The following is a 288,358-nucleotide window of genomic DNA, read 5'->3' on the forward strand; positions in this document are numbered from 1 at the left end:
TAATGTCATTCAAAACTGCAACACAAGCCTTGCCCATGTTATCCCCTTATAAGAAACTACATTTTTGATGCAAGTATATTTTCAAGCCTTGCCAAACTGTTTTGTAGTTGAAAGGACACTTACAAACTTATTCTGATGCCGATGTCTTATATGAATTTTAGGATTTGAAAAACATAGTTAATTTCATCTTAGGACTTATGAATAAGAGAAAATCAAATTTTATCAGTTTTAAGAAACTCACAATAAATAATCAATATCAGCTTGGCCCAGAATCAGAAAATGTTAAGGGGGACTGTAGGGAAATGAACAAATTATACAGAGAAAAAAAATAAGACCAGATGGAGAAAGAGACAGCAGCTGATAGATCTGTGCATTTAGGACCCTTTCTGCTGGGTTACATTGGCCTTTATTGTGTTTTATCTCATTAGCCTAAACAGCATCATTTTTCCTTCAGTGCAGCTGCACCTGAGGAGTACTGCACATGAGCAGTCCTGACTCCTGCTGCTTATGCTCCTGAGCTTGCCTGAGCTTTGTTATCTATGAGGAACAGAAAGGTAGATGTTCATTTTTCTGACTCCAAGATGGAAGCCAGTTAACTCCTTCATCTTAGTCTTTTAGGTAATGATCTAGTTCTTTTCCTTTGACACAAAGTGTATTGAAAATTATGGAGGAAAAATTTCAAGATGGACAGATTAAAAGAATAGACAAAGTTGAAGGACTCTTTTTTTCACCCCATCTGTTCTGCTCATTTTCTTCTTTGCTGTTTCTGTTCGCACTGTGCAGGTCACTTTCTTTTTGCTTTTGCAGGAATCATTGGGAGTTGTCTCACTATAAACAGTTCTGTAGCAGTTGGCAAGATATACATCATTTTCTATCACTCCTGTCCTGTCTTTTGTTTTACTGCTATCTCCTGTTCCCTGTAGGCACCTCACATCTCCTGTGAGGATTAAGGATTCTCAGTGCACAATTCATTCTAAAAGGATAGATGTTTTCTACAAACAGAAATAAGAAAACAGAAAATGAAATTAAATAAAATTATAAAATATCTTTTTAGTAGCTAAAAATGCTCTTAATATTATCAGAGGTTATTAGATCTGTTCACTTACATGGCTGAAATCATTTCCCCTAAAACTCATTTAAAACTGAATCCTTTCCTGTATGTCTAACATGTATCCTAAGCCTTTAAGTTTACCTTTTTACTTTCCCTGCTTGCTTCAAACAGGCTAAAAAGCAATGCCTTATTATGATCCCAATCATTCTTTTCCAGAAAGTAATTCTTTCATCTTTAGTCTGAATCATTGTATGATTCAGGCAATTTTGTATGATTTAAGAGATAGAATGGAATGGTGCTCAGAATGGTGGCATATCTTTTGAAATGAGGCATTGTCTTTGCATATAGTTTGATCCTCCCTCCAATGAAGATGGATCCTTACCCACAAGATTGTTCATCTCTCACACATAGTCTTATTTAGCCACCTGTCTCCAATAATTCTAAAGTATGCCTGAGCCCCTTCTATGGCAATTTGGTTTCCATCTATGAGAGTATCCTTTGATAGGATACATGTGTATCATTTCTCCATGTGTTTCCTTTTATTACATTGATTTAGTTTAATTCTTTTCTAATTTAAAATTTCTTCCCTCCAAAATCTTTTTACTTCGCCTACTTATTACCTATAGAACAATAATTATTGTGGAAAAATGAAAAATTCTTATATTCACAAAAAACTATCCAAAATGGTTTGTCATTAATTGAGTTTGTTATCTCTGAAACTCTGAAAGTAAACAGAGATAGAGAAAGAGAGAAGACAGAGACAAAAAAAAAGACAAAATAAATAATAGCAAACATATTCCCTTTTTGACAAGCTGATTGCTTAGTATCTCAATGTATTTCAAGATGTATTTAGTGGAGAAAATAAAGACTCTATCTCCTGTTCCTCTCTCAGAAGTCCATGAGCAGGAAAAGGGGAGGAAGAGAGAAGCAAGAATACTTCATCTATGGCATTCTTTCTCACATCTATAAAGTTTGATCCCAAAAGCACTGATCCTTCACTCCCTGTGCACACACAAACACACTTTACTTCCAGAGTCTCTAACACATATATACTGAGAGGATCTCAGAGTGTCTTGAACCCCAAAACAATAGAGAAGTATTGGAGTGAGAGCACAGACAGAATCCCATTGCAAGTGAGGGATGAAATATTATTATTGTGCCATGTCTATATGCACTATGAAAAAATATCCTTTTGGGTGAATTTCCTGGAATAAAGTCTGAGACAGAAATTCCAGTACACAAGGTTGACCAATCATATCCACCCACACCAGCCAGCATGGGACCCAGGTTCACAGTAGGTCCAGGTCCATCCCTCCACCTGCGAAGCAAACACTCAGCAGAGCCCACATCTGGCACAGGACTGCCTCTTCAAACCAGCAGACTACCACAGAACCCAGGCCCACCCCAGATCCACCCACACCAGCCCACATGGGACCCAGGCTCTCAGTAGGCCTTGGTCCACCCCTCTACTAGCAGGCACTTAGCCTAAGCCTAGCCTCTGGCACAGGACCGTCTCTTCTAACTAGCAGACTACCACAAGAGCCCAGGCCTGGCCCAGACCCATCCACAATGACTTGTGCAGGACCCAGGTCCAGGGTAGGTCCAAGTTTGCTCCCCCTCACCTGGGAGCCTAAGCTTAACTCACTTCTATCTTGGAACATTGCAGTCATTTCCATAGCCTTCTCCACCCAGTAGCCCCTAACTTTTTGAAAACAGACAAGGCCTAGAAGCAGCTGCATCTCAGAGCAGGCATTCCAAAGGGAATGTGAGGCCCACCCTTTCAGCCCCATCTCTGTAAGACATTGCTTCCATCTTGGGGCACCTTAACTATTATCTGGAGTTACCTCAGCTATTGCTGTCACCACCTTTAGATGCAGTAGCCTATATTGAGGGACACCAGTATGGTTTGGAAGCCCAACATCAAGGAGAGTTACAATCTGCATGAGTACTACAAGAATATAGGGAAGAAACTGTAATATCTCAGATCCACATTGCAAGAAGACACATAGACAACATGAAAAACAAAGGAGGAAAGAGCTCCAAACAAACCAGGACACTATAATAACAGAAATCATGAACAGCAAAGTTGATGAAATGTCAGAGAAGGAGTTCAGAAGGTTCTTAATTAAAATGATCTGTGAATTAACGAATGACCTAAATGATCAAATACAGGCAAATATTGACCACTCCAAAAAAGAGATAAGAGAGCAAATACAGGTTGAACATCCAAGAATTATGTGACAGGATCAAAAGACCAAACCTAAGAGTTACTGGGATAGAGGAAGGCACAGAGTTTCAAACCAAAGGAATGAACAAGTTATTCAATGAGATAACATCAGAAAACTTCCCAAGCATTAAGAACAAATTTTAAAACCAAATATAAGAGGCTTTTAGGACATCAAATGTACAAAATTACAACAGATCTACACCAAGTCACATTATAATGAAAATGCCTAGCATACATAATGAGGATAGAATCTTAAAAGCTGCAAGAGAAAGGAATCAGATCACATATAGGGAGAGATAAATTTGTATATCAGCAGATTTTTCAACCCAGACACTCAAAGCCAGGAGATGGTGGAACAACATATAACAAGCTCTGAAAGAAAATGGATGCCAACCAAGAATCTTATATCCAACAAAACTAAGCTTTAGATTTGATGATGAAATGAAAACCTTCCATAATAAACAAAAGTTAAAAGAATTTACAGGTAGAAAGCCTGCACTACAGAACATCCTCAGCAAAATATTCCACAAAGAAGAGTTGAAAAACAATGATGAAAATCAGCAGAGGGAGGTATTACACTAAAGGAAAATCTAATCAGAGGAGAAACCAAGTCATGTTAAATACCAAAAATAAACAAAATGGTTTGGAATACAAATTGTGTTTCATTAATAACCTTGAATGTTATTCGCCTAAACTCACCAATCAAAAGACATAAACCAGCTGATTGGATTAAAAAAATACCCAACAATATGCCGCCTCCAAGAGTCTCATTTCATAGGAAAAGACATCCACAGTCTGAAGGTGAAATATTGGGAAAAATCACTCCACTCACATGAACTACAGAAGTAAGCAGTGGATTTCCATCCTCATATCAAATAGACTTCAAGCTTAATTCAATCAAAAGGATAAATAAGGACACTACATTCTACTCAAGGGAACCATACACTAACAAAACTTACAATTATAAATATTTATGCCCCAAACAATGGAGAAGCTATGTTCATCAAACAAACTCTTCTCAAGTTCAAGACCACAATACAATAACTTTGGGTCACTTTAACACACCTCTTTCAACACTAGATCTTTTAAACAAAAACTAAACAAAGAAACTACAGAACTCAATAATACAGTCAGTAACTTAGACTTAACTGACATATATAGAATATTTCATCTTTAAACGAGAGAATACAATTTCTTCTCAGCAGCACATGGATCCTTCTCCTTGTGGCATAGACCAATTCTATGCCACAATGCAATTCATAGCAAATATAAAAAAGTAGATATACTACCCTATATTCTATCATATAATAATGGATTGAAATTAGAAATCAATGATAAAGTAAGAAATAAAATTCACCTCAACACCTGCAGACTAAATAATATGCTGAAGAATGAACAATGGGTTGCTGAAGACATAGAGGAGGAGATTAAAAAAATATTTTAGAGGTAAATAAGAATACAGATACAACATATCAAAATCTGAAAGCAGTTCTAAGAGGAAAGCTTATTGAATGGAGTGTATTCCTTAAAAGAAGAAAAAAAAACAATAAATGTCTTAACATTAAATCTCAAAGCCCTAGAAAAAGAAGAACAAATCAAAACCAAAAGCAGCAGAAGACAGGAAATAATTAAAATCAGAGCTGAAATCAATAAAACTGAAACAAAAGAAACAATTGAAAAATTTACAGAACAAAAAGTTGGTTCCTTGAAAAAATAAATAAAATTGACAGAACCTTAGCCATGCTAATGAAAAGAAGGTGAAAGAAAATTCAAATTACTAACTTATGTGATGAAAAAGGAAATATCACAAAGACACTACAGAAATACAGAAGATAATTAGAAATTATTTTGAAAACCTGTACTACAATAAAATAGAAAATATTGAAGACATAGACAAAGTTCTAGAGTCATATAATTTGCCCAAATTGAATCAGGATGGTATAAATAATTTAAACAGTTCAATTTCAAGTGATGAAATAGAAGACACCATCAAAAGACTACCGACCAAGAGAAGCCCAGAACCGCATGGATATACAGCCAAGCTCTACAAGACCTTTAAAGATGAACTAATACCAATATTCTTTAATTTATTTCAGGAAATAGAAAAAGAGGGAGCACTTCCAAACTCTTTCTATGAGGCCAATACCACCCTGATTCCAAAACCAGGCAAAGACACATAAAAAAAAAAAAAAACTTTAGACCTATATCTCTAATGAGCATAGATGCAAAAATTCTCAATAAAATTCTGGCAAATTAAATACAAAAGCATATCAAAAAGATCATGCACCAAAATCAAGTGGGATTCATCCCAGGGATGCAAGGTTGGTTCAACATATTGAAAGCAATAAATGTAATTCATCACATCAATTGACTCAAAGATATCAATCTTATGATCCTCTCAATAGATGTAGAAAAAGCATTTGACAAAAGACAGCACCCTTTCATGTTCAAAACACAGGAAATATTAGGGATAACAGGAACATATTTCAACATTATAAAGGCTATCTATGCTATGTCCCAGGCCAACATCATCCTAAATGGAGAAAAATTGAAGGCATTCCCTTTAAAAACTGGAACAAGACAGGAATGCCCTCTTTCACCACTTCTATTTAACATATTTCTTGAAACACTGACCAGAGCAATTAGACAGATGAAAGAAATTAAAGGTATACACATAGGAAAAGAAGAATTCAAATTGGCACTATTTGCTGATGATATGATTCTATACCTAGAAGACCCTAAAAATTCTACCAGAAGACATCTAAAACAAGTAGATGAATTCAGCAAAGTAGCAATATGTAAAATTGACACCTATAAATCAAAGGCATTTCTGTATATCAGTGACAAATCCTCAGAAAGGGAAACGGGGAAAACTATCTCATTGACAATAGCCACACAAACAAATAAATAAATAAATAAAATACTTGGGAATCAACTTAATGAAAGAGGTGAAAGATCTATATAATTAAAATTATAGAACCCTACAGAAATAAATCAAAGAAGACCTTAGAAGATATAAAGATCTACCTTGCTCTTGGATAGGCAGTATTAATATTATCAAAATGACCATATGAAAAAAAGCACTATACAGATTTAATGCAATTCTGATCAAAATCCCAATGACATTCATCATAGTAATGGAAAAAGCAGTCATGAAATTCATCTCGAAAAATAAGAGACCCAGAATAACTAAAGCAACCCTTAGCAAGAAGAGTGAAACAGGTGGCATCACTATACCAGACTTAAAACTATACTACTGAGCAATAGTAACAAAAACAGTATAGTATTGGCACCAAAACAGACTGGTAGACCAATAGTACAGAATAGAGGACGCAAAGACTAACCCACAGAATTACAATTATCTTATTTTAAACAAAGGCACCAAAAATATGCATTGGAGAAAAGATAGCCTCTTCAACAAGTGGTGCTGGAAAAACTGGAAATCCATTTGCAACAAAATGAAATTAAACCCCTATCTCTCACCATGCACAAAACTCAACTCAAAATACATCAAGGACCTAGGAATAAAACCAGAGACACTGCATCTAATAGAAGAAAAAGTAGGCCCTAATCTCCATCAAGTGGGATTAGGCCCCAACTTCCTTAATAAGACTCATGTAGATAGAAAATAGAAAAAAATAAAAATAAAATCAAGGGGCAAGCTGCATACCTGACTGAAGAGGGCACAGGAATTAAAATTTAGAATCAATAAATGGGATGACTCAAACTAAAACGTGTCTTCTCAGCAAAAGAAACAATCTGTGAGGTGAATAGCCAGCCTTCATCTTGGGAGCAAATCTTTATTCCTCACACATCAGATAGAGCATCAATCTCTAAGGCATATAAAGAACTCAAAAGTTAAACACCAAAAAAACCCCAAATAACCCAATAAATAAATGGGCCAAGGACCTGAACAGACACTTCTCAGAAGAAGTGTCAATCATCAAATATATGAAAAAATGTTCATCATCTGTAGCAATTAGAGAAATGAAAACAAAACTACTCTTAAGATTTCATTTCACTCCAGGCAGAATGACAGCTATCAACAACAATAAGTGTTGGCAAGGATGTGGAGAAAAAGGTACACTCATATATTCCTGGTGGGACTGCCAATTTCTGTAATCAATATGGAAATCAGTTTGGAGATTTCTTGGAAAATTGAAAATGGAGCCACCATTTGACCCAGTTATCCCTCTCCTAGGTCTACAAAGGACTTAAAAACAGCATACTACAGGGCCACAGCCACATCAATGTTTATAGCAGCACAATTCATAATAGTTAAATTGTGGAACCAACCTAGATGCCCTTCAATAAATGAATGGACTAAAAAAATGTGACATATATACACAATGGAATATTACTTAGCAATAAAGGAGAAAAAAAATCATGGCATTTGCAGGTAATGGATGGAGTTAGAGAAGATAATGCTGTTAGCAAATCCCAGAATACCAAATGCTGAATGTTTTCTCTGAATTAAGGAGATTCATAATGGAGTAGGAAGGGGCAGCATGGGAGGAATAAACTAACTCTAGATAGGGCAGAGGGGTGGGAGGGGAAGGGAAGGAGCATGCAGTTAAAAATAATGGTGGAATGTGATGGACATTATTATCCAAAGTACATGTATGAAGACACGAATTGGTGTGAAAATAATTTGTATACAACCACAGATATGAAAATATATGTTCTATATGTGTAATAAGAATTGTAATGGATTCTGTTGTCATAGATAAATAAAAATAAATTAATAAAAAAGATTGACCAATCTTCAGTATAAAGATCTAAGTCATGAAATAGAGCAGGTTATGAAAGGAGAAAGAGATAAGAAGTGATGGAGTGTCAGCCTTAGTGTGGCCCAAAGGAGAGAGTTTTGATTCTTAACCACTGCACAGTGCCCATCTCCCCGTGAAGCAGGGTAATTAGATTAGTAAATAAATTTCATTTACAAGTCCACATTTAGCAGTAGAATGTCCTAGGAGATTTGGGATGGGGAAATGAGTTCATAGGTTATTCCCATCAATTAAAAAAAATGGTCAGGTGCAGCATTTGGGAGCCTATACTCATAGCAGTTGGGAGTCAAGTGTATTAACCCAGTAAAATGCAGCTAAGAGCTGTTGCTTCATGAGATAGCTCTTCTGCTACCTTATATCCCATAGCAAAAAAAAAAAAAAGTTGCTAGAAAATTTATTTTTATTATTTTTCCCCTAGCTCTGAAGATAGGGCAAATGCATGAGCATTAGGTGAAGCCTAATTTGAATCAGACCATATCAGTGTTCTGTAAGATTTTCTGATGCTGTTCAAATTAGTACAAGTACATCTGTACCTGAGGCTGTTGGGAGAAAATTTGTATTGAAACTATCTTTAATGTATACTCATATTACAAGAGAAAACCACATATTTCTTATAAATAAAAGCAAATATAAAGAAAATAATTTGCAAAGTGATTTTCCATTGTAGTAATTCTATTTATTACTGAGTCAAAATTATTCCAGCATGTTTTGTTTTTATTTTTGTTTATGCCTTTGCATCAATACATTTTAAAGTTACATAAATTTTTGTTTTTCAATATAAACTGTCCCCCAGCAAGGTGTTATGTAATAACCTCTTAATTTCTTCACTGTAATTTTTCTTTTAGAATTTTCAAAGGTTCAATAAAAAATAAGCAACTCATCAAAGCTACTGCTAGCAGTAATATAATCCTATTTTTAATTTACTAATTGTGTTTTAAAGAGAGAATTTGTTTTATTCAATTTTACTCTTTCAATGAGAATTTTAATGTTTTTCTTTGATCATTAACAAGATTTCTGACTAAATTTTGTCATGGTAAACTATCACACTTTGTAATATCATATTTTATCCATATAAATCTCCAATTTGATGACCCTGCAATTCACAAAATTGCCTTCTTTTAGTACTCTGCATATACCCTTTTTTAACTATAAAGCTATTAATTGTTTTTTAAGATCTCCTCCCAAGTTTGTCCCTGTCAGTTTGAACAAATATTACCCAAGTCTGAAATATTTCCCGTTTGCTACCTCCCTTCTGAGACATTCAAAATCCTCCAACATTTATCTCAAATATACATCCTTCAATCATTTTTTTTTCTGATTCTTCCATTGAAATATCCTTGTGCATACTATTCTTGGAAGCTCTTAAGTGTTATTATTGTCTTTAAAAAATATTAGACTTTCTACCATAGTAAGATTTCTTTATGTGAAATGGTAGACTTGTTTACTTTGGGGACCCTTCTCACAGAAAATAATTTCTTAGAAGTTGTGATATGAAGGTTTTTCAATCAGTATTTGTGGAATATAAAGGAACATTATATTTAATTCTGATGCTTTACTGATTTTCCAATGCCGAATTAAGACTAACTCTTAATGATGAAATTTTTCCTTCTCCTTGTCTGCAGTCAGGGTTCAACTATTAACTACATTTTAATTAAAAGTTTGCCCATTACTTATACCCCAGCCAAATTAAAAACTTAATATTTTTAGCAAGGCCTCTAAACATTCCTGACAAGATTTACTTTCTCATGTCCCTGTCCTAGAATATTTTAACTATCGAAAACAATCTATTTAGTGACAAGTTTAAAATGTCTTTTCTTCATTTATACCTTTATTATTAGCCTTATTCTTGCATAATTCTTTATTTTAAACTACTAATGGACTTTTTTAATGATGCAAATTACATTCTAACTTTTATTGTTATCAATTCAACATCTATTTTTTTAAATTTTCACTTTATCATAAGAAATACACATGAATGGAAAGAGCATATTCATTTACAGTAACTTCCCAGAACATAATTCATCATTTTCGATATAAGATAGGTATTACATAGTATTTTAAGTATACCTTGAATATGGAAAATCATGTCAATAAATGGTAAAGCCATAGTATTGTAACAAGATATTCTGAACAATAAAATTATTTAAAATATATTATTTAAATTAATTACCTAGACTTTTCTTACTTTTTTTTTTTTATTAGTTGCTCAAGACAATACAATGATCTTGACATATCATACACTTGATTCAACTAGGGTATGAATTCTCATTTTTCCATGTGTACAAATTGCACGATCCCATTGGTTATACATCCATGTGTATACATACAGCAATCCTAGTGTCAGTTGTATTCTGCTGCCCTCCCAATCCCCCTCTCTCCTCCCCTCCCCTCCCATCACTATTCTCTACCCATTCTACTGTGACACTTCTCTCTCTCTCTCTCACTCTTTCTTTCCCCCTCACACCATCGTGTATGTATTTTGTGAACCCCTGAAGGTCTCCTTTCATCTTCCATGCAATTCCCCTTCTCCCTCCCTTTCCCTTCCACCTCTTTGTTTTGTGGTAATCTTCTTCTCATGCTCTTCCTTCCTACTCTGTTTTGAGTCACTTCCCTTATATCAGAGAAGACATTCAGCATTTGTTTTTTAGGAATTGGCTAACTTTGCTTAGCATAATCTGCTCTAATGCCATCCATTTCATGCAAATGCCATGATTTTGTTATTTTTTAGTGCTGAGTAATATTCCATAGTGTATAAATGCCACATTTTTTTAATCCATTCATCGGTTGAAGGGCATCTGGGTTGGTTCCACAGTCTAGCTATTGTGAATTGTACTGCTATGAACATTGATGTAGCTGTGTCCCTGTAGTATGCTCTTTTTAGGTCTTTTGGGTATAGTCTGAGAAGGGGAATAGCTGGGTCAAATGACGGTTCCATTTGCAGTTTTCCAAGGAATCTCCATACAGCCCTCCAAATTAGCTGCACCAATTTGCAGTTCCAGCAGCAATGTACAAGTGTACCCTTTTCCCCACATCCTCCCCAGCACTTGTTATTGTTTGACTTCATAGTGGCTGCCTTTCTTACTGGAGTGAGATGCTATCTTAGAGTGGTTTTAATTTGCATTTTTTTGATTGCTAGAGATGGTGAGCATTTTTTTGTGTACTTGTTGATTGATTGTATTTCCTCTTCTGTGAAGTGTATGTTTAGATCTTTGGCCCATTTGTTGACTGGGTTATTTGTTTTGTTGTTGTTTAACTTTTTGAGTTCTTTGTATACTCTGGAGATTAGCACTCTATCTGAAGTGTGAGGGGTAAAAATTTGTTCCCAGGATGTAGGCTCCCTATTTACCTCCCTTATTATTTCTCTTGCTAAGAAAAAACTTGGGACTGGGGATGTGGCTCAAGCGGTAGCGCGCTTGCCTGGCATGCATGCAGACGGGTTCGATCCTCAGCACCACATAAAAACAATGATGTTGTGTCTGCCAAAAACTAAAAAATAAATATTAAAAATTCTCTCTCTCTCTCTCTCTCTCTCTCTCTCTCTCTCTCTCTTCTCTCTCTCTCTTTAAAAAAAAAAGAGAAAAAACCTTTTTAGTTTGAATATGTCCCATTTGTTGATTCTTGATTTTAACTCTTGTGCTATAGGTGTCCTATTAAGGAATTTGGAGCCCGACCCCATGAGATGGAGATTAGGGCCAACTTTTTCTTCTAGTAGATGCAGAGTCTCTGGTTTGATTCCTAGCTCCTTGATCCATCTTGAGTTAACTTTTGTGCATGGTGAGATAAAGGGATTCAATTTCATTTTGTTGCATATGGATTTCCAGTTCTCCCAGCACCATTTGTTGAAGATGCTATCCTTTCTCCATTGCATGCTTTTAGCACCTTTGTCTAATATAAGGTAATTGTAATTTTGTGGATTGGTCTCTGTGTCCTCTATTCTGTACTATTGGTCTACCCACCTGTTTTGGTACAGTATCATGCTGTTTTTGTTACTATTGCTCTATAGTATAGTTTGAAATCTGGTATCGACATACCACCTGTTTTGCTCTTCCTGCTTAGAATTGCTTTAGCTATTCATCTGGAGAAATACCTAGACTTTTAAAAAGAGTTATTCATGTTATGTGATCTGTAAAAATGGTTTTATTTTTATAGGTTCATAAACTGGTTTTGTTTTTTCAAGAAGACAATCTTTTAAATAATCTATAGTATGTCATCTCTAGTAAACTGTAAAATTCTACAACAAAGTTACGGAAAGCTCTAGTTTCTTTCACAAGTTGTATCTCCCCAAATCTCTGTTTTTTGTACATGTTGTAATGCCACCAACATTCCATGACATTTACATACCATTTATGAATCAGTTTGTGGGATAAATCTTATTTAGTTAAAATAATAATTATTGGCTTGGGAGGCTGAGCCAGTAGGATCACAAGTTTTCAGCCAGCCTAAACAACTTTGGGAGGCCCTAAGCAAATTAGCAAAACTCTGTCTCAAAATAACAAAAGTGGGTGGGGTGGGTATGTGGCTCAGTGGTTAAGCACTCATGAGTTCAATCCCTGGTACAAAAAACAAAACAAAACAATTTTTTTTTCATAGTTATTTCTATGATTAATCTATCCCATTTTTAAGTTATATTAATTTTTAGGATAATACATACAATTGGAAAATAAAAATCTCCCATTTGTTATAAAAGAATGAGTATCCTAATTATATTCAGATAAGTATGGTCCTCAAAAGAGAAATACTTGCTTTTTCCAATTATCATAAACAACCACAAAACACTAATGGGGTAAAGGATTAGGTTACTATGGATATAGATAGTTGCTAGTGGCATATCACATAGTGATGACAAAGACTCAATATAGTAATTATCTCCAATGATTTTATTTGTATATTTTTATATTGCTGATTATCCATACATAGTGCCATTTGAAGTACACTAGTCATACATTTTATATTTTTCGTCATTACTATGAATCCCCAAAGTAAACCCTTTCTATATAATAGCACTATTTATCTCTGCATGTTCAGATCATGAGTAATATGGAGTTTATAGTGTTGGAGACAGTTTTATGGAGAGTTTTATAATATATGTGGAAGTCTTTACATAAGCTGTCTGTCATCCAGAAGAATTCCATCAACACACCTACATCACAAAGGCACCCACGGATGACAAGTCAAAGAAAGAAAGAATTGAGAGCAGACCCATTCTAATTTTGCAGCAAATCTTTTTTTTTTTTAAAGAGAGTGAGAGAGGAGAGAGAGAGAGAGAGAGAGAGAATTTTAATATTTATTTTTTAGTTCTCGGCGGACACAACATCTTTGTTTGTATGCGGTGCTGAGGATCGAACCCGGGCCGCACGCATGCCAGGCGAGCGCGCTACCGCTTGAGCCACATCCCCAGCCCTGCAGCAAATCTTTCTACTTTTGTATATATTTATTTTAACAAACTAAGAAATCTCAAGACAGTAAATGAGGTGTGAAATACCTCAGAAACCATTAGTACCTTGTAGTTAATTATCTATCAAACACCTATCATAGAGACTACTTTTTAAAATTTACAAAGAAAAAAAAATCAGGTTTAGTAAATTTCCTGTCAGTAGGCTTCCAATTTACAATATATTTCAATATTACATAAAATTCCTGGGAAGTTAGATGATATAGAAACATTTGTAAGGATAAAGTAAGTGTGAATGAAAAGCCAGAAGAGGAGAGTGTATAGAAGAAAAGGATTCAGTCACAACAAACAATACTATTTACCCAGGAGCCACAGAGGGCATGGAACTCTGCTATTTCATTTTCTTCTAGGACAAACCAACACAAAAACCCTGTATTTAATATAAATTTAAAAATAAAACAAAACTTAGGACTGAAAATAATAAAAAGTTATAAAATATCTTCTATAAAAAGTAAGATGATATAAACAATTATTTGTATTACTTTTAAAGAATATCATTACATTTAAAAAACAATGTAATATCATTGATTATATTTTGAGAAAATTTCCAAATATGCAAATTGTTGACCCCCAAACCCAACAGTGAATATAAATATATTTATAGCTACTTAATTTCAGAAAGAAAAATATAAAAATTAATTTAATATCTTCCAATAAGATTATCATTAATTTGTAATATGGATTTATTTAGCATATCTAATGTTGGGAAATGCTTCTAAATAGTAGTTCCTTGTAGTTACTAAAAGAAACAACTCTCTTATCTTTCAACAAAATATGAAAATATTTTTGTAATACCTTAAAATGTTTAATATTTATGGATTAAACTGGAAAATTACAGAATATTTTAAATTTATTTTACTTATATATGACAGTAGAAGGCATTGCAATTCTTCTTACACATACAGAGCATAAATTTTCATATCTCTGGTTGTATAAAAAGTATATTCACAGCTATTTGACTTTCATACATGTACTTTGGATAACAATGTCCATCATATTCCACTACCATTTCTAACCCCATGCACCTTCCCTTCCCTTCCCACCCCTCTGCCCTATCATCTAGAGTTAGTCTATTCCTCCCATGCACCCCCTCCCTACCCCACTATTAATCAGCTTCCTTATATCAGAGAAAACACACAGCATTTATTTTTTGGGGGGATTGGCTAACTTTACTTAGCATTATCTTCTCTAACTCCATCCATTTACCTGCAAATGCCATGATTTTATTCCTCTTTTATTGCTGAGTAATATTCCATTTTGTGTGTGTGTGTGTGGGTATATATATATATATATATATATATATATATATATATATATATATATACATTTTTAATCCATTCATCTGTTGAAGGGCATCTAGGTTGGCTCCACAGTTTAGCTATTATGAATTGTGCTGCTATAAACATTGATGTGGGTGTGTCTGTGTATTATGCTGTTTTTAAGTCCTTTGTGTATAGACCTAGGAGAGGGAAAGCTGCGTCAAATAATGGTTTTCTTCCCCATTTTCCAAGAAATCTCCATACTGCTTTTCATATTGGCTGCAACAATTTGCAGTCCCACCAGCAGAGTATAGTGTACATTTTCCTCTCATCCTTGCCAACACTAATTGTTGTTTGTCTTCATAATAGCTGGTATTCTACTGGAGTGAGATTACCACATGGTATCATCCACCTAAGAGCATTTATCACAGAGAAGCCACAAAACAACAAAGTAGACAAAATAATTTAGCCAGCTGATGTTGGCCATCTGTTAATTACATTCCAGGCTGGTACATGATTTCATGGATGCAGTGGTTTGGGTGGTAGAAGAAGAGGTATGTGTGAACCTCACAGCCTAGTTTTATCTAACTGTTGCTGCTAAAGTCAAATTTACTCACAGCAAAGACCAATAGTAGGCCCTCATTTCAGTCTCTCAAAGAAATAGCAATGACATTTGATAATGTGTTAATTATCATGGGTCCTCTCCATACTGAAAGAGACCGTGAGTGACTCTGACAGAAATTAATTCACATTCCAGATATGGAGTTTAATTTCCTTCCCACCATCCCACAGTTCTGACAGTACTGCAATTTGAAAGCCAAGAGTATATTTACTCCTCTGGCAAGAGCTACTATATATCATTAGTATATACCAAAGTAATTTTTTAAAGGAGATATGGTGCTACATGCATGATTATGAGATTTTTTTTCTATCACTACTGTACTTCTGAGAAGCTGCTATTCTAATAGCACAGCTGAAACACCTTTTGGAGACATTGCAGTAGGGCCAACTTCAAGAAGATTCTTGAGAGCAACAGTTACTATCCTCAGTGGTAATTGCATGATGCCATGTCCCTCTAGTAGACAGAACTCATAGGTCAAATAATTAGAGGATTGGGAGAGACTATGCTTACTATGGCTCCTTATGATGCACTGGGGGAGTTTGCTTTCCTATCTTTGCATTCGAGTCTAAGAAGTTTCAAAGTTTTTGGTTCTCAGAGGAGGATTTCTTCCTATAGCCAAAACAGAAAGAATCCAAGTTTAAGCTGTACTTCAATCCAGATATCTGGGCATTGAGTCAAGGGACCAGCAGGAAAGAAAAGAAGACATCATCCTGGCAGATTAATGACTGAGCATGAAGAGGAAATATAGCAGCCATTACACAGCAGGTTTTGGGGGAATATGCTTGGCATATAGCATATCTTGGCAGTGTTATGTTGGTGTCAGCTCTCAAACCTGCTCTGCAGGGCTAGTTATATATTTTTCTTCTTTAGTCTTCATTCATTTGCAATATGTTGGTAACTCAATATGTTGGTAATGGATCAGCTCACACACACACACAAATAGTCAGAAAATACTTCAAATCATATATTTTCTTTTGTTTTTAAAGAGCTGTTTGTTGCACAGTTAGTAGCACAACACTCACTCAGGCCCACTTCCGGGGCATCTCTTAGTATTCTCATGATAATTTTAAATTTTAAATCAATGCAGCACTAATTTAAATTCTAAATTACAGCATGAGAAGGAGTTGGTGACTATGGGCTCAGAAACTATAGAGACAAGAGTCTGGGTCACTGCATCATGTAAGCCACTCCCATGAGTGGAGGTGACAGCCTGGGGTCAGGTGAATTTGGAACTGACATGACAGAATAGAGATACTTAGTACCAGCTCTTCAGGCCATTTACCTAGTGAGGGCTGTAGTTTTTCTAACAATTTTTTTTATGTTTCTCAAGAAAAACAGATGATGCATGAGAATGCTTTTCTCAAAATGTTGAACTTCTATTATACAAGTAGATTCCAGTGGTACCAAGTGGCTGTAGTGAATGTCATTGTGTTGTACTTGGATTCACCTGCAGATGGAAGGCACTTATTCCTGTCTTCTAAGATTATTGGCTAATGGAAGCACATGATAAGTAAATCCTTTTCTGGGGATTTTCTTTTGTCTAAAATATACTCTCTTTCCAGTCTAAAATATATCTGCCTTTTCATGTACGGAGACTGCTCATGCCAGATGACATAAAAGCTAAGTGACTTGCCTTAATTCAAGGAAATTCTTGTTTGTCTTTATAAAATTAGTTGAGAACATTGTTATGCCTGAGTCAAGGTTCAACTCCTGTGCAAACTTGATTGCTTTTGTTTCTCATAGATCTTGTCTCTGGGTCCTTTTCTCACAATCTTCTTGCACATCAATCTCAGTCAGAGATTCTAAAACATCAAATTTATACTAACTTTTATGAAATGTTTGTATAAGCTTATTTCTACATACTTCCATAAAGTTTGGAAATTAAAATAATGAATGTTAGAATTGATTTTCCTCAGAAAACCTCATATAATCTAAACACATTTTTAACTAATAATAATTCACATTTGTCAATGACTTTAAACAAATGTGGTATAACCCCAGTGATCCCTGTGGGTGATAGCCTTTAGAATGTCATCCTGACTCAAGAATTTCTTTGCTCCTATATTTAACAAATTATTGGCAATCTAATCACTTGAGTCTAGTGAAGTTTTGGTGAATTAATCTTCCTTCCCAAGAGGATGTAAGCCACCCTAAAACTTAAAGTCTCAAATAACTAGTGAATAACAAAACACAAATATTTAAAAATATATTTATAAAAGTGAAGCTCCTGATAGATACAATCCACACTGATACTGAAACTAGATGAAGAAAAGATGGTTCCTGTGGTTTATTTAAGGGGGTACATCAAAGGCAGGGATAAGGCTTCAAGGGTGGAGTCTTACTTAGTGATGACTTGCAGGCAGCAGATTAATTGACATCTTGGCAGATCACACCCATTTCAGGTGCTGTGTAAGTCTCGGCCGAGAAGGATAGAAATTCACACTGTCCCTGGGAAACTGACCAGAGAAAATGTCCACTGGTCATTTCCAGACACCAGATATTTGTATCCACTAGGCTTCCATGCACAGTGACCCACATGAAACCCATGGAAAGCTCATGACTGTGAATGTTTCATTAAAATATTCTCCATTTGCTCTGAATGAATCTTTCTTAGCTAGATTCTTGGCAGGGCCTCCAAAGCAAAGCATAATACTAAAAGTAATTTGTGAATGATCTTATACATCTAGTGAATGAATGTATTGCTCTGTATATATGTATTTTGTACATCATGCCTGCTTTAAATTAAATGACTAAATTCACTGAGGAAAAATCTACCAGATGTTAATATTATGAGAGATAAACTATCTTTTCCTCACTTTAATTATTGACAATTATCATAGGTTAAAAAACTAATATATGTAAGCATTGTATTGACTTGTTCATTTGGCCACACTTGATTTTTTTTCCAGAAAACTGTTGATCCACCTTCTGTTACAATAGAATACACCTGAGAAGAATCAACTTATAAAGAGAAAAGTTTAATTTTTTTTTCTTGTGGTTTGGAGGTTTTATTCCAGCATAAATCATCTTCATTGTTTTGGGCTTATGGAGAAGCTGCACATGATGGTAGGGAAAGTATGGTGGAACAAAACTACTTACCTCCTGTCTGAAAAGTAAAGAAAGATGAAGAAAAATCTAAGGTCCCACATTCCTCTTCAAGGATGCATCCACAAAGAATTGAAGACCTCCCACTAGGCTCCACATTCTAATGGCTCCACCACCTACCAATAGCACTGTGGTATAGGGAATAAGCCTTGAAATCCTGGATCTTTGGAAGACACTTCAGATCCAAACTACAAAAAGCATGCTAAATAAAATCTGAGCATGGCAGCAAAAAAGAGACAAGTCACTATCCTGTGGTTGGCATCCATAAATGTAGAGTGTGGAGGGTGCTTGGGCTATGTGGACATCCTCCTTTAAAATCAAGAAAAGGAGATTAAGTGGCAACATTATTTCCTTCTTCATAACTATTACAAAAATCTTATAACTCAGAATGCAGTTTAATTGGTCATACATGGGAAGTTGAGAGATGGTGGTATGGTTTAGATGTGGTGTCCCCCAAAAGCTCACTTGTGAGACAATGTAAGAAGGTTTGGAGGAGAAATGATTGGGTGATAGCCTTAACCTAATCAGTGAATTAGTCCCTTATGGGATTGACTGAGTGGTGACTGGAGACATACGGGTGTGGCTAGAGAAAGTGGTTTTGTGTGTGGGGGGGCATGGCTATGGAGTATATATTTTATATGAAGAAAGTAGATTTCTCTGTCTCTGCTTTTTGATCTCCATGTGAGCTGCTTCCCTCTGCCACACTCCTCCACCATGATGTTCAGCCTTACCTCAAGCCCTAAGGAATGGAGCTGGCCTTCTATGGTCTAAGACCTCTGAAACTGTGAGCCCTCAAATAAACATTTCCTCCTCTGCATTTGTTCTGGTTGGATCTTTTAGTCACAGCAATGAAAAAACTGACTAAAACACATGGGATAACTGTTTCTTCTTTCATTTCCTAGAACTTCAGAAATTGTCTGTGTGCCCTCCCTGCTGTATCCTTCACCATAGCTTCAGAGTTCTTTACTGAATTCCTCAAAAAGCAACTGGGTACATGTTTATAATAATAATACTATCAAGATACTATACAGTTTAGTCACATACAAAATAAAAATGTCTTTTGAAATGTACTGTATTTTATATCAGATTCTAAATTTACTTTATCAGAATGCCTACATCACCATTTTAAAACTTATTATTGGCACATATTGCCCAGGATCCAAGAATAAAGAGAAATTATCAGTATAGTGGAGGAATTTTGTGGACAATAAATTTTACCATGTGCAGAGCAAAACAATGTTAGTGGCTATAATTTACTAAGCATGTAATTGGTCCTACATTCCTTATAGGTATTTCACATCACGTTAATTTAATCAGTACAAACAACAATAAGTTATAGTTGGAGTAACTATGATTTAGAGAGGTTAGTAATCTCTCCCAAATCATAAAGTTAAATTTTAATGTATGACCAAGAGTGAATTGCTTTACTAGCTACTTATGATTAAATAAGAAGAAGTATTATAACATAATATACTAGTAACGAAATATGTGTTGAGTTGAACATTTTAATTCACTTTTTAGAATTATCTGCATAGGTAAACTTGATATATTTTAAGTAATCAAAATCAAATATCATTATATGTAGGGATAATTATTTCAATTGTCAAAAATTAATTAAGTCTTTACAAAACATAGTGTTATTGGATTTATTCAAAGATTAAAATATTTGTTATAGACAGGGTGAAAGAAAACTAGAAATGATTTCAAATCTAGACATACTGTGATAATTACTAAAATATATGTAAAATAGTAAAAAATGAGATCATTTTTCTTAGTTATTCCAGTACAATAAAACATAATAAATTCAAATGTAGCTCCTCTAAAGTGAGGGTATTATAGGAAGATTGATGTCAGTTATTTCCCAGGGCAAGCGGGGAAGAATTCAGTAGAGGCTTTGCTCATCTAACTTTAATGAATGAAGAGTTTGTCAGGAAAATAAGAAGATAGAGTGTACTAAGAAGCATATGATAGAGTAGTTCCATTTTAAACCCAAATAAATAGTAATTTGGTGACATTTTGAGTTACTACCTATAACAGTTTGGAGGTAGGTGTCTTTCTCATATCCTGTAAAATTTCAGTATTCAAGTTTTTCTTCCAGTGGGTTAGAATATAGTAACTTATGGACAGTGGATCCCCAGGGCTGCTCTCATCATGGTAGACTGACTTCTTCTGACAGATACAAGGGATGAAATAACTGAGGCAGGAATCGACTTCATTTCAGATAGAAATTGGTAGGGCCACACTGTTATTAACTGCTGACTCCTGCCCTGCTAACCTGGACAACTCCATTGCAACTCAACTGCAGATATATTCCTTCTCCCTGACTCGTCCAACTTCCCTCAGACCGCAGTGACTACTCCAATCACCTCTCTTTAGATTTCCCATAGCCCTAGCTCTTTCCAGCTTTTGCTTTATGATAATTTTGTACAGACTTCCAGGAAACAAATTACGGTCACTTAACTATTTTCTTCCCTCCTCTGATTTAGATTGCTTCATTTAGATATCTATTTACTTAGATCAAAAACTATATAAAAGTTGGGTGTGGTGGTATAGACCTGTAATCCCAGTGGCTCTGGAGGCTGAGACAAGAGGATCCCAAAGTCAATGCCAGCCTCAGCAACTTAGTGAGGCCCTAGGTAACCATAGAGAGAACCTGTCTCAAAATAAAATATTTTTTTTAAAGGGCTGGGGATGTTGCTCACTGGCTAAACAACCTTGGGTTCAATCTCTGGTATCAAAGATTATTATTATTCCTGTTATTCTAAATACATTTTTGTCTCTGAGTCTCCTCCTTTTCTGTGAGATACCTGCTTTCCCTCTAAATGAATAAAATAGCATGTTCTCAAAAATAAGAAATATCTAATATGTCAACTAACATTTGAGGATGAAGTTTATACAGCTTAATTTGGAACATGCAGTGATGGAAGTAGAGTCATTCTTTGTGGTCCAGAACATTCTGTTCCTGCAGAGGCTCAGACATACAGAAGTCCAGGATGGCATCAGGGTTACACTATTCTCCTGCTTTTAGCAGTATCACTTACAAGCTGTACATCCTTAGGGATTTTACTGGTTTGAAGCTGTTTCTTTACTTATCTGATGAAAAAGTTGCAATTTTTTTCTTGTGAATTTTATTCCTCTGATTAAGGTTTATTTAAAATCACCAGAACAAGCATTTGTAGCACTGTTAATTTGGGTCAAGCAAATAACCCCAGACAATAGTCAGGAAGTGGAGATAATAAAGAACTCTGAAGAAAACTTAATGGAAGAAAGAGCAGAAGAAAGAGTCTGAAAGAAAAAAATCAAGTTAAATCCAGTTTTTTTTAATTTTCTTAAAGAAATTAACAACTTATTCATAAATTAACTCATTAAATATTTAGGTGAACACTTGGTATTCACAAGTTGTTATATTATCTATGTTCCATTCTTCATTTTTTCACACATATTAATTGCATAAATGAAGTAATTTTACTGTAACATTTCCATATACGCAGTGATCACTTCCACCCTCCCTTCTACTCTCTCTAGTCCCCACTCCTGCCCTCCGCATCCCTTTCTGAATCCTTAATAGTCCCTTAAGAAGAGAAGTTTTTTAGTTATGAGTAAATAGCCACAAAGAAGGGATGTTCAAAAACCACAACTTAAGGCACAGAATTCTTGACTTTAAAGGATGTTTAGAAAGCACGGCTGTCCTAGTCACAGGTTGTAGACACAAAGTGGAAGATGCATTATGGTAGGCCTTTAGAGGCTCTTTCTAGCAGTTTTTGGTGAGCAGAATTTCTAAACTTAGTATTCCCTGCTCCATTGTCCAGTTGATTTGATCATCTACATTGCAGGCAGCATCTCTCAGGGAAGGGTGTCTTAGAATCCCAGCTTGTGCCAGGTTCTCCTCCTCTTGGCTCTGCATCTTCCGGAACACTATTCCTTCATATCTGCAACCATATAACATTGAAATCATCAATAAAATTTTCAATTATTTTCACTGAATGGGCAAGGCATCTTCTTCTTTGGCTTCATAAAGCCTGGTAGTCTGGCTTATATTAGTCTTTTTCCAATATAAATGTTGCTGAAATTAATAACCCTAAAATTTAGCCCATATTTAAATGCCAACCTTTTATTCTTCAACTTCTCAAATGGTAACATCTTATTTTTCTAATTCTACTTCCATTGAATTAATACACGCTGAGTTTTCACATTTTTTTCTATTAATACTCAACTATTGGTTCCCTTCTTTGGTATATTCTCTAACCATCTGTCAAAGTCCTTGCCTCTTTGTAGACTTCATTCAGATCTTATCTATAAAGGATCTATCTATAAGAAACCCATACTGATCCTTCACTAGCAAAGATTTTTTCCTTTCCTCATTGCTATTCCCCTCCGCATTTCAATTTATTAGCTCATCTCTTATCTGACAGGCATAAAAACAGTTTTTACTTTTGTTTTACAGCTTTAAGGTACTGAAAAGACAAGAAGTTACAAATTTAAAGAATTTGGAATTAGTCCTAGCTCTGCTGTTGGTTAGTTTATGACTTAGCTGAGCCATATACATTTTATTAAATGGTTTCTTCTTATGGTGAAAGTATACAGACACTCAAGTGTATTATTTTATGTTATATATAATAAGTTTTTATGTTAAGCTATTTACACATACATGACATGAAAATAACTGGAATTCAAAGAAGCTTACTTATTGATCCCCTTTAGTAAGAGTGGGGATTAGAACTAATATTCAAGAGAGTAAAAAGAAATTGAAAATATGTGTTCTACTACTATAGAAAAATCTGTTATACCATCTAGTGCCTCCTTATGTCAGAAGAATATTTGATGTATTTGTAAGAATGCATAGCATAATTATTTACAGTCTATAAATTTCAAACTATAAGCATAAAAATTGCATTGAAACAAAAGATTTATTAGTAAAATGATCTTTTTAATATCAGTTCTTGAGGAACAGATTATGCTTGCTTGCTATATAAATCCAGACTAATTATGAATGATGACACCCTTGCAATGCTAAGTAATAACATTAGAGAAAGAAACCTACAAAATATGTAGCTGAATCTAGGACAATTTCCTTACTTCTCATCCCACCCTTTCACTTTCTGTGGTTCAGTCAAAGGTGTTTTTATGATCACATATAGTTTTCTTCACCTGTTTTTAAATATATATTCATAACACATGAAACACATAACTATGCAAATTAATTGGAAATCAATTAAGTCAGATAAAAATGTAATTTATTAGTGATTTTTTCATTTTTCTTATGTCTACTAGATGTGGCATGTCAGTATTGCTGTGTTGTTATTGCTTTTTAATGAGTAGTTATAGGTTTTAGCTAATCTTTCAAGTTCACATGGAAAAATAATGCTATAAACTTGAAATAAAATATCTTTGACAATATTAAAAATTCTATATTTTTTAAAATGTGGTCCAATATCATAACTTTCATATCTCACAATTAAATACATTAAAATACCAAAGTCAATAAAATATTTAAAACTAATGTTTATTTATATATTTATTTATTTTTGTACCAGAGATTGAACCCAGTGGTTCTTGACCAATGAGCCACATCCCCAGCCCTTTTATTGTTTTTTATTTTGAGCAGGGTCTTGCTATGTTGCTTAGTACTTCCCTAAGTTGCTGAAGTTGGCTTTGAATTTGCAATCCTCCTATCTCAGCCTCCTATTATAGGCATGGTGTATACTTAAAAAAAAAAAAAAACACCTAAATATGTGAATGCACATGTTTGTTTTGACAATATGATAAAAACTTAATTTAAAAATTGGAGAAAATCTTTTTCTGAGTTAATGTAAATCCTGAATTATAGACTTTTTAAAAAAAATATATTTTTCACCTATACTATTAACTTGATATTGTACATCTAGGAGGAAACCTTACTTAGAAGAATCCCTTGAGAGAATTATTTTATAGCTTAGCTAAGAACTATTTAAATTAGCACTTCAATTATTTGACAGCAAATGGGGGCTTCAAAGGTACTATAAGTGCCCAAAACACTTATTATCTTAAATAGTGTGAAATAGTCTTTCTCTTTATATATACTATTAATTTGATTAAAAAACTCTTTCCTTGTAGAGCTTATAGAAATAAATGTCAGCCTAAAATGAGGCTGAAGTATAGCAATTTCTGAATTAGATAAAGGCAATCTAATGAGAACTTAGTGTAATTTTTTTTTTTTTTTTGCAACTCACATGGATTCCAGTGACCTGGGTGTTCAGCTATCTTCAGATATTTTAGGGGAAATACCAGATTATTTTCATATTATGTATCTGTATAATATCTCTTCAATATTTTTAAGTGTTTGTATAATGCAATAAAAAATTTATAAACATTGTTAAATAGAATGGCATTCCTACAATTATAATGTTAGGAAGAAAAAGAAAAAAAACATTCACTTATTAAACATCAACACAGCAGGAAACTTTCATGCTCACTTTGCATTAAAAGCAAAGGCAAAAACTCCTGTACTCAAATGAAGCTGTAAGAGTTCAAATACACTCACTAGGGTTTTAAATTATGATTGCCATTTTCAATGAAACTCAGTTAACTATTGATATCATGGGAAAAGATTAATAGGCCTCTAGAAATAAGATGTATTTATCAATTCCTATTTGTTGACTGGTATTCCCAAACCTCTTAATATAGGTGAGAATGTTGCTTTCAGCAAAGGATGTTTCGGATTGGCCTGATCTCAGGCAAATTCATGCATCATGTCAGGAGAGTGAGACTTTTCTACCACACGGTTTGCCCAAACGTCCTAATCAACTAAGCTGTAAGTAATGAGTATCTAAAAGACTTATTCACCCTCCAGAATATAGTCAGTGGGAGAAGTGAGACTAGCAGAAGTAATAGGTCTTCTGGTCTTCATATGTTCTTTTATTAGTGTGCTTATCTATCCATCATTTTACATAAACAAATATTTTTTTTTTCTCTTTTGACTCGTCTGTGTTCTTGGGATTGGGAGAAATGCGTACCACCCAGTGTAGCCCCACGGTGCTGGTTACGTCTATACAAGTGATGCTGTTTATCTCTGTGCCAAAACATGCACACAAAACCCATTTCCTTGTATTGTTAGGGAACAGACAAGGATGTTGGGGACATGAAGTTAAAAAAATAATTCTATAAAATGGGTCCACTGTTCTGACCATCACATGTTTTATTTTGCAAGAAGCCTTTACCTATATCCCTGCCTGGCCTCAGTGAACAGGATATGTCACATTCCTCAGCAAACTACCTGTTCACTGAAGGAGAGAAGCAGACTCAAATGAATGTTGAGAAGGGGAACCCAAGTTACTTTGAAGGAGGAGGATTTTGTGATCAGAACCTGAAACTCTGGGAGATAAGGATACTTCCTCCTAACCATAAAATCTGTAAGAATGCCTGGTCAAGAATCCAATTAGAACTGTTCAGCATGGGCCAAGGTGACCTAGATTTGCCATGACAGTGGGATCTTGAAAGTCTAATGTTACCCTGCTGTTTGTCAAAAGTCAAGAGTGGACCTGGGCTGGACTCTCTGGAAACTTCTCTGGATCCCCAATAAAATTGGAATGCAGGAAAGGCACATTGTTTCTCTCCTCTGTGAGAGGACCCACTCTCTCCCTTGAGAGGTCCCCTTTCCTTTTTTCTATCTTTACAATAAACTCATTCCTGTTACTCTGAGTGACATGTCTGAAATCTTTCTGACCTATTCACAAGAATCAGGGTTTGAAGAAAGTGTGTTCACATTTCCTCAGTTTCTTGGAAGGTCCCAGCTCTGTAGTATGACCCAGGTCCTTGTTTGATAATGAAACCTAATGACTTATTTCTTAAATAGTATTTGAACCTGAACATGATAATACCTTTTATTGTTACTTTTATTTCTCATTGTTTTATACACCACTGGGTTTCATATGATTATTGAATTTTGAGAGGTATTATTGGATTCACATTTCATCTGAATCAGTACACTAATGTTCTCTGTTAAAAACCAGATGACTTTTTAATCTTTCTCTTTCAGAAGAGGCTGCTCTTGTGATTAACCTATACACCTGCCACTGTTCCGTAGGATGTGTTCTTTTTTTCATATTAAATTATGAAAATCTTTAAACTGTGTGCTGGAAAAAATTGAGAGAATTAACTCTGAACTTACAATTAAGAAAGTGACAGTTAACTTGAGCATCTTTTCAGCAGAAGGGCTCATAGGTGATGCTCTATGACTGATTCATCTAAGTAGATATGTTACAGATTAAGTGTGATTACACAATTTTTAAAACCATAAATTCCCCTATTAAAAGTAAATAGCTTGTTTTTTTTAAAGAAATTAAGATTCTCTTAAGTTTTAATTAATGCTAGCTGTGGTGTCACTGACTACATTGATAAACATGTGACAACTTGTAATATGAACATTTCCAAATAGATATAATCTTTATTTAAAGTTAAATTAGACCAAATATACCAGAATATTTATAAATCTTGTGGAAGTTTTCCATGACATCCAAAATGTGCTTGTATTGGTATCACAGTATTGTATATTTGACATGCTTGAAACAGTGACATGACACTATGGTTCTATACAATTGGCAAATCTATTTGACCAGCAGATACAAATTTGCATAATACATATTCTTATGCCTGCAACATTCTATTTAGAATAAATAAGATTAATAATAATATTAATGATTATGATGATGAAGAAAAATTTCAAAATACAAGACAAACATACTTTATCAAAAAATAAATAAACCTTATCAAATAAGTTTGCCAACAATTTCTTTTCTGAAAGATTTCAATGATAATGGTAGGACAAAAGATTGCTTTCAGACAGCATTTTTTTCTGTCTCTATCAGTTGAAATACTATTTTGAATTTTAATTTATAGAATGCTGAGTGATGCTTCCTGACTAGTATACTTTAGTTTAAGTGTCAGATTCAGTATATATATATTTCTCTTTTAAATATAGTGTAGTCCTATAAATGACCATTTGGAGTATGGGAAAAGTGACTATTGTGACAAGAAAATCCACTAAAATTTAACAGTTTGCTCTAACATGCTCAAAATGTCCATTCTCAGTAAGAACAGGAGATGTACTAGTGTTGAGAATGATATTTTGATTGCTGAAGCAAGAGGCAAGATTCCACCAAGTCACAGGAAGTAATGAATTAAGACTTTAAGGCATTAAAGTCTTAAGAAAGAATCAAGACTACAGACACTTTGATTTTTGAGTTCGGTCTTCTAGATCTGTGAGACAATTGTTTTGTGTTTAAGGTAACCTAGCTTGTGCTACTTGGTTACAGCAGACCTAAAATTGCTAATACAAAAAAGGAAAAAAAAATATAAAAATAAATATATTTCAGATAAATCCATAATAGTGGATTTTCCATAGATTCTCATGAAAAGAAAATCTGATGTGGAAATAAAATGATCAAAGAAGGTCTTAGATGCAAAAAAAAAAAAAAGAAAAAAGTACAAAAAAGCAATAAGTATAATGAATTTCCCAAAAATAATAATATTAAAAAGAGAAAATTAAATTGAATATCGTATAATCAAAGAATGTTAAATAACAGTTAATGGCTTCAAAATGTCTCATACCAAAAAGTATAAAAAATAATGACTAAATTTAAGTCCAAAAATTAAGTTTGAAAAATGTAAACTCTAGATCAATCAAAAAAAAATTAAATGAGAACATTTTTTAGATACCTAAAAAGAGTATTAAGTACAAGAAGCTACAAGAAGGAGGAATGATAAAACCAATTAAACAAAACATAAAACATCACAAGAGAAAAAGGAATACAGAAACAAATAAAATACATATTAAAAGCTGACAGATATATGTTTAAAAATATAGTAAATATAAAAGGGTTAAATGATCCAGTTAAAAGAGAATAGTTTAATATTTGCTTTTTAAAAATTTCAATGATATGTTTTCACCTGAGATATATATATATATATATATATATATATATATATATATATCACTTATATTTATAAAATGTTAAATAAAAATTTTAAAAGATGCATTTTTCCAGCAAAGATAATTGCAAAAAAATTATAGCTATATTGTTGTATAAGAGAAGTTATTTTCACATTATAATTGAACAGTGATTTCAATTTCCCAGAAAGTAGTATTTATTGTACATTTGTGGGCAATTAATAATAAAATCTAAAAATACATAAAGACAGATTTACATAAAGCAATTCTAAATATTGATAACAATGACCTTAATGCAAAGTAAGTTCTTGTGAATATCAGGTAATCTAAGCATTTTCTGTTACTGCTTGGGGACACTTTTAGTGCTTACTCTCAATTTTATCAATTTTTAATTGATAATTAAGTATATTATTTTTTCCTTGCCCTCTAATTCAAGCCCTTTGTTTTACAAATGAATGTATTGAGGTCCATAGATTTCAAAGGAGAATTACTTGAATAACATTTAGTGAAAGAGCTAGAGATTAAACTTTTGACATCCTTTCCAAAGCTCTTGGTACTATTTTACACCATCTGCAGACTCATTGCTAAAGGAAGGAGGCAGTGCAAACATTTTATTCTCTTAGTATAACAATTTCAGAGCAACTATTTAATTTTGGATTCTCAGTCTAGGTTAACTTTTATGCACTTGAGAACTGGTCTTACAAGATAGTTCATATTGACTCCTCCATAATACCACTGTGTTTCTTATTCTTACATGTCCATGACTCAGTGAGCATAATGAAAAAAGCTAATAATGGACTAAAACAAAAATAATCTATGACAAAAGAATAGACATCTGGGTAATGTCAAATTACCACCATGTTTTAGTTTGGATACGAGGTGTTTAACAAAGTCTCCTGGGTAAATGCTGTAATATTCAGAGTTGAAATTCTTATATTATAAAAGGTGTTCACTAATCAGTCCATCCAAATTGAATGGACTAACTTATTATTTAAGAAAAAAGCTAATATCTTTTTTTTTAAAGTTTATTTTTTTCCTTAGGATGGATGATAACGTTTCTGCTTTACAGATTATATGATACCGCCAGTTATCAGTGATGAGTCCTGCTTTCTCACGTGTTGAAGTTTGAACATTAGAGAAGCACACCAAGGCAAGCATATCAAGCAGGGTTTAATTTATTAAGGGGTAACATAGACTTCTCCCAGGAGGTAGAAGGGGGTCATAGCTGGTATCCTGGTACTGAGGGTGTTCTGCCTTTTTATAGGTCTTAGGTTTCCTTAGTTCTCCTGCTCTCTTCTCCTTATCTTTTTCCTTCCTGAGTATGTGAGTAGGCCTAGGAAATGCTTTTCTGTGGGCTGGCCAAAAGGTGAAACAGGTGGGTTGAAGGGGGAAGGGCAGGTTAGAGCTGCCAAGGACACATTCATTAACAACCTTTTGGCTCCCTGGAGGGAGGGGCAATTCCTGAGACAAGTTACCTTGGCAACAGGCTGTAGCAGTGGCAGGTTCTTGATAAGGGTGGAGAAAGGGCTCTGAAGAAATTAACATTTCAATCTTTCAGGGCACTGTGTCCAACTTCCTGGACTCAACTCAAAATTGGCCTTCTTGATCTGACCTGACTCAATTTACCTATCTATATTGACTGCCTGTCTAATTCTGGCTTCAATAGTAGAAGTTCTAAATTTAACTAAAGAAATTTATTATTCTATGTGCTTTTATTCTTTATAACACAAAGACCTCAAATGTTTGAAGATTTAGATGAACAGTAATTCGTATTTCCACATAATAAGAAATGTTTAAAAGTTTTTAAGCAATTCCTCCACTTACTCATCTCTCATATCCCTCATTAGTTAAGCATGTTGTTATATATAAAAAAAAAAAGATACTGGATAGGTTAAAAAAAAAGAGACTCAGGAAAATTAACAGATATAGAGATTAAGTTCTACAAAATGATAAAGCATAGAACAAACTATTTGGCACTGAACTGATTATTTCCAGAACTTTTTCTAAAACCTTGACAAAACATACAACTGTGAAATCTTCTGAGCTGAGGATATTCAAAATCGGGAGAATAGGACCTCAGCCTGGGAATTAAAATTATCACTTGCTCAGATGAAAGCTGTCTTCCCTGGCAAGCTTGATCTAGCATGGTTTTTGTCATAATGTATCAGCACCCTAGATTTCAGTATGGGCTTAGAAGAAAAGCATGAAAAAAAATAAGCCAAAAATTATACTCTTTTGTTCTGCCACTTCTAAATTCCATGATTTAGCTGTATGTTAAATCTGCCAATTTGTCTCCTTACATGCCCATCACCCTATTCTATATCATCATCAACTTTTGCTAAGACCATTGCAATAGAACTCTAATTACATTCTCCACATCCATTTTTCTTATTATCAGTTCTCTAAAAATAATTTGAGAAATATTTTTGAAGCTAAATGGGTTTGTTATGCTCCTTGTATACATATTCATCACTCTCTCTTGTACTTACAGAATTCTCAAAATGTTTACCCCTACATAATAAACCCATTATTTCTGTAGCAACATCCATCATGAACCTGATCCCCTTCCCCACCATTGCCCAGTCACCCTGGCTTATTTTCAGTACTTTCAAAATATTTTTCTTAGTGTCAACATTTTGTTTGTACTCTTCTCTCTGCCTGAAAATCATCATCACCCCAGATATCAGAATAAAGTTAATTTCTTCAGAAACAATCCTCCCCCCCAAAAAAAAATCCAGATTATTTCCATGTATCAGTTGGACTTCTTTATAAGGAGTATTCAATCAGATGGACCTTGAGCAATAACTCCCAGAACAATCAGAGGCAGCCATAACATACAACGTCTGCTATAACTAGAAATGTGTGGAACCAGAAGGCTCTGCATTCCATGAACTGCACTTACCACATCTTCTCAATTTTCACAAAATAAGTGACTTGATGGGATTTTAGGAACAATAACAACAACAACAAAACCATTCAATTTGATAAGTCATTTTTTCTAGGAGCAATAAGGCCCCCAAAAAATCTCACTTTTTTTTTTTCCAACACACCATTTTGGGCCTTCTAACTTGTGAACTTCTAGCATTCAAAATCTGACTGCCAATTGTCTAGACTCTATGTAACTGATAGCATAAAAGAAGACTGAAATAGATGCTGAGTATCAATTGATATATCTATTTAAAAATCTTCTTAAATTACTATAGTACACTCTTCTTAGAATTATTTAAAAACCACTATCTATAAAAAAGAACATTTGCTTCCTGATTTCTTTTGCTTCATTGTCTGCTCTATACCATTATAAGCTTCATGAGGATGTGAAGCAGTTGTGTTTACTAGTACATTAGTGCCTGTCCTGCAGAGGTCTATGGTAAATTTTTGTTGAGAGAATCAATCCTTTTCATCGGTCCCATTTTAAGTATGCTCAACACTCAGCTTATTTATTAACTTGTTAAACCGTATAGAAACGTATGAATATAACTGAGTTTCTCAACCTACATTAGCTTGTCTGACAGGTTAATAAAAGACATGCATAGACTGCATCCACTTCTGTTCTTCCATGTTAGCCAGCCTCAGTCATGTGTAAGTATTTTCATTCTTATAACAAACCAAGATCTTGTTGAGTGTGTGGTACCTACAACCAGCCTAGAAATCCAATGGCCTCTGTATACGACAAGCTTTATTTCAACATTTATCAATTATGTCACCATCTTCACTCTCACAATGTCACTGCTCAAGTACTCCTGATCCTGAAGTGCAGGGAGGACTCAGGGTTATAGTGTCATTTAGAGCAGAACTTAGATTCTGAGTTCTTACCTACCACAGCCCAAGGACACATGTGAGTGAGTAAATTCTCTCAGTTATTAATTTCCCTGATGTTCGTTGGCCAATGGTAAGTTCCAATCAGTGCAGTGGAAGCTACTTCCACCATAACTGACTATCTGCACTCTTCCTCTGCTTAATATCCTGCACCCCAATCTACTCTTAGGTCCTTCAAAAGAATTGCCCATAGTGGCTTGTTTGTGGGGTGCAGGTGTGGTGGTGGTGGTGGGCAATAGGCAATAAGCCCCTGGTGGCAACAGCAGCACCAGCAGTAGGAGAAGCAGCTAAAAGTATCCCACCCCCCAGCTCATTATGAAGAAGTGGTACCTGACACAGCATTAATTGTTCTCTGGGCCAGAGGGTCTTAGGCTAAGCTCACGTTGCTTTCCATGATACCATTAAAGATATATTCTCACCTTCTGGTGTGCTCCCTGGCATATATTTCCAACTACTTGAGAGCATCTAAATTGTCTACAGATGTTTCCAGTAGAAACAACACTGTGTTTCAAGAAAATATAGTCACTACCAAAATGAAGGCTGTTAAGGGGAAAGAAGAGAGCATTTTGTATTCTCAAACTGTGGTTTCAAATAAAAACAGAAGATGAGAAAAATACTGAGAGGGTAAGTCTTCCCTCTTCTGGGTGAGATAGACCAAAGATAGCTTAATTCTTCCTTCTCCCATGAGGAGCTGTAAGTGTCCTGTTTATCATTCCTTTACCCTATTCATCCCCTGCTCCTTTTCATTCCCCAGATGTGCTGTTGTTGTAGCTCCCTTTATTAACACTGGGACTCAAACAGGTGACCCTTCTTGGTGAAACTCTCTGAAGTTTCCTGAAGGTAGTATTCAAGAAGGAAAGCCCCCATGTCTGGTCCAGGAAAGCCCTTCAGGTCTTCCAAGCCTCACTGGTCATGTAGGCTGAGGAAGGATGGGGCAAACATAATTCTTTAGCCTGAGGAATAAGTGTCTGTCCAAGAAAGAGATCTTGACTATAAGGCTAATTAGTTGGGATGGAACAAGATGAGTATTCTCATTAGGGGATGTACATTGAATCTTCTCCTTACTACAGCAATAACAGTAGTTACAGAATAACTACTTGTCTTCTTCATTAAAAATTACATTGCATTTTCAACTTCAGAAGAAAAATGAAACAAAAGAGAATTGTGTATATGGTATTTGAGGATATTATTTGTATTTATGTTAAACCTGAATATGATTTTAAAATCTTGGTATCACAACTTGTTATCATTTATTTATTATAAAGGTTGTCTGGAGTTACCATATTTATGCACATTTTAAAAAAAGAATATCCAAAGATCTTTTGTTGTTTTTGTCGTTGTTGTTTTTGTTTTGTTTTGTTTTCTATGACTGGGCCATGGAATAACATAGGTAGAGTTGACCTATATAAATTTTATATTGTCTAACTTTACTGTTGCCCATGTCCTTAAAAATTTCCAAATAAACCCTCCAAATAACCTTACAAAACATCCTTTGATTACACTGGGTTCTGTTCACAATAGTTTTTCATTGACTTTAGCCCACAGACTGCAGAGAAGAAAGTCTTCTCATTTCTGAGGTCCTATATCATCTCTGCACAATTGCCCTGTTCCTAGCTCAGTATGGCTCTTTATTTACACTTGGGGTTTCAAGTCCATTATAGTCTCATATGAAAATTTTTATTACTGTCTATCTTCTAAAGCTAACTGCTCACTAAATGAATCCCTATGCTATGGACAGCATCTCTCTCGGAAAGACCTTGCTCTTGTATTTATGCCTTCTTTCCAGCATCATTAATCTTAATATTTTTCTAGTCTAGCTCCTCTACTGTTTTATATATTACTGCCCATGTTAGGCTTCAAACATCATTTTTATCATGGCGCTCCCTCTTCAAAACCTTTCAAAGTATGTTTCTTCCAAAAGCTTCTACTCTTTCAGGACCTTCTTTAGTTTAATTTCCCCATTAATTTAACTGTATTTACAAAATTGCCCCATAGTCTCCAAGGCAGTATCTACACTAATTCAAACCCATTTTATTTATACTACTTGACTGGTAATGGGCAATCTGTACATGGTTGAAAAGTAGCTGTATGCAAGATGATTTCTGCTGTCCTAAATTCAGGTTGCCTCTGACAACTGAACTGACATTTTCTTATCTATTAAACAATCAAATCTTAGCCTTATGCGAGTCTAAGTTTAGATCAGCTTCCTGTATAAAGTTTTCTTTTAATATTGAAGTCTTAATTCATACCCTTTTTCATTTGAATATTTTATTAAACAAAAATATGCCAATTTTGTGTTAGTCAGAATTCAGGTTTATGTAACAAAACACACACAGACTATTTCAAGCAGAAAAAAATAAATGAATTAATAAATAAAAATATGTTTCTCTAAAGTTTTAATCTTTAAAAGGGAGACTTTTCATTGTTTAATATTGCAGGAATTATGTACAGAAAATTATAACTAAGTTATAAAGCTAGAGAAACCAGTTCTGCCACAATCAAGGGGAATCAAGAAGCCACTGCACCAATGATTACATGAACACTTCACCTTTGAAATTGGAATGAGAAAGCTTCTCCAAATTATTGACTGCATTGATACCATGCCACATATCATTGAAGCCTGCTTCACAATACCCATGGATAGTTACGAAGACCTTGGTTAATTGGACCAAAGAAAAAATAAGGACTTCCTTGGTATTGCTTGCAAGAATGGGACACTTGCCTTATTGTAAACTTCCAAAACATGTATGAATAAATCCATTTGAATAAGCTTTAATATGTATGGAAGGGACAAGAGATGCTAGGAAATTGAATTTTTAGTCTTCAGATTATACAGTATAAGAAAAGAATTGTTGAATATTGGTTATAAATTTAATGTATTTTCTAAAAGTTTATTGTATTTTATGAATCTGTTATTGCTATATAAAATGTTCATATATTCCTAAAATTATAATTACCTGATAAGTGGCTAATTGGGATGGCAACATATTGTAGAAGCAGAATAAAATAATAAATTAAGAATTTGAATAAAATATATGCCTTAGTCTTCCAAGAGCTTTTTGTTGTTTGTGTTTAATCATGAAAGCAGTCACTTAGCTTCTCTAGGTCACATTTAATTTGAGAAGATTTTACTAGATATTATCATAGATACCCTTCAGAGATAATAGCCTATGATTCCGTTATTGATTGAACTATATCCTGTTCAAGTAGACAACCCATCTGCTTGATGGGAGAAGATTGTGTTTGAGTATTTAATGCTCACTTGTGTGTTTCATCTCAAAAGACAGGAGAGATTTGGGAGTCCTACAACATTGACATTTTTCTTTTTCTCTGAAGAGAGGTTGAATGGACATATTTTTATTCTTTTTAATGATAGGGACTGACTTGAAGTGTCTTGTCTAACTGCTGTTTGAATGACTTTAACAAGGTACAGGGAGCACTCACAGTGGAAAGTGTGTCCCCTAAATCCAATTCTACATGACTTAGTGAGGGTCAATATCATTCTGACTTTTCCCCAATACAAAATAACACTCTTGCCTTGCTTTCTCACAATGTGCTCTCAGCCATTGATCCCTCACTTAGAATGATGGATCTTCCCTATCTTTTGCTATCACTGGCAGCCAGTGCTTAAACAGATGGGACTCCGATCACTCCCTGTGGATGGTCTCCCTAAATAACTACCTGTCTGCTGAGTGTAACTAGATTTGGAGACTGATGCCTATATTATTGCACAATAAGATAGTTTGGTTTGAGCCCTACAGTGATACTAAGAATAAACTTGGCAATACAGAGAACCACAGTTAAAGTGGCAGTTTCTAGTATGCATCAATTCTGATTTCATCTAGAAAGTGTGATTGGAATTTTTTTTTTGTATTAGATCTTGTTTAATTATACCACCAGATCCTCTAAGAAAGTAGACTAAAATTCTCTACCAAAGATGATAATTCTTTTCCTTATAATCATTAAAAATAACTACATTGTCAGAAAATTATGTTTAAAATGAAATTCCAATGAAAATATTACACACATGTTCACAAATTTGAATGGGGATTCTTGACAACTTTCTCAGCATGTACACCATCAACTTTTTGTTTTAAAATATTTAATGCATAAAAATATTGAACTAAATGATTCCAATTCAGGTTTTATATCTGGACTTATCAAATAATATTATAGAAACAAAAGAAATTTATATATTTGATGATTAAAGACAAAGTTTTTAAGAATCTAAGAAAATCAATTTCCTGTAGAAAATTAGTAAATATTCCAATTTGCAAAAAAAAAAAAATATTGAACTCATGCTCCATTAGAACAGAGAATCTTATAATGATCCCTTTGTAAGATTTTAAAACAAAGTATTATAAGGTATATAAATTTCTCATGAAATTCAGTGCATGTCAATGACTCAATAAAATCAAGTAATGGCATAATGGCTTTAATTCGTTCTTAATAGTATTTCAAGCCTAGTATTTCAGATAACTGCATTCAGAAGAAATATTTTAAAAAATTGCCAGTAAAGCATTTGGCACTTTGTGAGTTGCATTGATTCTAGTGGCCTGGAATAATGAATCTGAGCCAAAAAGGGTTAGTTAAGTAGGAAGAATACAAAATTATTCCTCATAGTAAGTTCATCAACGGGCTGCTTTGGATTTCTACACTCCCATTCTCAATTGTCATATTTTCAGAAGACACATATACATAGGGTTAGATTAGCAGCTTTCCTTTCCCCCGTCCCCTTTCATGGTGACTGTGGGCGAGGACTTTCCACCAACCACCTTTGGTTTCCACTGGCTGAAGTATTCGCCCTGTCATCTCACGTCAGCCCTGACCAACCTGCTACAGCCACAACAGGATCCCCCTAAACTCAGCTCAGCCAACCTACTGTAAGTAGCTGCAATTTAGTTGGCTTCTTCCCTCCTACCTCCAATTTCCCTTATTAGCATTGTTCTTGCTTTTCCAGTGTGCGACTTCACCGGACCTCACTCTTTCGGGACCAGTGAACCTCACCCAGGAGTGCCCCTCAATAAATCTTCTTTGGGTGCCTCATTCTTGTTCCGTGGTTCCTGATCTTGAATGCCCCTTTGTGCTTTACACATAGGACCATATCCAACTAGAGAAAGCTGGAATTTTCCTTATATATCTCTTTTCAAAAAAAACAAACAAACAACAAACAAAAAGTATGATTTCTGTGTTTTTGTTTTTGTTTTTTGTCTCTATGTGTGTCTCTATGTGTGTGTGTGCGTTGCTGAGGATGGTGCCAGGGCATTACCATACTAGGCAAGTACTCACCACTGAGCTACCCCCAGTAGTAGAATAATTGTTATTCTGACTTTATTTCTTAAACCTCATTGATCAGAAAAGGGTCACACATTCCAATTCTAGCTCTAAAAGCTTACATTATATCAAGTATGTTGGGGGGTTAGAAGGATGGACATAATATCAAGTATGTTGGGGGGTTAGAAGGATGGTGGAATGAGATGGACTTTATTATCTTATATACATGATGACTATAGTACTGGTGTGAATTTGCACCATATAAGGCCAGAGAAATGAGAAGATGAGCTCCATTTGTGTACAATGTCTCAAAATACATTCTATTGTCATGTATAATTAATTAGAACAAATTTTAAAAAATCTGGGAGAAAACATTTTTAGTAATGAAAGAGTGAAAGTGGAATAAGTAAATTGGTTTTATATTTTTGATCTAAAAAATAGAGATTTAAATAGATACAATTATATCATTTTATAGTTATGGAATTATAAATGTGAAATGGATATACCTGGGCTAAAAATCAAGGCATCTACCTCATATATTCCATTCTGGAGGCAGTTGGAAAAAACCTGCTCTCCTGAACTTTCCAGCTGCTCAGATGCTGTACAGAGTCACTGGTTGTAACTTGTTGCATCTTTACAGTCAGCAAAGGCCAATAAAATATTTTTATATCATATCACTGTGATACTTACACCATTTTTTCCCTTCATCTTCCATGTTACAGACTCTTGTGAATTCACTGGAATAACCTAGATAAAAAAGGACAATCTCCTATCCCAAGACTACTTGACTCCATATACATATTTGCACATTCTGAGAATTTGGGTAGAGACATTTGATATGACATTATTCTGTCTAATCCAGTAAACTAGTAATATTTCTAAAGAAAGTAAAGTGATATTAATATATGACTGGAATTTATCTTGATCTTGGCCTTTTCTATTCTTATTTCAAATAATGTTAAAATTGTTATTATGACAATACCTAAATAAATTTTATGTACCCTAAAATTATTGAACTCCAAAATATCATTCCCAAAACTATCCTGATAAAATAGTATAATAATTCATTAAATTTAGTTTTCTAGGTTGTGCTTTACTTGGTTTTCTTGTCTCTCACATTCAGTACTACTGCCAAGGAGGTATAACTTTTTTAAAAAATTGTTTTATTTATATATAACAGCGAAATGCATTGTAATTCTTATTACACATATAGAGCACAATTTTTCATAGCTCTTGTTGTATACAAAGTATATTCACACCAATTTGTGTTTTATACATGTATTTTGGAAATAATGTCCATCATATTCCACCATCATTTCTAAGCCCATGCCCCCTCCCTTTCCATCCCACCCCTCTGCCCTATCTAGAATTCATCTATTCATCCCATGCTCTCCCTCCCTACCCCACAATGAATCAGCCTTCTTATATCAGAGAAAACATTCAGCATTTGGTTCATCATTGCTTGCAATTAGAGAAATGCAAATCAAAACTAATATTTCATCTCACTCCAGGCAGAATGGCAGCTATTATGAAAACAACCAAGAAGTGTTGGTGAGGATGTGGGGAAAAAGGTACACTCATACACTGCTGATGTGATTGCAAATTGTTGCAGCTAATATGGAAAGCAGTTTGGAGATTTCTTGGAAAATTGGGAGTGGGACCACCATTTGACCCAGCTATCCCTCTCCTTGGGCTATACCCAAAGGACTTAAAAACAGCATATTACAGGGACACAGCCACATCAATGTTGATAGCAGCACAATTCACAATAGCTAAGCTGTGGAACCTACCTAGATGCCTTTCAATATATGAATGGATTAAAAATGTGGCATACATACACAATGGAATATTACTCAGCAATAAAAGAGACTAAAATCATGGCATTTACAGGTAAATGGATGGAGTTAGAGAACATAATGCTAAGGAAGTATAACTTTTAAGTCAAAATGCTCCTTTTTTGGTCACTTAAGTAATTTGAACACAATTTATTGTATTCTAAGCATGGATTTTTAGTGTTTGTAATTAGTATTTTGCTTCAATACCTTATGTTCAAATTATTTTACATATGTTAATTATTTTAAATATAATTCATTACAAAGATTGAAAATCTTAGGAAAAAATCTTAACAGTTTTCAATGGGTCTCTGTGTCCCATATAAGAATTTTTTATGTTACTTTGATCATGTCCAGGTAATAGTCATACTTAGGATATGAAAAGTTAGAAATGGCAATCTTATTTCTTCTCACTGTAGTCAGAATGACAATTATCAAGAATACATGTAACAATAAATATTGGCAAGGATATAGGGAAAAGGGTACACTCAGACAATGTTGGTGGGACTACAAATTGGTGCAACCAGTATGGAAAGCCCTATGTACATTTCTCAGAAAACTTGAAATGGAACCACCATTTGACTCAGTTATCTCACTGGTTAGCATCTACCTAAGGGACTTAAGTATACTACAGTGACACAGCCACATCAATGTTTATAGCAACTCAACTCACAAGAGCTAAACTATGAAACCAAAAAACCAAAGGTTGATTTTTTATATATATATGCTAATTCACAGTAAGGATGAGAGGTTAAGAAAGAATAGAAGTACTTTGGATTAAACATAGAGGAATGAAAGAAAAGGAAAAGAAATGGAAATAGGAAAGACAGTACAATGAATGGGACATTACTATCGTATGTGAATATGTGATTAAACAATCCAGGTAATTCTACATCATGAACAACCAGAACAATGAGAAGTTATACTCTCTCTATATAATATGCCAAAATACATTCTACTGTTATGTATAACTAATTTAAAAAAAACAAAAAAACAAACAAAGAAAAAGGAATAACAATCTTATCATGTATTTGTGGATTTCAAATTTCAACTATACAGGGACATTATCTATTAAAGTTTAATATATAAATAATTCAGAAATTAGAGCCTAATTTACTATTTGTGTATGGGTGAAATTTTATTGTTTTTTTTAAACCGGAAAATGTATTCCTCTAATTTTTGTCATATAAGCTAGTAAAATATAAGTTGATTTGTTCTTTCAATATGGCTACAAAATAAGACAAATAATAAAATAAAAACTAAAACATAAATTTTTCTGCAGAAATTCAACTTATAAAATGTGTAACTTCAAAACAAAAAAATGCTCTAAATTGCAAACATGGTGCCAAATTTACTCATATCTTTAATCTAAAAATTAAAAATAAAGTAATAATGACTCCATTATTATATTCAGAGATTGGCATAGAATAAAAGTGTAGAAATAAATAAAAACTCAAAATGTGAGCAGAAAAAAATATAGTGTTTTACTATTTTTGTGTGTCTTGTTTTTATAATCACATTATGATTTAAAAATAGCTCATTGTGACCCAAAGAAGATTTCATAAGCCTCATAGTAACAATAAATCAAAAATCTGCAATAGACAAACCAAAAGTAATAAACAAGGAGACAAAACACACTGTTAAGATCAATCACTTAATTGAAAAGAAAGACTATAATAGAAAAAGAAAGGAACTATAACAAACTAAAAAATTAGAAACCAAGTTACAAGATGGGTATAGTAGGACCATATGAATCATTAATCACCTTAAATATAAATGGATTAATTACTACAATAAAAATACATACAGTGACTGAATAGATAAGAAATAATAAGATTCAACTAAATATTATTACAAAAACTTTTTCAACTCTAGTGATATGCATAGACAAATTGAAGGGATGAATAAGATGTCATGTAAATGGAATCCAAATGAAGCAGGAGTAGCCACATTTATCAAAGTAGACCTTAAATGGAAAGAGTTAAAAAAATCACTATGTAAAAATAAAAGAATCACTTCAATAAGAGGAAATAACAATTATAGATATGTCTACATCAAATATCAGAGCATCCAATTATATAAAACAAAAATTAATGTATCTAAATAAGGGAGATATTTCAATACACTAATGTATTCTCTCAATATCACATAGAATATTCTCCAGGATAGATGATTTGATGGGTCACAAGAGACATCTCAGCCAAATTTCAATAATTGAGATCTTATTGAAGATCTCTTGTATTATATTGTACAGCTTTCCTGATCACTACTCTATATCAGTTTTTCTGCTCATAATTAGAAATCAGTAACAAAATAAATGTATGCATGAATATTAAGCAACTTTACTCCAGAACAACCAATGAATAAAAGATGAAAACAAAAAGAATATTTAAAAAATGGGAATTTGAAAGACAAAGAACCATCAGAAGCAGCAAAATAAGAGTTAAGAGGAAGTTTTTAGCAATCAACATTTAAATCTTTTTAAAAAGCTCTAAAACAAACAAACAAACAACCGGTCATGGCATCTCAAGAAACAAACAAACAAACAGAAAAAGACTAAACTCAAAATTTGTACAAAGAATTAATAAAAATCACACTAAAATGTATGAAATAGAGTCTAACAAAACAGTAAAAAGAATCCAAACAAAAGAGCTAGTTCTTCAAATGATAAAGTTGACAGATTCTTACAAAGATTAAAAAAGGAAAAAGAAGAGTCAAATAAATAAAATCAGAGAGAAGAAGAAAAACTTTACAACTGACATCACAGAATATAAAATATCATTAGACAACTGTGAAGAATTATATGCCAACATATTTTAAAATCTATAAGAAATCAACAAATTTGTGAACACATACACCTTACCAAGTTTAAATAATGAAGAAATAGAAAACTGGGACAGACCAATAATAAGTGGGAGACTGTATCAATTATAAAAATCAACCTATCAAAGGAATACCCAGGTCCTGATATCTTCACTACTTAGTCTTACTAATAGTGAAGAATTACTACTAATTACTCTAAAATTATTCCAAAAACTTGAAGAGGAGGAAACTCTCCCAAACACATTTTTGAATGCCAGCACTATACTGATATCAAAATGAGACAAATCTATAACAGCAACAAAATCTACAAGCATGTTGAACATAAAGGCAAAATCCTCAACAAAATAATGTGAAACAGAATCAAACATATTCACCATGGTCAGTTGAGATTTATCTGAGGGATGCAAAATAGTTCAACACACAAAAGTCAATAAATATGATATACCATATCAACAGAATATATGGGGGGGAAATGTGATTATCTCAATCAATGCAGTAAAGATGTTTGATAAAATTCATCAACTTTCATGGAAAAACGTGCACATATAAGGTATAGAAGGTGCATATGTCAACATAATAAAGGTTATTGATAATTTTAAAATAAAACTACAAATAATTTTACTTTTTTAAAAAAGAATTAACACTAGAGAGAAATTTTGTATTGGAAAATTAGATGTAAAATATATTTACAACAGGAAAAAATAACCCAATATAAAATGAACCAAGGAATTGAATAGACATTTCCCCAAATATGATATATAAAGGCTAATAAGCTAACATCAACAATTACTCCATAGAAATAAATCAAGACTACAATGTGATATCACCTCACACATGTTAGAATGGTTACTATTAAACACACAGAAAATTAAAATTTTGACAAAAACAACAACAAAAATAAAAATTGATGATGATTATGTGGATAAATTGGAACCTTGTTCAGTGTTGATAAGACTAAACTGACATAAGCACTGTGGAAATTTTATAGAGGCTTATCAATAAATTTAAAATACAGTTGCCATAAATCTCACATGTGAATACTTTTCCAAAATAATCCTAACCAGGGTCTTGAAAAGAAGTCCACATACCCATTTTTATTGAAGCATTATCTACAGGAGGCAAAAAGTAAAAGCAACCCTAATATCTATCAATGGATAAATGAATAAACATAACAGTGAAGTCACTCATAACAGAGTACGGCTTATCCTTCAAAAGGAACAAGATCCTGTCACAAACCATAACATGAATGAACATACAGGACATTACGCTAAGTGAAATGTGTCAGCCCCACACCCAGAAACATAAACACTGTTTAATTCCACTTTTGTGAGGCATTCAAAGTAATCAAATTCACAGGCACAAAGAGTTAGAATGATGGTGACCAGTGTTGGGAGAATGGGTGAGGGGCAGTTTTTAATAAAAGGTGTAGAGGTTTAATTTTACAAAAAGCTCTGGAGATCAGTACCACAGCAGAGTGAATAGAATGAATGCTATTGCTAAATGATGAAAAATGCTTAAGATAAAAAATTAATAAAAATATCTAAAAGTCATACTCTCAGAAAAAAATAAGAACATTCTTATATATTCACCTTTAAAAGAATTACAGCTAAAATTAATCTAAAAATGCTTTCCAGCAGATAGAGCATAATTCATGGGCATTTTTATGTTTTTTAAACAGAAAAAAGGAATGACTGAATCAAATGCTTTCTCTTCTATTGTAAACTTAAATATATGGTTATGAAAACTTACTAAAAAATCAGTCCTCTTCATTTAAATAATGAGGATTTTAATAGAATATTTGCCATTTGATTTAATTGCTTCTCCGTATTTACAGATTTTAAATAGTAATCAGTGAATCTGAGAAAAGTGCTCTGCTTGCCTAATTTTATGATAAAAACATTTATCATAAAATTTATTTATTTTTACTTTTAAGAGCCAGGAATTTTGGAAAAGCAAATTTTCTCTTGATAAATTTGACTTGCAGCCTTCAATGCATCTAGTTTGAATATTTTCACATTTCTTCATACGTTGATTTCCTGCAAAGGATATATTTAAGTAATATACCAAATTCTTCCAGGGAAAACTCACTCAATAGCACATTTATGAAAAGGAAACATGGGACTAAAATGTCATACGTCGTCTTCCAAAAGGTAATTCTGTATTTACAACAACAAATTTCTTTGATATTTTTCCAAAATTATTCCCTTGTACCACCTTACAACTTCCATGCTCTTATTTCATATTCCTTCCTTTTTCTGGAACTCCATTCTCCTCCTTTTCTATCATTTTGCAAGACAAATCTTCTGTGAATGACTTTGTACTAGTATTTTTTTTTCACAAGAATTAGCTCTTTCAGACAGTTCTTTACTCTCTTGCTCTCTCATTGTCTCTTGCTATATTTGGGAGTGTAAAAAAGAATATCTTAAGGTCATCCAATCAATTATTAATTTTTATATTAATTTTTTATATTCTCACCTACTAGAAGAATCCTAAGCACATAAGAGAGTAAATATTTATTGAAAAAATAGATAATATGGAATTTCATAGATATTTAAAATGTATGAAGAATGTGATTAGTCAAGAGCATTTACGTTTTTTTTGTTATAAATGCCTGTTTTAACTTACATATTACTTAAGATGATACTTAAAATTATTCATATTTTTAAAGAAATTATTGAGATTTACTTCACATGAAAAAAATTATGGAAGTGCAAATATGCATCAATCTCTTTGCTGATACGTTCAAAATATGAATTTATGAAAAGCCTTAGACATAAAGAAGCTCACATAAATATAAAGCTACAGCAGGAACATGGTGTACAATACAGTTGTCTAAGACAGACTTTTTAGAGACTGATTAAATTTTATGTCATAAATTATGGATATATGTTAACACAAAAATACTATTTTCAAAACCTTCAATGGTGTAAAAAAGATGAAGAACTAGAGCAGTGAATAACATTTCCATGAAACCCTGTATTAAAAACAGTCAAAGTTGGCACCAGATAGGTAAGTAACCCAGAGACTGAGGCAAGAACATTTGTTAAGCACATCAGTTTTGTCAATGAAAGAAATAATATACCAATTTCGATTTGCCCAGTGATAAAAGAATAGCAAAACCAAAAGCGTACATAAAAATAATAATTTTGTTGAATAATTATTAATTTTAGTAAAATTCATTTTTATGAAAGTCATAAAAGGTAACAGCACCTGTAGCTATGGTGGCACACACCTGGGAGCCTGCAGGAAGAGAACCACAAGTTGGAGGCCAACCTCAGAAATTTAACAAAATGCTGTCTCAAGTATACCTTAGTAAATATAAAATATTTGAAATATATTGCTATTATCAAGTTACTTCAGAATAATTGCTTAAAAATAGCAATATATTTGATGACCGCTAAAAAACTTAGAGCACAATTGATAGAATTTATTTCAATTATGAGTTATTAAAGTACTAAGAAAGTATTTTGAACTCTATTTCATATACATATTCATAAGGAGGAAATTGAAAGAAAACAATATTATGTGATACCAAATCAAATAACTCGATTTATTCAACAATAACAGATCAATGTTAGGAGGAAAATGATCAATTAGTGTAAAATGTATTTTGTTTGCAGGAGAAATAGAGATCATCCTACAAATTTGTCAAAATATCAAAGCATCTTTGAGAAAATAACTGTATCTTTAAAAAACTGCCTGGAATTTGAGAATTAAATGTATTTGATGCATTTTTTCTGCTGCTTGGCATAAGTGATGGTTGATGGATTAATCATATCCTTGAAATTAGGACAAAATTAAATCTAATTGGCAAGCTAGCTTTTCTGTGTTCTTCAATGCTGAAATGGCATGCTTTGAAAAACCCAAAATGAGTCTGCTAAGAAAATAGTGTCAGTGTCTAATTTGAAGATGATGTACATTTTGATATCTAGATTTTTCTGTAGACTACAATAAGAAATTTAAAATATATTATATATAAATATGTATATATCTACATAATGTATATAAATATGAATTTATGTCTCTCTACAGAGAGAAGTAACTCATAAAAAATGTAATATTTTTTCACGCTTTCTCCATTTTTCACAGTAGATATTGCACTCTTACTGATTCTAATCTATTTTCCACACTATTGACTGAGAGCTATGACTGATCCAAGCCTGATCACATCTGTTCCATCTATGACACCACACTGCTTTTGTGTCAAAATCAAAATGACTACATACTTCTTACTTTGTTTACTATTTGCACCTAATACGATTTCTTGTACTTTCTCCACACTTTTTGCTTCAGTTCTACTGCCTATATTTATCATATTGTTTCAGTTTATCTGATATTTCTCCCTTTATTACTGGCCTTTGCTAGCTCTTTCCTCTTGACTGAGAGGGAATAAAAGACCCTTCTCTCTCTTCTAAAAATCTTCTGTATTTGTATTTCTCTCATCCCTATAGCAAGAGTCCTGCTCACCTCCACACTACATAGTGGTCTTTCCTATAAAGGTACACCCTTCCATTTGAACTCTGTGTTTCATATACAGATTCATAAGGAGGAAATTGAAAGAAAAAATGTACATATTTTAAAATTATTTTTTAAATTAAAATTGTAATTTTTAGTTGACCCATAATACTCATACATATATATGGGTGCAGGGTGATAATTTGATACATGTGTACAATGTGCAATGATTAGATGAGGACAACTGTCACAACAAACACTTCAAATATTTATAAGTTTTAGTGTTTGCCTAGTTCCCTAAATTTTATGCTTCATAGTCATGTATGTTTTGGTCACTACTTTATTTCCAAGAGCTACCACAATGCTCATTTTCCATAAATATTTAATGTAATGAATAATGAAAAAATGAGTCAACAAATAAAGCAAAAACATAGAAGTCAAAGAAATGCATATTCAATTCCAAGGTTATATCATCAAGCTGTGTGGTAAGTAAAGAAATAGGCCACTGGAGATTTTGAGAGGACAGGAATTTAAAAATATAAAACTAAATTAGTTCATTGATTAAAGTAATATCTTTGAGTTTTACAAATTTAATATGAATTCGCAATGATTTTATCTCCACTTTTAAACTTATTTTTTACAGTCCTGGAGACTGAACACAGGGGTGCTTTCCACTGAGCAATAACCTCAGTCCTTTTTATTATTATTATTTTATTTTTGAGACAAGGCTTACTAAATTTCCCAGAATGTCCTCAAACTTGTGACCTTTCTGCCTCAGTGGAATTACCAGTGTGTACCACCATGGTTGGATTTCCCACTTTTAAAAAGTTGAATATTATTATTTATTTTAATTTATGCTCATATTATTTATCTCTTTTTATATAAAAATCTAATAGAGGGTATTTAAAGGAATACCAAGGAAGGGTGGAGAGAGATGAGAGAAAATTTAGTAAATTTAACATACCTGAAACAAATACTATGAAATTGAAAGAAACTATTTGGAAACAATGAGCTTATGATTCCCTAATTACACTCTATATTATCAGTATTACTAGGTATCTTTAAAATTGAATGTGTACATACACATGCATACACACAAAACACACATTTATATGTGCATTTTAGGTCCAGCTCCGATTTTTTTCTTTAAAAATTTATTTGTCTTAGCAAGGTGCAGTGATACATAACTGTAACCTCAGCAATTTCAGAAGCTGAGGCATGAGGATTACAAGTCTGAAGTTGACTTCAGTGATTTAGTGAGGTCCTAAGTAGCCTGTCTCAAAATAAAATAAATAAATAAATTAAAAGACTTGGGGATGTAAGTCAGTGGTAAAGTGTCCTTAGGTTCAATCCTCAGTCCACCCAAATAATTAATAATTTAAAAAAATATTTTTTCTTGATGGCAATATAAATAGATCCTTTAATTTAAATTATTAATACTTAAATGAGAAAACAAAAATAAAACAATTTAAAAGACTAATTTAGAATATTTTACCATAAAAAAGTTTTCCTTCACATTTTTGTTGATTTATTAAAGCATTAAGCACAAATTACTTCTATAAGGTTTTTACTTTATGCTTAATCAGCTCAAGGTGATTTTTCCATTAATAAAATGAGGCTGGCAATAATTATTTGTATGAAGAAATCTAGAAAATTAAAAAACAAGGTATGTAAGAAATAAATTTAAAAAAACAAGGCATGAAGACAAAGTGGTATCTTTTGATTTTGAAGAGAAAGGGAATCAAGACATTAAGTCTGAAAGATATTAATAACAAATTTATCAATGGCATATTAAATTGGTTATAGATGTATAAATTGATTTCTTGCTAAAGAAATTGAATCCAGTGAAGTAAACCAATTGCAAGTTTTAGTTTTATTTATTTGAAGATTTATGTTTGGCATTGAAGGCTAAATTAAATTTCCAAGGTGAATAAGTGAAATAGCATTAACAAAGACAAAATGTACATTTCTTATAAGGGTTTATTGATTTGCATACCTAACAATTATCAATTTTTACCACCAGACAAAAATTAATTATAGAATTTCCCTGTGTGTTTTAGATGTTGTAAAAATGTAATTAATTGCTTCAAGAATGCAAAAATGGGATTTATTGTTGCGAAGGATAAAGTAGGATGAAATATAAATCTCACATTCTTCAACAGATGCCATAATTTTGACAAGGAATCTCTGGAAAGTATAAATATTACATAGAAGCTAACTTTCCTAGTGTCAGAAAAATTTATAGTGCTTACTAATTAAAAGAATATCACAAAGGTATCAATATAGTAAAACTTTCTAGGAATAGGATAGAGGGTGTTTACTTAAATCTCAATTTGTCTTTATATTTATATTACAAAAATAGTTCTATTCATTAGAAACATATAGATTAGTTACTGAAATGTGCTTTCTAAAAAAGGGTATCTGTTAAAAAATGAAAAAAGTTTACATTATTTTAAAAATTGTGAATATTAGTTATAATTTGTTCTACCCTCTTGAAGGAAAATAATTATTTCAAAAATATCAAACTGTTTTTCTGAAAATTTCTCGAATTTCTTTAAAATGCCATTGCTATGTGATAAGTTCTCTAGTACTAAACTTGCAGAAAAATTACATATGATTTATTTTGCAGAGTCATTGGACTTTGTATAATTGGTGAGGCCAGATTTATTGCTCTTAGTGCTCCATTCCTTATTGATGCAATTTTAAAAGAACCAGATGTGTTCCCCGACATGTTATTGATTATGACAGCCAGCCATACTCTTAACTTTGATAAATGTAAAGGTGTTAAATTTTTCACAATTGGTCTGCCTTTTAAGAACATTCTTTATCAACTCCATCTTGGTCTTTGACACACCAATGTTTGTAGCATTTAGTTAAGCATTGCATTGCCCAAGGGAGCACAAGTCGCGCAATGACTCTAAATTGAATATTTGCTTTTTATAGAGCGGAAGTCTTTGTGCTTGTCTTTGCATTGTGATGACAGAAAAATTAAGGCTGCTTGATTTATTAACAAATAATTTATGTGATTTTTAAATTATATGACTGAGATAATCCATTAGAGGTAATAAGTTCTTTGTTCATTTGATTAAAATTTTTAGAAATTAATATCTATTTTAGTTAGAAGAATACCATTTTCGTCTCATTTTCTATAGATTTTCAAGATTAGAAGGGACATATTTATATTTTATTGGAACCTAGTATCCGATGAGATGTCTTCAAAACACCAATTTTAACTACATTTTTTGTTGATATTTTACTAGAAAACAGAATGTTTCAAAATAAGTAAAAAAAAAACCATTAAATTAAATATACTATAGTCAATTAAGCCATATTTACATAAAAATATCAGAATATATGAAAGTGTTTCTAAACATAAATTTCAAGAATAACAAATAGTGTTAGTTTTTATAGATGTCAATTGTCTAATCAGGTATCCAAACATCATTTATGTGCCAAGGCAATTGGCACTAATAATTTTGAAATTATTATTATTATTTTTTTTAAATTGCAGATGGAAACAATACCTTTATTTTATTTGTTTTTTATTATGTGGTGCTGAGGATTGAACCTAGTACCAGGTACATACAGAGTAAATGCTCCACCACTGAGCCATAACCATAGCTCCTTGGGAATTATTTTTTAATTTCTTTCTATTTCATCTTATTACACTAATACAATTTAATAGCATGTATAATTCATTTGAATTTTTATATCTAAATTTTACTCTGTAACATTTAAAAATTATTTTTAAATTCATGCGCTTCCCCTATGGAGGGTCTGATTAAGTTGTCAACTGCTATTCAGATTCTAGTTTACTCTTAATTTAGTTGCTATTAAAATTCATCTGTCAGGGCTGGGGATGTGGCTTAAGAGGTAGCACCCTTGTCTAGCATGCGTGTGGCCCGGGTTCGACCTTCATCACCACACACAAACAAAGATGTTGTGTCCACCGAAAACTAAAAAATAAATATTAATCAAAAAATTTAAAAAAATAAAATTCGTCTGTCAAAAATGATCTTCAGTATGACTAAATATCTTTAAATAAACCTTCCTTTTCCCAATTGTATAACAACAATATTCAATATAGAATAAATGTCACACACTTTAACTCAGAGATAAAAGATAGGAAAATGGTTAACAAATATTATTTGGGGTATATTCTTATGTAAATTTATGTATTTTAAGCCATCCTTGTTAGAATTTTAGGAAATCCATAGGATAAGACAATAAAGTGTTCTTTTGTTTCTGAAATGTTGATTTTGTTGTGATTTAGCAACTCAGAAAAATGCTTTTCAAGGAAATTCATTTAGTTATGTGAACCGAGGACCTCAATTTTCACAGGTAAATAGTAAAGCAGTTTGACTAATCTTCTAAAGCCAATCCACTTATATTTGACATGGCAATGCTTGTTAGGAAATGTTTCATGGCTAAAGTCTTCATAGCAGAGCTATTTGTTTTCTCTTCTTGTAAAATGTGAAACTTGTAATATTAAATAACCCAAAACTGATTTAAAATAAAGGAAACAAATGTACACATGTAACAGCATTATTATAAAGAAACATCTTGAAAATGGGATACATTTTTAGATGTTTCTGAGGCAGAAGGATTTGCAAGCTCAAAGCCAGCCTCAGCAAAAGTGGGGCACTAACCAACTCAGCGAAACCCTGTCCCTAAATAAAATACAAAATAGGGTTGGGTATGTGGCTCAGTGGTTGAGTGCCTCTGAGTTCAATCCCCAGTGCCAAATAAATAAATAAATAAATATTTAAAAATACTTTCTAAGGAGCAATGATTTCAACCTAAAAGAGATAAAGTAATTTCATTCTTGTTTTTCATGCATCATGCATTATAGTATATTGGATAAAATTTCTGCTAACACTGTCGTGTATACATTGATATTATGTGTATACATTGATTTAATTCAAATGATTTGAATTAAAGTGAAAATTCTTCTTTCATGCTGTGCTCAAAATAACTAAACTGGCTTAGACAGCATGTGAATCAAAACTAGCATGACTGATTCAACATGTTAAATTATAGTACTAAACTCAGATGCAAACACAAAATAAGTAGATTATAAAATGTAAACAAATTTTAAATTATATTGAAGTCCAATTTCTTTTAAAAATTAGTTGAGTAAAAATATATTAAGAATTAATTTTTAATAATCAGTGTCTAGTCTTATGTTTTTGATATCTGTTCTTATTAAAGTATTTAACATATATGTTTAAACAAATTAGTCATTCAGTTTTTCCATTAAACAAAATTTTAAAAAGTCTGTTGTATTTTTAGCCAAAATATATGCTAAAACATTTTCAGATTTAATAAAATATTAGGGCAACTTTATAATTCAAAATACTATTTCAATGATTTATGTAGAGAAAATTTTTTTGTGTCTCTTTTTTTCTTTTCTCCATCCCCTTACCTCCTGGTCCAGGAAACTTAATTAACAGCCTTGCAGATCCTAGTAGAGCTGCATCTTTAAATTTCTCCAGCTGAATTTATAAAAAGAAGTTTCATAATCAGATATTCCCTTGATTTATCAATGTCTTTTGGTTTTGGCTAAATGCTAAGCTATATATAACCTAAAGAGAATAATATCATTATTACTATTACTACTTTCATTGTTCTTTTTACCAAGAAAAATAGTACAATTAAGGACATAGAGAATTACTAAAAGAAAATGAATATATTTTTCTTTTCTTTTCTTTCTTTCTTTTCTTTTCTTTTCTTTTTTCTTTTTTTGTGAAAGCTAAGGAATACAAGAACTCTCCAGCTAGAATATCATGTTTGTATTAGCTTTAAGGTAGAGTTAAGAGCTTGGAAATATAGAAATCATTAGGTTGACCCTGAGACAAATTGTTTGTGGTTAAATATGAAGATAATAACTCCTCATTTGAAAAAAACAAACAAACAAAAAGTCTCTTGCAGAAAGTGTTCATCTAAGTTAAGAAAGTACTTGGACAGTTTAACTTACTCTTTGAGAAAAAATTATTTTGCCATTATTATTAAAAACAAAATGGAAAGACACTTGTTGTAAAATAATTTTTGTATTTGAAATATTTTACCATTTCTCACTATACCAATTGAGAATATCCTTATTTGTGATTTTCGATCTGGAAGCACATATCTATGAATTCTCCTAAATATTATAGACCCAAAGATCCTTTACTTTTGTTATTAATTTGAAAAGACACATGAATGTTTGATATTTGCTTATACTGCTACTAATTTAAATGTGTTTAAGGATAAATAGTTTTCACTTCTGTAATTCTTGGCTATCTAGCAAGAATACATAACTCCAGTTAACTGGATGTAGAAGTTAGACAATAGCAGCTTCCATTCTCATAGTAGTTAGAGTTAAGTTGTGTGTGGTTAAACAAAATGCCATGCACATTAAATTGGGATGTTCAGCAGAAAAAAACAAAAACAAAAACAAAAACCTGACACTTAACATGACAATCACTCTTGGTTTGCTGTCTCAGTTTGATATTTTTAATGTCTATCTTCCTTTCCAAGCTTCAACCTCCAGATATAAAACATCTCTATCTAGTATGGCAATGACAGTCTAACCTGAATTTTTTTCATCCAAAGTATGTTGAAGAAATATCTGCTATTAGAAATACTGTGTTTTCTTTATGAATATATATATATGTATATATATATATATATATATATATAATAACTGAAGTATTTTTAATGTTGGATTGTATTATTGATAATTTTCTTTTCATTTGCTTTATTTTTGTGATCCTCCCCCCTCCTTTTTTTTTTTTTGTCAAACCATCTTCACTATAGGAATGCAAAAGTTGTCAACACTGGGCTGAGGCTATGGCTCAGTGGTAGCAAATTTACCTTGCATGTGTGAAGCCCTGGGTTTGAATCTCAGAACGACATATAAATAAATAAAAATAAAGTCTATCAACAACTAAAAATAAATAAGAAAAGTTGTCAATATTTCCCCATTCATCCCATACTATTCTGGGGGATAGAAAGTTGAGAACTGCTAAAACCAGCTTTGGCTAATACTCAAATTGACTTGTCAGCTTGGTAAGGAAACTATAAGTGTTGGACTTAACAATTCCCCAGTTCTTGACCCAAGATTTACATAGACAAAAATAATAAAAATGTATAAGAAGAATAAAAAGATATGTTTACCAACAGTTTTGATCATCTCAGCAGAAAAAAAAGACCTTTATTTTTCATCAAGGTTTTTATATTTTATTTTCAGTATCCCCTTCCATTTTCTTGTACTTTTTAATTTTAATTTTTTTTAAATTTTATTATTTTTTTTTTTACTTTTTTTTTTCCCCTGCGAATTGTGTATGGGGTGTTTGTGGTATGTGTGTTCTCACTTTGTGGCTAGGTTCATATATATATTATATATAAAATATATATAGGATTTTACTTTCATTTTTAGTGCTTTATTCATCCATTATTTGTCTTGGTTTGTGTTTTAGTTAGGTTTATGCAGATATGACTAAATGACCCCAACAGCACAACTGTAGAGGAAGAAAAGTTTATTTGTGGGCTCACATATTCAGAGTTCTCAACCCACAGACAGCAGGCTCCATTCCTCAGGACTTGAGGTGAGGCAGAGCATCTTGGCCCAAGAGTGTGGCAAAGGAAAATAGCTCATATGATGACAGAAAATGGAGCACAAGGTCTCCACTACATGCATATATATATATACCCCAAAGCCACTCACTCAATTCCACCTCTTCCAGCCACACCCTACCCCTTCAGTTACCTCTCAGTTAATCCTAATCAGTGGATTAATTACAGATTTGGTTAAGATTCTAACAACCCAATAATTTCTCCTCTGAACCTTCTGGCAGAGTCTCATACTTGAGCTTTACCTCACATCTAAACCATAACAGTATCAATCAAGTGGTATAAAGTTATACGTGTGTTTGAGTTATTTTGATATTACATTTATTGATTCATATCTTGGGTTTCTTCCCTCTTGTTGATCCTTAGTCACTCTCTTTTCTTACTAATAGTCAACTTTTTCTGTTCCTGCTTCCTCTTTTGTTTTTTTCATCATTTCTAATTATTTTTTATTCCTTCTATATAGCTATCATCTGCTACCTGTATCTTGCCTCTCCCCTGTTCACTTTTCAAATATTTCAAAATTTCTTTGTTTTCCTACCTTATTTTAACTTCATTTAAGAAATGCAAACACCCTCTTTAGTAAAATTATTTATAACATGCAATTACAACCCCATTCATGTTGTGATTACTAATTCATTGAATGACATAGTAGAAACCTGGCATTAAATGCCTGGCCTAGATACCAGTTTCTTATTGTTATTGATGATATTAAATGTTTACACCACCATTTCGATAGAGGTGGCAGCTAGTGTTAGAGGTGCCAAAGTAGATAACAGACATTTATCTTAAGGCTGTACATCTGTTGCCAACATTAGTGCTATACTTGCCACTCCTTCTTCTAGTGGGGCTGGAAAAGAATTGAGACACTTCAAATTTACAAAGTAGAAATCCTGCTGCTGAGCAATACTAACAACTCAGGCAGGTATTCAGATCCCATCTCATTTGCAATCTAGTTTCACCTGAATCCCAGCATTATTGGAGCATGTAGAGAAGACCAAAATCTAAATCAAAATCAAGCAGAGGTCCCACTCCTGGATGGTATACTCATACATAAAACAGAGAAGTCAAGAATGAAAAAGATAACCACACACAAATGAACACATATAAAATAGGAAGGGGAACCCATTTCATTTGATGTAAGAGTCTAAGACCTGTGAAAACCTGTAAAAACAAGAAAAGAAATCTCTCTCCAAAATTAATAATGTGCCAATAAAGGATTTCAAAGTTATGAAATGGGGTAAAATTTTAGAGAAAGATTATTAAAAACATTGATGATTAAAATGTTCAATGAGCTAAAAGAAGACCAAAGGATCAAATTAAGAGGATAAATACATGAGATGAAAAAATATTTCGGTAAGAAACAATGAAAAAGAAACCAATCAGAACTCCTGGAAATAAAGTTGAAATTGAATAAAATTAAAATTCTCTTAAAAGCAACAGATTAGATTCAGTAGAAAATGGAATTTCAGGCTCTGAAGACAAGCCTTGAGGTCTTCATGACAGGGTATATGAACTTAAGTATTCAGTATGCAATAAAGGTAAAAAAATAAATTAAAATTATCAGATTACACAAGAAATTTCGCTCAGAATCAAGAAAATAAACCTAAGAGTCATTGGGATATAAGAGAACACGGAGATACAGACTAAAGGCATTAAGAAAACCTTCAATGAGTCAGTAACAAAAAATTTCCCCACATCAGAAATGAGATAGATACCTACATAGAGGATACATATAGAACCCCAAAGAGACAAAAATCAAAACAGAACCTCTCCAAGACAAATCATAATCAAGTGACTAATGTAGAAAATAAAGAAATAATATTGAAAGCTGAAAGAAAAAACATGGGTTCCTATCTAAAGGCATACCAATAAGGCTCACTTTTGACTTCTCAACTCAGATTCTAAAATCAAGGAGGATCTGAAATGAGACATTCCAAGGTCTAAAAGAAAACAATTGTCAGCCATGATTGCTATATTAAGCAAAGGTATATTTCAAAATTGACAGGAAAATAAAACATTTCCTTAACAAAGATAACTGTAAAAATCCATAACAAGAAGGAACTAAAAGAATTCATGACTACAAAATGCTCAAAGATATACTGCATACAGAAGAACCCGAAAACAAACTCTCAAACCTCCAAACAGAGGAAGATCAGTATAAAAGCAAACAACTAAATAAAGAATTAAATATTAAAAAATCAAAATGGAAAGAAACTACAAGTGCATAATCATAATAACACTTAATATAAATGGTATCAACATTCCAATTAAAACACATAGATTAGCAGGATGGATCAAAAAACAAATATGCTGTTTGAAAGAGGCTCATCTCATAAGTAAATATATGTACAGACTGAAAGTAAAAGGATGAATAAAACAGAGTTCATGAAAATGAAGTCCAGAAACAAGAAGGGTTAGCTATTTTCATATCTGATAGAGAAGATTTCAAGAAAAAATAATAATAATTTGTAGAGATAAAGAAGACACTAAATCTTATTGGTAAATGAAATAATATGGCAAGAAGATGTAATGAAAGCAAATAAGTATGCTCCAAATATCAACACACCTAATTAAATTAAAAAAAAAAAAAACTTCTTGACATTAAACCCAAAATATATTCCCTCAAAATGCAACATAACTTTACCACTAATAGACAGATCATCCAAACATAAAATAAATAAAGGTAATTTTATTTATATATATATATATATATATATATATATATATATATATATATATATTAATTCAAGTGGAACTAATAGATACCTATACAACACTTCCTTCCAAAATAATTGAATTTACCTTCTTTTCAGCATCTCATAAAATCTTTTTTCACAATAAATCATTTTCTAGGTCACTATGAATTTCATAGTAAATACAGAACATTAATAAAATTCCATGCACTTTATCAGATAGTAATGGAATAAAATAAGACCACAAGAAAAAAATAGTAGAAACCACAAACATATAGAAATTAAACAGTACTCTTAAATTCATAATGGATTATAAAAGAAATGGAAGAAGAAACTCAGAAATTCTTCAAAACAAATGAAAAAAGAGATACAACATATCAAAATCTGAGAGAGTCTGAAAGAAGTTCTAACTGAAAAAACATATAGCATTGAGTGCCTATATTTTAAAAAAGAGAGGTCCCAAATAAATAAGTTTATGATCCACCTTAAGTCCTTAACACAGGAAATAATATGAATCAGAGTCAAAATTAATTAAATTGAGAATTTTTTAAAAAAAATAGAGAAGTTCTATTAAAAAAAACCCAAAACTTGGCTTTTTGAAAAGATAGGCAAAATTTATAAATCTCTAGCCAAACTAACCAAAGAACTGAGAAGACCCAAATAAACAAAATTGGAGACGAAAAATGAGATATCACCACGGACACTTCTGAAATTGAGGATCATTAGAAACTATTTTGAAAATTTATTCCCCAATAAACTTGAAAACATATCAGCATTGACAAATTTGTAGACACATATGATCTACCCCAATTTAACCAGGAAAATATAGAAAGTCTAGACCAACCAATGTAAAGTAATGAAATTGAAGTAGCAATTAAAAAATTTCCAACAGAGTGGAGCCACAGGGGGCCCAGGCCCCAGCTCAGATTGCAGATGTAGCAGGAGGGACCCAGCCCAGGAGACCTGCTGTAGGCAGCTTGGCTGCGCTTGGCGGTTAGATCTAGCTGGAGCCCGTCTCTCTGGTTTCCATTTTCCTACGTGTCCAGTCCGGCCATTTGGGGCAGATGGCCTCCGAGGACTCCTTGAGTCCTGTGAGTAGAGTTCATGGGTTTCGCCCTGGGCTGTGGGGCCAGGGGGCTGGACCCCGGGACCACCCTGTCTCCTTGTCACCTCTGCCCATGTGGCATTTGCAGATGACAAGGGTCTCTCAACATCCCACCAGACCCCGAGGGCCTCTCCTGTTTTCTCCACAAAAAAACGAGGATTGAAGAGACCAAGAGAGCTGCCCAACCAGGGTGACGCCGGCTCCATGTGGCACTGGGTGACCCCAGGCATTTGCTTTGCCTCCTGCTGCCGCCAACTCTTCCTCCTTTATTTTTTGGTGGAGGTAGAGAAGGGCCATTGCCACCCAAATGGGGACAGGTGGTTCCCTCCTATAGAGGGTGCATCTGGGGGATTTGAGCTCTGTGATGTGTGTGAAGCCAGTGTAGGGATCCTGAGGCCTCCATGACATCTCCGGGGGAAGAAGGTTGGGCTTGGGGTCCGGGGTGGAGGGGGCCAGCCCCACACACACACAAGCCTTGCAACTGGGGGGGGGGGGAGGCCACGTGCAGAAGCTCCTCAGCTCGGGAGGGTTCACCCCCATGGACAGTCAGAATATCATACATTGGAAAAGGCCTCAACGCAGGTCTCCTGCTGAACGTCCCTGCTGGGCCCAGGTGTCCTAAACGTGCCCAGGCTACCCTCAGTCCGCTGCAAAGCCACCTTCATAACCAAGTATTGAGTGCTTCCTGCAGCTGACTGAGCACCTGACTAAAGGGGGACAGAGGGGGGCGGTGCACTCACAAAGACTCATTAGGAAAAGAAAACTCATACAAATGTGTTGAACATACATGCAAAATCCTTGTTAAAACATTTGAAAACCACATTCAAAAACACAGCTAGAATATCATGCTCCATGATCAAGTGTACAATGATAAACTTGCAAGGTTTTAAGGTTGGTTCAACATATGCAAATCAACAACTGCAATTCACCACATAAATAGAGTCAAGGACAAGAATCTCATGATCATCATCTCAATATATGTAGACAAGTCTTTGATAAAATCCATGTTAAAAATCAATCAGCCATGTTAAAATTGCTAGAGAAACTAGGGATGACAGGAACTTACCTCAACATTAAAAAGTCTGTATATGACAAATCTAAAGCCAACATCATACTGAATGTAGAAAAAGTCAAAGGATTCCCTATAAAATCAGGAACAATACAAGGATGTCCACTTTTACCAGTTTATTCAATATAAATCTTAAAACTGTAGCCAGACTAATCAGACAAGAGAAGAAAATTTAAGTATACAAATACAAAAATAAGGCAAATTATCTCTGTTTGCTGATGACATGATTTTATTTCTAAAAATCTGAAATTACTTCACCAGAAGATTTCTAGAGCTGATAAATAAGTTCATCAAATTAGCAGGATCCAAAATAGCATGCATAAGTCAATAGATTTCCTATACTCCAACAGTGATTGTGGTGAGGAAGGAATTAGGAAACTTATCCCAATCACAATAAACTCAAAAAGTAAATAAAATAAAATACTTGGAAATTAATCTCACCAAAAAGGTAAAGGAGCTCTATAATGAAAATCATAGAATGTTGAAGAAAGAAATTGAAGAAAATCTTAAAAGATGGAAAGAACTTCCATGGTTTTGGATTGGCAGAATTAATGTTATCAAAATGGCCATATCAAGCAAAATGCCAATAAAATTCTTAATAGAACTAGAAAAAATAGTCCTAAAATTCATTTGGAATAATTAAGAACCAGAATAGCCAACACAATTCTGAGCAAGAAGAGTGATGCTTGAGCTATCATAATACCTGATCTTAAATCACATTACAGAGTTATAGTAACAAAACAAAATGATATTAGCACTATAACAGACCAGAAGAAAAATGGAATAGACAACACTAAGATAAATCCACATAGATATAGTCATTTGATATTCCACAAATATGCCAAAAATTTATGTTGGAGAAAAGAGAGTCTTTTTAACAAATGATATTGAGAAAACTGTATATCTATATATAGAAGAATGAAGCTAGAACTATTTTGTACATTCTGTACACAATTCAATTCAAAATGAATCAAAGACCTAGGAGTTAGACAAGAAACTTTGCAACTTCTATAAGAAAACATAGCGTCAGCACTGCATCATATTAGTGCAGGCATTGGCTTGCATAATAAGACCCTTATAAAATGCAAGAAATAAAACTAAGAATCAATAAGTGAAATGTCATCAAACTGAAAAGCTTCTACATAGCAAAGGATTTGATTATATCAAATGTGTTTGTGCCTGTGTGTGTGTGTAATATCCTTTATTATATCCTTTATATATCTATATCTATATCTATCTATATATATCTCAAAGTGAATTCTACCTTTAAATATATGCAGAAAGCACCAATCAAAAATAAATAAATAAGTGAAGTGAATATCGATAGAAGAGGGGAGGGGAAGGGAAATGTGGGGAGTGGGGAGTGAAGTTGAGTAAATCAAATTCCATGCAAATATGATTTTGTCAAAATGAAACCAACTACTATGTATAATTCTCTAATTAAAAAAATAAAATGTACATAAAAAATGAAGGTGATATTTTATATGTAGCACTCTAAGAAAGAAAAAGGTCAAAAAAACCCAAAAACTATTCAGGAACTATTGCAATGGGAGAAGAGACCATGGTCATTCCGAATGGAAAAGTCGGAGTATATAGCTATGTGTAGAATGAGAGGAGTCAATGGATAAAAAATTACTAAGAGGAGAGATCAAGAGTAGAGATGTAAGTAACATCAATAATGACTGCCATTGTGTCTTATGTCATCTTATTCTAGATCATCTCTATTTTGTAAACTGCCCCTTTTAAAAGTATTCTCTCTTTTCCAAACATTGTAAATTCTAAAGAAATTGACTTTAAATGACTGAGACATAAACAACTGGAGTCAGCTCTTACGTGAAAGAGAACTAGTAAAACAATAGTTCTAGACCTCCAAATTAGTTATCTTTCTTTAACTTTCTGGAATCCAGAATGTCTGATGGTCTTCAGATAACATCAAAGTGTGGACCAAGGACTTGCTAATCCTGTTTTTTAGTTCAAAGTAGAATAATGTTTACATTACAGGAAAATAATGTAGATTCCTAACCAATTATAGTGACTGGACTAGGATATGAAAGTTGGTTGTTATTGCAAGAATATCCCAGCAGAAAAGAAAAGAAAACATCCGCTGAATGGCAGAGATGGTTATTGAGCCTGTATGCATGACTCAGTAGAGCCTTCCTGACCTTTACCCCACTATCTTCTTTTCCTCCCTATAAAATACTCTTTATGTACCTTAGTTTCCTAAGGTAGTTGTTGTTTTGTTGATGATAGCTCCCTTATTTCAAGGGGCTAGCTCTTGAATAAACTTGATTTTCTTTTCATATATATATATATGTGTGTGTGTGTGTGTGTGTGTGTGTGTGTGTGTATACACACATATATGTTAATTTTATATATATATGGCATGGGCTCTCTCTTGTCCAGCAAAGAGGTCCATGGAACAGGGTAAAGGAGAGTGTGGCTGCTAATCAAGACCTCCAGAGATTAAGCAGGAAGCAGGACTGATTTTATGGCGCAATTACCATTATATATATATATACTCAGGCAGTAGCTAAGCAGATTACAGGCATCCACCAATGCAATTTCTACTAACTGTCCTTGCAGTGACCAATCAAGGAGCAAGCTCAGGGACTACAACAAATGGCCTCATGCCCAGGACTGTGCTTATGGGGTAATCGGCCTACCCAGCACGAGGGGATTGCCCTGCCACACAGATGCCCTTAACATATGCCATGTATGTATGTAGTACCCCATTCTAATTATATTGTCCTAATTATATAATATATATGTATATTATATAGTGTGTATTTATGTATACACACATACATTAATTTAGTATTATATATAGATAGATAGTATTATATATATGTATACACACATATATAAAATTGGTAGTATTAAGTTGTAAATTTTAAAAATGGACTTTCATTTTAGAGTTCTTTTTTCCCTTGTTTAAAATGTCTGATCAGACAACTGCAACTATCTTTCCTGTGAACTCTGGTTCACTTTAACAGAAGCAGAATGAAAGGGAAAACTATCATATGGCTAACATGATTGCCAGGAAGGCCAAGGGACCAGGTAAGAATAAAAATAGAAATCAATAAAGGCTAATTGCAAAGGAACAAAACATATTGTCAATCTTAGCATGGATGTTAGGACCACAGGATGTTATCAAGTTACCAGTGTTAGCACTGCTTACTTATAACCTTTACTAGGAGAAGTTAGACTCTCAGTTTTAATGTTACCATCATGATTGATTTTCAACTGTCTGGTGTCAGGATGCCATTCCTCCCTCCAAGCTTCATATGCCATTGCAGGCAAGAATGAGGACTGAGAATATATGTCTGTATTTGTGTGTGTGTGTGTGTGTGTGTGTGTGTGTGTGTGTGTGTATTATATTGCCTCCTAAGGTTGAATCAGTGTTGCTGAGTTGTAGTTCTTTCCATAGAAACATAAAACCATTTTTGGTTTTTTGATTTTTGATCTGGTTTGGAATATATCATAAGAAGAGCAGTTGTCATGAATATCCCAAAGATGAAGAAAGATGTAGAGCTGTTGTTCATTTAATACCTACCAAATATAGAGTAGAAGATTGAAAAAAATTAAAAGAAACAAGTAAAAGATAGAAAAAAAGATGAGATAGATAAAAAACAAGAAGGAAATGTCAAAGAAAAAAGATAGAAATAGTGCTAATTTTGCAATATGGTATAGTTAAAACAATGAAGAATATTAGAGAATAGAGCTTTTGGATTTCTTATTAGTTTTTAATATTTTAAAAGATTTTTACTAAAATTATCAAACTGTTTCTATGTCTGTTGTAATAAATGACATATGCCTTTTGGACAAAGACATACAAAAATGTTAATTGATAATGGCAAAATTATGTGACAAGAATCAAAGTGTTATGAACAAATGTTACTCAATAACTTCATCAGAGAAGATATTATATCAACATGTTCCTTAATTTGATGAATCACTTTTCTATAGATTGTAGTTTATTATCTCCACACCAAATTGTTATGCTCTATTTACAGTGAGCTAGGAAACATTAAGAGAATTTTAATATTGTTTTCCAATTAGGATGATCTTTTCCAATTAGCCTCCACTTAAAGCTTTTAAATGAAATATAGTTGCTTCTTCTTTCAGAGCTGTTATTAAACAGAAAGCTATAGACCTTTTATTGCTTTCCTTTATATTTATCTTTCCAAAAGTGCTCATAATGTTTCCTTTTTCTGTTGGATATTTTATAAATTCTGCCCACATACCCCAAACTGCAAACTGGGAATAAAAAAGGCTTTATCACTTGTTAGGGAGATCCTTTTCCAGTTAAACTTCCTTGCAGCCAATCAATTTGTCAGATCAGAGGCCTATCTTTTGTGAGAGTTCCTCTGAACTAAAGCTGACAGGGTTAGGCCAGGGTCAGCTGTCTGATAAATCAAAGTGAAAGACAACTTAAGGCTCTATAGTAGAGGGGGTTAGGGATTAGCACAGATGGCATTATCTTGGAGTTGACATTGATAAAAAACATATTTGTAAGAGTTAGCTTGCAAGACTATTTTTTTTCTTCAACTCTTCTATTCCCTGTCCTCTCAAATGACATTCAGATTAATTAGAAAAGTTAGAAAAGAAAGGGACTCATAAGCCATTTATCTACCAAGTGGTAAGATTTAAAAAAATTAAATCTTGATGGTCTTCAATAAAGAAGCTTAACAAAGATTAAGGGTTATCAATCTTTGCTGTAAGCTATCAAAACTGAGTGACCTTAAATTGTATTGAAGTGAGATGCAGTGACACAGTGACAGAGGCTTTATTGGATGTATATACATTCTAATGCTAGATAAATTTAGATATTTACTTAGGTTTGCAAATTTAATAAATGAAAACTAACTTTTAGAATGTCAATCTTCATCAAAACAAACTTATTCCAGGTATAGTTCATGATTTAATCTAAACTTTAAATTTAGATAAAAATATTGTTATTTTATTCTTATAAATTGTAATATTGAAGTCAGTAAATTAAAGCAACTTGTATTAATGTTTAAAATCAATAGATATCTCTAGTGTGCCAAATTGCATCAAAATGATATAACAGTGCTAGTAATGCAAAATATTTTTTTTCACCTGTAAAACATTACAATCATTATTTGTGAATCAAATGAAAAGATAATGGTAAGCCAATCACCAACCATCTAAAAAATTGGCACAAACTTCACCAAAAAAAAAAAAGAATACACTAATACACTACTACTTGGGGTTCTCTGATTTCAAAATAAGTAATCAAACACAATTAGAAATTGTTTTCCTCATACTACAAAAATATTTTCAATAAAATGAGCTTATCTAGTAAATAACAAAGATTTATCTTTTCAAATTAAAGTGCTTATTCTGTAGGATTTTTGAGTTTTTAATTTGCTGACACTTGATTTCTGCCCATGATTATGTAAATAAATATTCTGTAATATTGTCTAAGCATATATTTATTATATGAAAAAGAATAAAGACAATGGAATCAAATAAAAAATGTGTTATTATGGATATTTTAAGGAGTTCTGTGAATTTATTTAGTAAATTTCTTCAGAGTTAAAAATAATAATTTTGTAACTCTAAAAGCTGCAGTGTGTTTATGAAATTCAAGGTTTTACAAATGGTTGTTTCTGATGGAAGTTTAAAAATTATTTCATATAAATTTAGGAAAAATGTAGGGATTAATCATTCATTATGTAAGCTCTTTTATAACCATTTATGAAGAAATATTCTGACCTATAACATTCCACATAAAGAAATAAACTTAATAAAATGTACTAAAAGATTGTAAATAAAATTTAATTGTATTTTTTCTTCAGTAGTTTATAAGATATTTGTGTTTATGTTTTATATACCCTGTGAATCTAGATACAAAATGATTTTCTGCTTTCATGGAAAGTATCTTTTTAAAAATGGATCATCATGGAGGATCTCCATTAGGTAATTGTCTTAAATCCAAAACTGAAATGTACAATAGGAAAGGCTGCTGTGGGGGATGATTTGAATGTTTTTGATACATAGTCCTGTTATCTAATCTTGAATTTTTCCTCTTCCGTTTCTCCATCTTCTTTTTCCCTAAAACTTTTTAATTTAAGAATTAAAGGGACAATTAACACATATTTAACAAAAGTGAGGCAATTAATAATATGCAAACAGGTGTGTATGTGTGTGTGTTTGTGCGCGCGCATGTATTTCTAGAGACATTTAATATATTGCTGAAAGCAAAAAAGATAAACATCAGAATTTTAACTTACATCATGGTACTCATCCATGGGAAGGAGAAGAAACAGAATTATGGAAACCATAATATGTACCATGATGATTTATATCAATAATATTTTTCTAGGTAAATCAAGCATTCCCACATCAATCAAAGGTTTATGTAATATAACAATATCTCTCCTTTTGTTCAATAATACATTCAATTGGACTTGATAGCCTGATATATCAATGATAAGGAATGAGAAGTTATAAGGTAATGGCCTCAAAGAAGAACTCTGGTCAATGCTCATTAGTGAGACTTCCCTTCCTTAGAAAATGCTCCCCTCACCTTAGAATAAAGAATGAGATGTATCAAAACTTCAGAACCCCTCTGGAAATTTACTTTAAATAAATCATTGGAGTGGAATTGCAATTTAATGAATTATGGTATAGTCTTCCAAAAAGATTGGAACAAAACAGATATTTTGACACTATTCATCAAAAGAGCATAAAAATGTCACACATCAAAGGTTATTTTGATTCCAAGTACCTCTAGATCTTAGGAGATAGGAGAAGCCTCCTGAATTGTTTTGATCAATTCTTCATTTACCTTTTCAATTAAAGTGAAATTGTAACGTCATAATTGCATTCATATCCAATAAAGATTTAATATTTGGTCCCAATCAAGATTTAAATGGCACAAAGCTTTAAATCAGGAAGAAAGTTTTTACATATACTGCAGAATAAATTTCTTTTTCTTCCTCTTCCCCCTCCTGTTCCTCTTTTCTTATCTTTTCTTTGGCACATCCTTTCAGTGTAAGAAATAGGAAAATAAAATTAACATTTTGAATTAAGTAAAGTCCTATTTGCTCTTATCACATAATTTAGTATTAAGATGCCTCCTATTTATGTCTAGATCAAGAAAGAGATGAATTACTCTAAATTTCATGAGGGATAAGCTCAAAAAGCCTACTAGGGTAGTATTTTCCCCCACAAGTACTGGCAAGTAATACCAGGTTTGTTTTACCACTGAGCTACTATAGCCATAGCCCCTTTCTGAAATTTTTGTTTTCAGAAAGCATCTTGCTAAGTTACTGAGGCTGGCCTCAAACATGGTATCCTTCACCATAGCCTAACAAGTCACTTGGATCACAATCATGTACCACAGAGCCTGGCCTAGCCTAGGATGCATTTTAATAATAGAAGTCACTAGAAAAACTAGCAGACAAGTAGATTCACTGATTCTCCCAAAATGGATAAATAAGAATTCCACTTGCATATTTATTTATTTATTTGCTTACTTATTTTTATTTATTCTGGGATAGGTTTCAAAGTCTTTGGTTTATAAAAATATCATGTATGAATATAAGATTTATTGGAATTTCTCAATCTTATGTAGTATATGTTTAAGTTTCCTATGGTCCTTTCTTCACAAGGGTTTAATGGCCAACCCTGCTGACTTGTGGACTACTGAGCAAAGTATCTCTAGAAGATTGGTTTCTCGCTCAAATGTGAAAAGATCTGCATTTCTTCATCTGCTACTGCATTGAATTCTGACAACCTCTGAATTTTGTTTCACCTCAATGAATATGATAGATTTGTTTCATAACAGTGTTGAACAAGATACTACTCAATAAAGGAGATAAAAAAATTAAAACAGACAGCTTTCTTTTGTTCATACATCTCCTATTTTAATTAGATGATGAATCAATGAACTAGTTCTCCCATGTAAAATCCAGGCTCCTGTCCAGTCAGGTGTACTGCTTAAAGTATGTAGTGTCGGGTCCTGCATAGAATAAGCTGGGTAACTATTGGCATTGCTTCCCAAGAAACTTCTTCTCTTGGATTAAAGCCCAGTAATTTTATAAGAACTTCTTTTGTTAGTCTTTCTTTCCAAGAGTATAGTGAGGTATTTTAATACTAATTTTATATCTCTACAATTCAGGACAGGCTGTTTGAATACAGTTCCAGAATTTGTTCTGTTTCCTTGTATTGGTTTGCTTCTTCAGTTCTTAACATTGGAGTAATGTATACTCTTTACTAATCTTCAATGTTTCTTGCTTTTACATCCCCTTTTCTTTTGTTCATTACAGTATTTTAAACACTAATCCTTTTCTTCATTTATTCAGATACAAAATTATTGCTGTTGTTTATAGGCATCTTTGTGTTCACTGAAGTCTGAATTACCTTTTGTTATTAATATTTTCTATAGCTCTGTAATCTTATGAGTCTTGTTATAATGTTCTTTAACTCATTTCTTCTGGCTCACACTAGTTTATCTTTTTATAATTTTGATGTGTTTTTTTTTGTGTACACATCTTGCTCATATGTTTTTGGTGTTTTCAGGGATGCCATTCTGTCCTGCTTTATTCTGCAACTCCAACAGATAGAGTTTTCTGTTTTTTTTCCCATTCTTTTTTTTTTCCCTGATAAAAGCATTGCATGGAATTTCACAATTTTCATTTTTGTAATTCATTTTTTATGAACTTTGGTTTCTTGAATTTTTAGAAAAATGTTTTTCAAGATAATTTTTCTGATTTTACAGAGCTTCCTCTTCTACTATTATCTATAATAGGAAAAACTGTGGAAGGATCCTGTGAGCTCTGGCCTTGTCCTTTCCCTTTTATTCTTTGATCTTCTTTTTTTTTTTTTTTTTCTCTGTTGTTCTTTTAGCACAATTTAGATCCTGTTCCCAAGAGTTTCTCCTAAATGTGGAGATATTTCTGGAATTGTTCTCTGGTTTGTTAATTTTCATAGTAAAATTAAACTAAGTTGTACAAATTTATGTTCCTGACCTTTGTGCAGCCATTTAATCTGATGCACTCATTTAGACAAAATACCTCCAAGTTTCAGATGCTACTCTCAAATTCTTCTTCCATGTTTCCAAGTGAGAACCTGATGTTTATGTGTTCTTTTCCCTATGTTTATCCATGAGATGACATTGCTTTTTCTTCTCCCCCTACCAGAAAGAGGGTGATATGTTGAAAGTATTTTTCCTGTTGGTGAATTTTCTCAACACTTATACTTTAGTATGATAACATAACTCCTTGCCTAGGATTTTTGGAAATGTTTCCCACATTATATTTGGTTTTGTTATCCAGTTATTTTGTCTAGCTTCATAAAAAGATTCAGACTCAAAATTGTATTCACCACCATGAGGTTCCTTATAAACTTCTTCACATACAAATTTGTGACCTAATATCTTTATTAATAACTAGAGAACAATAAGTTGAAGGCAATCATTTAATTTTAGTACACTTACTGGCTAAAGAAAAGTAAAATATTTTACTGTGTCTTTTAGGGACATCATGAAAAATATCAATTTATCACTCTCAAATCAACAGAGAAATTAGGGTCTATTATAACATAGATAAAGATAAAAATAAAATTAAATATAGGATATTTACTAGAATAAAGAAAATTTTGATGTACCTGGAGGTTCCAGCTTTTAACACAGAAAGAAATAAAAAAAATTGTATGGCAGAAATTCTGATTGTATAAATTCCATAGTTCGTTGTCTTTATTGGACTCATTAGTAAACCTTGAACCTAGTTGTTATGAACTCATTGTATTTTATTCTTATTTTGCAAATGTTTGGATCTTCTGGTAATTATTTACATTGATTAAAATTATTTTTCACTTGATAGATGTGTATTTCTTTGCTTTAGTTTTATACATTGTTCAATTCTAAAAATAACAAAGGTGCAACTATTAATAGAGGTTACTATGATATCATTGTTTTTAGAAATTTTACCATATTTAAAATGTTAAATATTCCACAAATCTTATCCAATTAATAAGCAGTCTAATATAACTATTTCTATCATCATATTTTACTTTAAAATTTAATGAGACTTTCCAAAGATGACCTGGTTATAGTAATAAAGGTTCTTTCATTTTTTATTTACAGAATATGATATTTTTTACCTTTTTATACATTGAGCCACAACCAATTTATTATTTACTGTACTATATTCTAAAAGAGAACCAACCATTTTTTTCATTCATGGAGCACTTTTGTAGCATTTTAAAATTAAGTCTTAGTTACATTCTTATAAATAAGGATTCAAAGGCATGTAGAAACATGTTTCTCTACTTCAATTTATAAAATTATCAGTGGTTAAATTGATGAGGTACCTATATCTCATGTCTATTTGTCCGCACTACATATTTTCCTCTCTTTTATTTGTCAAACAGTTCTTGTTGTGGTTACTTAATTGCATTAAATATTTCTAATTTAAAAGTGTCCTTGGCAAATACTAAAGTAACAACTCTTAATACTGAGCCATAGTCCTTTTAGACAAAGTCCTTGTTTATTTCCTTTCTTTATTCTTTATCTCAGTGTTCAGAAATTACAATTTGTGGACCAAAAAGTAACTCCCACTTGCTTCTGTACAACTCACAAACTAAGAAAAAAAATCACATTTTTAATAATAATTTTAAAAATCAAAAGAAGAATTTTTTAAGATGATGAAAATCTTATAAAATATAATGTCTATATAAAAAGTATAATTGATTAAATGTTATTGGAATAAAATGAGAATCAGTCACTTACATATTTTCTGTGTTTTTGTCACCTGAAAGTCAAAAATATTCTCTGACTCTTCACAGGAAAAACAAACAAACAAACAAACAAACAAAAACCATGGAGTGCTGCCATATCTTATTTTTCCTAATGTGGATAAAGAGGGTATAGGACTGACTAGCCTCATAAATAGGAAAAGTAAAAGCACCCAAAAAATGGTATTTAGAGTGGAATGAAGACAAGCCAATCAAAAGAAAACATTACATTGATTGTTTAGTGCTATTAAACACATTTATTCTGCTATATTGAATGACTGAGCAGATCATGGCTGTGTTCATAGTTAATTGAGCAACCAAGATCAGTGAATTGAAACTAAACAAACTAAATACCAAACACTTTTTAACTTGCAGATTCTTTTTCTCCTTTTTGTAGAATGGAAACAGGGCAGAAAAATCAGCATTTTAAAAATGATGCTGAAGTGAACATCACATTAGAGCATGAGGTCAGAAAATAGATTGATCTCCTGTTCTTTGCATCATATGCTATGAAATCCCTTTATCTTATTGCCATAAGGTTTGTAAATACACTAGGAATACAAAGGATACCTCTGAAAAGGAAAAGGAATTAGAACAATATACAGTTACAGGTTACTGTGTATGTTTGTGGTAGGGTAGGATTTTTTCTCTACTATGGCTATGCTAACAGGATCATTATCTCCTTGTACATGTTCCTGCTAAGAGGTTATCCAACATCCTGTCTGAAGGGTGATTGTTCTCTGGGCAGCATGAAGGCAAAACAGTGTGTGGGATAACTACACCTATATGAATTCTCCATACATTGGCAGAGTGGTAAAAGGTAAAGCATTTGGAATCTTTTCTCATCTGCTTAATAGAATTTTGACTCTCAATAACTTACTTTATGAATTTTATACTCTTTGTCTTTGTGGAAAATACTCAATAGGATTGAGAAAGGAGAGTTATATATTATATACCTGGCATATAATATTGTAGCTATTTCTTACTTGTAATTGATGTGCTAGGAATATAAAAGAATCAAAATCTATATTATTATTTATATAAAATATTTTATCATATTACAGTATCATATTGCAGTAAAAATTAACATATTTTCTGGTATTGACTTTGCCATAAATAAATATCTATGAAGAATAACTGTGAGCACAAGCTCTAAGTTTGATTTTCTGTGTTGAAATTTTTCTCCAACACTTTCTAGCTGTTTGAATTTGGACAGGGTCCTTTATATAGCTGAGCTATTTTTTTTTGGCATTGATAAAACTAGGGAAATATCATCTAACACATGCATTTGTTGAGAGAATTAAGTAAAATACATTATGGGAAATGCAATAAGTGCTCCAGAAATATGAGATATACTAATATAAAAATTAAAAACTTAAAACATTTAACAATTTGTTAGACAGTGTTAGGTTTAAATATTTGGTAACTGTGTTGAGTACTTGATATGTTAACATAGTAAATTATCCAGAAAAACTTTATCCTATAGCAAGACCATAGGCTTCATGGAGTTCCTGATCTTTCAGTCTACATTAACCTGTTGGCATGTGCAAGCTCCAACAGAGAGCACCATAATCCGTTTCATAACCTAAAAGTCAACTTCCAGGAAGAAATGCCTTTGCAAGTCTGAGATTCAATATTGAGAATGTGACATGGATCCAAATTTTTTGTTCCCAGAACTGGCCACCCCCAATCCAAATGAATATGTTTATAGCTTCTAATCAACCCCATTCTTGCCTGGCCATACCTTTGGCTTTCAGAGCACTGAATTATTTACTTGTTCTTTGTCTGGTTGGCACTTGTGGTACTATGTGGTACACTGTAGTTTTCTCAGCTAGAGAGTCTGTCTTCCAATTTTTTGCCAAGCTGTTCGGACTCACTATCACTTGCTTATGATTTACTAAATGAATAAACCATCTGGCTAAAGTGAGCTTTCATACATTCACTTTATGACTTATCATTGCTCTTTAACACTCCACTAGACCTGCATTTTTATTTGGCTCAGTATTTTTGTGTAAAAAACTTCCCTAGTTTAACGTTAATAGTCTCAATGAAGATACAACACCAAATATAGAACTTATCACAATATACAAACACAGAGAGAGAATATTGAAATAAGGAATGATTTTTTAAAATAGCATTTAAAAATATGCTTATCCCTAGGAAAAGGCACAAATACCTATATGTTTGGAACAAAGATATTATAATGAATTAAATATATATTAAGGGCAAAGATATAGCATACAAAGTTTGAGAAATTCAGCTTAAATGATTTGGGTAATTTTGACTAGATATTATATTTTTAAAAATATCCTATTTGTTTCCCAAGATTTCTTGCATTAGTCTTTCATAGAATTTTCAAATATCTGCCCTCTGAAGAGTTGGAAATGGATTTAACTCAACTAGGGTTAGGTGGTGATGGCAGATATGGGGCATGAGAAATGTGAACACAGCAGTGGGCTACAACAGACCACGTCTGCATTGCTTTACCTGTTCTTGGCCTCATCTACTGATATATCATCTGATTCCAACCTCATTTTTAGAAAATATTTTTGTTCACATTTGCTCCAATTTGGAGCTTAAATTACCTCACTACCAAAATGTGTTGTATGTCTTTTGTTTTCTTTTTATGTCTTTTATGATTCCAGACATGTGGATATCTGTAGGAATCCACTCGACATGGGACATAGGCTCCAAATGGAAACAAGAGAGATTTATCTCACCCACCCCAGAGCAATCCTTAACCCTATAGGAGTTCAGAACAATAGACAAATGCTTCTCTCTTTCACTGCTCAGGCAGAAAATTCTAAAATATATCTTATAAAACTACTTAAAATATTCAGTAGGATTGAACAGCTATTACCCTCAGTGGTGGCAAACTTTATTATAATATCTGTTGGTTTTTCCTAATTTCCTTCTCTTCCTTTTTTGTTTCACTTATCCTGGTTATTCATGCCTGATGCCTATCCTTGATTTTCAGATAAACGCCCTTTAGTTGATTCTTTCCTTAGCTCTGATTTTGTGGAACCCAGACATGGTTAATTGAATGTGATTCTTCTGTCCTGATGGTAGAAAACTTCAGAATGCAATTGTGAACAGAAACATTGCAATCTTTGTCTTCGTGATGCCTATTATGTAGTTTTGATGAGGTCATCTAACTTTATTCATAGTTCATGTATACAGTATAGATAAAACTAATCACAATAATTATTTAATCTAAACTATAATACAGTTGTATTACATATATAAATCTTTTTATTTCTTACAAGAAGAAATTATTTTTCTTTTGAGAAATGTTTTATCCTGCTTTGAATTTGCAAGTTAAATTTCATGTCTGATTTTTCCTCTTTAATTATGTACCATTTGTATTTCAAATAGAAAGGAAAATGATATTTAATAAAATTCTATCCTTTATCATATATGCTATCCTGTCCCCACACACAATATTCTTCTTATTCTCTCATGCAAAGCTTGTTTTCCTTCTCTCTTTAGGGCCTTTAAAATATTCTCTTTCGTCTAGTTTCTCATAAACAACATCCCAAACTCAGAATAATAATAGTAACAATATCTGTGAGTAATAAACTATTGGAGAAGTTCAACTTTCCTTTAATTGGATAATGAAATGCTAAACTTTACATTGGCAAATATTTTATACGTATAGATATAAAATTAAAATTTATTTTTCTTTTAGGAAATAGTTAGGAATATTTTGCAGTTATGTTTTCCAGTCCAAATATTTCTTCATGCATATTTTACCAGTACTCTAATAGTCACTATAGTAAACACATCTTAGTAAACACAAATTAGTCTGTCCAATGTTTACAAAAGTAAAAAAAAAAAATTAATTACCACCACCATCATCCAATGTTAGAAATCCAATAAAACAATTCAGAAACATACATTCCAGTGAAAAAATGAGATTTTCAAAGCAAGAAAATACATTAACATACAGTTGTCATTAGCATATAAAACTCTATACAGAGTCTTAATTTATCAGAATTTCCTGTTATTGAGAACAAATTGAATATGTTTCCTATGAAGAGTCCTCTTTCCTCTCTACTTATCAACTTGACAAGTATCTATGCATCTCTCTAGTGTCAGATAGATTGTAAAGATTTCTTTAACATTCTCAGCAGAATTATTTTATTTTGTTTTTCTTTTTAACATAATTCTAGTGAAGTTTGTAAATAGCTCCATTATAGCAATGTCTATGGACTGTGTATATTAAATATCTAGGTGTGTTCTCTTTGCCCTGCATACTGTGTGGCCTTGTTCCACAAGCACAGCATCTTTCCTTAGGATATCCTAAGTGCTTTCCTTCTTTCTTATCTCCAGATTTATTTCTGTAAAACAAATATATTATGTAAGTATCAACACTATTACACTGTTTTAAAGTTATTAATTTGGAACTAAGATGACTTTACAAATAGAACAACTGGATTAGATTGTTTTCTTAGCCATTTAGTAGTTTTAAAGCTCTGTTTTCTTAGTACCTTTTTTTAAAAAAACCTCTCAAGTAGAGATATATACCTTTCATGATTTTTTTGAATATTAAATTAAACAACATTTATTAAATAGCTGGCATACTATGTGACACATTTTTGGCAGTGAAATATGGTAGATTCTGTTATTATTTATTGTCCTTTTCCACTTATAAAGCACAGACTCTTTATCATGCATAGCAGTCCCTGGGAAGTTTTGCCACTGTCTACCAGATTCATTTCCCTTCCCTAAATTTTACTTCCTGAATCCCAGCCAATGTGTATTATATATAGCTTTTCACTAAGTCATTCTGCTAGATGCTTCCTTTTTTGTCTAAATATATGCATTGAAGGCCATGGACTTCATAGAGTTCAATTTAGATATTAGTTCCTCAGCAAAGCCTTTGTTGAACATTTCTTGTATTCTTCCATTAGAGTTTAACTCAGTGTTTCTTCCTGCTATCACTACAGCTTCCAACACTGTTTATTTATACCTCCTTATTAGTACATTAAAAACATTTTTATTTATGTTTTCTTCCTTTGGCTTTGGAAATCTCTTAAAACTCAATTTAAACCCTAAAGCCTTGCCTGTAATATTAAGGACACCTACAATACTAAATCCTGATAAATAGATTCTTGTACATGTCAAACAGTATTCTAATTAATATTAAAAAGATTATCAAAATATTGAGAATGATAATGTTTTTACCAGTGGGTATCTTTCAAGTTTCTAGAGTATTTTATTTCTTAAAAAATAATTGTTGAGACCAGATATGAATGTCAAAGTTGTCATCAAAGTCAGTGTAACATGCTCTTGGATAAGGGTAGAAAAGAAGTCAACCAGAGAAGAGCAGCAGGTTGAGTGATGACGATGGAGTGTAGTATGTTGTAAGTGATGATAGTAAGGAATAAAAATGTAAATTTTGCTTCTGTTCTAAATGAGCATATGGGTCTTCGTAAGAAAAAATCTTTATGGTATGAGACATAGCTGAGGCTCTGATAAAAGATACATAAGATAAGAAAACATCTATTATTATCTATTCATGAACTCTTTGGGTCTGCAGGTCAGAAAAAAAGACCTCTTAGAGAAGAAAGTTCAGCATCTACTAACAGTATGAACAAAGGATAGTTATGTTAATCAAACTCTCTGAAAAAGGAAAACAGAAATTAATAGTCATGATAACTTTGAGGTACCAACTCAATGTTAAAATCCAGAACTTAAAGTCACCTATATTTAAAAAGATGTGTTTCCCTGGAAGTTAATGGTTCCACACTTCCAATTACTCTTTTCTATGCTTTTGTATTTTTTCACTTGTTTTGTTATAGTTGAACCCTCAAATTTTAAAACCTCCACAAAAAATGAGATTTTCTCCTATAAATATTTCTAATATACTAAGAAGCTAAAGATTAGACTCAAAAAGTCACCTAAACAGCATTTATCTGGGCTGCACTATTACACATAGAATTGGGACAGATACATTCTAAGTATCTAAGTACATAGATATTTAGTATACTGAGTATAGGCTGCATTTACTATATAGCTAGTATGATGTTTAACTTTGCAGCATAGATATTGACAAAATGTTACTGTAAGAAGAAAGAAGGACATTTAATTCTGTACTGTAATATTCTGATAAAGATACATGCAGGGGTTAAAGGAGTCCAAAGGAAGAACATTTAATACATCATTTAAAGCAACAGCATCAATCAAAGCAGTTGAGACATTTGGTCTACACCCTGAGGCACAAACAGAATTAATCAGATAAAATTGTGGATGGATGACTTCATGACAGGGTCTAGAACTGGAAAAAAACTTAGGAAAAAACTGTTTCACATGCATAGTGATATACATGTAGTATGCCATATGAAACTTAGCTGATAATATAAATCAAGACTAATTGAACATTACTCATAAGACTGAGATTTTGCCATGTTTGAAGAAAATTGATGGAAATACAAAGCTTTAATCTAAAAGTGTGTACTTTACAGATAGAGACAGAGGAGATACAGAAAGATTTTATCAAATGGAGTTACATTATAAATAATAACAAGACTGTTCAAAACACTTGGGTGGCACTAGGAGAAAATGGTATGTTGTTCTAAAGGAATCATGATGGTTATCCCAGTGATAAAATCTAAAGAAATTTAAACAAAGAGAAGTGTCTCCCAATGTGGAGAAGAAAGAAGTTCTTTGCAACAGGGTAGAAAACAAGGTGACTTGTTTCAGGCAACCACAAGTGACTAAGATGGGAACAATGTAATCTCCAAGTTGATGGCATGTGAAAATGGAGGTGAGTGGGTAGGACCAGATTTTACCCAGCCTCAAGGGAAAGAGGAATATGTTGGCTAAGAACAAGCACTAGTGGTTTCTGTTAGAGAGTAACATTATTGTTAAGGTCTGGATGGGAGGTGTCCCCCAAAAGCTCACTGTGTGAGACAATGTGAGAGGGTTCAGAGAGGAAAAGATTGGGGTGTGAGATACTTAACCCAGTCAGTGAATTAATTCTTTGATGTAATTAACTGATTAGAAACTGGAGGAAGGTAGGGTGTGGCTGGAGAAGGTGAGTCCCTGGGGGTGTGGCTTTAGGATATATATTTGTATCTGGCAAGTGTAAATCTCTCTCTGCTTCATCATCATCATATGAGCTGCTTCCCTCCACTACACTCTTTCTGGTCAGATCTTCTAGTCGCCAGGGTGAAAAGGTTGACTAAAACACTTAACAAATGTCTTTTTCAGAAAGATAACTGAGAATAAGGTGGAGAGTGAAATCTATCATTCTGCCAAAGTATTCAACAAAGTATGTATTAAATGATTAGGAATTTTTTCAGAAAGGAGTGATGTTGATGAGATTCTTGTGGGAAAAGAAGTAACACAGGCAAAAATGGTGAATAACAGAAAGTAGGGTGAGGGGAAACTGAAAAGCCCCAAGTCACACCAGGATGTTTCCTTTGATATGCTAAGAGTGGCAATTACAGCACTTGTTACTTATCATATTTTTCTATTTTTCTTATTGTTTTAAGAAGATAATTAAAAGTGATGGGGAAGATAATATTTTAAATCAGAAAGAAAAAAAAGCAAAGAATCGGATAATAGTGGTGATTTAAACAATACTATTCTATGATTTAAGGGGTAGCAAAAATATTAAATACAAAGTAACCAAACTTTTGTGAATTACTAGATGTATATGTAGAAGTTAGACAGGAGAGGGTAAAAATTTCATTGTTTTAACTTGTGTAACAATAGCTGGCTATCTTATTACATAATTAAGAAAGTGAATTTGTAGGTTGTACCCTATAAGTATGATATGATATAGAAGAAGTTTTATGAATTTCCTGTAGTGAAATAGAAGTAATGTCTCTTGCTAGTCAAAGATAAGACTTAGCTTTCACCCTAACAGTGAATTTTCTCTTAAGTTTGCTCACAATGTGTATTTTTAAAATTATTCTTCTCACAGTGGACATTTCTCATACAGGTAACTAAGACAATTTATTGTCCCCTACTTTCCATTCTAGTTCCTCCTGAGGGGTATTTATTCATGCTGGGGTTCTGTTTGTTTACTTTTGTTTTTCCCTAGTTAATTTGCCCCCAATCTACTGTCTCTACTTTTAGAAATCACACTCCTTTTACAAGCCATTTAATTTTCTTCATTCTCTTGGATTGCATTTCTTGTTTTTCAAATCTTATTCCCAATAATAAATACAAATGTGATCTCTTTCTTCCCTACAGCCTACAACTTGATGGCTCAATCACTGGTGACTTTTCTCATCTTTATATACTAATTTCTTTTGTCTCCCCTGCATCTCCAAAATTTTGAAATGGCTAACTTTTAAAATATAAACTTATACATCATCTTACTATATTATTTTTTAAATGTCATTCATGTAGTGTTACTTAGCATTGCATAACAGAAATAATGAATGCTATAATATTAAACTTTTTTGATAATATTTTAAATCATTAATGCCAGATTCTCAAAACCAAGTCTCAAAACTTTTGTTTCTCTTTATTCTTCCTCATAGTTTATTTTTTTTAAATATATATATACTTGTATGTTTATATTTCTGGAAAGAATAAATGCTTGCTAACTAAGCTAGTAGAGGTAATATCATGTATTTTTTTTCTTTTTCTATCTGTTATATAATTTCTGATTGGTATTCATAAATTTCTGATTAAATAAATTCTCTTCTACTTAGTACAATTAGGTTATTTTTCTACTAGTAAAAAAATTTATTATGGGTACATTCTATCAAACTAACAAGTATTTGTGTGAATGTGAAGGTAGTTGTATTTCATAAAGGAAAAGAAAAATTTACACATTTACTCTGATACATTGTTCCTTCTAATGTTGAGAATCATATTGGTGATTTCTATGAGTCATCTTTTTTTTGGAGAGGAAAGAGCAAGGAGAGCCATTGAAATATATATTATGCAATAATTTTAAATTAGAAAACCATTTCAGTAGAGAAAAAAATGGGGCTTCATAACTGCAAAATTAGAATCAAAAGGTGTTTTTCCTAATTTGCTCTAAGTTATGATGTACATGCCCCTTAAATAAGGAGGGCTTTGGATTGCTTAAAATCTAAGACATTATTAGAACTTGGTGACATAGAAGTGTGTCAGCAATGATTATTTTATAGCATGATAAAGATACTTTTCCAGAGAAGCAGAACCAAAAGCAATTTGTTATCTATCCTCTGTGCCACCACATCTGACTCTATGGGATAGTTTATACGGTTTACACAGAGAGGAAAAACATGCTTTTAAGATCATTTATCAATTCTTAAAAGCAAAATGAACTAAAGATTTGCAGTTGTAATAAAGTGTTGCTATAAAACTGCAGCAATAAATGTTCAAGTAATTGCTCCTTATTTTTCACACAACAATAGAAATTAACCAAAGTCCCATGAGAAGATTGATTAAGCAAAAAGTCAATTATTTGGTAAGTGGAATAAGAAAGACCAAGTAATAGTTTATCTGTGTCATTTTACTTTCCATGAAGCAGTAAAATACTGGCAAAACAATTAAATATGCTCAAATTCATTGGAGAGCCAAGGCTTAAGAGAGGAGCACTGAACAAAACTATTCATAATTATAATATTTTCAACAATACTTCACCAAGAGTACACGATTTTTTCAATTAGTAAATGAACAATATTACCCTTGATATAAATTAGCATCCATGAGTGTATTCAAAAGTGTAGAACACTGGTACCTATTTCATTTGCTTTGAAATGGGATATGTTTGAAAGAAATTTTGGGAAAGCATATCTGCCAAGAATAGTTTACAAACTAAAGATGCAATAGTATTCCGAGAACAGTAAGCTATCTGTGGCAGCATAAGAATGTGCTGTTGAGATCCACCTTTATGAGAAGACTTTATGCTCAGCTGCTAGAAATAGCTCTTTGCTTCCTCTGGCCTTACATCAGTTTCAAGGAAATGCCAGGTTTCTCTTGGAGCCTGCTTGCAGAAAATGACACAGCAAGGAGTCTGTAGTTGAGGCATCCCTCTTGTTACTACCAATTATGTTAGCCATAGTTAAAGGAGTCCTGGCTTGGGGATGTAGCTCAGTTGGTAGAGTGCTGGCCTTGCACGCACAAGGCCCTGCTTCAATCCCCAGCACCAAAAAAACAAAGAAAACAAACAAACAAAAGTTAAACAAGTCCCAACAAAGGGACTTCCCTGAAAGGCAGTCTTTTCTCCAGAGCTCAGCACTGGCTCACAGAAACATGTTTCAGATCTACACTGAAACTCATTGGTCCTCTACCCAATCCTATTTTCCCTCTTTTCTTCCACAAGTTTCACTTGTCTAATACTAATAACCATCTTGTTCTCCTAATTACATCTCATCTTCTAATTATTGAAGAACCCCAAAAGACATATATTATGCCAAGAATGACCTGACGAAACAAGTGATAAGAAAGAAGTGTAAAATAGAGGCACTGATTGCCTTTTCACATCAAGGACACGATCCTGCTGGTAACTGGTAAATTCGGTGCAGGAATCATCTGGTACAGATAAACATTCGATTGTTAAAACTGGGACCCACTGTACAGTGAGAAGACATGACAATAGAGCAAAAAATCCTTGGCCTCTCTGATAATTAGGGGATTTAAAATTACAGAGGAAATGATAAATAATGACAATGGAATTCACAACTTTTACCAAGAGGAAGTGATGCCTACAGGAAGGTAGTGAAAATTCTGATATCAGTGTTTTTTGTATAAATACCCAGAAGTGGGACTGGAGAGTGACATGGTAGCTTTATTTTAATTTTTTTTCCAGGAAACTCCATTTTTTCTTCCACAAAAGGCTGCATTGTTTCTACAAAGGGCTGCATTGTTGCATTTCCAACAGTGTTGCACAAAGTTCAAAGCTCTCCATGTTCTGTCATTTGTGTGTGTGTGTGTGTGTGTGTGTGTGTGTGTGTATGTGTGTGTGTGATGTGTGCTTATTTGACAATGGCCATCCTAATAGATATGATGTAATATCGCATTATGATTTTTAATTGTATTTCTCTGATGATTAATGACATTGAGTCATTTGTTTTACCTATTCTATTGCAGGTACCAAATCTAGCCTGCACCTGCAACTGTTGATACCACCTTATTAATTTGATATTAACTCATCATAATCTGCCATTATCCATCTTCTTCAAGGGTTAGAATAATGAATTATATAGGAACATTATTGAGAAAACACTTCCTAAGTCATTTAAGTCAAAGCTACCATCACTAACCTCTATCCTTCATTTATACCCCCAGTTTGTATCTGATTTTCAGTTTTCTATAGAATCAGAATCTAATTCCAGAGTTTTCATTTGTCTACCTGAGCTTCCAACCATTATGGCTTATACTAAATACAGGTTAACAAAGTAATGTGAAGGCTGGGGATGTGGCTCAAGCGGTAGCGTGCTCACCTGGCATGCATGCGGCCGGGGTTCGATCCTCAGCACCACATACAAACAAAGATGTTGTGTCTGCCAAAAACTGAAAAATAAATATTAAGAAAAATTCTCTCTCTCTCTCATCTCTCTCTCTCTAAAAAAAAAAAAAAGTAAGGTGATGCTTAAACCAGCACATAAACTGTCTTTATATCTCACATACTCAGAAACTGGGGAAATATCTCAGTATATAACCTATATGAGGAGACTATATTCTGCAGACTCATTGGACCCATTGTTCCAGACTTGGTCTGGAACTTGCTGTGTTTTAAATGTTTGTGTCCCTCATGGGTATTTCACGAGTAAAAACATGATCCCCATGGTGACACTGTTAGGAAGTCGTTGAATAATTGGTATGTGGGCCCCAGAGGGAAGTCCTAAGATGATTGGGGTATAAAGTAATATTCAATCAATCTTTAGTGGTCTTTATAGGAACCCCTAGAGTCTCCCTGAGTATTGTTGTAAAAGGAACAATCGTGGCCCTACCCATTTCTCTCCATTCATGGCTGAAGTTGTGACCACTTACTCCAACATGAACTTCTATCATTGGCATCTGTCACTTGTTATGAAGTCATACAGTGACTTTGATGAGATTGTGATAAACTATTAGGACTTAGAGATTCCAAAACTATGAGCCACATAAACATTTTTCTCTTTATAAAGTTACCTGAGTCAGGTGTTTCATTGTGGTAATGTAAAGCTATCTAATATATCATTATTTACCTTTTTAGGACAGTGCTTCCTGATCATTAATTGTAAACCTATGTCACTCTTTTTATAAAGAATTAGCCCTACTTTCTTTGATCATCATTGCCATGCTACTCATTTTCATGACATTAGATAGCTCTGCTCCTTAAAATCTCTACCACTGTCAATCCTGATCTAGAGTGGACCATCACCACTCTCTACATTATTCTCCTTTTCCCATTATTCTCCTTTTCCCATTCCTCATTGCTTTAATGAACAAGCAACCTCATTCCAAAAAAAAAAAAAAAAAATGAACCTTCCATAGGTTGATTCAGGACTTGACACATGCTGATAAGGGATACACACTTTCAATAAGCAGTATTATATAAAATTTATATCTCACAGAAAAATACTGGTCTTTATGTTATCCTCCTTTATAACTAGCCTACTTTTAAAAATAAGTCCCTATAAATTTTAAGTTAGTTTGTCTTCAACTATGGTAGGCTATCTCTTAAAAGTCCTCCACTGATGCCTGATATATCTTCTAACATTTTTAACAAGACATAAATTGGCAACTCGCTAAGATGAGCCTATAAATTCTCTTTCTTCATTACTCATATTACAGAGAACAAACCCTTCCATCATCCTTCAAATTACTATGGTTGCTCTGTATTTCAAAAGTGGAGGTGATGCACAAACCAATGTATCCCTTGTCACTTGAATCCATCCTAATTCATCTATTTATGGAAATCTCAGAAATTTTGATGCTATAGCATGTCATACTCCCAAGTTATCACTGACAATGATTTCCTTCTTGCCATTTAAAAATATTTTTCTGGATATTTGTTTTCTAGAATTACTTCTAGAAAATAACGATATTAGAATGGGGTCCTCCAAATGCCAATGTTTGAGATAAAAGCCGAACTAAATTTAGGTAAAGGGGAAAATGACAGGAAAGAGAGGGAGACATGAATTCTAGTAAGCTAGTTCTCTCTGTAACTACAGGTTATTTACTTCTTATAACTACTGAAAACAGCACAGAAGAATGAGAGTACCAGGATCTTTAAACACCCAATTCTCTGAGTCAATGTGAAGGGCTGTTCCTGGAGGGTATTTATTCCTGGCACATACAGTCTGTCACACAGGAAGGGTAGTAGATTCAAGTAACCTTTGAAAGCCCTTAAGGAGAAACAGAGGTGTTAACATTGGAAATCAAGCTGGTGTGTGCTGAGTAGAGGTGATAGGAAGGACTGAATGATAAAGGAGCTCAAACAGAATTAGCTATGAGGCGCTCTGTAATTTTATTTTTCATGTAAACCTAACAAGAACCCAAGGAAATACAATCTTCTTTCTTATTTAGAAGAACATAAAACTAAAAATAGTCTAAAACTTTCCCCAAAACTTTCAGTAAATAGTGAGGGCATGATTTATAAAGTCAAAGCTTCAGGTCACATTTCCCCACTTCATCTCTGGAACTAGTATTTTTCTATAGATTTTTATTATACAAATTATTTTTTATCCATTAATTATAAATTAAAAATAAATAGTGCAATGCCACAGAGTAAATGTTAGCATGTATTGTTTTTAATGACAGAGCAAGTTGATCAGAGTTTGCTTTTGGATAATGTATTTACATAACATCCAAGACCAATAGGAATGATTTATTTTTCTTCTTTAATTGTTATTTGAGTATTCTTTAAAAAATATCAGGCAACAGATATATATAAAACATGCATCGCGCTTCACTAATGGAGACAATCTCTTCTGTATTAGAGAAATCCCTATGGCAGAATTGGAGTATTTAAGTTATTTCACTGAAAGAAAGTACTTTATTTTTACTGTCCTCATTATGAAGGGATAGTTTTCTTTTGGTTGAAAAATTGCATACCTCATTGAAAGTACATCTGAGAGCACATCAATAACTGAGCTGCAATTTACGCATTCTCAGTATATGGCCATCTAATGAACCAGCCATGAAATGGCAATATTTTAGGAATATTAAATGGCTAAGGTGAATGAGATTTATTTTTCTGATTCTAATGAAACTAATCTTAAAACAAATTAGGTTATTTCCATGTTTACAATCCGCTTTTGCTAATACTCATTGATTTGATATTACTTTATTAGCTAAAATACAAATTTTTCGAAGAATACAAATATATGAGTTTTTTTGGAATAATTACATTTGTTCAGGTAAAAATTCTTCATAACTAGAATTTTCAAAAATATCCATTCTTAGTAGCCTTATTTCTTCTTCACTAAGCATCTTGGTTCACAGAACGGTTTTAATTTTAATTATCTTGGCTTTCATTTACTAAATAGATTGCTATTTGCATCACCCAGAGCCAACTGAATTTACTCTATAGCATTTCTGGCTATACTTAAATCTCTGCCAATACTAGTAAAAAAATAGTCTTATAATTTAAATTCTAGAATTTTGTAGACTAGAACTTGCATTTTCATATTATTTTCATTGGGATAACTAATAGAAAAAAGTGCTAATTTTTAATATCATCCTAAGGTGCCACTTTGATTAAAAGGCAACAGATTATTTTTAATAAGCTACCTTGATTTTTATTGATACTCAACATGTAATTTTACAGTTGCCTTTAAATATACTTCTTTGCATTATTTCTAATAACAGTGAGGATCAGTTGACAAGTCTAAAAGAGTGAAATAATGCAGTCCAATTGGATTCTTTTTTTTTTTTTGATTTATTAATGCAAAACAACTCTGCTTTAGAATTCAGGTTTATTATTATAGAGTATGATGACACCAACAGATGAGGAGATAATTACCATTGAAAACATAGTTTAATACTCATAATTCCAAAAAAGAGTTGAGCATGCTATATATTATACTAGGCCATACAACAGAACTCTCACCTAATTCTTAAGAATGTCAAAAAGTCTTTATTACATGTCTTGTAAGAAGAAATGAGCAAATCAGAAAAAGGAATCTAAGCAGGTTCATATTAGGCAAATATGAATAATTTCAGTAAGCTCTAGAGTATAGAGATTGTGCATGGTTCTCCAATACAGGAGCATGTGGTATTAGGGCAGGGAAATGTGTTCCAAAATGTAAGATCCCCCTAATGGAGGAGGACAAAAGTATGAGTCACTGGTTCTCATATAAAAAATGCTCACAGATGGGTCATTTCCTATGGCTGAGGCAGTTCATCCCTGATCAGAAAAACTCCAGAAAACAAAGCATCAAATGAAATAGAAAATCTGGTAAATACAAGGCTACAGTTTCTATATTTTAGCATGTGATATACAATATTCATCCAGAAAAAATCAAATGAAAACATTATACAAAGTCTGTAGACCAATACCTCTCAGGAACATAAATATAAAAGCATCAACAAAACATTAATAACTTACATAAAATAGTGTTTAAAAAGAACTATACACCACAATGAGGGATTTATTCTAGGCATGCAAAATTTTTAAATATTTGAAAATCAATTAATCCATCAAATATGCCAAGTAAAGAGAAAAATCACATAATTATGTCACTATCCATAGAAGAGAACATTTGACATATCCAACCAAACCAAATAATCCCATGCATGACACAAACTCATTACATGAGGAATAAAGGGAATTCTACTCAATTTGAAGAATGAAGAATATCATCAGAAAACCAACAGTCAACATCATACTTAATGGTAAGACACTAGAAACATTCCCACCATGGTGAGGACAAAGGTAAGGATCCCTTTCAGCAGCTTTTAAGCATTCTACTAGAAATCCAATTAAATGAGATGAGAAAAGGAAATAGAGTGTGTACATGACTCGAAAGAAGGAATAAAACTTTTTTTATAGTTGACATAAACTTGTATATAAAAAAATCTGAAGAATCAACAACAACAAAATATCTGGAACTAATAAGTGAATGGAGCTAGACTGCAAAATACCAGACTAACATGCAAAATCACTTTCCTGTGTAGCAGCAATGAGCAGGATAAATTTTATATTAATAAAATTGCATTTGCACTAGCACCCCAAAGAATAAAATACTTGGGCATGAATAAAATATTTATAAGGCTTATATGAGGAAAGATGTAAACCTCTGATGAAAGACATCTAAGAGGAAGAAAATTAATGGAGAGATATTATATATTCATGGGAAAACTCAATATTGTCAAGATGTCAGTTCTTCCTAATTTGATCTAGATTCAATGTAATTTCAATCAATAGCCTGACAAGTTAATTTATAGATATTGACAAACTTATTTTGAAATTTATATGGTGGAGCAAAAATCCTAAAGAGCCAACATAATATCAGAAAATAATGAAGCTGGAAAATAGACAGTGTCTGATTTCAGTGTCTAGTATAAAGCTACATTAACAAAGCCTGGGATGTAACTCATTGGTAGAGAACTTACCTAGCATGTGTGGGGCATTAGGTTCTATCTGTGGCACTTCAAAAGATAAAAGAAAGGGGAAGAAAGCAATAATAATCAAGAAAGTGCCTTCCTTCAGGCTACTATAAAGCTAAATTAATCTAGAAGGTGGTCTTCATGAAAGAATAGACAGATCAATGGAACAGAATGAAGAACCCATAAATAGACCCACACATATATAGTCAGATAATAATTGACAAAAGATCAAAGTCAATACAATGAAGAAAAAATAACACTTTCAAGAAATGGAGTGGTAAGAACTAGACACTCATTTGAAAATCTGTAAATAAATTAACAGGAATCTAGACACAGATTTTATACACTTCACATAAATTAATTCAAAATGAATAAAAGACCTAAACATAAAATTCAAAATACAAGACTCCTAGATGATAATATAGAAGAAAATATAAATGACATCTATTTGTTGAAGATTTTTTTTAATTTACAACATCAAAAGCATGATCTATAAAAAAATGATTAGGTGGATTTCATTAGAACTAAAAGTATGTACTCTTCAAAAGCACTGTCAAGAAAATGCAAAGATGAGACACAGACTGGACAAAAATATTTGCAAAAGACATATCAGATAAAGTCTGCTATACAAAATATAGGGGCAGGGTACTTAAAACACAATAAAAACATTAAAATACAATAATAGGAACACAAAAAATTTGATTAAAAAATGGATCAAAGACTTTAGCAGACACCTCACCAAAGCACAAATACAGATATTAAATAAGCATATAAAAGATGATCCATTTTATATTTCATCAAGTAAATGCAAATTAAAACAACAAAAACTATTTCACTATACACTCATGAGAATGCCTAATATTGAAAACACTGACAACAGCTAATTTTGCCAAAAATGTGAATCAAGAATTCATTCATTATTGGTAGAAATGCAGAATGATACAGTCAGTGTCATTTTCCAAGGTGAAAGACAGTTTGGACATTTCTTTAAAAACTACGTTTAGTTTTATCATAAATCCAACTTCCAAGATTGTTGACATTTGCCCAAAGACCTAAAAATTTACCTTTGCTCAAAAACTTACACATAAATGCTTACAGAAGCTTATTTCTAATTGTCAAAACTTGGGAGCAACAAAGATATTATTCAATAGATGAATGGATAAATAAAACTGAAGTACATTTGAACAATGAAATATTATAGAGCACTAAAACAAAATTAACTAATAAGATATAGAAAGACATTGAAGAAATAAAAATTCATATTGATAAGTAAGTCAATTTGAATAATTTACATGTCTTGTAATTTCAACTATACAACATAATATAAAAAGCAAAAACATATTGACAGTAAAAAAAATAATGGTTGTCAGGGGTAAGAGGGGCAGGAACAATGAATAGGCACAGAGGATTTATATAAACTATAAATAGTAAAATCATCACCAAAATAGTGTATGCATGTCATCATACATTTGTCATGATTACTTAATTTTGCCAAAGCTTTTGAAGAAATCTATTTTATTTTAATATACCTGTCGGTGTGTATGCATGTGTGTACATGTGCATGCTTTAAGACCTCTGTCCCACTGGACAATGAAATACTTATATTCCATGGTGTCTTTTTCATTATGCTTGCTTATTCAAGGAATGTTTCTATGTTAATAAATCATTTTTTGGAATTAAGTAAATACTTTTAATTTTATCTATATTTTAGTCAAGTTCCTTCTAGAGTGAAAATCATTATAAGACTTTTATATCTATTAACATATAGACAAAGATATAGATATAGATATGTCAGAAGAGACTTATTAGGGGGATTATCTTGCTCAATTGTACACGTTGAGAGTTTCATGACAGGTTGTCTGTAAAATGGAAACCCTAGGATACAATCTAAGTCCAAAAAAGTCAAACAAGAAAGCTGATGTTGTAACCATCAGCCCAATGCCAAAAGTCTGAGCACATAGGGACCTCTGTATAAATTCTGCAGTTCAAGGACAAAAAGCTTAGGGAAATTCTGATGTTCAGAGGCAAGGGAAGAAGACTGTATCTCAATTCCAAGAGAAAAAGAGAGGAAATCTTTTCCTTTACTTTCTTTTTCTGTTCAGACCCCTAGAAAATTGGATGGTACCTGCCCATGAAAATGGTCTCCACGAAGTCAACCAACACAGAGACCAATCTCTACTAGAGACATCCTCACACACATGTAAATAATGCTTTATCAACTTTTTGAATATCCCTCAATCTTTACTAATGACACCTACCATTAACTATACCCCATCTTTATCTCTAATAATTTATTTCCCATTCTCATCTCCTCCTTACTGTAAAGTTAGGGGACAAAGGCGTTATGGCTCCAGATCACCTTCCTCACTAAGAGCTGGTAATCTGACTATTTTCTAGGTGTGATACTTATTCACTATTTTATCTCTCATTATCCTAAACAAGAGCTACATAGCATTCATCATAGTTTTTACTGAAGTAAAGCTGCTACACAGGGTAAAATACTGCCCATGATCCAGAATGACTTTGGGTTGCAAAACAGATATCTCAGATTTTCAAAATTAACTAGTCAGCCATCACCACTAGGCACCCTCAGACACCTCTCCTTTCTAACCTTATTGTCAATTTCTTCAAATTCTAATCCCTCATCTCTTATACTCTGTTTAGCTTGTCTTGGAAACAAAATATTCCATTACTTTCTTAGCAGATCAAATTAAACCTTATTATTTTTTAATTTGTTCTAATTAGTTATACATGACAGTAGAATGCACATTGTACACAAATGGAGTACAACTTCTCATTCCTCTGGCTGTCCATGGTGCAGAGTCACACAGGTAGTGTAATCATACAACATACATGTATATATGGTAAAATAATGTCTGACCAAGGGGGTCTGAAGGCTTTTTGTTTTGTTTTGTATTTTGGTCTAAAACCTTACCCATAGAAATTTGATATGTAAACTCACTGCCAAAATTAAGACTGAAAACAGCATCACTAGAACAGAAGCAGAAAACAAATCAGTGTTATTATGAAACCAAAATCTGTCTCTTCCAATCCAGTGATCATAAACAGCTAACTGAAGATCCAGCCAACTTCTTTTTGAATTTTTGTTCTTTTCCTTTAAATATTTTTTAATTAATTCATTATAGTTACACATAATTGTGTGGCTCGTTTTTACATATTCATAAATGCATATAACATAATTTGTTTCATTTCAATCCTAAGCACTACCCAATTCCCTCCCTGACTTTCTCCCACTGACACCCTTCTTCTATTCTATTGATTTTCCTTCTATTAATTCATTTCTAATCATTGCAGTATAGTTATACATAAAAGTGGAATTTATTATAATATATTCATACATGCACATAGTTTAGTTTGTTCTATTTCATTCCACAATTTCTTCCCTTTCCCACCCTTCCTCTTTCCCCTTTGGCCCACTTAGTATACTCCTTGTTCTCCTTTGTATGCTGATGGAATCCCACCTTTTAAAATTATTTATTTCTCTCTAGTGTCCTCACATGAGGAAAACATCTGACCCTTGACTTTGGAGTATTACTTATTTTACTCAGCATGGTTGTTCATTTCCAGCCATTTACAAGCAGATGACATAATTGCTTTTTCTTTATGACTGAGTAATGCCCCAATTACATACCACATTTTCTTTATCCATTCATCTATTGAGAGACTCCTAGGCCAGTTCCATACTGACTATTGTGTATTGTGCTCTTATAAATGCTAGCATGCTGATTTTACATTATTAATGTAACAGGATACATGATCAACATACAAAAATCAATAGATTTTCTATACTCCTATAGTGAATCTATGGAGAAAGAATCAGAAAAATAATACCATTGACAATAACCTCCAAAAAGAAAGAAAGAAAGAGAGAGAGAGAGAGAGAGAGAGAGAGAGGGAGGGAGGGAGGGAGGGAGGGAGGGAGGGAGGGAGGGAGGAAGGAAGGAAGGAAGGAAGGAAGGAAGGAAGGAAGGAAGGAAGGAAAGAAAGACTGACTTAGGAATAATTCTAATCAAGGAGGTAAAAGACTTAGACAATGAAAATTATAAGATATTATAGAACACATAAGAAAGAAATTGAAGAACTCAGATGATAGGGAAGATCTGCCATGTTTTTTGGATAATATTCTCAAAATACTCACATTATCAAAAATATTATACTGATGTAGTACAATCTCCATCAAAATAACAATGATGTTCTTCATGGAACTATAAAAACAGTTCTAAAATTTATATAAAAAATAAAAGACCCATAGCCAAAGCAATACTAATCAATGGGAGTGATTATAGTTTTATCACAGTATTTGTTCTCAAATTATACTGAAGAGATATAGCTACAAAACCATCATGGTATTTGTATAAAAACAGACATGAAGACCCATAAAATTGAATAAGAGACAGAGATAAATCCGCACAATTACAGTCATATGATCCTTGAAAATGATGCCCAAAACATACATTGGAAAAAAGAAAAAAATTAACAAATGGTATTGGAAAAAACTGGTTATCCATATGTAGAAACAGTATGAAATTAGAACTCTCTCTTTTTCACTCTGCAGGAAAATCAAGTCAGTGGATCAAAGACCTAGAAATTAGATCAGAAACACTGGGACTTGGGGCTGGGGATGTGGCTCAGGCGGTAGCGCGCTCGCCTGGCATGCGTGCGGCCCGGGTTCGATCCTCAGCACCACATACCAACAAAGATGTTGTGTCCACCGAGAACTAAAAAATAAATATTAAAAATTCTCTCTGTCTCTCTCCTCTCTCACTCTCTCTTTAAAAAAAAAAAAAAAAGAAAAAGAAACACTGGGACTCCTAGAAGAAAACAATGCTCAACATTGTGACTTATTGGTGCAGACTCTGACATCCAAATCTTGCTAAATCTCAAAAAATAAAACCAATAATCAATAAGTGTATGGCTTCACAAACTAAAAAGTTTATGCCCATAAAAGACAACAATTAAGAGCATGAAGAGAAAATCTACAGAATGGGGGAAAATATTTGCAAGGCAACTTTTAAAGTAACAGGGAGTATAAAATTTGTTCTTGGACAAAACAAACATGATACTGGAAATATAGTCCTTGGAACATAACTAACCTACAAATGATTCGTTAATGCTACTTTATCAATACTCAGGGATTTGAACAGGAAAATATTAATGATGAATAAGTTCAAATCAAATGAATTTAGTCCTAGAGGTCCTAAGCATTTTCCCAAATGGATCCCTGTCTTATTATCTCCCAGAGCATGAAGTAATTAATTCTTATGGAATTTTTTTTTGTAGAAATATAATTTTGTATTAGTATTCTTAGGAATCTTTCTGTCTTATTTATTCTCAGTTGTACAGATCAGTGGTAATCTGTTCTATCCATGGTTGTATCTCCAGTGCCTAAGAGGATATATGGCAGCTGGATGAGCTCTCTTAATAAATGAATAAAAGATTGTAGATCGAAGAGTGAAGATGTTTACAAATTTCTGTTTCTGGGTAAAGTTATTATTTACCGAGGACCTAATATGTGTCAGAAAATGTATTGTACACTTATTTTCCTAATTTGTAGGTAGTATACAGGTAGAGTTAATAAAATGCTGCTCAGTTAGAGACCAAGCTGAGATTTGAACCATTTTGTCAGTCTTCAGTTCTCAGGTTGAACACTTTCTCTTGTTTCTGAGTAGATGAACAAAACATTCACATACATAATGTTTAAAAAGTCGAACATTAAAATTTCATTTTAATCTCTAACACTGAAGAAAAATAATCTTTAGTACTTCCATTATTTTTCTTTCATGTATAAACTAATTTCCCAATATTCAAATTCTCCTTACAGAGTTCTAAGTTATTGGTTACATATATGTCTTGCTAGATCAAAAATCCCCTCTGCAATTAGTGGTTCGGATAAGCCAAGAGTGGAGCCACACTTTTACCTTTTTGTTTTTTGCATCATCAGAAGAATATGACTTTTATGCTTATCCTTGTGGTCTAATGGCTTTGGGGAAATGATAAAGAGAAAATTGCCCCAGAAAGGTCAAGATCACTGACAGAGATGAACCACACTGGATAGCTTTGATGAAAATTTCAGTAAGGGTATTCCCCAAACAACCTTGCTGCCATAAATATTGTCATGTCCTAAAATTGATTCCAGACTTAGGGAGCCTTGGAGATCATGTGGGAAATGCTAAAGTGAGGGGTTAATTTACCCAGGTCCAAGGGGAATCTGATATTCAGCCTTATACTTCACTTTGTGAATAATTTATGCAGATTATGTTTAAATCATCTTTCTGTGACTAAAAATGTGTTGTTACTAATAGTGAAGAATTTGAGAATTTATTATTTATTATTATGTCAGTGTATTTTATCTAAAGATAAAATGAGATTTTACTTTGAGTTTTCTTTTTATTAGTGATCATTATCCTATTTTCAACCCACCATCACTTTATAATTTTTGAATAGTGAAAACTTTTACTTTTTTAAAAAAAAATCTGTGATTTGCTAAACATAATCAAAGATTATGAAAAAATGTTAACTTTTAATCTTACTTATGTTTAATTTATTTTATTAATATAAAATTTTATTTGAATTTGTTGGGATAATATTTCTCAGATATTTTTATTATATAATTTTTCATTTTTACTGGTGTAAGGGCTCAAACCCCAGGCATTGAGTATTCCAAGCAAGTTCTCTACCACTGAGCTACATCCCCTGCTCTGAGACATACATTATAGATGGCACAGCGTCATTTGCTATCTCAACCATTAGTTGTGTGTTCTATTTTATAAGAATATTACTGCCACAGAATATTGTTAATATTTAATATATATTTATAAATTCAATGTATGTGATTTTTTATTAAAATTGGCCATTCAGATAAAGTTTCTCTCTGCAGCCATGTGATTTATATCATGTACATTACTTGGCCAAGCACACTGTTCTTAAATAATTAACTTGTATTTCCACAAGGTTTGAAACTGTATATTTTTGCTCATTTTTATAGTTTGATGATTTTGTTAAAAATATTACTTTTAAAATACAATTTATCTATATTATTTGGCAATACTATGCTGAAATGAATAATTTCAGAAACAGTTCACTGAAATAGTTGAGTGCTAAGAATAAGTTATTTTTATTAATATGCTTATAGTTATGCCTTCTCTTCCAATTTCTGAAATTATTATTCAACTTTCCTTTTTCACCATAAAACCAATACTAAATAAATTTGAGTAAATGTGTTTGAGAATCAAAGAAAAATTTAGTCAATCCACTGACTTGACATTTTTTATTACCTTAATATTATGCAGTTTCTATGATAAAAGCCTGGCATCTGTTATAAATCTGGCATGTGTGGTGTTAATCATATTCTTTGGTTTTGGCACAATTCCCTATATTCTAAAACTGGGCAGATTTAAGATAAAACTTTGGCATATGAATTATAAGTATTTGTCTTTTGCATGTTATATGTGACACATGTCAAGATACCAGATGAAACTTTGTCTAAAATTCCATAAGAGCTTCATAACCATGAGACATTTACATTTTTATATTCCTGTAGACTCATGTCTACATATTCCTCTTCATGGGGGGAAGCATATATCCTATGTGTATATACAGTGTCTTGCTCATTTCCCTTTAATTCTATTGTAAACACTTTAGTTTCTTGTGTTTCATTTGGGTTGTACATATGCTGCTCCTGAAAATTCAATATGTATTTAGAACACCTAAGAAAAACTTAATTTCCTACTAAAAGAACATTCCCTGGTATCAGGCCATAAACTATATATTAGTAACAAAAGTAAAACAGATTCTTCCTGTTAGAAATTGATGATCTGTTTACTAAGTGACTTCTGATAGAAATGTAACATATAGACTAAAATTGAGTAATTTTTAGACAATAATGATAGACAACTATACATGAAAGATTATGAGACATTTTTAAGAGAGTGGGAAAATTAACAATATCATTAATTTAATATTTAACATTTACAAACAGAATAACAAGATTGATTAATGTGGACAGCTTTATGTAAATAAATTTGAAAAGATAAAATGACAACATTATTGCCCTATATCACCCTTTAACTATTATTAAAATGAACTCTTCAATATGAAGAGACCTTTGGATACTACCATAAACACATCATCAAAGTTGGTATTGCTAACTGTATAAATCATCTGCGGACATTTATGTGTCCTCTGATGGGAGGCAATGGAAAAAGTGTAGCTGTGTCTTGTAAAATATATTTGAGTGCAAATGTGTTCTTTATCTAGTGTCAATACATATTTAAATTTGATACTCACTATAAGGCAATTGGCCTAGATGTTCATATATTGTTAATCTAAAGAAAAACTTTACAAAAGAAAAAAATACATGTATATATATATATATATATATATATATATAATACATATATATATACACACACACACTTACATATATATATATATATATATATATACACACACACTCATACACACATTATATACACATGGATATATTCACTATATACTGAACAATTTTATATATTTAGAGTATTAAATTTCTTGGGAGGATCATGGTCCTTATATAGTAAAGTAATATATTCTAAAGAATTTTATTGAAGATTTGAATGAAGTCTTTCAAATTTATTTCAATTTTGGGGAGGAAGGATTAAAAGAGATATAAGATACAGACTAAAAATAGCAAAAAATATGGCAAATGTTAATTTGTGAGTCTATGTAAAGTATCTACAAGTGTTTAACACACCATACCTTCAACATTATTTATAGCTAAAGAAATTCTCAAACTAAAAGTTTCAAAAAAATCAAATAATGTTTTTTTTTTTTTTTTTTTTTAAAGAGAGGAGAGGGGGGGAGAGAGAGAGAGAGAGAGAAAGAGAGAATTTATTTATTTATTTAAGTTCTCGGCGGACACAACATCTTTGTTGGTATGTGGTGCTGAGGATCGAACCCGGGCCGCATGCATGCCAGGCGAGCGCGCTACCGCTTGAGCCACATCCCCAGCCCCTCAAATAATGTTAAATAAAACAACATTTCAACTATTAATATAATTTCCCTACTATATTAACACATGTATTTTTAAACATTCAATATTTCTTACAATCATGTGATTTATGGATTTAATTGGACATTCTTTTCAAAACACACACACACACACACACACACACACACACACACACAAATAGACCTTGAAATATACAGAAATGGAATCTTACTTTTCTTTCTCAGTCTCGGGGAAATTCATCCTGATTGGAGAAAAAGAAAACTGTATGTTTACATTAATGAAGAATCCCTATTTTTTTTTTTAAAAGGTGTGTGGATGGTATAGTTAGAAAGCTAAGGAGCACATGTAAACACAATCAATGGTATTTGAACTCACAAGCCTCAAATATAACTAATGGTATCATCAACATCTCTGGAAATGAGTTTCATGATGGAGTGTTCAAATTGAGGTTGATGAGTGCAGGGCAGCATTTATGTTATTGTGACAATGTGCACTCCTCTCACTTGGCCATACCATTAATAACAAGGAATATGCAGGGGTCCCCTCTCTTACTTTTTTCAGCTGTATTCATTACTCATCTATATTGAGGCTAAGTGCTTGCCCACTTAAGTGGTTTATTTCAAATCCCAAATGCCCACACAAACTTGCTGTTAGTAGTTTGACTGGACACTGAAATGCAGACTTCAGAAAATCTTCTGAAACAGTTATCTCCATTAGACCGGGTTAAAGAGGGCAGTTTATGGTGAATTTTAACATGTAGCACTTATTCTACCTACAACCCATTTTGCCCTTTTTAGCTTTCATATAATAGCATCATTATGCAAAAATGCTACATTTTAGACACCCCACCGTGTTAACATATGTCACTGTAACCTAAAATACTAAAGCACATGTCATTTTAAAATATTGCAAAGCAATCAAAGAACACTAAATATTTTAGGTTCTGTCATATCCCCTACTGCATGCAATTTCCCTTTATTATAAGATGAACATTCTGCCTAGATGATATCTATCAATAAGTAAAAAGGAATTAGTAGAAGAGAAGAACATCAAACTCAAAGAGTTAGTCAGTTGAAAAGATGGAGAACTTTTACAATTTTAATATCTTGAATTATACTGAGACATTTTCTGTGTTTCTATGGAAATATTTCAGTTTCTGATTATATCATGGAGCTTATGAAATATATCAATTGTTATCCAATATGCATAGTTATAATAATACTCAACTATATCATTATTACTATTTTGGGCCTGAAGCTCCTAATTTTAAATATCTAATATTTAATGAAGAAGTTTAGGCACTGTAAATATACAATCTGTGGTTAGTACAATAAAAATGAAAAAACAAAAAAAAAACACTTGAAAGGTCCTAACATTAGCATTAGCATTTTCAAGACAAATAAGCCAAATTCAAAACAAAATAGTTAGAACTATATTTTATGATATCCCACCAGAGCATATAATAAGGACTACTCAAACCATGAAGAGAAATTAAATGTCTCTTAAAGATTTAGTCGTTTTGATTTAATACGTTCCTTTTTAATAGGTCTGAAAACTGTGAGAATCCAGAAATACAGTGACAATAAAATAGATCCAATATATTTTACTCAATTATCAGATTTCAGATAATCTTATCAGAACATACAACTTGTGCAAAATGTACTATATTCATAATATATAATTAACTTTCTCAAAATTATGGGATTAATTTATTATCATGCTAGTATTTCCCAAGCTATTGATTCTAACTTTGCATTATATTCGGTACTTCTCTTTCTTTCAAATTTTAATTCTCTTTCTTGGAAGACAAGTAAATTAAACAACTCAAATGTGAAATTCACTAAAGAGGGCTCTGTCTTTCTTAGCTTCAGTAACTGCAGATTTATGTGATCAGTTATTGTAAAATATCTAAGTTCCATATTATTTTTTAGTCTAAAAAATAAACAAAAAGTTTTCTTCTCTGCAGTACCATAACACTGCAAATAACAGTATGTCACTTGACTTTTAAGCTTAAACATTATCTTAGTTCTTTGTAGTCCAAAAATGACATGCTACAATTTATATATTGATAAATTGTAGTCTTTGTTCTTTTCTTATTTCTTATACCTCTACTTTGACCATTTTTCTTTAAATTGTCAAGTAAACTATTCCTGTCAAATAAGTTAGAAAATATATTTAAATATGTCTATGTGTGTCCTGAAACAATATTGCCATTCTGTAACACATAAAACAAGGTGAGTTCATCATATATCACCTTGTTATTCTCACTTCCAAAATTTATTCTTGTATCATATGAAATACTAAACAAATGTTGGTTAGAATAGTGGATGAATATTTTTTTTTCTGGTTTCCTAATTTCCCATTAAGAAGTTCATTCTTAGGAGTGTGCAATGAATGATATTTTAAGGTGCCACTTTGTAGGGATGTTCACTGAGTATCTCACTATTATAATATGTAATAATTATTATTCCCATCTCAGCTTTATAATGTCCACACACAGTCATCGCTCAGAGTCAATTTATAAGTCAATATATAAATTATAATGTTCATATAGGCTAACAGACCCTAAGTTTAATGAAGTGTTCATATTTTCTTGCAGATTAATAAGTGCTGTATTCCTGGTTATATCAAGATTCTGAATCAAGAAGTTTATTTGGATGCAGATCACAGGATGTACTTATAAAAGATGCAGAGAAATGAGACAGAGAAGGGAAAAGCCAAAGAGGATGTGAACTAGCAGATTATTGGGATGTGTGACTGAAGCTGCATATTGATCGGGATATTTGGAAGATATGTATTAATATGTTTAAATGTTAGTCTACCCAGAAGATGGAGAAAGCGAAGATACTTTTACTCCAACTAAAGGAAGCTTCCAGAACAATTAATTCCAAAAAGACTTGGGCTGGGATACAAAATTGTCTGCAGTGGTAATAAAAATGGAGGGATACTACTCCGAGTAAACAGAAGCCATATTAATTTAAAATGTGAAGAAATGAAAAGAAACGCTATAGTTCCAATTACCCTTCAACCATAGGATCTTCAAGTCCATGGCAGAGGGGCCAGCTTGCTTTCTTTGTCAAAATAAACATTCAATTTCAGGGTTAATAGTGATTAATAAATGTTTAAATATTTTAAAATTCAGTTCTGCTCACTTTCATATTTTTCTCTGTGCTAAGACAAATTTCAAAAAAATTTAATTAACTTAAAATTAATTATTAATAGTATTAATTTAATTTTAATGTTTATATTAAAGTAATTTAATTTATCCTCAAAAGTTTACCCTTGATAATGGTTTGAGATAGAGAATGAAGCTAATACATCAATTTTAATTGTCTTAAAACCACAATTTTGCATCATATTACTGAAATAAGTATCAATATGATTTCATGGGATAATTTATAATTAATCCTATTTACTCAAATGATTTTCTTAAAGGGAATTTCTTTTTTCATAAGATCACTCTGGTTTTCAAAACAGCTTCATGTTAGAATTTGTCTCTGAATTATTTTATACTTTTTTCTTTAGGCTGAGAATATCTTTCACAATAAATAATACTATGTGCATTTGAAAAAAAATTAAAAAGCTATGAACTAGGATTTTTCCTATTGCTTTTATGAATACTTTCTACTATCATATAATATCACATTATATAATTTTGTTTACATTAATCAGTTTTACCAGTGTCTTGGAATCAATATTATTCATTATTATTCACTGCAACCTCAGTTTCTAATGTAATTAGTTTCCATGGAGGTAAATCATAAATTATTGTTGGACTACCAAATGAAGTTATGGACAACCAAGAGCCATTTTAAATCACCACCAGGCAGTTAATTATTTTAATTTTTATCTAAAAACAAATAAACCAACAACATCATTTCCTAGTACCAAGTTTGAAACATTTTAAATAATATTAATGAGATGAACTGATTCAAAGACAATACAAAAGGTTGGTATTTTATGTTATTGTTCCAGTTGAAAATGAAAAGGTTATTGTTCTCCTATGGATACATTTATGGATTGGAAACTGACTATAGTATATGAACACACCTTTTCTTAGACTGGTATTTTAAAGTCTTTGCATTTAAATATTTCTGTCTGTGATAAAGGGCTTGATTTCACTCCCAACACTCACTAGCTATCAGTCTCTGTTGAGTGGGTATTCTAAAGTTGCTTAAAGGACTTTATTGCCCTAATTGGCTATTGATGGAATTTAAGTTGCTGAGTTTGTAACCCCTGAATGTTATCTAATGTGAAAACTATTTGTTGCACAGCTTCAAAGTTATTTTTGACTGACAACCTGTGATTTTCATGTTACAAAAGCAAAACCTTACTCTACAGAACTTCGGATATTGACCCATGAAATTTTTATTTATAATTTACTTTATGTCATTTTATACAAGGCAATTTTATAAATCTAAATTATACACACACACACACATATATATATTGCATATCTACATGTTACAATACCAAAAATATTTATCAAATATAGCTAAATGAAAATGTAAAGGTAAATTTACTCATGTTTAATAAGTCTTCTCCAATGCTGTGGAGTAGTGGTTCTCATCCTGTGATATTTGCTCCAAGAGGACATTTGACAGTGTCTGGAAATACTAACTGCTACCATAGTGAGGGACCTTCTCCTGGCATTCCATGGTAGATACCAAGAACACTCCTGAGTGTTTTCAAGATGGCAGAATAGAGGAGATCACTTTTCCTTCTACTCTGTGGCATGAAACCAAGAAAGTAGACAGGCAACTTCTTAGCAAGGTGGGTGAACCACACACACGCACACACACACACAAAAAGGCTGGGGGTACTTTACTGGAATTTATATCTGGATGTTTAAAGCTGATCAGGGACTCAAGAGGTTGGATACAGACACCAGCAAGAATGTTCCCTCCACAAGCAAAGTGGAGAAATAAAGCAATTAAAGGAACTCAAATTTTTAGGAGGCCTGAGGTGTGTTTGAATACAGAGCATTTAAATGCTAAACTGAAAAGTGTGCTGCACAATATCCTTGTGTGGGAAAGAAGCCACCATCTTTCCTGACAGCATGCTGAGGGCAAAAGAAGGAAACATTTTGCAACCAAGCAGGTGAGGGAGCAAATTCCTGGCAAACCCATGTTTGGCCTGAAATATAGACCCCCAAAACACACACTGCACAAAGTAGTGGGCTTAAATGGCCAGGAGAATATCAAATGTGAAGAGAGGTTTACATAGGGTACAACTGGTTGTGGAAACCCACCTGACTTTACAATTCCTCCTCTAATCCAGCTGTTTTAGTAAGCTATTTCTGTGCTGGGACTACAAGATCTGGCCAGAACAATTTCAAAGGAGGAAATGTTTATTTGGGGCTCATGATTTTAGCGGTCTTACTCCATAGAAAGACAGATCCATTCCTTTGGGCTCATAGTGAGGCTGAACATCATGGTGGGAAAGTGTGGCTGAGGAAAGCAGCTCACATCATGATTAGGAAGCAAAAGGCTCCACTCACCAGATATAAATATATACCTCAAAGCTACACCCTGAAAGCTGCATTCTTAAAGCTACATTCTCACCTCCTCTAGCCACACCATACCACTTCATTTATCACTCAGTTAAATGCTACCAGGGAATTAACACACTGATTCTCACAGCCCAATAATTTCTCCTTCAATCCTTCTTGCATTGTCTCACATGTGACTTTTTGAGGGATACCTCGTATACAAACCATAACACCAGCTGCTTGCAGTACCTGTAGGGAGAGATGCATGTGGCTGGGATTTCAGGAATGCACAAGCAGGTGATATAGAGTTTAGAGGCTGAACACAGACCAGGAAACATGGGAGCTGCAGATGATGTAGGGGACTAAGAACTTATTACCCCACTACACAAGTGGACTGCAGGAAAGATCCCTATGGTACAATCTTCAGCATACAATGACAATTGCTGGGCCATGGATATGTGCTGATTTAAAATCTCCACACCAGGTGGTATTCAATGAAGAGTTTGTAGCCTCTTAAACTAAACTCTGCTTCCAGGAATTCTACCTATGGGATCACTTCTTTCACTCCAGCAGTCTGGAGGGAGGAACATCATGTTCCAGACAATAACACCTAAAACTGCTGAGAAGAAATGCTGAAAATCTTTTGAACTTTAACAGAACAAATTCAACTTTTCATGGAGATTTTTTCTCTTTTTTTTTCTTTCCTCTATTTATTTGTGACATGCACATTTATGCATACTCTTTCATTTTTTCTCACTTCTAATTTTTTTAGTGATAAAATATGTATGTTCAACATATTTATTCTTCCATTAATTTCCCCTTATGTACACTTTTAAATATAGCCTTAGTTATAATGTACAAAATGGGTAACTTTATCATTTTTCTGTGTTACCTTATTTCTATATGTGCCTGTTTAAATTTTTCATAGCATTCTTTTTTAATTTTTTAAAATAAATGACAGTGGAATGGATTGCAATTCTTATTACACATACAGCACAATTTTTCATATCTCTGGTTGTATATAAAGTATTTAACACAAATTTATGTCTTCATACATGCACTTTGGATAATGATGTCTATCACATTCCATCATCCTTGCTAATCCCCTGCCCCCTCCGTATCCCTCCCTCCCCTCTTCCCTCTCTACAATTTACCTATTCCTCCCATGCTTCCCCTCCCTACCCCACTATGTGTCAGCCTCCTTATCAGAGAAAACATTTGGCATTTGTCTTTTCGGGACTGGCTAACTTTACTTAGCATTATCTTCTCCAACTGCATCCATTTGCCTGCAAATGTCATGATTTCTCTTTTATTGCTGAGTAAAATTGTAAAATTTTTGAAAACATTTCTGTTTCATGGATCAGTTTTTTGAGAACTAGGACGTTTTATTTTAAAATTTTTACTTTATATATATTTCTTTCTCTTACCTATTTCCCTTGATTCATTTTCTCTATTTTTATCAAATACAGCAAATTTCTGTCATTCTGTTCTTCACTTTCCCTTTAATATTTTACTTCTATCTTCTCTCCTCCTCCCTCATAACAATTATACCCCATATCACTTCTGTTCTCTGCCTGTCCATTTGAAATTGTAAACCCTTTTGCAAACTTGCTATTTTATTGTAGGTAATAACTGATGATATCATTTTTGTTTATGTTTATAATTAACATTGTAGACATCATGGTAGGTACTATTTGGTTTAATGACAAATATTCCTTCTATTGGTTGTTATTATTTGTCTCCCTCTAAACAGTGAGATATTGGAAATCTTCAGTAGCATTATAAATCCACAGGGTAGAAACCCTATTGCCTCAGATCCATATGGATTGATGGATAGATACACAAACAACATGATTTTTCAAAGGAACAAATCACCCCAAACAAACCAAGATACTCCAATAACAGAATCCATTGACAACACAGTGAAAGAAATGTCAGAGAAGGAGTTTAGAATGTACATAGTTAAACTGATCTGTGAAGTATTTCCAACAGACTAGATCATTTGGAACACAGGAAGACAGACTTTCAGGCAATATAGACAAAATACATTAAAAATAAGGCCCATCAATTTGCTGCCTGCAAGAGCCTCACCTTATAGGCAAAGACATTCACAGACTGAAGATAAAAGAATGGAAAAAAAAACATATCATTCACATGGATCTTGTAACCAAGCAGGGATTTCTATCCTCATATCAGATAAAGTGGACTTCAAGCCAAAGTTAGTTAGAAGTGGCAAAGAAGGACATTTCATATTGTTTAAAGGAATGATACATCAACAAGACACAATAATCCTAAATATTTATGCCACAAACATTCATCTACATACATCAAACAAACCAGTCTTAATTTCATGTACCAAATAGATCACAACAAAATAATACTGGGTGATTTTAACACACCTCTTTCACCACTGAATAAGTCATCCAAACAGAAACCAAATAAAGAAATTATAGAAGTAAAAATTACAAGTGATAATTTAAACTTAACAGATATATACAGATTATTTCCTTCATCAATGACTGAATACACTTTCTTCTCAGTACTCCATGGATCCTTTTATAAAATAGACCATATTTTATGCCACAAAGCAACTCTCAGAAAATGCAAAAAAAAAATAGACATAATACCTTGCATCCTATCAGATCATAATTCAATGAAATGATAAAAAGTAGAAGCTATTTCAACACCTGGAGACTAAATAATATACTATTTAATGACAAAGTATCATTAAGTCAGGCAAATCAGGGATGAAATAAGAAAAACACTTAGAGGTAAATGAGAATAGTGCTATAATATAAGGATATCTTTGGGACATTATGAAAGCATTGCTAAAAGGAAAGTTTATTGTATTAAGCTTACCTATTTATTAAAAGGATAGAAAGTCAACAAATAAATAAGTTAATATACATCTCAAAGTCCTAGAAAAAGAAGAATAAATCAACATGAAAAGCAGTAAAAGACAGGAAATAATTAAACTCAGAACTGAAATCAATGAAGTTGAAACAAAAGAAAAAATCCAAAATATCAAAAAAACAAAAACTTGGTTCTTTGAAAAAAAAACAATAAAATCAATGAAACTTAGTCAACTTTAGCATTAACCAAATAGTTCCTACTATGATGTTTACAATGTTCATTATCACAATAAACAGAAATGATATGATCAATTAATACCTACAATAAATTAGCAAGTTTGCAAAAGGATTTACAATTCAAATGGACAGACGGAGAACAGAAGAAATGGGGTATAATTGTTATGAGGGAGGAGGAGAAGATAAAAGTAAAAATTAATACTTAAATCAAGCTATCAAATGGAAATAGAAAACTCTAATTACTAAAATTCATAATGAAAAAGGAAATATCACAATGGACACTACTGAAATAAACATGATAAGTCAGAACCCATTTTGAAAATTTATACCATATTAAAATAGAAATTCTTGAAGCCATTGAAAAACTTATAGAGAACTATGACCTACACAAACTGAATCAGGAGGACATACACAATTTAAACAGAACAATTTTTAAGCAATGCAATAGAAAACACCATCAACAGCTTAACAACAAATAAAAGCCCAGAACCAGGTAGATTCTCTGCTCAGTTCTAACAGACCTTCAAAGAAGAACTAATACCAATCTTCCTCAAATTATTCCATGAATTAGAAAAGAAGGGAACCATTCCAAACATATTCTACAAAGCTAATATAATACTGATACCAAAACTGAAGACACATTAAGAAAAGAAAACTTCAGACCAATATCCCTGATGAACATAAATGCAAATATTCTTAGTTAAATACTGGAAAATCCATACAAAAACATATTATTAAAATAATAGTGCACCATGATCAAGCAGGATTCATCTTAGGGATGCAAAGTTGGTTCACCATGCAGAAATCAATAAATGTAATTTATCACAACAATAGACTTACAGACAAGAATCAAAGGATTATCTGAAGAGAAGAAGAAAAAGCATTTAATAAAATATAGCATTTATTCATGTTGAAAACACTAGAAAAACTAGGGATAGTTGGAACATACCTCAAAACCGTAAAGGCTATATATGATAAAGCCAAGGCCAACACCATTCTGTATGGAGAAAAATTGAAACTATTGCTTCTAAAAACTGCAAAACACAGGAAATACTCTCTCTGATCACATCTATTCAACATATGCCTTTAAATTTGAGCCAGAGCAATTACACAGGAAAATTAAAGGGATAGGAATAGGAATAGAAGAACTCAAACTATACCTGTTTGTTGATGACATGATTCTATCTTTAGAAGACCCAAAAATCTCCATGAGAAAACTCCTAGAACTCATCAATGAATTCAGCAAAGTTGCAGGAGATAAAATTAACATCCATAAATCATTTGTTTTTCTACACATCAATGATGAATCAACTGAAAGACAAATTAGGAAAACTACTCCATTGACAATATACTCAAAGAAAATTTTTGGGAATCAATCTAACAAAAGAGGTGAAAGACCTCTACAATGAAAACTACATAACACTAAGGAAATAAATTAAAGAAGACTTTAGAAGATGGAAAGATCTTCTATATTCTTGGATAGGCAGAATTAATATTGTCAAAATGGCCATACTAACAAAAGCCCTATACAGATTTAATACAATTCCTACTAAAATTCCAGTGAAATTCTTCACAGAAATAGATAAAACAATTATGAAATTTATTGGAAAAATAAGAAACCCAGAATAACCAAAGCAATTCTTAGCAAGAACAGTGAAGCAGGAGGCATCACAATAGCAGACCTTGAACTATAGTACAAAGCTATAGTAACAAAAACTGAATGGCTTTGGCACCAAAATAGACAAGTAGACCAATGGTACAGAATAGAAGACAAAGATAATGAAAAATAATTTGCAAAATATAGCATCCATTCATGTTCAAAACACTAGAAAAAGTAGGGATAGTTGGAACATACCTCAAAATTTTAAAAGCCATATATAATAAAGCCAAGGCCAACATCATTCCAAATAGAAAAATATTGAAAGCCTATTCCCTCTGAAAACTGGTACAGGACACATATAAATACAGTTATATTATACTGGAAAAAGGCACCAAAAACATACATTAGAGAAAAGATATCCTCTTCAACAAATGGCTTGAAAAACTGGAAATCCATATGTAATAAAACGAAATTGGACCCTTATTTCCCACTCAACTCAAAATATTTAAAGGACATAATCATTAGACTAGAGACCCTGCGCTTACTGGAAGAAAAAGTAGGTCCAAATCTCCATCATATTGGCTTAGGACCTGAATTCCTCAACAAGATTTCTAAATCTCAAGAAGTAATATTAAGATTCAATAAATGAGATGGTATCAAACTTAAAAGCTTCTTCACAGCATAGGAAAGAAGCCCTTGAAGGGAGAGCCTACAGAATGGGAGAAAATTTTTGCCACCTGCACCTCAGATACAGCAGTAATCTTCAGGATATTAAAAGAATAAAAAAAACAGCAAAAATTTTAAAAAAAAAAATTTAAAAAATCAAAGGAACTGAACATACACTACACAGAAGAAGAAAGACAAATGGTCAACAAATATATGAAATATGTTCAATATCACTCGCAATTAGAGAATGAAAATCAAAACTATAATGAGATTTCATCTGACTCTAGTCAAAATGGAATTATCAAGAATGCAAAAAGCAATAAATGTTGGTGTGGTTGTGATGGAAAAGGCACACTCATCATTTCTGTTGAGACTGCACATTGGTGCAACCAGTTTGGAAAGCAGTAGGTAGATTCCTCAGAAAACTTGGAATGGAAACACTACAAAGGACTTAAAATCAGCATGTTATAGTGATGCAGCCACATAAATGTTCATAGCAGCTCAATTCACAATAGCTAAGCTATGGAAACAACCTAGGTGCTTTCAGTAGAAGAATAGATAAAGAAAATAGATAAAGAAAACATACAATGTAATATTACTCAGCATAAAAAAGAATTCCCTTATGGTATTTGCCAGGAAATGAATGAAATGAAGGCTATCTAGTTCAGTGAAGTAAACCAATCCCCAAAAATCAAAGGCTAAATGTTCTGTCTGATATGTGCATACAGGTCAGAGAGGAGTGGAGATTCACAGGTTTGGATGAATTGGACATAAGTTTACGATGTTTATATATGAATACATGACCAGTGTAACTCATCATGTACAACCACAAGAATGGAAAGTTATGCTATATGTATGTATGATATATCAAATACACTCTACTGTCATAAGTAAATATAATTAAATAGAATAAATAAAAAATGAATACTTCTAAATATTCTGTAGTGCACAGCACAGCCCCAACCTCATCCCATCCTAAGAAAGATTTATTGAGCCCAATGTCAATAGTGTTGCAGTGGAGAATCTTTTCTCTGCATTACATACTATCAAGTTATTTATCACGGTTGTCAAGCTTCTGATCATCCATGTAACTCTTTGCATACACACACACACACACACACACACAAAAAAAAAAAAATCTTCCAAAATAACCATCTATGCAAGAAGATTAAATCAAAGCCCATGCAACAGTAATGCTTGGTAAAGTGGTTCACACATATAATCCCCATGAATCTGGAAGCTGAGGCAAGAGGGTCACAAGTTCAAAACTAGCCTTAGCAATTTAGCCAGGCCCTAAGTAACTTAGTTACCCTGTCTCAAAAAATAAAAAGGGCTGGAGATTTGGCTCAGTGGTTAAGTCCTCCTTGATTCAATCCCTACTAAAGAATAAAACACAAACAATAACTATTATTCTGTTTTATTTTATTTTTATTGGTGCATTCTAATAATACATAATACTGAGATTCATTGTGACATTTGCCCATGTACAAAATATAATTTGCTCAATCTCAAGATCATTCTTTATAAACTAAATTGATTGAATTAGTAACAGAAATTTCAATTCGAGAATAGAAATTTAAGTGTTGAGTATCTTAAAATCAACTGTATTTTTTTCTTCCTTAGAAGTATTGTAGAAAAATTTACTGTGCCTTTTAGTTTAGCTGCTCAATGAAATCAACATTACTGGAGCTCCCTGTGTCTTTCCCAAATGGAGATGGTGGTAGTTCAATATATAACATCCATTATGTTATCAAGGGAAAAAAGAGGAAAAAAAAAAAAAAACTCTTCTCAAGTAGCCTCTGGCCTACTTGTTTACATTTTAATGGCCAGAACTTGTGTCATACAGGGAGGCAAGGAAATAATTACTTACATCTTTCAACTGAAATAGGTGACATTGAAGAAAATAGAGTGTATTAAGTTGGTTACCAAAAAATTTCTCCTACAAATAAATGTCTTTATGCCCTACTTCACAGAAAAATTGAGAGTGTTGCTTTCAACTAAAAAAAAAAAAAAGGAAGTGGCTCTGTATAGGATTAAAAAGCTTATCTAAATCTAAAATGAATAACACTGATATCTATATTGAGAATCAGTCAGGATCCAGGTCTATTCCCCCAGTGAAGACTGGGGGAAATGTCAAGGTAAGAGCAAAAGTTTTATTTAAAGTATAGTAGAGATAGCGACAGAGAGAAAGAGAGAGAGAGAGAGAGAGAGAGAGAGAGAGAGAGAGAGAGAGAGAGAGAGAGAGAGACTCCTCCACAGAGTGGGAGGAGGGAGTCCAAGTTGGTGCACAAGGGAGTGGAGGGTGTCCTTCCCCTCTTATAGATTTCAGATTTCTTTTATTCTCATTTTCCCCTTATCTTGCCTATGTGACCAAAAGGTGAGACAAAAGATGGGAAGGAGCCCTCCTTTACTACAGACAGGAAGGGAGTGGCCCAGGAAGTACTTCCTTAACAATTCTCTTTTGGGTAGAACTGTTCCCTGGAAAGAGGTAACCTTGGCAACAGGTGAGGAGAAGGAGAAGTGTACTGAAGGTATTAACATTTTATTTCTCTTCCTTTCAAACAAGCCCCCATCTTCTTGATCTGACCCAATCATTCATTATCTACACTGATTGTCCTTCTCCTGGCCCAGGTCCCATCTTCAACATGATGGTTAAAATCAAGATAACCAAACAAGTAGTACGGTCTCAATGCTTAGCAAATTTGTTATCATAGAAAACATCTTTGTTCTTGATCTAAATTTTAAAAAATAATGTGAAAATAGAATGTGTGTTGAAATAATATATATACACTTAAAAACAAGTTTTGGAATTACTTTAATTGGACCCATCTTTCAAGTAAACTTTGTATTTCTCCTTTATAAACCATAAAAATTTTTTAGAAATAATAAATAACTATATATGTGATATATGTGAATATTTTGCCTTTCTTATTTTCTTGATTTAAAACTAGCAAACAAAGGGAGAAAAACAAGCAGCAAGCAAATAGTCCCACAGCAAGCTTTGATTGCAAGAACTAACACAGGCTTATTTTTACATTTTGCTACATGTTCCTTTCCTGTTTTCTGTATCTGAGGGGAAAAAATTCTCATCAGAGTATCCCACTGGCATAGGTTGCTACTCAGTGGAAAAGCAGCTGTAATGACTCAAAAGAAAAATCAAAAAAGAAGATGATAAAGGTCATAGCCACTGTTAGGAGTCCTGCTCCCACAGGCAATACAGGTTCTGTAATATCAATCAAAGTTCCCCGAGAAGGAACACATTACTGATGCCTCCTCTGGAGTTGCTATGGCCTTTGTTGCCAGGGAACTACCCAGTCAAAACCATTTCCTGAAGAAATGGCTTGGTATTAGTGCTGAATCATGACCTCAGAAAAATAGTAATATTATTTAATACTTTCCAGGGGCTACCAATCCATGTTCTTCTTTCCATTCAGTCAGATTAAAAAAAAAAAAGTGTTCAGAACAGGGACAGCCAATTTAAAATGACCTCAAGTAAAGGATTTGTGTACAATGTTGTTAAACCATTTCAGATTTTTAACATTTTCAATCCCTGTACATTTCATCAATCTTATAAAAAACAATGCCATAGGCAAAGTTTTTTTATATAATTCTTATTTCAAAATATAAAAGACCTTATAAAACTGTTTAAATTAAAACAAAGAAGTGGAAAAATAAAGGCATGTTTTCATTAGTTATCTTATACATAATTTAAAACATGTTGATTGTAAGTATATTTTAGTTATCTTATAGAAACTCATTCATTTACTTAACAAGTTGAGCATTATTTTAAAAAATTACATTTAAAATAAATCCATGTTTGCTTATTTTACAGATTTTTACAAATGAAACATGGCTATACCTCATATCTTATATTTCACAATAAAACTGTCCATTAATGCCGCCATTTCCCAGTATGAAAATGATCAAAACCACTAGGGATAATTACTAACTCATCACCTTATAAGCACTATTCAAAATTGTGTAACAAATCTAGCAGTAAATTCATACACTTCTAAAATATATGTCATGGATCTCAACAATTTTTCATATTTGAACATATGTAATATAATCTTAAGTGTAATTTCTCATAATAATCACTCAACAGTTTCAGAGACCAAGAAATAAAGGTTTCTGTTTTCATAAACCACCCCTGGATTGAATTCCCAGTACTGGGAAAAAAATTAAATAAAAAGGCTTCTGTTTTTTAAATTCTGAATGTTATTATTGTTTCAATAACCAGTATACTTTAAATAAACAAGATCATAAATTTATAAGTAAAAAGCAGACTCTGCCCCATTTTATCTTTAAAAATAATCGAATAATCTCAATTATGTAATATACTTTTTCAATGATGGTGTTAAAAAACTAAACAAAGTTTGGGGAAAAATGATTTAAAATTAAATCTTAATACTGCCAAGCTTTCAGCATATTAAAATATTTTCAAATGATGAGTGCACTAAGATTTGTAAAAAGTTTGAATTCTGAAAGTCAGTACAGATTGAAATTCTTTAATAGAATGTGTTTGGTTTATGTTTATATTTTCATGTAATTTTTTTTCTTTTAGATTCTTTTCCAAATTTTCAAAAATAAAAGTAAGGGCTATTTTTTTTTAAAGAATAAGTTGTATAATAAATATTTTGATTTCAATAAAATTTGCAATCTAAATTTGCAAAAGATTATGATTTAAAATCTGGAGAAATAAAAATGCTTTTAATAAAATTTAAATATGAATAGATTGATAGCTTAAGTTCTTTGGCTTTTCATACTCACCAATAAGTTATACTAATATTATGGTATTAATGAATTGGAAGAAACCTAAACAAAATGTAAGGTAGTGTTTTTGTTTTCTTTTGTTTTTTGATTTTGGTACCAGAGATGGAACCAAGAAGCTCTGAACCACTGAGTCACATCCTCAGCCCTTTTTATATTTTATTTTGACAGGAGGTCTCACTAAATTACATAGGAACTAGCTAAATTGCTGGGGCTGGCTTTGAACATGAATCCTCCTGACTCAGTTTCCCAAGCTGCTTGGATTACAGGTGTCTGCAACTGCACCTGGCTCTAAACAAAATATTATTATACTATCTTTTTTACTACCAATAATAAATTGTACAAATATATAACAACCAAGTTTGAAAATACTATATTTTTAATGTAAATTACTTACTAATTCCCTTGACACATTAGTTTAAAAATTAATGTTAATAATATTAAAAATCAGGTAAAATGGTGTTATTTAAGGTAACATGAAAATTAATTTAAGAAATTAAGTTCTGAGAAGTGGTTTTGTTTTTAAAATTTTCTCCTTTTCTTATGTTATTACACAAATGTTCATCCTGTCTTAACTTTTCTAGTGATATTAATCAAATTCTCAAGTTAGGTAGCTTTAATAAAAATTTGTTAATACAGCAGGCAGGTTTTCCCAATATCTCACCACATCACTCTTAATAAAACAAAGTGCACTTTCTTTTACACAAATGAGAGAGATAGAAAAACTATCACTAAAAATGCTTCATTGGGAGAAAATGAAATACATTCCTTTAAAATAGAATATTTTAGCAGTCCTCCTTTCTCCTTAGTTTTTAAAATCACTCTGCTTTTTGTGTGTATTCTAAAACCCTACTTTATAAAATGACTAAAATAATATTCTTCATAATTTTGTACAACTACCCTTTTATAAAGTTTGTGTTGCTTCAAAATAATTTTAAATATGTCACTAATTTTACCTCTGATACTCTATATGGAACTATAATTTTCAGAGATTACCTGCCAACTGGTAGTTGTTCTAGGTATTTCTGGTCATTTGGGTGATGTCAGAAAGCAATAGGAGATTTATATATATATATATATATATATATATATATATATATATATATATATATATATATATTTCAAATTGCTATTATAGACAGGTGTGGTTGCATACACCTGTAATCTCAGAGACCCAGGACACTGAGACCTGAGGATAGTGAGTTCAAAGACAGCCTTATCAAAGGTGAGATGCTAAGCAACTCAGTGAAACCCTGTGCCTAAATAAAATGCAAAATAGGGCTGGAGATGTGGCTCTGTGGTTGAGTGCACCTGAGTTCAATCCCCAGTGCACACCCCACCAAGAAATATTGTTATTATAAAAAAGGACTTTGAGTAAAGTATAATTGTCATCCTTTAAAATCCTTCAAAATGGATTTCATTGATATCCTACCTGTTGATGGAGTTCATTCTCTCCCATTGTGTATTCTTTTTCCGCCTATTCACAAGTAACCAAGCATTCCGGGAACAGGCAGGAAAATTTATTAAGGGGCCAATGAATGGAATGTTGAGCATAGTTTTTAATCTGTGATTTTTATATTTGAGCCACAATTTGCATTTGCATATCTCACGAGTTAATGTTTTATCACTATAGAGTTAGTTACAGAATTTCTGATGCATGGGGAATGTTCTGAATACTTCTTCATTAACCTTGCCTGATTAGAGTATTGATTCTTCTTAGTTTGTTTTATCAATGCTTGGTATCTTCCATCTTTTTTCATTTTAATCATTCTGATTAATGTACATTGTGTCACATTAGATTTTTAATTTATACCTAACCTGTTGAAAGTCTTTATTAATAATAATATTCTCATTTTGTTCATTCTCAATCTTCTTTTAATGTTCATTACTGGGAAAACCTTTATTGTGAGCTAGCCATCCTCATGCTCCTTTTTTTTCTATTACATTGTCATTGATTTGAAAGATTTTTTAAAATTTTGATTATGAATCCTTTTATCATTTATGTTTTATAAATATTTTTCCAACTCTGAGTTGCCTATTTACTTTCTTATTTATCTCTTGATGAACATATTATTAATCTTAATGTAGGCAATTTATGCATAGCTGTTTTTATTCATCTGTTGCAAAAATGGATTTGTGTTATAGTCTCAAAAATCAATACTCAAGTTGACAATTTTTTTCTGGAAAAAAATTAAAATCTTATATTACAACTAACTACTTTTACCATGCTTCTTATTTCAATCTGATCCTGAGTTCTGCAAATTCTACCACAATTTTCTCTTTACATTTTGGTCTGTATTCATTTTTATTTGTTTTGTTTGCCTTCTCCTAGTTAGTATTTGTTTGGTTTTGGTTTTTATTCTTGATTTGTAGATGAGAAGAAATATGTTTATTTGTAAAATTCCTTATTAGTCAGAAAACTCACTTTACATATTCAAGTCAGGAAAAAAATAGAGCATTATTTTCAGATTTTGGTAAGATGATTACATTTTAAATCTTATACTTTGATAGCTAGTTTAATTTCTTATCAAAAGCCATCATACAAATATCTAAATTATTTTTGTATTTATTTTTTATTCTAAAAGAAGTCATCAGGTTAGGGTAAATAATGTGATATTGAGTATCATTTGTAGGTTGAAATACTCTAAACATGCAAACATGGTGCATGACATACTTTATTTCCTTTACTTTATGTATATATGAAATCAACTGGAAATATGAATATGGAAACTATGCCTTATAACATATGCCTACTAATTTGTGCACATTAATCACATTGTAGTTTTTGGTATTAATCTAATTGTTTTCTGAAGTAGATTTAGAATAATTTCCTTGAATTTCAACAGCATGTCTCCCTTGGTTTTATCAAAAGTTTGTTGTGTAATGTCAACTGAGAGACATTGTCCATCTAGGATCCTTCTATATTTGCCAGAATGAAAACTTTGGAAACTCATTCTCTTTGTGATAATGGAATTTTATTCTGACTTGTCCAGGTCAGTGATGGTTGTAGCATCATAAATTTACAGTGGTAGATTGAATTCAGTAAGTTTAGAAGCAGTGTAAAAGTAGTTGGCCCAAAAGTTAACTTAAATTCTGACCAGTTTCTGTACAAAATCATCTAGAATTCCCCACAGTTGGAGATACTGATCAAACAAAATAAACATTAAAAGTGTGACCCATATCTTTCATGTGCAAGCAAAATAAATGATACTAAAGATACTTTAATAAAACATAGCACAATGATATCTTAATCTATATCAATGCTACAGATATTGTGAAAAAAAAAATTCTAAGCCTGCTTAGGTAATTCAGTAGTCACTAACTGGAATGGAAGGCCTAAAAGATTTTTTATTTTTTTCCCTATGTTCCAGATTACTATATAAAACAATAGAGGTTCAATTGAAATGAATTTCTTTTCTCTAAGAAAATGGCCCACAAAATATTTCTACTTGCTTACAAACATATCTGAAAAAACAGAGTATAAATCACCAAGCCACAGCTAAAGTAGTTGATTTTTAGTAGCACAATGGAAAGAGAGAAAATTCCACGCTATGAAACTATTCAGCCATAGAAAGAAATAAAAGAAAGAACAAATTACAAATAAAGAAATTCTAACACATTACTACTTATATAAGTATTTTATTATTACATAGCCCTTGTTTTTATTAATTACATGATGTTATAAAAGAAATATGAGGAAATATCAGAATTAGGAACAGAAGTAAACCTTTAATACTAGGCTGTGTCTGATATCTTTTATACCATAAAAATAAATTGAAAATAATTTGTTAAATTATTTCCATATTAAGGTATAATTTGTTTTATACACAGCACTGTATTTTTCTTGCATATTTACATTACATTTGATCTTAAGTTTTAATTAAATTGCACAATGAAATGCAACTTTAGTTTTTAGTAAAACTTATTCCTAAAAATGAGTTTATTTATATGTTTTTGCATAAAAGATTAAACAGTCAAAACTAAATGTCTAATAATAGATATTTAGGAAATGAATATTAAGTAATTACTTTTAATCTTTTATTGACATTCAAAAGATAAGAGTTGTTATTGGAAAAACTATATTAAATTCTCTAAAATGTTATTACTTGATTAGATTGAGCTTAGTTTAAGCATGATATATTTTTAAATAAAAAGTTATTTATCAGTAAACATATAAAGATGAATATCAGGGTTAAAGAATGAATTTATGAGTAACAACGCATTATTTGAAATATATTTTTGAATATTCTTATTATATTTTCTGATTTTAAAGACTAATTAAAAACAAAAAAATTGTCAAAATTCCTAATAAAATTCCATATGAGAACTAAGTACAATTTAGAAAATACATCCATAATAAGTAAACACACACACACATACACACACACACACATACACACATATATATATTAGTGACATAAAATATATAAACATAATTATGTATTCAAATAAGCATTGCTTCTTTAATGTCCTTCAGATATGGTTATTTTCTTAATGTCATACAAATAAATATCCCAAAGAACATGGAGTCTAAATATTAATTATTATACAGTCTTAATTATGCCAGGAAACAGAATGAAATCTAAGGCAAAGAAATTATTGGTATAATTAGCCCATATTGTAAATGATCCATTAAAGAAATCTCCTTTTTTCTTTTATGGTTTATTGTCCTATTATAGTTACCTTCTTGCCACTGAATACTTTTATTTTTCTCTTATTGATGAGTATGATTTCAGCTCCAATGCATAAAGAGCTTACAAGTTGTTTCTCCTACTCTTACAATAAAAGAACTGATTATTCTGTGACCCATTAGAAAACTGAGTTCACAGAACAAACTATCATTCCTAAATTCTGGAGAGATAGGAGAATTTACAGCTATTGAGACCTGCTTACCTGAAGCAGAAGCCTTTGAATGTTAACCTGATAACAACACATAAATAGTAACTGACAAATTGCTGGAAGCTGAATGTGAGCTGAGAAATTCCTGGGAACTGTCATAGGGAGGCTCCCACACTTTCATGGGCTTCCCCTCCTGGAACTTCATCAGGTTATATTAAAGATCAATGAAAGATTGCTAGGCTATGTCAGGCATAGGTGAAAATGAACAAATGTAAAGTACAAAGCCTCTGCATAGAAAAAGCCTTGCTCTCCAGAGTGGACTTTACCAGAGGACTTCTGTGAATCATAATCTTACTTGGGGAAAGGAATCACTCCATTCCAGACACCTCCCACCTATCTTTCACCTAAAGGGATAAGAAGCAAAAAATAATAGTAAACAGGTATTTGGATTGCAAGAATACAGATTACAAATGCTTCATCCAGGAAAAGGAACAGGCAGGGCAAAAAGAAAGCAACACTAACACAGATATATTTATGACTTTCATATGCCCACTATAAGATATTAGATATACTAGACTTAATGAGAGGGTTATAGTATGCTTCTCTCCAACAATTTAGCATCACACTGTAAGGCTCTATAATATTAATAAACGTTTGTAGCTCAAAGAACGATCAGACACAAATTTTCTCCTAGTTTAGTATTTTAGTATTTAGAATATGTGTGAAAGTACATATATACATATTATATATACGTATATATGCTGTAATACCTTTCCACTTGAACCTTAAAAAGTCAGGATATTCAGTTTATTGTTATCATCATCATTACCATCATTGCTGTCACAGTGCATATCTGCAATAACACTTATCTTATATATGTAGCAAAGCACATTATCCCAATTATTTATTCATAAATACAAAATAGTATCATCATTGTGATCAATTTTAAGTTACTAATCTCCTAGCTCCAAACTCATGCCCTGTGATGCTCTGTGATGTTACAGCAACCTTTATTTTTGTGTTGCCAGCTTTCTTCTTGTTAGTTTCTGAAAATTAGGAAGTCCTAAAAGGACAGGACAAAAATAGAAAAAAAAATATTTTCTCATTCCTCTCTGCTTTGAATATATTTCCTGTGGTTTTTCTACTCTCCCTGATTCATTTGCATGCCACTTAAGTGATGCTTCATTCATCTTAGCAGTATTTTTGTGCAACAAGACATGAATCCCTTTGCAGGTTATCTGACACCCACAGACACCAGCACAAGCCAGGTGATGCCTGCTCTTCTAAGGTAGATATCCCAAGCCAATGGGGCTCCTATATTCCCCCCAAAAAATCATTTATTCTCCTCTAAGGACAGACTCTGAGCTCCATGAGACACTCAAGTTCCTAAGTTTTAATCATTCCCTTCTCTTACCATTTTTCTTCTGATCTAGAATGGCACATACTCCCTACAGTGCCACCTCTGTGATACTATAAAGTATTCTTACCTTTGAAGTCACCTACTATAAAAATTTGCTGAATTAACATTTTTAAAATATTAATTACTATTTGAATAGCTGGTGTGATTTCTCTTTCCTTACTAAATACTGAGCAATATATCTATTATCCCACTGTTTTTTCTCATAGCTGGATACCACAGATCTGAGATTTGACTTATATCTGACTCATTCTAAAAAACTATGTTATTTCAACCATGCACCACCACACTTGTTATTGCAGAAATTGAAACTAGATTGATGACATTTTGAAAGAAACAGTATGCAGTCATTTCACATAGTAGCAGTTTATCCTTACAAACTTGGACCTTAGTAGTCAAACTGATTCAACAGAGAACAAAGTAAGTTATGAAAAAGTGAGAAGGATTAGCAAAATAGACTCAAGTCAGAATCTCAAGAGCATTAGAACTGTGGTGCTTAGGAGTGAGTTAATACATCAATGATTGTTATTGAGGCTTTTGTGCATGTATTAAAAGAGAGAGTTTTAAGCCAGGCATAAATGAAAATGCAAGCCTGTACCCTAAATTGTGGGATTGAGGTGGATTAAACATTCACCATTTAAATCAATATTATTTGAAAACCTAGGAATGGAACTGAGTGCAAGTTGGAAAGGATGCAGAATCTCAAAGACAGACACTTTAGAATTTTATTTTTCAGGGAATCATTGTCCTATTAGAAATATGAAAATGGAATTTAAAATAAAATCACTCTCATAAGTAAAATTTGTTACATTTTTAATTTATTTTATCTTTAGTTTACTTCTTACCTGTAGAAAAGATAAGCACACCTTAAATAAATTGTCATCTTTTCCTACAATGCACACATGTAGTGCTTATGCTTCAAAAACTTGATTTAACAATATTTATTGTTAGAATTTTACATGCAAGAGACTAGCAAATTCCCACATGAGCGTAGGGGTCCTTTAACACAGAGGAGAGTCAGTCAACTAACTGAAAGAGGAGGGTTTTAATGCTATGTGAACAGCCACAGATTTGTCTCTTAATTGGTCCTTGCTGATAACTAATTTGAGCTTTCTTCTAATTCATTTAAGCTCTGCTGCATTTCTCTGATGGAAAATTTTAGTTATGATGTTTATTGGAACATACTTTTAAAAATTTCTCTTAGAGGTCTACTAAATTCTTCAAAATGGGAGTAGAACCTTTCTTATTTTAGCTTCAACTACTGCCTAATATAGAATTTTGCATAGATTACATTAGTATTATTTGAATTTTTCCCTTATTTGGGCCTAACATTGAGATTGAGAGACAAGTAATTTTTTAAACTATATAATTTTCAATTTTCTAAACTATATAAATAAAATATAAAAAGTGAATTTAAAAATATATATTATGCTATATAGTTCTCTGGCTTATAATTCATTCTTAGCATTTATTGGCTGACAATGCAACTTCTTGTCCACACACACTTTTACAATCTGGTAACCATTACTGTGTATGTCAAAGTCCACATTTGCACATATCTTTGCATGTACAAATGCTTATATTAATATGTCAGTATCACTCTCATTCAATTTAACTGTTAGTTTGCAATCATCATGGCAAAAATTATGAGTTAAAGTTTCAGATTTTTATATTTCAATATCATTTGCTACCTTAAAATAAATATTTATCATTCAAGTCTTACTGAGACATTGAAAAGAATTTCACAACTATAACTCCTCTTGTATCAGTAACAATTAGAGATGTTTTATAGAGTAGTAAGAATATTTAAGAAGTTTAAAAATCATTTTAAGTTTTTGTTTATTAGTAACTTAATTATTTATATTTTTATATTTCAAAACTTTTATTTCGAGGTCAAGTGTTGGTTCTAAAATTTAATTGCTGCCACAAGACTTCATTTCATAAAGATTAGAAATTCAGAATATTATCAGCACTTTATAGGAGACACTCATTAATGTTTAAAGTTATATCAATCTTTTTAAATTTTTTTTATATTTTAGTAGAAAAATTTGCACATATTTTCTTGTCTACTATGTTTTTATATTTCTTTTCATGAATATTTTGTTCATATGGCTCCCCATTTTCTATTTTTAATTTTTTAAAAAATCAATTTGTAAAATTTTTTTAGATATAGACAAGTCATGTATGCTTTCTTATCACAGCGTACATGCTCTTTCTCTTATGCTGCCCAGATTCAACTGAGTTCAGTGGTTTTGAAAACAATAAAAGACTAAAAGAGTCTGGTCATTTTATGACTGCTTTAGAAAGAGCCATATAAAAGTCATAAACTTAACAAGAATAAGTTCTGTTGTCTTAAGACAGTGAATATCATCTTTTATTTCTATTACTGGGACGTAATTGCCCTTCTACCAGTAGTTTACTTTGTGGCATTTCCATTTTGGATTGACTTTTGCATTTCTGATTGACTTTCTTACAATGTGATTAGAAAGATAATACGCTTCCGTGATGTATTTTAAAATTTACAATAATTTCTCTATTTTCATTATTTTGATCTTTCAAATCAATTGAAATAAAATGATTTAGGATTCACTTTCATATGATGTGGAACAGAACACAAATTTAACTATTTTCTTCCAGGGTAAAATTCAATCATGCCCATGCCTTCTTTAAAAGTTGTCCAAATACTTTTACCAGTTTTATGACTTTTTATGTTTATGTGCTATTAAAATATTTTTCAGAATTTCTAAACTATTGTTTTTGTGAACCTATCCAAATTTTGGAAGTTTCCATTCACATATGACTTATAATTTATATAAATGATAATATTATCTGCATTACAAAATTAATACCTATTGAAAAAAATAATAATTCATTAACTACTTCATAAATTATTTCATCAATTAATAGATACAATTACATGATTTATAAACAGTAATGCCTACAAAATTACATGTGAATCATTTTAAAAGTCACTTTACATAGAGCTGTAAATATTGACATAAGAATAGATATAATAATGTAAAAAGACAATATTTAAAATAGTTCATGTTTGTCATACAAAAGAAGAAGAAACAAAGAACCATTGAACCAGGTGCAATGGTGCAAACCTGTAGTCCTAGCAGCTAGGGAAGCTGAGGCAGAAGGATGGCAAGTTCAAATCCAGCCTCAGCAGTTTAATGAGGCCCTAAGCAACCTGGTAAGACCCTGTCTCAACATAAAAAATAAAAACGGCTGGGAATTTGTTTGGTGGTTAAGTACTCCTGTGTTCAAGCTCTCAAAACAAAAAACACTAAGAATAATGAGCATGTAATACTATTTGTAACCTTCTTAATCTTTTTTTTTCTTTTCAAAAGCCATTACTACAGTATTATTATTTTTTAGGTTCTAAAAAAGATTGAACAACAGACAGCCCAACACTTCACTGTGATACAGAAGTTTCATTTTAACTTACAAAAGTCAAATATTATTTAACTTAGTTGTTCTATAAATATATAAATCAGCTAAACATATCTCTACAGTTTGATTTTTATCTGCTCATTCCAAATTTTTATCAATACCAACATGTGTGGGTTTCTGTTATGTATATTAAGTAGTCTATTTTCATAAACCCTAAACCTATAGGTTTAGGGTTTAAGTAGTGGTAGTGATTCTAATAAAAAAAACAAACAACTATAATTTGCTAATTTTGCTTAATGATGAAATTCATTCCATAAATATTTCAAAATGTTTGCTCTATGGATATTTATTTTTAAATATTAATGAGTACATATATATTACAAATATACACAATTTGATGGTTTTCTATATTTTCACTTGGTATAATTTGATGACAGTATTATTGAGGACTAGTATGAAAATTTGACTAAATTTGTTTTGAAATATTTGTTCAAGAAATGACAGATATTTACTGCACACAGTACAACAGTACTGTTTTCGACATTTAAAAAACATTGAGCACTTAGTATACATAAAAGCATTGGGTTGAAAATAAGAACATAATTATTTGGCAATAAAAAGATATAATTCTTGCCCTTATGAATTCAGGCATTATTAGAATCATGAAATAAGTACTCTTAAAATTGCAGATAGAATGTGAAATATACCCATTGCTGTCTTGTTTTCCCTGTTGAGTGAACTTATACCCATTGTTCATTTGTAAACCATCATTTTCTTGACCCAGGAGTTGTAGAGTCCCTGGTCTCTTTCTTATTGATTTTTAAGACCCTGATCAACTAGTGTGTATGTGTGTGTTTCTGGGGATAGACCCCAAAGCCTTGTTCATGTGCACATGCTAGGCAAGTGCTCTACCATGAAGTTAGCTACGACCCCGCCCACACTATGAAAGCATATACAATTTGAAAATACAAACTTGTGGGGACTAGTGCACGGAGTACTTCATACAAGGCATACATTAAGGGCACCTGAATGGCAAACCACTACGTCAAACCGCTTACCCCATAGGCACAGCCCTGGACATGAGGCTACGTGTTGCAGTCACAGTGCTTGTCCCATGGCCTTCTCCATGTTTGGTCGCTGCGAGGACAGTTGGTCAGAAATTCTATTGGTGGCTGCCTGTAATCTGCTTAGCTACTGCCTGAGTATATATACATGGTAACTGCACAATAAAAGCAGACCTGCTTCCAGTTTGGTCTCTGTAGGTCTTGATTAGTGACTCTGTAGCCACACTTTCCTCTACCCTGTTCCATGGACCTCCTTGCTGGATGAGAGAGAGCCCACACAGAAACTCTTTTTTGCTCATGTTTCTGTCACTGTGCTAAATTTTAGTTTTTATGAAACATGATTTGTCCTTTCGATAAAATATTTAATAAATGAAATTAAATATTAATTTCCCAGTACCATTAATTTAGTAGTCTAATATTTCCTTGGTGCATTATAATATAACCCATGTCATATAATAAGCATTATTCTTTAAACTCTATTTGAATTTATCTTCTATATACCCTGTGGCAATATCAAGTTTTTAAATTATTATAGATTTATAAGTCTTTCTGGTACTTGGGTCCTTTCCTATATTTATTTTCTCTTGATTTCTGTTTCCTTAGTTTTTCTTCTTCCCCTTCTCATCTTTTTTTCTCATCTTTTTTTTTCTGTTTCCTAAATTACCCTGCCTCTCCTTGATGTCTTTTTGCATCTATATGAATTTTAGAATAAACATAGATTTTATAAAAATGCTTCTTAAAATTTTGTTTAAAATTACCTTTAATTTGTAGATTAATATAGGAATGATTAAAATCTACAGTAAGATAGTCATGTATTCATATCTATGCTATAGCTGTATTTGTTTAGGTCTTTTTCTACTTTGTTTCTCTTATATTTTGGCAAAACTGTTGACCACATGCCTGGTTTATTTCTTTATGTCCAGAAGGTAAACTTTTTAAATTTAAAAGTCTATTTGTGTATGATATGTTAGTACCTAATATAGATACTTTAATTAAAAAATTCATTGAACACTTCTAGTCTGAATAAATTACAGACTAAATTCTTGTTTTCCCCCTATAAAATAAACTCTAGCAACAATGCACAAACTAAACAAAAGAGAAATCCAGATGGTAGAAAGAGGGAGGCAATTTGGTTTGAGATCCTAGAACTGCATGGACAAAGTAAAAGCATGATTTTAGTTTTTTTTTATCCCACTCCCCATGGAAGAAGGCAATCAGAAGCAACATTTATTGATTCAGATCCTAACAACAGAAGGCATAACTGGTAGATCCATTCCTTCCTAGGATAAATGTGGAGCTCCTCAGACAACTGAAGACAAGCCTCACCTCAACACAAACCACAGAAAACTCTTAGTATATAAACAAAAGTTATGAAAATAAAGAATAAAAAGTAAATTATAGAAGTGAATAATGCAGAAGTATAAATAAAACAAGCTCGATGGACTCAATGGTACTCAATAATGTGGAGATGACCTAAGACAGAATCAGAAAAGCTGAGGATAGAAGATTATACTCAATCTCCAATTACTGAGAGAAAATGACAGGAGCACAAAGTGCACAGAGACTCAGAGGTCTGAAAAGAGATAATACAAGATCCTATGTTTTGTCCCCAAAGTCTCAGAAAGAGTAGATAAGAATGCGGCTAAAAAGTGTTCAAAGAATATGTCTTAAAACTTCCAAATTTAGGAAAGACACAAGTGATTTAATACTAAGTAAACCTCCAACAACACAAGCCCAAAGAATCCTATGCCAACACACATCATCATTAAACTTCTGAAAGCAAATGACCAAAAAAAAAAAAAATCTTGAAAAAAAAACATAGAAAAATGGAATGTTGTCTATAAAAGATACCGTTTCTCATAATAGAGGATTCAAATTAAAAAAAAAAAAGCAAGAAGGTAAAGAAATGCTATTGTTCTTGTGGTGAAAGAAAAAAACTTTCAAACCAATAAGAAGGCAAACTATAGATTGGAATAAATCTTTTCAAACCATATACATAAGAAGTGTGTCCAGAATATATAAAGAACTCTTAAAATTCAAAGATTTAACAAAATCAAAACTGAGCAACAGACATAAAGAAACCTTTCAATGAAGGTAGACAGATGGCAAGTAAGCACATAATTTTTTTTTCAATATTGTTGACCATCAAGGGAATGTAAATTTAAACCATGAGACATTCCTGTGAAACTTGACTCTCTCTCCTTCTCTCTCTCTCTCTCTCTCTCTCTCTCTCTCTCTCTCTCTCTCTCTCTCTCTCTGCCTTCAACTGTTTAGACAAGGTTGTCCCATTATGAAAGATACTTGATTTTACTAAAAGTAGTGATTTAAATGTTAATCTCCTGCAAAAGAAGTCACAGTGGCATCTAAACAGCTGATAAAATATTTGGGTACTGTAGCCTAGCTCAGGGGCACATAAAATGAACCAGCATACTCAGATTACCCTGTTTATCATTTAAATTAGAGTCTACAATTCTTATATCTATAGACTTATGAAATGAATTATAATAAAAGGAAGGTACAATTAAATAAAAAAGTATAATGTAAGAAACATCCAGTGAATATTTCTCAACAATTATGTACTGCCAACAAAGAGTAAAGAGATCCACTGACATGTTCTAGGTCCTGAACAGTGTGTAACATAATATGAAGGCTTTTAGATAAAATATATGCTCTTCAATTTGACCAAGACCCCTTCCTCCAAATTCTTTATGTTTTATATTACACTCAATTCACTCAACCTCAGAAGCAAATCTTTTTAAAAGTGAGATTTATAGGACTGGTGGAACTTACATAGAGGGTTTGGAAAGAAAGAAAACTTCAAAAGGAACTGAGAAATAGCACATTGTTCCCCAAGTGATGATTTATTTAGTATCCCAACTGTGAAGCAATGATAGAATATTTGTAATAATTTATTTGTGTTCTATGTACTGGCATGTTTTAGTAAAGATAAAAATGTACTTCATCAATGCAAAGTATATCAATACAATCAATGTTTTTGTACATGGAGCTAAATGAAAATACATTTTCTTTTCTTTTTTTTTTCTAAGCATGTTAAAAAAGGTAGCATTGAGCTGTCACCAAATGCAGAGGTATAGATACAAATATTTTTCTAAGGAACTGTAGACAAAGAAAATACTCTCATTTTTCCTTTGGCTACAGACTCCCCCCCCCAAAAAAAAAGAATTATTCATTTTTTGGTAGAGCTTTTTGCTTGTTCACAACAGATGTTGTTTCTACAAATTAGGTCATAATTTCTTGCATAACTCAGACAGAACAACCCTTCAATTTATAGTCAAGGAATAGATACAGCATTGCATATATCTCTGGTAATTACATAACAAAAGTGCAATTTATGTATAAAAACCTTAGCCATCAATCATTTACTTTAGTGTTGGGGCAACTTAATCTGTTGAACCAGCTGTGCAAGACTCTGCCACAAGCACAGCAGATTGACCAGATTTCCACTGAATGAGATGTAAATTACCGGTGGAAAAGATGGTAAACAGACATCTAAGGTCAGAGTTGATCCATAGAACAATCAATGACAGCAAACTTTTTTTTTTTTTTTAAGAAATGAGAAGGGGGCAGTTTATTTCCCACTGTTTATTTGTCATCTTTTTTTAAAGTATTATTATTTTCTAAACATGGTTTTTAATTTTATGCCATAATGTACAGTATTAGATTTAAAGAACTGTATTCTAGATGCCATGTTTCAGAACAAAATTGTTGTAATTTATAAATGGTGTCTGTGGGGTTATAGAAGAATACTTAGTTCAAGAAAGTTATATCTCTCAAATTAAGAAGTCACAGTCATTAGTATTACTTTAGTTTATTTAACATTATACTCACATTATATTGACTTGTAACTGAATTATATTAATGATGAAATAATTAATCTTAATGAAATAAGCAGCTATCACTCATCTTAATATTTTACATTGATTAATAAATAATTAATTCATTAATTTATTTATAATTTTATAAAATAGCTGATGGAAGCTTTTTAAAATTTATATATCACAGCAGAATGCATAACTCTTCTTATTACAAATATAGAGCACCATTTTTTCATAGGTCTGGTTGTATACAAAGTATATTCACACCAATTTGTGTCTTTATACATGTACTTTGGATACTAATGTCCATCACATTCCACCATCATTTCTAACCCCATATCCCCTCCCTTTACATTTCACCCCTCTGCCAACTATAATTTGTTTATTTATCCCATGCTCCCCCTCCCTACCCCACTATGAATCAGCCTCCTTATATCAGAGAAAACATTGGGCATTTGGTTTTTTGGGACTGGGTAACTTCACTTAGCATTACCTTCTCCCAACTCCAACCATTTACCTGCAAATGCCAGGATTTTATTCACTTTTATTGCTGAGTACTACTGCATTATATATATATATATATATGCTACATTTTTTTTAATCTATTCATCTATTGAAGGGCATCTAGGTTGGTTCCACAATTTACCAAGGAGAGGAATAGCTGGGTAAAATGGTGGTTCCATTCTCAATTTTCCAAGAAATCTCCATACTGCTCTCCATATTGGCTGCACCAATTTGCAGTCCACTGGAAGTGTATGAGTGTATCTATTTCCCCACATCCTCACCAACACATATTGTTGTTTGTATTCATAATAGCTGCCATTCTGACAGAAGTGAGATGAAATTTTCGAGTGGCTTTGATTTGCATTGCTTTAATTGCTAGAGATGATGAACATTTTTTTCATGTATTTGTTGATTGATTGTATATCATCTTCTGAGAAGTGTCTCTTCAGATCCTCAGCATCCATTTATTGATTGGGTTTGTGTGTGTGTGTGTGTGTGTGTGTGTGTGTTCAGCTTTTTGAGTTCTTTATATACCCAAGAGATTAATGCTCTATGTGATGTGTCAGGGGTAATGATTTGCTCCCAAGATGTAGGCTATCTATTCACCTCACAGATTATTTATTTTGCTGAGAAGAAACCTTTTACTTTGAGTACATCTCATTTACTGATTCTTTTTTTTTCTTTTTTATTTTTTTATTGGTTGTTCAAAACATTACAAAACTCTTGACATATCATATTTAATACATGAGATTCAAGTGGGTTATGAACTCCCATTTTTACCCCAAATACAGATTGCATATTTCTTGTACCAAAAGAGTCTTATTAAAGAAGTTGAGGCCAAATCCCACATTATGGAGATTAGGGCCTACTTTAACTTCTATTAGATGGAGGGTCTCGGGTTTTATTCCTAGGTTCTTTTTTCTTTTTTAATATTTGTTAATTGACCTTTATTTATATGTGGTGCTGAGACTCAAACCCAGTGCCTCATGCATGTCAGGCAAGTGCACTACCGCTGAGCCATAACCTCAGCCCCTGTTCCTAGGTTCTTGATCCATGTTGAGTTTTATGCATGGTGAGAGATAAAGGTTTTATTTCATGTTCTTGGCATTTTTGTCTAATATAAGAAATAATCGTAATTTTGTGAGTAACTCTCAGTGTCCTTTATTCTGTACCATTGGTCTACCAATCTGATTTGGTGCCAATACCATGCTGTTTTTGTTACTATTGCTCTATAGTATAGCTTAAGACCGGGTATAGTGATACAAGCTGCTTTACTCTTTCTGCTAAGGATTGCTTTAGCAATTTTCGGTCTCTTATTTTTTTCAGATGAATTTCATGATTGCTTTTTCTTTTCTATGAGGAATTTCATTGAAATTTTAATTGGAATTACATTAAATCTGTATAGTGCTTTTGGAAGTATGGTCATTTTGATAATATTAATTCTGTCTGTCCAAGAGCAAGGTACATCTTTGCCACAGTCTGGCTGGGCACAATTCAGGAGCCACTTGTCAAAAGAAACAAACTTTATTTTTAAAACTACAAACGCTAAACAAAACAGCTCCTCAGGAAAAACCCTCAAAGCCCAACTGCCACCACCGGCTTCCACACGCCTCACTCACACACCAACCACCACCTCCCACCATCCTCCTGCTCTTAAGGCCGATTGGCTAGGTCGCGTGGGCGGAGCCAAAGATGTCCCCCAATGAGCAGTTCCGTAGTCTGAAGGGCAGGGAAACAGCCCAATGAACATGACCGCAGAGGAGCCAATCAGCTAGATGTTGCTGGGGCCACTGTGAGCCAATCATCAGCCAGCAGCTGGAAGTTTGCTGGCAGCTGGAAGTTTGCTGGGGCCCCTTTGGCTGTGGCTCTCAACACATCTTTCCATCTTCTAAGTTCTTCTTTGATTCTTTCTTTAGGGTTCTGTTTAGGTCTTTCACCTCTTTAGTAAAGTTGATTCCCAAGGGTTTTTTTTTTTTGAAGTTATTGTAAATGGAGTAGTTTTACTTGTTTCCCTTTCTGAGGATTTGTCGCTGATATAGAGAAATGCATTGGGTTTATGTGTGTTGATTTTATATTCTGCTACTTTGTTGAATTCATTTACTAGTTCTACAAGTTTTCTGATGGAACTTTTAGGGTCTTCTATGTATAGAATAATATCATAAGCTCAATAAAGTTAAAGAAAATGCAGAGAAAGAATTCAGTGAAATGAGGAAAGAGTTACTAGTATAGTAATTAAAATAATTTTTAAAAATCACATCTAGCTCACAATTTGGGCCTCATTTTTAAAGTTTCAGTAATGTGATATTCAATTATAAATATATATGCACAAAATGTTATTGGAAATTAGAGAAGCATTCAGAGGTTAGGTTATAGAGCAGCATGTACAAGTGGTTTGAGTAGCTACATTTAGAGAAATAGGGATTGTGATTACAGCCAAGTTAATAAAACTTCATTGGAGTAATATTTGTGGGTTTCCAGTGGCAAGATGAAAAGAAAAATTGTATGCTGCATAGGATCCTCTAAAACATGAGAAATTTTAATGTGGCTATGAAAGAGTTAAATCTAGTATTAGTGACTCCATAAGGTATTCTCTTTCCACTACTTATTTCATGTGGCTTCTTTCAATCATTTTCTATAGGAAGGTAACAGTATACAATGATGATATTTTGCCATATGCATCTATTAGAAATTCTGATAAAAAGAATCTGAGAACCATTGAACAAGTTGCTAATGACCAAGTAATTGTTCTGTAGTATTATAATTAAATTTGATGAGTACTGATAAATGTCACTTATTATTTCATCATGACATTTAATTGATCTAATACTGGGCAGAATTTGAAAAGATTAAAAATTGAAGTCAACAAAGGGCAAGTAGTTTGACTCATGACTTACATTTAAAAGTTTTTTTTTTTTTTAGGAAACCATTAACATTTCTCATCAAATTAAATGAAATAGATGAGAGATACTTTAATGTCATACACAGTTACTTATTGTTGGAATAGTAAATATGACATTTTTCTACAGTGAAATTGAATGAGTTCTGTTAGTAAAATCATTTGATGGCCACAGCTAATCTGCTGTATTCATGTTTGTGTGTTCCATACTTTTACAGAGAATCAACCAACTTTTAAAAATATACAATAAAAAATTAAAATTCTGTAAGAACATGAAAATATGACCTATAACCAAAAATTGAAGGAGTAGAGAATATTTAAACTTTAAAACTTAAATATCACCTACCCCTTCTTTTAGACGATGTACATTTGTTATCATCAAATAATTGATTTGCTAATATTTGGAGCACTTTTTTTTCTCTCTGTGTTGCTATAGATTTCCTTTGTTCAACTTACTGAACTCTTATTTACCACACAATTTAACCTCAGCTCTGAAGTACTTATATGTTATTCCATCTATGTGTTTTTAAAATTTCTTTCCCACATTCAGTTTTCGTTTCACTAACTTACTTAATTTCCTCTTCATCTTGATGTATTCTGGAAGGACAATGCACTTTTCTGAAACCAGGAATCTTTTTCCACAAGCATTAACTGATCATTGTGTTCCACCTTAACCATGAACTGACAGTAAAACCACTACTATTGTGGCTGTCCAACTGTTATCTATCTGACGTCTCCCTCTCTGTGCCCCACTCACTTTTTGAGATGGACTGTTTGATTTTGTCTTATATTTCCATCATAGAAAGTGACAGACATGACTGCATGCAGGAACACTTTGAGCTTACTCAGTTTCTCCAGGGATAAGTTTAAACATTTGTACTTCTGTTACCAGTTCATCAGCTTTGTGAATCTAGTCCTAACATGTTTCAGACCATATATAATATGATACTATATCAACAAATTGGATTGATGACCTCTCTAGATACTATAAATATTCTAATTATTTATTTTGATCCAAATATGTGTCCACCACTGGTTTGGGGGTTGTTTTCTCTCCCCCCTTCTTCTTCTTCTTACTATCTTTCTCATTTTATTTATCTCTAGAAATATAGTTTTTACTTCTTTTTTCCAGTGTCATTCCAAGGTTCTTTGAAATTGGAAAAACCTTTGCATGTTTTCCATTAAAAAGTGAATATTTACTGTTTAATATAGATTATTGTTTTGTATTTTACGAAATGCAAATTTCATTGCTAATGCTAGCTTCTAAAATAATTGTTTTTATTACTTTAAGTCTCTGCTTGAAAGAGGATAAACTATTAAAATTTAGAAAAACGTGTCTACAAAAACAAGTATCATAACATTCGTTTGAGTATATTTTTGAATTTTCAACATGATTTTTAATTAAAATATTGTATAATATTTACATTGACAATTTTATGGTTTGGAAAAAGAAAAAGTAGGTTTCCATTGTTTCAAAATGGAAAAACAAATGTTTAGAAACCAAATATAAGATTAAGGCTTCATATTATTTTCAGGTTCAAAGTTTTCCCTACTAATCGAAAAAAAAAATATAGGAGTGCCAAATCGGACTCACATCATTCAAGAGTTACTAATACATTCAACACAAGAAATACAGAAGCCATGGCTGTTATGGTTTGGAAATGAGATTTCCCCAAAAACTGACATGTGAGACAATACAGGAATGTTCAGAAGAAAAATGTGTAGATTATGAGAGTTGTGACCCAATGAGTAGATTGTTTTGATAGGTTGGTGATGTCAATGGCTTAAAGGGTAATAACTGTAGGAAGGTCACTGGGGACTAGCCTTTAGGGTCTACATTTAGTTCCTGGTGAAGAGAGCCCTCCCCTCATTTTTATTTAACTGGGCTAACAGTATACTTGTCGCCAATACATGTCTGTTTTTATTGCCTTTATAAGTACCTTTTCTGGAAATTCTCAGCAACAAATGAGTATTAAGGACAGATCACAGCTTCTATACTATGATTTTACCATAGTCAGTAATTTGTCAAAAACATATAATTTATAATTTAAAAAAACCTTTAATGTTGGACTTCTGTAGCAAAATTAATATTCTGAACTTCTACATTCAGGAAAAATATACATGAAGACCCAGTTTTATGAACTCAGAATAATACAAGTTAAAAATATATTCAAAGAACCAATTTTTAAAGCCAGAGTGTCCTTATTTCACCCATGTACTTTAACATATATAGAGAGAGATCCTGTAAATGCCTGTTTCTTTCATCTGTTTAGTACACAATATAGCGTTCAATAAGTACCTGATACCCAGCTGACAAATTGCATAAAAATAGAAATTAAAAAAAGAGAATCTGTGATGAAATTATTTTGTCATTCATAACTGCTAAACAAACTTATTTTAAATTTAATGACATAAAATGCATTGAAAGCCATAGAAATGAGCATTGGACATATTCATAAATCTCCAAACTTATGTTTCCTCACAGTAGTATTAAACATAATCTACACAATTTTAAAGAAGTAATGAAATGCTTCAATTTTCATATTTACCTGAGAAAACTAAAATTTATCTAGTTTGTTTAGAATAATTATAATAATACCTATAATTACCATACCTTAAAGCAGCAGCTTCTTTGAATTTATTCTTTATCACAATGCCAAACTCCATTTCTAGTCTTATTCATGAATAACTTTATTTTCTTCTCACTTCTCCCCACCCCATATTCTTGTAATGGAGATATATGTGACCCCTTCATTCTAAGATCAAGAATCCTTGCTCTTGAGAAGTTGAGATTCAGTAAGAAATTCATTGGAGAATTACAGAATGCTACTCAGATCCAAAAAGGTTGTGAAGAAACAGATAGTCTAAATCCCCAAATACCTTGCTCCTGTCTTTTTGGAAATATGTCATATTACAATATCAATCATGAATACAGACATGAGATAACTCTAGGTTTGTCATATAATTGAATTATTGAGTATAAATCTTGACTCTTTAAAGAACTTGTCAGAATGAAATAGTGGGCTCAATTTGAAAGTTTGATCTAAGACATATTTCATATTTTCTTATTTAAACCAGACTGTGTTTCTGCCAGTATGCTTTGTGTGAATAAGTTAAATCTTATTAATGTGTTATAATATTAACAAACTTGACTGTGATCTCTAGTGTAAAGCTCATAATAAAATATTGGAATAAAAAAAATTAGCAGTTCTATCCTACAAAGAAAAAAAGAGTTTCAGGTTTCAGAAGGTTATGTTACTACCCACTTAATATAGCTGTTAATGAAATCTTAGGTTACTAAAAATGATATTTCACTCTATTTTCAGGAATGAGATAATTTATATAATCATTAAAAATTATATAAAATACTGGGTGTGTTGGCACAAGTCTGTAATCCCAGTTGCAAAGGAGGTTGAGGCAGGAGACTAAGTTCAAGGCAAGCCTTAGCAATTTAGAGAGGCTCTCAGCAAATTAGGGAGACCTTGTCTCAAACAAAAACATCAAAAAAGGTCTAGAAATGTAGCTCAGTAGTAAAGTGCCCTTGGTTCAATCTTCAGTTCCAGTTAAAAAAAAAAAAATCCAGACTATTTGCAGAGCTTGTAATTTAGAAATATGGTAAATACTTTCAACTGATTTTCATTTGTAAAACATTCTGTGGAAAATAATTCTAAAACTTTGAAGTAATTGTATATTCTTTATTGACTTGCAAAGAGAGGATAGAAGCTGCATAAAGTTCTTAGTAGCATTGGCTTGCTTTCCTATCCAGGAACAGTGAGATAATGAAAAATTATTTCTAATCTCTTAGTATTACAGGGTATTCAATAAGATGTTTCAATGTGCATAACAGCACATACCAATATATTTTAATTTCTGGAAATGCCCCATAAAACATTTTTATTTATCTTAGGAAATCCCTTATGGGTTAATTAAAATTTGCAGAATAATCCAGCACAGGAAATAGCATAAAGTGGGTCTGAGCAATGCATTTTATACCAACATGCACTTGATGCAGCATCATTCAGTTTCTCTACCTCTCAATTTATGCCATCATTAAAAAAGAATGGCACATATGAAATCATATCTAGTTGCCTTTCCAGGAACATGATACTACATATTTGTTTTATTTAGTCAAAAGTTTTTAATTCTAGTTGGCATTTGATGAGTGATTAACTGTGAACAATAAATATGTTGAAATGTTTGGCAGTTGAATCACAGTCTTCTTATTGAAACTCCATAAATACTATTGACTCAATACAGGTCAATGAACACTATTGACTTGATACAGAGTATTTGTCATTAATATTGAATACAAATAAGTGTCACTCTGTTTTGCCAGTTTTAAAAGGAATGTCATTCAGATACACCTTTCCCTGTTGTCTGCTTAATAAAATCTTTACCAGTGATTTTGCCTCTGCACTTACCATATTCTAAGTTCATACTCATTTATAGAAACATGCCTTATGTTAGGGTGAAAACTGATTTAAAATTAATGCATTCTTACTGCTGCATTGGGTATATTGCCTCTTATAATAAACTGAGGTTTCAAAATGGCAAGTTTAAAAAATATTAAATGTTTTGAGTAATAACGATTTTTTTAGAAATAGAACTTGCTCAAAACACATATGTACACATGCATACACACATACAAAACAGTTTTCCTTAAACACACACAGAGTGATCCTACTTCTAAGTTGTTGAATGTAAGATGCATCAGATGAATGACATGTCCAGCTGCTTTGTCTTATCTATGGAAGTACATACACTATAGTTTTTCTGTCTACAGGTAATCTAATGAGAAATATAATATCACTCCAAAAAATAGAGTCATCAGTAGATATTTACCAATTAAATGTACATTTGTCATTTGTTCATTACTACATCCTGAATTTTCTTTTCATTTATCAAGAAAAAAAGTCAATTTAAAAAAATATAGGCGGGGAATATTTAAATAACACTTCATTAAAAAAGAAAAGAAGTGTCCTTTCATAGAAATGTCATTGACAGAAGAATTGAAGATAAATTTCCACTTAGAAAAGGATAGATTCTCCCAGCAGAGTATGGTACAGTATAGTTTTTTAGTAAGAACAATATGAAATAATCCCTTCCATCATTTCTTAATTGTGTCCGACACATGTCCTTTTAAATATAAATTGTTTAAAATCATTTGAAGTCAATCCCTCTGAAGTATAATAATTGTTTCCTGCTTCATTTAACATAAGAGTCCTATTACATACAAAAACATCTTCTTTTAGTTTTCATTGTGTTTGTCCACATGAGTGTGCATGTGTCTGTGTGTCTATGTGCAGGAATTTAGTGAAACTACAGAAAACTGTCAGTAAAGCTATACAACACCTGCTTTTTTTAAAAAAAATGCTATTTTGGGGGGAGGTGGGGGAGAGGATCCCCAGGGATTGAACTCAGGGGCACTTAAACACTGAGTCACATGCCCAGCCCTATTTTGTATTTTATTTAGAGGCAGGGTCTCACTGAGTTGCTTTGTGCCTCATTTTTGCTGAGGGTGGTTTTGAACTTTCGATCCTCCTGTCTGTCTCTGGGATTACAGGAGTGTGCCACCTTGCCCATCTAAATTTGTTGTTTCTTAAGAGGTTTTAGTTTAAAAAAGAAAGCTGTACCATTTTTCCATGAGTCACTTTACTCTCAAAAAACAGTAAAGAAATCTGAATTATCTCCAATTGTTTACAAAGTTTTCTAGAAAGAATATTCATCACAGGGTTTCTGTTCTGTATTGTTAATAGCTGAGAAACAATTGATCTGATTACTATTTGAATAGAGCTATAAGGTAGTTTTCAAAAAGAAAAAAAAACTTTCTTAAAGAAAACTAATTATCATCAACTGAATTAAATTATTCCAATTTTGAATTCCCAAGTATGAGGCAAGTAAAAATTTATTGAAAGATAGGATTATAAATATATTTCAACATTATTAGTAGAAACTCAAGAGACAGGCTTGCTATTAAGTTTTATTCTAAAAATATCTTCCAATTCATAGAGTTTTACCTTGTCTGTTTTTTTTCACTGTTTATTCAGGTAATGAACAGAAATGCATTTTGTTCTGTCTATAATTCCCTTAACTATTGCATGTCATTTGTTTTTAGGGGAAAAAAAGGAAAATTCAAAATCAAAGCTGCCAAGTGCTGAGACAATGCAGGTGCATAATTTATCAACAGAGGAGAATATTAGGAGTTGCCCTGCTTCAGGTTTTAATTGTTTTTCAATCCTTAAATACTCTTTGTTGTTTAAGCAAAATGCCACCTAAAACATGAAAGGAGGTTTAGGTGGTATTTCATTTTAAGATTCTGATCAAATCCTAAAACTACAAAGGAAAGTGAGTTTTCAGAAAGTTTAAATCTGGTAATATAAATATCTCATAGTTTCATTTTTTTATGCTTTAGTCAGAAGACACAAATTATCGTGTCCAAAATTTTTCTAAGTTAGTTTCTTCTTTTGATTTTGTGAAACAAATCACAACAACAAAAATTATTTTCCTTATAATTTTTCTATGTTGATTATTGATTAAATGTTTCTGTGTTCCACCTTTTTTCCATTACCTAGATCTAAGGTAAGAATCAAGGATATTATATTCTTATGACAGTCGAAAGAAAAAATAAACCATGGTGGAACAAAGATATAGCTTTAAAGTTTAAACTATGATGTGTCATATTTCACTTCTCAGTTCCATTAGTTAAAAGCAAACAAAATTAAAAAATCGTGTTAAAAGGGGGCAATAAAGATTGATTATACTCGACATAATTTGTCTATAAGTAGCTTCCATAGGAAATAGAACCTACCAAAATCCAACTGTTATGGTCAAATATTCACTATCTCTGTAATAGGTTAAAGCTGACTAAAGCACTCATTGGCAGGAATATAATTTGACTTAGATATCTATTTAATAACACTGCAAACATTAAAAATCTGTTCGATTGATAGCATTGTGAAAATCTCTTTGGAGTTTACAGACATAAAAATCATACTTCTTCTAAAACTGGGAATGGAACCACCATTTTACCCAGCTCTCCCTCTCCTCAGTCTATACCCAAAGGACTTTAAAAGAGCATACTACAGGGTTACAGCCACATCAATGTTTATAGCAGCACAATTCATGATAGCTAAATTGTGGAACCAACCTAGATGCTCTTTAGTAGAGAAATGGATAAAAATAAATGTGGCATATATACACAATGGAATATTATGCAACAATAAAAGAGAATGAAATCATGACATTTGCAGGTAAATGAAATGGATGGAGTTTCAGAAGATAATTCTAAGTGAAGTTAGCCAATCCCAAAAAGACAAATGCCAAATGTCTTCTCTGATATAAGGTGACTGACTCATAGTGGCGTAGGGAGAGGAAGTACGGAAGGAATAGAGGAACTCCAGACAGGTCAGAGGGATTGGTGAGGAAGGGAGGAGACATGGGGTTATTAATGATGGTGGAGTGTGATGGACTTCATTATCCAAAGTACATGTATGAAGACATGAATTGGTGTGAACATACTTTATTTATAAACAGAGACATGAAAAATTGTGGTCTATATGTGTAATAAGAATTGTAATGCATTCTGCTGTCATGTATCTAAAAAATAAAATCAATTTAAAAAATAAAATAAACAACAGATGCTGCTTGCATATATATATGCAAGAAAATTATATTGTAAAGCTAGAATACCCCAAAGGAATAAAAAATGTTTTTTCTTAAACTAATACACTTGCCTTCATGGAAGAGGTGACCTATTAGGGTAAATGTCTAATAAATAGCATTCTAATGTGGATAAATGTATGGTGAAAACAAGCATTTAGGTGAACAGATATTAAATGTCCACACCACCTATTGGAATCCTGCTAATTAAAACTGGCATTGCCATTAGTAATCTTAGAAAGAAAAAATGAGTAAAGTTAAAGAGTGTACACCTGTAATCCCAATGGCTTGGGAGGCTGAGGCAGTAGGATCATGAGTTAAAAGCCATCCACAGCAATTTAGAGAGGCCCTAGGTAAATTATTGAGACTCTGTCTTAAAATAAAAAATTAAAAGTGCTAGGGAGGTGGCTCAGTGGTTAATCACCCCTGGATTCCATACTTGGTACTTAAAAAAAAGTTTTTAGTATTGTTTTAAAAATTTTGTAATCTGAATATATGGAATATTAAATTTTTTTTAAAAATTATGTTTTTATTGTTAGAAACATTTTCAATGGCTTTATAGCTCATTTATGTATTCACTTATTTATACATATTAATTTATACAGAATGATGAGTTTCATTGAAACATTCATATCTACATGAAAACATAATTTGATCATTTTCAACTCCTGATACCTCTTCCAATCTTCTTTCCTTTCTCCCCCTGTATAATATTAGGTTGGAATATTTTTGCAAATTTATAAATGTATATGGTAAATAAGTTAACATGCACTCCTGGCAAAAAGATATTATGATGGGACATCTTTACCACTTTTACTGAAGTATAAAGACAATGATATGCCCAATGTCAATCCTAAAAAACTATAATACATTCTACAATCAGGACAAAACCATAGCATTACTAGAATGCCAGCCTCTCCATCTTTACTCCAGTCTAGTCAATCCAAAAATCTAACCAATACTCAATTTCAAAATAGCACAGACTTATTTTATCTTTATTATGTTATATAAATGGAAACATGTACTCTTGTCTCTAGCATCTTTCTTTTATAGTATCTTTATGTGAGTCATTCATGTTATTGTAATTGTTTATTCACATTCATTGCTATATAGTACCATATTTGTGAATGCATAATTTTTTATCTATTGTACCATAAACACATTTAAGTAGTTTCCAGTTGAAGTCTATTATGTAGACCATGCTGTGAGTGTCCCTGTTGAAAACAACTTTTATTGAACATGTGTGATGTATGTGAATTTGAACTGCTGTGAATATCTGGGTCATATGTTATACTCATGTCCAGCTACAGTGAATCATTAAAGTTGTTATATAATCAACCCTTTAACCAAGTAATACAAAACCTCCATTTGTTTAAATCATTTCAACATTTTGTTATTTTTTATGCTAAATATTAGGTTTCTTGTGAAACAGACTCTGGGGTGAAGATAGGTGCAGGAACTCATAAAATCAGTGTTTATAGGAGAAGGAAGGAAGTTTGAAAAGAGTCTTACTGTTCTGAACACACAGCAAAGTCTCATCCAATCTTATAGGGCTCTGTGCAGTTGAAAATATTTTTCAAAATATTTACATTTAAGAGTGAGGAAGCTGGCTCTTTGCCACTTTGTGGTTTTGGGTATTGCATATCTGTTTGGCAAAAAGCAAATCCTATATACTAATTCAGCTATGGGCTGTTGGTCAAGCTCAACTAGTAGAATAGGATCAACATTAGGATGACACATCATCCCACCCACAGCCCACATTCACTTTTCTTTAAAATGCCACCCAAATTCAGTCATTTCCTGAGAGAGAGAGAGAGAGAGAGAGAGAGAGAGAGAGAGAAAAGAAAGAAAGGAAGAAGGAAGACAGGAAGGAGGAAGGGAGGGAGGGAAGAAGAAAATAAACTAGGAAGACCTCCAAGACTCAGTCACGCAACTTTTCCTTGCAAGAAAATGAGTGGGAAAAATAAAATCCATGCAATTGTAACTGTTTTCAAGACTATGCCTGATACTCATTTTATAGTTCCTGAATCAACCATTCTAGAATTCACTAATTCTGACTATCAGTTTTGCTACTCTAAGTGGTTTAATCTGTTGGTTGGTAAGACCTTCATTCCTTAAGTGTTCAAACCCTTCTCACCATGATCTTTTAGATTGGAGTTACTATATTTACCCATTTATCTTGAAATTTTGTAAAAGATTTATCAAAATATTTCTAAATTATTTCCTTCAAACCAGATATATTCTCCCCTATTTCTATTGAGTCTTCAAAGTCTTCTCTCTAGGTATCAGGATCAACTTTCATAGCCTGTTCTGATCCTTGGCATCTAGATCCTGATTTAACTGGCTGGTATTGTAATTTGAAATTTAAACCAACTTTTGCCCTGCCTTATGGTGGAAATGTTATTGCTCTAGAAGATTAGGCTTTAAACCAATAGTTACAGATCCAATATCCTGTCTACTGCATACTGTCTTGGTATGTACACAAATTTGAAAACAGGTCCTATAGTTCTATTATGATAAGTGTCTTTCCATTCTTAAACTACTATACAATTCCTCTGCTGGGTTTAAATTATGATTTAATCTTAGTTATTCATCTGGTATCCACTGGTAAAGATGAAGATTGTGAAGAGTCATGGGTTCCTCACAAAACATGCTCTTTGCATTGTTTACAAACAACTAAGAAGCACTGGTATGTATTGAAAGACCATGTTGTTATGGTCAGATGGTTTAGGAGACTCTCAGCATGCATGGTCTTTCAGTGCATCAATTCTTATGCTGTATTGTGTCTGAGGGTCCCACTCTTCCAAATTAGGGCTTTTACTTTGACTTAGCCCAACTTTTGCTGCAGTCTGCTATTCTTATTCCTTGCTATGAATTGCAACTTTTTCTGCCTTCAAGTTGCAATTTCCTCTGTAAATTGGTTAACTATTTTTAGCCTTTCATTGCATCTCCCCAAAGCATTGACTGCCCCAAGCACAGCCATACATTTTTGTATTTATTTATTGTTTTCCATATATTTTCTAAATGCTTGATATAATTTTCCAAATGTGTATTCTCATATTCTGGTATACTATGGCACTTATAATCATTATTACTCCAGTGAAAAGTTTAACCATTATAATGTTGTTACATACAAAGGTATTTTAATTACCTTTTGTAACATGGTCCTTATGGTCATATCAACAAAGTGATCCAGATTCCAATTTTTCTTTCTCAGACTGCTAATTGTCATCAGTCCAATTTCTTGGGAAGGACTCATGAACACATGTATAGATAAGGTCGGAAGCAGGATTGGCCAGTAGGTAGATTTGTCTGTGTTGCAACAAAGACCTCTACTAATTCTAAGGGAAGCTCCCAAGCTCAAGTAGCTGCTTGAATTTGTCCCACTTTGGGTTGAAGGGTTAGGCCTTGATGCTTTGGCATCTGTCAACCAATTAGATACTGGACTGCTTTCATCTCAGCAACTCAGGGAATGAGTTTTCAAGCATATATATGCACAGTACACCATAACATCCACTGCATCATCTTTTTATTTTAAACATTGATTATTATTTTAATTTTCCTGATCACAATTTTTTTTTATTTGAGCACATTTTCAAATATGCACTGAACATTTGGATATTTTTAACGAAATACTATTCAAAACTTTTTCCCCTTTCCACAGTATTGTCTGTTTTTTTTCCGTATACATACAAATACATACAAATATAGATATGTGTATGTTTATTGAATATGTTGTGCATCAGATACATACTACTGAAATAGTTTGTGCTATTCAAAGTATTTGCCTTTTATTTTAGTGATGTGTTATGATGAACAGAAGTTATTACTATGGTCTAGTTAATATGGTCCAGTATATAAATCTTAAAAAATTTTGGTGAGAATACTACGCACTTTGTTTATAAAGGTGTTTGTCCACTCTATGGTGAGGAAAATGAAAGATATATCATTTCTTCTTCTAACTACTTTATTTTTAACACTAATGTTTGTATATTTAATTTATATAAAATTCATTTTTCTGTACTGTGTTTGTGCACATTTTCTCATAAGTATATTTTATTAACTTACCACTGCTCATTGAGAAGATTAATGGGCATTTTAAAATAATATGTGTTTTTTCTCCCCTTCCTACTGGAATATAAGGAAATAGATAATGTGTTAACTTCTACTCAACAAAAATTAAACTATTGTTGAAATAATACTGAATATTAAATATAATAGCTAAGATACAGAACAAAAATTGCAGCCTTTATGATTATATTATCCAAATTCCTACTGATAAAACATGAAAATATACATATATCTAAAAGTGGCTTTAATGTTAACTTTATTATCTTGTATGCTTGAGTAAGTCCCTCTGTTACTATCATCTGCAGTATCAGCATATTTGTATAATTTATTCACTATATGTTAAGCCAATATTTAAGGAAAATCGCAAAGCTTATTGAACACCAGTTGAAAAGAACAAATAGAATCAGGCACATTTGTTTTAGACACCTTCCCACTAAAATCTCAATAGCCTATAAGTCAGAAACAATTGATTAATAAAAACCTAATAAAATAGCAAACCAAAGCCAGATACTGCCTATAAACATTAACCTACATTAAAACATTTCTCTCAGTCTTACTCTTAACTAGTCACACTTGCTTTCTACAGTAATGAGTTGTGGTGGTACAGATATAAGTGTGTTCCCCAAGTGCTCCTGTGTTGGAAGCTTGGTCCTCAGTGTGCCAGTGTCAAAAGGTGATAGAATCTTTAAGAAATGGGACTTACAACAAGGTAAGTAGGACACTGGTGGTATTGCACTTGGGAGACATTAACATAGTTCTTAAGGGACTTCAGTTAATTTTTGTAAGAAGTGTTGTCACAAAACGGCAAAACTGGCCCCTTTGGTCTTTGACATCCCTGTCTTGCCATGTATTTCCACTTTCTTGCAAACAGTTCCAGTATGATGCTATCTGCCAGGTAATCCATTAATGGGACCCTCATCAAAGCCAAGTTGATATAAGCACCACGTCCTTGAACCTCCAAAACTGTGAACTAAATAAATCTATATAACTCAGCTTCACAAATATTGTATAGCAACAGATAAAAGACTAGCATGTTTTAATTTGTGCAAAAGTTGTGTCTTAAAATATTTCAAATAATAAAAAATAATCCTCTATGATAGATATATGCTGCATAAATTGTTTTTTCCCTAATTTTAACATATACCAACTTTTCTTTTAACTTTGTAAAATTGGGATTTTCAAGTTTTAAAACATTCTAGAATAATTGGATAATAAACTTCCAGGTATGTTTCAAAAATAGTGATAAGTAATTGCAATATCCAGACATGAACATTTTAATCTTATTTGGCCAAATCACTGAATTTTTGTGGTAATTAAGGTGTTAAGAAAGAATGGATGGGGGCTGGGGATGTGGCTCAAGCGGTAGCACGCTCACCTGGCATGCGTGTGACCCGGTTCGATCCTTAGCACCACATACCAACAAAGATGTTGTGTCTGCCGAGAACTAAAAAATAAATATTAAAAATTCTTTCTCTCTCCTCTCTCACTCTCTCTTTAAAAAAGAAAGAAAGAAAGAAAGAAAGAAAGAATGGATGGCTTCATAATATGCATAAGAAAAGAGTGCTAATTTATCTTGTGCCTCTCCAAGCTTTTTCAAGAAATTTATTTCATAATTATGCTTAAAAGACTAAGGAATTGGGCTGGGGATGTGGCTCAGGCGGTAGCGCGCTCGCCTGGCATGCGTGCGGCCCGGGTTCGATCCTCAGCACCACATACCAACAAAGATGTTGTGTCTGCCGAGAACTAAAAAATAAATATTAAAAATTCTCTCTCTCTTTCTCTCTCTCTCTATCTCTCTCTCTCTCTCTTTTAAAAAAAAGACTAAGGAATTAAAATGTCACATATGAGATTTTATTCTTGTATGTTATCTTCACTATTAACTTTTCTATTGTTTCATTAAGGAATGATTACTGTTTCTTAAAAGTCATATTGACTGAAAGAGAACATATATTTATTTGGTTCAGATAAAAACTGTCAAGTCCTAATATAATGAATGCATATAAGTCTAACATTTATAAGTGTATGTTTTAAATATGTTCTAATGTGTTATGAATATACAGGTCCACTCAGGTAAATGAGCCAGTATTGCCCACTTGGCTTATTACTTATCTGTCTTGGGTACAGGAGAAAACCTTTATGAATAAAAATAAGGCATCTAAAAGCTGGACAAAATTTTGTATAAAATTCAATTTGATTTATATTATTGATTACTTTTCCAAATATAAAATTGTTGAATCATCATCTTAGAGAATCTTACGAACGATAGCCACATTTTGGCAACATATATTGTAGATACAGAGGGACTAACAAACATACTCTGCTTAAAATGTTTCCTGAATTTGTTTTAATAAGAATTCTCCTCAGATGTTTTTTTTTGAGACAACAAAATCCAAGAGCAATCACCACTATCACTGTTTTCATCTTAGAGTATTTAAATGTTCATACAATTTCTTTACTAAATCCTAATCCACATTCTGCCATGAGGCACTCTGAAGACTTGTATTTCTAATCTTAAATCAAGATAAGCCATTCTCCAGTGTGATATTGTGCATAGTGAGATTCACTTTTTTATTGGTCATGTCATTTTTATGGATAACTAGTTAAACAATGATATGGTCTAGAAACGACTACTGTTAGCACTTTGTTTTAAAAATTATATTTTAAATTTCATTATTTTAAAAAATCACATAATAAGAATCTTAATACAAAACACAATACTGGTGAGAAAACATGATAATTTTAAATGAAGAAAATAATAAAAATTTTATGTAATATAGACTTCTGTAGAGCATAAATGTTCAACATTCTATGAATTGTATTTTTTATAGTGATATTAAGCTGAGATCCTCTTTAAAAATGAGTGTCTTAAAGTTATTACGAAAATGTTAGACTTTGTATTAAGGTTTTCACTTAAACTCTAAGTAGATTTTATTTGAAACAAAGATTGAAATCTACTTTAGCTTCACAAATTTGTGGAGCAAAATGAATATCCAGATTTATGAAGCCTAAAGGATGCCAAGGAGAATGAAAGGAAAGAAGTCTGTACCAAGACACACAATGGTCAATTTATTAAAAGTAAAATATAAAAAGAGAATTTTTAAATCAGCAAGAGGAAAAAAATGACTTGTCACACTGAAGAGAAACTCTATAGGACTCTAAGCAGATTTTCAAACAGAAAACTTCAGACCAGAAGGGAATGGGGTGATATAATCAAAGTGTGTAAAAGGAAAAAAAAATCCAAACAAGAATATTACACCTGCAAAACTGTCCTTCAAAAACATGAGGCGAGACATTCCCAGACAGCAAAAGCTGAAGAAATACCACTTGACATGACAGAAGAAATGCATAAAAAGGGGTCAAGTTGAAACAAAGACATCCAAATAGCAATGTGAAAGCATTATATAAAACTCACTAGAAAAGGTAAACTTATAAGCTTAGTTTGTAGCCCAGCTCTGCCTTGCTTTGTAGGAAATCATTTTCAGAAGAACAGCTGAGAGAAAGTATTTTCAGTCCTCCAAATGATTTTGAACTAACTCCCCAAATCCTCTAATACATAACTTTGTGTTTAAATCAGCTCAAGTATGCACAATGAGAAACCTTGAATGTCACAGATACATAGGACATAACTTCTTTCCTGTATCTTTTTGCTCTTCAGAGGTGAAACAAATATATATACATATTATTACACACAAAAATGTAAGTATAAAGAGTTGTTGAGCCTATAATTTAAAAGTTAATAAAATCAAACTCATACATATTACCTTATCACTAAGGCTTACACTATCCACTAATTGAAAACCTCTATATTCCTTTAACCTCTTTAAATTGTTCATATATTTGATATCCCTTGATGGTCATTAATCAGATTTTCCCTTTTAATATGTTTAACTTCTGACCCACCAGAACATAAGCTTCTTAAAAGAATCTCGTTTGTTTGCCTGACTGCTGTTCCTAGAACATAGACTAGGTGTTCACCACATGTGGAAAAGGTGACTTATAGAAGAAAATGAAGATTGCTGAAGAAAAAGAAATGATACATATATCCTTTCCATGCTCTTTGGGGATTTGGATTCATTTTATTATTAAAATGCATTGCAAAATTATTTTCTGTCTTATTTATTTTTTGTTTCTTATTTCTCAAAGAGATCAGAAAATCAAAGGCCACATACAAAGTTGCTTAATAAGTCATTAATTGTGAGCCATTGCTGGCTACCTGCCTCTCCTTGGACTGATGAAGATGATATAATGAAATGCTATTCAAAGTAAAAGTCAAAGATTAGAGGTATTTTCATAGGGAATCATTAATAGTGAATTTTTAGTTTGGGAGCTTCTAATTATGTACAAAATTTATCTTTGCCTTTGGACTCTTCTTCTTGAAATTTTGTTCAAAATATGTGTTCATGAGAATTTAGCATAAAGAGTCAAGTTTAATACATGCTCCTATAGGTAACCTGAGAGAGAGAGAGAGAGAGAGAGAGAGAGAGAGAGAGAGAGAGAGGAGAGAGGAGAGAGAGAGAGAAGAATATATTTGGAGAAAGGAAGAGAACCAAATGATCATGCGGCTATCTTTTAATCATTTCTGCCACAGATTACTAGTGACACTCCCTTGCTTACTTTAACTGTGCTGTTCAGATGTCTCCAGAGACTGTACTTTATTTTTGGAGGGGGAAGTAGAGGAGATTGAACTCAGGGGCACTCAACCACTGAGCCACACACCCATCCCTATTTTGTATTTTATTTAGAAACAGAGTCTCATTGTGTTGCTTAGGTCCTTGCTAAGTTGCTGAAGCTGGCTTGAACTCATGATACTCCTGCCTCAGCCTCCCCAGCTGCTGGGATTACAGGTGTGTACCACCACGCCCAGCTGAGAATAAGCATTTTGACGAATTGATTCCTGTTAAGACTTAATACACACTATATTATTGTTCACCCCTCAAACAGTGGAAACCCAGCTTTGCCTCCAAATGCTAGGGACCTCAGAGGCTTACTTAGGATTCCCCTCATTATTCCTTGTTTTTATATTATATTTTTCCTGAATTTTTCAATTCAACCTTTCTTGCTTCCTGGGGCTAGTAAAAATACCATTACATTCATAAGTTAGTCAACATGTATGGAACAGAGCAGTGAACCAGTTTTCTGTATTTCTATTTAACACAATCATTATCAAGAAAGGGTATTTTTAAAAATATTTTAATGGAGTTTTTCCTTAATGAAGGAATTGTATATATACACAAAGCAATAAGCCGATAACATATCAGCATCTGACTTCCTAATGTGCCTTGTTATTCCTGAGCTCCCTCCCAAAATTCTCTATAAAATTAACTTGCTCTTCAAGGTCTCTTAGATCTTGTTGCTCAGGTCTCTTAGATCTTGTCATCACTCTCCTCCTCCTTTTTTTTTTTTTTCCAAACAGATGCAGGATTTCACCCTTTTTCTCTTTGGCTTCTTTCCTGAAATTCATAACTATATTCATTTTGTGGAATCATCAACTTGCTATCCTATACTCAACACAAGGTCGATATTTCCTTATCCATAAAAATGGTAAAACACTAAGATAATGAAAAGGCCAAGTGGATTAGTACTCAAAGCTTTCAGCAGCTTGATTAGCAAAGGTTTTTAAGCTTCATTGTTTTCTTTTGCTCCCTTCCCTTCATCTCTACAAGATGTATTTTTCACCCTAGATGAACTCTCATTCACAATCACCCATCTACCCAGCATAATCAGTTATATATATTTTTGTCTTAAGTAGCAATCTGTTTTTATCCAGCCAAATTTATGCAACCTATAGTGCCATCACTGCATGGTATTGGTTTTAAGAAAGGCTTTAATACAATCTCAGGAGGAACTAAACAGCTTTCTAGAGCATGCCTACATCAATAATATGAAAAAAAATGAAACAAAATGAAGGGAAATTAAATATTTTAGCAGTCATTGTCGACTAAAATTAAAATGAATTGAGTCATGGCAATACTAAAAGAACAACATTGTGTGGACCCCAGGATACTACAGATCTAGACTGAATTGTGCTTTAAATATATAACTAATGCTGTAACACAAGAAAAATGGAGCATTCACTATCTCAGAATTGTTTTCAGCTTTTCATTTCCTATGTCTTCAAACACTGCATAAGAATTATTAAATGTGTCCATTTAATACTTAGCCTCATGGAAAGCATTGTCTAGGTCTTCAAAATTTAATTTCATATGTATTTTCCTATGGAAATTGCTCCATTCATTAAGCTAATGTGACATCAAATTATAAACTCTGAGCAGCTGTCACTCTTTGTCAGACATTCAGAAATATAAATGAAAACTGACATGCCATTTATCTAGCAATTCAGTGGCAATGGTAATAATATGAGTGAGCTTTTTACATTGTCAATTTCTGGAATATTTGAGTTAAAATGAAAATTGAAAAGAGCTTTTTTATTTGAGAATTAGTGTGTATAAATATAGTGATATTGATGATGTTTTAGTTTGCAGAAGAGAAAAATAAAGCACTGTATGTAAAAATGAATGTTATAATAAAAGAAGGAATTTTTTAAATGACTAATGTGATAATATTCACATTAAACTTTTAATTAAGCTAATGAAAGGCACAGTTCCAAGTTTTTAACTAGTCTATATTGTCATAGGATAAAGTAATTAAATAATTTTTTAACTTCTCCTAAACATTGTTTAATTATTTTAGCTTTTTCCTACAATGGCAAATGAAAAATCTCAGTAAAAAGCTAAAATTCTTAAGTAGTATTCATCACAAATGTTTGAGAGCCTAGATCTTGAGGGCAAATCTTTACCTCTCACACATCAGATAGAGCACTAATCTCTAGGTATTATGAAGAACTCAAAAAGCTAAGCACTCAAAAAACCAAATAACCCAATCAATAAATGGGCTGAGGACCTGAACAGACACTCCTCAGAAGAGGATATACAATCAATCAACAAAAATATGATAAATGTTCATCATCTCTAGCAGTCAGAGAAATGCAAATCAAAACTACTCTAAGATTTCATCTCACTCTAATAAGAATGGCAACTATTATGAATACAAAAATCAATAAGTGTTGGCAAGGATGTGGGGAAAAAGTACACTCATACACTGCTAGTGGGACTGCAAATTGGTGCAGCCAATATGGAAAGCAGTATGGAGATTTCTTGGAAAATTGGGAATGAAACCACCATTTGACCCAGCTATTCCTTTCCTCTGTCTATATCCAAAGGACTTAAAAACAGCATACTACAGTGACACAGCCACATCAATGTTTATAGCACCAAAATTCACAATAGCTGAACTGTGGAGCTAATTTACATGTCCTTCAATAGATGAATGGATTAAAGAATTTGGTATATATACACAATGGAATATTATTCAGATTTAAAGTGAATAAAATCATGGCATTTGCAGGTAAATGGATGAAGTTAGAGTACATAATGCTAAATGAAGTTAGCCAATCACACAAAACCAAATGCCAAATGTTTTCTCTGATAAAAGGAGGCTGATTCATAATGGGGTAGGGAGGGTTAGCATGGGAGGAACAGAGGAACTCTAGATAGGGCAGAGGAGTTGGAGGGGAAGGGAGCGGGTATGGGGTTATAAATGATGGTGGAATATGATGGACATTACTATCCAACTCACATGTATGAAGACATGAACTGGTGTGAATATACTTTGAATACAACCAGAGATATGAAAAATAGTGGTCTGTATGTGTAATAAGAATTGTAATGCATTCTGCTATAATATATAAATAAAAATAATTAATAAAAAAGAAATTAAAAAATAAAGAACAACTAGAAAAAAGATGAAGTTAGTATCAGTTGATAACAATAAATTAAAAATTGCAATATTAAAAATTTCCAAATATTTTATCCTTATTACTTGTTTCAGTTACAAAACCAGTATGAACAGAAATTCACATAAGTTTATTCTCCTTTACAAAAGTGTGAGAACAAATAGTGCACCAAATATCTTTAGAAGTGAGAAATAAAAACTGATTCATGTTTGTTGTCTATGCTTTGCTTATGTATTTATCACAACTGTTAAATATGGTCCAACAGAATTGTATTTTAATACAATACTACCTGCTGACTTCCTTGATTTATATCTACCTCTCTTTATATGATCTCAGTCTACTTTGAATGATTTTGTTAAAACTTATGATAGATATCAGTACTTTCTTCAATACTGACAAATGGCTTCCCATCTCATCCAGAGTAAATCTCAAAGCCATTATTATTTCAAGGCTCCATCCCTCATTTATTTGGCTATTGTTTAATTCATTGATTACATTTCTTATTGTTCATCTTATTGATAGCTCTGAATCACTATGACCTCCTCCTTTTCCTCAAACACAGCAGTCATAATACTTCCATATCCAACTCCAGTTGTTCGGTTTCCTCTCCTTAAAATCTTCATCTTCTACACATGAGACAAACCACAAGGACAACACCAGAAACATAAATTATGTTTGAAGTCAAGCTTATTAACTTATTGAAAGTATAAAGAGCACACATCAGGGGAATCCTGTGGCATCTCAGTAAAATGCCAGAATTTTTTTGTAATACTGAAATTTTTTAGGGTTATTTGAGGGAAGGTTAGCAAAACTAGGTATGTTCTGAAGCAGATGCTTTTAGGAAACTGAAGCAATTTATAATATGAAGTTTTACCAAATAGAGCTACAGTTGGCACAGCTAAAGAAGGAGTCATCTTGTGTGCACTTATACCAAATAAAAGAGGAAAACAATATTTATTTGATAATTATAGAATTTCCTGTCCCAGTTTTCATTTTATAATAGAATTGTCTTGCTGATTTTTTCATACTAGTGACTTTCTCTAAATATTGTTGATATTTTGTGAAGATTGCTGTTCATTTAAGAAACCTATAGCTTAAGAAGAAAACCTGCTATCACTTTCCGTCTCTAGTGCAAGAGGTCGGTTTTTGTTTCTCTTCTTCAATAAACCCTACTGTTATACTAAAAAGAAAGAAACCTATAGCTTAGCTCTCAGCAAACAGGTACCAGACAATAGTTGTCAAAGAACCTTCCTCCTTCCCCCTTTCCCTCACTCTTCCTTTCTTCCTTGTTTACTTTTAGATAGTTTTGACTCATTCTTAGCACTCAACCTGAATAAAGGAATTAAGCTTCTAGAGTAAAACACTGAATACATAATAAAATTTTGTTTTCTTAAAAACAAAATTCAAAATAATGGAAGAAGTAATGTGCCATGGTAGATTGTGGTTATTCAGGAATTGACATGACAATCCAATACTCCTGTGGGAATCGATTTTGGATGAATAGAGCCATGTTCTAAATAGCCCATTGCAATAGTTCTCAATCAAATATTCTATCAAGCCAGTCCATGGAAAGTCACAAAGGAAATGTTTGTCTTGAAACATTTTGTACTTTTTATATACTCATTAATTCACAGATCAATACAAATAGTGTTATAATAAAAGACATAAAGGTACTTTTAAAAGAAAACTAAATCTCCCTTGGATTTCTCAGAGTTCCTACAATGTTCTAGCTTAGTGATATGCAGAACTGATGCATTACAAAGAAAGATTGCTTGCTTTTACTTCCCCCAGAAACATTTGCTTTTCACATAAGTCTTTTTATTATACCACAATTTCTATATATTATTATGTTATTTGTCTTCACATTGTCTCTCATCGAAAAAATGAGAAACATATCGCCACAAGAAGTAAATTTTGCCTTCCAGGGAAGTGAACCCCTAGCATAAAGGATGTCTGAAGCTTGAGGTCTCCAGAAGATTTAAAGAAACATCTTCCTATGTGTTTATATTTCAACAGGAATAAAATCCTGGACTCTGAACTTGGAGAGTCTTACCTTGTGCTGCTCTCTTTGGAGAAATTTGCTTAAATTTCAATGGATCAAGTCCCAGGATATATATCACCATTCCTTTATAGAGAAAATAATTTGTTTACTTTGAAATGACTGGGCCACTCTATCCCTCAGAGGCAAGTGCAGGTATCTTTCCTCTTAAATATAAACACAGAAACCTTTATTTCTGCACCTGTCATCTGCCGCAGTCTGGCTGGGCACAAGATCAGGAGCCACTCACAGCCTTGTAGATTCAAACAGCAATTCTTTATTCCCAAACTCACACCGGCCCTGTACAAACACGTTCTGGGGAAATCCAAGTTCTCCCGCACAATTCATATCCCAAAGTCCCAAATACTTTCTGAATTCCAGGAGAACTCAACGGGAACTCAGGCAGCAGGAACGCCCTATTCCCAGCAGCAATAACCTTAAACTTGGAACTTCCCTAAACCCAGATTGTCTTAAACCTGGAACGCCTTAAACCCAAATTATCCTAAACCGGGATACTTCCTAAAACCTGCAGGATACACCCTAAACCTGGATCCACCCTAGTCCTTGAGCAGGGTCACCTTTCTCAAACACACATGCAATGTCACAGCAAATTTCCAAGGCAAGTCCATTTAACATGGGGTACGCTGGCAAGGAAATTTTGATGCGTCATTCCTACTTGGCAATGGCCCTCAGCAGTCATCTACATAACAATCCCATTTACTCATCTTTGTCTCATCACCTTGTTTGTAGGGTGATGGGCATGTGGAGATAAGTGTTGCAATATAAATTTTCCTGCTTTTACTGTTATGAATAAATCAATTCTGATCTCTGACCCAGAGAATTGGTTTTTATGTTATTATCTATCCATACATGTATCTACATCTACATCTCTCTCTATGTTATGTATGTATACTTATGATTTTATATGTATCTGCATTTGTATAAATATATAGCTATACAGGTAGAGTAACATCTCAGATTCTTTTCAGTTTCTGGTATAACTCAACCTAAATATTCAAAGAGTTAGTGTTCCTATTTCAATGATTCAAATGTTTTACTAGTTTACTTAGATAGAAAGCAGATTTTGTAGTACTTCTAAAATATTGAGGTAAAATAAAATCTTATTAAAACATTCATAAACTGATGCAATAATTATATGAATGCAAGAGTGAAAAATATCCATTTAGAAATTATCTCAAAGTAAGCTGGCCAATATTTTGAAATAAAAAATATATAAAGTCCATATTTATGTTCTTCAAAATGGAATGCCATTTTATAATATATTGTACCTTATTTATTTATAAAAATAGTAGTAATTATGAGCATTTGTTTTACCATATTTGTATTTTGATATTTTTTTTTTCAGTTTTGAGACAACTTCCTTGTTAATATTCAACAGTAGCATGGATTCATAAATATCTTCTTGAATATTTTGTACAGGAGAAATACCAATATATTATATTGTAAAAATAAATTTGTCATCATATATAATGTGTGTATATATATATATATATTGTAAATTCAATGTTAATATTTCTGAAAGAACAGATCACATACTTTAATACTTTTTACTACTGTTTAATTACCATATTACCATAATATACCATAATTACTATAATATAAAATAAATAAATATAAAATAAATAATTTTTTAAAAAAATACTTATTAGATAATCATATAAATAATTGTAATTTTATCAGAGAAAATAACAGTGTTATATAGAATTTATTCACTTTTAGAAAACCCCTACTACTATAGCATATCAATTCATATTATTTTCCTCCAAGGATCAGTGAATTTTAAAAACCAAAACTAATTAAGGTGGACACAATGGCAACAAAATCTGTAAACCAAGCTACTCAGAAGGCTGTGGCAGGAGGATGTCAAATTCTGAGTTAGTCAGCTTGGGCAATATACAGAGACACTCTTTCAGTAGAAAAATAGTAATAGAAAAAGAATAGATCTCATGAAAACAGAACAGAAACCAGTAGAGTAAATAAAGGGGATCAAAGGGAGGGAATAATAGAGAGAAAGGGAGGTATTTGGGAAGGAAATTGATTAAGTTGTTATTTGCATTTATGGATATATTACAATGAATCTTGCTATTATGTACAATTATAATGCACCAACAAAAAAGTTAGAAGAAAAAAGAATAAGAAGAATGGCTGGAATGTAGTTTAGCACATAAAGCCCTCCATTAAACACCCAGTAGCACACACACGAAAAAAAAGGCAGGGGGAAAAAAAAAACATAATTGAATATATTCTTTTTCTTGTTTCTTTTCTATTGTTTGCAGGTTGCTCTATACTTTTTAATTCCTCATTTACATAAACTTGACATAGTTATTCCATCATATTTCTAAAGGGTTAACATTTTACATGGAAAATAGTTAAGATAAATATTGGTATAATTTGTCTGTCTACACAAAAGTAACTAAAATAACAACTAAAGCTGTGCCTTCTCTTTGCTAAGGCAAGCACTGTACCAAAAGCATGTAATTATTAATTGCTTTTTTTGAAATTGTATGGATGTGATGACCATTATAGACATACTCGGCTCTCAACACTCTGGGGATTATTGTTGAAGAAAAATATATATTTTGTAATACAATATAAATTGACCAGACAAATGAATGCAATTTTATATACTGATAATTTCCTCAATTTGGAACTTTAAGGATGAATGACCATTGATGAAGTTATTCTAAAAAAAATAAAAGACAAAAAGTTTATTTTAAATAGGAAAGGATAACATGATTTTTTTAACCTCTTCAAAGAGCCCAATTATTGATTATGAGATAGTTATATGAATATCCTTCCTACAAAATAGTCTTTTCTGTCACCTACACTAAAGTGTACTTGAGGGACCCAGGGAAGGAATTGCAAATCTTCAGGTAACTGACCCCCTGATGCCTACTCCATGAACTCTCACAGAACCAATCCAAGGAAACAACAACCTGCTCAGTATTTAACACTATTTTTACTTATAAGTTTTGGATGTAACTGCCAAGTATGACCTTAAAACTAGCTTTACATAGTAACTATTTGTAAAGCAATTACTTGCCAGTTACAACCAGAGCTTACCACTTTTCTTAAACAATGAAAGTGGTAATTAATTTTCTTTCCTAATAGCTTGCACAAATTTCTCTATTCTAATAAAACTCTCAATCTTCCCTTTGTTCTCCATACATACCAACAATGACCCCAGCCTATCTACCTATGTGTGCTCTAGTTTGCAGTCTTGGTTTTTTCTTTTTTATCCTCAAATAAAAATTCCATTGTTGGAGGGCTGGGGATGTGGCTCAAGCGGTAGCGTGCTCACCTGGCATGTGTTTGGCCCGGGTTTGATCCTCAGCACCACATACAAACAAAGATGTTTTGTCTGCTGAAAACTAAAAATAAATATTAAAATTCTTTCTTTTTCTCTCTCTCTCTCTCTCTCTCTCTCTCTCTCTTTAAAAAAATTCCATTGTTGGAGATTTGTCCCTATATTGATGTTTGATATTGTGAGGTAATTATGCATTTTTCCCAAACAAAATAAATCAACATTTTAGGTGTAATTTAAAACATTCAATGATCTATTTCCTTTTAGGGATCTAATCATATAATATCATATGTGTTCAAATTAATTTAATACATGCTGGTAGAATTCTAAAGTCCAAGTATATCTAAAATCAGAATCCAAATGAAAGACCTAACTATAGAAATGAAGAAAGCAAGAAGGAAACTCATAGTATCTCATTGGAACTAGAAACATCAGTATTATCTTCTCTGAAGAAACTGACTCCCTGTATAAGTCACAGTGACTTGCTTTTGAACTGTTTTTGTTTGTTTGTTTACAAATTAATGATGATTCTTCCCAATAGTAACTTTTACTATGATCACAAGAATTAGAGCCTAAAAAAATCAGGTGTGGTGGTACACACTTGTAATCCTGCAGCTCATTAGGCTGAAATAGGATGATCTCTAGTTCAAAGACAGCCTCAGCAAGTTGAAGAGGCCATAAGCAACTTAGTGAGATCCTGTTCCTAATAAAATACAACAAAAGCACAGAGTATGTGGCTGAGTGGTTAAGTGATCCTGAGTTCAATACCCTATATTTTAAAAAAAGAAAATACACACACAAACACACACATACACACACACACACACACACAGAATTCATGCTTAACAATCTCAGACAGAGAAGCACAAAAACATTTCCTAGATAACTATAAATTGAAAATATTAAAAACCATATTCATGGAAAGCACAATAATCTCTAATTTCTTTTGGCAGAAATCTTGGAAGCTTATGAAAGTAGGCAAAGATTTTAGAGATGTTGGAAACTTTTGACAGAAGGCTTATGTCAAATTTATTGATGTGTGTTGCATTTGAATGAAAATGAGAATGTAAAATGTTAGGTCAATCTTCAGGGACTTGATTGAAAAGTCAGTTAGGCTAATTGATGCCTAGACTCAGTGATGGCTTCTATTTATTGATGTTGAAGTGAAGGACCTCTGTTTTACTGTAGGGAATAAAATCTGAAGACTGAACACTGAAGAGAATGGGAATAAGTGTTGAGAGCCACAGCCAAAGGGGCCCCAGCAAACTTCCAGCTGCCAGCAAACTTCCAGCTGCCGGCTGATGATTGGCTCACAGCGGCCCCAGCAACATCTAGCTGATTGGCTCCTCTGCGGTGATGTTCATTGGGCTGTTTCCCTGCCCTTTCAGACCACGGAGCTGCTCATTGGGGGACTTCTTTGGCTCCGCCCACGCGACCCAGCCAATCGGCCTCAAGAGCAGGAGGATTGTGGGAGGTGGTGAGGCTTGTGTGGGGAGAGGCTTGTGGGAAGCTGGTGGTGGCAGTTGGGCTCTGAGGGTTTTTTTCCTGAGGAGTGGTTTTGTTTGGCATTTGTAGTTCTAAAAATAAAGTTAGTTTCTTTTGACAAGTGGCTCCTGAATTGTGCCCAGCCAGACTGCGTTGTTTCTTTTTCTTTTTCCTTAGACTATTTTTTAAAAATTTTGATTAGTCATACATGACAACAGAATGCATTGCAATTCATATTACACATAGAGAACACAATTTTTTATATCTCTGGTTGTACACAATGTAGAGTCACATCCTTCGTGTTTTCTTACATGTACTTAGGGTAATGATGACGATCACATTCCACCATCTTTCCTACCCCTATGCCCACTCCCTTCACCTCTCTCCCCTTTTCCTCTTTGCCCTATATGCAGTTCATTTAATCCTTCCCCCTCCCCACACCATATTATGGATTAGTATCCTTAGATCGGAGAAATCATTTGGCATTTGGGTTTTAGGGATTGGCTAATTTCACTTACCATTATATTCTCTAGTTTCATCCATTTACCTGCAAATGCCATGATTTTTATTCTCTTTTAATGATGTAATATTCCTGTGTGTGTGTGTATATATATATATATATATATATATATATATATATACATTTTTTTAAAATCAATTCACATTTTAAAAAATCTATTCATCTACCTAAGGGCATCTAGGTTGGTTCCACAGTTTAGCTATTGTGAATTGTGTTGCTATAAACATTGATGTGGCTGTATCCCTGTAGTATGCTGTTTTTAAGTCCTTTGGATATAGACCGAAGAGAAGGATAGCTGGGTCAAATGATGGTTCGATTCCCAATTTTCCAAGAAATCTCCATACTGCTTTCCATATTGGTTGCACCAATTTGCAGTCCCACCAGCAATGTTTGCCTTTCCCCCCCACATTCTCACTAACACTTATTGTTGTTTGTATTGATAATAGCTGCTATTCTGACTGGAGTGAGATGATATATTAGAGTAGTTTTGATATGCACTTCTCTAATTTCTAGAGATGTTGACCATTTTTTTATATATTTGTTGATTGATTTTATATCCTTTAATGAGAAGTGTCTGTTCAATTCCTTGTAAAACCAGCATGATATTGGCAGCAAAAGAGACTGGTAAAGAAATGGTACAGAATAGAGGACGCAGAGACTAACCCACATAATTACAGTTATCTTATATTTGACAAAGGCACCAAAAACGTACATTGGAGTAAAGAACCTCTTTGACAAATGTTGCTGGGAAAATTGAAAATCCATATACACCAAAATGAAATTAAACCCCTATCTCTCACCATGCACAAAAGTCAACTCAAAGTGGATCAAGGACCTATGAATTAAACCAGAGACACTGCATCTATTAGAACAAAAAGTAGGTCCAAATCTCCTTCATGATGGATTAAGCCCCAACTTCCTCAATAAGACTCCTATAGCGCAAGAATTAATATCAATAATCAATTAATGGGATGGATTTAAACTAAAAAGCTTATTCTCAGCAAAAGAAACAATTAGGGAGGTGAATAAAAAGCCTACTAATTGGGAATAAATTCTTAGAGCACGAATCTCAAGAATATATAAAAAACTCAAAAATCTTAACACCAAACATACAAATAACCCAATCAATAAATGGGCTGAGGAATTCCGTTTCTGACCATAGTATTATGGTTCCTACAGACCAATGGAAAATTTCTGGAATATACACAACAATTGCAGAACCTTTTGCAATGAGCTGAATTACAATGTTTTTCCATTGGTCTGCATTCTAAATATCTCAATTTAAAGAAATATTAAATAAAGGCTAAGGAGTTCTTTTAGATTAGAGAAAGCCAAAGTCATGTGACAAATTAATGCAGTATATTTCTGGATTGGATGCAGATATTTTTTTTTCCACAACAATGCTCTAAATTGCTGTATTGGGTAAATTGGTAAAACTTTTACTATGGATTATATATTAAGTAATATTGTTTTGTTATTAGTAAGTAATCCTGAATTTGAAAAATTCCCATGTATTGCCTAAGAGAATATTCTTATTCCTATAAAAAATATAAACTGAACTCTGTATGGCTTCAAAACTCTCTGGTAGTTCATCAATTTACACAGTGCAGTACCCTCCCCCCCACCCCCAGCCTTATTCACTTTGCTGAAGCACTCTAAAATGGGCCAAAAGAATAACTAGACTCTTTGATGTGCTCCCAGATGCTTCTAAATCCTTTTATTGTTTTTTCTTTTGGATATTGGCATAGGAAGGCATGGGCAGTATACAATCATAATGTTAATTATTGAATATTTTCTTTAAAAAAATCAATAAACCTAGTAACAAAAAACATGGTGTTCTGACTGAGCAAGAACTTAGGAAGTTAGGTATTAAATGGAAACACAGGAGCTAGAACATGGCTGTGAAAATTTGATATTTACTTTTCCACTTCCAGTATGAATGGAGGAATAAATATAATTAGTCATTGATAGTTGATTTATGCTGAATTCTGGATTCATGTATTGAGACATGGTATTTTACAAAGATTTTAGCTGGAAACCCCTGAAACTGTCCCCTCACCCAGAAAGAAATGGTAGAAAACAAAAATGCATACACATTCCTTAGAATATTCCAGTGCTATTGCTGAATACTTGAATTATAAAGGTGGTTATTCCTATCATACTGGTTGGTATAAAGATTTCATTGCCTGTAGAGAAAGATCATAGATAATTATAAGCTCTACTATGTGCTGATGCTCATCATGGGCCAATCATAATCACATTCCTGGATGTATTGTCAATCTTGGAAAAAGTCATCCTAGCTCATTACATCTGGTATGAAGTTGTTGACCCAGCCAGTGCTTTTCCATACCAATCAGTAAAAATAATGAATATCAGTAATATTGTCTTTCCCAGTTTGAATATTTGAATTCCACCATGTACACCCCTGGGAGGCTTTTATTTAAAGACAATCAATACAGATCATTGAAATAGTGAGTGTAAGTGAACATCTAGAGTTTGAGAGATATTTGAATAACCCAAATCCCCAAAGCTCTATCATTATAAACACCTGGGCTTTGTGTATCCAAACCCAAGATCATTGCCAGGAATACTGACTTTAGAAAAGTTCAATGTAGCTCTCAGTACAAGATCTTTAGAATTCCCCTTGATCAATAATCAAATCATGCTTTTCAACCAATAAAAAGCCAGTTGCAACCTATAAATTTGTGTATGTTATTCATTCATTCATTCACTCCCCAAGACTCTCTTACCCTACCGCAGTCTGGCTGCAGCAAAATAACCAGGGGTGACGAGGAACTTGTGTAGATTGATACAGCAGGAGTGGGAGCCGTTTATTGTAGGACTGGAGGGGTATTTATACATTCCACACAGTTTATCTTAATTAACATAAACTAGATACAGCAGTCAACCAATAAGGAATCTCCACACTTAATGGCTCCCTGGCGTTACTTCATAAACCACTCCCTCTGGCAAAATGCCAGGCGCCATCCTGACTTGTTTACAGAACTTAGCATTAACCACTCCCTCTGGCAAAATGCCAAGCGCCATCCAGACTTGTTTACAGACCTTAACATTACCCCATGCATATGACAAACCTCATTGTTCAGTTCTAGCCTCTTCTGTATACATTTTCCTAAAGCTATGTCTTTTCTAATTTAGTATAATGTGATTCAGTAATATTTTGTCCAGTAATATTTGCTCATATTCACTATCATTACATACATTATTAGACTATCTCATAATATTTAAATTATTATTCCAAGTTTACATATACAGTCAAATTTCTTCTCTGACTTGCAAGCTTCTGTATCCTACTGCTTTCCCCAAGTAAGCATTCAGTAGCTATTTGCAACTTGATACTTTCATAACAGTATTAATCATTCCAACCTAGACCTTTCTATGTTCGTATTTCAGGAAATAGCATACTTAGAAGCTCATGTCATAAAACTAGCTCTAATCAATCCTTTCATTCTTCTAAACCCTCACCCATGCTATTATTTTTACCACTCTAATTCCCCTTTGGAAGTTGAGTTCCCAGAATACCAAGTAACTTAATGAGAAAAAGTCTAACATGGTTTCTAGTAATGTGGAGATTTCCTATCTCCAAGAAAGAAAAAGTTGAGGGGGCACTACTTTACCCTGAGGGTGTCTCGAAGGTATAAATTATTATAAAGGCACTTACTGTTTCATGGAAAATCTTTTCAGATATTCCACCAACTTCAGATTCCTCTACCAACTAGCATAAAATATGACAAATAATTGATAAGAACGACAAATTAGTCAAATTAAATAAGAGAAGTTAGTCAATTTTACCCAAATTTAGATTTTTTCCCCTTAGTGTTTGCAGTCTATTATGTTTTTGGCTTAATGAGAAATCTTGGTTTAAAAAGGAAGCCTATCTAGGCATGGTGGTACACACCTGTAATCCCAAAGGTTCGGGTGGTTCAGGCAGGAGGATCACGAGTTCAAACTCAGCCTTAGCAAAAGCAAGGCACTCAGCAACTCAATGAGACCTGTCTCTAAATAAAATACAAAATAGGGCTATGGTCGTGGCTCAGTGGTAGAGTGCTCCCCTAGAATTAATGAGACACTGGGTTCCATCCTCAGCACCCCACAAATGAGTTTAGTCTCTGGTACAAAAAAAAAAAAAAAAGAATGAAGTCTAAATCTTCCCTGCTATTTGTCATTAACATATAAGATGTAATCAAAAATACTATCTCATAGATAAGCATATAGTGTAAGAAAAAATAGTTTAAAGATATTTATTTATTTATATATCTTTATAATGGAATATATTCAGTAATATAAAGGAACAAATGAGCAATATGCAACCAAATGAGTAGATCTCAAAAGCATTTGCTAAGAAAAAAAATTTAAAAGGTCAGAGAAAACGACAACTTTTACACTTCTGCATAATTCCATTTATACAATTGGAATATGTGAAACTGATTTTGCCGGTGATGCAAACCCTTACTCTTGTCTTTTATCCCTTTTAAATAAAACCTCAAAGTTTCTGTGTTGGCCCCTTTTTTAGGTAGCTAGTCAGCCATATATGGTGAACAGGGAAAGAACATTGAAAGATGACTGAATATCTCAAGGCATGAACACTGACCTTGAAGTATTTCCACCAGTGGAAGTATAAAAAAGTAGTAAGGTCTTCTGAGTATTAAGAGGAAGGTCTGAGCTCTGACTTGGTTAACAGATAAGCTTGGCCACTCATTCCAATGTGCTAATGAAACTCAGGAGCAGTGATGAAGGGCTGGAAAGTTGCTTTAGACAATTCTAGGAAGAACAGGTATAGAGGTACCCCCACCAAAATCTGTCTTCAATATGTTACAAGACAGAGGCCTGCCAGGAAACTGAGGCAGGCAGAGACCTACAAATCCTGATTCTTGTGATCATGGGAGAAATATTTCAGAAATGTCAGTCAGAATAACAGGCATAAACTTATTAGAAAGGGATAGGAAAAGGGAAAAGCGTCCTCTCAGAGAGAAGGATGGAACATATTTCTTGCCCTTCAGTTTTATTGGAGGGTCCCTGGGAAGTTCCAAAAAGTCCTTGTAAGGTCCACCTCTAGACTTTTGACTGACAGCAGGATGACATCAGACTTTCAAGTCTCTACTGTCATAATAACTCTAGTTACTTTGGCTCATGCTGACTAGTAATTGCAATGTGATCTTACATATTTTATGGTTAGGAAACAAAATATCCTTATCTTATCGAGTTCTGTAATGTGGTCTGTATAAGAAACAAACAAACAAAAAAAGTCACCCCATTCAGGGTTACCTGTGTCATTTTGTTTTAAACACACACATACACACACACACACACACACGTGTATATATATATATATATATATAAAATGTCAGGTTTATTTATTTATTTATTTTTAAGTGGTGCTGAAGACTGATACCAGGACCACACAAGTGTGAAGCGAGCACTCTCCAGCTGAGTCACAACCCCAGCCCTACTTGTGTTATTCTTATTGGCATTTTGGGGGCTGCATTTCTTCTGCAGATAACAGGCTGTTTGCTGAGGGATGCAACATATCTACTTCATTTAAGGCAGATAGGGCTACAGGTAAACTGCTTTTTAAAAGTGAAGGCATTTGGAGTTCAGCAGAATGGGGCAGTATATAGAATTATTACTTTAACCTCTTGTTACCACCACTCACACCTATCTGTTCCCAATCAATTTTATCATGTACATGTATGTCAAAATATCACCCTGTAGGATCTGAGGTCTTGGCTCAGTGGTCTAGTGCTCCCCTAGAATGAATGAGACACTGGGTTCCATCCTCAGCACCCCACAAATGTAAAATAAAGATATTGTGTCCACCTATAATTAGAAAATAAATATTTTTTTAAAAAATCCCCTTGTACATCTTAAACAATACAATTTTTATTTGTCAATTTTATCTCAAAAAATCTAGGAAAAAATAAAAATAAATGCAATCCATCTTTTAATGCACTCTTGCTTTTTGATTTTTTGCAATACAAATACTTTTAAAAATTAAATATTTATTGTTCAATAAGGAATTTTAGGGTACATTGAGAAATGGCATGGTCTCTATTTTTCAACAATTTTCCTGCTAGGATGTAGCAATTACAACCACTTTAACATCATAGCAGTCACTGAAACAGAAAAGGTTCCCGGGAGAGGATATCTTACTGTCAGCAATGTTTAGCTCTCATCCTAATCCTTGCTAAAGCAGCTATTCTAATTAACATTTCAAACAAAGATACCAAAGGATAGATTCAAAGTACAATCTAATTTTCTTCAAAGGGGAACCCTCTGTTATGTCCTGAGAACAGACCATTCCATTATTTGGGCAATTTAAAAAACTCTGTACTGACATTTTTTTAAGACCCAGAGACCTAAATCTGTAGCCTTATGTATATTACATATGTAGAAAGTTATCCATCTCAAAATAGTTGTATTTAAGCTAATAGGTCAAATTTAATGTCAAGAAAATTGTTTTAAAGACAATTTTGCTGAATGTTAAAATGCAATTGGCTTCTCTAGGGAAAAAAACTATTTGGTAATACTTTACTTTCTAATTATAATTTTTTAGTATTATTTTTCTAAATTAATGTTATAATGCCATTGTCAAATTAAAAATTGCAAAAACTGGTTCTGCATGTTTATAAAACCAGTATTATTAAATGATCTATTTTTTTAACTTGTCTATAAGTAACTTGATGATTTAGTAAAAACATTTCATGAATGTTCAATTCCCATTCTTAATAAGTACTAGGTAGGAACTATGTGGGGCAATTTCCTCTACTTGTAGCTGCCATCCTTTTAAATGACTTTAATATATCTTTCAGTTCTTTTATTTCAGGTAAGGTCCTTCAGAGAAACCTGCAAGGAACAAGCCAAAATCATTGAGTCACCTTAACTAACTCTTCTGCTTTACCTAAACTAAACATTGCTCATTATAATCTTATTCTATTGTTAAATTCTCTGTTTAGGAGGTGTTTCCATCTCACAATCTTGAGCATGAGCATGTAATGTATGAAGAAGCATTATCTTGAACTGAGTATGTTCAGGAATTTGTTCCCCTCTACCTGTCATGAGTCTTTTCAATATGAATCTGCATGAGTTTCCTCAATGAAAGCCCCCTGCTTTTTTGTTCAGGGAGACATTGCTTTGGGAGTTATCTCAAAGTTTTTTCCTTACATGTACAAGTAATGAGTTGTTCTGCATGCTTTATTTCCTTGTATTGTTATTAGCTTTGCCCTCACCAAGGTGAGACTGGAGCAAAAGACAGGTAGCTGATTATCAAAGACAAGGAAATAGATAACACTCTTCATCATCAGTTTGCTAACAGCCTCCAGGGGGAGTGGAATGATCACACTTTTCAACACAAGCCATCACCACTGCCCCCACCTTCCACAAGGCTCTTTTCCTGCCTTTTGGTTAGTAAGCATGAGAAAAAAAAGGAAATCTGAAATCTATAAAAGGGCAAGACAACCAGGTGCCATGGCTCAGGAGGCTGAGGCAGGAGGATGAAGAGTTCAAAGTCGGTCTCCTCAAAAGCGAGATACTAAGCAACTCAGTGAGAAACTATCTCTAAATAAAATACAAAATAAGGCTGGGGATGTGGCTCAGTGGTCAAATGCCCCTGAGTTCAATTCTCTAGCACTACCCCCTCAAACAAAGAGCAAGACACCCCCTTTTCCTCCAGCCCCAACTATGGGCCCTCTCTTGACCAGAGGCATCTCTCCCCACTGCCCTGTTCTCTTAAATAAAATTTAAAAATTTTGCTCTTGCCTTGGCATTTCCTGGGTGTTTAATCTTCCATACCAGGGGGATAAGGACCCAATCCTGATTTTCAAGACCAGTTTCAAAGGGATGAACCAAATGTGTTTAGGAACACCATGAATAATATCAACTTTCTTTTATATAATAAGAATATAATAAATTGGATCTTATAGTATGTTTAAATATATGGCTATTTCAGAAGAACTTACTTTCTATGATGAATAATGAATCTAAATATATATTAAATATATTATTAAATTTGGGGTAAAACCACAATTTATTTTAATATATACAAAATATTATAATTCAGACACGAAAAATATTTCCAGCATTTGAATAAATACGAACTAACTATTTATAAAATATTAATCCATCTACAAAAGTTAATTTTGGAAAAGGAGAGTGGTTTATGTGGTTTAATTGTTAAGGGGGAAGTTCAACATAAATATCTATAGAATAGCTAAAAAGCTATAACTTCATAGAAGTGGCTTGTTTTGGTAGCTTCATCTGAAGTTGCTTTTTTCTTATAGAATTTTTTGTGTTGTTGTAATTGATTCTAATCTTCCCTACTCAGCATTATCACATACACCATTTGGAATTAAACATGTATTTTTTTTCAGGAGTCACACTCAGGTTGTATTAATGACCAAAGCTACTGATTATAATTACAAAATATTTTCAATATTTTGATAAATTTCAATTACCTTCATCTTCTTGTTTGAGGAACACTGATCTAAACCATTCAGACCAATCTATATGTTGGAATTTATTGCCAACCTCAAATTCCATTTAGCTCACTCATGGAGGGTAAAAAGAAAAAAAAAAATCTTATTTGCCAAGTGATAGGAAAAGCAGACTCTCTTGGCTTTTTACTGAAACAAAGAAATAGCATCAATTAGAATTCTGGCTTTATATGTTAACTGTTTTTTTAGCTTGTGTCACATGCAACATTATTTAAATTTGGGGTCTGCACAGGTTAATTTTTTTAATTAATTAATTAATTTATTTTTTAGGCACAACCAGGGATTAAACTCAGGGGTACTTGGCCATTGAGGCACATCCCCAGTCCTATTTTTTTTAAATTTTATTTTTTTTATTGGTTGTTCACAACATTACAAAGCTCTTGACATATCATATTTCATACATTAGATTGAAGTGGATTATGAACTATTTTTTATTTTATTTACAGACAGTGTCTCACTGAGTTGCTTAGCACATTGCTCTTGCTGAGTCTGACTTTGAACTCTTAGTGTTTACCAAATTTAACAGTAGAACTGCTACTTGGAAAACCTACCAAAACGGCTTCATATTTGAGTCTTCACAATTACCTTCTCAGGAAGATATAAAGCTTTTTTGCTAGGTTTTCCAAGCGGCAGGCCAAACATTAAATTTGGTAAATACTGTAGCTTTAGTAATCACTAAATAACATTTATCTTCAAAAGAATGGCAAAAGTAAAAAATAAATAATTCCAGATATATTGGTGAAAGCAATCACATTTCACATTTTAGATCTGTGGACTGTTTTCAGCAGCATGATGGTTCTCGTGACATAGAGTTGGAATCTTTTTCTTCATCAGGTGAAACAAATGTCAATGAGTTCATTTCAAGATACAGAAAATGCACAATCCAAGTAAATAATTTTCTGATATATTGGAAGGCTGAAAAATAGTCACTATGTTGTTGGAATTATTGCATATGTTTTTGTATGGAATCTGTTGTCTTATTTTATATAAAATCAAGGTTTTTACCTAGATTTTGTAAGCTAGGTACAATATACAAAATTAAGACAAAGAATGATATTAAAGTAATCATGATTCAAACATTTGAATCTTTATACTCATTTTCTACAAAATATTTTAGACTTAAATACACAATATAATATGATAATTTCATTCTATTTAGAAAGCAATACCACCTTAAACTACTTACTTCTAAACTTAATAAATGGCATGCATCAGTGATATTTCCTGTTTGTGTGCCCACCATTCACATGTACAATGACTTACCTTTTAAACCTAGGACAACATCATGTTTTGACAAGACATTCTTTCTTTTCAGAATTTAAAAAATAAAAACAGCTCTTATGGAAAAGATTAAATTTGAGTAACTTCAAAATTTCAATCTATAAAATAAAATGCATATTTTCTTAGGAAAACTTTAGAAGTATATTTATTGAGAAACTGGGCATAAATGTTAGTCTGCTAGATAAAATTGCATTTAATTTGTGATACATATAAGTATCACTTAAAAATATATTAGTTAAATTATGAAACTATTGCTTGCTTTTGTCTGTAGCCTTCTCCTGAAATGAAGGAAGCATTGACATTCCCAACATCAACCAATATTTCTGTAATTTGTGGTTTGTTCATTTACTGATTGACTTGCTAAAATATTGATAGGCTCATATTCATTGTTTAGCAAAGTTATGTGGACTTGGCTTTAGTAAAAGCCTCTCACAAATGTCAAGTCATAAATTTGCCTGCAAAAATTTTAAAAATAACTCACAAAGCATTTTCTAGAAGTTCATTTTAAAATCTAATTATTGCCATATAAAGCTTACCTAGAACCAATGCTAATAGATATACATTTCTATCTGAAAAGTTTTATAAGATATTTTTATAACCATTTTTATAGGAATTTTCAGATATGAATTTAGTGAAAATTGACTGGAATACAATGTGATAAAATATGAATTGGACCCAATAATAAACATCCTAACACTAAATATTTCTAATTCTTTATTTCAATTTTCTTCATTAAGTAAAATTTAGTTTGTGTTTATTTGTTGTGTTTTTTTTTTGGTATATTATTAACATTATTAGCAACTCACGATGCTTACATTTGTCTTAGCCAATTTAAGACTTCTGATACACATATATAAAATTATATGGCAAGGAACTGTGTATTCTAATTATCTAACATTGCATCTGTTCAATGTAATTAAATAATTTTCAACTAACACATTATTAAATAAGGTTTTAAGTTCTGTGTATAATATATAAGTGCAAGTAACTACTGATAGTAAATTTTTGACTAATTGCAATGTATTTAATTATACAAGATAATTGCAGTATAAATGTTTAGCAGCCAATCTGGTGCCTTCATTCATAATTATTTTTTTAAAATTGACATTAAATGAATTTATACCACAGACATTGACAGAAAAATTTTTATGAGCATTTAATTATTTATAGGTTTACATTATAATTTTTACTATAAATGCATTTTGACAAGAAATAATAAGCAGGTAACCACAAACAGGAAGTTAAATTTAAATCAAAACATATTTACTGTATCGTATCTTGATGGCCAAGTCATCAGAATCTATGATTGAAAAATAATGGCATCTATACTAACAGTATCACATAGGATAATCTCTGACTTCATAGGACACACCTTCATGAATTTGAATTACAGACAAATGGACACAAGGAAATCACACATAGCTCAGGGTCATTTTCTTATAATTCAAACAATTCTATATTGGACCTAGTATCTCAAGGAAAGCACTCAAAAATAAAATGGTTAAATATACTGTCTGGTTCTTTTATGCTACTTACTGTGGTAAAGTGCTGCTAGGTTTAATACCCAGTAAGGAAAACAAAACAAAACAAACAACAACAAAATCTATTCACTGTATCATTTTGAAGTTTAAGTTTATAATTTTCAAACAGCCCTTACATACAAAAATCATGGAGTTCAGTAATATAAATTATTTAAATTATAGTTTCTTAGATGATTTTTATGGATGATTCCTTAATGATGAGTTTTCAAAACAAAGAATTTTATTTTTAGATCAGCTTAAGAGTAAAGGAATTTTAACATAAGAAAATTATATTAAAATAAACTCTGGCAATATGTATATGTTATAAGTGTATCCAAAATTAAAATAATTCTTTTTAACTTTAAGAAATATTTACAAGTTAAAGATTTTTATTCTACCATACTAAGAGTAACTGCTATTTATTATTCAATATTAATATGCAAGACTGTATCATTTGCATAGTTTATATCTAATTTTCACAAAAATATTTAATAAGATATTATTCCATTTGTGGAAGATGAAACACAGATTAAGTGATATTCAGCTAGTATGGGAATATTTCTATCTTGACACCAAGTCTGTCTGAATATGTCACATTTTTTCAGCTATTCTATGGGGACATTTTCTTAAACTATCACACTGGTGTTTTATGATTTCCAAAAAGTAATAAATATCTTTGTTTTACATGCCATGACTGGCATGGTAGTTCAAGATAGGACTCTTAGAGGCCATCACAAATCTTTCTAATCACAATTTATTAGACTTTGGAAAGATCATGAGTACTTTATATGGGAGAGAGTGTGCCTTAAAGTTTGTTTTTGTGAACTTTAAATTCTTTCATTTTAAACAAATAGAAGTTATGCTGGAAAAGTCCTAAATTGGATGATAAACCATACACAAAGCTGTAAGTGAGCTACATAGAAAGACAGAGACCATGTTCTTGACATATAAAGTTATTACCACATTAAAAACCAACACTGCTGTGATCTGTTGTTTCCTTAATTTAGTTGTCCAATGCATCTCTCCTTTATGTAGTGAATTATTAATATATTTAATTATGTATTTTGATAATATAGTAATACAGTAAAAAAAAATGGAGATCAAGACCATAATTACTTCTATAGTAAATAATATTATAATTGATCTCTGGCATTATATATTTGTAATATTCTTTTTATTTCTTGTTGCTTGCCTATAAGATAATTGCATAATTAATAATTATAGGACTGACAGGTTAATTTTACTTTTAGGCAATTTCCATATGAATCAAATCACCAGTGGCAAAATTTCTAATAAACTTATAACATTATATAAATAAAATATTTGGCAATATCTCTCATGACCTATACATTTTAATAAATGACAATATTTAATTAACATTGTCTCATTTTAAAAATAGTTCAGCAGAGGGAAAATGCCTAAATTTTTTTGCATACTGCAAATATAACACACAAAAGACCTACTTTAAACTCAAAACAAAGTCTTTAAATATCTTTAATATACATAAAATAAACACCTTTGAAATTCTTAATTATTCAAACTTCAGTGGAGACATTTTTAACATTATAAAGATTAAAATAATGTTTAAGCATTAATCAAATATTAGATATTTACTCTTATTTGAACTCTCATTTTCCATTCTGAAACAATACCATTGTTTTTTGTAAGCAGTAAACATTTAATGAACACTGACTGGAGAAATAATAAAGTACTGAAGATAGAGGAAAAACACCACTTTAAACTTGTAAATTTAGGATACAGCAAGCCAGAGAACCCTCAGTCTTTTGTAGAGGACATATAAATAAATTTAAGGAATATATCTTTTAAAAATGGGAATAAAAATGTAGATCAATTCCAATGAAAACTATCAGAATCTGGTAGTACAAAATAAATATTCACTTTCAGTGAAATCCTAGATTATATTTGTAAACTAGGTATGTTTCACAGAAAATAAATGAAAGATTTTTCTTTTGCTCTAATTATTTATGTTATACAAGTCATTGGGAAAAAAAAGCCACTAGGCTGTCAAGACTTTATGTGTTTATATAATCATCTCATGATACAAACCTCTTAACAAAGGCCGTCAGAAAGATTGCTACAATCTTCATATATGAATCATGCAGTCTTCTTTGATCTGTCTAAAACCAGCAGAGGATGCTGGTTGTTTCTTAGGGAGCAACAAGGGAGAATAAGAACTCTCTTTTAAAGTATTTACCCAATTTTTTTTTCCAACCAACATCTCTATTACCACAACTCTTTGGGTGTAGACTCCAGTGCAGATCCCTGAATTGCCTTTGGTACATGACACTTCTGATACTTAGAAAATGAAGTTTAAAACAACAACAACAACAACAAAAACTGTTGTGGTTCTTTGCTTTCATCTTCTTTGTGCATATGGATTCATGAGTCGATAAGTGATTATTAAAGAAATCAGATATACACATGACTCCTATCTCAACTGAAAAGAAACAGAAGTCTTAAAGTATCTTATAAACAAAGATCTAAGGATGAATATCTAACACGTTGTTAGAGAAATAAGTAGAAATATGAATTTACATGCCTCTATTAGCAGGGATATTCAAATCTAAAGCTTTGACAATGATGTTAGGTGTCAAACTTATAAAAACTAAAAAAAAAAAAAAACTTACAAAAACTCCAAATAATAATAATTTTGTTTATACCGTCAAAGTTAGAAATTTCAACAATTAAAAAGTAACTAAAAGGGAATTATGGGGATTCTAAATATGGAATATAATTTAAAATTATAATAATGCTTGGACATGAGGTGGGTTTTAACAGCAATTTAACAAGTATTAATATTTAAGAAATCCACTTAAAGGCACCGATGACTAAATGTTTGGTCAAAGCTTGTCATTCTAAAATTTTGAATGTCTCTTTACGTCTTTTTAAACTTAAGTATTGTAAATTTTCTTTTTTTTCACATGATGTGCCATTATACAATATGTCATAATCTCTCATTTTAAAGTTTATTTAATTGAATTATTCAGTCTAAAATATAATTATGAGTTATTTTTTTTCTGTAATTGAAAAGGAAGCTATACAGGTTTATACAACTTCAAGGAAGACAAAGAAAAGGTCTAAAATTCATAAACCTATTAGTTATTAGTATGATTACACTAGACCTTGTATTTTAACATCAGTTCACTTTCTCCATATCTATTTCCCCTTTTAGCAATCACATTGATTTTGAACCTCATTATTTACACGTGCCATTTTCATAGAAAGCACCTTATAAAATGATTATTTACAAAATAATTACTTATAAAAATGTAATTGTATAAATGTAATCCAGCAGAAAGCCTCCACTTTTTAATAGTGTTTTCATGAGTTTTTTTAGTCAATATAAAAAACAGAAATTAAAAACATGGACAGCTAAAATCATTTTAATAAAATATTTTATGATTGATCAAAAATAACCAATTGCATACATGAAATTAAATAAGAGCTTGAAATGATTAGCATCAAACACATTTTTAAGTGAATTTGTGGCATTTTAATATCTCCATATCACTTAAAATGAACACAAACATTTTTATATTTGATTACTTAGATTCTAAGTATGTTTTCATCATTCTTATGATCTTTTATGGTTCATGATAGATCATATTTTATTTCAGAAATGTGCTGCAGTCTGGCTGCAGCAAACTAACCGGGGGATGACGAGCAACTTGTGTACATTGATACAGCAGGAGTGGGAGCCGTTTATTGTAGGACAGGAGGGGTATATACACATTCCAAACAGCTTATCTTAATTAGCATAAACTAGATACAGCAGTCAACCAATAAGGAATCTCCACACTTAATGGCTCTCTGGCTTTACTTCACAAACCACTCCCTCTGGCAAAATGCCAGGCGCCATCCTGACTTGTTTACAGACTCTAACAGAAATGTAATGTTATTATTAAGATATTTCTAAAATATAGGTAATAAGTTTTAAATATTTGAAAATAAAAGTATATTTGATAGGGGTGAGTGTCAAGTTTATATTCTATTTATTATATTCCCAGAACCAAAAATGTCACACTGAAATTTCTTCTATAAGTGTAACACTTGCAGTTTATATAGCTATGGATATTTTTGTGTTATCTCAATAGAACTAAAGTAAGTTGAATCAGCATTGCTGCCCAAAGATACACATATCATAAACATGTGTGCATATATGTACACACACACACTATATAACATTATTATAATAAAGAAATTTATGTAGTCTGGTGAAGCTATAGGAAAAAATAAAGACTGAATACCAAATAATATTAAGGAAAATAAAATGTATCAAGAGAAATAAAAGTGAGTAATAGAAGAAATCACTCACTAATGAGCAAAATCTTAGGTATTATGTATTTAAAATATAAATACAAATCTTCATGTTATCAGTCAGTAAACAAGATGGGTGTTTTCAGAATATGAAATTAAAAAGAATATTAAAACCATGGTTAGAGTACAATTTGGAAATTCCCAGGTAGCTTGGAAACATCTACTGAGGAAGAACATACATGAAGATGACATCATGTTTTCAAAGAAACAGGTTAACTTTTATTCTTAATGATTCATCAATCAATATCTCTTTTACACTTTACCATTCTATCCTAAAGATTTTGCAATGATCTAATGAGAAAGTAATCATCCACAACTCATTCAAGTTACCAACAGAGATTATATTTTATGGATATTTTGAAGACTATGACCTCTTAATTTCCTCTCTGTTCCCCAAGAAGAAATAAGTATTTTTAAATAATTTTATTATGACTTTTACCCAGCTTTTCAACTTGTTGTTCCATTAATCATACAGAGACTCTACAAATTTTGACATGATTTTCTTGGATACAGAACATGCAGAAAGGTAAGAATCAAATGTTGCAATGTCTGACTGGTTTCATAGAACTTATAAAACTGATATTAGTTAATTTCTTATAATAAAAACTATGACATAGATGAAAAATTATATACTTTGTATATGTTCTCATTCAGTGGTCTCAGCTTCCGTCTTCTGCTCTACATTCCTCTTTATTGTCATTCTCACACCCCATTCCTTAGGCCAGTCTATTTGTAATTTTCAGGACCATTAACGTTCTTCTGTGCTGAATGTTTGTGTTCCCCCAAAATTTATATATTGAAATCTCATTGTAAGATGACAGTAATTAGGAGATGGGGTCTTTGGAATGTGATTAAGTCGTAAGTGTTGTAGCACTCATGAATGGGATTAGTGCCCTTATATATGAGTTCCCAGAAATCCTTCAACATTCCCATCAGGTGAGAACACAGCTAAAATATGACTTTCTTTAAATCAAGAAATGCACCATTGCCTGACAATGACTAGGAAGATAGCTTAATCTTGGATTTCCCAGCTGCAAAACAGAAAAATAAATTTCTATTTTTTAAGTCACTCACTTTATAATGATTAAATTATAGCAGTCAAAAAGACTAAGACATAGTTCTACTAAGGAATTTAAAGCCCGACCCCACAAGATGGAGATTAGGGCCAACTTTTTCTTCTATTAGATGCAGAGTCTTTGGTTTGATACCTAGCTCCTTGATCCATTTTGAGTTAACTTTTGTGCATGGTGAGAGAAAGGGATTCAATTTCATTTTGTTGCATATGGATTTCCAGTTCTCCCAGCACCATTTGTTGAAGATGCTATGCTTTCTCCATTGCATGCTTTTAGCACCTTTGTCTAATATAAGGTAGTTGTAATTTTGTGGATTGGACTCTGTGTTCTCTATTCTGTACCATTGGTCTACCCGCCTGTTTTAATACCAGTACCATGCTGTTTTTGTTACTATTGCTCTGTAGTATAGTTTAAAATCTGGTATCACTATACCACCTGTTTCACTCTTCCTGCTTAGAATTGCTTTAGCTATTCTGGGTCTTTTATTTCTCCAGATTAATTTCATGATTGCTTTTACTATTTCTGTGAGGAATGCCATTGGGATTTTGATTGGCATTGCATTAAACCTATAGAGTACTTTTGGTAATATGGCCATTTTAATGATATTAATTCTGCCTATCCATGAACAAGGTATATCTTTCCATCTTCGAAGGTCTTCAAGAATCAACAAATGGGACATAGTCAAACTAAAAAGTTCTTTTCTCAGCAAGAGAAATAATAAGAGAAGTAAATAGGGAGCCTATATCCTGGGAACAAATTTTTACCCCTCACACTTCAGATATAGCACTTATCTCCAGAGTATACAAAGAACTCAAAAAGTTAAACAACAACAAAACAAATAACCCAATCAACAAATGGGTCAAAGATCTAAACAGACACTTCACAGAGGAGGATATCCAATCAATCAATAAGTACACGAAAAAATGCTCACCATCTCTAGCAATCAGAGAAATGCAAATTAAAACCACCCTAAGATACCATCTCACTCCAGTAAGAATGGCAGCCATTATGATGTCAAACAATAACAAGTGCTGGTGAGGATATGGGGAAAAAGGTACCCTAGTACATTGCTGATGGGACTACAAATTGGCTCCAAATTTGGTGCAGCCAATTTGGAGGGCAGTGTGGAGATTCCTTGGAAAGCTGGGAATGGAACCACCATTTGACCCAGCTATTCCCTTTCTCTGACTATACCCAAAAGACCTAAAAAGAGCATATTACAGGGACACAGCTACTTCAATGTTCATAGCAGCACAATTCACAATAGCTACATTGTGGAACCAACCTAGGTGCCCTTCAACAGATGAATGAATAAAAAAAAATGTGGCATTTATACACAATGGAATATTACTGAGCACTAAAATAATAACAAAATCATGACATTTGCAGGGAAATGGATGGCACTAGAGCAGATTATGGTAAGCGAAGTTAGCCTATCATTAAAAAACAAATGCCGAATATCTTCTCTGATATAAAGGAGATGACTCAAAACAGAGTAGGGAGGAAGAACATGAGAAGAAGATTACAACGAAACAAGGAAAAGAGGTTGGAGGGAATGAGAGGGAGAAGGGGAATTGCAGGGAAGATGGAAGGAGACCCTCATGGTTTCACAAAATACATATATGATGGTGTGAGGGGGAAGGGAAGAAAAAAAGAGAGAGAGAAAGATAAGTGTCACAGTAGAATGGGTATAGAAAGGTGATGGGAGGGGAGGAGAGGGGGGTAGGAAGAGCAGCAGAATACAACTGACACTAGGATTGCTGTAAGTATACACATGGATGTATAAGTAATGTGATCCTGCAATCCATACACGTGGAAAAATGAGAATTCATACCTTATTGGATTCAAATGTATGATATGTCAAGATCATTGTATTGTCTTGAGCAACTAATAAAAAATAAAAATAAATAAATCATAAAAAATAACTAAGACAGGCCAGTTTAAATTCTATCCTGAAAAATAGTTTTCACTTTCCCTCTCACTATTAATTTCTTTGCCTCTTCAAAGTAACTTAATTTTTTAAAAAATCCATCAATAAATGGTAATTGTTAGAAATCAATATCTTAAATATTGGAATTTCAAATAAAAACAAGAATAGTTTTCAGAGATACTTGAGAAGGCAAAATTTTTCTCATAGTTCTCTAATCTTGTAGTTTTCTCTAACAGTTTTATTTTTTTTTCTTGGGGATAATGAAGGAGTGAAATTTAAAACATTATTAGGGTAATATTTTGGACAAGGGAAAATAATATATGATTTCTGCATTTGGAGATGTGATAGCCCTAAGCTATATCCATACTAAATAATAAATGGGCTGAAGTTAATGTGAGAAAATTGGCCAGAGGAATCATAAAGTAACAAAAATTGGCAATAACACCAATTTGGAAGATGTTCAGGAAATTCAGAAATCATCTCTCATTAATGCTGTGGGGGAAAAAAAAACTAGATCTAACTAATTTGAAAGACCACAATAAGGTAAACTAAAAAGGGACTTGATTATCTTGGTGATCCACTGAAAAGGAGCCAGTAGCACCTGTAGGGCCTCAAATATTTCCCATTTTCCTCTATCTTTTCTTCTCACCTATTGTTTGATAGGTTTTGATCCTACATAGAAATTTATACAAAAGCAGTAATTTAAACCAAAACCCATTAATTATCTTATGGTTTGTGTAAGTCAAAGGTGCATTCACAGCTTTTCTAGGTTCTCAGAGTTCATAAAGCAAAAATTAAGGTGCCCACTGGGCAGCATTCTCACCTTAGGGGTCTGCTAAGAAGGCATCTGCATCTCTGCACCTCAGGTTTTTGGTAGAGTTTTTCTCTAGGTGGCTATTGAATTCATGACAGTTTTCTTCTTCAAAGCCAACAAGACAATCTCTTGCTCTCATCTGTCAAAATAACAACTCAGGGAATATTAAACCCACATCTTGCCATGTGCCACTGTCTTGAAGAAATTTTTAAAAATCTATCAATCTTCAGGGGAGGTGTTATGTAGGGGTGTGGGTCATTAGTGGTCATCTGAGAATCCTGAATACCACAAAAATTGAATCACTCTTGAACATCTGTGTCCACGCATAAGAGGAAAGAAGAGTAAATTTTTACATCAATGTTATATGTTGGATTGTACCCACATCTGAAATTCCTAAACACAAGTACCTCAAAAAACCACTATGTTTGAAAATAGGGCATCTGAAAAGGTCATTAAATCAAAATGAAATCCTTAAATTTGTCTTAATCCAGTGTTTTTTTTTTTTGTCAGAATAAGAAGAGTAAATGTGGACACTAATCTATACTGAGTGATAAGAAACCAGGCAACCAGTTTAATCTCAGATTTAAAGACTTGATGATTATGAAAAAACAAATATCTGTAAACTAAACCTGTAGTCTGTGGTATTATATTGTGACATATACTGTTAATTTTAAAAGTGATGATTTTGTCACACTTTTTAGGAAGGCAGTTTTCCACAATAAAGTAATTTTTAATGTGAACATGATAGTGTAACATAGTCAACCTCTGTATTGGATGTGGTTTGTGTACCTCTCTTCAAATTATCTCCTAAATGAAAATATTAAATATCTAATAATATAAAATGTTATTATTTGGGGAGCATTTCAATTTGTAGCCTAGGAAAAATTAGCAAAATTGTCATTTAAAATGAACTCAGAATGAACTCTAGATAGGGCAAAGGGGAAAAATGGAGGAAGGGTAATCGAGGAGACATATAGGTAGGAAAGATGGTGGAATACAAAGGTCATCATTACCCTAAGTACATGTATAAAGACACAAAGGATGTGACTCTACTTTGTGTACAACGAGAGATATGAAAAATTGTGCTCTATATGTGTATAGTATGAATTGTAATGCATTCTGTTATATATAACAAATTAAAATTTTTTAAAAAATGTACTTGGTCTTGACATTATTAATATTCACTTTCTATTAACCAAGTGTTTGAATAACCAGGCAGTGTTTGGTGATCAGTAAACATCAATAAATACTACAGACAAATATTCTGCCATATTACATCTTCTCTTACTCTTCAAGTAAGAGAGACAAATGTAAAAGAAATTAGCACATTACAAATCATGTGGTTAGAATCTGATGAGGACTTTGTAAAAATCAAAAGATAAGTAAATAAAAAAGAATAGGAGAACATGAATCGGTTGTGTAGGCAGCAAAGTTGAAGCATATTCATGAAGATATCCAGGGTAGAAGTGAAAAGTTAGCATTTGAAAATAGAGTTAAAGAGAAGAGGAAGTGTCCATCATGATTTGCAGGAAAACATAACTTTGTAGAAGAAAAAGCTAAAAGAATGTAGTTTGGATCTGGAAAGTCTCCAAAGGATTATGTGGTGAAAGTATGATACTTAACTAGTGCTAATGGAAAGTAGTGGAAATTTTAGGTGGTGAATGTAGATTCTTGGGAACATGGCCTTGAAAGATATTTGGGGATTCTGGTTTCTCTCTCTCTCTCTCTCTCTCTCTCTCTCTCTCTCTCTCTCTCTCTCTTTCTCTCTCTCTCTCATTGTCACTTTTGCTCTTGTTTCCCAGAAGTTTTGAAACCAAGTGACCATGGACTGAAACATCTAAAACCATGACCCAAAATACATCTTTCTCTCTTTTAGTTTCTCTTTCTTGGGTATTTTGTCATGGCAAAAATAGCTGAATAATACATGTTGTCTAGCATGGTTAAGAAACAGCAAGACAGCTCCTATGTAGGAAGTAGAGTGCAGGATGGAGAGTATAATAGGAAGTAAATTCATACACATAAATTTGGCCAGATTAGGCTGGATGCGGTGGCACATGCCTATAATCCCAGCAATTTGGGAGGCTTAATTAGGTTGACCAAAAGTTCAAGTTCAGCCTCAGCCACTTAGCAAGGCCCTATGTAAATATGTGAAATATTATATGTGGTTATAAATTTGTTAAAGTAATTGAAATAAGGGAATAAAATTAAATTTGTGAGATATATAGAAACAAACTTCAACACACTTTCATGTTTTTATTAAAAATTCTCTTTAATAAATTAGGTATAGAAGTAATGTACCTCAAAAAAAAGCCTATAAATGATATACCCATAGCTAACGTCAGACTCACTGGCAAAATTTTGAAAATTCTTACCTTTAATATCTGGAACTAAAAAATGATGAACATTCTTGCAATATTTTAAACAGAATACTGAAAGATCTATCTAGAAAAATTAAGCAAAAGAAATAAATAAAAGCTATCAAATTGGTAAGAAAATATTTAAAATTGTCCCTGTTTTAAATGACATGAATGTTTAAAAAGTACTGAAAACTTCACCAAAAACTTAATTCAGTAAAATTGAACAATGCAAAATCAATATACAAAAATCATAATTTTTTCTTTTTTATTCAGCTCTGTGAGAAAGAAATCCTATTCACAATAGTCACACACACACACACACACACACAGAAAAAGAGAGAGAGAGAGAGAGAGAGAGAGAGAGAGAGAGAGACAGAGACAGAGACAGAGACAGAGAAAGAGAGAGAGAGCTCTTTGGAATAAATTTAACTAAAAGGGAGATCTGTACACCCAAAACTACAGAATATTAATAAAAAATTGAAAAAGACACAAATAACAGAAAAATATTCCATGTTCATGGACTGGAAGAATTAATATGCTTGTAAGTCTATATTACCCAAAGTGATATATAGGCTCAATGTAGTTACTATCAAAACTCCAATGAAATTTTTCACAAAAATGGAAAGAAAGAATTCTAAATTTTTTGTGGTACCACCAAAAACCTGGCTTGAGCACAAAGAACATAATCTAATTCTAAAATATACCACAAAAGCTATAGTAATTAGAACATAATGGTACTAGCATTAAATAGGCACACAGACCAAAAGAACAGAATAAAAAGCACAAAAATAAATCCATATTTTTACCATCAGTTGACCTACTATGAAGATGCCAAGAACATACAATACAATAAAGGATAGTCCTTTTTAGTAAATAGTGGTAAGAAATCTGGATAATCAGATGCAGAAGAATGAAACTATCTCACATGATTGAACAAATAATCAAATCAAAATGATTGAAAACTTAAACACAAAACTAGAAACTATAAAACTACTAGGAAAAAAACAGATGGGCTGGATATTCCCTGACACTGGTCTGGGCAATGATTTTTGTATATTACTTCAAAATCAAGTCACCAAAAGTGAAAATATACAAATGAGATTATGACATATTAATAAACTTGCACAGTAAATGAAGCAATCAACAAAATGAACAAATAATCTGTAGAGCAAGAGTAAATATTTTTAGATCAATCCCGTTTTCTGGTAAGGATTAATATAAAAAATACACAAGAAACTAAGAAAATTCAATTACAAGAAACCAATAATCTGATTTAAAAATGGGCAATAGACCTGAATAGACATTTCAGAGAAAAATCATACATATAGCCAATAGGTATATGAATAAATGCTTAATATCAGTAGTTACCATGGAAAGGTAAATTAAAACCACAAGAAGATAGCATCTCACACAAATGAAAATGATTTATCAAAATGATGAAGATACCAAATGTGTGAATATGATAAAAATTAAACATTTGTTCATTGTTGAAATGTAAATTACTATTGCTATTATGGAAAACAGTATCAAGATTCTTTAAAATATTGAAAATAAAACTACTATATGATCTGACAATGTCTCTACTGAGTATCTGGTTCAAAGAAATTTAAATCAGTGCATAAAGAGATATATTGCACACATGTTCAATGTAGCATTATCCATAATAGACAAATTATGGATGCAATCTAAGTGGCTATTGACCAAGGAATGAATAAACTGCACATGGTGGGAACACCATTCCAGCCATAAAACAAGGAAATTCTGCCCCTTATTATAACATGGATGAACCTGTAAAGCATTAAGTGAAGTAAGCCAGGAACAGAAAATCAAATACTACTTGATCTCATATGTGGAATATAAAAAGGTTGAGATCAGATGTTCAGAGTAGAAAGCTGGTTACCAGGAGCTAAGGGGGAAGTATTTGAAAAGATGGTCATCAAAGGATACAAAATTTCAGTTAGATAAGGGGAATAAGTTCAAGAAAGCTCTTATACAATGTGGTGACTATACATAATAATAATATATTACATTTTAATAGTCACCAGGTGAGTGGATTTATGTTTCACATTAAAAATATTAATAAGCATGTGAGATAATACATGTTTTAATTATTTTGATTTAACAATTTCACACTATCTAATCAAACCATAATATAAGTGGTAAATTTCTACAAGTTTTGTCAATTAAAAATGGAAAAAAATAGAAATGGAGGACTTATTTGCTTCTAATTTTAATATTTTAACTATATTTTGATTGCTACAAATTACCATGTGCTTATTTAATTATACTTCTTATTAGTGTATGTTTTCTGAAGGCACAAATTATGCTTAAATTATCTCCCATGTTAAGAACCTTTGAACTTAACACATCAACAGAACTCACAATGCTAAGCAAATGAGAAAGAAACATCTCAAATGACTAGTGATTTCAGTGACTAATACTTGCAAATTTTATTTCAGAGACTGAAAACCATCACATAAAGTAAAGATGTTATAGTATTACTTCTGAAACATAAGCCAGGAAGAGAATAAGCAGGATCAAAAGTGAAATAAAACTAATTGGTGTTTAGTGTGGCTTATTTGTGCAGTGAACATGCCAGGTGAGTTATTACATTAATAAATGTAGCATGCCTTTTACTTTCACAGTTTTATAATGGTTATCTATCAGAGCTATCTAGAACACAAATGTAAGATAAATAAGGTTTTTAACAGAAATTTCCCTCTGCAAGGTGCTGGGCTTCGGATGCCACGTACATTTTTTCTAAGTTAATTCTCACTTTTCCATCAGTTCCAGACTTATGCCTTCTTATTTCAGTCTGGCAGCCTGCACTTGCCTTCCCTTCTGTTTCCACACTACTGCTCTCTTTTCCTCCAAATAGTTTTCCATAAAGTTCTGGATGATATAACTTTCCTGTAGGCTTGCACTAGTCTCATTTCTGGGTGATTTCATGGGGGGAAAATGTTTGCTGTTTCCTGGTTTTTATTTTCCTGTTCTTTAAATTTTGATTATTAATTTAAAACTTTTGAGACTTTTTTTAGATTCTGTTGCTTGATTAGACAGCTGCTAGTTGTACCAAGTAAACTGATTCTGTTTACTTTTCAACAAAAGAAATTTACAAAATGCTATGAAACATAAAAAAAAAAAAACAGCACTGATGTTTTTAATGTGACCAATTTGATCTGATATACTGGTTTACTAGTTTTGTCATAACACATAACAAAATACCATTGACTGAATAGTTTAAACTACAGAAATTTATTTTTTCACAGTTCTGATATCAGAAGTGCAGACCATGATGTCTACAGAGTTGGACCTTCTGAAGCTCATGACTTATGTGAAGACATGAAGTGAGACCTCCCTCTTGACTTGTGGACAGCTGTCTTCTTGTGCACATGTTTTCCGTGTGTACATGTCTGTGTCCAAGTCTCTCTTCTTGTGAGACAACAATCATATTAGATTAAGGTCCACCCTGGCAATTTTGTGTTCATTTAATGATCTCTATAAACACCCTGTCTTTAAATGCAGTCACTTTCTGAGAGCTACTACTGATAGTTAATACTTCAGCTTATGATTATTTGGGTGGACACAATTAAATCTGTCACATCCGGTTTATCCTTTTAATTTGCTGGCATTTAATTTAATATATTAAAATAGAAAAAAAAAGATATTAAAGAGGAAACTTGGAGTGAATTTCATCTGTCATTTTAGGTAAGTTTCATCAAAGTCTGCCCCAAAGGAAAAACTTTTATCTATTGATACTATTGAGATTTGTGACACCCAGGTGAACTCTACCAATGAAGCTGTGTAGTTAACAAATTAATTAGTTCACCAATTCTTATATGACATACACAAACTTTGCTAATTTCAAAAATGGTAACTTCTTTTGGAATATTCAATTCTTTGGGAAATCTTGTACATAATAATATAATATGCAATGCAGACAGTGGTCATTTAATTACATTATTTCCTCCTACTTTATTCACACAAAATTTCAAATGTTTTATTTATATTTGATTTGTTGGTTTATACTTGCTTTGTACTTTGCTATCCTTTCCTAAATATCCATTAATTTCTTCAAAGTGTCTATGTAATGAACCATCTTCAGGATCCATAGGATTTCTATGATGTATTTGATAAACCATTAAATTTTTATTTTAAGGAACATTTGTATCCTCTGATAATATTTGATCTTTCCCCATCATTCACATTTATAGACACAGCAGAAATGAGTTATATTAATTTCCTATTGCTGCTATAATGCAGTATCACAAACCTGGTTACTTATCTTAACAAAAATTACTTTGATTATATTTCTGGTAGTCAGCAATCTAAAGCAGATCTCCCTGGACTAAAATCAATGTGTTAGCTTTTTCTGTAATTCATATGGGAGAATCCACATCCTTACCTTTACCAGGTTTTAACATCTATCTGGCTTTGCTTCCATCTTCAAATCCACCAGCGACTGAGTATTTTTCATGGTGTACCATTCTTGACATTGAATCTCTTACCTCTCTCTTGGGAATATATTGGGCTAACCAAGAAAATCAAGGATAATTTTTCCACTTGGTGAATAACAGATTATAAACCTTAATTTCATGTAAAATGTTAATTTTTCTTACCTCATAACCTATCATAACATATTCACAGGTTTTGGGAATTAAGTCCTTGGTATCTCTGAAGTAGGAGGACAGCTTATGCTGCTTCCTACAATGTATAAACCAAGAACTATCTGAATACAGCCTCCAGACAGAGACATGTAAGCAGTGAGTACATAGGAGAAACTTAATAATGGGAAACTTTTATTAGTTATTACTATATTTATCCTTACCATTTTTATAGTGTGATAGGCCAGATTTGGCAAGGTGGCCAGAATTTGATGAAGCAGTCAGAACAAAGTCATCATTATTTCCAGTCTTGCTACATAACTATGTAAAATAAAGGAAGTAGTAATTGAATAGACTTGCATAGCTTGTAGGATAGAAAAAAAACTTCTGAATTTTTGAGCAAATACTTTGCTGCAGACAACCATGTGGAATAGTAAATACAAGCGAAATCTGAAAATAGCAACTACTAAATATAGGACAGCTTTTGCATAAAGGAATCTAGAAGGTCTCTCCCCAGATGCCACAGTAATATGAATAAAGGCAAAAAGAATATCAACAGACTCAAATTCACTATTCAACTTTGGTTTCCCCAGCACTCCAGAGTTCAGTGTTTGATAGTCATGCGTACTGAGTGCCTGGTGGCTGCCAATCAGTTCTGGCCCATGGTGTTTGTGCCAATCCTGAAGTAGGACGTTCTCTCAGTTCTGTGTTCATAGTCTGAAAACCAAAGGTTTCTTTTATCCATAATGCCATTAGTAGGTATTTTGCCAACACAATAAGCATAGAAATCAATCAAGGTAAAATTTCAGGTGGATTTCAATCTTGTGTAAATAGGACAAACCTCAGATCAAAAGTCTCACTAATTTTTATTTTTAAAAAATCACTGTATTCTCTCTATAACCTTTCTTACAACACAATAAATAATATTTATATTGGATTATGAAGAGTTGAAACTATGCATAACATTAAAACTCTAAAACCAATGTAAATTGAAAATAACTGTTAAAAGTTATTAAAAAATAGGAAAAAGAAAACTTTCTCACAGCATTACCCAAACACCCTTTTTATCCTAGCAGTGGGTGAATTGTTGCTTATTCAAACAATCTACAGGAAAAAAATCTATTTTTTGCTTGAAAAGTGTGAGAAATTCTAGCCCAAAAAGGTACTTGTCATGAAGTTATATACAAATGAAAATACGAGCTAAGAATAACGGTACCATCTGAACCATAATTATAGTGCAGTGTTATAATCTAAATCTACAATAACTTTCTAGAAATAATTATTTTTTAAGAAGTGAAAACTAGTTTTAATACTTTAAAAGTAGCCTAACTCCTTAGGAATATTAAAGTGCCAACTGTTGGAAAGTTACTTTTTTTAAAGTTCGTTTATAAGCAACAGCTGAGCCAAATTAAGCCACAATTTATAGGAGTGTCTGAATAACAGATATAAAGATAATTTTAAAGGAATTTGAAATGTTTAAAAATTTAAGCTTACTTATAATTAGTTTATATGGCAATGCTTGAATTTTATAGTTATCTTCTAGTAATGTAGATGAAAAACTATGCTATATTAAGGTTTGAATTCCTTATCATCAACTCACCAACTATCTTTTAAATAATTACTATCAATAATAACAATAAAATTAATTAAAGGTATGATTAATTGAAAATATAATAAATATTTTGAGGTATTCTATAAGGCACTTAAAATATTAATAAAGATCTCAAAATAATTATATGAAGTAGATACTTTGAAAATTAAGAAACAATTCAGAATAATTATATGTTCTCTTTTCTCAATTTTGATCTTTCAAAAACATTTTTTTTGAGACTTTATGTCTACTTCATACAGTTTTAGAAATGTTTTATGGCTGTAAGTTATGGTGTGAAAAAAAATCTAAATATTTGCCTTCAGTGGAAATGTCTTTAGAGAATAAAATGGAAGGACTCAATAAAAGATAAGTTTATCGTTTGAAGTTTGGGATGAACATATATAGAGTGAACTGACAGTCCAACTCTCCACATCCAGCTCAGCGACTGTATTACCAAGTTCTTTAATATTCAGAATCAACCACTGTTTTTGAGTTGTAACAAATAGGACAACATAGATGATTCCTATATTTCATCTAATTGACTGAGCTGACTGCACCTCAGGATAATTGATTCAGAACCTCTAGTGGCAGAAAAGAGGCCTGACTATCTTCATAATACTAGCAGTTGACCCTGAAAAAAATTAATATTTGAGAACAGCTGGCCCTTTCATGTATTAGAAGTAGATATTAGGATTATCTTTGAGATTAATTTCATTATAATGTCATTTTGTACATTAAACTTTGTTTTATTTAGTCTGCCCTATGTGTTTTATGAACTTTCACAATCTGTGAGAGACAGGCAAAATTACTTCTTTATTTTATAAAAGTTTTTTAAAACCATAAAACAGATGTGTGATTTTTAATAAGCATTGTTATATATAAGTACACAGTGATTGTAACAAAGCAAATTTCATAAAAATATAAATTTTTTATGACCAACATTTGTGAAAGCAAGAAAACAACAGGAAACTTATAGTAAGATTTTTTCATGATTAAAAAGTATACTGGTATTATATGTCCTCATAAAAACTGGAATACCATTAGTAATTGCTATTCCAAAATGCATTTTAAAAATATTTAAACAGCCACTAATTCCATTATCAACACATTTATGGTTTATAGGATGGCAATATAGCTACAGAAATATCCAATATTCTTGGATAACACAATATTGTGTTAAAGAAATAAAAATCTTTTAAGAGATATTATAATGTGGTTTAATTTGATCTGTGGAGCTAGAATACTCAAATGTCTTCCATCAACTTTAGCACCTGGGAGGATTTAGGAAAGTTGCTTAACCAAATGAAGCCATGTGCAAAGATAATTTTGAATGTTAAATAAGATTTTATAGATAAAGAAATTAGGAAAAATATCTGACCCAATATGAGTATTACAATTATTTTTTTGTTGCTATTTCAAAATTAAGAATTGTTAATATGAAAAACACTAAGTTTTCATGATCACCATTCCCCTATAGTTAAAATGAATGGATCTGAGAACTAAAAGGCTGAAATAGGAAAGGCCCTTCTTACTATTACTCCTAATGACCAACATGAGGAATATGAGCTTCCAGTTCCCACAATGTTAGACAATCTGGTCCTAGAAATCCCACAGACAGAGGGCTAACTTTAAGTACTTGAAGCAGAGAGAGTTGCATTAAACTTCTATTTATGGTTACTGCCAATTTATCTTGGGGTTTTTTGTGCCAAGATAGTTGCAGAAAAGAAAAGGAATTCTATCCTGGCAGGAGTGAAGGATTCTATTCTTCTGAAGATGTAGTTTCTCTGGAAAAAAATGGAGAAAGAAATACATTATATTTACCTTCAAAAAAATCTGCTGAGATATTCCTTTACTTGAATTTACCAAGTAGAGCAGCCTGAGCCAATGAAGAGTTTGGTGATTAGGGACCACCAGAGAATTAGGCCATCAGAAGAGGTCTGGATTACCCTATCAGCTATGTCACTTGTATCAGGAGAGATATTTTCAAATGTAATAGAAATCTAGAATCACAAGTATGGGAGGTAGGCCAGTTGCCTTGTCACATTTTTCAAACACTCTTCTTAAAAGTTCCTTCAGAAAATGCAAACGAAAATAATCCTGGAGAACTAAGGTGAATCTACTTTCATATAAAATAAATTTACTTAATGAATCAAATGAATATAAACAATGGAAATATGAAACACTTTTCTAAGAAAAGGAAGTGAGTTCACTTTCACCAGAGACAATGAAATGTGCTGGAAGGAAAGAATGACATACCCCAAATAAACCAGAACGACAGGAATATTTCCAACAAGACATAAGTTAAATACTGTATGTACAAGAGTCTCATAATTTTTCAATGTCCTGGGATTAAGTTGAAATACAATAATAGATAAATATTGACCTAGACAGGAATATTTATCATAAATAAAGAGATATGATAGTATTGAAAACTAAACTATTCATAAAAATTCTGGGAAGAGATACCTGGAAAATTTATGTCCCTATAAAAAAAATCATTCTAATTATTACTGTAATGCTTATTTGGAGAAACAAGTAACACATAAATACACTTAAAATAATAGACTGAATTTTGTTAGAAAGCCAGGAGTATCCATAATATCCGCAAGTTTCTACCAGAATATTTTATGTCATATGTCAACACATGGATTTAGTGCTTTATGTGAGGGTACATGATGTTTTACAACTATATTTTCTGTAGCCTATCAATCTCTGGCAGTACATTAGTCTTATTATTTTTTTTTCAACTTATTCACTAAATCTTCCTTATTCAGTAAAGTTTTCCAAGCCTTACATTTTCATGCCTTCAAAAAAGCACACCACATAGAGTAGATTTAAAGTTCATTGGCACTCACAACATTTAAGTGATTACTTAAACCCTATAAATATTTTCATGGAGGTTTCATCATAAAGACACTTATTTAAATGAATATAATTAGTATAATGTTTCAGATTCATTAAGCTTAATTTATTCAGTTACTGCTTGTGATATATCATTATTTAAAAAAATTACCATGAACACTTAAACTTGCAAAATAAATTTGCAGTTGATGGTACTAAACTTTGGGAAACCCTGATTCATATTACTGAAATTGATTTGATTTGATTTATTTGTTCTTGCACAGATTCAGCTACCATATGTGATTTGGAAAGTAAAGTGCTATGAAACACAATTTGACTGTAGTCCTTGTTCTAAAACTGGAAAAATATCAGCATATAGCATATGTTATTGGATGATTAAACCTATTTTTGATTATTTGCTTCCAAGATCATATATACTTTTTTTTCCCCAAATTTGATTTGTTCCTTATGGGTATTCTGTGTGGGCAGCAATATCCTATATTGGTAAAAATGACACAGTTTCTTTTTTTTTTTTCTGGCTAAAAAGAGATTTTATCAAAAGGCCAAGAAAATCCTCAAAGGCGGAATTGAAATAAGCGACCTTATATTCCAAGAGTTCTGTGAACGCTTCTTGTCAGGAATGCAATATTCACAGTATGTTTACCTCTTGCTCCCTCTTTTAAGATGCACTAAGTTCCTTGAGAATTACTAGCTGGTATTGGTGTGAAAAACAGAACTAATATCCGGAGTTCAATGGTTGTTTACAGCTGCCTTTAGCCAGAGGCTATATGGTCAAATATTGTGTTGAAATAGTATGTGGATTAGATTTTTTTTTTTATTTTTCCCCTGCTTCTATGTGTTCATTTCAGATCTTTCAAATTGTTTAGGCTGATTTGACATTTTTTTTCTTCTTTTATGTCTAACTCAATTTCTGTTATCCTTCTTGATTTTATGTTTTTTTTAATCATGAAAAAGTTTGTTTTAAAAGATAAAAGTAAACAAAAAAACGTTCTCAGAAATATTATTTTTCCATACTTTTTTATATTATCTCAACCACTATGTTTTTACATTCATTCCAAACTATCTATTAACAATTAATGTTGTCATTATCTGGTATATTTATCCTGTGGTTTTATTTATTACACCAGTGGGCAAATATATGTACATTTTTAATTTTTCTTTTAATAAAAAATAATGAATATAGGTATACTTTTGTGATTTAACTCTTTTTATCTAACAGTAAATTCTGGAAATAAAGTCCCTGTCAGTACAAATAGATCATTTTATGGCTGAATTTTTTTTTACTATATGGACATAAAATATTTCATATATCCACTATGTAAATACAACATTTTTCAATTTTCAATGTACATTTTATTTTCCTATGTGTGCCTGTTAAGTTGTTTTCAGTATTTTGGAAATATGTATAATTATATTATTGAAGGTATATTTTTCAGAATAAATTATCAGAATTGAAAGACTAGTCAGTATGTCCATAAACCTATAATTTTGGTACACATTCACAAAATTCCTCCCCCAGAGAGATGTACAAATTTACATGTCTTCCGATAACATGAGGATATGTCTTGACAACTGGTCAACCGATGTTTACATACATAAGTTTTTAAGTATTAACTGAAGAGTTTATTAATGTCATTTCAGTGTAGTGGTTATATTCATGTATCAAATTGTGAAGAAGATTACATATTCTTTCATATGTTGAAAAGCCATTTTTGCCTCTGCATTTCTATTGTCTGGTTTTCCTATTTCCATATTTTCCATGAGATTGTTCTTTTTTTCCCAAAAAGTTCAAAAATCCTTTATACATTACAAATATTACTATTCATTTGCAATATGTATTTCAAATATGTTCTTTAGTTATATTTTATTAAGTTGTTTGACTATGCAATAGCTTGTAAATTATTTTATAAATTCATATGCTCCTTACTTTGCATAGGAGTCTTAAAATGATGAAAGTATGTGATTATTTGCATCTGTGGCAAAAGCTCATGGTTTGCAGTGGTTTATAAGACATCAAATTCACAAGGGCACTCCAACATAACAAAACATATTTTTCTTTAATTTGATTTGTATTTAGATAAATTTTTGAATAAGGAACATTGGATGTGAGGATTCCTGCCTATGAAATTTCAGATATGCTATTTTCTTTCATGTTACTGAAGTTTCTTTTTTTTTTCTGAAGTTTCTTATTTTCTTCAAATAAAGAGTGTCCCCTCCTTTTCAACTGTTCTCTACTGAAAATAAACTTGCTTGCTTTTAAAACCTTCAAGTTCCAAACATTCTGTAAAATTCCTTTCCTGTCGGTCATTTACCAGGAATCTTTTCCACTATTTTTACATGTAGATGAGACTTTATGTTATTGAATATATGTCAATCTTAATCATGCATCTTGCTCTCCTATTATCTTACCTATGCAGGTTTCATTTGACTGCCTTTGCTTTTTAGGAATGAAAGGTTTTCACAAAAGAATCAGAGCTCAGACTTGAGTTGGTATTTATTATTCAATTTACAGGTGATTGAAAGTTAGCTGTTCTAGTTATGGTAAAGCATGAATTCCACATAGTTTTGTTCTGTTTTTTTTTTTTTCAGAGAGAGAGAATTTTTTAATATTTATTTTTCAGTTTTTGGTGGACACAACATCTTTATTTTTTTTTTTAATTTTTATGTGGTGCTGAGGATCTAACCCAGCCCCTCCACACATGCCAGGCGAGCTTGTTACTGCTTGAGTCACATCCCCAGCCCAGTTTTGTTCTGTTTTTAGAATATCACAAGAGGTTTGGATTTATTCACCCACCATTAATTTAACTGCTCACAATTTCTAGCTGGTATGTTCATATATTCATTTTTAAAAATTATATCATGGTTGTCTAATATTAGGTTAAAAAGCCCATTTTCTATAAAAAATAGACATGTCAAATTTATTTTACTAACTTTCTTTGGCCTAAAGGCTACATTCCCGAAAGTATCCCTTTAATTCCTCCTGTTATATAATTAATTAGTACAAAATTCTTTAGGCAAGCTATTCTTCAACTCTCCAAAGAAACAAGTTGTGAAGGCATATGTTTGTCTCTTTTATCTTTTTTCTTTAGCAGTTTCCTAAGCAGTAGATTTCCATTACCTCAGTTTTAAAAAAATTAAGAAAACTATTTTCATTAGTTTCTGCCTGTATGTACTAATATCTCCTTTACAACAGATTTCTAAATTACCAAAGCAATAAAACTCAGCATCTGTGTACACAAATTACACATGGAGCTCAGGCATGCATGATAAAGAGAAAAGGGTAATAGGAAGTAGAATCAAAGTTTATTAAAATATAATTTTATGCCTGATTTGGCTAGAATTGGCCTGATTTCATTTGCACTTCACATCACCAGCTGCCAATTTAGTATAATTTAGAACCATAAATTATTGATAACAAAATATAATTAAATTTCTTATCAAGTTTAAGAAGCTTCGAAGTTCTTTGGCTGATATAAATAGGAAGAAAAACCAGTGTCACATATTCAAGGTTATTACATAAAAAAAAAAAAAACTGAGTGCTTTCTGATGATTTCAGTTTTAGAAACAAGTGCATTCAAAACAAAAATTTCAGGGAGGTAAAATAATATTTTTTCTTCACATTATTCCGCAGATTTTTTTTTCCTTTTTCTTCTTCTTTCCTTCTGTTAGGCTTCCTGTTTTGTAGAGTCCTACTATTCTGTCATGAAGCAATGCAATGCTGTGTTCTGGCTAGCATAGGTCATGAGACAAATATTAATATCCACATAAGATTTTTATGTGAAAAACCAACTACATCTGAAACAATTAGTTCGATTATAAAATTACTTTTCCTTTTTCTTGTTTTTTTTTAATATAGAAACTTTGCTTAGATAGACTTACACAAGTACAAAGAAAAATATGAAGCAGATATTCCACAAAACGAGAAAGGAAATGATGTCATGGAAGAACCAGTTGGAATACTTTAGAATAAAATGAAAGAAAAGAATTGAAAAAAAAAGTGTACAAATGAAAGATTCAGAGTAATTTAACTCTGAATTATGAAGTATAGCCAACTTAAATTTAAATAGTGTTATTTGATTATGTTTCATATCCAAGGAAGTAAGCAATTGACTTTATGTACCCAATGAAGTCCTGTAGGTTTCATTTAGTTAATGTGGAGTGGATAAAATTATTAATGAAGACAATGATATTTAGAACAAGATAATTCTGGGGTGAAAAATCACCACTTTTGGAAAGTTTGCTATTAATCATTTGGGAATCATTAGTGTACATTCATGAGAATGTATACACCACAATGGAAAAGTGTGAGAGAATTAGTTGAAGGCAATTCCACGAACAAGGTGATGTTGAACAATCAGAACTATAAAAGTAGCCAACCCAATAGACCAGGAAGTAAAAACATTTTGTTAAATCTCAGGAATTCATAAGGAATTCAGATGAAAGAATTTTATAAAGAAAATAGAACAAACAACAACAGCAATACTAAATACCAAGTGCCAGTGATGTCAAGAAAAGGGAAACCTTGTACATTATCCCTGGAAATTTAAACCAGTACATCTATTATGGAAAACGGTGTGGCGTTTTCTCAAAAAATTAGAGCTGAGTACACTGGTGCATGCCTGTAATCTCAGAAGCTTGGGAGGCTGAGGCAGGAGGATCATGAGTTCAAGGCCAGTCTCAGCAAAAGTGAGGTGCAAAGCAACTCAGTGATACCCTGTCTCTAAATAAAACACAAAATAAGGCTGGAAATGTGGCTCAGTGTTGAGTATCCCTGAGTTCAATCCCCATACTCCCCCTAACTACCCCCAAAAAGTAGAAATGGAACTACCATATGATCCAGAATTCCATTGCTGGATATATATCCAGAGGAAAAAAAATCATTATATTAGAAGAAATAGCTGTATTCCATGCTTAGTGCAATATTATTCACAATAATCAAGAAATGGAAAAACCTAAATGTCCATCAAAGGATGAATGAATAAAGAAATTTTAGTGTATATATACATAATGTAATTATAAAGAATTATAGTGCATATGCATAATTTTATTAGTATTCAACCTTTTTAAAGAAAGAAATTCTACCATTTGCAACATAACTGACAAACTGGAAGAAATTATGCTAAATGAAGTAGGTCAAAAGCACCAATATTCATAATCTCACTGATATGAAGATAATATAAGACAGTTGAGCTCATAAAAGTAGAGTAGTCATTACCAGACACTAGGAGTGTGAGGAGAAAGGGAATGGGGAGTCTTGATCAAAGTGTTCAGTTTCAGATAAATGCAGAAGAAATAAATTTTTAGATCTATTGCACAATAAGTTGACCCTGATTAAGAATAATGTATTGTTTATTGACAAATTGCTAAGACAGTAAATGTCAAATGTGCTCAACACAAAAACTAGGAGTTGAGGTGATATGTTTACTACCTTAGGTCATTCCAAAAATGTACATGTAACATCACATGGTAAACAATAAATATGTCTAAATATAATTTGTCAATTTGCAATAAAAAGGTTTTATTTTTAAATCATCTCCTTGTTTTTTATAAAAGAAAAAGCCAAGTGAGCTACATTTTTAAAAAAGAAAATGAAGGCATAATTGCATTAGAAGAAAAAAAAATACAGACACCAATACAGTTTATAAAATTATGGAATGTCAGAATTGAAGGAAACATCAAAGTAATAAGAGTTCCAACCCAATTTTACATTTGAATAAACACATAATCTTAGAAAAGTTTGAAGAGATGGTGAGTACAGAGTTGAATTTTCCACAATGAAGGCTACTTGGTGAGCTTGCAAAAATTTCCAGATTTCTGGGTAAGTTCAGCATGCATCACAGACATTAGCAAATGTGAAGTTGGCAACATAGAGGCAAAGTGATTACTGGGAGCCAGATATAAAAGCAAGTCTGTGATGAGGAGAGACAAAATGCCAATAATGTGAGAATAGAAGGGCTGATATTGTTCTGAATTTGAAGCAAGTAAATTATGTTATCAGATGTAGAAAGACAAGGTCAATTTCCCCAGGAGGTGGCATTCAAACAAAAGAGCTAGGCTTAAAGCCAGTTTCCTACTAATTGATGCTTTTTAAGGGACAACAAAACAGTATGGTTTTAAAGAGCCATTGTCCTGTCTGGGCTTTTGAAAGTCATATTTCTAATAAGATTCACAGAGAGAATAGGGACTGGCCAAACTCCAACCATTAGCAAATAGCAGGTTTAGAGCAAGAACCCAGAGTGCCTTATGCCTAGGCTGGAATGTATTTCACCAGTACTTTCATATTGAATTCTGTAGAAATGTAGGAATCAGGCAGATGATTTCTACTTTTATTGTAGAATTTGGTAATAAAATAGCAAAATCTCCATATGAAAAATTAAAAACACTGAAAGTACCATAAGTATGGTACAAAAAAATTCAAAACCCTCCCTGTTCCCCCAAATCAACATAGCTTCCTTCTTTACATTCATTAGAAAAATTAACATTTAAAATGTTATAAAATTGAAATCAAATCATAAGTAGAACAAAAGTAGAATGTACTTTATAATATTAGGCAAAGGGTAACTTTACAAGCATGATCACAGAATTCAGAAATACTACAAACAACTGCTTCATTGGCCTTCATGAAATTTCTATATGGATAAAATTCCATGATCAGAATCAAGGACAGAAAAGAAGAAATATGTCCAATGTATTTGACAGGGAATAGTTAGGAGTTCTGTTTTTTTTTTTTTTGTTTTGTTTCTGTTTTTGTTTTGTTTTTCACATTAGATATAGTTCTTTCAGAGTAATAGGAGAAAAATTAAATAACAACAAGCAGTTTATATGATAATGGGTATAATGCCAATGAATAAAGAGCAAAAGAAAGCCAATCAAAACCAGAAACATACAAAATAAAATAAAAACAGCAATAAAATAAGAAAATCCTTCACATTGGCTAGTATCAATCAGTTTGCTATCAACACGGTTGTTCAGCAACTTCTATAATTTGAAAAAAAAGATTTTTGAGACTAAAAACCCCTTTATGGTATTGAGCCATAGAGATTAATTAAAACCAGTTGCAGTGTATGATTAGACTTTGCAATTTTGTTAGCTATTTGCCAGCTATAGACTATTAATATGAATTAAACAATTGTATATTTCACATTAGAATTCTTACTGTTTTCAACAAACTCCAAAGGACATTAAGAAGTATTCAGCACTTAAATCTGCTGCTACACTATTCAGCTTCACTAAACTACATTCCTCTGAATTTAACCTACAATATTCCTGTCCTGTTAGAAAACATGGGGTCTTTGGTTCACGTCTTTGAACAATTTCCTTGCTATTGCAACATTGCTGCTTATTTTTCAGATATGTCTTATGACCATTAAGACTAAAGGAGAGAGTTAAAATATATTAATTAACATAAATTGCAATGTTTACTCTATAAAAATGTATACTGGCAGTGATTTTAGAAAGTCTGATTACTGAAAAGAAAATATTTCTTGGTGTTTTATTGGTATTAATAACCCTTTCAACATTTATTTAATGCTTGTATACTTATATAAATAAGAAAAAAATAATTTTACCCCCAGTAAATATATGAGGCAGGAATTATGTTAGATTCTGTATGGAATGTACAGTACCCCTGTAAGGCAGATGAAACTGGACTGGAAAACAAAAACTACCCTAGTGTTAAGGTAACCCTTCTGCATATAAGGAAAAAGGAATTATACCATTCAATACAAGAGACTATATACCTAATATACAAATATATCAAGTATGTCATGAGGAAAATGGGCTACTATAGTTCTCGTGAAAACTTGCAAAATACTATGTGAAATATTATTGGATTTCCCTTCCTTCTAAGTCTTAAAAATTCCAAGGAAAAGAATTTGAACTTCATAAAAAGAAAAAAAATGAAAAAAAAAACTAAGCATTACATAGAAATGCCTAATAAAATTGCAGTATGATGGAAAATTTACTCCTACTGTAAATGATATGGAGGCAGTAGAAATTTTTAATACTTTTACATATTGGCAATTTGCATTTCTCATATCCTATTTATTCAAAGTTTTATTTTTATTTCACTTTGAAAAAATGCTGTTTTGCAGAGTAAATACATGTCAGGTCTAAAATTGCTAATAAATAAGGATGGAAAAAAATTTCTAGAACTTATTACAGGATCTTGAGATTCAGCATTAATTTTGAGAAGGAAATTCATACATTCAAAGTGAAAAGATTGTGATTAAGGAAATTCCACTTATCAAGTACCTTACCACTCTAATATGGAAGTATCTCTTTTTAGTCAAGAGTAGGTAAGGAGAAAAAAAAAACCCACAAAGGTGGGAAACCTATCCTGAAAAAGTTTCACACACCTGGGAGCCAGACAGAGAGAGAAAAGGTGTGGGGAGGGGGGGAGAGAGAGGAAACACCTTAATGACCAGAAAAGCGATTTCTAGAAGTAATCCACTTCTGCATTGTTAAGCTTATTTACTAAAGAAAGAAAAAAAAATCCTGATTGTGTACTGAACATAATTTAGCTAGTTGTTGTACATGTTAAACAGAGTATAATAAGACACGTCCTCTGTAAAGAGAATTGGAAAGTCATAGTAGAGCTGGTATCTTAATATAATAAGAAAGGACAGTTGGAAATGGTAAGATAAAGTACTAAAACTCAGAGGGAACTCAATGATATAACTTGAAATGTTGAAGAACAGAAAGTCTTCTCTAGAATTTGTATCAGTGAGGAGATAGAGTTCTAGAATGAAAGAAAATGATGAGGAATTAAACCACAAATAAGAAGATAATAAAAAAACATAATAGGCAGATAACAGATGTGAACTGTATTCCATCTTACAAGGCCAGCACAAGTGGAATATGTACTACATATTAAAAATAAAAACCCTTAAGAAAACAAACTTAAGGTAGTAAGGATATTTAAAGAATATTAAAACTTGACCAAGTCTTTTATTTTAGGAAGTGTATGAGGACATACTTGAAATGTATAAAGGACGTAAATAAATAAAATGAGAAATATGATTATTTCAATAGTTGTTGGAAATGTATTATATAAAATTCATCAAATGGGAAATAAAAAAATAACTCCAGTAAAAATTAATATTAAACCTTGACTACAGAAGAAACAGATTTCTATATCCTTAACTTGGTAATGATTATACATTTTAAACCAAAACTCAATATCAATATACTAATCACATACCAAAGCACTTCCATTAAAATGAAGAACAAAAGAAATATATTCCTTCTGAAAGACTGTGCTCATTTTGGAAACAACTGACAAAGTAATAAATTAAATGAGGTATTCCATTACACAATTAAATCACAAAAATCAGTACGGATTCAATATACTAGCATTAACATTATTAAATGAAAAATGATCCTTCCTGAATGAGTATTTACAAAAAGAAATTCAGCCCTAAATCGTCAATTGAATGTTATGAAAAACAAAACTCAACAATAATTCACATTACCTATCTAAATCTCTCATTATATACCAACTTCATATATTTCTGACCATAATTGTGAGCCTATCTACTTTTTACCTATTGTGTTAGACAGTTCTTTGTACCTATGATCAAAATATCTGACAATAACAACCTAAAGAAGGAAAAGTTTATTTATGATTTCAGAGGTTCAGTCCATGATTGACCAAGTACATTGGTGGGCTTGAGGTGATAGAGTACATCATAATGAAAAGGAGTGTGGACATCTGCTCAGTTCATGGCAATCAGGAAGAAGAGAGGGGGAGATTGGACAGCCAAGGACAAAATACAATCTCCAGGGACAGGCCTTTCGTAATCTACTTCCTCTAGCCTCGCTACACCTACCTATAGTAACCACCAAGAACAGTAGTTCTTTCAAATTATTAAGGACACCTTACACCCATGTATACATGTTTTATGACCCCATTAGCTTCATTTTTGGCCTTCATAGGAATATCCTCATTCACAATTCCATATATAAGTTTTGGGTTTTTTTTTGTCTATTCTCCTATAAGTTAAGTGCAACAATGACAGAAATCATATTCAGATAATGCAGATATTTCAATGACAATTGGAACCAGAAATGGAGAATGATGGGACATGTTTGACATACGTAATATTCTTAATGGTGACTCAATGTGACGATGTCACTGATTAATTTTAGGCACTTTAAATCAGACTCTTCATTAGGAAAGGAATTTTGAAATTCAGAATACTAAACAGTAATGGCTAGGTATTAGAATAATCTTGGGAATGTAATAATTGAAAATAAGAAGAATGATTTGACAAAGCATAGATAATTCAACTAAATGCTCATTTGACAAAATCTAGCCATTTAGGGAAAATATGATGATTACCTTATATATCAAAACCAATTTCAGAAGATTAAAAATCTAAACATTAAACAAAAAGAAACCAAACATTTCATAGAGGAAATTTAGCTAAACATTTATATATTTTAGTGTAAGAAAGTAAGAATAATAATAATTTTTAGATGCAAAAATACATTTGTGATAGTATATTTAGAAACAAAAACTTAAAAATATATAAATGGTTAATAGCCTCTAGTTCTAAAGCAATGAATACAACCATTTAAAAAAATGAAATAATTTAAATAAATCCTCCCTCTTTATTAGCTGATTATCTGGATTTGTCCCAAAGACAGAAAGCTGACAAAAACAAAGTGTTATTATTAGTAAACACTAAGTTATAATTTAATAACATACCTGTGGTTATTATGTAAAAAGCTTAATTGTTTTAATTTTAATGATCTAGATTTTACACTAAATTAGTGTGGAAAACTAAAACAGTGTAAGTAATATACTAAAAGTAGTATTGCTAGTTTGTTTAGAATTCCTTTGCAGTAGTGATGTAAGGCATTAAAATAAAATATTTTAAAAAATGTCCTTTTAAGCCCTTCATATACTGGTCTTTAAAAAAGAGAGAGAGAAAGTAAAATTAACCCTATCAAGAACAATGTGTGCATTAAGAAATATCTTTAAACCTGCTGAATTGTGACCAATTCATGATATAATTTAAAGATATGCAGATGCATAGAAAGAAAAATAAAAAAAATTCTATTCTAATTAATTCTAAAATGTTTGCAATTTACTATTGTATAATGAATTGGATCATATAATGCTTACATTATATTGGTTTATTTATTTAGAGACCTTGTTAATCATTATAGTTTTCATTGACTCTGAATAATCTGCACATGCTCATAGAAAAAGTGGTGAATATCAATTTTATATCACACATAGACACAAATTAATTATACTTAAAATTGTATATTTTTTAATTTATAAATTATCTATTTCCTGTTAATAATAATGACAAGCAAAATGTAAACTGTTATAATTTATTATTATTTATGTTTAATGTTATTTGTTTGATAATTATAAATTCAGATTATATATCAGGCAAATTAGTGATAAAAATGAGATTATTAATTTGAATGTAGATGTGTATTTGGTAGGAATGAATGTGGAAACTTTATAAAATTGTAAGTGATCACTTCTGTATTTTCTATTGATTACACAATGATGTGAATATTTCTTACTTCTACAAATAATATTTTCAAATGATAACTCTTTTTTAAGTTTATCAGGAAATCACAGAATCCTCTTTAATCGTAATCCTTTAATTACTACCTGCAATTGTAGCAAAAAATAGGATTTTCTTTCAGTTTAATCACAAACCTAACTACTGCTTCTATTCTTCATTCTGAATAAATCTTATCAGCAACAATCTCTTAAAATTCACCCTCAAATTGCTTATGATTTCTAAATTTCAGTTATTTTGTAATATTTACTTCTCTAAAGTCCACATACTTACCTTTGCTAATATGTAATTGTCACAAGTGTAGATTTCAGTCATCTGCATTATTTAAGACAAATGGTTAGACAAAAATTAAAATGATCAATAAACAAGAATCATTGTAGAGCAATGCTTTCAAATCAAGGACATTTACATAAAGCACAGAGTTTGAGCAAATACAGATTATTTTGAATGCTGCACAAAAATGATGTAGTATAACAATATTAGCCAAGTGATAGCCTTATTCCATGGTATATAGGTATCTATATAGTTATTTTTTTCTCTTTTACTTTTTATTACTTTTTTTTTTGAGAGAGAGAGTGAGAGAGAGAGAGAGAGAGAGAGAGAGAGAGAGAGAGAGAGAGAGGGAAAGAATTTTAATATTTATTTTTTAGTTTTCCGCGGACACATCTTTGTTTGTATGTGGTGCTGAGGATTGAACCTGGGCCACATGCATGACAGGCGAGCGTGCTACCGCTTGAGCCACATTCCCGGCCCTTATTATTACTTTTAATAATAAGTAAAATGTAATTTAAAAAGTTAAATTCAAATCAAGAATTTCAAAAGTTCTTTACTATTGCTTTAATTCAAATAACACTATTATTGATTCTATTCTGTTTTATGTTCTGTGTTGGTGCATATGTACTGGGGGTCAGGGGAAGGAGCAGGAAGGTCTAAAAATAATATCTTGGTTACATTGCATTCTCTATCTCAAAGACTTAAAGCAAACTTCCTTTTCTTAATTGGTTTACATGTTAATTAAGATAGTAAAGAAAACAAGCAACTGAATGTATACTGCATTTGGGGCCTTTAAGCAACAGCAACAGATTCATTCTAGTGAATGAGAAATTTAATGACCTATGGACCACAGTAAATTGGGAGAGGATTTGATATGATTAAAATAATATTTTTTTCTTAATTTTATTTTCAATTTGTCAGTTCTCATCTAAATTTCTAACAGAGAATGGTACTAAAAGTATGGTTTATAATGAGTTATTAGAAAGTAAGTCAGTGTTCTATATTATATCTATATTGTAGTCCTTATTATATCCCTGATGCACCTTATTTAAGATCAGTAAATCATTGGTTTATTAGTGAAACTGTTACAACTGCTAATGCTGATTTGATATGTCAATAAATTAAAGAAAATCGCTACCAAGTTAGAGACTAATTTTGGACCTTTTACTGAGCCTCAATTAAAAAAATACCCTCATTTTATATAATGTGCATATCACTGAAACATTTATATTTTTTTTCTAAAATGACATTTTCCTACCTATAAACACTATTGATTATAAAAGTACTAAATACACAATATTTAAATATATAACATTAACTTCCTTTTAATCTCCTTTCTAGAATGACATAAACATCTTTAAAATTCACCTAACTTGGACTAGAAAAAGACAATGTATTTTACAATATTATGAGTACAAAATAATTAAAAGGACGTTAAGTTCCACTGTTGCTTTTAATAATAGTACATTCTCAGGGTAAGAAAATGTAGAAAGCAAAGTCTTTTGTTCTTTAAGCTTATAGTCATTAAGTATGTGCAGAAACTTATACACATTGAATTTTCAGTAAATGACAAAGGCTTTGTCTTGATAATTCCATGATATGAACCCTACGCCCGATTTTCACCGGTTGTACAATAACATACTACCATCAGGTTATTTGGTCATGACTAGTGACTAGAAAAATTATTTGTGTACAAGTGGAGGAAGTAAAAGGATTTAAATTTCTTAGAATCATAAAATGAAGAAAACGTGGTTCCTCAGATGGAACAGACTTGGACTCAATGGTGGGGAAATGGTTTTCTTTACTCAGCTTTTTTCTTTATTTCTTTTTTTGTAAACCATGTAGGTTTTTTTTTGTTATCAAGGCATATTTTTTTACCAAGTTTTGATCTGTCAGGTTTTCTGCATATTTCACTAAAATGAGTGAAGAACAGAGGTATAAGATACTTAGAAAAAAAGTTTGGAGATCCAGAAATTTCTTCTTACTTATTAAAGAAATATGAAAATAAATCCATTGCATTGCATTATTCTGCTAACATAAAAATAAACATATTGTGAGGCTTCTGATGTAATTTTCTGTCTTTGTTAATTGGTAAATTTCAAACACAAATTTGTCACAAAAGTGTCTTTCTTGTTGACTTATTTTGCTTTGTTTCATTTTTCCTTTTGTTAGAGACCACTCTTCAGTTACATCTTATCTCTAAAGACAGGAAGTTGCTTGACTTCAATGTATCTGGGTCTTAATAAGCAACTCTATCTTTCACCTTCCTGTGTGATTGAAACCAGGTTGTTTTCCATTAAGTTAAAACTTGGCAAAATCAATTTCTCAATTCTCTAGTTCGCTATCTTATTAGACAGATGATCTTGTAGGGCGGAATGTGTCACAATCACACACTGGACTTTAAGTATTTAATCTTGGGAGATTTCCAATCAGTGAAGTACAAAACAGAACACTGGTTCTTAAAGATAGAAAGTACTATCAAATAATAAGCATTTACCTTTGTCAATGCTAAGGTTCCAGTGTGCTTTGCGATATGGATAAAACTGCCTATGATATAAATATATATGCTTTTGTACAATACTTGATTAGAAGAACATGTACTTTTTAATTATATCCTCACCAAATTTAATCTCCATAAGTATATATTTTCTGAAAAATTTCTAGCGTTCCAGTTCTACACTTTTAGGTAATGACAAAGGTAAGATATATAACATGAGATCAAATGGATCCATCTTCATTTATTTCCAAAATAACAAATATGTCCACCCAAAAAAAGGCTTTTAAAATTTACTCATGTTTGAGAAAAGCAGAGAGAACAAATATCTATCTTTGTCAATGAGATTAAACATTTTCATGACACATTAATTTTCTAATTATGAAGTTCAAATTATTTTCAACAAGTTTTATGAGAGCAACAGCAAAACTAAATTTCAAATAATTAAAGATGCATGTCTAATTAGTGTCTGTATAAATTTACTACTTCTAGCCATTGTTAATTGAAGATTACTAAAGATTGTTTATTGAAAGCATGCTCATGGGAATATAAACAAATTGTCTGAAAATTAACTGTGTTATTATTTTTCTCAAAATAATATAAAGTAAAAGCAACATTTTATATTGATAAATAGGCTTTTTAAGCACCTTAAGCTTTTGCTAAAATGCTCTTATAATATCTTAAACCAAGTTACAGATATTATGATATTGGCATTAATTAGAATATGGTAAAAAATGGCTAAAATTACGTTATATTTATTTATAATAATGTACATGATATAATAGTGTAATTAATTCTCATTGTTCATTTTTTAATTAAACTTTCTTCATTTTTACTAATATAAATAATAAGACTAAATGATTTCCTACTTTACTTTTTGTAACAAAGTTTCAGAAATTTGTCTAAAATTTAAAACCTAGGTAATGGGTTGTGGCTCAGTGGTAGAGCACTTGCCTGGCATGTGTGAGGGAGGCCTTGGATTCCATCCTCAGCAACACATATAAATAAATAAAGTGAAAAATCCATTGGCAACTAAAACGTATTTTAAAAAAATTAAAAACTAACTCCCTTCATATTGATAGTAAATGAATACTATGAACAGTAAAGTAGCATATATTTATAGTCTGCTATCCTGAAGGTGCCCAGACCCTAAGAAACAAATTTATGCTCCAGAAGGTAGAAGAAGATGCAAGATACATTTGGGACATGATTTATTTGGAGGTGGCAATAGCCCTTACCCAGGCACCAGTCTCTGCTTGAACCTCCAGTGAGTACTTTTTGCACCCAAGTCCTTTCGATAGACCTTTTTTATATGCAAGCCAAATAAAAAAGGCACATTGCCAACAGGTTAATCAATGGGTGTAGCTCACAAGCAAATGTTTATGACCTGGAGTACGTATGCTGAATCAGAGTGTTTATGACCTTGACTACAATATCAAATCTTAGTCAAATCATTCAGAGAGGAATAGCCACATTTTGACTCAAGGTATTATAAAGAGTTTCAACAAATACATACAAAATACTGACTTATATGTCAATAACAAAATATTATTTCTTTTAGAATGTTGGTTTCTATCCGTAAACTTTCCTATTGGTATTGTAAATGATGATTTTATTCCCCAGTAGATGAATAGGATTTTAAAGATAAATAATACATTCCATATGATGGAATCAGTTTCTGAAAATATGCTGCTGGTTGTTGAGAAAAACTTTGTAAAGGCAGAAGAACATGGAAACTTTACAAGGAATTCTTTTCCAGATTTTCAGCTTCTATGTGTTTCCTATTGTCTGAAATATCTGCCTCACATGGGCCTGGATGACCCAGTTTCTCCTCCTCCCTACATTAATCACAACTCAGTCATGTGCTACTTTTCACCTCAACTAAATCTTACTATGTTGCTTTGTGCTAAAATGGCCTGCAAATGGGCACACAATATTTTTTTTTCATCATAGATGATGAAAACCTTCTAAAAACTAGAATATAGTGATGGATTCTTAATTCTGAAAATACAGAAACAGCCCTTGGAATGTACAATTTAAACACATGATCTTTATGATAGGCAAGTTATATCTCCTTAAGCTGTTGAACACTCTCACACACACACACACACACACACACACACACATGCACACACACTTAAACACACACACACACAAAACAAAACAAACAAAAAAAAACATTAACAACAAATAAACAAAAAGTTCAGGATACCTAACAGTGAAGAAATGAAAGTTTGGTGAACAAAAATGATGTGACTAGGTAAGAACTCCAAATCAAGGGATATTCTTTTCCTTGTAATTATTATTACTATTATTTTTTATTTATTATCAACAAAGTTTAAAATAAGTCATTGAATTCTTAGGTGATATTGTATTAAGTAATTTTGGTGCTATATTGTTATATATTTCTGAGCAATTTGTTCAGAATGTACATAAAGCATATAATGGCATTCTAACTTAAAAAAAGAAAAAATAATAATACTTTTTGACTTGGATATATTTTAATATAAAATTTAAATCCTCATATATAACACTAAGTACATCTCCAATCAAATTGCATTTTTGTACTTCACAATTAATCATAAAAATCTATATTTAAGCTACATTTAGGCTATTTGATAAAGTAAAAATAACAAAAAGTACAACTCTTCAAACTTTAAGCTCTTATTATTTCAAGGAAGCAAGAGGATAATCAGTAAGAAAACTTCAAACACAAAATGTCATAGGACAAATTTCTCCTTGGAATATACAAAGACTAAAATGTAAACTAAAAGTACAGGTTTAATTAGAAAATTTAATTAAGAAAAATTTGGGTTCTCAGAAATGAAATTATTTACACATATTAAAATGTATTACAAATATTTTTAAATATTGATTACATGTGGATTCCAAATAATATATTTTAAATAGTCATATGAGTTTTCTTTTAAAATATCTATACAATAACTTGCAATTGCAGGTTGCAATAAGTGTATATATATAATTTTAATAAATATCATTACATGTAAACATAAATTTGTTCCAGGATTATATTATATTAAGTAGTGGGGATACACAAAATTCTAAGACTTTTATTCTTTACCATTGAGTCATTTTATTTTTACTACATCTTCAGGGATCTGTCCTCTTTTAATCAATATATGTTTTAGTGCTCATAAGAACCAATTTTACCCTTTAAATAATACATCCCAAAATTAAAGCATATTGTAATTATTCTGTCTATAGTATTTGAACTAGTATAGACATTAACCCTGGGGGAGTATTTTTTCAATAATACCCAGAAAGTAATTTATAATTTATGTTGGTTTTCAGTCCTTTATTGTGCATATTCTTTTGGTTCTCTCATTTATTATTTAAACTGCTATATATATCTAACATAATTCTCCCTTTTTAAAAACCACCATAACAATTTAAAACAATGTGTCAGAAAATAACCATTTTTCATGTAATCTGATTTTTTTTTCATTCTAATTTTCAAGTTTAAAATAGCTTTCTAAGAAATCATAGCTGGCATACCATTTTCCAAATGTCATAAACTCCTTCTCTTTACATGCATCTTTAATAGGTTCTTCCCCCTTTTCATACATATTTTACCTCAAAAATGTTTGCCATCAATATTAAAATATGAATTATTCCCATATTGGTGTGCAGAGCTTTCTAAATGCTATCAGATCCAATTCATTATATCATGATTTTATGGTCTAGGTTGTTCATTCATATTTTAATATAAATATTCTTCTCCACTCTCTGTCCAATGATTACTCTTGTTTCCCTACTTTAATTTTAAAATACATAGAGAAATAGATGGTAATTTTAGAATATCAATTTTTCTTTGAAATATTAGGGGAACCACAATAATTAATAGACAAACACTATACTCGACTTATAATTTTGCCTCAAAATTGAGAAATTAATGCTTACTAAACTTATAGTATCATGTGTCATAAATTTGTGTCCTTTACTGTGGCACTAAATTTAATATTTCTTATTATGTAGCTTCTCATGTTCCCCAAATAAGTAAACTATGTCATTTACTATTTAATATTTGGGTGAACATCAAAAATGTAAATTATTAAGGTGCATAATAAAATCAGTGTTGGATTATTAAAATGAACTTGAATTCTCACTTAGTATTTTCAGAGTAATAGGTTTCCAAAATCCCAAAGGTATTTTATAAGATCAGTCTGTAAAATTACCCAAAGATATGAATGCATAGAGAGCTGCTTAATTATATTTTAGAACTCAGCAAAAAAGTTCTCAAAGTTAATAATCAAAATAATATATCAAGGTCAATATTAATTCATTTGACATTACTTCTTACTTGAAGTTATCTAATACATAGAGAGATTGTTCATCTTCAAATCTTATGTGTCTATTTTGGTGCTATTCATTAGTAAATCATTAGCCTAGAATTTGTCACATATAACTGACACTGAATTAAAGAAGGACCAAAGCTGATTTTAAAAATGAAACTATGTCTCATGGAAACATTACCTGACTCCCTCACACTGTTGGTGAATTTTAGGTGCCATTTCTCCTGGATTAAAACTTCATAACTTGTTTTCCTCTTTATAACTTGATTTTATGCCTCCAACACAACTCAGAACTCCACTATTCACCCTTCATATATTACTTTCCTCTTTGATGATGGTTCAGTTTCTTCAGCTATCCTGTTTTATAAATTCAGGGTGTGCTCTGCTTATAGCCCTTTCATAAGACTCTCATTCACTGCAAATCTCCATCAGGCCTCATTCAGCCCACTGGTATCATTTAGATCTACAGTGTCACATCTGGGCAATTGTGTCTATGAATAACAATGTCATTATTTCAATTAATTAGAAAGTGTACCATATGGGAAGAAATGTCTTGGTACTCAAGAAGTTAATGTCTGGGCATGGTGACACATGCCTGTAATTCCAGAGGCTCCAGAGGCTGAAGCAGGAGGATTACAAGTTCAAAGCCAGCCTTACCAATTTAGCAAGGCCCTAATTAATAGAGAAATACCCTGTCTCTAAATAAAATATATTAAAATGTCTGGGGATATTGCTCAGTGGTTTAGTGCCCCAAAACAAAACAAAACAAAAGTTCATGTTTCATAACAAAATTTCAAAGACAACAATGAAATAGTTTTTCTTCAATCTTTCATTCATGAAGCAACATGAAGAACGAAAGCAAAGGTAGTCTGCTAATGTATAAACTCTAAGTGGTTTTATAAATATGCTTTAGTGAAACACTTCCATACAAGTTAGCCTATTATACAATTGAGACAATTTGACTTGTCTCTATAATATTACAATTAAAATTTTCATTTTGAAGAACCATGAAAAATGACAATTCTAGTCACATAAAACCCTGTGACTTGATGCCTTTCAGAGTTGAGTGCAAATTTCATATTGACACTCTATTGAAAACTTTAAAAATGATCATGATTTTATCATAAAGAAAGCTTCCATTTGCTGTATTTTAGGGAAAAAAAGGCAGTATTCATGAATACTATGACTGGGCTCAGGATTCTCCCCTAAGGTATAGATGTCTGGAAGGAGTTTTGTTCCCAGCTTATAATAAAAAATATGTTTCACTGTTCACTGTGTGGTCAGGCTTTGCCACAGGAAAGAACATTACTTAAGTTCAAAATAGATATATGTCATGCAAAACCAGTACAAGATTCATGAACTGAAAACATGCAGAAAAGATACAGCATTTACTTATAGCAATAGGAGATGGCACAAGATCCAGCCTCTTGCACTGGTTAGAACATGACAATGCTCACTTCATGCACATCACATCATGTGGCAGTAAAAGTTCTAAAATATGTAAACCTATGGAAAGCCTGAGAGACAAAGATCATATTTAAGCAGAACAAAGAAAACACGGAAATATATTCCCATAGAAGCAAAAATCCAGTAGAGACTCAGATCCTATGTTCCAGGACAAGGCCCATTGTAGGGTGAGTGAAAGATTGCACATGTCTGCCTTTATCAATGGATATGAACAAACATTGGATTTTACATGCTTTTCAAACTTATTAGAGACCTAGAGATGTAAAGCCTCTGAATGGAAAAAAAATGGCCCAAAATTTGAAAATAATATGTACCTACAGGAAGAAAAAAAAATGTGGGCAGCCATAGCCATATCCTGATTTATCCAATCTAGCAATGGTAAAGAAAAGATGATCAGAATAATTGGCATATGATAAAGTCCAATTGTGTTACAGCACAGGTTCATTCTGTAGGAACACTATTAGGTGCTCTAGGAAAAGAATGGGAAAACCCTCAAGACATGCCATAATGTTTACCTAGGATCCCTATCAGGGGACTATGCCTGTGGAAAGAATACATCAGTCTGATTTTCCTATCTCCAATATAGAATAAAAGTCTAAGGATGGGAGAGGCAGCAAGCACTCCTGCCCTTAGCACTTTGGTGAAAATTCATTGTAACTGGGGAGATGGAAAAGCAATGAGGACATACAATTGTTTTCAATGGGAGGATCAGTATTATGTACCATGCCCCACATCTCTAGAAAAACAAGACAGGTCTGTGCCTAAGACATGGCGCATGGTACATAATACTGACACTACCATCAAAGCAGCTTTCCTGCCTTAATGGCTCACCACAAACCCATAATTTATATATGGCCTCCCAAAACACACATCTTAGAAGGGCAATTTCAAGTAATGTGGAGGATACAGAACTATTGTGGTTCTTATATATTGCTGCTCGCAATGTAAAATGCTAGTCATTTGGAAAATGATTTGAGTTTCTTATATAGCCAAATATATACCTGTGACTCAGTTGTTCTGCATATAAGAATCTACACTAGAGAAATGAACACATGATCACAAAAAAAACATTTTTTTCAATTATCTGTAGAAGTTTATTCATAATCAACAAAAATTAAAACACACACACACACACACACACACACACACACACACACATGCTGCAGTCTGGCTGGGCACAAAATAACTGAGCCACCACAAAAGCCTTGTAGATTCCAACAGCAACTCTTTATTCCCGATCTCTCACCGGCACTCTACAAGCAAATTCTGGGAAAATACACTCCCTCCACCGGGCTCTGCATACCAATACTCTCAGAACCACATGAGAAATCCACAGGAACTCAAGGAGCAGGCACCTGAGGCAGCAAGATACGCCCTATTCCCAGCAGGATCCACCCTAACCCTGGAGCCACCCTAATCCATCAGGATCCACCCTAAACCTGGAGCCACCCTAATCCCTGAGCAGGGTCACCTTTCAACCAAAAATGCCATGCCTCATTCTTACTTGGCTATGGCTCTCAGCACACACACAAATGCCTTTTGAAAAGAAATAATAACGCTGGGGTTGTAAAGTGCTTGGCTTGCACATATGAAGCACTGGGTTCAATCCTCAGCACCACATAAAAATAAGTAAATAAATAAGTATATTAAACATAAAATCTAATTTTATTAGTTATTTATACATGCAAAAATATGAAAGAATTTTAAATTCATTTTGCTAAAGGAAGAATGTAAAATACAAAGACTAAATTTCAAAATTCCATTTATAAGATCTTTTGGATAAGGAAAAATTTTAGGCAGAAAAAGAAATCACTGGTTTCCCATAGTTGGGGAAAAGGCTTGTTCATAAAGAGGTGGCATGGAGCCATATGGGGTGAAGAAATTATTGTATATGAAATTGTGGTGTTAGACATTGACTTTGCATTTGTCAAAAGCTGCAGAATTGTGTAAAACAAAGAGCCAATTTTCCCATATGCAACTTTAAAAAAAAAAAAAAAAACAGGTAAGCATAGAAGACCAAATTCAAATTGTGACAAATGAGTCTAATTATATAACAAACATCACAATAACTACAGTGAAATACATTGGGAAGAAACATACAAATGAAAGAGTTTATGAAAAGAATGTTTTTACTTTATACTACGAGGATGAAGACTAAAAAATCAAATAAACAAACAAACAAACAAAAAACTAAACAAACACAGGACCCTAGATAATAAGTTTGTTTTTCATAGAGATATGGGTTAGAAATTCTGAAATTACTTAATTGTTGTTCTATGTTTGAACAAATACAAATACATTATAGATAATGAAAGCCAGATAAAGAACTAATAAATTTGAAGCTAAAATTTTCCCTGTGGGGCTAGTTTGGAGTTAATGATATCGATACTCACTCATTAACATATGAACAGATGAATATACGTAGACTGCACAACTGAACCATGCAGTCTAGAAGGACATGGGGCCAACCTGAAAGAGCCTTCAAAGATGAAAGTTTGGAAACTTTGGGTAACAAAATATATAATATTATTATATTATAACCTAATGAGCAAAATAAATATTATAAGTCCATATTGACATAGATGGACAACAGAAGAAGTAAATAAGATAAGAATTTTAGTTAATAAATGTAGAATGAAATTAAAATTAGTGGTTGAAAATTCAAGCAGACACAAGATATATGCATATTATCAACTTAGCTTCTCCAAAAATATTTAGTAATTACAAAGGCAATTTATAATAAGTTTACTATAGTAAATAGTGGATTTAATATAGAAAATACTGCAGAAACTATTCTACTCAAGCGATCAATGTTAATATTAAAACAGTCTTATGTCCACATGATGTACCCATTTATACATGCATTGGGAAAATCAATATCTTCTGTTGTGTTATTTCCAATGATATATAATTTCAACTTAAGCATTAGCAAACATCATACAAGCCCAATTTAAAGACATTGTATAAAAGAACTGACCAATAATATTCAAATTGTCAAACTCCTGTAAGTCAAAGAAAGATGGAGGAACAATATGTCACAATGTGGAAGAGACTAAATAAACAGAACTAAATGTTTGTGGGATCCTGGATTGGATCAATGAACAGAAAATGAATGTCAATAGAACACTCATATTTCTGAAATTCATATGCTTCTGAAACTTAGTTAACAGTATCATACCAAGGAAAAAATCTTAGTTTTGAAAAATGTTCTGATTATAATATGTTAATGAGGAGAAACCGAGTAAAGGGTAGAAAGTTGACAAATTATACATAGCACATGTATAATTTAGTAGAAAACAATACTACCTATGAAGCTATTATTAGCTAGGAATACAGAATATGCACCTACAGGAAGAAAAAAAAATGTGGGCAGCCATAGCCATATCCTGATTTAACCAATATAGCATGGTAAAGAAAATAGTAGAAAAACAATACTACCTATGAAGCTATTATTAGCCTGTATCTATCTGAAATGACTGCTTCAAAATGAAATAATATTAAAGGGGGTGGGTATTGGAGGAAGAATTTTAAAGAAAATTTATAGAAAAATTAAACAAATCACACAGCCTAAAGCCATAAACTGGCTGAAGCATGAAGTCCATTTGTTAGATTTGAGGATTTGATACATTGTTATGTCAATATCTGTATTAACAAATCACACATAAGAGCCAAACAAGCAATAAATTCCAACAAAAACAAATGAGTAAAACCTCAGCTGTTTATATTTTCAACAAGAATTCTGAGCTTTTGTTTTAATTAACACTGTTCAAGTCACAAATATCCTTAGCTATGTGTTTTGCTGAAATGCAACCTGCTTATTATTTTAAAGTATTTCTACATATGTTAATTTGATTTTATGAGTCACATTTCATAATACACTTAGACATGCCATCCCAGGCATGATTTGCCTAATTCACACTTTACTCATTTAATAGCTTCTGGCTTTCAGCCTCATGACTGTAATAGTCTACCATGTGTAAATAAATGCCATAAGATTCACACTCTGTTCTGCTCATTGCTTAATCATCTAAATACAATGAAAAAGGACTAAGTGTTGAAATCTACAATATATTAATTTACCACAAAACATTTGGACAATCTTATTCTCTATGAACTGATATCTGCAGATACTTGAAAGTTCACAAATGAAATACTTCAATGTTACATTTCAAAAAATGAAATTGGTTATGAAACATTTCATACAGGAAAACCAAATCTGATCAAAATCATGGATTTAACCAGAGGAGGGCTTCCAAACAGTTGAAATCTAGAAATACTGAGAATAGAACTCAAAAGTTTAAATTTATGAATAAATCCAGTAAGTTTAAGATATCCCAGATAATAATAGATTTATTAGAGCACACAAGGCCTACTAGACATGAAATATGGTTCCTCCTTCAGAACTACATTAATAAGTAAATAATTATATCATTATTATTTTAGAGAATGTAACTAAATCACACACACAGTTTCTCAAGATGGATAACTGGCAGAATCCAGACCTGTATGAACAGTCTGAGTAGTTAGCTCTTAACTATCCTATTACATTGTCTTTACTTCTGTGAAACAAGCAGTGATACAATAGGCTATGTGTCAGCATTTCTGCAAAACCTTAGATTATGCTGCTTTTATAATCATGCTGAAATTGGTGAGCCCCACACTGTTATATGCATTTTATTCTCTTATACAAATTTCATTGTTTTGTAAATAGAAAATTTTAATTCATTTTCGTTTAAGATATGAGGGGGAAACTTTATTTTTTACTGACATCTAAAATATTTTATAGATAATTAACTTCCCCAATAGAAACCAAGACAAATACTGAAGATTACATGAATTCTGACACTAAGAAATTTCTTAGTAAAAATTTTATAAAATACTCCATCGGCTTCATTTTTTTTTCATCTAGCACATTGATAAATCTGTTGAATGGCCTCAGTAGTTTTAGAAGCAGTCTGTAAGTCATAATCCCATAAGCCATTTATTTTTAGTCTAAAATAATTGATCTGGTTGTTGCAGCTGTGTGAAGATATCATATTCAACTGGAAATTTGTTATTTGAATAATAATTAGTATATTTGATATGAAATTCTTCTGTAAATATCTAAACATCCTTTTTTATGTTTTGATTAACACATTATAGTCACACTTAATAGTGTAGCACATTATAGTAATACTTAATAGTTGGCTTCATTTAGAAATGCATGTAACACAATTTGCTCTATTTCAATCCCTAGTACTTCCTCTTTCCCTCCCCCTGATCCTTTTTTCCTATCCTACAGGTCTTCTTTCTATTTATTTATTGTTTCTTTTAAGTTGGTGCATATAGACCTACCTAAACGTGCAATTTGTTGTGCTATATTCATATATTCATACACACCATACTCTGGTCAATTTCATTCTGTGGGAATTTCTCCTTTCTCTCCTAGATACTCTTCCTTTATGATGAAAATTTTCATTACAGAAAAAACAAAATGTAAATAAGCTACATCTTATTCATTTTAATGTACATAACATTGTGTGAAAAGTTTGTCGGGAAGAAGAAACTCTTAAAAATCAATGAATTTATTAAGATGGATAAAATTAATGTGATCTAGTTCAACTTCCATGGAGATTTTGATCTAATTATTCTGAATTGGAGCACAAACATGACTATCTTTAGAGTATTGTAGAAAATTCTTATGTGCTTTAAATCAGCAGAACCCTCTTTAAAGAATGAAAATTTATGCTATTTTTATTTTTAATATATAATTAATAGGAAACAATAAAATTAATAAGGTGTTCTATGTATAACATTAAATTACAGAATTCCAAATTGCATCACCACATTTTGAAATGGTCAGTAATGTGTGCTGTGGCACATATTAAGATCATTGCTTTTTCTAAGCTCACTAATGCAATTTGAGGTGATTTTACAGGTGTTATTTTCAGAAAAGTACTCTAAATATTTTCATAAGCGTTTTTGTAAACATTTTCTTTTTATTATACATAATTGAAAAAGATGGAGTTCACTAGAGAGGGTTACTACACACAAATCATTAAGAATGCTTTAGTTGAAGTCATTATCCATTTCACAGAGGCCAAATTTTGCTTAACATTGTGTTTTGTTACTTAGATAAATGAGGACATTGCTTTTGTAATTGAAATACTAACAAAAGAGTCTGTTATTTACTTACTAAGTGCAGTTATTAAACTGTCCTTAGGATAAAAACTGGAATGTATTAATTTAAAAATATCATTGGAATCAACAATATCTCTACAGAGAATGTGAATCTAGGAAATAAACCATTGTGTCACTGAAGATCTAACTGTGGCTTTAGCAATTTTTTTTTCTTTCAGTCATCTATAATTGTGGCCTATTAAGCTAGTGTACTTCTGTTTCTCTTTTCTAAATCACCATAGTTCAGAAAGTTATGAGGATAGGAAAAAAAATAAAAATGTGGTAAATGTGACATTCTATGAAGAAGATTGTGAGCAAATTATGTAATAGATGTATAAGGTTGTTAGGTAGGCAACTAAGATTATTCTAAAATGATGAGTTGTTTTTGTTTTTTTTTTTTTTTTTTTTTTTGATGGGTGTACTGGGGGTTAAATCCAGGGCCACTTTAACATTGAGCTACATCCTTATTCTTTTTCACTAATTTGTTGAAGGTCCTGCCATTTTGCTGAGGCTGATGGGTCTTTGACTTGCTATCATCCTGCCTCAGACTCCCAAGTTGCTGAAATTCACATGAAATCATTAATTAAACGAGAGTATTTAATAACAGCTTGTTACATTCTTCATTAATTTACTACTATACATTTGTATTAGATTGCATACATGTGGACAAAGGAATATGTATTACTGTAATTTGTAAAATTTTAAAATATATAATAACTCTAAAACTGTTTTCAAGCTGCATTATAACATTTAATACAGAAGTTAACTTCACTTGCTCCTAAATTATATTTAATTCACTATCAATTGAAGGAATTTGCAGAATAGCCTCATAGTTAAATTTTTTGATTGCTGGAGTCCTCAGCATGTCATTTACCAGATGTTACTTGATGTTTTCAATTATCAACTCCATTAAATGGTCATAATAAGCATCCCAGCTTCATAAAGAGTAGGTATGATATGCAGAGACACAGAGATATATGTTTTGGATATAGATAATTGTCACAGTTGAGAAATCTTACCATGACAGTTTATCAAATTTTGCAAATAAAAATTTTATATTTACCATCTGATAGTGTACTCTTATTTAATATATAATGTTATGCAGTTAATATTGTAGTATTAGGTAAAAAAAGTTCACCAACATGAGTCATATTCAATTCTGAAAAATTTCAGTTTAATTTGCACATGAATTTCCTAATTTAACAAGATTTTAACTTATTTGAATTTTTACTGCTTCTGTCTAAAATAGTACTGATTTTTTTAAAAAAAGGTATTAACTCAGTAAGTAAATATCCAATTTTTTAAAACTTTTGTTCTCACTGCTGCTTCCTGGAAAAATACAGAAAAAATATTGTTTTATTAATTATTTTTACATAAACAAATCCTTGTGTTCCATTATATCAGTATCAATTTTTGCATGAAAAAAAAAGTGGGTTCAAACTGCAACCACTCAATTGTTTGTAATTTTCTGCTTTGGCAATTTAGGAAGAATTCAGCCTAGATGGGTTGCTTGCCTCTGTGCTGTAAGATGAAGGTATAGCTATCTTAAGCACTAATGGTCACTTAATGGGTCAAGTTGTCCTGGAGGTGCTATATGACCTTACAAGTTGGGTTTCAGGCCAAGATGTCTAGAATCACTGGGATGTGCAGGCCTTTTCCTGTTTTGTGACTAATTCTTCTTCTTCTTCTTCTTCTTCTTCTTCTTCTTCTTATTATTATTATTATTATTATTATTATTATTTCATTGTTTAAATATATCACACATCTCATTCTAGCTTCAAGCTTATAGTTCTGAAGAGCACAAGCCAGTGAAGCTAAAAAGAAATGGTTGTGGCCGATAATTTTTCCTTTCACTAGCATATTCTTGTCTCTTAGATCTGTTATCAAATTCAAAAACAAATTATGGGTAATAGACAGTGGGATCACCCATTTGTGAAAGAAAATGGTTAGCATTTCACTAAAGTTATTTAAAGTTTAAAGACTTTGACACTATTTATCAGTTAGTATTTATCAGCTATATGATGAAGACAAGCAGAAAAAATTAAAAGTATTTGGTATTTATTATTTATTTATTTATTTATTTAAAACTTATAGGCAGAAAACTGCTACTCTTAAAGGGGAGCCAGTAAATATATCCATCCATAGTAAGTGAGAGTTGAGATGGAAAGATTATCTTGAGTTTTGTGGGTGGGTTTAACCCACTCACAGGAAGACTTTTAGAGTATTTTTTGTGAGCACATTATATTTATATATAACCTTGAGATTTATTTTGACATAATTATATATGCATGTAATATAATTTGCTTTACTTCAGTCTTCAGTCTCTTCTTTACCTTCCCTTCTCCCTCTCATCATTTCACATTTTCTACTCTACTGTTTTTCCTTTCATTTATTTGTAGCTTTTTAAAAATGTATATACATAATGATGAAATCCATTGTGGTATATTTATATTCTATATGTAAATAAAATAATTTTGCCAATTTCATTCCATCATTGCTCCCTTTCCATAGGCCTCAACTATTCTGCTCTATGCCTTTCCTCTAATAAACAGATTTCCTTTCTATGTTCATGATATTCCACCCCCTTTCTTTCCTTATTTTACTCTAGGTTCTAGATGTGGTAGAAAACATTCACCCTTAATTCTGACGTATTTCACTAAGCATGATATTCTCTAGTTCCATCCATTTACCAGCAAATGCCATAATTTCATTATTCTTTATGGCTGAGTAAAACTCCACTATGCAAATAAGCCCCATTCTCTTATCTTTTGATGAGCACTTTAGCTTGTTCCATAACTTGGTTATTTTGAATTGCACTGCTATAAATATCAGTGTGGCTATATCACTATAGTAGGCTGAGTTTAGTTCTTTGGGATAAATAATAAGGAGTGTGATACCTGCCTCATAAGATAGTTCTATTCTTAGTCTTTTGAGGTAACTCCTCATTGATTTCCTGAATGGTTGTATTAACTTTCATTGTCACTCACAATATATGAGTCTACCTTATCCTCCACATCCTCACCAGTGTTTAGTATTACTTGTATCTTGATGATTGTCATTCTAACTAAAGGGAGATAAAATCTCAATGTAGTTTTGATTTGCATTTCCCTGATCACTAGAGATGCTGAACATTTTTTCATGTATTTGTTGGCCACCTGTGTTTTTTTTTTTTTTGAGAAATGTCAGTTAGATCGTTTGCACATTTATTGATTTTTTTGTTGTTAGTTTTTTTTTAGTTATTTATATAGTCTGGATATTAATCCTCTGCCAAAGATTAGCTGGGCAAAGATTTTCACCCATTCCATAGGCTCTTACTTTATGCTCATAATAATGTCATTGTGGTGCAGAATTTTTTTTTTTAATTTGATGGTATCTACTTGATAATTTTTCAAACTTTAGGGACCTGGCTAAGGAAGTCATTGTCTGCACCAATATATTGGCCTGTTGAGCCTGTGTTTTCTTCTAGCTCCTTAAGAGTTTTTGGTCTGCTGAGGGCCATTGTCAAGTAGGAATGACGCATCGAAATTTCCTTGCCAGCGTACCCCATGTTGCTTAGAGGAAGGACTCGTGGAAATGGACTTGCCTTGGACATTCGCTGTGACATTGCATGTATGCTTTAGTAAGGTGACCTTGCTCAAGGACCAGGGCAGATCCGGGTTTAGAGCTGATCAGCTTTTAGGGAGTATCCTGTCCTTGGGTTTAGGGCAGTTCCAGGTTTAAGGTTATTCCTGCTAGGAATAGGGTGTATCCTGCTGCCTCAGGCACGCCCTATCCTTGAGTAACCCTTGAGTTCTCCTGGGATTCAAAAAAGTATTTTGGGATAAAAAGCCTGGTGGAGTAGGTGAATTTGGGGGCAGAACTTGGATTTCCCCAGAATGTGTTTGTACAGGGCCGGTGTGAGTTCGGAAATAAAGGATTGCTGTTTGAATCTACTAAGTGTGAGTGGCTCGTGATCTTGTGCCCAGCCAGACTGTGGCATTGGTCTAATGACAGATCTTTGATCCATTTTTAGTTAACTTTTGTGCAGGGTTAGAGACAGAAATATAGTTTCATTCTTGTATATATGCATATCAAGTTTTCCAGGATCATTTGTTAATAGGACTATCTTTTTCATAACATGTTTTGGCAGCTTTGTTGAATATCAGGTGGCTATCTATCTCTGTTCCATAACTTGAGACCAGGATTTTTGATAACTCCAGTATCACTCTTCTTGCTGAAGATTGCTTTATTCTAGTTTTTTATTATTCAAATGAATTTGAAACTGCTTTTTTCTAGTTCTGAGTATTTGTATATTCATATTTTGATAAGGATTGCATTGAATTTGCAGAATAATTTTGGTAGCATAAGCATTTTGACAATATTAGCTTTTCCTATCCAATACCATGGGTATTGTAAGGTATTCTTTCAATAGTTCCTTCAGTTTTTTGTAATTTTCTTTTTGTAGAGGTCTTTCACCTCCTTGGTTATTCATTCCTAGAGAAGCTTTTGAAGATACTGTGAATAGGATACTTTTCCTGATTTCTTTTTCAGCAGATTCATCATTGTAATATAGAAATATCTTGATTTTTTTTGTTGATCCTGTACATTGCTGAATTTGTTTGTCAGTTCTGAAAAATCTAGTGGAGTTTTTGGTTCTTCTAAATATAGGATCCTGTCTTCTTTTCCTATATTATCTCTTCAGTTTCTTTTTTTTCTTGTCTGATTTCTCTGGAATAGTTTCAAGAGCTAAGCTGAACAGGAATAGTGAGAGTGCACATCTTGAATTTTTAATGATTTTATACAAAATACTTTCACTTTTTCTCTTTTTCTCCCTCTAGTATGATGTTGTTGTATGTAGCCTTCACAATGTTGGCTTGTTTGTTTTTTCCTTTGTTTCTACATCATGTTTAATGTTGAGAGCCACAGCCGAAGGGGCCCCAGCAAACTTCCAGTTGCCAGCAAACTTCCAGCTGCTGGCTGATGATTGGCTCACAGCAGCCCCAGCAACATCTAGCTGATTGGCTCCTCTGTGGTGATGCTCATTGCAGATGCTCATTGAGCTGTTTCCCCGCCCTTTCAGACTGCCAGCTGATGATTGGCTCACAGCGGCCCCAGCAACATCTAGCTGATTGGCTCCTCATTGGGCTGTTTCCCTGCCCTTTCAAACCATAGAGCTGCTCATGGGGGGACTTCTTTGGCTCCGCCCACACAATCCAGCCAATCAGCCTCAAGAGCAGGAGGATTGTGGGAGGTGGAGAGGCTGGTGTTGGGGTGAGAGGCTTGTGGGAAGCCGGTTGTGGCAGTTGGGTTCTGAGGGTTTTTTCCTGAGGAGCTGTTTTGTTTGGCGTGTGTAGTTCTAAAAATAAAGTTAGTTTCTTTTAACAAGTGGCTCCTGAATTGTGCCCAGCCAGACTGCGGCAGTTTAACATGAATGAGTTCTGGGTTTTGCTGAATGCATTTTCTGCATCTATTAAAAGAATCATGGGGGTTCTAGTCTTTAATTCTATTTATGTGGTGAATTACATTTATTGATTTAAAATATATGGAGCCAACCTGGCATCCCTGGAAGGAAAACCAATGATCATGGTATATTGTGGTCTTTGATGTGTTTTTGAATGTGGTGTACAATCATTTTATTAAGGAATTTTGCATCTGTGTTCATCAGGGATATTTAACTGACATTTTCTTTTTTTTCTGAAATTTTGTCCAGTTTTCATATTAAGATGATACAGTTTCATAGATAAATTTGATTAGGTTCTCTCACTTTCTATTTCAAATTCTATTTTGAAGGGTATAGGCATTATTCTTCTTTAGAGAACTGGTAGAAGAACCTGGAGGAGAGTCCAAGTTCTGCACTTTTATTTCTTGGAAGGCTTTAAGTTGCTGCTTCAATCTCATCACTTGGTATTGTTCTGTTTAAATTTTCTACATCATCATGATTCAAATTTAATGTGTCATGTTGCCTAGAAACTTATCAATATCTTCTAGATTTTCCAATTTATTACAGTATAAATTTCTACAACAGTTTCTAACAATCTTCTGGACTTTTGGGATAACTCTTCATCTCTAATTTTGTTGACTTTGGTCTTCTCTTAATTTATTTTGGTAAGAATTTATCAATATTATTTCTCTTTTCAAAAAATCAACTTGTTGCTGAGCTGATCCTTTGTATTTTTAATTTGCAGTTTCATCAATTTTAGCTCTTAATTATTTCCTGCCCTCGACTGATTTTGGAATAAGTTTGTTCTTTTTTAAGGAATTTGAGGTGTAATATTAGGATTTTATTTGAGATTTTTATAAATTATTTAAGGTAGAATCTCAATGTTACAAAATTCCCTCTTAGAACTGCCTTCAGTCCCAGAAAACCTTATATGTATTATCTCTTTTGTAATTTGTGTCTAAGTTATTTTTTATTTCTCTCCTGATTTCTTCTATGATTCATTTTTCATTCGAAAGTGTTTCATTGAATCTCTAGGCATTAAAATGGATTTTTTTTAAATATTGTTAAATATTATTCCAAGCCTTTCTGGCTTTTAGGTTTTAAACTGAGAAATCAGTAGAAAGCTGAATTGGCCTACTATAAATATAATCTGCCATTTTTCTCTTGAGATTTTTAAAACTTCTATTTTTATTGTATATGTTAGACATTTTAATTATAATGTGTCTCAGGGGAAATCATTTTTTTATGAAACCTATTTGGAATTCTAGATTCTTCTTGTATTTTTATTTCATCACATTCTAAAGTTTGAAATTTTTTTATATTATTCCTTTGAAAATGTTGTTCATTCCTTTAGTTTGTATTTCAGTGCCTTTAGTTACATCAGTGATTCTTAGAATTGATCTATTAATGTTATCCCATATTTATTCAACATTCTAGGTATGGTCTCTTAATATTTTCTATATTGTTGTCTTTATTTTCAAGATTATATACTTTGTCTTAAAAGTCTGAAGATCTGTTTGCTCTGTGACATAATCTATTAGAGATGCTTTCAACTGAATTTTTAATTTGATTTATTGAGTTATTTCAAGACTTCTGTTGAATTTTTTCAGAACATCTTTTCATTTAAATTATCTTTAACTTCCTGTATATTCTTTCTTTTCACTCATTAATCTTTTAGTTCATTGAACATCTTAACTATAAACTTTCTAAATACTGTATCTGAAATTTCCTCCACTGTGTTGTCAACAGGATCAATGTTGAAGTATTGTGGACTATTTGGTTTTTTTTTTCTTCCTTTGAATTTTTATATTGTTTTATATCTATCTAGCTTCTGGAATGATCATTACTACTTTTACACAAGGAACTGTTTAGTGAACTTGTTGCTTCTGGCTCAGTAAATATCCATGTGTTGACAATCCCACTCAGTGTATATCCTCTGCTGTTTCCAGTATCAGCACCACTTTGAGAGAAGGAACTAATCCCTATTAACTGCAATCATTTCAGAGTGAATTCATGTACTAATAAACATTAGGAAGACCACTTCATTGAGATAGCGACCCCTGGGAGCAATTTGTTCTTGGGTCAGTTACACTCTACCTCCCACCTTTCCTGTGTGAGGAGGATAAAAGTTCAATAACTTTCATCTAACAACAATCCTTGAATCCTTCTGCTAGTTTATTCTAGATGGATTACTGTGATGATCATTTCAGAGTTATTTCCTCTGGTTTTATTTGCTACCATCTGAAGGTAGATTGAAGTTGTATTAATTTAATTTCTTCTAGAGAGACTGATTAACTAGGAACCCAAGAAAATGGCTGCCTTTTCCAGCACAGCTTTCAGTTCAAAATTTAGGCTAAACTGTGAGTACACTTCACTATTTTTTGCTGCTCCTGTCTGTCTTGGTCTACTTTTCTGTCTAGCTCTTGTTAAGCAAATAAACTTATGGACTTTTTTCTTTCACTCTTTTTCTCTTTGTTAAGCCGCCCTGAAATTCCATTGTCATCAGGGTCCAGGATCAAGGAACTCTCTTCTTGTTTTTTTCTCTGATAATCAAACTTCAAGTTTCTCCAAGTCTCAAACTGTCCAATATTGAGTTTTAGATTATTCATTCTGTAACCACCTCTCTGGTCAACAGTTCTTTCACTGCTTCTTTCCTTGTCAGTGGAGGATTCAGAGGTTGCCTATATCCATCCTCCATCCTCCATCTCTTCTCTCTATAATCCAGGATAATTTTTATTGTGATATGGTTTTATTCTCCCATTCTCTTTAACTCTTTTTCTCTCTCTTTCTCTTTTTCTGTGGTGCTGCGAATAGGGGACTTAGGCAAGTACTCTGCCACCCTCACCTGCAGCCTTCTTTTTTTTTTTTTTTCTTTTGTATATCTACTAGGCTTGTATAATATGTTTTATAGTCAGAAATCAATTTTGAGGTGATAAAAACTTAATTTATACTGCATATTCATACTCTATAGTTTCCTTCCCCCTCCTACTTTATGTTACTATTATTGGAATTTATTTCCTTTGTGAAATGTGTTTCTATTAACACTATATTGTGGTGATAATCATTATTAACTTTCTTAATTTTTCTTAATTTTTAAAAATTTTGTTATATATGAAATCAGAATGCATTACAATTCATATTACACATATAGAACACAATTTTTCATATCTCTGATTGTACACAAAGTAGAATCAAACCATTTGTGTCTTCATACATGTACTTAGGATAATGATATCCATCTCATTCCACCATCTTTCTTACCGTCATGCCCCTCCCTTTCCCTCCTTCTTTTTTCCCCTTTATTTTTGATCCTTTGGGGTGCTTTTTATGTATAGTATTCTTAATTGACAGTATTTATCTTTCAGTTTTTTTAATATAGTATCATTCTTTCTCTCTCCTGGTCTCTTAAGATTTGTACTAGAAATCCACTAGTAGTCTGATGAAAGTTTCTTTGAATGTAATGATTCACTTTTCTATCACTGCTTTCAATTTCTTTCTTTAACGATTAACAATATAACTGTAATATATTTTAGTGTATGCCTCTGCATGTTAAAACTGTTTTGTGACTTCAGGAATCTGAATGTGAATTTTTTTTCCCATACTTAGTTTTCATCCATTTTTTCTTTAAATGAACCTTCTTCTCTGTTCTTAATTTCATCAATTTTTTCATGGTGCATATCTTATTTATCTTTATTGTGCCTCTGGTGTCCTATAAGTGTTTTGTACACTCATTCTGCTTTTATCTTTTTAATTTAACTGGATTTTTTTATATACTCTGTCTTCAAGTTTACAAATTATTTCTTATACTTGACTGAATCTGCTGTTGATACTCTCTACTGAATTCCTATTCTATTCCTGCATTCTTCATCTGTAGAATTTTTTATGGTTTATATTTGTTTATGTTGCTTCAAATTTTGTTAATGGATTTTTTTCTCTTATTTTATTTATTTACCTCTCATTGTTTCCTTGTAGTTAATTTGACTTCTTTGAGACATTTATTTTGAATATTTTCTTAGGCAATTCATAGATTCCAGTTATTTAGGGCAAGATTACTAAAACTTTGTTAGTTTCTTTTGGAGTTGTTATCTTTGGCAGGAAAATCAATCTTTAAAGAATATTGACCACAAGTGACTTCATAACTCTACCCAGAATGGGTTTCCGGATGGTCAGCTTTTACTACCAGGGTTTTACAGGGTTGTAGCTGGACTTTTTTGTCAGCTGATGACATTGACTCATGTCCATGGCCAGACAAGGCTGCCAGCTGTGCTCCACAGTTGGATAGGGCTATTAACTAGATTATGCAAATGAAATTTACCGTGTTGAAAGAAAATTAAAAAATACAAAACTAGATTCATTAGAAATTACAAAATATAAAACAAATAACGAAATACTGTATTATGTTTATAAGTGTAAATTGTATTTATCTAATATTTATATTAAATTTTATTTTAATATAAAAAGGATACAATCAAAGCGATAAAGAAAATTAATGTCATCCATAACTTCATTTTTATTAAGATAATATATTCAGATTAAGCATTTTTTAACAAGTGAACCACTCAGGTTAACTAACCCTTTTGTTAGATTTACAGATGGTTATTAGTGTGAAGGCAGGTAATGAGTTAGTAAGTAGATAGGTAGAAAAATAATTTTATACAATTCTTCACAGATAAATCTTACTGAGAACATTGTTCAAGATAACTTCTAAATGAGAGCCACGCCACAGCATATACCTAGGTGTGGACCATATTATCTCACACCTCATTTCTTACTTTTACATTCTCTTTTTGCAAAGAAATAATTTTCTTTGGAAAACTTTCAGTTTTTAAAACTTTATTTATTGAAGATGTCTTCAATAAATCAAATGTCTTTGGCACTAAAACATATAAAAGATAAATCACCTTTTCATAGATTTTGTCCTTCTGTTAAATACATGGAAACTCATATTTTAATCCATACATCTGATCTTTTCAAATTAAATTCTCCTTCTTCAGTGAGACTAATAAAAAGCAATTTAAACATATTGAACCATCTGGGGTTTTATTAGTTTTCTAAGTTGAATTACATTAAAATGAATATTCTTTCTAGACTAAATTATTTCATTCTCTACCTGTTGGTATTAGTGACATAACACCTAGAAATTTCAATATAATTTTGAGAGATATGAAAATGTCTGATTTATAGAAAATCCATTTAATAAATCTCTGCCAGTTGGTGTTTTGCCCATTGGGAAACTCAACACCACAGACTTATCTCCCAAGACTAGCAATCTGTGATTTTTATGTTCACAACTTCATTAGTAATATTTAAACAGTGGGAGGTGTGACTTAATGACTGCAACCTGTGGTTTTATGACCACAGACACATCTTTCTCCTCATGGTCACAATAATGTTCTCCAATACTACTAATTCTTCACCATAAGTCTGGTGGTATCAGATTACCTGGGCTCTTATAAGTCTTAGGGCATGTTTCAATATAATATAGCTAGAAAGTGGGTCACTAAATCTCTTGCATATTTGGCCTCATTTCTAACGAAATTCATGCTTAGAATACTTCAAATCTTCACCTGGCAATATTTTTTTTTCTTTGATTTTCCATTATGCATTGCCTGATACTTTGAACTCTCTCCTTTATTATTCCTGAAGTCTTTGAACAAATATTTTTAAATCTAGCCAAATCTGTCTGGCAATTGCATAAAGGTAACCAAAAATGATGGCTTTGGTTGATAAATCCTTCAAAACAGGATACGACTCCATCCATGCTGCTCACCTCCTGTTCCCTCTTCAATACCCCTCTAATCCATTTTTCAATCCATCTGGTAACTGCTGCTTGTATTTTTCAACATGGTTTCTACTAAACTATATCCAGCAATTTGCTCTTTTCCATTTTTTCTTCTCCCATCAAGATTACCCAAGTATAGAAGATGCAACTCAGATTACATTGTCCCCAGTGTAATATTTTCAAACAACCAGTTTAGAATTAATCTGTCCATTCCTTTTCTTGCATAAGCACCTTATTTGGACATCTATCACAATTTGTTTCCTAATATGTACCTGTAATTGTTTCCTCTCCTATATGAAAACTTTTAAGCCAATAAAATATTTAATTGATGTTTCTATGCATAAATTATGGATACATTTTGGATATAGAAGGTCTCAATGAATTTCGTGGATTTACTTACTACATTTCAGGAAAGACATTTTGTCCAGTTCATTCAGTTAATCATCTCCAGTTGTTCATTGCATATTAATTTCATTAGTACATTCAGGGTTTTTCCAGCAATATACATTGATTTATTTATTTCTTGATTATACGCACATTTGATCTACATTTATCTAGCATGTTGTAAACATTGCAAAGTGTTTAATGTTTCTTTATGTGATATATTTTCACACTAATTTATCTCAGTATATTTGTGTATATATGTGTGCAAATTATGTGTTTATATACAACATAATATATATATATATATATATATATATATATATATATATATGTCTATATTACAGAGACAGTAGGGTTTTTATTAGCTGTTATCTACCATTTATAACACATTGTTTTATTCCAGTGTCTCAGAAATTCACATTCATATTGCCTCCAACTCTGCACACCAAATGATGCTGCAACAATTGTCTTCACACATTTACACTAGTGACATGTGTAAACATTTTCAGGTATATTTAACCAGAAGTGCAATATTAGAATCATAAGTTATATGCTAGATTGCTTACAAAATGGTTATACCAGTTTCTATGTCTATCATTTATATGGGAGAATTCCTATGTCCTTTTGTTACTGTCAATACTTGAAATCACCTAAAGGATATTATTTCCAGTATAATATATGTACAATAATTACTCATTTAAAATTTAATTTTTTTGATAACTAGTTTTATTAGTTTCCTAGTTTATTTTTTGGATTAACAATTATATTTGTTTTATTCTCTCATAAAACTGTAAGGCTAAAGGACAAAACTGATGTATCTAGAGGGCCACATGCTCTCTGAATTCCGTAATGAAGAATACTTCTTGCTTATTCTTTTTTATTGGCTCAAGCATTCCTTGTTTTGTGGCTACATAATTCTATTCTGTCTTCATCACATGGCTTTCTCCTCTGGATGTGTGTCTTCCCTTTTATAATGAATGCTATCATTGCATTTAAGGTTTACCTAAATAAGACATGATGATTTCATCTCAAGATGTTGTATATATTTATATGTGCAAAGACTCATTTTCCTAATAAACTCACAAGTTCTATGATTTAGAACACAGAAAATTTTTTTGAATGGTCACTGTTTATCTTAGTAGAGCAATGCTTTGGATTGTCTTGTCATATTCTCATCAACATTTTTGGATTATCAAAATCCTTGGTCATGTAATTTGATATTTTTATTTTGAGTGGATCTATTTGTGGTTGATTTCCAATTCCTATTTTTTCAATCTAGAAGCTAATTCTCTCTCAGTCACAGATATTAAAAATATTTATTTGCATTCATTCAGTTGCTTATCAATTTGGTCCATGCATAATATTCTTAAGTTTCAAAACAAAAGATTATTTTCAATATAATATTTTTAAAGATCAAAATAAAAATGTGGGTAATACCATTTTTTAAGTACTATTGATGAAGCTAAAAAAATGTTATACTGAATAACAACACAAAAAGTTATTTATAGTGAATTAGATGTATTGATATAAAACACTCAGCAAGGTATTTTTGGAGAATCTTCTAGATTTCACTTAATATCACATCAGGATGGCCACAGGTAAATGAAATCATTCTGCTTTTAACACATAGACACAATAGTAAATAGAGTGAAAGAAATTGCTGTTTCATTGACAATTTATTATCAATTGCCTCTATAAAATACACAAAATATAAATGGTAGATAAGTATTATGCAATAGTAGCCCTTTTTGCCCAGAGACATAAATATGAAAATATTGTACATTTGCTTATTTTTCAAGGGATTCATAAATAATAAAATTTAATGCCATTTTATTCTTAGAAACATTATTTTTAAAGCTAAATATATTGTTTATTTATTAGAGATAATTTTAATATTAATTACTTAATTTAGGGAAGTGTGAACCATTTTTTTAGAAAGCAGAGTATGTTTTTCAATTATAAGAAAAAATAAAATATTTTAAAATCAGAAAAATTGTAAAGTAAGTTTTTATTAAAAACTTTTTTATTCTTAAAAGTTTTCTACTTTAATTTAAATATTGTCTAAATTACTACTTAGAAATTGCACTTCTTTAAAACCATTAGATTTACATTAGCTGTTAGTAAAATATTCACAGTAAGTCATCAAATAGATTCTACCATAAATTTTAAAAGGCTATTTCCTAGATGTTAATATTGCAATTAGCAGAGCATATGTCTCAATGATAATGAAGTTATAATGTAATGTGTGAAGTGGACACTGAAAAGTAATTTAAGTGGTTTGGGGTGATTTAAAAGTCATTTTCCTTTATTAGTTGGTAAGATGGAAATACTTGACTTTGTAGTTGGAGTATTTCTTTTATTTTATGTCATAAGTGTTCATTCTCCTAATGTGAGAAGCTGGTAATTGTCATGTTTGTGAATTTAGCAAATGTTGGTCAATGACAGGCATTTTTATTGAAAATGAAACAGTCATTGCTAATAACAATTATTGTTATTAAAATGTCTCTTTTGACACTGTAATATAATTTATATAATTACAGTAGAATGGTATAAATATATTACTTTTAATAAATTTAGAGTACATTGTGTTTTAGAAAGATAGTTTCTGTTAAAATGTACTACACTTTACAATAAGATTCTGAATTAAGAATTTATTTAAGGTTAACATGATAGAAAAAAATTAACTAAAACAAAGAAATGAAGCTTGGTTGAAATGTGTAAGTGAAAATTTTTCTTTTTGTCTTGACTTTTTATTCCAACAAATAAAGATCAAGATTATACTTATACAAATGTTTGAATATTGACTTGAATCCCACTTCAAGATTTTTTTTGAATAATTAAATATTTTTAGATTACTAGATAAAACTTGGATCTATAATAACTGATTTTGGAGTGAAACACTTAAAGACTTTTCTTATCTGTTCTATTCTTATTTGATGATCCAAAGGCAAATAATTCAATACTATTTGCAGGACTGTTTCTTCAATTGGCAAACAAACAATATCTCTGTTCAATTAATATAGAATTTTTAAAACTTGTGACTTTCTTCCTCTATTTTCATGTCCAAACAACATCATTTGTTATTCAAATTAACATTGGGGAATCAAACTCAGATACAAATCACATGCTGAAACGTTATATTCTCTCAATTGTATAAATGTGTCAAGAAGAAATTCTAGAAAGCTTTTGAGGAGACTTCTCTGCAGTTTCATTTAGTTTAGAAGCAGTCTTCACCATGCGCCTTTGGTAAGCTAAACATTTATAGTTTGTTTACAGTGAGTCTTTTCCTCATGCTCTTCCTTCCTGTTTTGTTCTTAGTTGCTCTCTTTTTTAAAAAGTAGGCTTTGCAATCTCAGATCAGAAGAAACTGTCACTCTTTAACAAACCAAGCTAGATTGCCTAGGAAACACAAACTTTGAACTCACCATTTTATTTTCATGATCCATTGTTATGAGAAGTACATTCATTCTATTCAAATCTTTGTGTTTTTAAATGATTCACAATTGTGGTAGTGAATCAAAGAATATAAGTGAAATCAGTTATAAGAGAAAGTTGGTATATTTTATTAAGAATAAATATAATGGGAAAAATTGAATTTCAGCTACTCACAATTTTGAAAGTTATGAATATAACTTTAAATCCATAAGAAGAGAGATTATTTTATCGTTTGAAATTTAAGTATTATTTTTGTTTCAATATACCTAAACATCCAATTTTAAGGGATGATTTAAATAGTTTAGGTAGACCTCATAGATGCTTATATTCTAGGGCTCCACTAAGAATCATGGACTGGAGCAATTCCTAATCATTCAATATATGACCAAAGCCAGATAGGTACAGAAATGAAAGTATTTTGACATATTGATTTTATGTGGAATGAATCTACTGATAAAAATAATTGTTCTTGTAAAAAACTCTGTCAACTAAATAATGATTTTGAAATAACTTAAGAAAAAAATGTGAATAATTACACAACTGTAGCATTGATCTCCAAAATAAAAATATCACTTATCAATTTATTCATTTGCAGAAAATCACTAATGGCAGTGTAAAGTATAAAATCTAGGGCAATAGCAAGTAATTGAATGTATTATGCCTTTGATAATGTGAAAAGTCAAGTGTAATTAACTGTTTATACAATTTTGCTTTCTGTGGCTTATATTCAGAGTTGTTAAATTCAAATCACAAAAATTTGCACTCAAAATAATCCTTTTCCTGGCATTGTAAGTACTGTTTCATGATGTGTTTTTTTGAAAAAAATGAGTCTCTAACTTGAACAATGTAAGAACTGCACTATAGAAACCTTACTTAGAACTTCTAAGAAAGAAAGCACCTTGAATACATATATTTTGTTATCGAGAAAGTAACCTTAATATAAATTCAATTGAGATTCTAATAACAAAATACAAAACCATAAAATAACGAATAAGAAATTCTATAGACATGTTTGTTTTGTTAAAAGCAATGCTATGCAATGATATTTTAAAAACCTCAATATAATGATTTCATTTAAACTTATTCATCTAGCAGCTTTTTCTTGGAGAAATAGTAAATGAAAATAATAGCATATTGTTTGAAACATAAGTATTGCTTAGAAAAACAATTTTTTTCCAAACTTCAATGTCAGAAGAAAAGCTATTACTTCAGAAATATTATAACTTACTTAGGAACATTAACCTTTCAGTGTATAAAGAAACTATAAGCAGATTATAAAGACTTCTTTCTTTTTGTCTTAAAAAATACAAAATGATTCCCACATTCTGTCTTCTAAAGATTCATTATTTGTTGACAACTGAATTGCTAATATATATCTCTTTGAAAGTGAAATTGATTGAACCCCAGTTGCTCTACCTGAAAGTTATATACCCAGCCTTTTCTTTAATTTATCTTTGATTCAATTTCATTATATATAACATCAGAATGCATTACAAGTCATATTACACTCATAGAGGATATTTTTTCCTATCTCTGGTTGTATACAAAGTGTATTCACACCATTCGTGTCTTCTAACATGTACTTAGGGTAATGATGTCCATCTCATTCCATTGTCTTTTCAAACTCCTTGCTCCCACCCTTTCCCTCCACCACTTTGCCCTATCTAGAGTCTGTCTAACCCTCCCATGCTCCCTGTCCCTACCCCACTATGAATCATCTTCCTAATCAGAGAAAACATTCAGCATTTTTGGGGGGGGATTGGCTAACTTCACTTAGCATTATATTCTCCAGCTCCATCCATTTACCAGCAAGTACCATGATTTTATTCCTTTTATTGTTGAGTAATATTCCATATATATATATATATATATATATATATATATATATATATAACGTTTTTTTTTATCCATCTTCATCTATTGAAGGGCATCTAGGATGGTTCCACAGTTTATCTATTGTAAATTGTGCTGCTATAAACATTGATGTTACTATGTCCCTGTGTTATGCTGTTTTTAAGACTTTGGGATAATAGACCTAGGAGAGGGCTAGCTGGATCAAATGGTGGTTCCATTCCCAATTTTCCAAGAAATCTCCATATTGCTTTACATATTGGCTGCACCAATTTGCAGTTCCACCAGCAGTGTATGAGTGAACCTTTTTTCCCACATCCTCGCCAACACTATTGTTGTTTGTCTTCATAATAGCTGCCATTCTAATAGGAGTGAGATGAAATCTTAGGGTAGTTTTGATTTGCATTTCTCTAATTGCTAGCGATGATGAACATTTTTTCATATATTTGTTGATTGATTATCATCTTCTGAGAAGTGTCTATTCAGTTCCTTGGACCATTTATTGATTGGATTATTTGTTTGATGGGTGTTTAGCTTTTGAATTTCTTTATATACCCTAGAGTTTAGTGAACTATCTGATATGCAAGTGGTGAAAATTTGCTCCCCAAGATGTAGGCTCTCTATTCATCTCACTTGTTGGTTGTTTCTTTTGCTGAGAAGAAACTTTTTAGTTTGAACCCATCCCATTTATTGACTCTTGATGTTAATTCTTGCACCATAGGAGTCTTATTAAGAAAGTCAGGGCCTAATCTGACATGATGGAGATTCGGCCCTACTTTTTCTTCTATTAGACACAGGATCTCTGGTTTAATTCCTAGGTTTTGATTCACTTTGTGTTGAGTTTGTGCATGGTGAAAGATTGGAGTTTAATTTTTTGTTGTTGTTGTTGCACATGGGTTTCTAGTTTTCCCAGCACCATTTGTTGAAGAGGCTATCTTTTCTCAATAGTATGTTTTTGATGCCTTTGTCTAATAAAAGATAACTGTAATTATGTGAGTTATTCTCTGGGTCCTCTATTCTGTACCACTGTTCTACCATTCTATTTTGGTACCAATACCATGATGTTTTTGTTACTATTGCTCTGTAGTGTAGTTTAAGTTCTGAAATAGTGATGCCACCTGCTTCAGTCTTCATGCAAAGGATTGCTTTAGCTATTTTGGGTTTCTTATTTTTCCAGATGAATTTCATGACTGCTTTTTCTATTTCTATGAGGGATGTCTTTGGGATTTTGATTGGAATTGTATTGAATTTGTATAGTGCTTTTGGTAGTTTGATCATTTTGACAATATTAATTCTGCTTATCTAAAAACAAGGGAGATCTTTCCAACTTCTAAATTCTTTTATTTTTTCTTTTTCATTCTATAGTTTTTATTATTTATATCTTTCATGTCTTTTATTAGTTTGATCCCTAGTTTTTCTTTTTTTTTTTGATGCTGTTTTAAATGGGGTAGTTTTTCTCTCAGAGAATATACAGAAATGCTATTGATTTGTTAATTTTGTATTCTGCTGCTTTGCTGAATTGATTTACTAGTTCTAGAAGTTTTCTGATGGAATTTTTTGGGCCTTCTAGCTATAGAATTATATCATCCACAAATAGTACTAATTTGAGTACTTCTTTTTCTATCTGTATCCTTTTAATTTCTTTAATCACTCTAATTGTAATGGCCAGTGTTTCAAGAACCATGTTATGTAGAACTGGTGAAAGGGGGCATCCCTGAATTGTTCCAGTTTTTAGAAGAAATGCTTTCAAATCTTCTCCATTTAGAATGACATTGGCCTGGGGCTTAGCATAGATTGTTTTTATGAAGTTGAGATATGTTCCTGTTATCCCTAGTTTTTCTACTGTTTTGAACATAAAGGGGTGCTGTATTTTGTCAAACACTTTTTAATTCATCCATTGAGATGATCATTTGTATAGTGCTTTAAGTCTATTCATGTGATGAATTACACTTATTAATTTCCATATGTTAATCCACCCTTGCATCCCTGGGAGAAACCTCCCTTGATCATGGTGCACAATCTTCTTGATATGCTTTTATATTTGACTTGCCAGTATTTTGTTGAGAATATTTGCATCTATGTTCATTAGAGATATTGGTCTGAATTTTTCATTATTTGATGTGTCTTTGCCTGGTTTTGGAATCAGGGTGATATTGGCCTCATACAATGAGTTTGGAAGTGCTCCCTCTTTTTCTAATTTCCAAAATAATTTGAAGAGTATAGGTATTAGTTCTTCATAGATCTTGTAGAATTCCAATTTGTATCCATCTGCTTCTTGGTTTTTCTTTGTTGTTTGACTTCTGATGGTGTCTTTTATTTCATTGCTTGAAATTGATCTGTTTAAATTGTGACTCTAGAAATTTTTCAATGCCTTTGATATTATCTATTTTATTGGAGTACAAGTTTTCAGAATAATTTCTAATTATCTTCCATTATTCTGTAGTGTCTGCTGTGATACTTCCTTTTTCATCACATTTGTTAGTAATTGGAGTGTTCTCTCTCCTTCTCTTCATTAGCTGGCTAAGGGTTTATCAATTTTATTTAATTTTCAAAGAACCACATTTTTGGTTGGTTTGTCAATTTTTTTCAATTGTTTCTTTTCTTTTGATTTCATCTCTGACTTTAATTATTTCCTGTCTTCTTCTGCTCTTGGTGTTTATTTGTTCTTCATTTTCTAGGGCTTTGAGATGTAATGTTAGATTATTTATTTGTTGACTTTTTCTTCTTTTAAGGAATGAACCCCATGCAATGGACTTTCCTCTTAGTACTACCTTCATAGTGTTCCAGAGATTTTGATATGTTTTATCAGTGTTCTCATTTATCTCTAAGAATTTTTTAATTTCCTCCTTGTTGTCTTTTGCAACCCATTGTTCATTCAGTAGCACATTATTTTGTCTCCAGCTGTTGGAATAGTTTTTATTTTTTTTTTTTGTCATTGATTTCCAATTGCATTCCTTTATGGTCTGATAAAATGCAGAGTAATATCTCTACTTTTTGTATTTGCTAAGATCTGCTTTGTGGCATAATAATGGTATATTTTAGATAAGGATTCATGTGCTGCTGAGAAGAAAGTGTATTCGCTCATTGAAGGATGAAATATTCTATATGTATCAGCTAAGTCTAAGTTATTGATTGTATTATTGAGTTTTATACTTTCTTTGTTCAGCTTTTGTTTGGAAGATCTCTCTAGTGATGAAAGATGTGATCTCTCTAGTGATGAATGTTAAAGTCACCCAAAATTATTGTGTTATGGTCAATTTGACTCTTGAACTTGCAAAGAATTTGTTTGATAAACATAGATTCTCCATTGTTTGGGGCATATATATTTATAATTGTTATGTACTGTTGGTGTATGGTTCCCTTGAGCAGTATGAAATGTCCTTCTTTAGCCCCTTTGATTAACTTTAGCTTGAAGTCTACTTTATTTGATATGAGGATGGAAACCCCTTCTTGCTTCTGCAGTTCATTTGAGTGGTATGATTTTTCCCAACCTTTCACCTTCAGTCTTGGATGTCTTTTCCTATCACATGAGTCTCCTGCAGGCAGCATACTGCTGTGTCTTTTTTTTTCAATCCAATCTGCCACTCTATGTCTTTTAATTTGTAAGTTTAGGTCATTAACATTCAGAGTTATGGTTGAGAAATGATTTGTATTCCAAGACATTTTTGTTATTTAACTTGACCTGTTTCTCCTTTAATTAGATTTTCCTTTAGTGTAATACCTCCTGCTCCTAATTTTTATTGTTTTTCATTTCCTCTTCATGGAATATTTTACAAAGAATGTTCTGTAGTGTAGGTTTTCTACCAGTAAATTCTTTTAAATTTTGTTTATTATGGATGATTTTTATTTCATTCTCAAACTAAAGCTTAATTTTGCTGGATATAAGATTCTTGGTGGGCATCCATTTCTTTCAAAACAAATATGTTGTTCCAGGATCTTCTAGCTTTCAGGGTTTGTGTTGAAAAATCTGCCTTTATCCTAATTGTTTTTTCCCTATATGTAATCTGATTCCTTTCTCTTGTGGGTTTTAAATTTTTCTCCTTATTCTGTATCTTGGGCATTTTTATTATAATGTGCCTTGGTGTGGATCTGCTGTGATTTTGTACATTCGGTGTCAGTAGGCTTCTCAAATTTGGATTTCCAATTCATTTCTTCATGTTTGGAAAGTTTTCTGATATTATTTCATTGAATAGATCGTTCATTCCTTTAGTTAGGATCTCTATGCCTTCTTCTATCCCAATAACTCTTAAATTTGGTCTTATTATGCTATCCAATATTTCTTGAATGTTCTGCTCATGGTTTCTTACCAATTTTACTCTGGGATCTACATGCTTTTCAAGATTATATATTTTGTATTCATTATCTGAGGTCCTCCCTTCCAAGTGATCTGTTGGTGATGATTTCAATTGAATTTTTAATTTGGTTTATTATTTCTTCAGTTCAAAGATTTCTCTCTCTTTTTCTAAACCTCTATCTTCCTATTTAAGTAATCTTTTGCTTCCCATATTTGTTTATGTAGCTCTTTGTCAAAATAATATTTTGTAACCTGTATTTACTCTCTTATATTTTAATTCACAGAACACTTTAATTAAGTACATCCTATACATTCCTCTGTTATGTCTTCTCCTGTGCTGGCTATGGATTCTAATAATATGGTATCTTGATTTGTTTGGGCACTTGCCTCCCTTGTCTTTTCATATTGCTTGTGTGTCTTCCCTTCTAGCACAGTGGATCCAAGGTATTACCATTTTTTACCTAATAGGGTTAGAGTGTCTCTGTAAGGTTCCAATACTTCTCCTTTGTAGGTAGAACAATATTATCTGATCCCAATATAAACAATATGCAATCCTAAAAAAACTATTAGTTGCTATTAAGACATTTATAGTTTGGCCACAATGTATAGAAATGGTGAATTAAATTATTATCTACAATATAATCAATAGGTTTGTAAAAGGGTTTTCTGATGGTGGACAATGAACAAGGGGTAAGGTGTAGAATGATATGCTGAAGAGGTAGGAAGTGAGAATGTAGAGATATTATATCTTAGAAAGTATGGATAAAAAATCTAAAGAAGGTTAGTAGCATGAGAATAGAGAGGATGTAATTTGGGGTAGACTACTAAGTGGGAGGACAGTAGAGTGCATAAAACAAATACACATATAAAAAAATAAAAAATGTTAAAATAGTAAAAATTGGATTGAAAAAAAAATACAAACACAACTGTAATACATTATTCAGGCATTCCAGTCTTCAAAATCCTAATTCACATAAAGTACTTGGTTTCACATATGTTGGGGATGTGGGGGCGGGAGACTATGTAAGGAGAAGAAAAAAGAAATCACTAAAGAAGAAACAAAGATTGTTTTGGTTAAAGATTGGTATATTTCCTGCTTCCCTTTCATCCAATAGATGGGGTCATCTGTTGATAGCTGGTATATCTATATCTACTCTTAGGATGGTGAAGGTAACCAGAGTAACACTGTGCCAGTTTAGTGGCTGCTAGGGAGAGGGGGAAGTCAGAAACTGGTACCTGGCCAGCCAGAGTTCCAAACTGGGAAATGCCCACACTAAAGATGGTGATGAAGGGGACTCAAGATGGAAGCAGTTGCTTTCAGAGATGAGGTGTGGGGTTGGGTGGGGGGAGCCAGGTGATAGTGTTGGCCAAGGATGACATGTTCAGAGACAGCTCTGTTGTATGCAGTATGTGGTTTCAGCTGTCTTCAGAGCCTGTATGAAGTTCGCACATGCAGGCTGTCTGTGGCGCTTAGGGGACTATCTTCATTGTTTTAGAGTCCCAAGATGGAGGCAACCAGGGGAGCCCTGCATTTGTAGATGGGTGTGCACACTGGAGTGGCTGGAGTTTCTGTATGTGGGTAGCTGCTAGGTGTCCTGCATGGGAACAGTGTCTAGTATTACTGCTTAGGTGAATGGCCAAAAGTTCTGTGTGGGTGCTGGGGCCAATGGTCCCATTTGGGCACATGGTAGTTCTGTGTGGATGAGTAGTTGAGAGACCTACTCTGATGTTGAGGTCTGGAGCCTCATGGTGGCCATGATTCCTGTTTGGGAGCAGGAATATTGCTTGCAGAAAAATAGTATTCTCACTACATGTGTCCCAAGTCATGGAGCGAAACACAATACTGCCTTCCTCTGGCCTACCATCTTGGATCCCCAGCCTTTTATATTTTTAATTCTGATAAGGGTCATGATTAAAGGTCCAGGCTGGTCATGAAATTGTTATCCCTGTACCTCAACTTCCTGAGTACCTGGGATTGCAGTTTTGTGCCACATAAGTTGGTTTTTAGTGGTCCTTAATGGTTTGTTAATTGGTGAAGGTTTCCTCTGGCTAGTACCAAATCTAATTTATGCATTGACGTTCTTTCAGTAGTATTGAAAAGATGTTTGAGTAAGTGAGGAAGAGTCAACTGAATAATTAAGTGACTTTGTTCAACACCAGGAAGCAGTTATCAATCACAGAAAGTAGTGCATAACCTCTTAAACAGAAGAAATGGAAACAGGAAAATTAAGAGAAAAATTTCAGCAGAAAAAGAGTAACCAGATTGCATTTTATGGCAAGAAACTAAATGGCAAATTAAACAACACTATCTCCCCAAAACATCATGCTGCATACTTTCCAATGAATTCTAGACTTAGAAATATTTCATTTGTGTTTTTGTATACACCACAACTTATGCCTAATAATATTTTGTTAATATGTTCAACTAGTTTAAAAAATAAGTACAGATTATATGGTAGCAATGTACAAGTTCTCCATTTATAAAGAACATTCACGGTCATTTATGAATGGCATAGTTAATAGAAAAAATGAAGACAATCTTCATCTATAACAATACTAAATTTATATCTTTAATTTAAATTTAATTTAAAAATAATTTAATTTAACTAAAAAAAAATTGCCACTTTTTAACCTCACCAAATTATAACATCTACTGTGGTTCATATTGTACTAGAATTGCAGTGTTTTATTAAAAAATCATTCTTGTGTTTTTATTTACTACAATTCCTATAAACAGAAACTTCTTTTATAATATTTCCTAGTAAGGGTACTGTTATCCTGGTTTGAACAATTCATTCTTGTCTGTTCTGTATGAATTACAGGGTTTTATATTTCCTTACCTTCATTCACTAAATGCTCATAGAATACAATCATTTTGGCAGTCTAAACTACTTCACACAAATTCCGTATGTCCCCCAAGATGAGTTAGTGCAGCCATAATGGTCAGAGTGCATCCACATGCCCTCCTTAAACAAATAAAACTGTTTCATGAGGAAATGAAAGAGAACCAATAATTATTTCAATATTTGTTATCCCATTTAAACTTTAGGAGTAATTTTTGAAAGTATAACAGAAATCATAGAAGATAAATTTTTTATTTCACAGACATAGAAAAAAGTTCCCAATGGAAGCTGAGTAGTTAGAAAATACCAAACAACAGGTTGGAAATAAAGTGGAGGAAAAGCAACCTTTGCACAAAGCCATCAATTATTTGGCATCACAGAGGGAAGTAGAGTGGATTAGGGCCTAGAGGAAGAGGAAGTGCGAATCCAGAATGTCCCTTGGAATGAGGGAACCAGTCTGAATAAGGCTACTAGGCACCAGAGTCCCTGAGCACCAGAGCTCCCAAAGCTGTCACCAGTGGATCCTCCATTCCTGTGACAGAAAGCATCACCACAGCCTGCATTGGGAAGATCTCATGTGGTTTTTACTTGTAACTAGGGTAGAAACTCTATCAACACCTACCTCAATAACACACAGTTGTTTAGTCCTTTCCACCTATGTCCCTAGATCAGCTAAGCCTGGTAAGCAATGCAGCAACCACACTTCCTTCCAACTTTGCCAAACACACATAAGTGGATCTAAAACAGTGTCTAGGATTCTTAGCACTTGAAAGCGCTGTGAAAATGTAGCAAGTGTAGAGGCAAGTAATGGATATAGAAGAAAACTTTTCAATCATCTATACACAGGTATGTCTCCCCATAGGGTCTCTGAGTTTTGAGGTTTTCTAGAATTCAGAGCACCTTGCTCAATAGATGAATTTAGTCAAATGACTGTTAAATGAATACATAAAATCAGAAATGAAATAACCAACAAAAATAACATTTAAAAAGGAAGTCAGTGACTTTGAAAATTAATATGTATTTATCTATTAATTATCTAGAGAAAGACAGGGTTTTTTTTTCTGTTTTCAACTTTAGTTTTTTTCTTCATCACAACTCTGTATTCTGTTGATCTTCCCATATTGACTGTTTTTCTTACAACATCAGCTATAGTAAGAAAGGGAAAAATGCCTTGATTTTTAAAACACATAGATCTCAAAACAAAGAAAGATCATTAAAATCAATCTCTTCTGTTCCTTTTGATAGTTGCCTTTATTTCAGTACTTCTGATACCCAAGGTTATAAGCACTCATTTTTACCATACAACATATTTCTATTTTGTTATAGTGTTTCAGCCGATATTCTAGTTAACTGAAATGGAGTTATATAAAGTTAATTTCTACCATTACAACAATGAAAGTAATAGCAAGAGAAACTCAATGCAATGTAGTAGAGCTTCTCTTTTACTGCATTATTCAAATGCATATATTCATTAACACCATTAGCAGCTTTAGATGTATTTGTTCTAAAGGGATGTAGACTACTTGTGACTTAGCCAAATGTCTAAATAAAGCTGATATCAGTCAGTATTTTTTCCTTAATTATATAGCAAATTTTGCCTCTTGTTTCTCTGCATATCAGATATACTTAAATCTGATAGTTAAACTTGTACATATCATTTTACAATTTACTTTAGATATATATGTTAAATTATATGTACATATTATATGTATATATAATGTTGTATGACAATCAAACTTATCACTTTTAGTCCCTGTGCAATAATACTTATCCCCCAGCAACCCAATGCATTTTGGCTTAGATCTCTAGTATAATACAAAACTAATAACTCTAGAATATTAGCCCTGATGCTCAGTTTTCACTAAACATTGCCTGTGAATAAAAGATGCAGCTTTGGCTCTATGAGTTAATGGGTTAATACATATATGGCTGTTGGCCAATATGCATCTCCATAAGGGTGACCAAGAAAGCCCCAGCATCACTTTGCTCTCTCACTTGCCTATGGAATAAGGACCTAAAATGAGTATAATCTCTTTAATCTACTTTGTATTCTCAAAGAATGAAATAATAACCTGTAGTTATATAGTACTTTGTTACTGGAAGACCTGATACTTTAGTTTATGTGGATATTATTTTAGTCTCTAATCATTCTTCCAAGTATTAAAAACATTAATACTTACACTAACATTTGGATAAAATTGTATGTAGAACATCAATTATCATTTTGGAGTATTTCTACTAGATCATTAATCATTCTGATGCACAAACAAAGGATCCCAGAAAGAGAAAAGATTCAACATACAAAAGCAGCAAATAGAACTAGGCTGTCTCTAAGAGAGTCACATTCAATACAAGCAGACATAGAAAGTCAACAAATAATTTTAGAGTTTGTGTATCATAATTTTTCATGTGATGCATTGAAGAGTTTGTCTACACCTTGAAAATTAAAAGGAAAGAGTAATAATGCCCACCAATGAGTAGAAGACTTGCTGGTGAAAGTTTTGTTCGAATGCTAGAGGAAACTGCACAAAGAGTGCTAGATATGGCTGATGATGCCTGGATCCAAAGATGGCTGTGTAGAACTCAGACTTGTAGTCAAAATATTGGGTTCAGCCACACAGGTGCAGGTAACCCAAAGCATGAGTAATCTAGAGCTAAAAGATATGCCTTTGGAAAAGTAGGGTGGAACTTGCTTCTGCCACACTGTTGATGGACAGAGCTAGAATGGAGATCAGGTACCTGAGAGGCAGTATTTCTGAAGAGGACATTGTTTTTTTTAGAAAGAGGAGTGGCCTCTAGTGGTCAGCAATGGAACAGAAACTAAGGAGAGAAAATTTAACAGTAAAATAGTAAACCAGGCCAGAATAATGAACAGAAAAGTTAATATGTATAAAAGATTTCACTGGGGCATTTAAAATGGTTTGAGAGAAAGCTAGGAATTTAGAGTTAGATATATCTGATTTATTGATAATTTTTAAAAAATCTTCAGGCTCTCCATTTACAACCTACCTTTTAAAAGGTTTAGACAGCCATATAAAATTATTTATTTAGAGTAAGAATCATAATTTTTGGAATAATATGACAAAATAATGAATATTTACACTTTTCAATCATTATTTTCTTTTTTCAAAGGATCTGGAGACTAAATACAAGGTCACTGGTTTGGGCTGGGAAGGGAGGATTGGGAAGGTTTTTGATGGAAAATACAGAAACAACTGAGCCACTGGATTTACATTCAGGAAACATCTCTTTATTCTAAGTAATTGTATGGGACAACCAAGTCTACCCACCTTGATTTTTCTTTTCTAAAATTTGGGCATATGTTTTGTTAGAGATTTCTGTTGGGATATGAATTTTTGAGAATAAGCAAGGTGGATAACTTAAAACAAAGCACAAGCTGAGATAAATTTATGACTATTATAGAACATGTAAAAATAAACAGTACACATTGTGTCTGATTCTTAACTAAGGGGACTGAGAAAAGAAATGATTTTTTCTAAGATATAAAACTGAACAGAACATCTAGAAATAAAAATTATACTTGCTGATTCTGATTGTAAGTATGGGGCGCAAAAAAGATAACTCCTTAAATTTCCAAAAAGACAAAGAAATTTTAAATTTGTATCAATAGTATTGTTAAGTACAATATTATTCTGTCTAGATTTGACTTTTCTATGGATATTTTCTAGTATTTTTTAATTATTATTTATTAATTCATATTAGTTGGTGTTTCTATACAAATATGGAGTTTTCATCAGGTCCCCCCTGCCTTTCTGCACTCCCTGCCTGCATCCCCCTCCATTCCCAATCATTAATGTCCAAGTTCTCCTTCTAAACAAGTCCTTCCCCAGTGCAGGGTAAAGAATACAGTCTCTGAGCAGAGAAGAGCAAGTTGTTGCTCAACTCAAACTGAGATTCACAGAAGAAATTTAATTTGAAAGTTTCCTGCAGCACCATATTTAAATACAGTAGGTATAAACAGGATTTATAGGTAAGATGCAGGTGATCAGGTTCATATTAAGGAAATACAGTCCAGATTGTCTTATTTATGTCAATGGAGATAACTCACTCTAGAACTGACAGTATTGTACAGTAAAATTTGAAGGATTGCACAAAATCACAAAGATAATTGTTGAGAAATATTTTCACATTTTTAAATGTAATGATTTTCAAATTTTCACATTTGGTTTGGATGTGAGGTGTCTCTCAGAAGTTCCTGTGTTAATGCAGGAATATTCAGAGGTGAAATAATTGGATTGTAAAAGTTGCAACCTAATCAGTTTATTCTACTTTGAATGGACTGACTCACTTGTATCTGTAGGAGCTGGGGTGTGGCTGGAGGAGGTGGGTACAGTGTCATGCCTGGAAAGTGTTCATCTTCTCTGCAACCCTTTCTCCCATCCCTTCTTCTCTCTGCCTCCAGGCTGCCATTAGCTGTGTAGCTGTCCTCCACCACACCCCTCACTCAGTCTGGGCCTCACCATGGGCTAGGACCAATGTAGTCAGTCTTCTGTGGACTTATACCTCTAAACTTCTGAGCACCAAATAAACTTTTTCTTTCCTAAGTTATTTTTATTTAATATTTTTGTCATAGCAATGAAAGATTAACTAGCACAGATGCTGATATATTGAAAATTTTTCTAAAAATGTAAGTCTAATACCCCCCTTCCCTGACTAAGTGCTTTTCTACCTACTCTTGGTTTTCCTCTTCCTCTTTCCAGGAGTTTTGCAAATTTATCACCTGAGGAGAACTTAAGGTTTCACTTTTTCAAACTTTTATGTGGTTACCTCTCATTGAAGAAGGAAAACAATGAAAAAAAAATAATTAACTTCCATATCCTGATAGTCTTGCTTATGCCAAATTGTCTAAATGTCTTAAAGTTAAAAATCACATGGAGAGACAAAAAATTTATGTTGATTTTTTTTAGTTGCTTGGTTTTGTGTGAATAAAAATGAATATCTCCACATTGCACAGTTCCCTAAAGAAGAAAAATTGGGGAAAAGAAAATATTAGCTTAAAAATTGTGCTTGTCTTATTAGATTTAGTATGTTACTTTTAAGTAAATCCCCTGGGCAGGAAGGGAAGGAAGAACAGTACAAATGGGTTATTGGCTTCTGGACTTTACCAACAGCTACTTGTCAGGGACTTGTACAGAATCATCCCAGAGGGTGTGTACTCTTTAAACAGAGGATTGCCTTCAACTCACTTAAGAGTGTACCCACTTAGGACTTCTATGGTTTTATTCCAAAGTACTGATCAAAATTGTAATTATTAATACATATAACTACAAATTAATGAGGTTTACTGTGATATTTCCATATTTGCACACATCACGCATTGCTCATGTCCCCACACCACTTCTACCTTCACCCTTCCTCCCTTCTCTCCCATGCTTCCCAGTTCCTAATAGTCTCTCTTCAACTTTCAGATCATCATTTTTCATTTTGTAGTTCCCATACATGAGAAAAAAATGGCAAAACATATCTTTCTGTGTCTGACTTCTTTAGCTTAACATCATTTCCTCCTGTTCCATCCATTTCCTGTGAATGTCTGGATTTCATTCTTCTTTATGGTTCAATGATACTACATCAAGTGTATGTGAAATTTCAATATAGTTTTTTATTGGTTGTTCAAAACATTACAAAGCTCATGACATATCATCTTTCATACATTTGATTCAAATGAGTTATGAACTCCCATCTTTACCCCAAATACAAATTGCAGAATCACATCAGTTACACATTCACAATTTTTACATAATACCATATTAGTGACTGTTGTATTCTGCTGCCTTTCCTATCCCCTACTATCCCCCCTCCCCTCCCCTCCCATCTTCCCTCTCTACCTCATCTGCTGTTGTTCAATTCTCTCCGTTTCCCCCCCCCCCTTTCCCCTCACAACCTCTTCTATGTAATTTTGTGTAACATTGAGGGTCTCCTACCATTTCCATATGCTTTCCATTCTTTCTCCCTTTCTCTCACCCCACTCGTCTCTGTTTAATGTTAATCTTTTCCTCATGCTCTTCCTCCCTGTTCTGTTCTTAGTTGCTCTCTTTATATCAAAGAAGACATTTGGCATTTGTTTTTTAAGGCTTGGCTAGCTTCGCTTAGCATAATCTGTTCTAATGCCATCCATTTCCCTGCAAATTCTATGATTTTGTCATTTTTTAGTGCTGCTTAATACTCCATTGTGTATAGATGCCACATTTTTTTTTATCCATTCATCTATTGAAGGGCATCTAGGTTGGTTCCACAGTCTAGCTATTGTGAATTGTGCCCCTATGATCATTGATGTGGCAGTATCCCTATAGAACACTCTTTTAAGATCCTCAGGGAATAGTTCGAGAAGGGCGATTGCTGGGTCAAATGGTGGATACATTCCCAGCTTTCCCAGAAATCTCCATACTGCTTTCCAAATTGGCCTCACCAATTTGCAGTCCCACAAGCAGTGTACAAGTGATTTTAATCTCCCTAATGGCAAAAGATTTTGAGCTTTTTTCATGTATTCATTGGCCATCAGTACTTCCTGTTAGTGAAGTGTCTTTTCAATTGATTTTCCCATTTATTAACCATAGTATTTCTTATCGGTTATGTTTTTTTTTTTTATTTCATCATAGTTTAGATATTAATGTTCTACCTGAGGAATAGCAGGTAAATATTTCTTCTCACTCAGCAGGATGATTCTTTACTCTGTTGGTTGACTCCTTTGCTATGAAGTTTGCTAGAAGTTTTCTTTGTTTGTTTCTTGTTTCTCTCTCTCTCTCTCTCTCTCTCTCTCTCTCTCTCTCTCTCTCTCTGTGTGTGTGTGTGTTTTGGATGTAATTGTATTTCTCAATTTTTGCCTTTATTTCCTTGGCTTTTGTAGTTCTATTCAGAAAATAACTACCTGTTCCAATGTCCTGAAGTATTTTCCCTATTTCCTTATAAATTCAAAAATTTGGGTTTTACATTAGGTCTATGAACAGTTTGTGAGTTGATTTTTGTATAGGGTGTATACAAAAGTCTATTTTAAATGACTCTTCTATGTGAATATTCAATTTTCCCAGCACCATTTGTTGAGAGACTGTCCTTTCTTGAATGTATGTTTTTTCTGGCATCTTTGACAAGAATCAGTTGGCTGAAGATGCATGAATTTATTTCTGTATCCTCTCTTCTGTTTCATTGGTCTATGTGTGTGTGTGTGTGTGTGTGTGTGTGTGTGTGCTCACTCGCGCGCATGACAAAACTAGGCTATTTTTGATATTATGGCTCTGTAGTGTGTTTTGAGAGTAGGTATTGTGATTCCCCAGCATTGTTCTTTTTGCTCAGGATTGCACTGGCTATTGGGGTCTTCAATATTTCCATATGAATTTCAGAATTGTTATATTTTAGTTCAGTGGAAAATGTCATTGGTATTTTGATGGGGATTGCACAGAATCTTTGAATTGCTTTGGGAAGTATGGACATTATAATAATATGAATTCCCCCAATTCAGTAAAATGGGAGGTCTTTCCAGTATCAAATGCCTTCTTCAATTTATTTCCTCAGTGTTTTGTAATTTTCACTTTGGAAATATTTTAGTTAGGTTTATTCCTAGGTGTCTTTTTCTTTTTCTTTTCTTTTTTTCCCCTGATTTCTTTCTCAATGAATTTACTAATGGTATATAGAAAACCTACCGCTTTTAATGTTTCTTTTGTGTCCTGTTATTTTATTGAATTTGTTTTATGAATTCTAAAAGTCTTTTGGTAGATTCTTTAAGATATTGTCTGTATGGAATCCTATCATCAATTCCACTGTCTTTGAGTGTCCCCTTATAGCTTTTGTTAGACTAAAACAAAACAAAAAAAAAATATGTTTTCTAATTCAGTTGAGGAAGATATATATCTCTGTTTTGGGGACTACATCTTGGTCATTCAGGAACCATTCCTTACTATCAGGATGGGTCTGCTGATCTCAGAGGACAAAGAGCTTCAGGGGCCCAGGCCAAGCGGTTGCTCTGAGTTTGTGTCATCTGGTTTCATGGACTAGGATGCATGTTGTGACCACCTTGATTGACTCATTTTCCAAGCACCACAAACAGAAATGACCTGTAACAGCTGGGTGCTTGAAGGCTCTGGAGTGGATGGGTAGATGAGTACAGGGAAAAGAGATAGCATACTAAAAGAAGTACAAGTCCTGGGTCCCATCTTGGTTTCCTTCTTCCTTCCTTAGTTCTTCCCAAATCTGCTGTGACTGGCAAGACCTTCTCACCATGTTTTCTAGCCCTGAAAATCTTTCCTTCAACTCTGCCCCTGACCTGTTCTCATCTACTTCTTCCTGCTTTCTGACCCAACCTGAGCCCCACCAAATGCAAGAACTCTCTCCTGGAGCCAGCCACACACAGTAAGAGTAGGGAAGAAACCGATGGGAAGGAAATTGAAAGGAATAACTGAAAAGGGAATGAGAAGGGAAGAGAGAGAGAAAAATGAAGAGGGATAATTGCACTCAACAGTTTTACACGCACACCTAAGCTGCAACTGTTAGTTGGCAGCTAGCAGGAGCCCTGGCCATCCTTCCAAATTCCTTTTCTAGACTAGAGATTTCTGTTCCCTTCTGATATTGATTCTGGAGAATTCTATAGAGCAAAGGGGAGAGAAAGACAAAGGGGAGAAAATCATGGAGGTAAGTTTTCTTTCTCCTCACCATCCCTGGCTCAAAAGACATCCAACCTTAGATATTCTTGTCTCTTCTAAATGCCCCTCTGCTTCCCTCTGCTGCATTCTCTTTCTCCCTCCCTGTGGGGTGGCTGTCAGCTGTGGAAAGCCAATTGTAATAGTGATGTGTGTGTGTGTGTGTGTGTGTGTATGTATGTGTGTGTGTGTGTCTTGTGGGTAAGAGAGAGAAAGAAGAGCCACAGTTGTTAAAAGCCACGTTTCCTAGTATTTTTTTAAGAAAAGTTTTAAGGAAGATAAAATTATGTATAATATTAGCAGATTTGATTATAGAAGGAATTAACACTATTTTCTGTCACAATTTTGGTTTAAAAGTAGCATAAAATTGTAATTTATTTATTTAGTATATTAAATTATAAAAGTTGGTTGTCCTTTATTATTTTTGAGACGGAATAAACATATTAAGAATAATTCAGGGAAAAGGAAAAGCAGAGATAAAGGGAATATCATATTATTAAGTTACATTTACACACATATTTGTATGTTAAAGTACTTACTCCCTGTGTCTATATTTGCAACTGAGGTCATAAAAGAGATAATTAAGATTAAATGAGCTGGGTGCCCTGGCACACGCCTGTAATCCCAGCTCCTCTGAGGCTGAGGCAGGAGGATGGCGAGTGGAAATCCAGCCTCCTAAGAGTAAGGTGCTAAGCAATTCAGTGAGTCCCTGTCTGTAAATAAAAATGCAAAATAGGGCTGGGAATGTGGCTCAGTGGTTTACTGCCCCTGAGTTCAACCCCCAGTAACCCCCTGTCCCCCAAAAGAAAAGATTAAATGAGATCATAAGAGCTATACCCTGATCCTACACGTGCAGCATTCTTTAAAGAAGAGGCATCAGAAAGCTCACTTGCTCTTTCTCCAGACTCACTCAGAGGAAAGGCCCCATGAGGTCAACATGGCTGGCTGCCAGTCAGGAAGGGAGGCCACACAAGAAACCAGACACTGCCAACATTTCATCTCAGACTTTTCAGCCTTCAGAAAAGTGAAAAATAAATTTTTCTTGTTGAGTTTATTGAATTTTATAATGACATGTGTCTAAAGACAAAATATTGTCTAAATTACTTCATGAAATTCCTGCTAATATGTAAGAAGAAAATACTATCTATGATTAACTAGATATTTACTTAAATTAAATAAATGGGTCTTAATCCTCACTTATTAATTTGAGGAAGAATTTGAATTGACTGAAATACATTTTAAATATATTATGTATACATTAAATGTTTCACATATAGGAAATGTTTGATATCAGTTGTCAAATATTAATAAATAAATGTGGAGACATTTGGAACAAATTCTGTTGCTACATGTTGTGTGAGATACGTAAACAACAAAGGTTGAAATGGTGAAATATGGTCCTTGCTTAGACTGTCCACATGGGCTTGTTCTTTACTGGATATTGAGATTTTCAATAGTAGAAAACGAGCAACCAATTTTATTAGGTCCTATCTTAAGACTTGTTCTTGATGCCTAACTACTGACCAATAAGTATCTATTAGCCAAATAAACAAGTGGATTAGCATATTAAATAATGAAGTAACATTATTAAGTAACACCCAGTCTTTTACAAATGTGGTAAATTTCCAAGTAGATAAGCTACAATTAGCATTTTTGAACATAAAGGTAAAAGAAAAAAAAAGATTTTAATAGTTAAGGAGTGCCACTTTTAAAGTTTAACAGAAACTGTGTTCTGTTTTGTTAAATTCACTCAACTTCACATTTTCTCAGTTAAGTCTCATCACATAAACTTAGAGGAGTCAATATTCATTGACCATTTTCTTCCATTCCCTGGATTTCTCCTTTGTGATTTCTTCTTGGCCTTTAATCAATTGTTGGATACGTGAGAATACTCTGATGTGGTAATTTTAAGAAGAGACTTTAACCTGGTGGCATCCTAGGTCTGACAGTGTTGAGAACACCTTTTTCATTTATCTATGTGTTATCCATTTCCCCTTCTAATTATAGCAATTCTCCAGTCCTTAGTGTATGTGGTTCAGGTTAGTATAGGTACAGATCCTGGTTTGGCCCATCAGAGTCACACCCCTTGACACCATGACTGGATCTCAGTGTGATCAGTGTCAATGAAATCATACATCAGTCTTATGTTGACATTGTAGGAAGAGGCACACCTAGGAGTAATTCACCCTACACAATGATAGTTACTGCTTATCACTGCTTTCACTCCTGACTACAAACATCCACTTGAGAATTCCATCAAAAGTTATCAATGTAGAAAGGACTTATTAGTGAGTGGAGAGGTGAGGATGGAAGGGAAAGATGTGGGGTGTGAAACTGACCAAATTATGTTGTATGCATATACAAATGTGTCACAATGAAATCTGCTATGATGTATAATTAATGTATACTTATTTGAAAAACAGCAAGTGAAGCCAGACAGGGAAACCAGAGTTAAGAGCAATAAAGGAACATTATCCTGATAATGAACATTGAGCTTCAAATCTAGCTGTGTTTGAAAGCAAATTTATCCCTAGACTTTCATGTGGTACCACTGGACTTCCTTGCTATACAGAGTAAATAATTATATGTGCTAACACTCTTTCTAAAATTCCATCAAGACATAGAATCCTGTTCATCATTCTTGGTAAAAATTAGTTAGTACAGACCGTATAACTCCAAGTTTCTGATCAAAGAATATAGAACTTTATGTCCAGATAATTATTTTAAGTACTATGCTCCCCAAAATATTTAATAAGGTTTTTTGAATATGAGTTTGCTAAGAAATATTTGCGAAATCTTGAAAATTAGAATTGAAGAGGCAGATAATTTCAATGTTTACATTTCCATAGGGAAGTTGACAATTTATTTCCATTTTATTTTCTTTATCAAAATGGTATATAGAGAATGCCATATGGATGGGGTAAACCCAGATCTAAGTCTATTCTTTTATATACACTCACTGGCATCACATACCTCTGAAAAATAGTTTATCTTTTTATAACAATAATTATTACATTTTATGAACACCATATAATAATTTGCAGTAACTTCTCAATACTTTTAATTTCCTATTGTGGTGTTCCTCTAATAATAGGGATTGCATTTTAAAGTATAATAAAATCTGACAATTCTCCTTTATACTTCTGTGGCACTGAACAAAGACACCTACTCCTCCCAAAACACTTGGGCCAATGATATAAAAATCGTTAAATTGATGTATGTTTTAACATGTGCTCTTTTCATATATTTTTCTTCTTAGTGATTTTTAAAACTTTAGTTTCCACCAAAAAATCCAAAAATCAATTGCTCAGTTTATTTATTTTGCTTTAAAGGTATCTAAGGATAAGTCTCTAGAAATAGACCTGAAACAAATATTTCTGTGCAGGCAATTTGCTAAGAAAATCCTCTGGGGAGTAAAGTATGAGAGAAGGAAAGACTTGGGGATAAAAGAAGCAATGCAATCGTAAGAAGGAGGGAAAGTTTCAGCAAGAACATTCTGGAGTGTACTTTTGCCCCTGAGTCTGGTTCAAGCCAACATGAAGGAGTCAGGCTCCAGGGAAACTTCACTAATGGGCATGTCTAGCTTTCTGTAGCTCTGGTAGAAGAAAGCAGCCCTTCTAAGAAGAGTGGTAGATGAAGGCCTTGGAAGTAAATTCATCAAAGAGTATTCAGAAATAGCAGAGGAATCCTAGTGGATATGGCAGAGCACCAACAGTGTCTCATTACAATGGTGAAATTGAAAATTTCCTACATCTTCCTTTGTTAAATGAGGTGCATTCAAATGGATGATCTGGAATCATAAGGCAAATATACTCATAAAAAAGTAATAAAGGCAGTAAGACATGCATTAACTATTTAAATATTTAATTAAACCAAACAGAATTTAATCAACTGGGAAAGCATACTGATATAAAATGGGTGAGTTCCTTGAATTTGAATTGAATCAATGTACATGCACATTTAATCACCTATAGTACTAGATACTAAATAAATATATTTATACTATTTTAATGGCTGATAATTGCTATTAAAGCAAGGCATTGGTGGTTATTCATCATTTTAATTTTTTTCATTTTATCATTTTCTTTCTCTTCTGTTTCACTTTCTGTTATTCACTTCTCTTTTCTTCATTCTTCTCCTGTGCTTCTTTCTTTTCTACATGAAATTACTAAAGGAGTGCTGAACTACTGAGCCACATCTTCAGCCCTTTTTAGTTTGAGACAGGGTCTTGCTAAACTGCTAAGAGCCTTGCTAGATTGCTGAGTCTGGCTTTGAGCTTGTGATACTCTTACTTCAGCCTCCAAGCCACTAGAATTACAGGCATGCACCACCATAGCCAGCACAATGTTATTATTGCCAGTATATAACAGGCTTATGTATCTTATGAACCCAAATTTTTGTATTAATACCAATAGTACAAAACATAAGGGAATTTAGGTGTTGTTATTATTAAACACATATTTAGTAGTATAGATCAATATGGTCTAGGAAATTCAATATATTACTTGGTATTCTTGGATATTCTTGGATATATAGAGAGGGTTTTTTATGTATCTCTCAATTAATTTTATTATGAATATATTTTAATTACGTACATACCTATATCTTGGGACAGTGGCTGAACTGCTTTGAAAAAATGAAGTACTAAACAACCTCAAAATTTAGCAAGAAATGAATAAAGAGTGAAGTAGTTTTATTTTTTTAAATATAAGTAAATGCGCTGATAACTTGAAGGTTTATGTATGAGCTTCTGGTTAGTTGTAAATCAAGGGAACACAATCTTGGATATTAAACTAAATTGCTGTGGGCTTAATTGGTTTTTGAAGATCAGGTCAAGCCACAATGTACATATCTCTTCATTGTCTTTTATGATATGTTCATAAGGCAGATTTCATATGTATTTTTATCAGTTCCTATAGGATACTGAGATGTTCCTAAAAGTTTGGTTTTTGAAATGTGACTCAACTTTTTAATGTTTTAAAAGTGATTATCACAATAGTTATAAAGTTCATTGGAATGTTCTTTCCAAATAAGGCCAATATATGTTATTAGCTATACATGTAATTATTTGTGATCTAGATGATATGTTGCTTATTTTATTTGAAATATGTTCCCTAATAATTTACAGACTGAAATTTAAAGAAGCAAATAGATTACAACATAATTTTAAAAGCAAATAAGTTATGTGAATTTACTTTTTATTTCAGTTATAGAAAACCAGATTCCAAACTATTCTTTATATAACTGTCACGGGCCAGCCATGGACTGTGTGTCTGAGCTGTGAGCACTTTGAGCATATGAGTGAACTAGACTGATGTTGCTGCTTTGCCTGGGCTGTGCACATATGTCCTTTTCACTTGCTCTGCCTTTTGATCCCACACAGCACCTGAGATGGCTGTGACTTACCAAGATGTCAATCAATCTACTGACTAAAAGATATCCTGAAACTACCTGAAACCTGACACTTTGCCTTATTTGGAAAGAACATTCTATTGAACTTCCCTTTTTGTGTCCCCCCTACATAAGAATAAAGAATTCAGGTGGCTCTCTCTCTTTCCACTGAACCCCTAAGGTTGAAAGCCATGCTGGATTTTTTGTTGTTGTTATTAGTGAGTTTTTAAAATAAATGACTGTGGAATGAATTGTCATTCATATTATGCCTACAGAGCACATTATTTTATATTTCTGGGTGTATATAAAGTATATTCACACCAATTTGTGTCTTCATACATATACTTTGGGTAATGATATCCATCACACTCCACCATCATTGCTAATCCCTGGCACCCTCCCTTACTCTCCCACCCCTCTGCCCTATCTAGAGTTTGTTTATTCCTCCCATGCTCTCCCTCCCTACCCCATTATAAATCAGTCTCCTTATATCAGATAAAACATTTGGCATTCGTTCTTTTGGGATTGGCTAACTTCACTTAGCATTATCTTCTACAAACTCTATCCATTTACCTGCAAATGACATGCTTTTAGTCTCTTTTTTTTGCTGAGTAATATTCCATTGTGTATGTATGCCACATTTTTTTTATCCATTTTTTTACTGGAGGGCATCTATGTTGGTTCCACAGTTTAGTTATTGTGAACAGTGCTCCTATAAACACTGATGTGGCTGTGTCCCTGTAGTATATTCTTTTTAAATCCTTTGGTTATAGATCCAGGAGAGAAATAAGTAGGTCAAATGGTGGTTCCATTCTTAGTTTTTCAAGGAATCTCCATATTGCTTTCCATATTGGCTGCACCAATGGGATTTTGAAAAAATTATTTCTATGTACTGTGTGCTTTCTTCACTGTTTTCTTAAGTTATTAGTGCATCTACTTTTGGGAACCCAGCATATGTTGCTAGCCAGCCAGCCCAGTTAGAGGGCAACATATAACCTTGGTTTTAAACTTATAGTACAGATTTCCCATCAAATTTCTACATTGATAATTTATTTTTCATGCATGAGTGGGAACCACATGTTAAACAAATACATTACAGAGTCAACTGATAGCTATTTGTAATATCAGATAATTGATCTGTACTTATTTGTGCTATATAATGGTCAAGGATGCATTGTTTGCATGATTTGTAGAGAAGCAACAGTCTTTGGTTGCAGTATCTGGTGGAAACTGTGAGCTCTTAATATTATACTATTAAAGGTGATATGATTCTTCTTATTTTTCTACTTTATAAAAATTGCAGAATGCATTTCTGGTATAATAAATATGTAAATTTATTAAATATGTAAATGATTTTTTTTCAAAAGTAGATCATGACAAATATAAGTAGAAATATTCATATGTGTTGGAAACCCTTTAATTTTTTATCCATCCATCATTTCCAAATAAAATCCATTTTCTAAGATGGTCACAATTCTTCTGTAAGTTTCAGACTAGCAGGAAGTATGTATAAGAAACTTACCTAGACAGGACAAAACCTACAAAGAAATAGAAAACAAAAGAAATAGGAACAGATATAGAAACACATCTTGATGGGAATAAAATTTAAATTTTAAACACAATTAACTCAAGTCATCCATTTGGGGTCCAATACCATTGCCATTATAGAGAAGATATGAGGAACCAAAACAATATTCCATGTGCATGTGAGCAGATTCATAGATACTGTGGACCATAACTTTAGATGTTTCAATTTGAAACCTTGATCTGCCAGTTAGAGGAAGGTGTTCCAGAGGGAGAAGTAGAGAAGGCAGAAGGAATATGTGATCATTTATGCATAATCATTTTTTGAGAAAACTTCAAAAAAACCACTTTCTTCTAAAAAGGGGAAGTGGTTACTGTTTTGATTCATTCTAGCCTAAACTAATTCAACAGTTAAATCATTTGCTAATTGTTTCTAAATCATTTAACATTTCTTTGATTGATAGGCACAGAAAGTATAATATTTATGAACTTGAATCTAATGTATGAAATATGATATGTCAAGAGCTTTGTAATGTTGTGAACAACCAATAAAAAAAATAACAAAAAAGAAAGTATAATATTTAAGGCAAAAAAAAAAAAAGATTGTCCCTCCCTCATGGAGTTGACTCATTTTTTTTTTTTTTTGCAAAGACCAGAAAGGCACATTAAAACAAAAGTCATGAATTCTGTTGTGTTTTTAAAAGAAAAATTCAATATGATAGAGAATGCATAATTGCACAGAGGAATGAAATTTCAAGTCGCACATACGGAGTAACTTCCATGAGAAAAGGAGATTTAAGTGGATCACTAGAAATAAAAAGGAATAATAATAATAATAAAAGGAGCATGGGTGTGAACAAAAGTCCTAATAAAAGTATTAATGGAACTTTTTTTTTCTTTCCCATTCTCCCATTTCCTCTATTGAAGATTAAGTTAATCATGTCCCTCCAGTTCATGGCATGTTATCATTTTCTGGTCTCACAAAATTGCTTAATTAATTAATTAATTAATCCCTTTAATTAGATTACTGACTCCAAATTTTTTCCTTGAAGGTAGTCCAATGAACTTAATAGCCCCTTTTTGTTTATATGTTTTGTTTAAGTTTACATTAATGTTTTTAAGCAAATTTTCTCAATCTACATAAATTTATATTTTGTTATATAAAATACATTTTTCTGTTTTACTTTTTTCCACTTATTTTTTTTATCTTGTGACCCATGTTCTTTTTGAAATTATAGCCTGATATTCTTAATGCATTATATCCATTGCCCTATAGATGAAATACAGACAAAAACTTAAACTGAGCAATTTCACAAGCATCGTATAAGATTTCACTGTTTTTATACATGCCATATTTATAGGATAATAGAACATAAGGGCTAACTATGATGTAGGACTGAAGGGTTTCCTCTGTATTTTGATTTTCATTTCCTAAGAAGGAAAAAATTATCATTTTTCACTCATTTCTCCCTAATGTTCCATGCTGCATGAAAAACACTATAACAACATCAATTAATTACCTCTCAAAGTCTAAGCAACATGAGCTCTAATTCACAGTCTCACTGGGCTAAAATCAGGATGTTAACCAGGCTGCTGTTCTCATCTGTGGTTCCATTTCCTCTTTCAATCTTGCTGGTTGTTGAATGAGTTAATTTATTTGTAGTTTGGGGACTAAGGTCCTTAATTCCTTTGTCAGGAGCTATGACTTCCATTTAGATCCTAGTGGCTTCCCCTCTCCTACAACCCCTTATAACATGTTTGCTTCCTTCCAAACATGTTGTAGTAGGTAGTTGTAGTAGGTCTGTCTGCCTGCCTCTTCTTTGACTAATTGGAGAAAATTTTCTGCTTTTTAAGAGCTCATCTGATTAGTTAGGACTAATATAGATATAGAAGATACCTGGCAATATCTTCCTATCTTAACTTCAACTATGCCACATAACTTAATAACATAATGTACTCAGGGTAGGTACTCCATGGGATTCACTATTCTGGGATTTATACTGTCAGGTGTACCAGTGGAGTGAGAAATCTTAGGAAGAAATTAGAATACTACCTAATAATTTATCCTTTGTGAGAGTTCTGTTGTATATATGACAAAGAAAGAAATTTCAGGATCATATGGTATATGAATTCTAGATTTGCTTAAGTGCAAAGGAAGCATTATTTGTAAAATGTGTTCAGTCAAAGAGTATTGCCATGAAAAATGTACTTGGTAGATGTTTCCTATATTTAAACTATTTTTGGTGTTTATAAAAACACAAGTCTATATTTAAATTTAGTAACTCTCTGTTTCTCATGTTTTACACAATTAAAGAATATTTGTAAAAAAAATTGTCCTATTCCTATTCTGACTCCATGCCTATATTAATTCTTCTTGTAGCCCTCATATACTATGTCATGGATTCTACATTGAGGTAGGTGACATATTAATACCATTTACTTATTGAAAAATATTCTGCTGTCTGGTATCAAGCTCCTTACTCCTTCAACACAAATATAATAATTATAATAATAATAATAATAATAATAATAATTATAATAATTGGGGATTTACATCTTTGTTTTCTCTCACATCTTATTTGAAAATTTATAAACTCAGCTTTTTGTATCTCATGATAAAAATTCATTGGCTAGGGGCCTGTCCAGAACTCAGTCTATCTAATGACAACTGCATTACCAAACATTGGGGGAGCTGACTAATAATACAAGCAAAATTGAAAATAATTATTTAATTATCAAGTCTTCAATCATTTATAGCAATCATATCAGCAAGAGGCTAAAGTGGTAATAATTTTCACATGGCACCCACTTCTTCCACTGCAGAACTGTTCTAGTCAAAATGTATATAATCAGTGCAAACAGAAATTTAGGGATCATCACACAGCAGAAGGAGGCCCCCCCAAAAAAGACTCTTGTGGTACTATGGACTTAGGGACTAGCAGAAGAGAGAGAGGGGGGCACTGTGAGTAGGGAAGCACTAAGTACCAAGTTAAAGGTCCCTGGATAAAGCCTCCTACAATGACCTCCTTCCCCTGAAAAAGCAGCGAACAAATGGAAACTTAACATCATGAGTGCAGTTTTCTGTAAGTTCCCACAGTCACAGGAACACAGGCTCTTGATTAAAATCCCCTTCAGAATCTGCCATCAGTGTTGTAGAGTAACTTCATTGTGCGGACAGCAGTTTTGCCCTATGGAGTCTGCCAGGTGAAGCCTCTATAACGACCTGTGGCTGAGCCTGAAAAATAGCACACGTATTTTTTTGAAACAAAAGTCAGGGTCCTTAATGTCTTCCAACAATGTTGCCAGAGTCCTAGAAGTCTTGATAATTCTCTGAATTTTTCAACCTGCTACTCCTACTGTTGAGTCAGTTTCCTCTACATAGTGTCTGCTGTTGCTAAACTGCAACATCTGATGCCTTTTCATTACTGAACTCCTCTTTTTCTCTTTCTATACATACTCAAGCAGTTTTAACTGATGTATTTTAAATTTACAAATCAATAAATTACAACGTTAGCTTTATTTTGACATATAGAAACAGAATTACTTAACACTTCACAAGTACCTTTAATGTGAAAACACCAAGGCAAAAAACTTGATACAAATAATTGGTTTAAATCTGTTAGAATCTGTGTTAGTATATTTGTAATTAAATATAATATATATTATAAGAGTGTTAGTTAATTATTTGTAATTAAATATAACATATATTATAATAGTGTTAGTTTATATATGCTTTGTATATACTTTTATATAATTTCCTGAATTCATGAAGCACTTAAGACACAAAATTATCTATTAAAATGTTTTAATCAAAATTTTGTCTTAAGTCATATTTATAAAAAAAAAATTCCTAAGTTTAATGTACTTTTCATTATTCAATAAATAATCCATGGTTAAAAATTGTTCATAAAAAATTGTTGGAAAAATTAAACTTTTCTACAGTCACTATTTTATTTCAAAATACATTTACAGTGTTAATAATTAGTTAGGATTCTTTTGTATGACTATTTCTCCTAATAGTCATTCAGAATTTGCTTTTTAGATTTATAAATATTTTATAAATGGCGGCACCAGTGAGTCTGATTATAATGGGCACCAAAAGATCAGAAGATGCAAGTCATATCCTCCTGAATAAAATATATCCCATTTTAATATCACAAATGACGATTTTAATCAAGAAAATTGCAATCTTATTATAATAATACTTATCACATTCAAGGCAAAAGATCAAAAGTATTTCAAAATATTAGAAGTAAAATTACATCAACATCTAGGTAAAGATTTTGGAATACCTTGGTTACAATATTTTAGAAAAATAGCTCATTTCAAATTTTTATATTTTTCAGCAATAAAATATTTTTATTTAAAATTTGAAATAAAATATGTAAGATTTTTATAAAATATGATACCAGAAATGATATTGCTTTATGAAAATAAAGTTGTGTGTTAAGCTCCTTTATTCAGAAAGTGAATACTAGGAAAAGTTATTACTAATTTAGGAAGCAGATATCATTTTATTTTTTCACTATTTGAATTTCAAGACTTTAATGTTTTTTTTATATAAAAAAAAAATCATTCTGTTTTCCCCTTCAAGTCCCCTTAATATATGACTGCTATGGTTAAAATAGTTACCTGAAGATATAATTGTAATTTCAAAATCATGGGTTCTGAGCATACTCTATTGTTGTTAAAATGTTAGTAAATATGACATACACACATTGTAGAGTAAGAGATAAAGGAGGCAGGGGTGGTGTATATAGACTCCAAATAAGTCATAGTTACCATGAGTGTTTCACAGATTTAAATAATAATCATGTGTAACACTTTGTATATTGCAGTACATACTAACAGAAATGTTATTAAAATAATACATCTAGATGTTAGCAAATACTGTGGAAGTTTTCTCACCAATAAGCATCATTTTTTTGACTAAATTGTTAATAAGCTCTTTCTATATATGAGTGGCATGAACTGTTTATGGAGGGATCATACAGAGAAATGCCCTTGTATGGTCACACCTAATTTCCCATTTAGATAAGACTGCAAAGACCTAATCAGACTAATGGAGGAAGCCCAGTTACTGAGGTTCATCTTTTGTCAGGAAGGTTATACAGAATCACATAATACCTCCATTTAAACAATGAGTGTTTTCTCTATTAGAAAATTGCTCCTGCATTTTCATTTAGATCTATATCCTAGGGAAATCTGAGCTGGAAAGTTTCATAAAGATTCTCTAGTCTCACATCATCTTTTCATGAATGAAAAATTAACCTACAGGGAATATTAGGACTTGTCAAAATTTACCCATGGTGATTCATAAAGTGAGTATGATGGGATTTATAGAACTAATGAAGTTAAAAAGAACTCAAAAAAGAACCTAGATTTCTTTATTCCCTGTATATATGAATTTTACAATGGCACAATATTGATAAAAATTTTAATATTGTGTGGATTTTATAATACCTTATGAGATTGTGATTAATAAAGATGTAAATGGAGGCCTTTTATCATTTATCATGGTCTTTTCAATATCACAGGATATTTGCAAAGAAACTGAAGGAAATATTGAAATGAAGAAGTCTTATCCCAGTCTCTTCCACGATGTGATATCCTCTTTGTGTTTATAGAATGCTTTTGAGTTAAATACTTTGCTTTTGTTTGCATAAGGAAGAATATGCAAAGGAGGATGATTGGTAGGATTCCTTTGAATAACAGACTAGACAACATCTAACTTTCTTCCCCAAATAGAATCTTAACATTTCCTTGGAATACTTATTTTTGCTGAATAATAAAGACCTTTTAAAGTATATGGTAGCATAATAAACACACTTGCCATTTTGCTTCATTAATGCTATATAATTACTGTCATTCTAGCTGGTCTTTAACTGACATTGTTCACAGAAGCATCCAGTTGTGGTCAATAATTGACTATGGGCTTGGCTACCTTTGTGTTTAAAACTTTCTATTAATATGCGTTAAATATATAATTACATACATGATATTTATATATTTATCTAAATACCTATATGTATGAATATGAGTAAGAGTGTAAATGTGTATGTTTGTGACACATGTAACACATTTGATACTGGGGAACTAGAGACAACTTTCAGATTTTTAAAATAATGTACTTTCTGCTATGTCTAGGAAAATTAATTACTTAATCATTTAAATTATTTATTATAAATGTAATTAGTTATTATTACCAAAAATAATTAGCCATTTTAAATAGGAAGAACTTCATAATTACAGATGATAAAATAAGGCCTCCTTCCATCAAGCTTAAATCTATATAATAATTTTATCTGAATATAAATATATGTATGTATATATGTTCATGTGCTATCCTTGGAAGCAGGGGGCATTAAAACATCATGTCGCTGAAATGCTCCTCTCCATTCCCATGGACCTTGCCAAAGTAAGGAAACAAGAAGAGGAAGCCTAGACAAGATTGTCTTGATAAATACTGTCTTGAAAGATACTGACTTTCTCTTTCTCACACATAATGCAAACAGAGGTAGCGTTTTCTGTGGGCACCAGCTTCTCTCATGCATACCAGAACAACTGCTTCTTGGAACCCTGGTCATACATGGAACCCATCAGACTAAGCAAACCAGTGGTGTCACTGCCAGGATAACCTAACTTATAAACATTTCACCCTGTGATTACTGGCACAGAATTGAGGGCAAGGCAGAGAAGACAAGTGCCACTCTTCTAGCCTGCTATCACTGGAGCAAACATTGAGAGGGACAGGGAGACTCTATTTAGCAAAACATTGTAAAGGACAAAGTTGTTATCCTCTGATCATGAGTGACAGAAGCCCATTGTAATTAGTCCTTGCTGGCAAGCATTTTTTCAATAAAAATTATGTTTCTCATGGCATCTTTGGGTATTTTCTCTGTTCTCTTTATAGCTAACCAAGCACAACTGAACTCTGGACTTAACATTTGTATGTGTGCTGGAAAATGTCTTCATATAGACCCACAAGTTTGTTTGTTTGTTTGTTTGTTTCTTTATTTATGGCACCAGAGATTGAACCCAGGGGAGCTTAACCACTGACTCACATCCCCAACCCCTTTTTTAATTTATCTTAAAATAGGATCTTGGTAAGTTGCTTAGGGCCTTGCTAAATTGTTGAGGCTGGCTTTGAACTTGTAATCCTCCTGCTTCAGCCTCGTGAGTGGCTGGGGTAACAGCCTCTTTCCCAGTCTATCATTGTCTTTGCTTCTTTCCCTCTTTCATTAACAGTTACTCTATTGCCTTTCCATATAAATCCCGCTATTTGATAGCAAAGCCAATGGCACATATTTGAAGGATTTTTCTTTTCTTTTCTTTTTTTTTAATCATGGAAGAACTCTACTTTTAGGTATCAAATTCTATATTAGATATGTATTGTTTTATAACTAACTACTCCCAAAACTATAAGACCTTACAGATATAAATTATATAATTTTTAATAGATATGTGGGTTATAGGAGAGTTTTTCTATTAGTTTTTCCTAGATAATTGATATAACACCATTCATCTGGAAGGTGAACTATGACAAAACGATGGCTAGAATGGAGTTTGAGATAGCTTCCCTCATGGATGAAAATTGAGAATGGTTTCACAGACAGCTTATCTGCCAGAGAGCTAATTCAGTTTCTTGTGATCTTAAGACATTATTTCAAGAGAGTAGAAGTTAAAGGGTCCTTGACTCTGCAACTAAGAAAACCTCACTTCTGTCGCACACCATTAAAACCAGTTATGAAGTCAGATCAGTTTTAAGGGTTGGATAGAGTCACCAACAAGAATTTGTGACCATATTCAATTTTCAATTTATACACTATTCTTATGCTATAATAAGAAAGTACCTTTGTCAAATACATACCATACTTATTTTATACATATATATATGTTAATTGTTACCAAATGTTTACTGAATTCCTTATAAATTCAATGGGATGGTAAATATAGAAGTAGAAAAGGCAAAGAACTTAGCCATTTTCAAGAATCATATCTTAATTAGAAGGTTGGCAAAAACAAAAACATTAACAAAAACAAAAACAGTAAACAAAAACCCAAATCGGATAAGTTCAGAAGAGTGGGAAAGATATATTCTTCTGTAATATATGTCATAACAAATAGCCAGTGACAAGAAAAAAATACTGAGTTTATATAAATGTGTTTGTGTCTGTGTAATTTTGTGTATACACCTACACACTATAAACATATTCATTATACACAAATTTTACATATGCATGTATAACTGAGTAAACATATATGTATGAGTATGTTTTGTAAATACAAGATTTCTTTTCACTTGGGCAAATTCCTATGAATTGAGTTTACTCACTTATACTATGCTTAAATATGCATTTTAATGATATAAAAATGACCCAAAATATCGCAGATATGACCACATCATTTTTTATCCCCCAACAATAGATGGTAGATTCAGTTGCTTGTGCCACCAGAAACAAAACCCAGTACACATAAGTAACCACTTCAATCTATGTACAACTGATCTACTTTTCATCCTTACACATATGACCATTCTAAACATTTAACGAACATGGGACCTTATAGTATGTTGTATTACTTTTATGTAGATACTTTCAGTAAGCATGTTTTTAAGCTTAATCCATAGTGCAATATATATTAATATTTTATTCTTTCCTAGAGGTGAAAAATGGATTGTTGTGTGGATATACCACATTTTTATCATCCGTTTGTCAGAAGATTAACATTTGAGTTGTGCCTACACCTTGGCTGTTATGAATAACACTAGTATACACACTTGAATATATTTGTATCTATCTATCTATTTATCTCAATATATATATATATATGTGTATATATATATTATACATATATATGTTTATTTTATATATAATGAACATATACTTTCAATTCTCTTGGATAAATACATAGGAGTAGAGTTTCTAATCCATATGGTAACTAGGTTCCCTTTTTGTTCAAACAGCTAAGCTACACCACTTTACATCCAAATTTATAAATATATCAATTTTTCACATGTTCACTAGCATTTATGTATTTATGTATGAATTTATACATTTATTTATTCACCTTTTGGTACCAAATATTGAACTCAGGGGTGTTTAATTACTGAGCCACATTCCCAGGTCTTTTAGTTTTATTCTGAGACCGATTATCAGTATGTTGCTCAGGGCCACCCTAAGTTGCTAAGCCTGGCTTTGAACTTGTGATCCTCTTGTTTGTCTCTGAAACTGCTGGACTTACAGCTGTGCACCACCATACCTGGTGCATTTATTAGTATATTTTGATTGGACCCATTCTAATCGTGGTAGTTATAGCTCATTATGCTTTGGAATTTATTTCCCTAAGGACTAATGTTTTTGAATATGATTTCATCTTTTCCTTGACACCTTTGTGTATCTTTTTTCTAGACAAATGTCTATTCAAATTTTTGCTTATTTTTAAAGTAGATTTTTGTTATTTATTGTTAATTTCTAAGTGTTCTTTATAGGTCTGGATTCTTTTGTTGAGAGAGAGAGAGAGAGAGAGAGAGAGAGAGAGAGAGAATTTTAATATTTATTTAGGATCCAACTAGGGCCGCACGCATGCCAGGCAATCACGCTACCTCCTGAGCCACATCCCCAGCCCTAGGTCTGGATTCTTATCTTTTAAAAATATATGACTAAAAATATTTTTCCCATTCTTTTTTATTTTTTGCACTGTTTTTTTTTTTGTTGTTGTTGTTGTTGTTGTTTTAGTTTTGGTGAAGTTCTATTTATCAACTTTTTCCTTTATGATTGTTCTTTTGATGTTATATCTATGAGAGAATTGCCTATCTCAAGATCATGAAGATTTATGCTTATGTTTTATTCTAGGAATTTGGTAGAGGTCCAACTTCATTCTTTGAGCGTGGATGATTTTTTTTCCATAAGCATTTGTTGAAAAGGCTAATTTTCCTTCCTGAATTTCCTTGACATCCTATTGAAAATCAATTGACATTAAATGTGAGAATATGTTTCTGGTCACTCAATTATATTCCATTAATAAATGGATCTTGCTGGGCATAGTGACACACAGAGATTATCCCATCGGCTTGGTAGGCTGGGGAGTTCAAAGTCAGCATCAGCAAAAGCAAGGCACTAAGCAACTCATTGAGAGTTGTCTCTAAATAAAATACAAATAGAGCTAGGGATGTGGCTCAATGTTTGAGAGCTCCTGAGTTCAACCCAAAATAACAAAAATAAAATAAAATAAAATAAAATGAAATAAAAAATAAAATAAATAGAATAAATGGATCTTTTCTTATGTCTACCTTTGTGTGGTAAATTTAGAAATCAGGAATATGAGTCCTAAAATATTGATCTTTTTTCCAAAGTTGCTTAGAATATTTGGGGACTTATAATTCACATGAATTTCACATGAATTTCACAATCCACTTGTCAATTTCTGTACAAAAAGTATCTCAGATTGTGATAAGGACTCAGTCATATTTGCATTTCAATTTGGGGAGTATTGCCATCTTCCATTTCATGAAAATGGTATTCTTTCCATTTATTGTAGTTTTGAGTGTGTAAGTTGTACACTTACTTGGTCTTATTCTTTCAAAATATTTTGTTCCTTTTGATGTTACTGTGAATGAATTATTTTTTTTTAAATTTCACTTTGAAATATCCATAGCATTTGTACAGGAATGCAACTGGATTTTTTGTTGATTATGTATCTGCAAATTTACTAAAATCACTGATTCACTAAAACCAATTTTTGTGTATTCTTAACGATTTTCTGTTTTCTATATAGAAGATCATATCATTTTCAAAAAGGATAGTTTTACTTTCCAACATGAATGGTTCAATAAAAATGGCTTAATTTATTATATATTTATTTTTGCCTAATTGCCTTTGCTACCACCTCCAATACAAAGGTTAATAAAAATGATGAGAGCAGACATTCTTCCTAATCATATGGTGAAAGCATTCAGGCTTTCATCACTAAGATATCTGTGAGGTTTTCACATGTGCCTTTTCTTGAGTTGAAGAAGATCCCTTATATTTCCAGTTTTTTGAGTATTTTTTAATCTTTAAAGAGTGCTAGACTTTATGCATGATAATTGTTTTGTATTTACAGAGACTATCATTTATTGGTTTTGTTCATTTATTGTATTTACATGGCATATTACTTGATTTTTTTTTAGTTTTTTTATTCTAATTTGTTATATATGACAGCAGAATGCATTGCAATTCATATTACATATATAGAGCACAATGTTTCATATCTCTGCTTGTATACAAAGTATATTCACACCATTCATGTCTTCTTCATACATGTACTTAGGGTAGTGATGTCCATCTCATTCCACCATCTTTCTTTACCTCCTTGCCCTCTCCCTTCTCTTTGCCCTATCTAGAGTTCCTCTATTCCTCCCACAATCCCACTATGAATCAGCCTCCTTATATCAGAGAAAACATTTGGCACTTGTTTTTTGAGGATTGGCTAACTTCACTTAGCATTATCTTCTTCAACTCCACCCATTTACCTGCAAATGCCATGATTTTATTCTCTTTTATTGCTGAGTAATATTACTTTGTGTATATTTGCCACATTATCTTTATCCATTCATCTGTTGAAGGACATCTATCCTATTTACGATAGCCTCAAAAAATATAAAATAATTGGGAATCAACCTAACAAAGAAGTGAAAGACCTCTACAATGAAATTTATAGAACACTTTAAAAAGAAATTAAAGAAACCCTTAGAGGATGGAAAGATCACCCTTCTTCTTGGATAGGCAGAATCAATGTTGTCAATTGATCATACAATCAAAAGCACTATACAGATTTAATGCAATTCCAGTCAAAATCCCAATGACATTCCTTATAGAAATAGAAAAATCAGTCATGAAATTTATCTGGAAAAATAAGAGACCCAGAATAACTAAATCAATTCTGAGCAAGAAGAGTGAAGCAGGTGACATCACTATATCAGACCTTAATCTATACTTCAGAGTAATAGTAACAAAAACATCATTGCATTGGCATCAAAACAGACAGTTATACCAATGGTACAGAATAGAGGACACAGAGACTAACCCACATAATTATCTTATATTAGACAAAGGCATCAAGAACATACATTGGAGAAAAGATAGCCTCTTCAACAAATAGTGCTGGGAAAACTGGAAATTTATATGTAACAAAATGAAATTGATTTATTTTTATATGCTGAACTGACCCTGTATTCTTAGGATAAACACCACATACTCATAGCATTTAACCTTTCTTATGTGTTAATGGATTCTATCTGTATTTTGTTAAAAATTTTTGTGTATATATTCAATCTGGTTTTATTTGATATTCCGTATATCTAAAATAGAACCATCATTCACCCAATGTTTAAAGCCAATAAATTAGCAGTTATCTTTAATCAGTTGGCACTCCAAATTTGTGGGTTTTCCAGCTAAACATTCATCCACCCATAATTTAATATTCTAAACAAAATTTTGAAAAGTTTCAGAAACCAAAACTTGCATTTTCATTGTGAGTACTGCATGGAATTCACAAACAAAGCACTAGCGCCTTCACCATCTCCAAGACCCTTACTTCTGAAAAATATAGTCTGTTCTGGACTCAAATCCATAGAAATGCCAACAGGCATGACATCACTAGAGTTATAGAGAGTAAAATGTCCTAGAGCAAGAGACAGCCTCATTAGACACAGTTATAAAAATGACTTAGTGGTTGGAGGTCTGTAGGTAAATTAGCTAGATGAGGATAGGATGGTCATGAAATGGTGGGTAGAGATGCTAACTGGGTGTCTCAGTGAACTGTGCCCCATTTTGATTGATTGTAAATTATGGAATAAGAGTTATTCTGCTTCTGAGGCATCATGTTTTTAAGAAGAACAGCAATGGTCAGAAGATGAAGCCAAAGCTATTTTGGGTGCAACTTTCTAGAAATATCACTCATACTACTTCTCATCCCGAAAGCTGAGCTCTATGGTCAAGCCAGTAGGCTAGGATAGATTGGTGGAATACCACTGAGACTGAGTGGCAGATGATGTGTTATTAGCTGATGAAGCATCTAAAGGCAACACTTGAACTGCTGCTGCTGCCAGTCATGGCAAATTAGATTACAGAGACTGGGAGAGATGCTGTTAGAGCTATTTCAATTCTCATATTTTTCCAAAAGAAATTCTTTGATTGGGTTATTTGTTGTCTTATTGTCTAATTTTTTGAGTTCTTTGTATACTCTGGATATTAAGGCTCTGTCTGAAGTGTGAGGAGTAAAAATTTGTTCCCATGATGTAGGCTCCCGATTTACTTCTCTTATTGTTTCTCTTGCTGTGAAAAAACTTTTTAGTTTAAGTAAGTCCCATTTGTTGATTATTGCTGTTAACTCTTATGCTATGGGTGTCCTGTTAAGGAATTTGGAGCCTGATCCCACAATATGTAGATCGTAGCCAACTTTTTCTTCTATCATAAGCAGAGTCTCTGATTTGATATCAAGGTCCTTGATCCATTTTGAGCTCACTTTTGTGCATGGTGAGAGGAGGGGATTCAGTTTCATTTTGTTGCATATGGATTTCCAATTTTCCCAACACCATTTGTTGAAGATGCTATCCTTCCTCCATTGCATGCTTTTAGCCCCTTTATCAAATATAAGATAGTTGTAACTTTGTGGATTAGTCTCTGTATCCTCTATTCTGTACCATTGGTCCACCCACCTGTTTTGGTACCAGTACCATGCTGTTTTTGCTACTATTGCTCTGTAGTATAGTTTGAAATCTGGTATTGCTATACCACCTGATTCACACTTCCTGCTCAGAATTGCTTTTGCTATTCTGGGTCTTTTATTTTTCTATATGAATTTCATGATTGCTTTATCTATTTCTACAAGCAATGCCAGAGGACCTGAACAGACACTTCTCAGAGGAGGATATACAATCAATCAACAAATACATGAAAAAATGCTCACCATCTCTAGCAGTCAGAGAAATGCAAATCAAAACCACCCTAAGATACCATCTCACTCCAGTAAGATTGGCAGCCATTATGAAGTCAAACAATAACAAGTGCTGGAGAGGATGTGGGGAAAAGGGTACTCTTGTACATTGCTGGTGGGACTGCAAATTGGTTCAGCCAATTTGGAAAGCAGTATGGAGATTCCTGGGAAAGCTGGGAATGGAACCACCATTTGACCCAGTTATTGCCCTTCTTGGTCTATTCCCTGAAGACCTTAAGAGAGCGTACTACAGGGATACTGCCAAATCGATGTTCACAGCAGCACAATTCACAATAGCTAGACTGTGTAACCAACCCAGATGCCCTTCAATGGATGAATGGATTAAAAAATGTGGCAGTTATACACCATGGAGTATTACGCAGCACTAAAAAATGACAAAATTATGGAATTTGCAGGGAAATGGATGGCACTAGAGCAGATTATGCTTAGTGAAGCCAGCCAATCCCTAAAAAACAAATACCAAATGTCTTCTTTGATATAATGAGAGCAACTAAGAATAGAGCAGGGAGGAAGAGCAGGAAGAAAAGATTGATATTAAACAGAGACACGAGATGGGGGGGAAAGAGAGAGAAAAGGGGAATTGCATGGAAATGGAAAGAGACCCTCATTGTTATAAAAAACTACATAAAAGAGGTTGTGAGGGGAATTGGAAGAAAAAACAAGGAGAGAAATGAATTACAATAGATGGGTTAGAAAGAGAAGATGGGGCGGGGGAGGGGGATAGTAGAGGATAGGAAAGGTAGCAGAATACAACAGTTACTAATAGGGCATTATGTAAAAAGGTGAATGTGTAACCGATGCGATTCTGCAATCTGTATTTGGGGTAAAAATGGGAGTTCATAACTCACTTGAAATTAATGTTTGAAATATGATATGTCAAGAGCTTTGTAAGGTTTTGAACAACCAATAAAAAAAAAAAAAAGAAATTCTTTGACCTTCTGAATTTCTCTGAAATCTGGTTCTAAGAAGTCTGAATATCAAAAAGAACTAGGTATCATTCTACAAAACTTATTTCCAGGAGATTGCATATATACTACCTCAGGATCAGTGAAAGCCGCCAGGGAGTACTTGAAATGATGAAGGGCTCAGGCCACCATGAAGGTTAGCCAAAAGAGATGGTGCAGATGAAGCTGACAGTAGTGATATCCAAGTAGGAGACCTCACCCTGAGAACACTGGAAACAGTGATGGGGTCCCCATATGACTCTTGCTGTCCATTTCCAAGACCAGAGACATACTAATTCTAAGACAGCCCTCCCCAGCTTACTTCACAACCAGAACCTCAGGTCTTCTGTTTTTCCATTACCATTGACAGCCACTCCCTAGTATCTCCTCTCTGCAAACTGACAACTTCCTTTTCCACAATTGCTGTCTTCTTGCCTCTTTAGTTACCTGAGTAGCAATTCTATATGATTTTTCCTGGTGGTAGCCTTAGAAACCATTCGTAAATTGCCATTCAGTCTCCCTCTCCTTTCCCCCTCCCCTTTTGACTCCTCCTCTCCCTCTCCCTTTCTCTCTGTCCCATTCCAGAAAATGGGAGACCACTCAGCAAACTTTGCAGCCAAACTCCAAAGGATATGCAGAGTGAGCAAGAAATAACACTTTGTGATTTATCATGTCACACATATTCTTCCTCCCATTAAGAATCGATCCTCCTAAAACAGACTTATGACCACAGTAATATCACATTTATACTCAATTATATTTCACTCAACAATTTATTTTAGTATAGATTATAGGGGTTTACTATAAAATTTAGACTACTCTTTATAGGTTTAATTTGAAACCCCAAATACTTTGAAGAGTGGTTGTTTTAGATTAAAGATTAATATAGATAGACAAATTTTTGATAGGTAATATTATGTATGCTTAAATATATATGTGTACATAAATATTTTTTTCTGCCTTCATGATCAGTTAAGTAGCTAATTATTTTTTTTCTTGTTATATTTGTCATGCAGAATAAAAAAGGAACTAGGGAAATAGATGTTTCAAATAGATGGGATGAGGAAAAGCTTTGTAGTGATAATGGAAATGATGCAGCATGTAACAAAAAAAATGAAGTATTCTGAAGGTGAAAGTTTTCAGAGTTCGAACTGGGAATACAAAAATATAGATGTGAAAACATATAAGTATATAAGCCACCAATGTAATGTATTTGAAGTAGTTTTTTTCCTAAATAATAACTAAGGGACAATTATATTTTTTAAAAGAAGAATTGATATTTTGTATAAAAGAAGGCAAAGCATACAAGCTAGTAATTCTTGAATTACAGAAAAGGAAATGGCCAAAAAAATGGTTGTTATGGTCAAACCACAAATGAAGGTCTAACTTTCTTCTGTTTTAATTTTTCTCTTATTGAGAAAATTTTTCTTCCATTTCCTTTGCCATTGTAATCAGATAGCATGTTTTTGTTCCTTGCTGTGCAAAACCTTAGAACAATATGATTAATGTGCTGTTCTATTGGTATTAGAATTCTTTAATTAAAAGTTTTATGCTTTATAAATCAACGTGAAGATTTTTCATTGTTTCTTTTGTTGATGATTGCTTTGCATATTTGAGAAACATAATATAATATATTATAAGTGGTTTTCCTTTGAAAAACTTCACTAGTTTACTTTTATTTGTTTTTTATCATTATTAGAGCTTTATAGTTATACACAGTAGTTGGGTTCATCCCAAGAAACTCATACATGCATAGAAATCGATTTTGTTTCATGATAGTACTTCATTATTCTCCATTCTCCTTAATATTTAGTTTTTCTCCTTCTTCTGTTCCTTTTTCTTCTCCTCCTCATCCTTTTCTTACCACTTTTACTTCCTTCCTTTCATTTGAAATAGCAGATGTTTAAAAGATATAAGAGAAAATTTTGATATGATCCAAATTCAGGAATGCAAGAGTACATTATGAACTTGATATAAAGCAAAGAAAAAATATCACAAAACTTTTGACTACTCATGATAAATAAAAATTTCATTAAATTCTCAGCCCAAATAATCCTCTAAGCAATCATGAGAATATAGAAAACCACATTATTATAAATATTGTGACAATGTTTTGTTTTGCATTCATTTTACTCCACTGAGAAATAGTTATTTTTTTCTGCTTAGAGTTATGAGACATTGGTGAGTTTGAATCAAATCAAAAGACAATAAGGTATATAATTTAAACTCTAAAGAAAAATGCTTGCAGCAATATGCTGGGCTATTAAAAACTACACACACGGAGTCAATTAAGTCATTGGATAATAGATCTTTTGTGTTCAGGTAACTAAGTAAGCCATTCATTTAACATTTTTATTAGACTTCCTTTGTTTTCATTCACACTCAAGTTTTTCAAAGAAAATGACAACATTAATGCTTTCTATAAATGATTTTATTCTATTATGACTTATTGTAGCGTTCTATTTTACTCATCTGTTTATGATAATGATAATGCTGGTTACTCTGAGGGTAATAAAAAGAAATTATATGAGACTGATTCTCATTCTCTTGTGATGATTCTTTTCTTTTGTCTGCAACATACAGACTCTAGAAACTGCAACCCAGTGTTTATTTTTATGTATTGACTACTATCATAGTCATTTTAATGTAAGCACATTATTTACCATCTGTTCTTTGTTTAGCCCAAATTGATTTTCTATATAGTTCATTTGGACACTTGAGACAAATAAGCTATTTATTTGTGTCCGTTTAATGTCTTAGCTGCAGGAATTTTAAAAAGAACATATTTTTCACAGGAAATATATTTTCAAATGGCCTCTACTCCCATATATATTCTTAATTATCTTTCTTTGGTTTACACTTCTGTAAAAGAGGGATTGTGTATACTCCTCATTATTTTCAAGGACTTAACATCGTAATAAAAGAAACAAATCATTATTTTCAAGTAAACAATGATATATTTGTTTTGAGGGTAAACTGCCAAAGAAAAAAGGATTGCTTACTGCAGTTATTTTCTAATAGCTAGACCTTGTTCCATGTTGTATGATATTCTTTGAATTGCTTAATTCTATAATTTACATAAATTCATTTGTGAAAAGTATTTAAAAGTGGGTTTAACTTGTCCCAGATTAGAACAAATTATATATAATCAAGTATAATGTATACTAAATGATTGAGCAGTGTTGATGTCCCTAAGTTAAAGACCACCAGGACCACACTTCTAGCCATACACAGTTGGTTTATTACTTTTTACAAGAGGAAGAATTTCTTGCCTTTACATGATGTGTGGGCACCATGGTCAGTCTCAGTGAAAGAGATCTCAGTGCTTCCTTTTAAAGGTATTGAGGCTATTGTAAGGGACTCAATAGATGGTTCAAATTACTGCAAATTTTCTCCCTGAGTTTGGTGCTACCAAAAAGTGAGAACAATTCTATTATCAAGTATTGTTATTTCAGTCTAGTCAATGGGAGAAACTGGGCTAGTCTATAGGAGAAATAATTGGTTAAGCATCATACAATCGAGTTTGCAAGGAAAATAAGTTGTTTTATTTCATTGGGATGGCTAAAGATATCTTGGAAAATATTTATGTGATTGTGTATGTGAATGTATTTCTAAAAGAGATTAACATTTTAATTGATCTAATTAGCAATGGAAGAAGAATCATGAAGTTTGATAAGGTCAAATTTATTGAAATGGGCTCACTAAAAAAAAAAAGTCCCTACATTTCGTATTTTAATTCAGGAAATGAGAAAGTACTCTATTAATTTTGTTGTCTGAAACATAGACAAAAAAAAATGACCCAATATGAGTGAATCCAGTTAATGTAGAGGAAGGTATTCAAAGGCTTAGAAATAGTGGAATGATCAATCTGTCATTCATGACATACATATTCACCACTGTTAATGGGTCCAAAACATACATCTTTCACCAATATATTGAAAAATAAAATTTTTGATGGTGCCCCAGAATCACTGAAGAACTTCGTGATTGTGCATTTCTGCAGGTTAGTAGTGGCAGGAACTAAAACCTCTCAATTAGAAGATCTAAATGAAATGGAAATTATTGGATCCCACAGTGACAAGAGCTAAAAGGTGACATACAATCACAGTCAAAGTGGGAATGATTACTGTGATGGATAGCAGAGTTAAAGCAGAAATCAGAATAATCCAACAGGGTGCAGTGTCCCAAGCCTATAAATCCAGTGGCTTTATAGTGTGAGGCAGATCAGGCAGCCTGATCACAAATTCAAAGCCAACCTCAGCAGTTTAGCTAGGGTCTGAACAACTTAGCAAGACCTCGTCTCAAAATAAAAGATAAAAAAAGTTGGGGATGTGGGTCAGTGGTTAAGCACCCCTGGGTTTATTTCTTGATAACAAAAACCAAAAAACAACAACAACAAAATAAATTTCAGTGATGCAGCTGTTGCAAACCTATTGCAATTGCTAGCTAATCCTTATGTTCTTGGAAGTAAGATAGCAAGAAGACATAAACTCTTACTTGATCTGTATAGGATGAAAACAGACTAAGTCTAAAGTTTAATTCAAAACATGAAAACAGGGAACAATGACTTCTAAGACTAAAGGTAGTCAATCTTAGATGAGATCATGAGATTGAAACCTCCATGATTGGATTAGTGGCCTTATAAGAAGAGGAAGAAAAATCAAAGTCTTTTCTCCATCATGTGAGATTGTAGTAAAAAGGAAGTCACCTACAAGACAGGAAGAGGGTTCCCTAAGACACTAATTCTGCCAGTAGTTTGATCTTGAATTTAAGGTGCTCAGTCTATGGTATATTGTTATAACAGCCTGAGAAAAGCTACTAAGCAAAGTTTTAATTTTTACATTTTGAATTATTATAAAAATCTATAATCAGTTTATGACATTAAAATTGATATTGACCTTTTGCATAACATTGAGTGAATGAATTCATTAATAATACAATTAATTAATTTCCTCTTTGGGGTGTTTTATTGTGTTACTGGACAAGGAAATAGTGTTGGAAGAGATAGATTAATTTTCCACTTGCAATTAACATATATTAAAACTCTATCAACCACAGAATATTTCAAAAATAATTTCTATGTTTCTTATATGCAAAAACATAGATGTTGTGACAAAAAGAGAAAAAAACAGATGGGGATAATGTTTACAGGGAACAAAGTAACAAAATTCAAGGAGTCATTTCAATTAATCATGGGACCAAATTAAAAGAAACATATTATTTAAAATAATTCCCAACAAATCAATTGAGAAATATTCAGTAATTATACATTGCCTTCTGGGAAAGTATTTGACCAAAGCTACAACATGGTTCATGTTGAGCTCCAAATAGTAAGTATAGACCTTACTTCTAATGATTAGGGCAAAAATGAAGTGGGCCACTGTGATCAAGAATCATCCTAGCCTCAGCAACTTAGCAAGATCTTGTCTGAAAAAAGAAAGTGATAGAGATATAGCTCAGTGGGAATGTGACCCTTGTTTCAATCCCCATTTCAAAACAAAAAAAGAAAAAAATGAAAGAAATTAATATCCTTCCAGTAAGATGAAACAAAACATATTTAAACTAAATAGCTATTATTTATTTTTCTTAGATATAAAATGTAATTTCTAGTTCCAGGTATCTTTTCAGTTTTTTTGGTGAGTTCAAAAATCTTAAGAGTAAGAGCATTTTAAACTATGGTTCACTGTGACAAGTATCCATTCATCTATCTAATGATTACCAAATACTTCCTCTAACTATTGCACTTAGCATACTTAGTGGGCCAATTGTTGCTTGCCATATATGGTTTATTTTCTTAATATATTTTCTTTCTAGCAAATAAATGAGGTCCAAATACAAAGAGTTTCAACACTAAATAGCAACTGAACATGTTTAAAAAGATAAGCGTGAGGGGGAAAAAAGCATTAAAAAATGAAAAAAAATGAGCTTTGAGTCAGCTAGAAAGGTGGTAAGGCAAAGCCATTCGTATATTTGGAATAGGTGAAGTGGTTATTTGGGATTATAATAAAAGCAAGTAAAAGACAAGGCAGGAGAGAAACTTAGGAAACAGAAAAAGAATGAAATTTTGATAAATATGGTTTATTAATTTCTGTTTGAGACTGAAAGTACTATAGTGCTTAAGATCAGAATATCTGGAACCAAATATCATGGATCTGAATTTCTGCTTCTCCCAATCAACACTGCAATGACCTCAGTTAAAATTGTCATGCATCTAGTTGCTCTTCTGTAATAAGTGCATAATTCTCTGGGGTACACAGAATTCCAAAACAGGCTTCATGCCTCCTGCTCCTATTGTGAATGTCCTATGTAATCCTTTATCCTTGTATGCATCTGAACTCTGAATAAAGTCAGGCATCATTCCATAAATTTATATTGTTATATAGTGCTCAAATCAGTCGACTCTGGGGAATTTTAAAGAGTTTCTACTGGGTGTGACAAACATAACTGAGTCAGTCTTTTAGATCTAGAATGTACTTTATAAGAAATACTAAAGAAATCTCTTTGAGTTAAAACAAAGGGATAATTTTCAACATGAAAACCTATGAAATTATAAAAGTCACTGATAAAATTAAGTGGATAGACAAATCTAGGATGCTGAAATGTCATAATGGTATTATAGCATAATAGTATTATAAGTTTTATAATCATAAATATCAGCTTAAAATTGGCTGTTAAAACTATGTTTTATGTAAGCCTCATGATAATCACAAAGAAAAAAACCTGTACTAGATAACACAAAAGATGAAGAATAGGGGATCAAATTATACCACTTCAAAAACCATTAACAAAAGATATTATGAAATGAGTAAAATAACAAAATAGTGCTACTAGAGTAATAAAACAAGCAACATCATGACAAAAATCCTTACCTATAAAAATTACTATAAAGGTATTGGATTAAAGTCTTCAATCAAAACACAGAAAGAAAATGTGGTATTTATACATAATGGAGTTTTAATCAACCATAAATAAAAATGGAATTAGGTCATTTGCTGGTAAATGGATGGAACAACACATATGATGCTAAGTGAAATAAGCCACATTCAGGAATTCATGGTCAAATGTTGTCTCTCATGTATGGAACATAGAGAGGAAAAAGGGGGGAAATGAGGCAATCTCATGAAAATAAAAATGAGACCAAAGGCATATAGGAATCAAGAGGGAAAGAGGATAGGAGAACATGGGGGGAGTAATGGGAAGGATGGGAGAACATGGGGAAGTACTGGTGAATGGAATCCACCAAACAATGCTATGTCCATGTACAAATAATCCATAATGAGTACACACACACACACACACACACACACACACGTAATGGCAAGGCACTAATTAAACTAATTATAATAATAATAGAAGATAAGAAGAATAGAGCAGAAGGGGAACATGGCCGCCGGCGAAGAGGCAGCACATTCAATGCGTCCGTGGTAAGGGGATCAGAGAGACTCATTAATACACCCACAGGCGTCAGGCTGAGAAACGTCAAGCAAAACTCCACTGAAAGGAGACCTACCGGGAACTAGTAAGTTTAATTGGAGGTGTCTGCTTGTCACAGACTACTGAATCTCGGCAACGCAGAGCAGGGGCACAGCCCCGCCAGCAGCCGCCAAATGGCTGCTGCTCACTCTTAGCAGCAATCTTAGGAGCGGGCGTGGCCTGCCTGGGCCCACACCGGCCCGGCTCCGTGATCCACCACCAGCCGCTGCTGGGTGGCTGCAGCCCACACATTGCAGCAAACGTAGGAGCAGACATTGACCACCTGGGCCCCCGCCGCCCGGTTCTGTGAACCGCAGCCAGCCGCTGCTCACACGTAGCAGCAATCTAAGGAGCGGGCGGGCCTGCCTGGGCCCACACCGGCCTGGCTCTGTGAACCGCTGCTGGCCGCTGCCAGGCGAGCGGCCCACACGGTGCACCGAGGTTAGGAGCGGGTGTGGCCTGCCTGGGCCCACACCTGCCAGGCTCCGTGATCCACCACCGGCCGCTGCCGGGTGGTTGCAGTCCACACGTTACAGCGAACTTAGGAGCAGACATTGACCGCCTGGGCCCCCGCCACCCGGCTCTGTGAACTGCCGCCGCCCACACGCTACAGCAAACTTACAGCTGCCTGCCAGGGCCCACGCCCGCCGCGGCTTTGTGAACCGCCGCCGGCTGGCGCCAAGCAGCCGCTGCCTGCAACCTTGCAGTGAGTGGGGGAGAGGGCGCTGCCTGCTCGGCCCCGGCCGGCCCGACTCTGTGAACCTCCTCTGGTGGTTTGGAGCTACAGACGACCACCCCCCACCTGCCAGCTCAGTGCTGCAAACGACCCCTGACCAGCTCTGGGAAAGGCCCCACCCACAGCAGGAGTGGAGACTCCCCCAGTCCGGGAGGAAGAACTGCTGCACAGTGATTGACTCCCGCCTACTGAGAGGAGAGACTTGGCCCGGTAGGCATAGCTCCATCTACTGGAAGAGAAGTTAATCGAACTCTAGGACTACATTTATATATATATATATTTTTTTTGCTGTCCTTTTAAATGTTTTTTTAATCCATCTTGTTTTATTTTATTCTATTTTTTTAATTTCATTTTTCATTTCTACTATTATTATTTTTTAAAATTCTTTTAAATTTTCTATTTTGTTCTTCCCTTCTTTTCTCCTGCCTTTACATTTCTTTTCAATTTTCTTATTCCCCCTTCCTTGAATTCTACCTCCTTACTCACATTCCTTTAGTGACTTCTTCCCATCCCTTCTAATACCTTTCCTCCCAAGCATCAAATAAATTTATAGGAGTAAACAGTAACTCAGCAGTCAAACAGAACAAGAAACAATATGAACAGCATGAAAAAGCAAGGAAGAAAAGGAGTGCAAACAATGCAGGGCAGCCTAAATATTCAGGAGGATATAGAGTCACCAGAAAAATGGTCATATAAAGAACTCATGGATCACCTGAGACAGATGGAACGGAACCTTAAAGAGGATACGAGACAGCAAATTCAAGCAGCGAAAGAACACATTGAGAAGGAATTACATAAACAGATAAAAGAAGAAGTTAAGCATCTTTATCAGGAGATAGAGACTATAAAAAAGAATCAAACAATGATCTTAGAAATGAGGGAAATTATAAACCAAATTAAAAACTCAAATGAGAGTATCATTAATAGAGTGGAGCAGGTAGAAGCCAGAACGTCAGATAACGAAGACAAAATATATCATCTGGAAAAGAGTCTAGCCAACTCAGATAGGCTGGTTAAAAATCACGAGAGAAACCTACAAGAGATATGTGATAATATAAAAAAAACAAATTTAAGAGTCATTGGGATAGAGGAAGGGATAGAGATTCAAACCAGGGGAATGAGTAATCTACTAGATGAAATAATTGCAGAAAACTTTCCAGAAATAAAAAAGGAAACAGATATACAAATTGTAGATGCATACAGGACACCGAGCACACAAAATCACAGTAGACCAACGCCAAGACACATTGTTATGAAGATATCCAATATACAGAACAAAGAGAAAATATTAAAAGCTGCAAGAGAAAAGAGAAAGATTACATTCAGGGGTAAACCAATAAGGTTAACAACGGACTTTTCAACTCAGACGCTGAAAGCGAGAAGATCCTGGAACAACGTATTTCAAACACTGAAAGACAACGGATGCCAACCAAGAATTCTGTACCCAGCAAAATTAAGCTTCAGATACGACAACGAAATAAAAATCTTTCACGATAAACAAAAACTAAAAGAATTTGCAGCCAGAAAACCAGCGTTGCAAAGCATCTTGAACAAAACACTTCACGAGGAAGAAATGGAAAACAATAACCAAAGCCAACAGTGGGAAGTACCTCAGTAAAGACAGATGGAGCTGGGAAAGCTAATCATGGAGAAACAAACGAAATATTAAAAAAAAAAAGAGATAAATAATCAAACATGGCTGGAAGTACAAACCATATATCAATAGTGACTCTAAACATTAATGGTTTAAACACTCCAATAAAGCGACATAGGCTGGTAACATGGATTAAAAAAACAAATCCAACAATATGCTGCCTCCAGGAGACACACCTGACTGGAAAAGACATACACAGGCTGAAGGTGAAAAGTTGGGAAAAAATATACCACGCACACGGTCCGCGCAAGCAAGCAGGTATGGCCATCCTCATATCGAATAAAATCGACTTCAAGACTAAGTTAATCCAAAGGGATAAGGAAGGACATTATATACTGTTAAAAGGAACCATTAAACAACAAGATATAACAATTATCAATATTTATGCACCAAATAACGGTGCTGCGAAATACATAAAACAAATTCTCCTCAAGTTCAAGAATCAAATAGATCACAACACAATAATTATGGGTGACTTCAACACACCTCTCTCACCATTGGACAGAACCTCCAAGCAAAAGTTGAATAAAGAAACTATAGAACTCAATACCACAATCAATAACCTAGACTTAACTGACATATATAGAATATACCAACCATCATCGAATGGATATACTTTTTTTCTCAGCAGCACATGGATCCTTCTCAAAAATAGACCATATTTTATGCCATAGGGCAACCCTCAATAAATATAAAGGGGTGGAGATTATACCATGCATTTTATCTGATCATAACGGATTGAAACTGGAAATTAATGATAAAAGAAGGAAGGGAAAATCCAATATCACATGGAAAATGAACAATATGTTACTGAATGATCAAGGGGTTACAGAAGACATAAAGGAGGAAATCAAAAAATTCTTAGAGATAAATGAAAATTCAGACACAACATATCGGAATCTATGGGACACAATGAAAGCAGTTTTAAGAGGGAAAATTATCGCCTGGAGGTCATTCCTCAAAAAAAGGAAAAACCAACAAATAAATGAGCTCATACTTCATCTCAAAGCCCTAGAAAAGGAAGAGCAAAACAATAGTAAATGCAGCAGAAAGCAAGATATAATTAAAATCAGAGCAGAAATCAATGAAATTGAAACAAAAGAAACTATTGAAAAAATTAACAAAACTAAAAGTTGGTTCTTTGAAAAAATAAACAAGATTGACAGACCCTTAGCCATGCTAACGAAGAGAAGAAGAGAGAGAACTCAAATTACTAACATAAGAGATGAAAAAGGCAATATCACAACAGACGCCACAGAAATACAGAAGATAATTAGAAATTATTTTGAAAACCTCTATTCCAATAAAATAGAAGATAGTGAAGACATCGATAAATTTCTTAAGACATATGATTTGCCCAGACTGAGTCAGGAGGACACACACGATTTGAACAGACCAATATCAATGGATGAAATTGAAGAAGTAATCAAAAGACTACCAACTAAGAAAAGCCCAGGACCGGATGGGTATACAGCGCAGTTTTACAAAACCTTTAAAGAAGAATTAATACCAATACTTTTCAAGTTATTTCAGGAAATAGAAAAAGAGGGAGTTCTTCCAAATTCATTCTATGAGGCCAACATCACATTGATTCCGAAACCAGACAAAGACACTTCAAAGAAAGAAAACTACAGACCAATATCTCTGATGAACCTAGATGCAAAAATCCTCAATAAAATTCTGGCGAATCGGATACAAAGACACATCAAAAAAATTGTGCACTATGATCAAGTAGGATTCATCCCTGGGATGCAAGGCTGGTTCAATATACGGAAATCAATAAATGTTATTCACCATATCAATAGACTTAAAGATAAGAACCATATGATCATCTCGATAGACGCAGAAAAAGCATTCGACAAAGTACAGCATCCCTTTATGTTCAAAACATTAGAAAAACTAGGGATAACAGGAACTTACCTTGATATTGTGAAAGCTATCTATGCTAAGCCCCAGGCTAACATCATTCTGAACGGAGAAAAATTGGAGGCATTCTCTCTAAAATCTGGAACAAGACAGGGATGCCCTTTATCACCACTTCTATTCAATATAGTTCTCGAAACACTGGCCAGAGCAATTAGACAAATGAAAGAAATTAAAGGCATAAAAATTGGAAAAGATGAACTTAAATTATCACTATTTGCAGATGACATGATTCTATACATAGAAGACCCAAAAGGGTCTACAAAAAAACTACTAGAACTAATAAATGAATTCGCTAAAGTGGCAGGATATAAAATCAACACGCACAAATCAAAGGCATTTCTGTATATCAGTGACAAAACTTCTGAAACGGAAGTGAGGAAAAACACTCCATTCACAATATCCTCAAAAAAAAATAAAATACTTGGGAATCAACCTAACAAAAGAGGTGAAAGATTTATACAATGAAAACTACAGAACCCTAAAAAGAGAAGTAGAAGAAGATCTTAGAAGATGGAAAGATATACCCTGTTCATGGATAGGAAGAACTAACATCATCAAAATGGCGATATTACCAAAAGTCCTCTATAGGTTTAATGCAATGCCAATCAAAATCCCAATGGCATTGCTTGTAGAAATAGATAAAGCAATCATGAAATTCATATGGAGAAATTAAAGACCCAGAATAGCAAAAGCAATTCTGAGCAGGAAGTGTGAATCAGGTGGTATAGCAATACCAGATTTCAAACTATACTACAAAGCAATAGTAGCAAAAACAGCATGGTACTGGTACCAAAACAGGCGGGTGGACCAATGGTACAGAATAGAGGATACAGAGACTAATCCACAAAGTTACAACTATCTTATATTTGATAAAGGGGCTAAAAGCATGCAATGGAGGAAGGATAGCATCTTCAACAAATGGTGTTGGGAAAACTGGAAATCCATATGCAACAAAATGAAACTGAATCCCCTCCTCTCACCATGCACAAAAGTGAGCTCAAAATGGATCAAGGACCTTGATATCAAATCAGAGACTCTGCTTATGATAGAAGAAAAAGTTGGCTACGATCTACATATTGTGGGATCAGGCTCCAAATTCCTTAACAGGACACCTATAGCACAAGAGTTAACAGCAAGAATCAACAAATGTGACTTACTTAAACTAAAAAGTTTTTTCACAGCAAGAGAAACAATAAGAGAAGTAAATCGGGAGCCTACATCATGGGAACAAATTTTAACTCCTCACACTTCAGACAGAGCCTTAATATCCAGAGTATACAAAGAACACAAAAAATTAGACAATAAGACAACAAAAACTCCAATCAACAAATGGGCCAAGGACCTGAACAGACACTTCTCAGAGGAGGATATACAATCAATCAACAAATACATGAAAAAATGCTCACCATCTCTAGCAGTCAGAGAAATGCAAATCAAAACTACCCTAAGATACCATCTCACTCCAGTAAGATTGGCAGCCATCAGGAAGTCAAACAATAACAAGTGCTGGAGAGGATGTGGGGAAAAGGGTACTCTTGTACATTGCTGGTGGGACTGCAAATTGGTTCAGCCAATTTGGAAAGCAGTATGGAGATTCCTGGGAAAGCTGGGAATGGAACCACCATTTGACCCAGTTATTGCCCTTCTTGGTCTATTCCCTGAAGACCTTAAGAGAGCGTACTACAGGGATACTGCCACATCGATGTTCATAGCAGCACAATTCACAATAGCTAGACTGTGTAACCAACCCAGATGCCCTTCAATGGATGAATGGATTAAAAAAATGTGGCAGTTATACACCATGGAGTATTACGCAGCTCTAAAAAAATGACAAATTCATGGAATTTGCAGGGAAATGGATGGCACTAGAGCAGATTATGCTTAGTGAAGCCAGCCAATCCCTAAAAAACAAATACCAAATGTCTTCTTTGATATAATGAGAGCAACTAAGAATAGAGCAGGGAGAAAGAGCAGGAAGAAAAGATTGTTATTAAACAGAGACACGAGATGGGAGGGAAAGAGAGAGAAAAGGGAAATTGCATGGAAATGGAAAGAGACCCTCATTGTTATAAAAAACTACATAAAAGAGGTTGTGAGGGGGAATTGGAAGAAAAAAACAAGGAGAGAAATGAATTACAGTAGATGGGGTAGAGAGAGAAGATGGGAGGGGAGGGGAGGGGGGATAGTAGAGGATAGGAAAGGTAGCAGAATACAACAGTTACTAATAGGGCATTATGTAAAAAGGTGAATGTGTAACTGATGTGATTCTGCAATCTGTATTTGGGGTAAAAATGGGAGTTCATAACCCACTTGAAACTAATGTCTGAAATATGATATGTCAAGAGCCGTGTAAGGTTTTGAACAACCAATAAAAAAAAAAAAGAAAAAAAAAAGAAGAATAGAGCAAGTAGTTAGGGGAAGAAAGAAAGGGAATATAAGGGGAAGAAGGCTGAGCAAATTGTTAAGTTCATGCGAAATTATTGCTTACCGATTTCACTATTATATGTGATGATAGTGCTCCAATTACACAAACATTGAGGCTATAGAGATTTGAAGAAAAACAATGCAACATGAACCAACTATATACTACCTTCACAAGAGATTCACATTAGTTTTAAGGATACACAGAAAATGAAGGAATAGAAAAACAGACCACATAAGTGGTGACCAAAAGAGAACAGGGATGACTACCTAGCAGACAAAATAGACTTTAAAATAAAGTGTCATGAGATCAAAAGAGTAAGAAGAGGGGCTGGGGCTGTGACTCAGTGGCAAAGTGCATGCCTAGCACACAGGAGGCACTGGGTTCGAACATCAGCACCACATAAAAATGAAATAGATATCGTGTCTATTCACAACTAAAAATATATATATTAAAAAGAAGAGTAAAGAGAGTAATAAAGTGATAGATGATCATCTCAGAAAGAACCAGAGCTGGGTATGGTAGCTCACTTCTGTAATCCCAGTGAATTGGGAGGCTGAGGCAGGAGGATGGCAAGCTTAAGGCCAACCTTAGCAACTTAGTGAGAACTTGTGTCAAAATGAAAAATAAAAGTAGCTGGTTATGTCGCTCAGTGCTAAAATACTTCTGGATTCAATCCTTAATAACCCCCAAATAGTAGGGGACCCACATTAATTTATTTAGAAATTCTTAGCCTCCCCATCAGTCAAGAAATGCTAACAATCATAAATTGATATCAAATGATTAATAAGGAGAAAGGTCTAATGTGTAACTATTTAACCTTCTATTCAACCTTAGAAGGTTTTATTTATTTTTTATAATCAGTATGTGTAATCACAAGAAAGAACTTTTCAAAAAATTATGAATTTGCTTCACAGATCTGAAGCAAAATTTAAGACCTCTAAGAATTAAGCCATCTCAACAGGAGACCACATAAATATGGTCCCACAAAAGATTGATTAAAATATTGATTGTTCATAAAAATGGTACATTTGATATGTTTCTTAAACTTATATTTAATGTATTGAAAGAGAAGAATAAAATATTAGATTGGGAATGTATAGATTTGGGCCAAATAATTTCAGCCTTGAATGCCAAACTGTGGAATTGTCTGGTTATATTATATTTAAATCTTGTGAACAACAGGGAGACAAAGATGAGTTTTACAAATGGAAATAATATTTTCAAGATTCTTTTTCAGGAGAGAGATAATTGAAAATAAAACCAAAAGTTAATAAAATAGGACAAGCAAGACTTCTTGTTTATTTGTTTGTTTGTTTGGGAAGGTGTGCTGTGGATTCAACCCAGGGCCTTCTGCACGCAAAAGAAGGACTTTACCATTTAGTTATAGCCATGACTCTGCAAAAAAAAAATAATAATTTAGAACTGTTATATGAAGGGTGCACAGACTCTAGTTCTTTTTCTTTTTTTTTTACAATTTTTTGGATGATATTCATGTAAATACATCATAATAATATACCTTAAAATGGTAAGTTTGTCCTCTCAGAATTAAGTTATAATCATTTATTATATCATACTATGATTTTGGCCTGTGAAATGACACTAAACCCATTATAAATAATCTAAATACATGCCTAAGGAATTTTAGGAAAACCCAAAAGGCCAATTACTTGACCAAGGATTAGTCAGAGAAATGACTGCATTAAAAGATTTAAGAAATATTTCATTAATAAGCATAATAATGAATCAGTAGTGTCGTTGCTAAGCTAGAAATTCTGGGCAGGACACAGGCAGGAGAATAAATGCCCTACTTTGAAGCATTTGTCAATTTCCATAGTATAAATAGTTCTAGTACGACTGATTTCAAGATGGTTTGATAAGCAATTTGATAAGCAATGCTATTTTTATTTCCAAAATTCTGCCCAATCAAACCCAGCCAGCTCCAACACACCACTAAAAGTAACAGTATTATAAAGACTTTGTAAAAGATGGAATTTTAGTAGGAACAATAAGTGGGAACCTAGGAAAAAGAGTTTGTTACTATTAAAATTGATATGTACAAGATTCTTCTTCAGCACCTTAGATCATAACTGAAAAGCAACACCAGAACAGAAGCACTCTTTTCCATACTGGTGAGATCCAGCCTGCACATTTCACACTGAGTTCAGTCCAAGACTTGGAGGATGTCTACTACAAAGGAAAATAAAATGTTGAAGGACTTTAATTAGATCATGGTAATACTCCTCATAGCTTAATATTCATCATACATTATGAGACAGGTATTATTAATGCATTTTGAAATAAGGAGAAAGAGGTAAAGTGATGCTAATAAATATATAACACTCCAAGCTAACAAAAATGTAATTTGAAGTATTTGAATAAATGCCATTAGTGTGACAAAAGATATTTGCCAATTGCTTAATATGCATAGTATGGAAATACATATTGTAATGAAGAATTATTTATTAATATGAAAGATGTAGAAAACAGATTGAAAACCACATAAATGTCATATAAAAGTAAACTAATATTATTTACATTATTTTCATTTTACAGAATCATTAAACTGTTATCCTTTTCACTAAAAAAAAGTACAGAATAGTTCAGATTATACTTTAAATAGACAAGAACACTAATTTCTATACAGAATGTGCTCCTGCTTAGGCATATCATCATTGTCATGTCTTTAGAAGGAAGACTTTTAAAAGTGAATTTGATAACAATATGCACAATGGAGTTTTAACACAGAGTTTTTATTAAATGCAAAATAAAAGAAATGTACTTCACAATATTCTTATGCCTCAATAAGTTTTTCAGGGTTCTCATGACTAGAAAAAATACCTTTGGTTTTGTTTGTAATTAAACAGTTAGTTTCAACTAGCCACACATGTATTTAAGTCTTAATTCAGTAGGTATTTGAAAAAATAATACAGGCAAACTGAAGAAAACAATGCTATTTTTATTTCACCCTTAGATATTCATGATTATTGACATTTATGATGTGTGCATCTGCTAGTGTATGAACAGCTTCAGTTGTTGCTAGGTCTATAAGAGTGTTATTGTGATCATGAATTTAAAAAGTAAGTGAAGATTTAGATCTTTCACATGGTGACATAAAGAATTAAAGAGCCTGAAATATTGAAGTTTCTCCAATACTAGAAATCTTATAGATTGCACATTTACTATGCTAGAAAATAACATATTATTGTGTAGATCCCTGTTAATGCTGTTTTCTTAAATTAATCATATGATGAATGTTGTAGTTTAAAACAAATGCCATTCTAAATATTAAAAGAATTATATTGGAACTGGAGATGTAGCTAAGTGGTCAAGCACTTACCTAGGAGGCACAAGGTTGAGATTCAATGTCCAGTAGAAAACACACAAAATATTATATTATTATTTCTCTAGATTATATCAATGTTGGAAGGTTTTGTTATTTTAAATTCTCACTGAATGTATGTCTCTGTGTTAATTTTTGTCCCATTGCCTTCTTATAGAACATTATAGTTAGACTACTATTCACTCTCTAAATATTAGTATTTTTTCCTCTATATCACATCCTATATTAGGGAGGTATGATCTGAATAGAAAAAATAATACAATAAGAAGAAAATTAAAGACAAATGAAAACTTAAATATTTATAACACTTAATATAGACAAATGGCAAGTGTTAAAGAAACTAAATGAATATATCTATTTCAATGAAATTACAATGCTTTATTAAGATTCTCCTTTCCCACTCTCTACTAGTATTGAAAAAGGCTGATTTTTTTTATCAATCACATACATTTTTATTTTAGCATTATACAGATGTAAATACTTCTATAAATTTAGTTTTATAATTCTAGGCATTGAGAAATTATAAAAGGAGATCCAAAACTATTATTATTCAGTCATCAGAGCACATCTAGATCTACAGTAATAATTAAAACATTAAAAATTGGTAAATTCTCATAACTTCTTCCTTTAGCTAACAAAATCATACATTATTAAATTTACATGAAAAAGACTTGTTATTCTTTACTTTATAAAGGCTATGTGCCATAAAATGTGCTTTTGTTAAAAGATTTTACCGTGGCTTGGCACAGATAACTACTATACAAATCACACAGAGCAGAATGTCAAAATACAATGAATATTTCCTGAATCCTGGATTATGTTGAGATGCAATGACAAAAATTATCTGAGAATAAAACAAAGCAAAGCAATACGCAACAAATACGCAACAAACCCCAAAAGAAAAACACCAGATCTTTATTTCTTTGCCTTCTCTTAAGATGAACACCAGGAACATCACATTGAATCCATTTGCAGCCATTCCTATTTGGACTATATTATTTACCTTTTTTAGTCAGCTTTTTGCCTGCTGTCACTAAACGACCTCAAGAAAACTTAAAGAAGGAAAAGTTTATTTTAGCTCATAGTTTCAGAAGTTCAGTCCATAGACAGTTGATTCCATAGCTCTGGGCTGGAGATAAGGCAGAACATCATGATGGAAGGGTATTGCAAAGGAAAGCAGCTCAGGACACGGCAACAGGAAGCAGAAACAAAGAACTCCACACACCAGGGACAAAATATAAGCCCCAATGGCATGCCACCAGTGACCCATCTCTTTCAGTAACTACCTAACCTGCCAACAGTTACAAACAAAATCATCCATATTGATAGATTAATGCACTGATTGGGTGACAACTCTCACCGTGATTTTGAGGGACATTTCATCTCTAAACCATAATATCACCCCAAAGCACTAAAGTAACAACAGTCTTATAAAGATTAGAAAATCAGTGGGCAAGTCCTTAGACATTTTAGTAAATTCTCAATCACAAAACAGACAATTTGCCTTTAATACAGACCTAAGTTATTTTCTTCAAAATAAACAAGAAGATATTTCAGTTTCTGGAATTCCATCATTGATATTATGAATGGCAAAGGCACCTCTTATTTTTCTAGTCTTTAACGACTTTTTAAAATTTTTATACAATATGTGTATTTTTAATTTTACACCTATGCTCTTCATAAATACTTTTTAAAGTTCAATCTCTTATTGATTTCCTTGAAGATGTAATAGTAATGAGACTTCTTTAGAAGCTTTACACTATTTCAGTATAAATTGGCTTACCTCTTCATCCAACAAGATTGTTTTCAAGGATTAGCCTTTATTTACAGAAATGATAGAATAATTATGTTCACATGTTGGCAAGATCCTGCCATTAATAGTACTCATTAGGAATGACTTATGCAAATGACTTTGTAGTTATTCAATGCAATCTGACTGAAATAGTATTTTGCAATTATTTGTTTACACCCTTAGGTCTGCCACTCATGATGTATGGGTAATGTTTTCAAAACATGTATTGGTTATGGTTTAAAATAATCATTTGATGTGTATGTGTGCGTATAAACTAAATATTTTTCTTTTGGTTCTCTGTAATAATATGGCTGTTAACCACTTCATTGTCAGATTCCAAGAGCATATGCTTCAAAGAAAAAAAGTAACAACAACAACAAAAAGACAAATAAAAATATATATATATATATATATCCAGTATGTTAAATTTTTGGAAGTGATTATAATTATGATATACATTTTGGGTTGGAAGATTTTCTTTGATATACCTTGAAAAGACAAACTAATGTTGCAGTTTTGAGAAATTTTACATAAAATTCTATTTTTATCACTTTACAGAGGGCCAGGAATATGTTATGTGATTCATTTTAGAAAGCAGAGACTCTATGTTTAATTCAGTTACTGTAAAGAAAATATTTGATGACAGTTATGGAATCATGAAATAAATGAGTAAGCAAAATAAATCTATATATGAAATGCCCTCAGATACCGTAGAATGTCTATAGTCACTGGGTCTAAGGTGAATTTCCTTTTTTTTTTTTTTTTGGTAGTGAGATTGAACCCAGGGGCACATAAACAGGGAGCCACAACTCCAGCTCTTTTTGATATTTTATTTAGAAACAGAGACAGGGTTTCATTGAGTTGCTTATGGCCTTACTAAATTGCTAAGGCTGACTTTGAACTGCTGATCCTCCTGTCTCAGCCTCCAGAACTACTGGGATTACAGGCATGAGCCACTGTTCCCAGCTAAGATGAATTCTTGTTTTTCTTTATTGTATATGTCTGACCCTTGAGGAAGTGATTTCAGTTCTTAGGGTCTCTGTTTAAAAGTTAAAAAGTGTGATTATGTAACTCCAAGGACCCTTCTAGTTTAAAAAATAAACATAAATATGAAATTAGATATAAATATATAAAGAAATAGCCTAATGATGTAATGGAATGATTTAAATTATCCTCAAAAGACAAATGATCCTGATGAATACAATCTAGAGGTTGAGCCCAGGATAGATAATTCTGGATAAACTACTTTTAGACTTTTTATATGGAATCCCCTCATGTTTGAAGCAGGAGCCATATTTATACTATTTTCTAACCACAATGTCTAACAATAAGGCATACACAGAGATGATAATTTGTCCCTGGAATGTTTCCCACAGGAATTATTATTTTTTTCTGCATGACTTTCTGATCTCATGATTCATTTGCACACTGGTAACAATGTCTTCAAAGCCACTTCTTTACAAATATTTTGGGAAACAGCTATTATTGAAAGTTGACTTGCCTTTGTTAGGCTAACAAATTTCTCCCCACTT

This window comes from Urocitellus parryii, chromosome 2 (genome assembly GCF_045843805.1).
Source record: "Urocitellus parryii isolate mUroPar1 chromosome 2, mUroPar1.hap1, whole genome shotgun sequence".
Taxonomy (NCBI): domain Eukaryota; kingdom Metazoa; phylum Chordata; class Mammalia; order Rodentia; family Sciuridae; genus Urocitellus; species Urocitellus parryii.